The 288,358-nt window shown below is 39.2% G+C and overlaps 5 protein-coding genes and 2 long non-coding RNA genes across 15 annotated transcripts; 3 read left to right on the top strand and 4 right to left on the bottom strand.

Moving 5' to 3' along the window:
• Positions 1-10,599: 10,599 nt before the first annotated feature.
• GPR6 (G protein-coupled receptor 6) lies at positions 10,600-11,951 on the bottom strand. Its single transcript, XM_051792427.1, has one exon. It carries the CDS (start codon positions 11,949-11,951, stop codon positions 10,962-10,964), a length of 990 nt encoding a protein of 329 aa, XP_051648387.1. The 3' UTR covers positions 10,600-10,961.
• A 26,719-nt stretch (positions 11,952-38,670) lies between these two features.
• On the bottom strand, positions 38,671-99,350 carry FIG4 (FIG4 phosphoinositide 5-phosphatase). The gene is made up of 23 exons (XM_051792356.1): positions 99,132-99,350; positions 88,598-88,696; positions 88,278-88,401; positions 85,476-85,632; positions 84,155-84,205; positions 82,725-82,873; positions 80,759-80,887; positions 79,173-79,273; positions 78,560-78,722; positions 77,908-78,005; positions 75,784-75,917; positions 73,882-73,998; positions 72,666-72,711; positions 71,365-71,513; positions 67,580-67,746; positions 63,012-63,150; positions 60,199-60,257; positions 59,457-59,604; positions 58,569-58,652; positions 55,512-55,707; positions 52,941-53,023; positions 49,261-49,350; positions 38,671-40,448 (listed from the first exon to the last, which is right to left on the bottom strand). Exons 1-23 carry the CDS (start codon positions 99,195-99,197, stop codon positions 40,271-40,273), a joined length of 2,727 nt encoding a protein of 908 aa, XP_051648316.1. The 5' UTR covers positions 99,198-99,350; the 3' UTR covers positions 38,671-40,270.
• A 340-nt stretch (positions 99,351-99,690) lies between these two features.
• Positions 99,691-159,306, top strand: AK9 (adenylate kinase 9). 3 transcript variants are annotated; one of them, XM_051792345.1, is made up of 34 exons: positions 99,691-99,786; positions 100,921-101,050; positions 103,492-103,555; positions 106,752-106,804; positions 106,888-106,984; positions 110,755-110,867; positions 112,528-112,719; positions 113,408-113,533; positions 115,688-115,762; positions 117,153-117,254; positions 118,569-118,708; positions 118,791-118,971; positions 119,332-119,476; positions 121,862-121,995; positions 122,662-122,818; positions 133,803-134,009; positions 134,944-135,074; positions 136,298-136,510; positions 137,083-137,340; positions 140,335-140,453; positions 141,831-142,050; positions 143,252-143,314; positions 144,067-144,276; positions 145,067-145,285; positions 147,966-148,179; positions 148,924-149,125; positions 150,272-150,418; positions 151,653-151,873; positions 153,085-153,281; positions 153,800-153,969; positions 154,693-154,791; positions 154,873-154,979; positions 155,540-155,650; positions 158,559-159,306. In XM_051792345.1, exons 2-34 carry the CDS (start codon positions 100,934-100,936, stop codon positions 158,759-158,761), a joined length of 5,007 nt encoding a protein of 1,668 aa, XP_051648305.1. In that variant the 5' UTR covers positions 99,691-99,786; positions 100,921-100,933; the 3' UTR covers positions 158,762-159,306. The 3 variants fall into 3 exon arrangements, with proteins under 3 accessions (XP_051648305.1, XP_051648307.1, XP_051648306.1); XM_051792346.1 differs by having other exon boundaries at positions 99,785-99,852; XM_051792347.1 differs by lacking the exon at positions 133,803-134,009.
• Positions 158,620-169,912, top strand: ZBTB24 (zinc finger and BTB domain containing 24). Of its 5 annotated transcripts, none has more exons than XM_051792381.1 (7): positions 158,620-158,713; positions 162,255-163,256; positions 163,664-163,831; positions 163,995-164,078; positions 164,770-164,853; positions 166,942-167,023; positions 167,939-169,912. In XM_051792381.1, the coding sequence occupies exons 2-7, from the start codon at positions 162,281-162,283 to the stop codon at positions 168,747-168,749; spliced, it is 2,205 nt and encodes a 734-aa protein (XP_051648341.1). In that variant the 5' UTR covers positions 158,620-158,713; positions 162,255-162,280; the 3' UTR covers positions 168,750-169,912. The 5 variants fall into 5 exon arrangements, 2 of the variants coding, with proteins under 2 accessions (XP_051648341.1, XP_051648340.1); XM_051792380.1 differs by lacking the exon at positions 158,620-158,713 and adding an exon at positions 159,454-159,524; XR_007905287.1 differs by lacking the exons at positions 158,620-158,713; positions 167,939-169,912 and having other exon boundaries at positions 159,582-163,256; positions 164,000-164,078; positions 164,691-164,853; positions 166,942-167,005.
• Positions 169,913-189,398: 19,486 nt separating this feature from the next.
• On the top strand, positions 189,399-201,705 carry CD164 (CD164 molecule). Of its 3 annotated transcripts, none has more exons than XM_051792437.1 (6): positions 189,402-189,593; positions 192,169-192,252; positions 194,158-194,232; positions 196,323-196,457; positions 197,567-197,647; positions 198,607-201,705. In XM_051792437.1, the coding sequence occupies exons 1-6, from the start codon at positions 189,491-189,493 to the stop codon at positions 198,765-198,767; spliced, it is 639 nt and encodes a 212-aa protein (XP_051648397.1). In that variant the 5' UTR covers positions 189,402-189,490; the 3' UTR covers positions 198,768-201,705. The 3 variants fall into 3 exon arrangements, with proteins under 3 accessions (XP_051648398.1, XP_051648397.1, XP_051648396.1); XM_051792436.1 differs by having other exon boundaries at positions 189,403-189,593; positions 194,155-194,232; XM_051792438.1 differs by lacking the exon at positions 197,567-197,647 and having other exon boundaries at positions 189,399-189,593; positions 194,155-194,232.
• On the bottom strand, positions 201,474-210,988 carry LOC127473152 (uncharacterized). The gene is made up of 2 exons (XR_007905292.1): positions 208,491-210,988; positions 201,474-205,130 (listed from the first exon to the last, which is right to left on the bottom strand). It is a non-coding gene; the product is annotated as an uncharacterized LOC127473152 (long non-coding RNA).
• A 45,726-nt stretch (positions 210,989-256,714) lies between these two features.
• On the bottom strand, positions 256,715-284,967 carry LOC127473153 (uncharacterized). Its single transcript, XR_007905293.1, has 6 exons — positions 284,814-284,967; positions 282,688-282,803; positions 276,972-277,124; positions 260,972-261,097; positions 258,552-258,761; positions 256,715-257,750 (listed from the first exon to the last, which is right to left on the bottom strand). It is a non-coding gene; the product is annotated as an uncharacterized LOC127473153 (long non-coding RNA).
• Between the last annotated feature and the right edge of the window lie 3,391 nt (positions 284,968-288,358).

A 288,358-nucleotide genomic window follows, 5' to 3' on the forward strand; every position in this document is an offset into this window, starting at 1 on the left:
TTCCTGCTGAGTTGCTGTGCTTACCTCTAATAGACTACCTATTGGGTTTTTTTCAGACTCTCCTTCACACTTGATAAGACTGTGTTGAACACCAAGCCAGTCCTCCAAGGTAACTGCAGCCCCTCCCAGATGTCTGACAGCCGCCCACTGAGTAAGTACTGTCCCTGCTCCGTCACCCAAATAATTTATGAAAAAATTGAATCACAGTTTGTCTGAGACAGGCACCTGTGACTCAGTACATCCTCCACTCTGGCAGCACACTCCAGTGAGTGCTCTCATAGGGGGCTTTACAAAGAAATTTCACCCAAATGAAGCTCTCCTCCCTTGCTTTTGAGAGGTTACACAGAAGTAGTGGGGATTGAGTTAGGCTTTCTTCTTCACTGTAGCTATGAAGGACATTTTCATAAAGCAACTGTCATATTTGTGGAAAGAAAAATAAATACAAATAAGGCAGAAACAAGCAATAATAAGGCTCTCAGGCACTGTAGATTCCCTAGTCACGCTGCCTACATCAGCTCCAGGTAAGACCTCGACAATTAAATCCAGGGAAGGAGTAATATAAACCATAGAGGTTTTTGCTGTATCTGTCTACAAAGGAACATCTTCAAAAGTTAGAAACCTCCACTGTTGGGCCATGGCATAAAGAAGCTTGCAGAAAGACAACACCTCTCTGATGGATGGAGTGTGCAAACAGCTCATGGGAAATGCAGCTCGACGAGAAACCGCACCGAGCAATAGTTCTTCTTTCGCCTTTACTTGGGGTGAACCAGGGGTATGAACCTGGTTAACCACAGCACAGCAAGCACATCATAGCCAATCGATAGCCCGAAGTGCTGGAACAGCCGAGAAATTGTTGCTATGGATTTATATAGGGTTATACATTTTTAAGGGAGGCCATCTGAGAGTAATCTTGAGAAGCAGGAACAGCTTCTGTACGGAAACAAAGAGAGGTGATACCAGGACAGGCAAAGTTATAAACATCATATTAAGGCTTTTGGGAACAGGGTAAACACAAGAAGATGTAAAAGCTGCCTTAGGTTGTTTAAAAGACATTTTTATTACTTGTAGATGAAATGTGTAAGGACATAAATGTGTATTTCTCAGTCTCAGTTTCTGATTAGGAAAGCCAGTAAACTCCAGACAGTGACTGGAACCTCTCTGAGAGGCAGCAAGATAGAGTTGGGAGGAAGGTCTCCAAGTGGCACAGCATTACCACCTGCCCCAGACTTGGAGTTTGTGTAATCCAAGTGGGAGAGAAAAGATGCACACTTCCCCGGGGGAGCCTCAGTCAGGCTTGCAGCGGAGCTGGAAGCTGCAGCTCCCTGAGCTTGGTTGCCCTCCCCATCTTACCCAGTTTGCCCCCTCCCCTCTGCTTCAGCCAGGCTTGCCTGTCCATATTAAAAGGGAGCCATTACCAGAAGAGCTGCCGCAGGGTAAGAATGTTTACTTCCATCAAAGGGTCTGATTGACCTCTCTGATGTGTGTAAAAGCAGCTTGGTTTGTATTTTTAGAACAACCTGAATGCACCTGCATATTGGCTGTGCTCTGTCAGTGGGACTACACCACTGCACCCACTGTTCTGCTCCTCCCTTGGTGCCTGGAAAAAATGATCCACAGGTCATTGCTCTGCCTATTGCACTCCAAAGGCAAGTCTTGAAGATGTCCTTCAGGTAGTCCAATGGCATGACATGCCATTTAGGACTATCCTGACCATAAAACAGCACATATTAGAGAGGTGGGCTAAGCCTTCAGTGCTCACTCTGAAGCCCTTAGTAGTGTAATATACTGGGTAAGTTGAAAAATGCCACTCTTGTTGTGTCTTTTCACTTCTCATGAAGTTGTAGGTGACTTTCAAAAAGCAGAGAATAAACTCCACCAGTCACAGATGCTTCTCTGGAGCGCTGTGAGACAAGCAAGCTGCAGGTCTGATGGATCCAGTCATTTTTCCCTGGAGAATAACTGGAGAAATAGAAAGAGCCACATATCTTGGCAGGCACATGGGATAGGCAACTGGTTGGGCAGAAAATCAGTTCTGCTGCCTGCATGATAGAGAGGCTGGAAGTGTTCAAGGCCAGGTTGGGTAGGGCTTGGAGCAACCTGATCTAGTGAAAGGTGCCCCTGCCCATGGCAGGGGAATTGGAACTAGATGATCTTTAAAGTCCCTTCCAGCCCAAACCATTCTATGGTTTTGTGATTCTATGATTTTTGTTTGCATCACTGCCAGACTGGCCCATAGACCTCTATTATCTGTAGTATTTCTGGGTGCAGCAAGAGCAGAACTGGCACAGACATAACACTGTCCCCCTTGGAGCAATCCCCTCCAAGGCGACATCCATCCAACTCCTCACATGTGAAACCCCTACGAGGGAAGCCACAGCAGCACCATGTGAAAAGAAAGGAAAATGGAGATGTGTTTGAGGAAAGGCAGCTCATACCAAGAGCAGGAAACATACCACTGCCACAGGGTCTTCAAGGAAGAGAGAAGGAAAAGCCACCTCTGGGACAGAAAGGAAGGTGAAAAGGGTGTCAGGGTAAGAATACAGAGGAATGGGAATAACAGATGCATATGGATGTTGTCAAAATGGGAACTGGAGACTTGCATCCTATCTATGTTTTATATGCAAATACCTTGTTCCAGGACAAAAATTACTTTTCTGATGTTCTTTGGTAGCTCCCAACCAAATGCTACCTCATTTTCTCATGTCCTCATTTTCTGCGCTGCAGAAGAGGAGGATCACAAAGCACAGATTTTCATGCAGGTATTCAGCTCTCACCTGCTACTACATAGGTATGCTTTGCATAGCAACATGAGACACCTTCCATGCCTTGCACTGTCCAGGGTTGTGTTGTACTCATGAGAATTGGGAAGCACCCCCAGCACTGAGTGCCACCAACACACGCCTCAGTTTGTAGCAGGGATAAAGTGGGGAGGGGTGTCAGGGAACTCATGCCCTGCTTAGTACTGATTAAGGCACCAGGAATCACCAGAGAGGTGGAAGCAGTCACATAGCTTGCCATTCAAAGGGGATAAGCAACCAGCTGGGCAGAAAATAAGTTCTGCATTATAGAAAAGCTGGACTGACATCACCAGCTCAAGTATCAGAGACATTCAGCATGTTTCTGTCTTCTCAGATAAAGTGACAAGTGCTCATTTCAGACCAAGCGTGGCAGGATGGGAGAATATTATTAGGAAGCTGTTATGGATCTGACCAATACTATGGACACTGTGATTAGATACAAGGTCCCAGTTTTAATGACAGCAAAGGCAGAGACAGAGCCTTTTCTAACTCCTAAAAATGTCCAGTGAAAGAAGAAAATGTTCTGGTTGACACAATTAGAGCTGTGTGCTGCTAACGTAGCGGTGGGTTTCAGGAGGCCAGCTGGCAGCAGGGCATTTACCTTAACATAGCTGGGAGTGTTGTTGGGATTTACAGAGTCTTTATTTCCTGCAAACACGTCTGGTGTGGAACTAACGCTGTGACAGCAACTGCAGCAGAGTATTCTAATCTTTTCAATTTCATTCAAAATAAAAATAATGCAATTAGCTGTTCTCATTCATGAATAGGCAGTATCTGATTACTCTTAGAGCTCATTATTAGTGTTACAAGTAAGGCCTCATACAATGGACTTCTCTGCAAATGCCTGTCTCCCACGTGACGGCCTTTGTCTGTCACGGAGCAGCTCAGACCCCTGGGAGAAAGGAGTCCATCTTCAGCTGCATCAAGTAGGGGATCCACTCAAAGTCTTGGGTTTATGCTTGGTGCACAGATCACACTTCATGCCCAAACTCTCCCTGCGAAAGGTTTTCTGATGCATTTATTCTGACAGCATAATTCAATACAATTTATTATTATTTTCTTTGGGCCTTTTACAGAACCGCAAGCATACAGAAAGGGGGAGCCCTTAACTTATTTGTCTCCCATTTTCTTTATTTGCCACTGAATAATGACATTTAAAACAAAATACACCCCTGCTTGGAAAAATGATAAACTCTTTAGGAAAACCTAACTTCCTACTGACTAACAAAAATTAGCCACAGAATCAGAAGTCAGAGACTGATACTGGAATACATCATGGTCCCCGTATTTACTGACACATTGATTTTCCCACAGAAAAGATTTCTTTTGACAACATCTTAATACTACCTAGGTGTACTTCTTTTATAAAAAGTGACAAATTGTATCTATCTGCAGGTATACAGTTACCTTATCTCACTGCTATGCAAAGGATAACATGTCACAGAAGGTGCTGGTTAAAATAAATAATTAAGTCATTCAAAGAGTGTCGTAGATCTAATTACTTTTTATTGGAGACTAAATATTTGTTTAAACAATCTACATGTAGGAGAATGTTTCCAGAAACTCTCTTTCGGCCTTGGTTTTAGATGTAATTATTAATATGCATATGGAAATATGCATAACACCACCATCTTGGTGGTGATAAAATGAGCACTGATCCACACAAAACATGCCTTATCTCAAAAAAGACAGAAGGTTCAAGCTAATTTTTAAATCCTTTTTTCCAATCCATTCCTGAAAAATCTCAGTCTTTCAATTAAGCTACAAAATAAAGCAACTACACAACAAGCAGGCCACTTGGAGAAAACCTTCCCTGGAAAAACAACTTTTTTTAAATTAGCCCGGAGCTAGACAGTGAGCAGCATGGAAAACAAAACAAAACAAAACAAAACAAAACAAAACAACAAAACCCAAACAACAATAACAAAAACCCCACCAAACCCAAACAAAAACAAACAAAAAAACCCCACTCCTGCACTAAAATATTCCCCTAGCTCAGAATTTCTTTCCTTTCCCAAGAGACAATTCACCTCCTCCTGACCCCATCCATCCCCTGTACCTGAATCATTGCAGCCAGTTCATCCCTGCTAGAGAAATAAGTGTTTCCAACAGTGCTGATAAACATCCACTGCATAAAACCCCCCTCCCTGCCAGTATCCTGGACTCGGCCCCTTTCTCTGCTGGAGCAAATTTAAGCCTGTGGAACATAGGCCAGTGCAGAGACAAAAGGTCTGGATCATTTTTATTCAATGTGGTATCCCTGTGCTTTCCTAGCAAGCGAAGCCATGTGGAAAACACAGGTGTAAGGACACAAACTCCCTCAATCCCCACCAAGTGTAGGGGGACAAAGCAGTTTCTGGGCTGCTTGGGCAAAGCAGCCTGTGTGTGTGCTCCTGCCTGGTTATAAGGGCACAAAGGATAAAATTGTAAAGCAGCTGAGTGATTTGGTACTTGTAGGTCCAATCAGCAAGCAAGATAGCCGAGACATCCACCTTTAGGAATACTGGTGATTAAATCCTTCTGGTAATTTTGATCCTAAACATCTAATTCGCACTTTTAAGTGCTGACAATCTTAATAAAATATGCCATGGTATAGCTTTTACTCCAGTCTTGCCTGGGTAGAAAAAGCCTGTGCCACAGAGGAAGATGTGAGGGACAGTGCAAGGATGCTCTTCCCCAACACCTTGTGTCAGGGGCACAGAGACAGCAGCAAATGGAAAAGATAAATTGTCTTGTAGGTAACCATCAAGTCTGGCCTTGCAGCTAGAGGTTTAATTGTGTTCAAAAACAGGGCAAAAGGTGAATCTGGACTATGTTTTATCCCTTTACTGGCTGAACGATCGGTTAGGCAGCTCTGCCTGCACTTGCAGTTGTCTGCTTGAGGTGTCTAGGATCGATGATAACTCAGACAATGCCACAGTGAAGAAATATTTTTGATCTTTTGTCTTGTGTGCAGCACCAACCCATTGCTGGAAGGGTACACTGCAGCCAGCTGATGCATCCAAGGTACCTGCCAGAGGAGCTGTTCCCACAACGTGAGTCATAGTGTGAACCACGGTGCTCTTTCCCTTATGCAAATACTAGCACATTTATCTTTTCTCTTGCCCTTTCTCTCCCACCACTTCTGTTATGATGCCAAAAAAGTAGAATCATAAAAAAAGGGTGGAAATCTGCTGAAAAATACCCATCACTATTGGACTTTGCTGCAACATGTGGAGCCTGCACAGGGACCTCACCGTTGCTTCACCTCCTTCTGCCTTCTGTCACTTCTTTGCAGCCGACAGAGCTGACACGAGCAGACCTGCCTCTGCTGAACCGGCTGCCACCTCTACTGTCAGCACTGAGTCAGCGCTTACATTTCTCCAGCTGTCCCAGCAGCAGCTGGGTTATTTCCAGGGCACTGAGTTCCTGCCCTCAATAAACGAAATTGCCCCTGGGGGAATGTTTTTCCTGGGAGAAAGGGAAAGCAGAAAGAAACATCGAGAGAGCAGGGTAAGGCATAGTGGTTTTCTAGCTGGGGGAGTTTTGTGAGGGGCTCCTGAGGCCAGGAGCTCCTGAGGCCAGGAGCTCCTCTGTGGACTTTCAGCTGCAGCAGGTCCCAGGGAGGAGCTCACTTGATGAGGACCTGGTGATGAGGAGACACCTCACAACAGTGTCCCTCCAACAAGCAAACTCAGCAAGGGTTAAGGTGAGATTCAGATGTGCTCATCCTCCTTGCAGAGCTCAATCACATCCACTCATCACTCCTTGCCATCCAATCACACATCTCCATCATGAAGCAGCAAGAAGGAGAAAACCACCTTGTTTGTTTTCCCCCTTGTCTTTTTTTTCTTTTTAAATGACTGCCACAAAAGCTAGTTGAAATGCTGAGGAGCAGTTGCACTATTAGAAATTATTTTTACCTCATTATAAAAATTGATCCTTTTTGAAATGAGAGAGGCAGAATGGAAATTAGAGACACTAGTGCTTTGCTGAGTATTACTTGGTACCTGGGGATTATCACACCGATAAAAATATGTACAGACTCACTTTTCAGGTTTAAAAGTGTTCTGTCCTTTTGTTTGCTTAGCTAAATAAAGAGGTTTTGGTTGACCTGTGATTTTGAATCCAGCTGGCTTTTTAATATACAGTGACTCATACAAAGCAGCCTGCAGAGTCAGTCTCATTTCCACTGTTCTACCACTGATTTAGGTAGAAGCTCCACAGAAAATCCAGCAGTGTGGGGTGCTTTCGGCCCAGCTCCCAATCAGGCCTTCCTTATCAGAGCTATGCCCTTTTTTCTGTAATTGCTCCTTCTGAAACAAGGGAGCTAATCCCAGCGACAGGTACTTCATGCAAGCCAAATTGCTGGGATTTGGTCTTGCAAGGCACTGCAAGTCCTGTAACTTTCAAGGCGAAGACTTTCAAAGCTGGTAATAACTAATGGAAACATTAGTTTCCAATGAAAATTGGAGCTGAGGCCAAGGACTACCTGCCTTAAAAAAGTAGTTTTCTGTAATGAGATACTGCTGTTATTGTGACTGATGTGGAATAGAGCATCACTGGTTTCAGTGGGAACAAATTGGGAGCTATTTAGACCAGCTCTGATACTATTTTACCCCAGAATAAGGCAAAGAATTTTTAAGAGTGGTAAAGCAGGAAATCTCATTTCCAGTTCCAGTAAAAGCTACACAGAATATACCATTACCAAATATTAGACCTGATACTTGCACCTAACTCAGTGTGTGTTTTCTCCCCTCATAGCATTGATGTGAGAACATAAAAACAAACCTGCAGGGACAAGGAAAGATCTGTGCTCACCAACAGTAATGGTAATTGCCATTGCAGTTCTGGTCTCTATGCAGACAGAGTTGCCCCTTGACTCTTGGAACTAGAAGATCAGACACAGTCCCTCTTAATCAGACACATGGTTGTCCCCTGAGATGGCTTCCTGTCGTGGCTGTGTGAGGGTCACAGCCATGCCCTGTTCAGGGACTGGAAATGGGGACTCTGGGAATTTTTGTCACCCCACATCATTTCATGACCAAGGTAAAAGTGCCATCATCTGACAACCGGAGGAGTTTGTGGGTCCAGATACTGCAAATGTAACACCATTTTCTCAAATACATCTCTGCTGTTGCAACAAAAAACTCAGCAAGGAAAATACAGGCATCGTGCTATACACAGTTCCTGCATTTCCTCCATCAGGAAGTGCAGCTTTTCTTTTTCTAAAGTGAAATGTTGTTTGGGGAGAGAAGAGATTATGTAGTCTGCTCTTTGTTATTCTGCTCAGATATTCCTGGAGATCCAGACTCACTTTAAAAATTAAAAGCTATATTTTACTTCAAGTTGGTTGATGTCAATTCCATTGTCAGGGCTAAACAAAACCCATCAAAATACTCTCTCCTCTTTTGCCTTAGTTTTTCTGAGAAATTATGAGTCAGCAAATCTTTCTGAAGGTGGTATATAGAAAAAGCTCTCTCATTTGTATTGTCCTAGGAAAATGAATGGCCAAGATCACTGTAATACAAGTTTGTTTCTTAGAAGAGAGGAACGCTTGGGGAAATACTTTAAAAGTGTCACATGTTTAAAAGGAGGGATCCAGCTTTATTTTGTAGAGACAGTAAATCATTGGGGAAAGTGGTTAACTGAATATGTGATCATGTAACAGAAAATTGGAAGAGGAACTCACTCAAGTCCTTTCCATTCATCGAATAAGTGTTTTATTACTGAAGTAGGATTCTATTCAACTAAGTTTTCCTTATCTAATTTTTATACAGGTTGTCACTGCATAACGAATCCATGGTGAAAATCCCCAATGCTCAGTGCCTGAAAGAGTTAAAAGATGGAGGTTGCATTAGGGGTGGTCTGTAGCAGATTCTGCCTAACTTCAAGGACTAAAAGTAAGGGTAAGAAGTTTCTCTTAGGGGATTTTAGAGCCAATGTTGGTCTTCAGAGCCTGCACAGGGCTCCCAGAAGCCTGTTCAGGTCCCACTCAGCATCTCATAGCTGGGTGCAGGGTCAGCGACGACCTGCATCTGGCAACCCTCCCCTGTGGATTTACAAAGATTTATGATCCTAAGGCCTAGCAGATGGCAAGTTTTTCAGTTTTATCAGAAAGTTTTGCAAGGTTTCACCTGTCTGGGGCACTCAATGGTCTTTTCTCTCAGCAGTTACTATTGTGGGTGATGCAGCATCTTTGCCTGAGTCTACACAGGTGATCAGAGCAGGGCCAGGATGCCCCAGCCTGGCCTTGGTCCCTGGCTTTGCAAGGGGAAGGAAACTTAAGCATACTCTGTGCCACCCAGTTGCAGGGCTAGAGGGAAGGCCTTACCCTCTTTTATTTACTACCTTAGATGTAGCAATTGAGAAGGGGGCTTAAAAAGGTGGGGGAGGGAAGTCTTTTTTACAAGCAGTTAGAGAGTTCTTAATTTGAGCACCATTTCGACCTATAATAAAACCTGCTTTGAATTATACTTGTAACATCACTGCAACAGTTCCCTGATGAACTGCATGCCTTAAAGTATTAATCATTTACGATGTCACATTTGTGATTATCAGAATTGACAAAAATAGTGGAACTAGCAGAGTCTTGAATACCAATTTTTCTGTTAAATTAAATCTCTTTGTATTATCAGTGAAATGACACTAGTTTGCATAATACTCGCATTCACAGCATTACTGATTCACAGCCTCTCTGAGGCTTGTTGGATCCTTGTGGTCCCAGCTACTCCAGCAGGTAGATGCTGGATGCACTGCCAGTCATAAGCTGGGAAGCACATTAGTCCTTTTTATACAGTACCATGCATATATACATAATCTGTTTTAGTCCTTAAATACAAAATTGAAATGATAGCAATAAACCATAACATAACCTGGATGCAAGTGTAGCATAACTACAAATAAATAAGTAGCAACACTGCTTCTAAAATCTGCTGCAAATGTTATTGCTCTAAATAAATCAGTTGCTGGTGAATTTGAAGCTGAGTGAAGGAGTGTTCCAAACTCTGAATAACATTGACCTCTGATGGACTCTTTGAAGCCACTAAGCCATGGGATTATCAGAAAACTGTATACTGCTCCAAGACAGGCAGGAAGCAAAGATGCACTTAAATGATTTTTCTACGGCACACAGTCCAAAAAAAAAAAGGAGAGGGAGAAACAATTCAGATTCCCCTCAGAACTGCAGATGATAAAGAAAGTCAATTTATCGTGGCATTTTACAGGCTTTTAGGAAAGAAGACCGTGCCTTTTTTTTCTTTTTCCTCTTTTTTTTTTTTCTCTTCCAGTGTTAGATTAAAACAGGGGGAAAAAAGCCCGGTTTAGAGAATGATTTTTCCCCACAATTAGATAATTTTTAAATGGATCAGTGGATCGTAAAGGGCTAACTTATAATGTGAAAATAAAAGCTACTGGAAACCTGGTGAATAACTGTAATGAGCAGCTTATTTGATCAGGCTTTTTGTTTCTTGGGTTTCTGGAGAGAAAAAAAAAAAAGGAGTTTGTTCTCTTTGTTACTCTTTGCCAGACTAAAGAAGAGAACAAACAAATAAGCAAGCAGAAGGTGCCTTTGTTGGTGCAGTATTTCATCTCTATAGTGAATGATGATCTCTTTAGGCAGAATTACATGGGGAGCTTTCAAGGGTCTTTGTTCAACAGGCAAATTTGCCAACTCTCCTATGTCTAAAAAGCATCTAAACACACAAAGTTATATTACATTTTACATATTTTTATTTGTATACAAAATGTTATAATTTATCAATATTGTGCAGCAAGGTATTGACACACACATACATACATACACTCCCAGCCCCGTCTCCCCCCCAGACACACACACGTATAAATACAACACAAACACAACTTTCTTTCTATCTGCCCTTCAGAAAGGCAACACTGTTTTGGCAGGTGAGCAGCTAGAAATAAGGTGCTATAATTAAGCGGTACCAGACTGTCTTCACTTCACAAATGTGATGTGCAGATTTATATACAACCACATTGTTATTATTTTGATGGAACCCAAAACTCCACACCCTGAACCACTCTCAGAGATACAAATATGTATAAAGTGCTAATACTTAAGCATGTTTCCAATGATTTCACAATGTAGTTTGAAGTTTAGAACAGGCACTGTAATAGTCCACTCGGGAGATTGTCACTCTGTGCAGTGCGGCAGAGAAAAGTCACTCAGACATCGCTGGGGGACCGGGAACGAAAGGACACTTTAGTCTGAAAGCAGCCGCAGAGGAGCACCCACATGGACCTCTGGATTTCCTGGTTTCTGTAGGCATAAATGATGGGGTTGATCATGGAATTGTAGGTAGCGGGTAGAAGCGTGGCATACGTGTACACAGAAGGGTAGTCAGGATCCCCCACCACGCAGTAGATGGCAAAAGGCAGCCAGCTGGCTCCGAAAGTCCCGAGGATTATAGCCAGGGTAGCGACTCCTTTTTTGGTGGCGACATAGTGGGAAGCAGTCAGAAAGTGCTGCTGGAGAGCTATCTGGTGGGCATGCCTGCAGACGATCTTGCAGATCTCGATGTAGAGATGGAGCATGATGAGGAAAATGAGAAAGAAAGAGGCAGACAGCAGCGTCACGTTACTCTTGGTCAAGGGTCTGACGACGCTGCAGGCGGCACGGTCGTGGAGGCAGTTCCAGCCCAGGACGGGCAGCAGCCCCAGGCAGAGGGAGACCCCCCAGGCACCCGCCAGCATGGTGTGAATGCAGAGCACCGTCCTCTCCGAGTAGTAGGTGAGGGCATTGTAGAGGGAGAGGTAGCGATCGACCGTGATAGCCAGCAAGCTACTCACGGAGGCGGCGAAGGAGGCCACGAGGAAGCCCACCGTCAGCAGGCTGATCGTCTCCGAGCGGATCACGTACTGGAAAACGAAGTTGAGGATGAGGCCGAGACCGGCCAGGAGGTCAGCCGTGGCCAGACTGCCCACCAGCACGAACATGGGGGTGCGCAGGGCGGGCGAGTAGCAGATGATGGCAACCACCAGGGCGTTCTCGCAGGCGATGGCGGTGCCGGACACGCAGAGCATCACATCCCAGGGATTCAGGGCGGCGGGCGCGGGGGGTCGCGACGAGAGCTCCAGCGAGGCGTTGCCGCCGCCGGCCGGCAGCCGGGGGGCTGCCGCTCCGCTCTCGTTCAGCGCTGCTGCCGCCGCCTCCATCGGCGCCCGGGCGGCTGGGGCTGTGCGGGGGCCGAGGCGGAGCGCGGGGGCGACGGCGGCAGGGCTGGCGGGGCGGCGGCAGGGCTGGCGGGGCGCTCATGCCGGGCGGCGGCACCGCGCCCGCCCCGTCTGTGGTGCTGAACCCGCAGAAGTTTCCCGCCGGCCCGGTCGCCCCCCGCGCCCCGCCCCGCGCAGCCCCCGCCCCGCGCACACGTCAGAGGCGAGCGGGGAGCGGGGGGGGCTCTCAGGCGTAGGGTGGGCTGGGGACGCTCCGTGATGCCGAGGCTGGAGGGTCATCGCTGGCCGGCTCTCCCCGCCCGGCTCCGGGGCAGGGAGGGTCTCCCGGGGCCACGGGGGGAGGAGCCGCCCCTCCCATGGCTGCTTTCCCCCCCGCTCCGCAGCCGCTTCTCCCGCGATGGATGCCGTCCGTGCAGCGCTTGGCTGGAAGGGTTCTGAGCCCAGCGGGAGCTCTGTGCACCGCCGGAGGGAAACGTGTCGGGGTAGCGCTAGAAATAGCTGTGAAAAAGCCTGTTCCACAGTTACACTGTCTGAACAGTGTATACCCTGGGGTTAACAGCCTGTTCACCACCGAAAGGATGGATCTGCGCTGTTTTCTAAGGTCTCCCAAATGATAAGGTCAAACCACAGAAGATCTAATCCCAAGGGTGTAAAAGATACCATATCTCTTCTTGTCCCTCTCTTTTGTGTCTCAAAATTAACCAGCAGCCAGGGTGTTTCCTCTCTAAAGCACATGAATAATTGAAGCAGAATCATAGAATCCTTGGGATTGGAAAGGGCCTCTAGAGATCATCTAGTCCAACCCCCCTGCCAAGGCAGGGTCACCTAGAGCAGGTGACATAGGAACACGTCCAGGTGGGTTTTAAATGTCTCCAGAGAGGGAAATTCCGCGGCCTCCTTGGGCAGCCTGTTCCAGTGCTCTGCCATCATCAATGTAAGTAAGTTCTTCATGTTGAGGTGGAACTTCTTGTGTTTTAGTTTATGGCCACTGCTCCTTGTCCTGTTGCTGGGCACACCAAAAGAGCCTGGCACCATCTTCTTGACAACTACCTTTGAGCTATTTATATGTATTGATGAGATCAAGGGATAAGTGCCTCATGACCCTTGCTACCAGAACTGGTATCGAACAAATGTGTGCAGTGGGTACTTTCCCCCCTTGTAGCAATGTGACTTTCCTAGAAGATAAGGTGCCCCTGCCCCAATCTGGGAGGGTCTGTTCATTCTGTCACTGACAATCGAAAGAATGTGGAAACAAAATACCCTCTTGGTTATGGGAACAGCATGCAAACCATTTAGAAACAACTCTGAAAAATTCATTAGAAGAAAATGTGTTTACTGTCTTCAACAGTCCAAATGAAGAAGTGTGCCATGTGCCATGGTAAAAGGTGGGCACACTCAAAGGGAATTAGAGTGTCAGCATTCATTACATCCATTACCATCGTGTCCTCCTGCTAAACGCTATTATTAAGACAAGCTGCAGACACTGTATCTCCGTAAAAAAGTGAAGCCATTCCTTCACAGGATTTCTGAAGCACAAATCTCAGAATTGCTTAATTTGAAAGGGACCAGTGGAGGTCAGATCTGGGGCATCTCTCTGGTCCCACCACCTGCAACCATGCAAAGGTTTTCCTCAGGGTTTCGTTCAGTCAAGTCTGAATATTCCCACGGAAGGAGATTTTACATCCTCTCTGGGAAACCTGTGCCCATGCTTTGCCCTCAACTATAAAGATTTTTCTTTTTTATTTAGTAATTACCTTCGCTGCAACTTGTGCCTGCAGGCCCTGTGTGGTGTCCCAGTGTCTGTATGTTTTCCCATGCCTTTCCAGGCATTACAACAGCATTAGTAACTGCAATTAGGAAAAGCAGTTTCAAGCAGGTTTAAGAAGGGCTTGTAAGTCTACATAGCTCAAGCACTTGGTCAAGTACCCCCACTACAGTTCAGAACACAGCAGTTACCATATTTCTTTTGCCAAGCAGAGAGGGTGTATAGCCAACATAAACTTGGATTAAGACTGAGAACACAAGAATCCTAGTGTGGAAACACATGCTATAGACCAAGTCAAGTGGAGGCAAGGAAAAATCCAAGGTAAAATAAAATTTTGGACTTGCACAGAGGAAATCCTCCAGTCTAGCCCCAAACAGATGGTTTATTTCAATATTCATTAAAATGCCTGTGGCAGAGTAACTTATTTAAAACATTTTCCAAAATCGATTAAAAATGGTGCCATTCAAATTTAGCAAGTCAGGTTTGCAAACATGAATGAGCTGGGCTCCACAATGAAGCTGTAAGATCTGCAGTATTTTTATGGCATCTATAAAGCACAGAGAGAAACATGTAATCAATCTACTTTTCACTAATGAAATGCGATGTGGAAAGTCTTGGTTGTGAGTAATTTCTCACATCTGTGACCAACCTGTTACCTCTGGGAAACAAGTTTGTTGCAGGTCTTGGTTATGATAGCATGTATATCAGAAGTCAGTCTATGCTTTTTATATTATGGATATATGGCATTTTAAATCTCTCTGTTCTTGAATACTTTTTCCTTAACTGAAAACATTAAAAGCCCATGCTGCTGAGGCAGAAGTCATTTCATGTGTGGTGGAACCCTGTGAGAGTGTTAGGATCTGAAAGACATAGGAAGAGTTTTCAACCTATGAGCAGTCTAATCTCACACCCCTTACTTGTGGTATTCACTCAGTGAAACAATTGCTCAAGCACCGTAGTGTGTCTCTGAAAGGGAGATGTGTGTGTCCAGCTCGACTTTGCTCTTTGTTGTCAGGTGTTTTCTGAATTCTTCTGGCTCTTTAGTTCCTGCATTTCTCTTGACTTTTACCTTTTCAAGAGAAGGATACTCTTACAGTCCTTGTGGGGTTCTTACTGAGCTCAGCGAGCAGTGCTGTGCATCTTCCTCATCTCCCTCACATTGCCAAGTATTGATGGGCAGGGTTATTGACCAACTCCAAGCTTATTAAAATGGTTACACCTCCTTGGGAACTGTTTATATTTCCAGAGCTGCCATTAAAGGCCTTTTATCTTCCTAGTAGAGCTTCTTGCATCAGTCATTCCAACAAAAGGTGAGCCATATGGATTGCTCTTAATTTTAACTGGCTGTGGGGAAAAAGGAGGAATCAAAGAGTAGATAAAGCTGATGCCTAAGAGTGGCTACAATTACTGCAGCACCGTAAAGGAACAGCAGGGAGAGAAGTCTGGTCAGACCTCCTGCACTGTCATCAAGATGTTTTCATCTTGCCTTCCTAGCTGAGAGTGGATCTGCAGATCTCACAGATGAATATAAATATAAAAAGCTATATTTTCAGCAGTGCATACCTAAGCACAGAGTATGATATGTCAGTAATTATCTTAGTGAGTTTCTGAAAATTAAGCAGCAACAAAATTAAAAAGTTACTGAAACAAATTATTTAAAAACTCTCTGCTTGACTTCTCCATCTGTTCTGAGATTTGAGCAATATTGTGGTGTAATTTTAGTATGTGATTACTTAATTTCAGTTAACTATGGATTATTTTGATAGTTGGTATTCTTTAATGATTAATAAGTAGGCTGAGTAAATGTTAAGTATTATTAAATGTGCTTTATATAGCAAGAGTTGGAACCAACAAAAATTTCACTTCAAAATTTATCTTTCCAATAACACGCCAAGAATATTGAAGAGTCATTTTTCTTCTGGCAACATAAAGAAGCCTCAAAATAAAGGCTGAAAGAGGAGAAGAGACGGAGGGATAACACAGATGGTGAGCTAACCAGCGCTGGCATTTCAGAGATTTCTATGCAGCTGGTGTGAAAAGATGTTTTAAACGCTAAGCAATACATTTAGGAATCTCTTCAAGTTTATAATTTTCCTGACTTGGTGAACTCAGCCTAGTTACCTAGTGACACCAATTACTAGGTTTTTACTAACAATACCCTCTGGTTGATCCTTCAGATTTGGACAGGTGTCCACCTGAAAACATGCTGTATTGCAAAACTTACTGATGACATAAACCTCAGAGAGGGTCAGACACCATTTAGAATTTCAATCTCATCCTTCACAGTCTTGTTTCTCCATCACACATTGTGTTTCTCATGAGGACCTTGACTGTGCTTCTTGATGGAGCACCCAGGGTGCCATCACTCCCTTTTGCTTGGCTGCTCTGTCCCTCATGCAACTACAGTCCAGAAAACAGCCTATATGTCTGTAAAATCTATTTTACTTGCACAGTTAGGGTACATGGGACTGCATAAACTCATGAAAACAACTGTTATACTTTTTCTAGAACATGCTTGGGTTGAAAATCCTGGTTTACATTGTTGCATTCACAAAGCTGCATTTCTCCAATGGATTTTATGTGTGCTTTGGAAAGTGGTATTGTGTCTTATGTGATCTCTTAATCACTAGCAGAAAGTTCAGGGACAAATCTCATATAAGCAGGTGAAAATCTGCTTTCCATACTGTAAGAAACATTGGTCATTAGAAATGGATTCAGGCTGAATCTTAGGTTGAATCCCACAGAGTTTGAGCCCTCATTAATTTCTTTTTCAGTGAGAAGAAGATGTAAATGCAGGTATGTACAGAAAAACAGAAGCACAGCAAATACTATTTTGAGCTTGCACTTATGACGCTCAAAGGATTTTGGAACACTTTCAAGGGAGAGTCTCCCTTTTCCTTTGTGGGGTAGGATTTCTGCTTAGCACAATCCACACATCTGCTTAGCAATCTCCACATCTGTCAGCCCACTGCCACCAGCCAACCAGGCTAAGCCAGAGGACCTGGCTTAGTTTCTGAAGGAATAATGCTGGCCAGCAACTCTTGGATGCTTAAAGAGCTGCACATGGGTTTGTATAGAATTCATTAGGAAAGGCATGGTCATTGCTTACCTTTATTGAAAAAGATAGTCGCTGGTCCACTCTGTTTTTTCTAAGATTAGGGATGAATATACTGAAGCTAAATACACATATTTTGCAGCCTTTCCTTCCTTGCCCTGCTTGTTCTGTTGATGGAAAGCAAGCAGCAGCAAGAAAGGTCATTCATCATTAGATGTGTCATCAAGTGCAGTGGAACAAGATCTTTTATTGTTCTCATTCTTTCAAACTTTTCCCAAACCTTTTTGCTTAAGTTTTTAAATAGCTTCAAACTAGCCTTTAATTTGTTCCAGGGCTTTTCTGCACATCTGAGAGAGAGAATCCAGAGTTCACCTAACCAATGTCTTTTTGCAGCTTTGTAAAAAGAAACTGCAAATTTATTTCACTAAGATGTTTGTGTTTCATGTGATCCTATAAGTTGCTGAACAGTGACTACACAGGAGGGTGTAGATACATTTTTTTCATTGCAGTTAAAAGTGAGTTTGAGAACAATTTTTCCAGATACTAGAATGCAAGCTAAAAATAAATTTAATAGTGGAAAAAGCACCATGCTCATCTTCTTCTCTGAAACTGCTTTCTTAGAAATCACAAGAAGACAGCCCCATCATCACCCACGAGCAATTTCCATGTCTGCAGCACAGAACTGGCTCTGCAGGCCAGTCCATATAAGGGTTTGGGGAACTACAGTAAGGTACGTGCCTCCCCAAAAATGGGAAAAAATCTATTTCTAAGCTAGGAATCCCAATGCTGAGGATCCCTTGAGCAGGTAGAGCTCAGAATAGGATCCAAATGTGTAGTGGTGCATCCTGATCGCCTCCTGCCCCTCCTCCCCACCACAGACCACACTATGATTTGAGAAAATGGAATAAGCTCAGTCTTGATCTCTGTGGAGATGGCCAGAGAGATGTGCTGAGACAGCAGATCTGCACCTCTGACCAAGAAGCATCTGCCCTAGAACCCCTTCCCAAAAATTGGTTGCCATATCTTTGCTTTTAGAGACCTGAGCAGGGCTTATTCATCCTTTTTTTTTTTTTTAAATCTAGGAGAGAATATTTGGCCAGACACAGCCTTTTAGGGACTTGCCTCATGACTGAACGAGTCCCTAAGGAAATGGTGGAGGAGATCTGATTTTCTGCCACCCGCCTCTCACAGGAATGAATTAGCTATATACCCTACCAAAAATGTGGGCCAACAGCTCTATGGCATTAAGCAGTCACTGCATGTAAGACAGAAACATTCTCTTTGAGACAGGACCAAATCTCTATCTTCACTCACCATATGAGGCTGTAGTCAAGCTTTCTTTCCTGTGCTTGCTCTGGTACCTCTCCACACAGTCTCAGTACAAAATGAACTGTACTTAAGCTATCCCCTTTAGATGGTTTTCCAATTTTCCCTTAAAACAACACCTTTAAAATTGCCCTTAAACTTCAGTGCTGGAGTTTGTCTCATCTCCATAGGCAATTTCTTCTAGGGGTCAACTAAAGTCTTTAATTACAAGGAGGTAGTCAAGAAATGCTGGTTGGTCTTGAGTCACTAAACTAAAAGAAATCCCAGGCATCTGAGAAGATTGCATTCTAGTGTCATAGGTAGGATCTTTTCTGTTAATGACAGGAAAGTGAATAGAGAGCTACTGCTCTCTTCTTCAAAGAGGAAGGCTGTAGCTTCAGCAGAGGAGCACAGTACAGGGAGAAAGTAAGGTCCTTGCCCACCAGTGGGAATGTTGTCCTGGGGTGCTTGGCCCAGGAATTCAACATCACAGGCACAAATTCATACATCCCAGCCAAACATATTATATGTCAAATTAGATATTACTCAGAGACATTAGTAACTCAGGTATAAACCAATAGCATCAACATATGTATACCCTTATTATTATAAAGTTTAGTGTTCTACCTGTCTTACAGAAACAAATATAGTTTCATATTTCTTTACGTGTCAGCTTGGCAAACATCAGCAAAGACATTTCCTCTAAGACAACAAATTAAAGTAACTTCAAAACAAGCCAGTCACTGCTCAAAAGCCTGGCTCCCTGCCAGCAAGAAACAAATTGATGATTATTTAGCTGTGGCAGTAAAAAAGAATTGCAAATTCTCAGAAAACCTTTTTTCTTTTTTTTTTCTGGTGATGTCAGCTTTACAGGAGTAAATCAAAAGTAGAGCTGGCAAGGCTGAAGTTATTAGCATCTCAGGGTGCTTAGAGAGCAAAGCATAGGGTCTGGGATGATTACATCTCCCAGGGCAGCAGTAAAGGCTAGGAAAAATCCATGGACAAAGCAATACTCAGGTGTCAGTAGCAAGCAAAACCCATTGCCCTCCTGTAGGCATCCAGCCCACCCTCCTCCTCCTTATCCCACAGGTGAACACATACTCAGCTTGGCAGCACCAAATGTAGGAACAGGGCCCAGTGGTGTAATGTCCACAGGTCTGGACTCCTCCAAACAAATGCTCATGCTGATGTAGATCACAAATGAGTATTTCTCCAGGCAGGATGATTGCTTAACCTCTGTAATCCCTGCAGAACAGTTTGCTTCCTGAGATGACCACTAGAAGGACCTTCTAATATATGAGGTTTTCAGTTTTATTTCCAAAAAGCCTTATGAGATAGCAGAATGGGTTTGAAATACAGTGCTAGAACATAGAGAGTTTTAAACTCAAAATTATAGGTTGACTCACTAGCTAGAAGTTAATAAAAAAATGAGGGATTTTGAAGAGCTGAAGGTAGCAAAGTGCTCTGGGAAGGGAAAGAGCAAAATTCAAGTTGAGCATCAATCCCTCTCTGTTGGTATATGTGCTAATTGGTAGTATTCACTTTTTGTCTAATCAAGGAAGTGTGTATATGTGCCATAGAAAATAAAAATTGATTGCTCCCTGCTACAGCCATAAACACTGCAGCATGGTGTGCAGTGGCTGAGCTCAGCCTTCAGTTCCTCTTCTTGGGAATCCTGGAGTAGGGAGTCATTGTCCCTAAGAGACTGCTTCCCTCATGGACATCAGTATTTTGACCAGGAGAAAATGCAACAAACATCACTTGCCACCATCAATAATGGCTCTCAGTGTCTTAATATAGCAAGAAGACCTTTTTTAGTCCAGAAAGTGCTATATTCAGCTAGAGATAATTTGATGGTAAATTGTGTTCTGATGAAGAAGAGTTAATCACTGACCTCAAAATTAGCTGTTGCCTAGGTACTCCTAGTCAGGCTCTGTTGACATTTATATTGTGCAAACAGAATGCAATACCAACCACTCAGATGTATATTTAGGGCTTTAAAACAGCCAGTTTTCCAAAGTGTAATGCAGTGGCTGTGACTGTGAGTTTAATGGTGGAAATGTTGGTGCCACCTGGATATCATTCAGATCCTTCTATGGGTGCTCCTACAGATACAGTTCCAAAAATGCTGCAAAAAGCTCAAAAGACCCCAACCCAACTCCTCCCCTACCCCCAAAACAAAACCAAACCCACCCAACCAACCAACCAAAAAAACATTAAAAAAAACCCTCCTCAATATGTTTTGTTGATGAGAAATCATCCTGGTTAAAAGAAGATGCACAGGTAGCTTCAGCAGCTAAGTATGAAAAGTAGACTGAAAACCTAAGTAATGTGATTATCATGGCTTCTCAGAAGACAGATCACAGTAGATAACTTTTTTTCTTTCCCTCTGTGATGGGATTAAACCCCTCCATGGAGGGGACCAACAACTCTATGCAGAAAAATATACTTGGACTTCTCCAAAGCATGTGACTTGCTACTGTGTGACCTTGTGATGTCAGCCATTTTTGTGACATGGTGTTAACAAGGCATACGGGGTCAAAAACAGACTGGCTGTCAGATCTCAGCAAGTAGTGCAAAACGGGGGTAAGGGAGAATCAAAGCTTGTGCCTTCACTGATGTCTTCTAATTATTATTATTATTATTATTATTATTATTATTATTATTATTATTATTATTATTATTATGGTTCTCTAAATCATACGATGTCAACAAATCAGAAAAATTATAAAAAAACCACCAAATCCCAGCTACTACTGTTAAAGTCAGCATAAAGATTAGTGGTGTTGTAAGGAGCAAGAAGACAAGCTCCTGCTCTATGTAGAATGGGATTCTCTAGTTGAAGGATTGCAGCTGAGTAGATGCATTTCAGTTGTGATTAAAGGATAGGTGAGTCATTTGGGAACAACTCCCAGGAATTCTCCCTGGAGAGTACAGCCCTGTCTAGGAAAGCTGTGACTCCAAGGGAGAGTTGGCAGTTGACACGGATAATCACACTTGCATCTAAGTTTTGGATGAGAAATTGCTTTGTTAAACTGGAAATCAGTAATAATTTAAAGCTACCTGATAAGTCAGGCTCTGAAGAGTGTGGAGGGATGAGTGGGTTAAATTGGATGAGTGTGGGTATCTGCAGTGGAGCAGAGGGTCCTTCCAGCATTTGTGTTGCTTCACACCTTTCTGATCTTCATTAAGATTGTAAAGTGATTGATTGTAAAGAGAATAGCAAATCAAATGTGATGAAATGTGATTTTGAAAAGCAAGTGATAAAGAATGTTAAAACCCTTAAAACCTCCAAGCCTCCTCCTAACTCACTGATGTGCCATAGCATGGACAGGCAGAGCTGGGAAAACTCTTCCAAAGCTGTTCTTGCACAGACTCTGCAGCCAGCAGAGTGGCGATGGGTGTCCCTGGCTCCAGTTCAGACTGCCTGTCTGGGGCAGAGAGCTGCTTGCTGGAGGGGAGCTCAGATTTGGACTAGAAATCAAAAGATTTCTAGTGAGAAAGGTAGCAAGTATTCCTGAGATGACCTGCCCATCTCAGAAAGAGGGGTATTACCTGTGCATCACAAGGAGAAAGCTATACAGCCTTGCCAGTGAAGTTTTGGGTAAATACCATTCTCTCTGCTGCAAACAGAGCAGGAGGAAGCTGAGGTTGCTGCTGTGAGATCTCCCAGCCCCTCAGCATGGGGGGCAGTGGTGGTGGTCAGGGCAGGATACCTTTTGTACCATGATGCCCCCAAAATAGTGCCCATTGATATGGGACGGCTGTGTGCACATTTGCCATACAGCATAGGGATGCTGATTTGAGAGCACAGATAGTTTGGGAGCAAACCCTGCCTGGCATGGGGAAGTGTGACTTCAGGATCCTTAGATGCCCTACAAGCCTTTTCTCGTTGGATGGGTTTTGGGGCTTGGGTTTTTTCTCCTCCAGCCCCATGAATCACTGGAAAGTGTTGAAAGAGCCAATGCTCTGCGTTGCCCACTCCTGCCACCCTGTCAGTCCACTGCTCATCTCCTTGGGAACCAGCCCCAGGTGCAGGATGGCATACCAGGTGGGGCTTGCTAATATTAGGTGTGAAGACTGGTTCATTTGCAAGCTGGGAAAAGACTGACAATTCCTGATTTGCACATCCTGGCTTCAGGCGCTCCAGTCCAATTTTTTCCCAGTCTACTTTGAAAAAAACCACAACATTTTAGAAGATAAACTCAAAGATCTGCTCTGATATCAGCCATAGCACCTACCTCTGCTGCACACACTTGATGAAATAGTTTATGTTCCCATAGCAACAGAAGGAATTAATTTAATGGTATTATTAGGCCTTATTTACATGCATGCACACACATTCACACACCTGCCTGCTGTGTGCACACACACGCATATGCGCACAGAGAAAAGGAAAATGAGCAAATCGTCCTTTTCAAGAAGATCTCTATGAAAGTCAGTCTAGTACATGAAGTTCACAGTGACTGCAAGATCCTGTTTTTCAATTTAAAGGCACAAACCCAAAAGCTGACCAACCAGCCAAACCAAATTCAGCTGCACAGCCCTATGGCAGTGGGGTCCAACCTCGTGCCAGTGATAGAGCTGGGAGCAGGTATCCCATCAGTGGGGGCAGGAGGACCTCCCCTCTCACTGCCCACCCCTCAGTGCCACCTCTCACCATACAGGTGGGGCCAGGCAGGAGGCAAAGCCCCTCTCTGTGTGTGCTGCCTGCAGAGGAGTGGATTAGTGGCAGCATTTTTGTCCCATCCGAGTTTCCTCTGCACGGGGGGAGGATGCTGCACACCGAGCTTCACGGTGTTTTGTTTACTTCATCCCACAGCCCGTGGCTTTTGGACAGCCTCTGTATCATCAAACATGAGTCAGCGATTTCCATGAGCCTTGAAGCTCTTTTTGTTTATTGCCCTTCTGCTGTTTGCAGTTACATATTAGCCAAAAAAAAATCCAGATAGAGTGTCACCTCTCTTTGCATTTTAAAACACTGGCACTGTACCTGAGAATATATCACAAAAAGCTATTAATTGAGGGAAAGGACAACACCATTTATTCTCAGATACCATTTATTCTCTGAGCAAATTGTTTAGTAACTTTGGTATTTAGACCAAACCGTTCAGAAAACCATGTGAATCCCTTGTGGAAGTCAAAAGATGTAAAAAACCAGCTACTTTGTAAGAGCTTTCCAAAAATGATGCTTCCTTATCTTTGTGACATTTAAAACACTAATATGACTTTTGCTTGTGTTTATTATCTAAGCACATAGAAACATTTATTTTAACATATCTGAAAGGTCAGAGCTGAGCTCCAGTTAAAGACATTTTGCAGGTCATTAAGATCAGACTTTCTAAATTAGTTTGCATTTTCAATGTGAAAAAGTTGATCTTCATTAATTTATCTGAAAGTATCCCAGTACAATTTTAGAGATTAATCTCTCCTGCATTCCCATACATCCCCGTGGCAAGACCAACTACTGCCTTGCTCTGGGAGCAGGGGAAGATTTCTGATCTGGCTTGAAAAAGTCATGAAGATGATTTTCAGGGGAGCATCCCGTAGTGCATTTGTAATGGCCTCCTTTCTGCTGGTTTTGAGTTCATGTGCAGTGTCAAAATAAAGCACAAGCCTTTTTTTTTTTTGTGCATGTGGCACTGATGGACTTCTAATGGGGTTTTCATTATTGGTTATCTCTCAGCTTTCTCCAACAATATTCACAGTTAAACCACTTTTTTTTTATTCTACCCAATAAGTGATCAATAGATCTAATCTTTGAAAGTGGGGATGCCCAGCTCTAGCATGTATCTGAACATTATCAGAGTTGCTGGTCCAGTGATGCTCTTCTGGGTTGAATATCTAACCACCCAAATTAATTTTTATTCCTTTCTTGGCTAGCACCAGGGACCTGTAAAAAATCCTGGAATTGAACAGCTGAATGACTGTAGAAGAAAATGCAGTTGCTGGTCAAGGGAAGGAATGTGATGCAAAGGTGATTGGCACAGAAAAACATTCTGTTTCCTCGGGCACTTGAGGTTTTATCCCGTTGGACTTCTCCAAATGCAGGAGTTGCAGCTTGGCAGCCTGTTGCAGATGGGCAACCACTGCACCCATATGCAGGGACACTTCATCCTCTGCTCATAACCCATTGCTCTTGTACTTCCCAGAGGAGAGGAAAGAGCAACAGGGGCCGATATCTCTGGGGTGTTCTCACCCACCACTCTCACTGTGGCGGGGAGAGCCTGTGCTGTGCTGCCCTTGCATTTTCAAGGAATTGCTTGAAACTCCTGTATGGGGATAATGATCTCCATCTGAGTAGCAGCAAGCCAAGAGCCAACAAACCTCCATACATGCCCTCCCACTGCCCCCTCCTGGACCTCGGGCAGATCCTGAGTGTCACCAAGCTCCCTCAGATGACACCTTGTCTCTTTGCAAAGCTCTGCAGACAATCAAGATTTGAAAGCTTTCCTGCTTAACATATCCAGGTTATTTCAGATCATATTGTAGGGAAGGAAGGAAGCAGAGATGTGTGATGAGTTTGAACACCAAAGGGACTTCATAAAATAACTCTGCTGTACCAGTAGGACCCCACACAGGTGCCGTTGCCTTCATCACACTGGGAAGGTGTGGACTCCCAACCTCTAAAACACTTAGGGTTTTAAAAGGTCAAGCCCCAGATTGCAGACCAAGAAGTGTTAATAAACTGTTTGTTCCTGGTGAGTGGAAATAATGGCCATGTATATTTTTAAACACAGAAGCAGACACAGGATCATCAGTCTTGCAGGTCTGCACCATGGATGCCAGCTGTCCAAGCAGCTATACAAAGGCACATGGAACAGAGATTTTTGGGTCATAGCTATCCCAGGGCAGCTTTTCAGTGGGTTTTAATCTTCCTGTATGACATGGTTACTGAGAAGGGCAGCAATGGCTGCACCAGGAGGAGGAAGCTGCAAATGCTCACTCAATAGTACATGAGGAAAAACAGCCTGTCCCAGCTGTGGCTGCTATACCCTGACCTCCTGAGAGCAGGGACTCAAAATGCTAAGGCAGAAAAGGAGGAACCATCTTCATCAAAGCAGCTGATAGAAATTTTGCCTTTATTTTGGTCACTTCCCCAACCTGCTGTGATCTCTTTTGTCCTGTCTAAATTGAGATTTCATATTTGGAATTCATCCATGCTCCAAAAATATCTGAATACAGAGAGAAGGGCAGATCATCTGGATACAGATGAGTCATCAAAAATCCAAGCTCAAGAATTTAAGAATGCATTTTAATTACAGTTAGCATTAATTTAATGCTAACTATAATGCCTTTCATTACACAGTCATCTATTTTTAGCACCAAAATACACAAAATAAACTTTCTTTTTGGGTATTTGACTGTTAGCATATGCAAGATTCATATGGGAGACCCAACTGTGACCATCATGATGTAGTTCATGATATTATTGATTCCTAAATATGTTTGGGTCTCACAAGGTCACAAGTGGGACACCTGAAAAACCCAGACAATTAATTTGCTGGATGTCAAAAATTGAGGGTGTCAGTGCTCAGCAATGAACTCAGTTCAGGTGAATATGAGGCAATATACAATGAAAGGCAAAGCTGCTGCGTTTTAGAAAACTGTTTGCAGGTCACTTTTAAAAAACAGCTCTGGTCATGTCTATTTCCAAAAAATCTACTTTTGAACCTGATGGCTTAGCAAATAATCATCTCATATCAAATATCCCTTTCAAAGCCTTCATACTGGAACAGGCAGTGCTGATATGGCTGAATATAAGCACTTAAATAAAGGTTATTATTTCCAGATCTGTGGTAAAAAAAAAAAAAGGCAGCAATAAGGCAGCTGTGTTCAAAAGATGCTGAATAAACTCATTATATGCTGATTCCGGTCATCTTTTCCCTTCCCTTTTCCCTATTAGATTGCTGCAAGCCTGAGAACCCCTTCCTGCTGCAACAGTGCTGACAGTACCTCTGTCAACAGCCCTTTGGGGCAATTGTGCCTCATTTCCAGTGCCAGTGAACTCCCTTCTCTGCTCTCCCAGGCAGTGCTTCAAGCATCTCATTTCAAAATCCATTGACATAGTCAGCTCAGAGAAATCAGTCTTTTGTGGTTTAGTCTCTCGCTTCAATGCAGGTGAAATTTTGATCTGTTGCTTGATCCCCTGTTAGGAAATAAAAAATTAAAACCCCTCATGATATTGTCCTTTCATGTGTTTGCTGCAGTCAGGGGCAGCTGCAGACGTTTCCTTTGATGCTTCTGTTGTTTCAAGCTATCACTATACATTGTGCATTGCATTAAGTGCCTTTGAGGTCTGCACCTGGTAGTGCTCCTGTCTCTCTATCTGGAAAATCACCCCCAGAGATACATGCATGGTGTTCAGGGAACCCAACCCATACCAAATGCAGCTGCTGAGTGGCCTGAACATTCCTTCTAATGGCCAAATAGTTAAATTCCCTTCTTATATTTGAATAGCATTCAAAGAAGGCTATGAAGAAAAAGATATGCTCACTGGCCTGGCCATCAGGACCATAGTCTGGATCTTTGGAATTTAGATGGATTTTGGACTTCTTTGTAGTCATCTTCAAGTTACTTTCTGTCAGTTCATACCTCTTTACCTACCCTACTATGAATGATCTATGATCGTTTACACTGATTTTTGTCATGGCCACAGTCTGCTAAATATACATGAAAGAACAGCCTAGTCCACTGAAATCAGTATAATTACTAGGGCGTAAAGATGGTCAGAGGAGAATAAAGGTGACAGAAGTACCTCTTCAAAGTGTTCCCACTGCCTGTTGGCTGGTTTGGTTTCTCTCCCCTCCCTTTCATTTTTTAAAATAGTTCTGACTGAAGGACATAGCTGAGTTCTTTCCCTCCCAGTACCATGCTGTGCAGAGAGGAGAGGGTTCTCCCCAGGAGGCTGCCAAGTTGTCTGGCCTTCCATCAGCAAAGCACTTAAGGATATGCTTGTTTGTAGGTATTTAAGCAGTACCACTGACAGAAAAACCCATAGTACAGAGCCCTCAGGATCCAAATCAAGGCTAAATGACACATGTTGAGATCTCGAAATGCCTTTTTTCATCCTTCCCAGCAATGATGCAAGAATCACCCGAATGAACAAACAGAACTGTCCTATTGAAAGGCTGCTCATCTGGCTCCTCTCCTAGGAGTGCTAGGGCAAAAAATATGTCTTATCTAGTTTGGGTTACAATTATAAAAACACATTATAAAACATATTACAACACAGTGCAGTATAGCATATTGTAGTATAGTATAAATGTAGTATCTAACATGTATATTGTATTATATTATTTAATAAATGTATTATATGTATTATATTATATATATATATATATAAAAGGTGGACCCTGTCCTCCTCATATCAGACAGTAACATATGTTGAAGGGATAGCATGAAAATAACAGCAACTCTGAGTTTCTTGCTGTCCTGCCATAAAAAATTTCAGCCCAAACAGTGAAGTTCGGCAAAGGCGTAGCAACTGAACTCAGGATTCTGGAAACTGTCAGGGAAGCATAATGGATTCACTGTCACTTAGGCTGCTGCTGAGAAGACAGCTGGAAACAAAACCATAGTTGGAGATGCACATGCCTCTGAGTGTTTCATAAATGTGCACAATTCCTGGGATACATTTCCGAGGAAAATGCATAGGGGCTATGACAGGTTGCATGCTCTGCTAATTATAATACCTGTGTGCATCATGTACCCTGGATGATGGATAATGTGTCACAGATTCTGCAGGATAAACACTCTAAAATAAACACATTTTCAGCTCAAAATAAGTGAAAGGTAAGCCAAACCACTCAAAATTCAAACCAAATGCAGGTCAGTGCTTTTTTATTGTGTAATCTTAAAAATAAATGTAATTTCTGTCATTAACTCATGATGATTCATGTTTAATCCAGACTATTTCTTCCAGGGTTCTACTGACATTTTCCACTGTGGTGGGTTGACCCTGCCTGGATGCCAGATGCCCACCAGAGCCACTTTGTAATTCCTCTTCTCAGCTGGACAGGGAAGAGAGAATATGATAAAAGGCTCATGGGTTGAGATCAGGACAGGGAGAGATCACTCACCAGTTACCATTGAGGGCAAAACAGACTCTATTTATGGGAAATTAACAATTTATTACCGATCAAATCAGGGTAGGATATTGAGAAATAAAAAGTCAAATCTCAAACACCTTCCTCCTCCTCCCCCTGCTTCTTCTGGACTCAATTACTTTTCCATTTCTTTACCTTCTTCCCCACAGCAGCACAGGGGGATGGGAAAGGGGATTGCAGTCAGTTCATCTCAGGTTATTTCTGCCTTTGCTTCTTCCTCATGGGGAGATCTCCTTATGCTGTTCCCATGCTCCAGTGGGGGGTCCCTCCCACAGAAGACAATTCTCTATGAACTTCTCCAATGTGAGTCTTTCCCACAGTTCTTCATGAACTGCTCCAGCATGGATCCCTTCCATGGGGTGCAGTCCTTCAGGAAGGGTCTCCAATGTGGGTCCCCCCAGGGTCACAAGTCCTGCCAGCAAACCTGCTCTAGTGTGGGCTCCTCTCTCCATGGGTCCATAAGTCCTGTCAGGTACCCCCTCCAGCGTAAGCTTCCCACAGGGTCACAGCCTCCTTTGGGCATAAACCTGCTCCAGTATGGGGTCCTCCATGGGCTGCAGGTGGATCTCTGCTCCACTGTGGACCTCCAAGGGCTGCAGGGGCACAGCTGCCTCACCATGGCCTTCACCATAGGCAGCAGGTGAATCTCTGCTCCGGTACCTGGAGTATCTAATCTCTCCTTCCCTGATCTTGGTGCCTGCACAGCTGTTTCTCTCACATATTCTCACTCCTCTCTCTAGCTGCAATTGCTATTGCACAGGTTTCCCCCCACCTTCTCAAATCTGTTAACCCAGAGGCTCTACCACCATCTCTGATGGGCTCGCTCTTGGCCAGCAGTGGGTCTGTCTTGGAGCTGGCTGGTGTTGGCTCTGTTGAACATAGGGAAAACTTCTGGCAACTTCTCACAGAAGCCACCCCTGTAGTCCTCTGCTACCAAAACCTGGCCACGCAAACTCAGTGCATCCACAATGGCCTTTGTCTTCTTGTGTTTAAATCAACAGTGCCTGTATTCCCTGACATGGTTTGTTAAACTATTGACCAGACCCTACCTTCCGTGTGCTTTCAAAACCAGTAGAGGTCAATTTATCTCAGATCAGACTCAGTAGTAATGTAACTAACTCCAGATCAGAAAAATATATACCTTGTTTCTTGAAGTTAATGGTCTTCTTCTCAGATCAATGTATGGTTAATTGAACTCTCTGCTCTGAGAGTAAGTTATGTTCCTTATTGCTTGAGCAGAAAGTTATTTATTTCATGGTTGATAAGACTCTGCCTTGTCTCATTCAACTTGAAAAATACGGTTGTTCTGTAGACTTATGGTTAATGGTTGGATAGGAAGAAACAAGAAATTTCTCTTGCAAATCCATCCTGGAGTCTTCATCCAATCTAAATGTACTTCAGCATTGTTCACCTAAATCTAAACCACCTAACTGAGCCAGAGACCACACTATTGGTCTTCCCTCCCTGTGTCCTCTTACAAGTCCAGGTATATCACTGCACCCCAATGCCTGCCTTCCCCATGAGCACACCCCAGGTGGGTGACACAAGGGGCCAGCATCACTTGACAGTGATATAGAGAATAGCAGGGAGATGTTAGGACAACAGAGTGTAAATATGTGGGTGAAAGCAAGTGAGTTGTTAACACCAGGCAGATGAGAGGAAGACATGGTGTAAAAAAAGATGGGGAGAACAATTATACCACATTCCCACCAGAATCTGAAATAAACACAGGATTCTCCAGACCTGGCACCCCTGTGCCAGAGGATATGAGGGAAACATCTATTTCATGCTGTCCTTGTGGTTAGTTGGTGCAGAAAGTCCCAACTTGCAGCACTGTTGGTTAGTCTGCAGTATGAAGCAGTGAAGACCAGGGCCATGGATCCACTGACTCAGCGCTGGCCATGGACCACCTAAACAACGTGTCAAAATTACACTGTTTGAGAGCCAACAAAATTGTTGATTGTCAGTTGAGGGAGAACATGAGGCTTCCTTTCACTTGCTTCAAAAGGCAGTGCCTGCAGAAACAATGGGACTCTGGGCAATTGCTTTCACTTCCTTCTGGTTCCCACATGGTCTTTCTTCCCTGCCTACATATCCACATAGAAATGGCAGGTTTGGCATCTAGCCACAGGTGAGCACAGCAGAGGAAATAATTTTGAGATGGCATGGTAGGAAGAGAGGAAGGTGGGAAACAAAGTGCGCAGAAAACAATGACTAAAGAGCTGTGAGTCTGGCTCGGAAGAGGTCACTTTTTAAAAAAAAATACATCTCTGAGGGAAATTGCTTTTGTTGGCTCTATTTTCCAGTAAACTAAGTAAATGAAAGATAGGATTTGCAATGTATACTTTCAGTTATTCTTGCCTAACATAGGCTGAAAAGTCAACACTTTTAAAGACAACAAAAGATGTCTATAGTCCAGGAAATCTTCAGGGTGTCACTGGAATGATGTCCCTGGTTAAACTGTAACCTTACTGCTGCTAAATGTGTGTTGCTGGACAATGTGAGGAGAATACTGTGCATGTACAGTATGGCATAATTCTACCCAGGTACCACAGGGCTTAGAAAGTTTTTATGCTCGCTTTTAGGCCTGATGTTATTCCCACTGAACTAAAAGCAGTATTCCCACAAAGCTCCATGTGAGAAAGACTTGGCCCTAGACATCAATGTCCTTAAAAATACATTGTTATTGATGAAGCAGAGACAAAGCAATGTGTACACTTTCCTTCTGCCATCCTGTTTCCAGTGTCGAAACTCCACCGTAGCCTTTGTAGCTGAAGCAACAAGCACCTCTCTTAATGGTGATGTAATTTTAAATGAAGGATATTCTGCCCAGACTGAAATGAGAGCAACAGCTTTTAGGCATGTTAAAGCAAGTAGAAAATCTTCAAAACTCCCTTGAGGTTATTGGAAGACTATCTGAGAGGGAGCCCATGGAGCATGGCATGCCAGCATGATCAAACTACAAAGCAGATGAGGGAAAAGGGAGTGAGGGAGTGAGGAAAGGAGCATGAGCGTTAGGAAGCTTAAAAGCCATGCTGGCAAAAAGCAGACTGTCAGCAAAGAGGATGTTTACAATCTTGAAGTTCGGATTCAAAGAGCAAGTACCTGGCTGAGTCTGCACTATGGCTCCTTGCAGCAGGGTAAGGCTGAGAATACAAAAGCCCCCGGACCAGTGCTCAGATAAGAACTGGAGACTTCCTGCTTGTGCTCCTGGTCATGCAGTTGTTGAGTTACAAACAGGACAATGTGCAAAAGGACTCTAATGTACGCTGAATGCAAATGTATGCTCTAAAATCACAGCATTTAATAGAAAAGCATTGGCAAACCTTTTTTGTTTTGTTTTTTTTTTTTCTTTTGTCAGTAACAAGAAAGGAACTGAGAAATAGAGAAATATTCATTACATCCAAATATTAAAGTTTGTTAATATCTTTATAGGGGTGTTTGTGATTGCTCCATAGCTCAAAGCTGAAAAGCATCTCATACTCATGAAGAATGTAAGTATATCCTTCTCAAAATCATTGCACTTATATTGAGGATAAACATTTCTCAGGGGATTTACAGACTGAGCTAATAATCAGCTTGAGTTAAGCAGTGCCTTTCAAAAAATTCATACTGTACCGAACACTGTAGTACTGAAAATGTTTTAATAGTATTTATATTTTGTACTGGAAAACTTATCCTCTAACAGGAAATAAACCAGTTCAGCTTCAGGGAGTGCAGTGGGAAAAGCAATGCTCTTTCAAAATGCTACCCATCTCCTGCTGTGAGTGAGCGTAAGCCGGTCCAAGGCAGCATATCTCCATTGCCTCTGCCTGTGCACTGACATACAGCTGTGCAGATATGCTCAGCCTGAAATACATCCATAGCGTTGAGAATACAGGTGGGACCTGGGAACATTTTCCATCTTCTGTGTGAGAGGACTAGGGGGCTGCCTGCACGTGCATAGGAGTGAAGGGCTGTCAGAGATTTCAAGTGGCAGTAGGAGGGAGCTGAGACAGTTGCAAGAGACAAGTGTTTGATGAAGTTCAAGTGGGAAAAGAGACACTTTGTGTTTATGTCTCTTCAGGCTTTTTCTGAATAGCCTTTCCTCTTATAAGGAAGTGATGCAGTGGCCCTAGAAGGGCATTTTGGGACTGCACCCTCAGCACTTGGACCTTTCTGCAATTTCAGGCAGTGACAGACTGTTGAGAGCATGGAAAGGATGTTAAATGCCTTTGTGAACTGCAGCCTCTCGTTCTACAGGCATAGTTAATAGACAAATCACTGAAAAAGAAAAAAAAATTAAACAGAAGGAAAATATTGTGGGATATAATCAGAGACATCTATTTCCAAGTCAGCCCAAATCTGCAGTACAGAAACAATAATGCCTAGAGGAAGAATTAGCAAGAAACACTTGACTAAATTTTTCAGCTTCACATATGCAACTACACAGCTGGAAGGTGAAGGGTAGTTTTGTGATTGCTCAGAGCAGGAATTGTGGCCCTGTGCTCAGCCCCATGATATGCAAGATGTGCAGAAAGATGGATAAGATGGATAAAGTGGCAAAGATATGCAGAATGAAAGCAGGCAACGAAGATGTCTGTAAGTTAGAACTTGTAAGAGAAGAAATTTAAAGGGTCTATCTGGGCAACAACTAAAGCAATGCAGTATTTGTGCTACCACTGTATGCTCTGCATTTAATAAATGGGAGTATAATAATTCACCAACATTTAATAAACAGGAGCATGGAGGAGATGAGTGGTGATGATTAAAAAAGACCAGCAGATTCCATGATCTGTGGGGCACATACAGTATTGAGCAACCAAAAGCGGAATGCAGAAGGTAGGTGAGGGTCAGGTAGTATTTATATGGCAGACAAGTGAAGATTCCTAATTGTGACCAATTAATTCTGATCAAAAAAGCAGGTAACTCATCTTCAGGCTGTGGACACTTTCCTGTGCTTTGGGTAGAGTGAAGCTCTTCCATTTGGTTTTTACTCAGCAGGCTGCAGTGTGAACTAACACTCTCCAAAACCAACCTCTGAAAGAAAAGCATTTATTGAATGGGAAGTGGATAGGTCCGTGGATACTCTAATGGTATAAATGTTACTGGAAAAGCCATTCCTTAACATAATGTTCATTAGAGATCCAACACCAAGCAGCAGAGGGAGAACATGATGATAGCAGGCAGAGGAGAAGCAGAGCTAAGCTTTGTGAGTCCCAGGGGAGTCAGGGAGAGCTGGTCCCTGCATGAGGCTCCTGACATGGCTAAAGAGGTGACCATGACTCATTAGCAATGGAGACACAGACAAATGCTGTTTTGGTTAAAGTTATTGATGATTGACAAGCTCCTCTGAGCCTCAGCAGCCCATTCTCTGCCCTGGTTGGTGACAGATCGTAAGTCCCATCGACTCATGACAACATGGGGTAGCTTTGAAGTGGCATATGCCCCTATTTTAGAGAAGCATTGTGTCAGAGGTGTACCTAGCTGTGTCTGGAGTAGTTGAGACAGAGGTTAAAGCCCTAAAATCCTTTTGCAAGGGACCCATTGTTGACTGTAACGTTAGAACTCTGTTCATGTATCTCAGAGCTTTGCCAGGTTTTATAAAGACTGACAAGGGACTCATCTAATTTTAGTTTTTTAAATGCAGTATTTTGGCTAAGCCAGTTGTGTATGTTCCTCCAAGGTGGCACAATGGGAAGAAATAAGCATCTGCATAATTCTTCCTATCCTAAGAGAGGTGATCTGACTCGCCTGTGGAAGCCTTCCTCTCTGTTTACAGTCTACCTGGCTTTGATGCCACTGCTATCAGGTAAGATGGAATTCAATCGGGTGGTGCTACAAACTCCAGAAAGCTGCTCTACGGGTTTTGTGCCGCACTGAGCAAGACATGTCTGCTAGGTCAAAATTTGGTCACTTATTTAGTGTGTCCAGTACAGAACCCCCTCTCCCACAGCACCCCTTAAGCAGAGAGCAGAACAGACAAGCCTAAAGCCTCAGTGGAAGCCCCGTGCTGCTTGGTTACAACAGCATGTCCTGAGGCCATTGCACAGGACCAGCTGGAAACGCTTGTTAATGAGGATCCTGGTACATCAAGAATGACAAATGTGACCTTTGGAAATGCAAATTAGGCTTGGCACATGTGTCTTCCAAATGACTGCTGTGACTCCCGTCAGGGATCATGTGGATATGGGGTATGTCTCAACTGCAGGCTTGCTGCTTGTTTTACATGTGCTGTGACCCAGCCTCCTCCCTGCCGTAGCAGCACAAGCCCTGTGCTCCACGTGTCTCTGTGCATGCTGGACCCATGCTCACACACTCAGCTGGGGCTCTGCGACACGGTGTGCTCCAGCTTTGTTACTTCAACCTGCCCACCTGCCTGACAACGTGAGAGCAAAGGATGTGCATGTGCCCAGGCTCATGCACAGGTTTTCTGCACTTCCTAGCAACCAAATTACAGCCTCCCCACCTATCTCCTCTTCCCTCTACTTCAGGTTGCTTATTCAAATACACCTTACTGAGGTCCAACCCTCTATTTTCACCCAGAGAGCTCTAGCTCTTCCCTTATTTGCCCTTTTCCTTTCACCTTCCCTCACTGTTAACTCTTGCTCACCCCTGGTAATAAGTCCGCTGTAAAGAACTGTGATTTCTGTGGAGAGAAGGGAGACCAAAAGGAAAAATACCTAAAAATCTCCCTTAGGACATACTGCTTAAATGTTATGACAGTTTTTGATAAAAAGGATTCTCTACCAGAGGACAGGTCTAACTCTTCCTTAAAATCCTGCCTCTGTTAGGAAAGGTTTTACTGAGTTGTTCCTCTCTTGCTAAGGAGTTCACGAGCCTACAAAATACCCTTGTAAGCTGTGGAGGACAAAACCAAAAACTCTTGAAATAGAGTGCAGAGCCTTAAATCCAGCATCAGGTTTCATAGCTTGGACTTGTGAGCATCCGAGTCAATTATCCAATAGTTTGATCAGGGAAAAACATAGGAAGAGGGTGGCACAGAGCATTTAATTTTATTATGGGAGAAGTTATTATGGGATTTCTGGGCTGTGAAGAATGTCTGCGTGCAATGAGATGGGTTTAAATTTGATTGAGAGTTGAAAGCTTACCATTTTCCTTAGTTTCTCCTCTTGTTTTCTCTTTCATCCTTACACGATCCACATTGTATTTCCAGGGAAGTATGTGGAAAATCAAAAAAGTTAAACTGTCTCATTGATGCTTATGTCAAGGAATAGGCACAGGAGGGAACAGAGTCATCAAAATGGAATGGTTAAAAACCTGAAGGGACCTAAGCCAGGTTTATCACTGTAAAATCTCACACTGAACCACACCAGGGAGCCTTGATATGTGCCAGCACTGGCTTATTCAAACAGGCTGGATGCACTTTATTGGGAGCATGAGCAAAAGAACCACCTGCCTCCACCTTGGATAGCTCCACGCAGTAGGATGCAGAGTGCTGCTGCAGCAGGGCTAGAGACAGCCATGAGGGAAACACTTTAAATGCTCTCTTCAATAACTAGAGCAGCGCTTGATTTCTCTAGAGGAAAAGACTGGAAGTGATGCCTACAACTTGTTCAAGCACTAACATCCTGTACCCAAGCACAGCACTTCTCAAGAATACCAAGACACAGAACCCAAGAGAGAGACACGTCCGTTGCCACCACAGGAGGCAGGAAATCAGGCAGGGCAGATGATGGCACAGCCTGCATTTAAAAAGGAGAGATATGGATTGCTGAAGAAAACATTAGAGTTTTTCAACAGAAGTATAAAATTTACAGAGTTTTGCTTCAAGAAGTGGTAACTCCAGAAGGAGGAGATGGGTATCGTGGGAAAACTACAACTTGTGGCACAGTTCTGTGAGAGGAACAGGATTCTGAAAAACAGACAGTGAAAAAAATCAAACAAGCTACCAAAAATCAGATGAAAAAGAAAGGAAATAGACAAAAGATAACTCCTACCAAAAAAAAAAAAAAGAATACTTGAGCTGTAGAGAATACAAAACAACAGTGGTCTCTCAAGGCCCAGGTTTTTTGAGAGGATTTGGATGTTGCAAGCATTCACATGATCTTTTACATGCAGCCTGCTAAAAATGGGAATACAACCACAAACACATAGGTTGTGGCTACCACAATGGCTAAAAACCACACTGGGCTTCAGTGCTGGTAGCACAACTACATCTGAATGGGAAAATGCAAATGGAACATCAGAGATGGCTCATTAAATGCTACTGCCTGTCCTACCTTTATTACACTAGCTCTCTGTTCTTCAAAGATTAATATATTTACAAAATGGAATTTAAATGTTCTGGTCAACCCTTGGGTCAGATGCAGCAAAGATAATGTACTTCTGGAGGAGCAATACATAGTAACACTAAACATTGTTTTTCCTGCCTTTTCTCAGCACTGTCTTACTTCGTTCCAGTGGACAGATTAGCAGCTGCAATGGTTTTCTTTGTAGCACGTAGATTTAAGAACTCCAGAAGGGAACTGCTGATTATCGATATTTGCAAGGATTGTAATTTCAATGTATGATTTTTTTAATTAATATTTTGTAACTTATTGCACTAGTTCCACATTACTTTTAAATCATCACCAAGAGTGACAGTTTTAATTAGATTTTTAAATATATACAAAACAGAGGGAGGCATTTGGGAGCCAAGCACACGGTATTTTTTCCAATCAGGCTCCAGGCAATCACTTGGATTGAAACTACGCTAGCAAATGGAACACTGCTGTGTACCTACCTTAGTTTTGTCCTCAGTGAACTGGACTTGTTCATGTAATTATTCAGTGACCACTGATAGGGTGAAACCCCTGCGGAGAATGAAATTATCTCCTGAATGAAGCTGATATTTCCTCTGACTGTAAAATGTGACTGTTTGACAGTTTGACTCCAAGTGCTTTGGAGTTTATACAAGTGAAGGCTGGCTTGAGTCTGTGAATGCCAACAGAACCTTCCTGGGATCCTGTGCAAAAACCTCAAAAAGTCAGGAACAAAATAAAGAGCTGTCCCAGGTGTCACCCCAGAACTACACACAGCTCTTTTGCTTTCTTCCCCTGGTAGCTGGCAGCTGTGTGAATGTTAGAAGGGTCCTATTTCAGGGCCACAGCTGAGACCCTCTGGAAAATGAGAGGAAGAGAACAAAAGGTCAGCAGGCTTTGCAAGTGGAGACAAAACTCACAAGGAGGGAAAACTACCAATGAAAGTGTTGGAAAATAATCGCTACTGATGGCACAGGGTCACAGCACGAAGCTTAAGCTGTTGGACTGCCATTAAAAACCATTGGCAGAGAAATGACACAGTCAGTCCTAATCCGATATTTGTGCTTCCTGATTCCAAAAGACATTAATCCAAAGCCATTATTCTCCAGGTGTACATTTTGTAATTGTATGTCAATGCAACCTTCAAACACATTGAAACAAACTAACTATATTTTGAAGGAAAATCAACACATTTCTCAAATATTTTATTTGTCCACATAGTTTAAGGTTAAAGGTGATCAACAGAACTTAAGAGTGAAAAAGAGCACCATGTTACTCTTCAGACCCAACATAGCCCACTCTTTTTGTGTTTATACTTATTTTACACACTTTTTCCTCAGCTTCTGAAACTTCTGAACTTCTAACACTCTTGAGAACTGAACCTTATTATCACAAGAACAGGATAAAGTAGATAGATGCAGAGGCAGCATCTGTGGAGTCCTTCATCCAAATGAACTTGTTAGATGAGCGATTGAGTGTATTTTCTTTTTAAAATAATCATTTACATGCATTAAGCAGCAGATTGACTCAGACCGATGAGTTTAGCCAGGGTTAAGCTGTGAGTCTAAGTTTCTGCATTGCCTTTTTTTTTTTAATAAACCTACTAAAAGTTGACATTGGTACCCTGAAGTTTTCTTAACAGCTGCTACGAGTACAATGACAGTAGATCATACTGAATATTCAGTCATCACCTGAATATTAATAACCAAGCATCTTACCATAGAAAGTAAAGCACAAGGCTTAAATGCCTATAAGCAGCTATGAGAAACAAGTAGCAGTTGTACATACTAAAAAATTCCAAGCGATGCCACAACAGGACTGTCACAGCACACATTTAGTGAGACACTGAAAAGCTTGGCATTATATTACAGATAATGGACTGAGATGTCATTCATCTCTCAGAACTGTAAAACAAGCTCCTTTAATACTCTTCTCCTGAGGAGTGCTTGAATTGCTGAGGGCTGAACATATTTTCCCTTAGAGCTGCAAAATTATTCCAATTCCTATATTTGGCAACAACATCACCGGTTGTTGAAAAACAGACTATCATCTTTTGTGTTAGCTGTGGTTAAGTGGTGTGCTTTCAAGGATAACTTCTATGAACTACCAGTAGCTATGAACAACGACACTAAGGACTGTGAGAGTCTAGAAAACATTCTTTTCAGTAGTTTAAGAGCAGTAAGAAAAGTGTGCATTTGTCTCATTGAGACATGGACTCCAGCTCTACATTTTTTCAAAGCAAGCATTTATTCCTTCAAATTATTTTTATACTGGACAAAATAATTCAGTACAGAGTTTTTTTCAGAGAAAAAAAACCATTGACAGGTGCAATCAAGTATTATCTAAGGTGACAATTTGTTCTTATATCTCAAAAATACAACAATTTGTCTCAAAATAATATTAATCGATTAACAAAAGAGAATGTACACTAAAATGCTTTGGTAGCTCAAGGTATACCATGTTCTCTCACTGACTGCACACAAGTCATTCCCTGAAACACACAAACTTCTATCACAAGTAACCTTTTTTCCCTTTATCCACTGCATCTTTTCTTACATTGAATTACTAACAGAGTTGCAACTTACTGCATAAAATATTCAAACATATTCAGATCATATTTGCAGCACGCAGCCAAGAATCTACAACAACTGCCTGAAAAACAATTTACTATGAACACAAACATGTTCGCTACATCTGCTACATGCAGTTGGCTACATCCCTAAAACAGTTATTTCGCTACTCCAGAAAATTCTGAAATATGGTCTGTACAAGCTTCTGGAATAACATGGTTTGTCAAGGATGCTGCTGATACTGTCAGTATTCTTCAAGGCAAGGGGCTAGAAAGTGTTGGGAATTTTAGCTTGCAATTGCAAATAGTAGGCTCCAACCCCTCTCTTTTTTTTTAGTTTGAGAAATGTTTTACTTACAAGCCCAAATGAGTCTATTTCCTGGGAGGCTGTAGGCTTGAACCTGAAGGCATCTCACAGGAGCACAAATACAGGGATGGAAAGAGCATACTGCAAAAATGATCACTTTTGTCATACAGAAAAATGACAGGATGGTTTTGCATCCTCTGAGAGTCCAAACCCAGTAAAGTGGAGAGCATTCCTTCATTTGGAGATGCAGTCAGTATATGGTTCACCTCAGACTCCTACCAGAAGCCTATGATAATTAGTCACAAACCATCTTCACCCTGCATGTGGCACAGATTCTGTAGCTACTAGAACTACAGAGAGTTTATTTTTGACCCATATTAGGGTTACAAAGTTGATTAGTCTTGATGCAAATTTTGGTTTTGACATCAGCCAAATATTTTTCACTTTTGCTCAAGACGGCAGCAAATTACAAGCAGTCATTCCACCACTAACTACTAAAAATCTCAAGAAATATCAGAAAATACTCTGCTGTAAAGAAGATTGTTTATTGCCATGGAACAAAGAGGAAGGAAATTATTCTCTTCTGATTCTTGTGTACAAATCACTTCTGTTGTATTAGCAAACATAACAACGTAAGAAATTAAAATAAAAAACTAAAGATGTAATATTCTCTTTGCCATAAATCGCTACATACTCTTCAGTGACTGTAAGTGTTCTGATTATTCACTTAATCTCTTAAGAAGCACTTTCTCTTTCAACTAATGGCAGATATTAAATCACTTTTTTCCCTAAAGCACAATGCAATAAATGGATAACAGTAAAGAATAATAAATAGAAAAGTTAGGTAATAAATTCATTACTGCAAAAGAACAAAACTTGATTTCCTTTCTAAAACTATTTTTATGACCTATCAGTACAGTAGACTTGGTGGGAGAATCCAGCTTAGATTTACATGTATCTGTTTCGAATGTACTCTCTGTACATGAGGAAGTCATCTTTTCCCAGGGGTTGCATGTTTCCTCTTCCAGCCTGAATGTGTGCATGAAAAATCTCTATTGATTTCCTATCAGTTGTTGGAGGTTGGACTTCATAAATATTGTCTTGAGAAAAGGAGGAGATTGGTATTCTGGAAAAAGACAAACATGCAGAATATTTAGACCTTTAGGTAAAAATTTTCCACGGAGAGAGAAGAGTATTTCTTTGCCTTGAAATATACATAAAAGAGTCAATGAAAGGGCAACTTCCCACTAGATAATTCATTTACCTAGATTTTTATCACTATTGCAGACCTGATAACACCCAGCTTCCCAAGTAGGGTAATTAGGTAAGTTGTCATTAATCGCATTACGGAATACTTTCTCACTTCCCTCCACCCTGCCCTCATTTCTTCATCCTTCCTCAGATCTCCCATGGTCAGTAAGTACGCCAGCTGAAACAGATCTGTGCCATGCATTATGGCAGATAACAGAAAGATTTTATTGAGCTATCCACTTAGTAGCAATTACAACAAGTAAGTGATTATGCTCTGAACCAAAACGGAGAAAGGATTTATCAGGTAAGAAATTTCCATATAATTATTAGGGTAATAATATTGCTGACAATTTATTATCAGCAACAGCACTCAGATACTTTAAGAAAATATTTTTAAATCATCTTCACACAATAAATGCCATATTTGAATGCTAATATTTAAACCTCTCATGAGAAACACACAAAGTTTGAAAGTTTACAAGAACTTGAGTTTGTCAGATCTTTTCTAAACACTGTTGTCAGAGTCACTCATGAGGTAGAAGCTGGTTTTTCAACTGTTAGTTCTTGAAAACTGCATAGCCAGCAGGTCAAGGAGAGTAGTTGTTTCTCTATATTCAGGGCTCAAGAGACCATATCGAGAGTAACGGGCCCACTTCGAGGCTCTTCAACACAGACAACAAAATATTTGGATGAGTCCAGCAGAGGTCACCAAGATGACTGGAGAGCTGGAGCACATGGCATATGAAGAGATACTGGAAGTACTGGGGTTGTTCAGCCAGGAGAAAAGAAGCTAAAGGGGACTTATTGCCATCTGTAGCTACCCAGTGGGAAGGCGTCTGTGCGGTGCCAGACTCTTTTTGGAGTGTGTGATGAAAAGACCAATTCCAAAAAGGAAATGCAAACTGCATCATGGGTTGTTCTGATCAGATAAAAGGGAACTTTTTTCTACCATGAAGGTTGTCAATCACTGTTGCTGCTCAGAAAGGCTGTGGAATTTCTCTCCCTAAGGATATTCAACAGTCAAATGTATGTAGGCCCGAGCAACCTCATCTAATTTAGTCCCCCTCTGAGCAGGGGGGAAAGATGACCTCTAGAATGCTTTCCTGTTTCTAATATTCTACGGCTCTAAGCCAAACTCTTCAGCAGCAATGTGTTCTCCACAATGAACTCCACAACCAACTGAAAGGTAGCAATAGAACTATTTATACTCCATATATAATAAATGAATAAACACTGGAAGTACCTGTACAGTAAGTAACTTTATTTTAAAGCAGTTCAGGAATTGTGAAAGCTGCATTCATAGGTACAGTCTGTACATTTCCAGCAATATTTTAGTAATTTATTTATAAAATACTCCCAAAGTTGAACAGTACAGATGTTTTACCTGTGTGATAGCATATCAGTTTGGATTACATGACAAAACATTCAATGATATTCAACTGATACGTTTCAATATATCATTCAACTGAATGATTCAACATTCAACTGATATGTTGCTATCTGAAGGTAACCTATACATTAACTTTTCCTTCTGTCAATACTATTTGCTTTAAAGGAAATCAAAGTTTGAAACTAACTCCAAGAAAAAAAAACCTGACAGAACTATGATTATCTACAACAGCAGATGCAATGCATGTAGAAAACACTAAACAGGAGAAATTATTGACTTCTCAATTTACAAAGAAAAATTACATACAGGTTTTAAAGAGTTCTCTAAATCATCAGTTTCATACATTTTTAGTTCACATTTCAGCTGGAGAAGCTAGTTTCTGCATAGCTATATCTACTTTCTAGATAGCTATTAAAATACTTCTACTTTATAAATTATATAAACAAAGCTGCCCTGGTATTCAGTACAACACAAAGATTTCAATTCTGGAAATTGTGAACTCACTTTCAGACAACCACAGACACTGAACATTTTCCTACATTCGATCATTCCTCATAGGTGGACCCAAAATTCCATTGGGCCCAGTAGTTGTCTCATGGAGTAATTAGCAGAAAGGTTTGAGGACAGTCTGTTAAGACAGAACAGGTACTAACCAATCCCTTCTCTAGTATATCTTCCTGGATTTTAGCAATCAACAGAATCCCGTGGGAATAAGTTCCATGCCTTAATTGTGTCTGATGTGACACTCATTTCATTGTCATCACAGACTTGGGTTGCTTGTAATTCCTACCCTGGGAGAAACGGTGATCAGTCATTCTCTGCTTGCCTCCTCTACATCACTATCAGACAACCAAGTCTATTTATCTCTACTCATACACCAGTTATTTTCTGACCAACCTTGTAACCTTGCCATTAATGTAGAGCTCCAAGCTCTACCAAAACTGTGTTTAATACCTGAGATTTTTTAACTAGCTTTTCATTTGTCATCTATTATTTTGGCTACTGAAGAGAAATTTTCTAAGTACTCTACATAAGAGCATATTGGAGTAGTAGACAGTGCCAGTGGCTGAAAAAAAGTCAGAATGCTATTGTTAAATATTGTATTAGTGTATGCACATATTTTTGGGCTCAAAACTTCTCAGGTAAAGAGTGCAGTGGCAACTTACTGTCAAATCTCACTATTTCCAAAAGCAAACATTGACCAGCCCAATTGCAACAGAGATTCGGATATTAGCATCATTGTCATATTCCACAGAAGCCACAGTCATGACTCTCTATCTGGGTGCTCTTCAAGAGACATGAAGTTATTTTTGTGTGTAGAATCTTTTAAGGGGAAGAAACAAGGAAGACCTGTAACACTTCAGCAATGGCAAAGCCCTTCTAGAAATGAAATGCCATAATAATGCCAACTTCTAGTTGCATTATGAGCACAAACTAACATTTTACACTGTTTCTAAATCAGGATCTCCATTAAAACTGTCAAAAAAATCTTGTTCCCTTTTTTCCTCCAGCCTTTTATTTTATTAAAATACGTTGTATTTTGGATGTTTCATCAGGATAGTTCATTAGTCTAAAAAAATGACTCTAGTGTGCCATGTAGTACAGTATGCCTAGTATTCCACTACAACTGGAATATGGTATATCAAAATGGTTTCCAGATTAAAATAATAGTCTTCAATTTCATATTTCAGCTTTGCATAGCTATAAATTCATTTGATTATATTTTGACTGCAATGATAGAATTACTTACACAAGAATACTATTGAACTTGAGACAATAAAATCACTACTCACCCATAGAGTTTGGTTGCATACTTAAAACTCAAATTTTTTTTCTCAACAATGTGCTAGTTTCTTCTCATTATCATTTCTACTAGTTTACTTAAGGTAGGTGTTTTCAGAACTGGTAAAAAACAGTAGTCTATCTAACTTTATATATAGATGCTTTAAAAGTAGATTGCTTTTCAAAGCATCCATAGTTTCCCCAGGTACTTATTTAACTAGTGTAAAGCATCCAAGCTGAGACTGTAGCAATGGTATCTGACACTAGCACACTGTACTAACTTACCAGTGTCACTATCTAACACCAAAAGATGGCACTTACTCAAATGTAGCTGGTCTGTCTAGTCCACTAGAAGGTGGACAATTAAATAAAAGAACAAAACAGAGCCATAACACTAATTTGATGCCTTCTCTATTTATTGATTGGTTTCTAAAGACATGACATTTCTGAAGCACTAATGAATCAAAAGTCCTTTCCTTAGGCACAATGGAAGCATTTAGCAACTAAATCTCAATTTTCCACCTACTTGCTTCAACATGATAAAAATATATTGAAAGAACCGCATGTTCATGCATGACAATTTTGATTAATAACCCTGTATTAAGCTGTAGCTATTTGCAGAGTGCTTGTATTATCCAGTCATTTAATTAAAAGTAATTTCTCTAACACTATTCATGTAAAAATCTATTCTACTTAATAAGTTCAATATCTTACAATAGTCATGAAGGAGAGCACATTATTTATGACTTGGCTATCAGATTTCCCTAGAGACCTATAGCTTTATGGCCTCCCAGTGAAAATTACACAGATAGGAACATAAATGCTATGTCATGAAGGACATGCAACTTTCAATTATTTTCATCCCACTTGTAAGCATGCTTGCTTCACAGCGTTATGTTTTCACCAAGAGTACCCACTGACTCTAAAGTAGAAGATGACAGTTAAAATCTTCAATTACATTGATGATGATCCATACTCTGAAGAAAAAGTGTATGGTGATGTGTGTAGCTCTCAGAAAAATAGAGGTCGCCAGAAAGCCACCATTTGTTTCAACATTGATTAGTTCTCCTCAAGTCTCTAAAGTATATCTAAAGAAGGAAACAAAATGCACTCTTTTGCCTTGTTTGAATCTTAAGCAAATATCCATGAAGATGAACAGAGGGCTGGAGCACCTCTCCTACGAAGACAGGCTTAGAGAGTTGGGGTTCTTCAGCCTGGAGAAGGTTCTGAGGAGACCTTACAACAGCCTTCCAGTAACTAAAGGGTGCTGCAAGAAGCTGGAGAGGGACTTTTTACAAGGGCATATAGTGAGACGACAAGGGGTAATGGTTTTAAACTGAAAGAAGGTGGGTTTAGATTAGACATTAGGAAGAAATTCTTTACTGTGAGCGCAGTGAGGAACTGAAACAGGTTGCCCAGAGAAAATGCAGATGCCCTGTCTTGGGAAGTGTTCAAGGCCAGGTTGGATGGGGCTTTGAGCAACCTGGTCCAGTGGAAGATGACCCTGCCCATGGCAGGGGCTCTTGGAACTAGATGGCCTTCAAGGCCCCTTCCAACCCAAAGCATTCTAGGATGCTATGATATTTGACTTACAAAACTCTGGCAAATCCAGAGGGGCTGCTTTTTTGGTTTGTTTTTGGTTTTTTTTTAATTATTATTTTTTTACCATAAATGGTATCCCTTTAAATTGCTTGCTGTGCTCCTGAAAGAACCTTCAACAGAATTGTCCTTTCTTAGACACCAACACCTCCATACAACAGAGTTTCAGTCACATTCTTTGTGAATGGAGAGGGCTGAAAAACAGAAAACTTCTATGCCCAATAATACTACAACTTGTATCTTGCAGAACCAAGCAGGAGCAAAAACTGGACTACATCCAGGTCCCACAACAATTAACTGAAATTCTAAAGGTATGTACAATTTCAAGGGTTAGAGAAAAGACAGAGTCTCCTTATACAGGTAATGCAGTTAGATAAACATTTTACAATCCAAATTAGAAGCAGCTTCTCTACAGAGCAGACAGAAGGAATATGAGAAAAGGAAAGAACATCTGATACAGAAAGATGATATCCAAGGAAAGATAAATCTTTTAAGTAAGAATGATTTACACTGACCACAAGCTAATTCAAAATTTAAAGATCGAACACACAAGGGAACCTAAAGATAGGACAGGAAAAACAAGTATCAAAAGAACTCATAAGTAAAAGAAAAAAAAAAAGAAAGAGGAATATTGTGTTTCTTTAAGGAAAAGCTTAGACTTACTTTTTCAAATAGATTAATTGGGAAGACAGTTACCTTATACTGATGAATAGAAATTTATCACATCACAGAGAAGACAGAGCGACAGGCTAAAGAAGGGTCAGAGAATTTTCACTAGAATGTCTAAAAGCAGATGGGATAAGGTGGCACACCTTTCAGTACTTTCTGTTTTTTTGCTAGAGACTGTCAATACTACAAAATCCCAAATTCAACAAAACCATAATATCCTATGTAGGAACAACTAAATTTCCTCCATATTTCAAAGGAATTTGTTATGGTCATATTTTTAGAGGATATGATTCCAATGCTGCTGACATAAGGATCCAAATGAGACTTCAAAGGCAAAAGAAAGAACACCAGCCCACTAAGCTGGTGATTACAGAATCACAGAATCTGCTGAATTGGAAGGGACCCATCAGGATCACTGAGTCCAACTCCTGGCCCTGCGCAGGACTCCCCAAGAGTCACACAATGTGCCTGAGAACATTGTCCAAACACTTCTTGGACTCTGACGCTTTATTTTAACTTTTATATTTTATAGTGGTATTATAGACTAAAATGCCCCAGTAGAGCATTTAACTTGTACAGGCTACACTTAGTGCAGGCACTGAAGACAGCTTGGACTCTGACATATGCACCACCTACTCTTCTATTATAAGGACATTCAGACGTGTCCACACTCTTCTTTAGTGCTGCAGTGAATCCAAACACTCAATTCCCTCTTCAGCAGGTAATAAAATTTCTTGTACTCCCAGACAAATGCATGAAGTACATTTGAAAAGGTTCTGACAGTATGTTTTTACAACAGTATATTTATATCACACCACAATGAATACTAGGGAATTAGAAACAGGTGCATTGTGTCAGCCCACAGTAATTATACTATAGTACTCCAAGTATCTCTTCACATACAGTACAATAGATTGTGCTAATAGTCGTCCAGCTCTGCTTAGTTCTATTTAGCTCTAAGTAAAATTCTATCCTTTATCCCTTCATAGAATTTCTAAGAACAAAAAGAAGGATTTCAATATCCTTCCACATTCTCCACTCAACTTCAGTATTATTTCACTGCATCACTGCAGTCCCTGTTCAAGTATCCACTTTTTATTTCTAATCTCTACTTACAGTTTCTAAATTTAGACCAGAACTTTCTCTTCAGCCTTTCTACAATGTATATCTGAGCTCATAGATATCTCTGAAGTGACACTATAAAAATAAGACGTATTTCTTTTTGTATTGGCTTAATGTGTTTGATAAAAATGGCCAAGTGTTTTAAGGTTGTGAGGTGTGGGGTTATTCAAAAAGATTTTTCTTGTGAAGTGTGGAAATGTCAGGAACTAATCTAAGTCTAAATTATATCTCATGTCTGATGAGAAACCAAAGTTTTGGATTGAGTACTTCATTTTACTATGAAAAGAATGGGGGTTTAATTGCATTTGCATCTAGAAGGAACTACTGGAAAATTAAATTTGCCATATTTTTTTCTATTTAAAATGCACTTAGCATCAAATTAATACAAGTTACCATAATTTTTCAATTTCTTCAAGAGCTCCTTGCAAAACAAGTGCAGAATGTGTCTCAGCTGCTGTTACTGAAAACCCTCCCTCTCTCCCTAATCTTAGTTCATTCTATTTTATCTCTAAAAAGGTAGCATTCTCCAAGGAAATTTCTGATTCAGAGGAGTAATTCCACCTCTGTAAGAGAAAGCTTCCTTGTTTCAGAATTTAACAACATGCCTTTAAAGAATGCCTACATTTATGACTTTTATTGAAAGAATAATCTGTTACCATCCAAACAGTATTTAAACATCTTTAAAAAGTTACAGAACAAAACCCAAAGGAAATTTTCAAGTTGTGTAAAAATACACTTTTAGAAAAAAGAAATTACCAACTCTAAGATACCCTATTTCCTCCCAGATCTGCACAGAGGAGTATATTTGGTAGAACTGGCAGAGAAAGATGATCTACGTGACTACAAGAGGAGGAGTGACAGAAAGCACAGATTTGTGTGCTCTATGACTTTTACACTTTTACTATTCAGAAACACAGGGAAAATACACTTGGGAAAAGAAAAAACTTAACATCTGCCTACCAAAAGCCTCCAGAGTTCTGTGTATAGATTCTATTTAATGTGTTTATTTTGCAGCAGCAAAGCATGGAGGGAAAATTTACCCTACTTTTGAAGGGTTAAGAAGGGAATTGTTACCTCTTACACTGTCTAACATGCCAGGAGATTTTGCAATTACAAAAAAAGAAATTGCCATCATAAAAAAATATTCTTATAAAATATTTTCTTAATAAGCATTTCCCTTTAAAACATTCAGGCTTGCTCCCTCTTATGAAAAACAGTTTTACACTTTGCCCATCTAATTTACTACTTTAATACCCATGAGATATATTTTATTATAAAACTACAGGCTCACTTACCTACAAATGTGGTATCATCACTTTAAAGACAGATAACACTAAATCACTGATATTAGACAATATTGTCCCATACACAGCATTACATCTGTTTCATGTTATTCTACTCTCTCAGCCCAACTGAGACACTCACAGTCTCTATCCCCGCTTGGACAAATGCTGTGTCCAAGCTTCCCTCACTTCAATGGACTGGAGTTCTATGAAGTGGCCATGCTGTTGGATAAAAGATCAGGTACCCCAGAGACAAAAATAAATAAAAATCTGCCTTGCCTTGGTGAAACTTTAAGCTGCCTACAGTACAGGAAGATGTCAACTGGGAAGTTAGGACTTGATCATCTAAACTCTAAGACTTGCTTCAATAATAAAATAACATTTGGATAATATCATGACCCTTTTTTTCTACTAATACTAAGAAGATTCAAATGCAACTTTGAATTTTTTTAATGACGAATATGCAACCAGTCTTTCAAACTGTCTCTTTCAAAAGTAATCACAGTAAGAAGAAACTGCCTTTTAAACTCAGTAGCTTCAGCGCGTTGTGTTAACTCAGCATTGTTAAGACTTTTGAACACAAAATCCCTTATACTGCAAAAACTAAAAAACAAACAAAAAGCAACACCCCCCAAAAGAACACAAACAAAAAACGACCCCCCAAAACCCCAAACCAAACAAACCAAAAACCCAGTTCTTCATGCTACGCATTAAATCTCTTTATGCAGTAAAAAAATGGAAGTGTGACTCAAACAATTTAGCATCAAATTTGCCTGATGTTTTTTCAGGCCTAGTTACAAAAGCAAAATCAGGCTAAAGGGATAAAGAAGAATAACACTTACAAATTTATTACCCTATCCAACTGGTGTTTTGAGGAAAACGGCTGGTTGCCCTTGTCTTGTTTATGCTGACCCTGTCCCAGCTGAACAAACCTGTAAAAAGCAGTAGATAGAAAAATAAATCAAAGAAATAAAAGAACTATCACAAAAAAAATCATCAAATGAAAGAAACTGACACTAAAAAATGAGGTTCTGAGTTGTGCTATAAAAGTCACCGATCATGGCGTACCTCTCCGGTGAACAAGAGGGATTTTTAAAAGTTCACAGTGGATGCATGTGTGAACTCCCAACCTCCTTTGAAAACAGACTTGCTTATCAATTGGTATCATCTAGTATGTCATGAGATAGAAGCAGGCCTTCCTGAAGAAACAGATAGCCCTCTACAGTCAACTTCCTATGTCTTTTTCAAAACAATCATTTAGATGAAATCAGGAAAAGAGGTAAAGTCTCTCAAGTTTCAGATTTAAGTCAGTCCTCTGCCAAATTCAATCCAGTTTATTCATCTGAAATGTTGTTAGTCCAGATCACTTATTTACAAGCACAACCTTTTGGGACAATTCCCCCATCTTCAAATATTTGCTGGAAGACATTGCCAAAGGTAAATACTGTCATGGCTTTTTTTCTTGGCAATGAAGTGGAGCAAAGTTTTTTAAAAAGTTGTTTATCACTGATCTTAGTCATTCAGCCTAAAAGGAAAAGTCAGAGAGTTTCAAATATATGTATATGTAGTTATCTTGCACTCAATTTGTTCACCCTCCAACACATCTGTGTGACGGAAAAGAGAAGTAAATGTTAGTTGTGATCTAATACTTTAATTTTCTGAGGCAAAGGGTTTTTCTTAGTAGTTGGCTTCCATTTAGCTTAAAAAGTCTCACTGGTCTATTTCAGGAATATTTACTACATTTTAACAAGCAGCAACTACCAGTGTAAAACCAACTGCATGAAAGAACGTACAGAAGTCAAATGAGCAATACATTTCTAAACAACTTACTGCAGCTTTGCTTTCTGCTCCATTCAGATTCTATATTGTAGAAACAAGAGCCTCAGAAACACACAACATCACTTTGGATGTTGAAGGAATGAATATTTACATTTCTAAATAAGAGAATTATAAGTGGAAACCAAGATAATTAAGACCTAGTGCAGGAGTTTGCTATTGAAACCAGCTTAAAAAGCAAAAACCAAAGGCAAACTACTGGCATAAGTATTTTAATTAATTGCTTTAAATTATTCAATATTTTGAAACAAACAAGATCTAAATGTACACAAGCAAGTTACCAGATATCAGTAAGGTACCATGCACAGTTGATCTGCAGTATACATCTTCAAATTATTTTAGGGACCTCCTGTCCCTTCCAACCTCAACAAATCTGTGCTTCTGTGATTTCTGTTTTGAAGAGAATTAAGTTATCTCAGCCATCAGTGAAAACGGGCTGAATAGATTCAAATTACTTTCAATTTGCATTTACAAATAGGCTTATAATATAGATCAGTTGATGTAAAGTAACTTAACCTGAAGTACTTTAAATCTGCGAGACCCTAATATTAATAAAGAAAAAAAACATGTAACATGGCCAAGGATATCATGTAAAGTCAGGATCCTACATCTCCATTTCCCTTATTACAATAACAGAAAAAGACTCGATGTGATAACTGTAATCATACTGTGAGAGAAATTGCTGCTATTCTCAAGTGATGTACATTTTGGGAAGTATAGATTTTACTGACATCCTTTATTACATAAATCAGCACATCAGATCAGAAATAGCACAATGTCTTGTTAGCTAAAAGAGGTAAGGAATTTGTAATTGTTTTATTTTTAAAACCTGCACTGCTTGAAGGAAATTAAGTAAATGCAAGCTTCTTTTTTTTTTTTTGGTCTTAAAAGAATATGAATAGGGAGCTTCAAAGCCCCCATGGGGTTTATAGTGTTACGACTACAATAGACTGAATGCTAGTCCAGCCTGAAAAATTATAAAATGGGAAGTAGCTGCAATTCTGGATGTTATCACAGAGTCGTTCATCTACACAGAGAGACTCAAGAGTAGACACCAGTTTCCACTGTGCCATTTGCAGAACCACAATAATTATCAGCTATATCAAAGGAAAATTGGCAAATTGGCACCCATTTTCTAGTGGTTAAAATAAAAAACTAAAGTTAGAGGCATAGGTGAAGTTAAAAATTTTAGAGATAATGAGAAACATCTTCTTCAGCCCTACTCAAGTGTTCTATCTTCAAATGATTCAGGATTTAGGAAATAGGTTGAAATGGGAATTTCAAAGAACTAAAGACTGCAAGAGAAGTAGCTACACCTAAAGAAAAATTAACACAAAAAGACTTTTAAATAAAAAGAAAAAAAATATTTCAGTGGATTAACGAACTAAGTCAGGATGAAACATCACATATCACCAAATCAGAAGACAGCATAGTGAATTAAAATTCCCCTCAAAAACTGAAAATGTTTCAAATACAATAAGGTAGCCCCTGCTATTACACATTAGAAAATAAACAGAAGTGCACATAAGGCCATTTCAACATGTTTCACAAGTATTCACTTCAACATATGTACAGTGTTTTTCCGAGATGATGTGTAGGTTTCTTATATCTATCTCTTTTCTCAAACATCATTAATTCTACATTCTAAGCAGATGTTTGAAACATTAGTTTAATAAGCAAATGCCATTGATTTGCCCTCCTGATGTCTTGCATAAGCAACTGCTCTCTTGACAACAGTGTTACAAGACTTTAGGAACTAAGAGGGTGTTCAATTTGTATCTAAATTTCTCCAACTGATCTATCCAGGGAATAGAGTAAATGACTTTTTGGCTCAGCTCTAGTTCATCCGTAACTTATATTATTCTAGTTCAATTTTGGTTCAAGTTAAAAAAAAAACCAAAATGTTCAAATTAATTTTCTGGTTTAAGAAAAAACGAAAATTTGAACCAGTTTCTTTTTGGCCTTAGTATTATTCTGTGATATTGAGGAGAGTATTTGAGAACAACAGTGTAACTACACAGTTTTTAACAAGAGCGACATGTAGCCAGTGCTCTGTATGAGGTTATGGCAATTCAGAAAATCAATCTGCTGATTGCTCTTGGGGAGCAGATAGTTCATGGCTCCTGTAGGAATGTGACAACTGTTTTCTAGAGGAGAACAGTCTAAGTTACTTCAAACTCAGAAGACCAAGATGTTTCAAGAAAAAAAGCTGAATATTATTCAGAAAAGTAATTTTCCTTCAAAAGTCACAGATTATTTCCTTCCAAAAGTCACACAACTATTTAAATTTGAGTAAAAGGTAACAGTTAACACATCTCTATGAATAAGACATTATGTTAAAAAAAGGAAAACTTCTATTGTTTTGTATGCATTTTTACAGAATAAGCTATTTCACTTATGACTGATTTGAATTACTGTAATTCAACATTTGAAAAATGCAAAACCCACAGACTACAAAGCTTACAATCATGGGACCACTCCTATGGAATTTATTTAACTTCTACTGAAATCAGAGTTGACAAGGACATCCGAAAACAGTTTGATTTTAAAAAGAGAATAGTATATATATCCAAATATCTCTAAAATTTATAAGTTACATAAGTTTGATCAAAGGCAGCACTTTGAAAAACTGCATTTAACTGCCTCAAATTATTTTTTACTGATTACTACTGGAAATTTATCTCACCTGGTATATATTGCGAGATCATCTTCTGAAGGAATATCTGAAAGATTGATTCCATACACATCTTTTGTTGATTGCACTACATTCTGGAACATAAGAAGAAAGATTCAAACTGAGAATACCATAACAACATCCAAAGAAGTTTGGTTTTAAGCACAGAACTCTTTCTAAACTTAAAAATAATTTCAAAAGCACACAAAACCAAATAAGTTTCTTATATAAATATTAATCTTAGCTGCTGCATATTTTTATATTAAAACCATTATTCAACACAGAAAGAATTCTTTAAAGATAACATCAGATAAAACAACATATTAGGAGAATAAATTATATTCCTAGAACGTAATGATGTAGTTATTAAATTATGTTCTGTGTTGAAACTTAATATAGAATAAATCATATTTGTTCAGAACACGCTCCCACATTTGCTTTCACAGTTCCTGCTGTCAATTCTGAAATAATTACAAACCTCAGGTTGAACAAAACTATTTTTATTTAATACATTACGCAATCATGTCAGTCAACTATAACAAGGAACCAACGCACCTTCAATACTGCACTTTGTCTAAGGATTCAGTGCTAAACTGAGGGGGTTTACTGACAAGACACAAATGTCTGCAAGTCAACTATAAAGACAGTTTTCTTTTAGTTCAAAAAGATCCAAAGTCAAAGAACTCCAGAAAGATATGGGCTGACCAGAAGTATAAAAGTGTTTTTTTAATAACTTCTCAGAGACGAGGATAGGAACTAGCTATTTGGGTTCTCCAAATAACAAGGAATAGCATGAATTAACAATGCAAATTGTGACTAAAATTCAGTGCATGAAAAGGTGCTAATAAATTGGAATATATTTCTTCATATGCATTATTAAAAAAATCAAAATAACTCACTGAATTGAAAGCCATTGACATTCGATAATATTTTAAATCATATTTTGTGTTTACATACATTTTTCATTTAAGTATCTTAGAAATCTAAAAAAGTTACCTTAGGTATGAGTGTTGAAGTGTGTTCAAAACAGAGGGGAAAAATGACATGAGATAAATTGTGCAATACTAGGAATCAAGAGTAAAATTTAAGCTTGGATTTCTGTTTAAAAAAAATCTATAAATCTGATTTGCTGGACAACAGGTACTCTATTATTCAGAGATAATGGAAAACTTTCAGATAAAATATCTTGCATAAACAGAAAAATGCACTTGTATTGGCTTAATCCAAATTGTCCAAAATGAATACCACATAAATTCAGTTATTTTATTGAAAGTGCTTCGTTATGATTAGGAAGAAGGCACTGTTGAACAGAAGGCTGAAAATCTACTATCTGAGAACACAAATCCTAGGCTAAGGACTGAACAGAATGAAAATCTGTATGGTGGTAGAAAAAAAACCAAACCAAAACCAACAGATTTATTGTCTGTTGCCTATCAGGCACTACATTTTATATTGACTAAGATCATAAATACTCAATTTTCTTCAAAAGTGGTAACATGTACAAGCACAACACTCTAACCATTTAAATTAGTTGTGACTAAAAAAAAAAATCAACCCTCCTCTCAGACAATGTAAGTATTTTCCAAATTTCTGTAGTCTCCATTAGCATATCCTTTTGCTAAGACAGTTTCACTGGTATAAGAAAGAATTTGAAGAATGATTACATGAATTAATAAAATAGGTATTTCCATAATACTTCATACAACTCAATATTTTCATTAAATTAGTACCCAAGGGATTCCAAGAAAGTGGAGTTACATTAGTAAAAAAAGATTAATAGCCCACAACTGAGAATACACATTCTTTCCATTTCACTGTGCTTCTGCAACTTATTTCACTATTTTATTCACTGCTAATATCTTCAACTTGAGTAGGAGTAATATCATAGGACCAATGAGATAACATTATCATGTACATTTTTGGAGTTAGTTTAATTTTTTTTAAATGCCAGACCATATAATTATGAAACAGTAATTTAAAAGTGTTCACATAAATCTGGTTGAAATTTATACAGATTGATCATTAATTTACAGTTATGTTGACCTGAGCAAGTGGCATCATCCAAAAGGAATTGCTTTGTAATTCAAAGATGTGGTGCTCAGATCTCAGGTCCATACTACAAGTCTTTCAGGGTATTTGCTCCAAATTAGCTCCCATGGACTAAATGTTGATTGGGTAGTTAGATCAAGTACATTCCTGAAGAAAAGGAATCCTATTTGCGTGCTCCAAGACCATCTGGATGTGTGCCAGAGAATGGTAAGTAACAATAATCAGAAGTATACTATTGCTCTGAATTAACACAAATGTATTTTATGCTTTATGTAATGACCTGAATACCTTTCAAATACCGTAGATTTCTTTTCTTTTAGTGCTATTTTCTTTTGTGTTTCACTAACACACAACAAGAAGAACAGAGAAGGTTTATAAGCAGTTGTGTAATATCTACACACAAAAATTACCTTGGAGACCTTTTTCACTAAATGCCTCAGAGCTTTACTTTTGACTGTTCTATAATGTTTACTGTTTTTTCCCTAAGGAAATGTGAATTTTTAAGCCTTCTTGCCTATCACAGTAATTTCTTACCTCTGTGATTTTTGTATTGTCTCCTGTATCAGTCACCTTTACCGGAGTTGAACGTTGAGAAACAGCACCCTCATCTTCTTTATCTGTCCCAGAATCATCTTCAGAACTACTTGAGACTGCTTCCTCACTTGGGGGAGGAGGAGCACTAGCAGCTGTTTTGCGCTGCAGTACAGTTTCTTCTCTATTATTTTTGTTCCTATTAGGAAAGGCAGTGTGTATGTATGAAATCAGCAAGACATTAACAATGAATACTTTAAATTCCTAATCTTGGTTACAGTCTTTCTGGGGAAATAAATTCTATCCTCTGGAATAAGCTGTTGCTCATCTTTTGAAATCCCCAATTGATTTCTTTTCTTCAATTTCTTTTTATTCTGGGTCATTTAAAGAGAGTCCAAAGGATTATGTCAGCTTTTCTCCACCAATCCTCTGATTCATTACTAAAATCCCTCCCCCCAACTGAATAAATAAAAAGGAATAAAAATTAATTGAGACATAATATCTTCGGTTTTGATCCAGGAATATCCATAATATCCACTCCAGTAGCTTTCTTAATCTTGGTCCCAAATCCTAATGATAATGTCACTTTTTTCCTTTCTTTTCTATACCTCTCCCCTCAATTTATTTCTTTAATCAGTAACATTTCTTTATGCAGTATTTCTCACTCCAGAAATTCCAGTCAATATAAAAGGTGCCTTACTTGTACAAGGACTTCAAGAGGCAGCGTTTAAACAAAAGTAGGCTAACACTGTGTTTAACAGTATACGCTCTGAAAGGTATACATTACCCATCAGAAATTATACTACATCCTTTGCATCCTTTCCTACTGGCCATAGAAGGGTATGTGGTTGCACTTTCCTCTCAGACACTCTCACAATCTTTCAGGGAAGGCAGTTAATGAATAGATATTAACTAACAAATAGACAGTTTATAGACAAATCCCTGGAAACAGGAAAGAAACCTCTCCTTCTTGCTGCAATGGCTGTCCACATGTCATTGACACTGTGCTTGACAACTCCAAAGGAAGACAGGAGCATGCTAAGAGGCTATGAAAACGGCATACAGTGTGGTGCAAATGCTAGTTGCAGGTCTAGTGTTCTCATGAGCATCACTTGAGCTCTAAAGGAGCACATTATGACTGTTACAAAGATGTCAAACTCATACAGCAGTTTACCCCTGTACTGAATTAGCTAAACATTATATGCTCAAGGAACATGTATAAGCAAGCAGGAGAGTCCTCCTAAAGGAGGTCTGACAGCATACCCCACCCCCAAGAATTCTTACACAGGAACTTACCACAGCAAGTTTAATTTCTGACTAAGCAGAACCTGACATTTTGTTAGATTGAAGTTTACAGAAAGTTATGAAGACATAAGCATTCTTTTTAGAGAAAATTAAGGTTATCTTCCCTACTTTTCTAACTGATGTGAAGGTCACAAGAAAAGTAGTCCTTTCTGAAAGCTGAAGAACGGAGCAAGTAGCCAAACACTGGTAACAGTGTTCATAGAATCACAGAATATGCCGAGTTGGAAGGGACCCATCAGGATCATCAAGTCCAATTCCTGGCCCTGTGCAGGACACCCCAAGAGTCACACCATGTGCCTGAGAGCATTATTCAAACACTTCTTGAATTTAGGCAGGCTTGGTGCTGTGACACTACCCTGGGGAGCCTGTTCTAGTGCCACGCAGTGTTATCCCCACCCCACTCCCAGCACGTATTCAGAAGAGGCCAAGATCTAATTGTCCTAGGGACCAGAACACTTACGGACAAGAAGAGATAAACAAACCCTTCAGAAATGTCATAGATCAAAAGATGATGACAAATGTGCAAGGCAAAGGTACCACCTCTACCAAAGGTTAAATATGGGTAAGGCAGAAGAGTGAAGCCACCTTTTACCCTACTATACAGCCAATGCAGAGCAAGCTTTATGAGTAATACTAGGGAGTCCGGGAATGTGGCTTTAACTGAGATGATTCTCTGTGTTGTAACAATCCCTAAAAATCACAGCAGAGACATTAAGGCAAAGTGCCTGATAAAAAGGTAAAACAGTCAAGTATTTAATGTAATATCTGAAGACAAATTAGTCCAAAATCTGACATTATACCAAAGCGGAAGAATAAAGCTGCTCCTCAAAGTACTCATAAACTCACAATTCTTAGCAGAGATAAACTGTACAACAATTGAATAGTCTTCCTGTTTATTCCCAGGGAACATCGGTAGCATGAAATTAGGTTCTACTAATGATAAGCATAGTCTACTTTCAACATTTATTGGCAATGAGATCAGAGCACAACATGAGACAGTCAAATGTCCTAGTGTTCAACCGAACAGCGAGTTTCCAGAGGAACTTATAATGTTATGACTGCACAGGGATAGTTCATTACTGACAAAAGGTTTCCTTCATATCAGGTACCAAAGACAGAATGAATTCAGGAAGAGTCCACATAGCCCTTGTGTGATACAGCAGATCAAACACAGCAATGGAATAAACAGAGTAACAAAGCAAGTCCAGGATGCAAAAGCAGCTAAATGAAGCATTCATTTGTCCCCAAAACTGCTGCTGAACTGTTTTATATAATTTTACCTGTAAATATTTTAATAACCCTTTTAATAAAAAAACTATACTGAAATTGGCATTTATTGCTGTTTCAGGATATGTTCTATTTATGAAAAAATTATAATTCCTAAAGACAAGAAGAATATGCGCATTCCTGTCATCTCCAATAGAGAAAGAAGTTGCCGCCAATATGAAGTGATGATCAAATTTTAATAACTTCTGTATATTATAAATAAAAATTTTCTCATGAACTTCACTTACAGGAATATGAGAAAACAGAAAATATTAAACAAGTCTGAATTAAGAATTCCTAGTGTCAAATAAAAATCTCAAATTAGACGTGATTTTCAAAGTGTACAATTACACATTGGTGTATAACACCAATGAATTATTTCCCATGTAACACAGAATGTGTTACACAGAGACACACACAGAGTTTATATATTTTCTTTAAAATTTCATTACTATTAAATCAAAACAAAATTTCCCATTTCACACTTACCCTAACACGGATTTTCCAGTTTCATCAGGTTTACGAACAGTAAATGGACTGGGATCAATTCCCACATTCTTAGGCATAAAATCTCTGCCAAAATAGTAAGGCAAAACTGTTCATGAGCAAAGTTCAACACATAAAATTTTTAAGTTTTCTGGAAGAACAACCTCTAACATCTATCTTTGATTTAAAAAAAATCCTTATAAAAAGAGATATCAAGTTCTAACTTCATCTTTGCAAGTTACGTATATTAGGTATTTAAAAAGCTTTCAGTTGCATTATTTAGTCCCATAAAACAGCTGCAAATAGCACCACTTGCCAAAGATGCTAAAACAATGTGCTTCATTCCTGTGCTGAAGAAGCCCTGTAACTCAGGGCTTCATATATTGTTTTCAAAATGCTGCCAGCACTCAAATAGGGTCAAAAAGGTACATGAAACATAATCTCCCTAGAAGTCTTTAGCTAAAGCATGATTCAGATTATTCTCAGAATATCCAGCTGATTGCTGACAACAAAAAACCCCAAAAATATCTGGCCAGCTGTGAGAACCAGATGAACTGAAGAAAACGACTGTAAAATGAGAGCAGAACAACTAGAAAACAATTGTGTTGAAGGTAGGGTCTGTGATCAGAGTCCACAGAGAAAAGTTAATTTGTCAGCCTTCAAGTGCTCAAACATCAGACACTCCATAATGGAAAATAATTGGAAATTTAAGCACTATTTTAACAGACTTTTTTTAGAGTAACATTTCCATGTAGTACTGTGACTTAGTTTCGAGAACTTTGCTAAATTTGAAGTTACACATATTTAACCAAAAAAAATCAAATGCATGTTTAATTCACACCAAATCAACTTCTAGTCAAGGATTTAGAGCCACAAAACATCCTAATATACCGTGTAGAATTGGTCATTGCCAAGCAGAAGGTCTCATCAAAACTGCTCAACTCATATGGCCTAAAAAACTCATTGTGGATATCAACTTCCTCTTCATATTTGTGGAACTTCTTCACTGTCAATTTGCGTCTGTTTTCAGCACATGTCACTGGCAAGAAAAAAAATAATATTTTTACAAACCATTACTGACTCTTGCAAAAATCTAAAAAAGCCTGCTCACCTAGCCACCCTACCAGGCATTTTTTTCTACAGTCATATACCCCCTGAGACAAGAAAATATGACATGAAGAAGATGCATTGCACATCTTCAATAAATATACATTATCAAACATCATAATTTGATTTCCCTTCATGATGACAGTTCCTAATAAAAGATGCTTCACAGTACCCCAGAGAACTAAGACATACTAGCTCTACCATGTCATCTGCAACAGGAATGTAACCACCAGCATAGACTATAAATATATGTTAGTATGGAAGCAAAAAGAAAAAAAGAATCAAGTGTGCCCTGGCTCATAAACAGACGGAGGTCAAGTTTTAACCAATTAGGTAGTTCTTGCAACCTGCAGTTGGAAAATCATGTCTCATTAGGAGGAAAAGATAAAAAAGTATTTAGCAATCATTATTTGGAAAGTTCTGTTTTTTTTTCAGATTTGGGATCCAATACAGTTAAAAATCATTAGTAATTAAAAGTTCTTTTTCAAGATACTCTTGCAAGGCAAGGAGAAAATACAGTTCCTACCTTCATCAAAAGGAAGAGGTAAATGCTTTAGCACATCTGCGGTCCACCAGTAAGTATAGCTACAGGAAAAACAGAAAGATGGTTGATACAGAAGATTTAATCTTGTATCCAGTCTAAACATTTGCACATAACATTTACCCATCCATACAGTGTCACTTCAGCAAATGCAGTTTTAAAATTCAAGCATGAAAAAAAGTAAAGAATTATCCTTGGATGGAGGATTTCAACAGGCCCTTATTCGATTACTTTGCTCTCAGGTTAGGAAATTTAAACACATGAAGCTCTGCACAGGTATGGAGGGAACAGTAGTTTTGTTCCATTAAAGAAATACATATCAGGTGCCTACCCCTACAGTACTGAAAATTAAAGTCTTAGTACATATAGAAGGTATTTATGTATTTCTTTTGTTCTGGTCTTTGGGGAGGGGGAAAAGAGGCATTTCCTCCCACTTGTTATTCAGATCCTAAAATTTAGAAAAAGTGTATGAAGAAATGAAGGTCAATGATAATAAAATCAGATGATGGTCAAAACACCTGATTTCTACACATAGAAATACATTTTGATGTAACAGCTGTCCTACATCTGAGAACTGTATGTTGGTATATCTAACAGCAAAATTCAAGCCCTGCTGGAAGCTTATACAGGATTTCTGTAAAACAACAAAGGAAGTCAAGGAACATTCATGAAATAAAGCATGTTTTATCTTTCATTCACGTTTACACATTTTTATTATCTCTTCTCAAATATACTTTAATTTCTTCTCTAAATTATTCTGATAGATTCTTCTATTTCATTATATGGAATGAAAAGACAATTGTCTTCACTGATTTTTATTTCAAATATGCATGCATTCACAATACTGTGAAGGCTGTAGTCAGAGTATTAATGTGGTTATCTCCTACTCATGTCAATGTAGCCATCTGGATCAAACACAATGGATATATTCCCATACCCAGAGATAGACTTGTTAGTGAGATTAAGCAGACAGTAAGAACAGGCAGGGAAACACACTTCAGTTCCAAGAACTGTGTGTGTCCTAGACAGAAAGGAATGGTCCTGCCTCTCCTCCAAGTCCTGTATCAGGCCATGCTAAGCAAGTTATTTTCTCTGGTACCTTCAGAAGCTATGCAGACATACCCGGTTCTGCTGCCCGCATAAACGATAAGTAACACGGCAACACAAAGTCTCCTTTTCGATATTCAGTGTGCTCTCACGTGAGTCACAAATTATATAAAAGTAATATATGAAGCTCATTATTAAATCTCTTCTTTTTAATGGAGAGGTAAATACAATATAGAAAAAGCACAGATAGTCAAAAGAAGTTTCAATGACAGGAAACATCATCTTCCCTCTCTTTCTATATCCTTGATATCATTATGAGTTTTCATTATTTCTTTTGCTGCTGTGCCCAAGGAATCCAAAACAGAGACTGCGCATACAAGCAGGAAGAAGTTACATGAAGTACATGTCCAATAGTTTAGTAGAAACAAAATATTACTTAGAAGAGTTTTTTTCACCTATTTATTTCACCTAGTTATTACACGGAGGTATCATTTTGTTCATAGGAGGAAACATCTTTGTTTTATACTGTAACTGCTCAGAAGAAATTCTGCCAGAGTGAAAGGTAAAACTAATTAACAAGTAACCAAAGAGTATCAATAATTTTTTTTAATATTCCACCTCATTTGAGAACAGTATCTGTGACAAATAAGAGACAGCTGTTTAACAGAGAACAGATAAAACGGAGACCAGAACATTCTCACATTTGCGATGTATCAACAGAAATAATTTTTGACACACAATAATGTTCAGAACCAGTGGGCAAGAAAATTAATATTGCATGTTTCATGTATGCCTGAAATAGCACTTGGTTGTACGGCTCATATGAGCTATCATCATGAGAAGCCTCAGGAGCCAATACAAAAGGACTGAAATTTAGGAACAGCCACATCATATGCCAGCTGCCGTGACGGGTTAATGGAATAAGCAGCCAACAGGGATTGATTGCACTGTTTAAACACTTGCAATTTTCCCCAGACAAAAATCTAAATGCAGATATTCAGATCAGCTCTTTGTAATAAGGAGCTTTAAGACTCATGGCATGAACAAAGATAAAACTGTCAAAATTCTCAAGAGATTATTTAGTTGAAAGTCTAGTGCTGTCCTTTTTGTTAAAATGGATTTTTCTTAATGCACAGTACTTATAATCCTCAACAAAATAATTTCACATTGTGAAGCACTCAAACTACTTTAAAATTTTTATACTTTATTACTTCCGTATATTACCACGCAACTACAGTGGAATGCAAATAAAGAAAAGTAGTCTTCAAAACAGGCTAGACATGGCTGAAAGGAAGGTAGAAAATCATGGGGTTCTTGGTATGCACAGCTGCAAACTAAGTGCAGTACACAGAAAAATAAACAAATGCTATCCTTATCACCTAATCTCAAATTCAACAATTAATAAATCTGAAAATCAAGAACGCACCTGAATATTGCTTAATGAAAGTGTAGTAACTGTACTTCAGTAAATTAGTGAAGCATTTTGCACTACAGGATAGAAATTCATATGAAATTAAACTTCTTTTTCCAGTGCAATAGCAAAAGAACACATTAAAGAAGATCCTTCAAAACACTAACATTCAACATTTTTTTGTAATCTCTTGAAGGTTTTTTTCTAAGCTATTGTAAAAACTTAAAAAACAGTAAGCAAGTTTTTGACAGGTTGACTAAATTACTTGATTAACAACAGATGTCTTTTAAAATTTATTAGAGCAATATCAAACAAAACAAAAAACAGAACAGCAAAATACCTTTGCCTGGTCTGTGATGGACTGAGGGTGTTCTTGTGATGCAGATAAAAATCAGTGGGAAGTTCCCAGAGATGTGGTTTTCCTTCTGAAGGCTTGAATACTCCCAGAAAGAGATTGATAGAATCTTGCCTGTCTGCATCTGTTAGACAAGAGGTACGATTAACACCAGGAACATTGCAGAGCTCAAGCCCATTCAGACATTGGTCCTCAGAGTGTGTATACACTCTGTGTATACAGAGAAGCCCCTGTGACCTCTGGGCTTCAAGCAACATAAATGGAATCTCATTTAGACCAGACTTTCTGCCACACTGCAGTGTGCATGTGGGGCTGGTGGCAGCACTGCCTCCTTCCTTGGCTTCTCTCCCAGGAGCCAAGGTTTTGCAGAAGTAAGACCTCATGCTGCAGCTCCATCTCCCACCTCTGTATATTAGTGTATGCATGAACCATGTGCATGTATTTATGCATGTTTCAGGAAATCTGACACATTGTGCTGAACTTACTGCAACCTAAATAACTGAAGAATGATTTAATGAAATTAAATGGTATCCATACAATACAAGTTTACGACAAAACACAAAAATTATGAATTCTTTGGGGTTTTCTAGCCAAAACATAGTCAGTAAAATGATTAAAATTCACAAACACCTTTTAGTAATTTGGACTTTTTTCCTGTTGTTTTAAATTATTAATTTCTCTTGTCATCTTTTGAGCACCACCAAATAAAATAAGGCAGGTGCTAAAATCCAGTAGCACGTACCACTGTAGATGAAGCATGGTAAGGAATATCATTCATTTATTTCTTTGAAATCCCTCTTCCTGCCTACCCGCAGACAGGATGAGTTACAATAGATATGAAGAAACACTAGAGTCAAATGAGGGCTCAGGGATGGTGAACTGTATAAAGACAACTTTGCAAGCAGAGTCATAAGGGCAGAAGAAGGCTTGTACTCAAAGGATCTTCAGGTATGGGGGAACGTGTGGAGAATTGTGCTCTGTTTGTGCATGTGGAAAGCTCTTCACTCTTATTTGCATGTCAGTGATCATCAGACAAGGAATAGTTCAGACTAGTTCAATAGATAGGGTTACTCCTTCAGTTTTCTCCACATTTCAAAAAGAGTACTATGAGAGTTGAGTGTTCCTTTACCAATACACTCCATCAAAAACATAAAGTCTCAGTACACCAGAAAGCAGGTAAAAAAATAGGCAGAGTCCACAAAACAGTGGTGTGACAGAAGAAAGTTGATTCCTGGCTACCACCCAGGTTTCAGTCAATACCTCTTTTTCCTCAGAATTCAAACATCTCTTCCCTCTGTGCAACAAAAAGCATTTTTTACAAACACAAAAGCAGCTGACAAATTAAGTGCTGTGTAGAAATGTGATGACAATAGGATTATAAACAGTCACATGATGTAAGAGGGTAAGACATCAGGAAAAGGGAAAGAAAGGGGAACCTCCTGATGTTGCTTAGCTTTCTTCACTATTTAGAGGACCCTTCATCTGGATTTGGGCCTTTTATTCCTTTTCTATCCACTCATATTCCCTCCAGATACATTTATTGTCTCCAGAGCACTGTTCCAAGAAGACACTTATTTTTCTTTCTTTATTGCTCCTCACCTTCCCATTTTTCTTAAGAGGATAAACTCTTCTACACAGTAATACTCAAAAGCATATGTAGGTCCTTATAGTTTGCAGGCTGTATTGTTTCTGCAAAACAGTGTCACAATTTAACCAAGACATAAGGAGAGAATGAGGAAGGCCAAGAATACAGTAAGAAAGTTGTGCAGAAAGAAAACTCAGTAAAAAGGTCTGAACCCCCCCAACCAAAACAACCTTGTTGAGAATATTAAGAATTAAAAAGAAAGTAAATGTCACAAGCAGTAAAGTGTATTTTTTCTTCCTGATAAGATATTTAGTGTGTGGCTTAAAGAAAGTGCTGAACAAACCCTTAAGAAAGCTCTCTAAGTGTAGAAACTGGAGGAGCCTTAAAGACAAAATTAATTAACAGGAGCAAACAGGTCAACACTTGTGGTAATTTCTGAAAGCCAAAAGGATAGATGAGCTTCCTTCGTTCATTTTACTGTTTCATCTGCCAGGAGCAGAAGGTATACTGAAATTGTAAAATAATTAGACTGAAACAAGGTAATACAGTTCACAAACCATCTCACTAGTTATATGACAGATGCTAAAATGAAATAAATCTAAATGAAATTTGTTGTGTGAAAACCAGGTTGAATTTAAACTCATATCGATTGAATTAATTAATTCATTGTCTGAAATGGTGTATAGCAGCAGTTCATTAAAGCAATCTTACCTTTCTTTCATAGCAAAAAATGACTGCTGGTAAATGTTACATTGCTGAAGGACTCAAACTTTCCTCTGCATTTAATGTTTCAATTATGGAGTTGTGTTTTAAACTTAACAGAATTACAGGACAATGTCTTTCTACCATCTTACTTCTCAACTTATAATTTAAAAGTAGGTAAAACCCCATAATATTAAAGATTCTTTGTGCATAAGTCTTCAAGCTGGCACAAATGTATGTGTGATAGTGAACTTGAAAGGTCATAATCCTCCCACTGCATTACATTAATGGTTGAACAATTTAATCACTTAATTTTGAACAGGAACAGTGAAAGCTTTTGTCTTGCTTTGAAATACTAGCCCAAGAAAAGAGAATACTCAGCTTTTCAGATCAATTTTCTTATCTAGACAATAAAAAAAGAGAACATGTCAGTGCACTAGGGAATGTAAAAGGACAAACAGGTTTTCTCCCTTCATTGCTAGCACTGAATGCTATAATTATATGCAAGCAAGTAGAAAGACTGCACTGATTTTTCAAAAGATACTGTAATGTACGTGTATACTAGCACATATTTAAGACCATTTGAGAAATTAGGAATTGAAAGGGCCAGTTAATTGAATTAGCTTAAAATAATTTACTGCTCTCAATTTGAGTTTGCAACTGCACCACATGACAAATTACTAAATCATGAGAGATTCAGCACATATGGGACTGTAATGTCCCATGACTAAAAGGTTATGGTAATTAAGTTTACTTTCTTCCAGCACTACAAGGTAGTTTTCTGTGTTGAGTCCTGTTTGTGGATAAATAGATTGTTCCAGATTTCAGAAGTTTATGCATGTTGCAACTCTTAACACTGAAGTTTATGACATCACATTACTTTCTAAAAGGCATAAAAGCTAGAAGAATATTATTTGGAACACTATTTCCTAATTTCTCTGACAATTACAAATTAAAGAAAAATGTTAGAATTCAGCTTACATCTAACTACTTCAGTGACTGGCATAAAGGTGAACAGCTTCAGAGATTTGTTCCATCTTCTATGTATCGTGACAGGTGACACTGCAAGTGTGCTACCTTTTGCTCATAACAATTGATGAATTCATATCTTATTGCCAATGCAAACAGTAAGAGGCCATATCACTGAAATAAACAAGCTCTGCATTTCTCAGGCAAATATGATACACAAATTACATGACTTATATTCAGAAAAGTACTCCGAATGGTGAGCTCTCACATTATGTTACATATACAGAAGCAATAATTTCAGCCAAAAAAATCAGAGATTACTAAAGTACTTCTAGCCTTTGTTCAACTTATTGTTTTAAAGTTCACATAGTCTAATAATTGCAGCCTACTAGGAAGAGGAAAAAAAAGTACTTCCATCCCTGGCTATGCAGCTTTTGTGAAAAAGAGTAATAGAGGACTGACAGTATTTATAACACAGTAGCACTCAATATTTTCCCTTTTGACATGTCTTACACTGTCCTTTGATCAATCTTTTAGACCTTTTTCATGGCTTCTAAAAACACTAACTTTTCTTGTTTTGTTTTGTTATTTTGCAAAAGGTATGGCTCAGCATTTTTAAAAGAGGTTTCTCCTTAGCAGTATTTCTCAAAAGAAGGTAGAATACTATCAGTGTTCCAATGACGAGTGATACAAGCTAGTAATGGAGTAAGTTAATGTTTTACAACTTATTTAACTGAAAAAACCAGCTTATTTACTCGGTGGACCTTGATTTTTGAATTTAATTTTGTCTTTTCTACCACAGATTTAAAGTTTGTAGCTCCTATTCATACAAAATAATACATGCATTACAGCTTATTTTTGGTTTTAAGCCTCCAGAAACATCACAAGAAATACTACACATGGAGCCTTCTACTTATGTTTAGATTTACCAATTTTCCTTCTATTTGCTGAAAACATTCTGTCCAACATTTTAACAGCTCTGTAAAAGCTACCTGCTTCTCTACTGATCTACAAATGCCACTGACACATTCAGCGCTATATTTGTACATTTTCTAAATAATCCTTATATCAAGTCACTAACTTTTAACAAATAAGGCTGCATGTTATAACACAGGATAAATAAATATTTCATCAAATCAGAATACCTATTTGATATCCATCAGATGTTACTGAATTATTTGGAAATTTTAATATAGAGGCTCTGTGTCATAAGATCATAGTATAGATTATTGAAACATCACAAGTAAGATACTTTGAAAATAATGCCTTAAAAGAATGCACTTAAAATTAAATTTACCTGAGAAAGCATTACTGTAATATCTTGAGAGTGTTTGCATAATATCTTTGGAATGCTGAGTCCATGGAGCTATCTTTCTGTATGTTTTTACTCTGTGGACAAGCTGAGACCCTCCATATTGCAGAGAAAGTGTGTCTCCATGATCTTCATATAATTCTTCAAATAATCTGAAGGAAAAATGTGTCATCTATCAAACTTCTAAATAGAATTTTATAAAGAGAAAATATAATAAAGTTTTGCAATAATAAAGTCTTTCTGCAAATGCAATAAATTTTCTTCTCCTTTATTCAGATAAATATGTGGAAATTTTATTCAGACAATAATTACTAAGAAGGTTTAGACGTTGAGATTTTCATTAATTTTTAACATAACAGAACACATTCACACTACAGAGTATGCAGTGCTGTAGATTCAGGGAAAAGATTAACACGTCCCACTAGTCCCTGGGGAGAAAACAAACAATATACCTCCCCAAAGCAGGGTATTTTAAAAACACTAAATGGGACAGAACATGTCAATATCTCAAGGGTACATTTTCTGTCAAGTCCACTGGGACTGAAGTTCGTGTAACCTTCCAAAAATCTCCCTAGAGACAACAATGATGGCTCAGAGTACAAACCAAATAAACTTGACTTGTTGGAAAAGCATACAGAAGCCAGATAACATTTGCTGTAGCTGGAAGATCACGACGTAAGAAGAAGGCAGAAAGAGCTGGCTAAGAACTAACTTGACTGAGGAGAGCTGGCTAAAAAGCAACACAGTCCTCTCGCATCAGGAAGTTGGCAGTATCCAAACTGGAAGCAGTCCAAATAGCAAAAATTAAAGAAGCTTCCCATCAATGACAAAAATAAGACAACAGCCTCAGAAAACAAGACTCTCCTAAACAGATGACACCCAGTCTAAAACCAACAGATCGAGAAGTGCTTCTCAGAAATGCAGAGTATGGCCTTGCTTGGGCAAGACAATGACAAGGATGACATTTTGCTAAAAGAAGCTGGAATTTTAGTTAGGAGACAAAAAAACAAAAAGGAAAACCAAAAACAAAACCCAGAAAATGTAACCATCAAACCTGGGGAAAAGTATTTCCCATCAGTATAGGAAGACACGGTAACTCAGGCATCTGCACGTAATACCTGTAGAAGAAAGAAGTCCTTAAGAAGTGAAAAGGAAGATAGAAACAAACAAAAATAAAATAAAATACCCACCAAAACAAAAAAGAAAAGCATTTCCTTAAGAAAGTTTCCAACAAAGGGACAGTATTGCATAAGTAACCTAGCAACCATCTGACCGAAGTTCTCTTCAAAAGGTTCTGGATGAAGAACACTTATCTGAGCAGTAAATCAATTTCTGTAAAAACCAAATAGCTGTCCAGCAAATCTTCTGCCCAAGGTCAAGTAAAATAATATCAATTAGGAGGAAACATCTGCTAAGTAATTTTTAAAAAAAGAAAAAAAACACAAAACAACAGACAAAAAAACCCCAAAGAAATAATTCCAAACCCACTTGCCTCCACTTGTTCAGAGTTCACAACACCACGTATGAGAATCTCATTTGTTTCTTTGGGTTTGGTGGGTTGGTTTGTTCTTGTTTGACCAGCAATGCTGGTCAACTGAAAGTTAAAAAACTGGTTGAAGATAAGAACTGGCAGGTAAAAGGATAACTCTCAAAAATTTTCCAGTCAGGAACAGGGGATTGATGAACAGAGTTCCAATGACCTTGCAACAGAGGTTCATAAAAAGTAGACAACTTTAAATTCATTAAGGACGCTGATCCAGTTGATTTGGAAAGGACTCACAGAATTAAATTACCCTTCCACAGCCTCAACACATTAAGCCTACAGTCACACAAAGACCAGTCTTCCACAGAGAGAAAAGTTAACTATATATGATAAAATAAGTTGCTAAGGTAGACTCTGTTGTCTTATCTAGGAAATTTCCTAGACAATTACACTGAAGGAATCACTAAGAAACAGAGTTTTCAGAAATGATCCCGTGCAACAATGTCATTAAGAAAATTAGTCTTGCTAGACACACAGTTTCTTTATCTATCAGGCTGGCAAACCAAAATAAATTGCTGACTTCAAATACTAGTTCAATGGAAACTCCGGACTGTAGCCAGTCAGTGAGACCACATGAGAAAAATAAGAGTTATAAGAAGGACAGTTGAAGAATGTGATGAAAAAAATTTAGTTTTTAAGACGTTATCTAAATTAAGGAAGACAGGTGGTTTAAGATTATCCTCTTTGGCCAGTTAGAAGATTGCAAATGAAGAGGTAACATACACAGGAAGCAGATACCTGATGTGAGGCAATGCAAGAAACAAGAATGCAGGAGGTCAAAAAGTGAAAGACTGCACTGCATTGCACTGAACAGACAGTAGAATACATGCTTGTCTTTGGAATCTGCTGCACTATGAAGCAGGATTTCTTAGTTATTCTGAATACAGTAATTCAGAAACAAGTATTCAGAGATGACAGAATCTGTTTCAGACAAGCTCACATCTAGTGCAACGGAGGAGAAAAAATAAATCAAATGTGGCCAGATAAAGGTAGCTTTTTTTGTCAGACTAATAACTACATTTCAGAGAGATAATCAGAAATAAGGTATCAGGAAAATCAGAGACAAAGCAACTACTAGAATCATAAGAGATAGTGGTAAGAAATTGAAATCTGGGTGGTTGAGACATAAAGAAGAAAGAGGAAGGAGAGAAAACAGACAGGAAACATGAGACTGTTGCAGCAGAAAGCAACAGAAGAAATCTGGGCTCCCAAAATAAGGGTAGGAAGGGGGCAGGTAGTGACACTTAAGGAAAGACTGTAAAATGCAGCCTGAGGTGCCAAAGTAAGTTATAGCTGTAGAGGATACCACAGAGTGGATGTAAGAGATCTGTCCACCTCCTAATCCCTACTAGTTAGAACCCAAGAGTCCTGATTGCTGAGGCCCCAGGAGGCTGCACAGCAACTGGTATTAGCAGGAAAAATACTTGTCTTTTCTGACTATGAATTACATCTCCGTGTTCTAAAACTATCAAAGCACTAGTCAAAATCAGCAATGAAGCCATAAGTTTCACAGGTGTGACAAAAGCTTTAAGGAATAAAAACAGAGCTCCTAAAGGACTCTTTACTTGTAAATATGCTTCAAACATTAATGTAAGTAGCTCAGTTCACTCTGACTCCCAAAGCATTTCAATATAAATACTGAGTTTTCTTAAATGGTTTGAGGATGCTTGAAAAAGTACCACTGATACTTGATCTGAAAGAACAATTTTGCTGAAAAATCTTTCTTCAATAAATCAAAACCAACAAAATTTTTGCAAAGAAAACATAGGAGATAGCAGGATAAGGTATTCTATATGAACACCAGTTTGGCATTCTCCATAAAAGTGTGTTTTTATTTTCACTTTTAGTCAGCATTTTGCCCCAGGTAATTCAAGCAAGTGTAAAAGACTGGAGTGGAGGTTTTGTTACATTTTTTTCAAAGGAAAACTCTTACCTTTAAGATTAGGCATGTAAAAAGAATAAAGTCAAGTGGTTGTCTTGTAAGAAGACTTGTTAGAAGACTAACTAACATACCTTTCCACAAGCGTGAACTTTCAGCATGACTGGATTTTCTCAAGCTTTCAAGTACAGAAGATTTTTTAAACTTCAATGAATAAATATTATTAATTCATTTCAGTAGAAAAAACTATACTTTTCCTCTACATAGATATAATCCTCCTATATCTCTTGACTCCAAATTAAAAGTTAAAGCCATGACACACATGGCTTTATTATTAACATATCTTACCTTACAGCATCCGTATCAAATTGTAAATTTGGTTTATCAATCAATCCCAATGAATAGAGTTGGTATGCCAAAGCACATTTCCCCACCATAAATTGGGCTGTGTTAGTGCGATCTAAACAGTCCACACAATTGGTTCGGAGAACTCCAGTCTGGTAAAGCAATCCAAACAAAAGTTTTATCTTAATTAAAAAATTACTACATTCACAATTATTACTTTTTTCCTACTATCCAAGTCTTAGCAAATCTCAAACTATGTTTTCACAAAAATTTGAGAAAAGACATTTCTAAAAAATGTTAAAAAGCAGTTCATCTCTAGCAAGCTACATCAGATTGCTGCAATGCCTACTTCCAAAATATTCTTACTTTTATCAACACACAAACTGCATGTCTCCATGCCCTGAAGAAGTAGTTTTTGGGTGTGAGTCACAAAATGTCTTTTCAGAGATGAACTGTGATCCAAATGCTTACATGTATGCCACTGGTGACTATTTCAAATCACTAAAGAAAAAATAATCATTCTCCTAATACAGGTAAATCTGCAAGACTAACATTAAAAAAATCTAACTAGGGTTGATTTCTCTTTTTAAACAGATCAAACTCTGTCTGCTTTGCTGTTTATCTGCCTTCAACAAACATTTACCAGTGACTGGTTAGTAAAGGAATGGTCATGTGCTCTCAAACTTACATGAACTACAAAACTATGAATGGCAAGTCAAAAGCAACTAATGCTTCTTAAGAATACACCCTGTGTTCAGAGTATATCCAGGTACAAATTTGGGACTGTATGGTTTACAGTTTAGTCAGTACTTTTCTGACCTTAAAGAAAGACATGTTTACAGTTCTATTTTCTTTTAGTCATAGAAACTGTAACAATGTACAGAATATTCATCACTGGTGAAAATGCTTCTAGTAACCCATGTTCATGTGTATGAATATGTTACCAGGGTTAGGCATTCTTATTCATTACTTCTGAATGATGCAGTTTGCTGAAATGCTGCTGTTTTAACTATCATTGCACTGCACACATTACAGACTAAATAATAATAGAAAGTAGTTAAAATACAAGCATTTTTCAAACAACCTTCAGCAAAAATAGAAGTCCAACACCATACAAGAACTTTACACCCTAATCCCCAACTGGACTTCTAGGACGGACAGTAGTAATACTGTGTACTAAAATATTAACTTAAGAGCAGTCTGTGAGTCATTAATCAGGTCTTTGAGTGAAACAGTTCACTGGATCTTTGAGAGTGATGATCTATATCATTATCACTATGAACTAAAAAAATGTGGTTTAGTACCTGCAAGCGACCAGTGGGAACAACACAACCTCCCAGTTCATTCCACCTGAATGACAAACAGAACAGAATGACTTTAAAAAATTTAAAAAAATAACATCATATCATGTATTGATCTACTCAGTGAAAAATGGTGACAATTAAAAACCTGACATAAAGCAAAATTGATATCCCTGAATAACAGAAAGCCATGAGAGCTTTATGCAGCAGTAAGATGTCGTATTTAAACCACACTGAAAAATAAAATAAAGGATCTAGTCTTAAAGTAGAAATATTCCAAAATCATACAAAATATTTCCTTTCTCCCCATAAAAAAGAGTAAGAGCAATGCAAGTGCACAAAAACTTAAGTAGGTACAACATCAATGACTGGAAAGTAGAGGTATAACATACACTGTAGGACAAGCTGGTTGATTTAAATCTTCTCCCTCATACTGATCCCAGGCATATGCGCTGGATACATCAATACATACAGGCATATTGTCCAGGTCTTGCAATTCTGTATAGGCCTTAACTGTACCCCAGAGCTAGAGAACATGATCCAGAAATCAAAGGTATTTTGAGGTAGAAGAGAAGTTATGCTTGGTGCAAGTAACCCCTGAACTACTGAATATTTTCAAGTTAGTTAGTCTGACTAGAGAACTGCTATGGTAAGCCTATACACTACATTTGAGACTCACCAGACTACCTCTACAGAACAGGGCACTGATGTTAGATCTTGCTCCTGGTAGTTCATCACATCTGCTATACTGCATGGCAGAGAAAAGCTCTAAGAGAGTTTGAGCTCAAACTGTTTCTAAACGAAAATAGGCTAAAATAGCAAGGATGCTCTTCATGTGAAATATGAACATCCATTTGGGTAGTGATGAATTAGATCCACAATACGAAAATGTGAATCAAAGTCTTACTGAACTTCCAATGTACAAGTTATTTTATTTCTGGATTTTCAGAGACTTGAGAGACTTCATCTGCAGCAGTCTAAGCAAATATTTTTTTTTAAAAAGTTTTAAATTTTTTATTTACTAATACCATAAAATCCATAGGTAAACACCGGCAACATTCAGATGACAATTATCTTATTACTATGCCTCAAAAGAAGTCACTTATTAATTTCCAAATTAGTAAGTCTTAAAATGAGAAATAATCTAATAGACAGAAATTCCAAACAGCTTTCCAAGGAACAGATGTTACTCAGTAAGCATCAAATAAATTATAGGTACTTCTCATCTGGACGCAAGATACTGCAGTAGGAATCAGGTCGATTTACAAAAAAACCAGTCTTCTTTACTACACTTTCTGCAATCACATTCAGTCTGTCAAGGACATTGCAAAGTTTGCTGAGGAGAGAAAAAAAAAAGACAGTAGAGATACATTAACACGAAAAAAAGTTTCACTATGTGAAGTTTTTCCATAACATTTTTATTCATCTAACAGTAATTATGTCTGTAATTTTATTAGATTTTACAGACTTAGGATACAGAAACTGACCATATCTGAGCAATTTTGTTTCTTTTTGATAAAACATATTATATAAACTAGAAGTGGAAGATTTAAAAAGTCTAACACTACTTGACTTTTACATCACGTTGATTTTTCTCTACAAAACTTCCTTTGATTCACAAAATATGAATGAGGCAGAAAAGGATACACGATTATGCTAAATCACATTCCCTTGTTTTGTTTGCAAGGTACTGTTTTGTTCAGTAACATTGGCTTCCATGGGTGGCCTTCATGGTGTCCTGCACCTTCTGCTCAGATCAGGGTGTCCATTTGTTCATTATGGGGGACTTTAACTTCTGTTTACTCATAATTTCATTTTCCAGGGTTTTATTGCAGTGTTTAAATTTCAAGTAGCAAAACCAATTATTTATTTTTTAAAGACTGCTAATACTGAGATAGAAGAAATATTTTGGAACATTTCCAACAGTATTACTTTCCAACACTTACTTCAAAATTACATCTTAAAACAAATACATCCTCAGTATTCCTGAAACTGTCAATTTTGTACATAATTTTGTTCCAAGCTCTCAGGTATTTTATATATCTGTACTAGAGTGGATATACTTACATCTAGCATATCTTCTGAAAGGATATCAAGCCTTATTTTGAGTGTTGTTATTTAATCATAACACAAACAATTGCATATACACTTAACTGTGCACAATGCCATTTTATAATACAAAAAGTAGTGTGAAACCATGTCAACTTTCAATGTAACATTTTCATGACCTACATGACCAGCCCTATCAACCAACTACTAATCGCAAACAGCAGATTGTTTTCCACAGCTTTTTTTCCCCAAAAATTTTAACTGACAAACATTAATTATATTCATGCCTTTTGACCCAAAAGAGTTTTTCCATTGTTTTGCTCAGATTCATATAGTAACAGACACCTGAAATATGATCTAACAATTCTTGTCTTTCTTCATGAATTTCTGGCAATATAAGATACAGTAGACATATGCATATCAGAGAGCTTTAAAACTGAATTGTATGCAACTTAAGAACAGTAAACTATACTTGTAGGTTTAAAATTTTTACGCCTTGTAAATATTTATACTTTTTGGGAAACGTTAATCCTTTTCACATGATCTTACTACAGCATTGTATAGTCAAAAATTATTGAATAAAAAGTTACTGAATTTATTTGTCTTTCTAAGATACATGCTTCTAATAAACTAAAGGTTTTGTAACATTGAACTTAATGCCCTCATTTCCCTTTGGAAGAGGAAATAGAAAAGGCTAATTGATATGAATTCCTCTGTTTTACTAAATTGTGCAACTCAATAAATTCAATGACTGAAATGGAACACTAACAGAACGCAGTGTTTTGACTAATTCAAAATGAAAAGTGAATGTTGATTTTTTTTTTATTATGACTTTTCTCTAAAATTTTCCTGTGCAGAGAATTTCAAAGTTTTCAGGTTTTGTTCCACTCTGCTAAGAAACCACAGAAAACCTTAAAATTCCTTCAAAAGGTGAGGTTTTATTCTGTTCATGATCTTAATAAAGTTCTCCCAACATTCTAAGTTACACTGAACTGAAAAGTGACACACTCAGCAGCACACAGTCATTTGTATTGTGGCTACAAGCACTAGTACAGAAAAGGATCTTTTCTACCTTTTTGTGTATTTGGCCATATCCCAGGGTATATATATAATTGCATGCTCTGGGGGTAAAAACTGGTTGAGATATGTTACAGCAGCAACAAGTTCTTCACTAAGAATCCTTTCGTGCTTTCTTTTTTCACGTTCCTTTAGCAAAAAGAAAAAAGTTAACATCATAATTTTTATTAACAAATGTATGTAACCCATATACACACACAAATACATGTATGTATATATATAGGAAATTAAAAGTGGAAGCTGTAATAAGGGCAGATGATTCTTCATAACTAGTACAATTAAATTAACAATAGAAGAGATAGAAAAATCTGAGCATTCTAGGTCTTTAACAATCTATCTGTATTAGTAGTAAAAGTCACCTGTTTCAATGACTGTGCATAGTCATTGGCTGAAAAATGGAATGCTGTAAGAGCAAAGAAGAGCACACAGAAACAAAAGTGGTAATACAGGTGAAATGGACAAAGATGAAAGAAAAGGAAAAAAAGGTAGAAAGGGGAGCATCCCATTCAATTCTGGGGTAAAAGAGTACCAAGATAAATTCTTTTCTACTACTGACAGGAAATGGTGAACAACAGCTCCCATCTCCCAGTCTTGCAATAATTTTTAAAAATAAGAATTTTGTTGCCATTGTCTGAATATACAACATGCTTTCACAGAACCAGAGAATGGTTTGGGTTGGAAGGGACCTTAAAGGTCATCGAGCTCCAACTCCCTGCCATAGGCAGGGATGCAACTCACTAGAACAGTTGCTCGGGGCATTATCCAACTTGGTGTTGAACCAGTCACTCTGTACATTAATATGGTTTGTCTCTCACTCCATCCAAACTAAAACCTATGCTGAATGTGTACTATAGAAACTGCCTTGTCCGTGTTAACAGCAGTCTTAAACAAATAAACCCAAAGAAGTCTAATATATTCATTACTAATTAACAAGCTTCTAGAACAGACAGATATAAGAGGGTATGGATTTAAATAAAGAGATGCATTGCCAGCCACTGCATCAGAAGCCCAATGTGAATAAAAGCATATAATGATTCATGAGTCAAGGTCACGTCAGCCCAGACTCACACAACCACAATGGGTTTTAAAAGCTATGGCTCCAAGAGACAAAAGTTTTCATGTCCACAAATACTATCCTAAGTTGATCCCACAGACTTCTGGACAGTCTTAAAAGCACTCCTACACAGGAATGCTTCTAGAAATAGAAATAGAATAGAAATAGAAAATAGGTTATTTAGTTGCCATTTATTACAACTTAGAGCTTTAAAAGCCTTCCTTTTGTATTTTACCTATATTTTTATACTAAGAACAGATACTACAAACACAGAAAATATGTTTTTTTTCAACTGAATACAGTTGTATAATATGATAAATTAAATTACCTTTTTTAAAGACGACAAGAAATAAGATATTATTCAAGCAAAACAAATCAATATATTAAATTCAAATGTTGGAACATGCACCACCACAGAAATTGGCTGGATCAAAACAGAAGAAACCACCCCAAAACAAAAACAACTTCAACACAAATACAAGATGTAATGAGCAAAATTACAGTGCCACTCAGAATCCAGGCTTTGTACCACAGCCTCTCACACAGCAGTGAACTCTGCAGCAAATGTGAAGCTCCCCCCAATAATCCAGCCCTGCTGTTGGCATTTCCTGTTAGTAAGCAGCAGATGCTTCAGTTTTCTCTCCCACTCATACTTCCATGACTCTATCAGAGCAGAGTCTTGGAAGCAAAAAACAGAAGATAAGTCTTTACCATAATATTTCAAATAACCACCTCTGTCAAGAAGTCTACAAACCTTGCTTTGCATGGAATCATTATATTTTGGTATTTTTTAGTGGTAAATTAAATTTAGTGATAAATTTATTCGGACTTACATGTAAAGGGTAATAGCAAAAATCTGAAAACAACAGTGAAAGGTTACAGTAAGAAGTCTGTAAATGTGGGACTTTTTTTTTTTTGCAGGCTGTAGTGGAAGCAACTATGCACTAAATCATGTAGGATGGGATTTATGAACAAAATATTCCATTTATAAGCTAATATTAGTTTCAAACATAACCAGAATTACAGAGAGACTCTACAGAAATAAGCATACTCAAAATATTGTACCTTCACAAGATTCAATATAATAATAGGAGAGCCAAATCTCTGAAGCATTTGATCGAAGTGAAGAGCAGCAACATGTGCAAAAGGATCTGCTTGGTCCACTGCAACAAATACATATATTCAGGATGATAGTAAGCAATCATTTTGCCTTACAAGTACTCTTCACAAAAGACATACTAATTATCTGGTAGTAATGATACAATTACATACTTTCCCCTCTTTCCATGCAAAACCTCTCAAAAAAAAATTCCCTTTTCCAAATTGGAGGTGACTTTTTAAACTTTCACAAGATACTTACAAAGAACAATTATTCTGGCCCCATTAATCTTAGCCCAGACATTTTCCACCATTTTCAACAGGTTTAATATTTTATCCCCAATACTAAGACAAATGTAGCTAACTTTGTACACAAAATAAGCACAAAGAAATCTCTCATCTTCAAGTAGAAACTTTTTGTATTCCATTTCTGAATGTGAAGTCTAAGATGGAGATTTTTTTCCTAATTTTTTTTTTATCCTAAGTTATGGCTTCCCAAAGCACAAGTGCATAGACAATTACTTCATTTTTGCAACTTCAGTTTTCCCTTATTCTCTCAGATCTTTCTTTAGGTCACAGCACTACCCATCATCTATCACAAAGAATAACTTGTACATACATGTTATGGGTGGCTTAGGCATCATAGTCGAAATATCTTGAGACCAGTACAGAGGGACAGATCCTCGAACCTGAACATAAGAAGAATAACTCCCCACAGAAAATGACATAACTGAAGCATCATAAAGTATTTGTTCAGTCTCCACTTCATTAGCAACATCTCCCTAAACCAAAGAGAAATACACATATGATGTAGACACAACGCACTTCAGAGCTGCCTGCATTACACAGAACTGATCATTACAAACAGAGCACAATTAAACTGTAAGATACCTAATCACAGTCGTGAGAACAACACTGAAGGTTAAATTCCTATTTGTCCCTAAATGTGTATTATCAAGGGGTTTTTTCCTCTGTTTGGGAAATAACATTATCTCTAAGTGTAAAAAAACCAAAACAACGGCCAATTCAGAATTATTAAATTTATTACTATTACAACTTCATTATCTCAATTAATAACGTAATGATACCTGTGATAACGTTATCTAAGAGCATAATTTATAGTCAAAACCCTAATAACCCTCTAAACCATTTCCATTCTTCAGTCAGTCAAACTCAAGCTTTCATACTGTGGAGGCAGGGGGAAACAACCCCCAAAATCATATTTGATTTACCTCAGAGTTTGCTCCTCGTTTCAGAAAGCGTGTTCCAGCAAATTTGCTTGATCTTCTGGCTATCAGAGTGACATATATAGGGCGACCATATATTAACAGTTCTTGAAAGAGAAGTTAAGGTTTAAGTGCCACATGCAATTTTTTGTTCACTTACTTTATGCAAGAAAAATAAATTCTAACAGAGGTGTATGGAACTGTAATAGCTAATTTACTAAAATCACCTTAACGGTGATGAGTATCACGATTTATTTTGCAGTTGGGAGAGAACATTGTCCTTTTCAACAATCAGTTTTAAGAACTTTGACAAGGGAATCTACATTACAATACATCAACCACATACACAACATACAGATGAGAAGACGCATTTCTATTTTATGAAGTGCCAACGGAGGTGAAATAGGTACAAGATACACGTAACACTGCAGATGCTGCTTTAGTGAATACTGGAATTAAAGCTTGGGAGCTTCTATTTTCAGATCAAGTATATTAGTCACCCTCTAATTACTTGTGTGGAAAAATAGATAAATTCACAACTACTTAAATAACAACAACTGGAAGCCAGAGGCAAACAGGCTACAGATGCAGTGGTGGATTTTTATGGGCTTTTTATATTTTACTAAAAACAAACAGATAGATGCCTAGGGTGACTATCGCTTCCTTAGCATAAGGGAGATGCAAGGAAGAGGAAAGAAGGCATTTGCTCACACATTAAGCAGCTGCAGGCATAACGCTGCTGTGGTCAGATCCACAGCTACTACTTTGTTTAAGTAAGACCACAAATAAATAGCAGCATATAAAAACAGATCTAACTTTCTGCCTGGGGACTAAGCCAATGACCAATAGCCTTACAATTTTAAAAAGGCAAAACTAAATTTTGCAGACATCACTAACCTTAACTTCATAATTGTATTTCCTTCCCCCTAGAAATTTTATTGACAGGCTTTTAAACTAACATGATACTGTTGATGAATAAATTAGAATGTCATTGTAATACACTGAATTCTTATCATGTAAGATGTTGAGATGACATTTCTTTGGACTGTGACATACATTTGGGCTTTTTCTCCTCCTGCTGCAATATACATAGACCCATGTAACCATTTAAAATAATATATAGTCAAGAAAAAAGGCTTTCAGATATCTTAGTGATCTTCACACAGCAGAGCTGAAGTTCTATCATCATCTTCACAGAAACAGAGTAAATAAAAGCATTTCTGCAAATCTCAGATACTAAAAAATGTTTTAGAGAAGATTAGTAAGCGAACATTTCTATGTCAGCAATCCAGTTTTTCCTCAAACATCTGAAAAAATACAGCTGAGCCTTAAAATCCTCTCAAGCTCTTAACTGCTAAACACCATGCTTATAAACAGAGCCTCACCGAAAATGCAGTCTACCTGTCAGGCCTTGTTATAAGAGTATAATCACATTTCTTGTTTAGCATAATACCTAGAAAAGTACTGAAAATAAAAGCCAGACAATAATTCTAAAATTGAACGGTATTTATATGACAAAGAAATAATTCAATGTTCAAACTTTTTTTTAAAAAAATGATAAACCAACATTTACTGCAACGGTAAAAGGATACTTGATTGCCCACAGAATCCATGGATAATATACAGCAGCCAGTCACGATGAACAGTATCTCTTACTGCTTCCAGAAGCTTGCCATTCCAGACATACTTTTCGTAAGGTTTACTGCAAATCCCAAAGACACCTAGGAGGTTGTTCCAATGAAAATGCTTAGCAATCAAGAAACAAGTTTACCTGCACTGGACTGTTTTAAAATGCAGATCATTGGATCCCTGTTTTGATTTTCTCTTGACTGTAGCTCAGTGTATCATTTACTCACAGCCCTGAAGTTTGGCAAAAACAGATAAAGCACATGCGGAAGTCCAGCATTTAGGAGGATTTGCAGTTTTGCTATAGTCACTGTCGTGGTTAAGTGCTTTCATACTTACTCATTACTGATACTTTAGTACTGAAAAGAAATCTTTGCACAGTAGCACAAAGGGATCTGATAACAAGGGAAATAAAGTTGTGAATTCCAGTTAATGCTCTTACAGGAGGACTTAACAAGATTTTCAATTCTGGGTCACCTCTGAAGTTACCCACTAGGTTCTGTAAGATCATGCATAACCCTGTTCCCCTTTACAAAAAGCACATCAATCCATTTTCACATAATTTAGCGTGGTTTTCCTAATTTACACTAACAGCAAAAAAACACAGCTATTGCAGACCTGCAAATTAAAATTCCATTTCTGATAGATCTGGAACCTGAGTCTTTTTCAAAAATCAGGACCGAGATTATAACTGTTACTGAACGGTGGTAGAGGGAATTGAATGAAATCTGAAACTTAAAAGAGAAGAAAGAGGACAAGAACTCTTTTCCTATATTTTTTGCATACTTTTTTCAAATGAAATTTCTGGCAGGAGGAATTATATTGCTGTAATATGTATGTCAATTATAGCAGACAATTACAGCAGTCAAATGTTCTGTGCAGGAAAAAGAGGAATTCTCCTACTAGAATGCAGGTGAAAATGCAACTTTTGAACAAACTGTTGATGAAGGAGTTAACGCATTCAGAAGAACCTGGTCACAAGCACTTAGCCAGCAGTTTGTCCTCTTTCTTATTGCTAGCAGCATTACTTTGGGAAGAATTTGTTCTTAAAGGACAGGCCACTGTCTTACACATATTCTGTGAACAGATATGTGACTAGCACACACTGCTTATGGCATTGTCTTAATTTCCTAATGTTTTCACAAAGACAAAGAAGAGATGATGTGCTTGTAGGGATTCCTGCATAATCTTGCAGATGAAGAGTCTTTGCAGAGGAGGAATTATTGCTCCTTTCACTCCTTAATGGTCCTTTCTGACATTGCAGTATTTGATAACCAATTCCTGATATCTTGATATATATGTGGGGGTTTCATTCAACAGAATAAAATCCAATATTAAGAATTTCAGAGGAAACTTTGTGTGCATGTGTACGAAGGAAAAGGAAGAGAAAGTAGTTTTTCTGTCTGGTTGCTCATCTTTGCACTCTTAGGAATATGTTACATCCAAACTGAAGTCTGTAGTTTTCAACTGAAATCAGTAATTTTTCTCGGACTTCCTGACAGGGATTACTACATCAAGATGATACTAACTTCACACAGTTTCTCTGTTACCAGTATTCTCCAACATGAAACAAAAAAGATTTATTAGTACTTAATCAGTTATTGCTTCCCCTTCTCTTTGTAACTCATTCCTACTGGGAGACTTACAAGTCAGCTGAGTAATCAATTGTTAAAAAACGTCAGCATACTCAATCATCTCCCTGAGTTGCAATGTAACTTAAAACAATTATTACACAACTCTAGAAATTGCATTACTCAAATTAAAATGTCTGTAATTGGCACTTTACAAAATATTTTATTGACTCACCACTGTTAGGAAACTACTGACCAATAACAGAAGGCCTGAATGTTCCTCAGAAGTAAACTTAAGTGGAACATATTTTAAATGTAGTCATGAGCAACAACATCAGCTTAATTAGGTGTATTTTCTTACCACTTCCCCCCTGTGTTGAAAGTCCTTCATCTTCAAATATATCAAAACTCTCTTGCCGGGTCTGGGTTGTTACAGTTTTTAATGTCTCAAGTGGCATTCTCAGGACAGTAAGATTATACTGAAGCGAGTGAGATAGATCATAGCTGTAACTGATAGACAGTTAACATTTATTAGTAATTGTAGACGCAGAGGAATTTTCTGAAAGCCCTTACTCTCCACCTGTATTTACATTTAACACCGTACTATTTTCTCCATTAGAAAAGACTTCTAAACAAGATACACAGGTTCTGATTCTATAATGGCAAATCATACAAATGATTTCCAAAAGAAGCTTTACAAATATAGCAACTGTTTCCAGTTTACAAAGGCTGAAAATGTGTTTATATATTCTTCTTATAACTGAAAACTAAACATGACTTTTGAACTTAAATCCAAACCCAACCTGAACCATTTTATGATTCATTTTATGGTAAATGTGTTAGAGTCATATAAGAAGCTTCTCCTTCCCTCTCTACAAACAACCACAGAAACAGCACAAATTCATCATCTCCAAGCAAGGGAGTGGGCTGGGGGAAGTTATATAATGTTAGGGCTGGGAGACAAAGCATGGAAAAAAAATTCAGGTTTTATACTGTGAAAGAGTTTCCCCATACAAAAGCATGAAATACATATAAAGCTTTGGAAGGTTTTGTCTTCATAGATCCAGTTGTGACAAAAAGCCTTAATTTTCCAAGAGGAAGCATTTCTAGACTAATACACTTTTTGATATTTGCAAGAGGGATTTATTTTGTTTATTTTTTTAAAGTCTTTGGGTCTTCTAACTACTATTGGCAGGTTTATCACCACACTTCTCCCATTTTTTTGTTGTCCCAAAAATCTCATGTAATAGTAGCTGGGACATAGAAATTTGTCTTAGGTACAGTATTTATGAAACAATAAGCAAGAGAATTGGTAATGCCTAAAAGACTCTATGAAAGATATATCCCATGCAGGGTATATCTTAAATAAGGACCTATTTCCTCTATCTTCATTTCTGAATCAGGGCAAAGCTTTATTTTCGGAAAATGAGATCAAGAAATAAAAATGACAGGACAAGTAAACCCCTGAAATATAATAATTTTCCAAGACAGAACTTCTGCATACCCTGGCAAGACTAAACAGTCAGTGAAAACAGCAGTATCAGTGCCAACTTTTTACCAAGCCACTAATAGTTCTCTATTTTTTAACCTAATAGAAACTAAAATCCTAACTAATTGGTTGAAGGAGAAAGCAGGTTCAAAACACACAGACAAAAATGGACAAGCAGCATGATCATGCGTCTTATTTCCTCAGAATATCAACCTAAGGATCTTGGGTGTCAAAATCAAAACCTTAACTTACAGCAAGTATAAGCACACATTTTTTTTAAAGGAACAGTAACTAATACCTACCTAAAATAGAAGTTGCTAGAAAGGTCCACATTTTGAAAAATTCTCAGATACCTAGCGAAATAATGCAAGTTATAGGAAAAATTATTACTCAAACAAGATAGACCACAAGAAGTCATTCAGAGGATCTTAGAAATTAAACTACATATAAATATTGACTCTTGCTCTATGTTCCCTTCCTATCTTACTGTAATTGTTTTGACAGGTAATTTCACTAGAATGTCAGCATTTGGATTAAATAAATCAAATAGCTCTTTGGGGTTTTTTTTAAATCTACTGTCTTCTCATGGACATACTCTGTTTCTTTAGGTAGTTGTAGATAAAGTTGTAGTTCTATTTTCCACAATTTTTCAGAACTTAAACAAACAAACTCTTAGCAATACTATACAAGAAATAAAATTTTTCAGTTATTCTCAAATAAATAAGAAAAAAATATCTACCTCAACTTGACATAGCATTGCAAATTCCCATAAGAAACTATAACACTGTCTATGAATGATAAAATGGCTGACATAAATATGTAGGTTATGATCCACTGCACACTAAGAGGGGAGACTGAGGTCTATGATCAATCTGACCTTAAAGTGGAAGCTCTTTTAATATTTACCATCAGTTTATCATAAGCCATCACTTTTCGACTATTCATACTTGGTACAGACTGAAAAGCAGTTTATTCATACCAGTTGCCTGGTATTTCATAGCAGTAAAGTTACCTTAGCCTGATAAAAACACCACTATGACACAGTTGTACATTTCAGACAAGATTCCCTGATGATCAAAGGCTCAAATTTCTGTCTTCAGAAAAAAAGCACCCAAAAAGAAAGAAGCAGCTAAACTTACCAGTGAGTCAATCCATCACCCTTTACAACAGCAACATTCACAAGATTCTGACAGCACAGAATCATTTAATGATCTATTCAGCACTTTTTGAAGGGCACAAAAGATCTCTTCAGGTGAGATTAACATCATGCTAGAGCTACTAAAAAAAGAACAGTGTCCCAAACAATACAAACCAGCATAAGTATTACTTTGCCCTTGTAGGAACATTGCTTATATTTGATGCTTCCTGCAGATTTGCTAAGCTGTAGCTCTGACATGTAGGTGACATGGAGATGCGGACGAAAAACGCTAGAAGACTGTAACAGTTGTATTTACTCTCCAGGTCAGAGGCCACAGCACTTGTAGCCTATTTTCCATCCAAGTAAGACAAAAAGGCTTGAATAACATACTAATACAAAGGAATCCATTACTGAAATTTCTAGTTGCAGTTATACATGACTAGAAAATATTCAAAAAGTACACACTGATTACCAGCATTATTTACCTGGCCTCATCAGGATGACTGACTCTTACAGAGTCATTTGGAATGTAGATCATATTTGTATCTTCTATTTTATATATTGCATGACCTCCAATATCTGCCATTTTTCTTCTTTTTGTTATTAATACAATGTAGTAGCCTTCTAAAAACCTGACAAAACCTGTCAAAACAGCATTAAAATACTTTTAGTTGCATGTTTGGGTTGACTTGATAAAACATATTTAGAAAAACAGTATCAGAATTGTTTCAAGACTTCATATAATTTTTGTTTGTTCTTAGTGTTACAAGTATAATGTGCATATATATATACACACATACCATGATATATATATATATACAAAGACATACAGTCTTAAAATTCACCCCCAGTAAGTGTTAATCAATGAAGTACATAGTTTTTGCTTATTTTCCCTTCCACTGTGCATATTTTTAATATTAGGTAGCAGAGTTAAGACACTGAAAATCTGGAGTAAGTTTCTGTCTACTTAGAGTACTTGTATTTGCTTTTTATAGAACTCTCATTTTTCAGAGTAAGGCATACTCTAATTACTTCACATACCAAAAGGTTAATTTTCCAGGACAAGGAAGAATCCAAATTTCCAATTTTCTTTTCAGGTTTATGTATTCTCTGCTGGGGAGGGACAGAGAACAGCAAAGGGAATTGTGGGTATTACAACACCTCTGTGCTCTCTCTTCTTAACAGGGAATTTAGTTCCCTGATTAAAGCAGCATCTCCCCAGAATCAGCCACTCAGAGCATCAGGGGTAATCCTTTTTTCCTATTTCCTCTCTCAGATACCACACCTGACCTTAGTGAAGTCCATGATGGGGAATGACAACACGACACACACGGACACTCACAATTCACATTTTTACTCGCATTTATATTCAGTTCTTTTAGCTCTTTTAGCTTTGCATTACAAAGTAGAGAAGAAGGATGAGCAGAGCACATATTTTCCTCCCTGTCACTGCTGGAGACTGCAATGTGATTGAGTGAACTGCAATCTTTTCTTCTACCTTATTAGCCCCCCTTGGAAAAACGCTCTCACCTGCACAAGGACAGGAGGCCCTGCTGACAGTAAGAAACAAATCTTCCATTTGAAGCAGTCAGATTATTGAATTTCATTTGTTACATAGTAGTCACAGTTCTGCCTGTATCCTCCAGGTACAAAAATCACTGATGTGAATAGCCTCTATCCTTTGAATTTCACCAAACATAAGGAACCTGATAAGGAACCCAGCCTTTCTCCTTGGCCTGGTTCCCTCCCTTTAAAAGCAATTTCTACTGTTAAACACTATACAGTAAACAGAACTCAGCTTATTAGCACCCCCATTCTGAGTGCACTGCATGTACTGCATCTGATTAACAAAATAACTACAGAACAGGACAGAACAGAACAAAGCTGTCCTTTACAATTTTACAAAAAATAGCCCTGTTCTCCTCACCTGAGTCGAGAGGCAGAAATAAACAACCAGTTGCATTCTCTCAAATTACATGTTTATACAGATATGATTAGGTAGAATCTAGACTGGAAGATGTCTAAACCATATACTTTGGAAGTATATAATCTGTTACAGAGTGCTTTACTTCTAAAAAGGCATCTAGAAATACATATCCCATATCTGTTGGCCAATATATTTGTCCAGCTACAGAATAGAAACTCTTCTGTTATGAAGAGTACATATAAACAATCATACAATTGGGATGCAAAATTTTAATTGATCACAACCAGTTTCCAACTGAATATATTATCATGTACTTAGACAGTGAGCAGTGATGGCTTGTTCAAAAAAACCCCAATGCTGCAAAACTGTTAGCAGCTTCTTTAGGTTTACCCACATTATGAATACTCTTAAATTAATAAGGAACATAAGCCCCATCTGAGGAATTTCTGAAAAGTGGATGCATTGATAAATTCCAAAATGCTTCATGGGCAAAAAGAATACAGAAGAAAGTCTATTTTGCCACTTTAGATTGGAATAAAATTTTATTATGTTTTGATTGCTAAGCAAAATGCAGGGGCATCTTTTAGAGTAATTGCATTCTCCAGCTTCTCTGCAGCTTCAGATTTAGATGTTCAGGTATATATTGACTCTAATAAACCACAAAGTACTCTTGAGGCCTGCCACAGCACACGTTAACATTTACTTTAGAGATATCACCCATCAATATATTGACCTCGGTATCAGATAACAGGCAGGAAAGTAGTGACTTTCAGATGAAGTTAGAAGCTATTAAATCATCGAAGCAATGCTTCAGGATTATGGACAGCTGAGCAGCATTATAAAATTCAGTTGACATGCCAGTCAGCTATACAAACACGAAAAAGAAATCTTTAAATATGTCACTGCAAAAAGTTAACCAAAAAGAAAATTAAGTCTTCTTTCTGAATAGTGTCTGATAAAGAAATATAGCCTAACAAAGAATGGCAATTTCCATTTTCTTTTTTAAAAGCATTCTGTGAGCTCTGGATTTCAGGAACCAGGTTCCACCTTGCTTGCATAATTTGTATCCTAAGATCAGCTGAGTTTGGTGGGATCTTCAACCAAGTTTCTAGAGTTTGGCTATTTCCTAGATCTCTCCCCTAGTGACAAAGAGACTGGTTACAGCACAACTATCACCCCTGTACTGGCCACTGTTTTCATAAAGTACACAGAAACTTACCTCTGAGCATGAAAAATTTCTAAATCCTCTTCAGTTCTAAAAATAAATAACATCAAGGGGAGACAGAATATACAGCATGACACAGTAAGCTTCACTTCCCAAGAAAACAAAAGATTTTATAAAATCAATCAAAACACTTACCTACTATACCAAAAGCAGAGACAGCTCGAGATAACCCAGAAGAGCCCTTCTGCCCAATCTTTGTTCTGTTTCCCAGGTCTAAACGTCCAAGAAGTTCCCTCACCTCTTGTTGTGTATACACATGCTTTAAAATAAAAAGTCACTTAAGTTACTGCTTTGGTAGTTAAATGTTATTTCATGTCAGAGACCAGCAGAATTTACTTAATATACAATAAACTAAAGGCCTCCCCTACATCGTCTGTTTCCTGTTTCAGTGCTATCAACAAGTAGCCAGTATTATTTGGAATAATGAACCAACACAACAAAATAAATACACTCACCTTATCATCAATTATAACCAAATCCTTTGGTTCAGTGCGATCTATTTTCAAAACACGGTACTTGGTTTCTGCAGGATTACTTCCAACTAGAAAATACCGCTACATAAAAAAAGAAAAAATGTCAGAATATTGTACAAGATAAAGCAACCAGAGCCCAGCGTAACACAAGGCATCAACAATGCCATTTACACAGTTTCTAGACTAGATCCATGTCACCTAACAAGTATGTAATAGTCTGTATGGACTCTTAATGAACTGGTTTAGTCACCATACTTTAGGTAAGGACATTTATATACAATCAGCCTTTACAACTTAAAAGACCTCCTCCCCTCTTCTGTACAAGGAGGGAAAAAAAATTAGAAATTGAACAAAGGTGAAAACCTGTTTAGAGAGGCAAAAATATAACTTGCACTAGGTACTGTCCAACGGCACCCTGCCCCAGCCATTACTGTCTTCCCACTTGCTTTGTAAAATTTAGCAGAAGCTTATATATGTTTGTAACTTTTCATGATCTAAAACTAATGTTGTTACACTGTAGTCAACTATTTCTGACAACTAGTCTTTCGTGATCCATACTAAACCCAGAAAAATTTTCAGCACTTCAGTACTACAAGTTTTTTTTAATTTTTATTCATATTTGATATAATAAGACTTCTCATTAATGTTCCTCCACCATACTCAAATTTGCTGATTAACAATACTACTGTTTAAAAAAATACTAGCTTTACTTCACATTTAAAATATGAAAGAAAGACCAGAGATAAACATATAATATGTCCATTTCTCATGTAAGGGAATCAAACTATAAATTAATTTTTACATTTAGAGGAATAAACAAGCACAGGTTGTAGGACTGACTTGCTAAAAGCAGCTCTCATTTTACTAACTCATTTAATCAGTGTGGTGCTACCACACAGCAAGGTGTAACTCATTAATAATGCTTAGCCTAGTAGGAAAGCATGGCAAATTTATGTGGATCTATGCAGTCAGCTCTTAACTTTAGAAGTCACATGGACTTCAGATGTGAGAGAGGAAATCAATAATAACATTTATATGAACCTCACAGTTTCATAATTTATACAATTAGATGTTAAGAAACATCTTTACAGCCAAAATACTTAAGGTGAAAGAAGAATTCAAAGCCCTCTTCGGCTTCCCTTAATTCACAAAAGCATCTACATAGCCACTAAGTTCTAAAAAAGAAAATAAAATATTTAACTTTGAAAGCCATAAAAGCATAAAGGAAACAGCATCAACTTCTGGCTCCACCTAGTACACTGACATTACAGTGCTTACTGAGTGTCAAGTTTTGCTCTTTACTCGTAAATGATAGTAAGAAGGCCCTTCAAAGTCATATTCCATCAGAGTACTCCCTCACTGAAGCCTCTGAAACAGCACTTTGGCACAGGAAAATGTTTCCTACAGGTTTTTTAGCAGCGATGTGCTGCTGTGCACAGCCAGGCTCCCCAGCCTGCCCCCTCAGAGAGCAGCCTCAGCAGGAGATCCCTTAGTGCCAAGATCTGTGCTTCCCAGGAGGGAAATCATAATGACAGTGCATGGCACTAAATGACACAAAGGTGGAGGATGGAGCTCTTCCGCTGTTATCATCCACCAGCAAGAAACACCAAGACAGACACTTCCTTTGACCATGCCATCGTACTACCTTTTTCTTCAGGCAGCAGTAGGTGAATGGGCAGAGAGAAATATTTTCATCTGTAATACACATGATAAGTTAGCTTATGTTTTAAGAGTGCTGCTTCTTTATTTGTAGAAAACTAAAATTAAAACTAAAATTAAAGCTAAACAATTTTAAGTAGCCCACAATACTGCAACACAGCTCAGGGATGCCTCACCACGTCCATCCAGACTGCTAAATGAGTGCAATTTCTTCCCAAAGTGACACCTATGGTTACCAACAAATAATCCTGAATAAAAACAGAACTGCACAACTTTAAGATGCTTGTCCAAACAGCTGTTTGTACCAAAGACCACATTTAAAACTGGAACATGGCACATGACACACAGGAAGGGAGAAAGAGAGAGAGAGATGCATAGGAGGTTGCAAATGCTATTACTAAGGAAGTTCAGCTGGATACTTCTCCATTTCTATTTTAATTAACTGATAAAACATAAAGAAGTACTATGAGGAATGCATCACTTGCATCACCTTAGCAGCTGCTACAGTGGGTTATGCCCAGCTGCAGGGCCAGCTTTAGGCGCTGCTGCAGCTGCTGCTTAGAACCGCAGCAGAGTTAGATTAGAGGAGGAGTAATTGTATCTGCAGACCATGGAAGCAACTATCATAATTAATGGTACTTAACAGGCTCTCTTTGAAGTCCTTTAAGGACTAATTTATGGGTTTTAAGTTAGCTAGGCTGTATAATATATTAAGTAAGGTCAGTTGAGAACAGCCTCAAAACTGAGCGTCAAGGGACTTAAAGTAAGCCAGGCACTGGGAAATCTCTATCTGGCTAATGGGAATCTTAGCCACTGCATATTAGAGGATATTCCTGTGGAAGTAATAAAGAAGTAGTAAAGTAATCTGCAAAAACTTTTGAATTTAGACTAGTGTTCAAAACTAAGAACCCAAAATTAGACTTCTATCTGGGAAATTTTCAGGACTGGCTAAAACCAACCCCATAATTACTTGGAAAACAGTATGATATGCCAACTCATATTCGATTTACAAAATCTAAAAGGGAAACAAATATTGTATGAAAACTAACAATGCAAAGCAATATACAAAAAAGACACTTCAACATTAGCTGTTTATGCTACCTAATTTATGCATCTAATGAATAAATAAGTCTGTCTTACTGGACGACATGGAGTACAAATAAAACCATATCAGTGACATGTTCCACAATTAAATTTACCATCACATGAATACTAGGAAAGTATAAAGACTACCAAATCAACACTGAGAATGTAACATAAAATAAATTAATTTCTGAGGTTGCAATATAATTGTAAAATTAATAAAAGCTAAAATGTGCTTATTGATTACAACTCTTATGATTAAGAGAAATTATTGCAGTAAAAAAAAAAAAAGAGAATCCACAGGTAAGCTACGGAAACAGAAACCTTTCTGTGAGTTTCTATCCCTATTATCTCATTCCGTTTATTACTAAGTTGAACGGAATAAATTTAAGCTTTTTCCAACTGTCTCAAACAACTCCACAGCAAAGCCAGTGCATTCAGATAAATGGACAACCTTGACCAAAGTACTTTTACCGGAGAACAGTACACAAGTAGAAACTGTGTAGGCTCCCTCATTCTGCTCTGGCCAGAGCCCTTCAACCATCACCTGAGGTGACACATGCTGCTTCCAGGTTTAGACTGCCCTTGGCCTTCGCTGAAACTTGTTAACAAGAGCACTTTACCAGCCAAGGCAGTGCACCATGCAGCTACAAGATCTGGACTGAAGCTTATTGTATTGCACAATTATCACTAAACAACTAAAAGATAGGAATAATCATCAGTCACTTCCACCTGGGACTTAGCTTTAACCAAAACAATCTAATTGAAAGGCTTTACACCCTCTTTTATCAATCTTTTGATTCAGCCAAGCCAAACAAAACATCTTCTAAAAGGAGTCTAAACAAAATAAAAAACTTCTTACTGCAAATTGTTGCTTTTAATGGCAAGGTAATAGTTCTGAAATCAAACAATCTGCTCACAATTTTTTTATTATATTTTTTTCTTTAAGATTACTTCTTATAACTCCTGGTCTAAAAATATGCTTGCTTTCTTTCTTTGTATAAACTAATTAGCATTAAGAAATGTTAGCACTGCAAAAAACTTCTTTCACTTCTCAGTTAAAAAGCTACAGACAGCTTAATTGGCAAGAAAAAAAGTGAAAATGTGTCACGGGTGACAGTGGGTCTGTCAGCACCTTGGCACATACTGACGAAGCAATAGATGTTGACCAGATCAAAGTATACCCCTGAGATGGACTGAAAGAGAGGACTGAAAATGGAGGCCCTGATCCTGACAACATACTGATGCATCCTGAAGAAGCTGTCCCGTGGGAACAGAGAACACTGTCTCATGAGAACAGGAGCACTGTCTCATGAGAACAAGGACCTGTTTTGAATGAGAGTGGTTGGGAAGAACATCAACATGAGAGAAAAATAAGAGCAGGTGCTCGGGACTGTTGTGGGAAAGAACTGGGCTGTTTTGAGAAAGAGCAAAGTTGTGGTGAGAAAGTAGAGTTTAGAAAATGCACCTATTAGCTGTAAGAATTCTGGTGTAAAAGTTTGAACTGTCCTATCCGTGTGCATTACGTGTGTTCAAAAACTGCACTTAAGGGGCTGTGCAGCAGCCCCGGGTGGCTGTCCCTGCTTTTTTCTTGGAATAAATTTTGCTGGAACCTTTTTTCGTGTCGCTTTGGCCGTTCCGACATTATCAGCGACAAAAATACACTAAAAGTTACTTGAAAAGCGCACTACCACAGCCAATTTTAAATCTGCAAGGAGCATAAAGAAAACCCTTAAAATCTTAAACAAAATGCTTGCAAAAGATACATGTTAGGACCATGGATATATCTAAAAACACAAAGCCCTGAAGAAGCATGGTGCATTGACTTGTCCAGCTGCCAGACCTCCACCCAGCCGCTCTCTTGCTCTCCCTCCTCAAGAGGACAGGCACAGAAAATAAGATGGAAAAGCTGATGGGTCAAGGTGAGGACAGAAAGATTGCCTAAGATTTACCATTATGGGCAAAACAGACTTGACCTGGGGAAAATGTATGTAATTTATTGACAATTAAAATGGAATCACAGCATAATTACACCTCGATGTAAGATACAGCAAAAACTCCACTATGTTCTTCCTTTCTACAGAACCTAAAGCAATTCAGGAAGTGTCGGTCTGTCATCTCTCACAGAAACTGGCAGAATGACATGAAGAAAGGAAGATAAGAAGCTGAGAGATACCTGAAAAGAGCAAAAATTGGATTGGCATGCCATCTGCTTCCCGTAATCTTTTGAAACTCTTCAAAAGAAGCACTTTCAACATGACAAATTTATATTACCAATAAACCAATAAACTTTTATTGGTATGTAATCTATCATAAGGTACATAAAGTTTCATAGTATGCCATCCTATTTCAAATTATTATCTATTCCCGAGGGTCAACATAATTTCTTGCTTTCTTGTGCTCTGATTATCCACTTTATTTCCAGTATTTCAAAAGTCTAATAAGAGCTGGCCCACATTTTGGGCTAATAACATTACTGAAAATGCTGAAGTACATCATCAATTGAAGAAAATCATCCCTATCAGATGATTCCTCATTCATTCCACACTAATTTATCTATTAACTTCCCTCCTTCCATAACAAAGCCAGAGATTTTCCTTGTGGCACTGCACCTCCACAGAAGATTTGATTTAAATACATAAGGCCATCTAATTTTTAGATGAAGATGTGCAATACAACCAGGTTAATCTGATAGCACCTTTGTAAGTCTAGACTCTGTTTTATGTCATTTGCCTCAACTTTCAATTACTTTCCTATGGATAATTATGTGTGGGACTTCATAATGGATTAAATATTCCATTTGTCATGTTCCAGTCACAGCACCACCCTTGACTTGAGCAACTTGAAAATATTTACATTCATTCCACTGTTTAGTATATTTAATTTCATTTCTATCTCAACACTGATTGATTTCCTTTTCGTAATCCCATTCTTGTTACTCATTTTGTTTTCACCCCTTGTTCAGTACATTCATACTCAAAGTAAATTCTTACTTTAAACAAGGAAAAACGTCCATTTAGTTTTAGGGCTATAACAAACTTATTTTTGATAATAAAAAATAGCAGTAGAAGATGCTAATTTTTATTCATCCTTTGTTACATTTAAATAAATACCTTTTTTTTTCATAGAATCCTCACATTTAAGTACATCAATTTACAACCATTTATCCACAAGCCCCTCATCACCATCCCATCCAGAAAGGTGGATTCACAATAAAATCAAATCTCCAAGTTTATCTCCCTCCAGTTAATCTAGTGATTAAATGATGACACCTAGGACAATACAGGACAAAAGAAATCAAAAATATGTTACCAGAACAACTTTAGGCAGACATTTGAAGGCACATCTTTCACATACAGTGTGGTGCTATCACTTTCGAACTTTATTTTTGTTCTTCCTGAATGGCACACATTCTTCAAAACCTGTGGTGTTCTCATTACTGCTATTCCACCAAGTACCTGCCCTACTCATAAATGGTCTCAGATCCCACATTCACCAGTTGATTAAGTTTCTCTATTTTATTGCCATATATCTGTCAGTATATCAAGACATTTAAGACAGAAACAGAGCTTTCCTGATTTTCACAAAACTCCTTTTCTTGTGCAAACTCCATCCTCTGCTCCACTACATAATTACCATTCCTAGAAAGCCATGACACAGAGAATAGGACAGTCAGCTGACAGGGGCCATCTTCTGCTAATGAAACTGCTACAGAGAGAACAAATTTCACAGCCACTTCTAGCTAGAAGTTATGATATCTAATGGTTGTCCAGCTATTCACTACTTCCAATATTTTTTAAATATACCAGATAACCATCTATATAAATCAGTCCCCTTCCTAATTCAGTAAAAATTCTGCAGCTGTTTCTGTAAAGTCATATTCTACATTACAGCTTCTCCAGTTTGATCACAGACTAACTTCAGCATTAAATAAGCAAACCTTGGGTTTGTTACCATAAAAATGTTTACATTTATTATTAGAATAAATTAAATTTAAAATAAAACAAATGCACAGAGTTTTCCCTGGGGAAAAAAAGGGCAGAAAAACCTACAGGTATCTATGCAGGTCACATTCCTTAATAAGCTTGTGCAAGTCATTTGAATACTGTGGAGATGGAGACTGTAGAAAAACCTGATTAGAATAAAATATTATTAATTAAGCCTCATAATATCCTGAAAGATAGGTAAGTGATATGCCTTTATAGAGATGACACAAATTGACTTGTTCAATGTCACACTGCCTCAGGGAAATGATAATTTCCAACGAACTAACCTACAGCTTTCAGGTGGGCTTCATTTGGGGGAATACACAAAAGTTCCATCTTCTTCTGAAAAAGGGAGGAAAATATCTTTCATCTCTTATTAGTCATAGTGCTGAAATATCTTTAGTGCCCTCTGGTGTGCCTTTCAGCAACAATATATGCATAAAATGAAAATTAATTGACATTGATCTGAATACAACCTTCGGTTCATCTTTCTGACTAGTTCTAAACAAGCCTTCAATTTCCCAGGACAAACAGGAGATACAGTTAACATCTCCATGGCATTTATTGACCCAAAGCATCAGTTTAAAAGGTAGGTTTTAGCAAGTATCCTAAATATAAACATTAACAGAAAATATAGAATTTCACTCTCTGTTGATTCAATTGACACTGTGAATTCAGTTCTCCACACCTCTAGCAGTCTCACATTTGACTCCAATAACACCACTAGAGCCTTTCCTGTTTGACTTAATACTACTATATTTTTAACTAAAAAAAACCCAAAAAAACCAAACCAAAACAAAAAAAATAAAAAACCCCTCCCTAAACCATTTTTACTTTTTCCACTTTCTCATCCATTTCATCTCTTCCTGCTTTAATACAGAGGAGTTTTACAGAAATAAGTCGTACGACCAGTGTAAACCTCACTGTTTCTCCCACTGCTGACAACTTAAGTCATTGCTTCTTTGCCCACTAAAGGTCTCCACCAGGAATCCTAGGATACAGTTTCATGTTACCCTGTATCTGATACAACTCCGGATCCCATATGCTCAATCTAGCAAGCCTTTGGCCTTAGGAAAATCAGAAGAGTACCCCAAACCAGGAGAAAGCTATTGATTTTTATGTCTGGGTGACACTTATGCCATACCAGTGACTGTCAGAGCTGGCAACTGCATGATTGTGAGATTTCATGCAAAGGACATCACACAAGGGATACCTCGGGGAGAAGAAGTGGGAACTTCTGTCAGCAGCCCAATGTGACACTGAATCAGCTGCAACAGCAACTGTGACCTATTCAAATCCCCAGTCCAGTTTTGGGCTCCCCAGCACAAGATGGACATCAGCATAGTGAATGAGCCCAGCAGAGAGCTACCCAGATGATTCGGAGGACAGAGCACATGATGCACTGGGAGAGACTGAGAGAACTGGGTTTGTTCAGCCTTCAGAAAGCTCTGGCAGCATCTAAATTGATGTAATGGGAAGGTGTAGATAACAGAGACAAATTCTTTCAAGTGGATGGAACAAGATTCAATGGGTACAACTTGAAACAGGCAAAATTTCAATTTAATATAAGGAATTTCTCACTTTTTTTTTAAACAATAAGGGTGGTCAAGCTCAGAACATGTTGTCTGCAAAGGCAGTACAATCTATGTATTTGGAAGTATTCAAAATTCAGCTGCATGCAGCCCTGAGCAACATGCTCTTGTTTAAGCTGCTCTGTGCATTGGGCTGGACTAGATGATCTCCAGAAGTCCCTTCTAATATACCTCAGTCTATGAGTTTATTAAGTGCATCGACTCTTTTCGTATAATCACATCAAAATGATTCCTATTGTATTTTTCCTTCTAAAAAAAGGACTAGAATTTGAATATCAAAACACAATGTGCTTTAATTCGCACTTTTTATTTTTTTAAATAAGAACATAACCACACTCAGGGAAAACATTCCATTTTCATCACTCACAAGAAGTGACTAAAGGAACAGCTTTGAGACACCCTTGCTCAGCTGAGACATTTCAAATGGCACATGTTCATCCACAAACCACTGCCTTTACTAGCTGATGGAAACCATCCTGCCTCCTGGAGTGATCAGGACTGCTGGATCTGACCCTTACTGAATTCTGAACAGAACAGAGCATGGGCAAAACCACCCATTCAGGTAGGTACTGCCAGCTACCACTGGCCAGATGTAAAAGACTGTGGTTCCCGAACTAAGAGGATCAACCTGAGACACCTAAAGAATTGTAGCAAGCTGACAGAACTCTAAAGCACAATATTGACCCTGCACACCCCACACACCCCCCGTTGTCTCTCAGGAACTGAGTTTTACAGCTCAGAGAGGAGCAGGCCAGATATCCATGCATGCCATGGATGCCAAAACTCAGCTGAGAGGCAGCATGAGTTACGAGCCAAGAACAACCAAATTCAGTAATTTAGGACCTGATTCAGAAATCACATTTTCCCATTGCCCTCCTCACATACAGAGATAATTTAGCTGAAAATAAAACAACAATCAGCCGTTTCCAGCAACAGTGAGAAAGATGAATAAGGCAGCCATCAAAATTCCTTCAGGCATAGGAAAAAAGTAACATTCTGGAAAGACTTTCTGGAGTGTAAACTTCATTTTTTTTATTTACGTATACTGTTAACTCTGCATGCTTTAATCCTTCTCTGTTTCACAGGCTGTTTAATGAGGAATTAGCACAAAAGTACAAACCTACTTCTGACAGAACAAAAGCTGGAAGTCAGATTCTTCTTCATATTGAGACTATTCAGGCAGACCAAACTGCATCCCCTTCATCCAATCCATGCCATTTTGGCAAGTTTCCAGGAGGCAACACTGACTTCAGTGTACAAAACACCTTTCTGTTATCACTACAGATAACATCTGAACTTAAAATAGAGCTAATTGTTGCATTTAAAGCCGTGGTACCTGATCCCATCCAAAACTACCTCAAGTTAAAAAAACCAACATACTATGAAACAAGGGAAACTACACAAAGAAATTTGATTTGGAGTTAAAGTAATAAACACAGTGGTATTATCTTAGGCTATTTACATCAAGAAATTGGATTCTGACTCACATGCTGCTCATCACATGGCTAAAGCAGAAATTACCACTCAAGCCTCCAATCCATTTTGCCCATGGCAAAGAAGTACTGTGAACAACACATCCTTACAGTTTCCACGACAGGACATTAGGAATGCTAAAAATCTTTGACTGAAAACTCTGGAAACTCTTTCACCAGCCGTTCATGTGAGGAGGACTGAAATCTGCCAGAAGTAGCAAACAGATCAGTGGGAGTAACCACTTCAGCCATCCTGCTTAAAGTCTTAATTCAAATCTGAAATCTGTAGTTCTGGACACCCTCAGCTGCCCAGTTTTAACTCCACCTGGCACGAGTGAGCACTGTGAGCCTGGCTGTGTGACACACGACACAACAAGCAAGGCCCAGCCTTCCCTGCCACCCTGGTAGCGCCTAGCACCGCAGGGCCCTCCGCTGACCTGCGTGTCAGGGGCCCTTCCTTCGCTAAAGTCACGAGCCTCAGACACGGTGAAGGCAAGAACTTTAAACACTTCTTTTCTTTTCTTCTTTTTTTTAAAGTTATTAGGATGTTTTGAATGTGACCAAAACGAACCAAACCTCAGCAAAAGAGAAGGAAGGCAAGGAGCAGTTTTTGACAAGCTACAGCCCAGCCGAGGCAGCAGCCCCGGGCAGAGCCGAGCCAGCACGCCAGGGGAGCCAGGACACTCCCAGCCTCGGGAGCGGCGGCGGGGCGGACGCTACTTACAGCCCTGGTCTCATACAGCACCAGCTTCTGCACGGAGCTGATCAGGGGGACGGCCGCGGCCGGCATGGCGGCCCCGAGGCAGGGCCGGGGCGGGAGCGGCGGGGGCTGCCCAGGGACAGCGCAGGAACAGGCGATGAGGCCCCGTCAGAGCGGGGGGGACACACCGGAAATGAGCTGGGACACACCCCCGGCAACGGGGGAACCCGGAAGTACCCGCGCGCCACCGCGCCGGCGCACCCACGGGAGGGAGAGGGAGCGCGCCTGCGCCGCCGCCGCCACTGCCGGAGGGGCCGGCGGAGCAGCGTCACGCGCCGCTCCTCGGCAGCGGCGGCTCCCGGCAGCGGCACCGGGGCGGGCGAGGCGGCCGCAGCCGTAGCCGCAGCCGCTGCTCCCACCGGGACGCGCTCCCTGCGAGGGGAGCATGGTCAGCACCAGGAACAGCTCCGCAGCCCCGTGGGGGCCTCCGCCTCACCCGCCTCTGAGGGGCGGGGCCAATGTCAGAGGGCGGGGCCTCTGCCTCACCTCCCTGACAGGGCGGGGCTCCATCTCCCTGGGGGCGGGGCTAGGTGCAGGGGGCGGGGCCCGGCAGTTGCCCGGGTACCGGGGCGCGCGCGGAGGTGGCGGTGCCCTCGCTCAGGCCTTGAGCGCGTGCGACGTAAGTGCCCCTCCGATCCGACCCCAGGGAGGCGCCCACCGGGACGTGGTCCTGGGAGCGGGGAGGGTGTGCGTCTGTCTGGTTTAGTTCTTTGCTTTGGTTGTGGTGTTTTTGTGAATTTGGAAATTGACCCTCAATTGTGAAGGTTTGGAAAGGGGCGAAACTGCGGGGAACGGCGCGTAAAGCTCAGCCGGTGCGTTTCCCGTGAGAGAAATCGGGTGTTGGTTCGCACGTGGAGGCCTTTTTTTTTTTTATATTAAAATACTTATTGCGAAGGTGTCTGAATGTTTCAGTTTGACGTTTCAAGACTCTTTTCAGATTTTTTTTTTTTTCAGATTTTTCAGGTTCTCAGTAGAATTTAAAAATTCAGTTATTTAATTTAAAAATGGCTGGGGGTTTTGTGGGGTTGTACTGGGTTGTATGGAGGTTGTACTGGGGCCGTATGGGTGAGACTGAAGTGGCCCTCTAAAGAAAGCTGGAGGGTTTTTTTGCCTTCTTCAAACAAGCTTAAACAAGCTCCTCACATTTTTGGCCTCCATTTGTGTGAAAGGCCCACCCAAATTTTCTTCCAACTTACCTTAATTAGAAGTTTGTTTGGGTTTTAATTCGTTGTATAGTACTGGATGTGCGGCTTCTGGCAGTCCTGGAAAACCTGGGATTTGTGAGTGGACAGATTAGGAACCATGATTTGATTCTGCAAAGCCTTATTCATGTACCTACGTGTGGTTCCACTGACCATGACGGGGGCCTTCTGTGTCTGAAGCTCAAAAGCGAAGGTCTTAGCATGCCCACCGTACATTTCAGGGACCAGAGAGACTGTGTGGTAATTGGAACAGGAAGGACAAGGCAATGAAACAACTAAAAAAGAGCAACAGGCAGTTTGAGAGTCAGGAAAAAGTTGTTATCAACTGCCATAAAGTTCCAGCTGGGGGTCAGGGGCAGTTCTGAGAGTCTCTTATTTTTCACAAGTGGCTTTTCTCTTAGTAATGGGTATGTTCTCAATTGTGTACATTCTCTAAATGCTTTTTCTTCTTATAACAGTTTGGTGTTTTTTTTACAAAGCCATTTACCTTGTAATTCAGTTCCACTTGAAAGTCATTTTACACATATGTAACTACTGTATTTTTCTCCCAGTCTTAGATAATACATGGCTTCGCAGGAGGAAAAACAAGCTCAGCCCTTTACAGACATCTTTGATGAAGATGAGGCTGAAAAATCCTTTCTGTTGTCCAAGCCCACTTGCTTAATTATCTTTGGAAAGCCAGTAAGATGTCAGATAGAAATTTTTTCTTCAGATATTTTGCTAACAATTTTACTTTTCCTTTCAAAGCATTAGTTTAGCTATGCTACTGAAAGGATCAAACACCTACTTTTTCACCTTTTCCACTCTTCAAATCCTTCAGAGTGTGGTAAAGATTCTGATCTCATTTAATGAGGCCAATTTTTGGCCTGAGTGATCGGTCAGGTACAATTAAAAGTGTTAAAAGTTACATGTTGCTCAAAAAATTTCTTTTCACATTGACAACTGGATGGTTTTTATTTTTGTGGTGGTTTAACCCCAGCCAGCAACCAAATCCCACGCAGCCACTCACTAGCCCCAGTGGGATGGGACAGAGAATCAGAAGGGTAAAAGTGAGAAAACTCATGGGTTGAGATAAAGACGGTTTAACAGATAAAGCAAAAGCCACACATGTGAGCAAAGCCAAAGAAGGAATTAATTCACTGCTTCCCATGGGCAGGCACCCCCAGGAGAGCCCCATCGTGTGAAATGGTTACTTAAGAAGACAAACACCATCACTCTGAATGTCCCCCCTTCCTTCTTCTTCCCAGCTTTATAAGCTGAGCATGATGCTGTATAGTATCCCTGTATAGTATCCCTTTGGTCAGTTGGGGTCAGCTGTCCCAGCTGTGTCTGCTCCCAACTCCTTGTGCACCTCCAGTCTCTTCACCAGCGTGGCATATGAGAAGCAGAAAATGCCTTGTCTCCATGTGAGCACTGCTCAGCAGCAGCAAAAACATCTCTATATTAACAACACTTTTTTTCAGCACAAATCCAAAACATGGATACTTGCTACTATGAAAAAAAAATTAACTCCACCCCAGCCAAAACCAGAACAATGTTATCAAGTATTCTAACTTTTAAAAAACTTGATGGATTAAAGACATAAATAACCATAAAAGAACCTTAAGGTTAATGTACTGACTTACAGACGTGCAGTGAGATATTACATATCTTAACCTTAATATTAAAATTCTGACATAGTTATATATCATGTATTTGGGAACATCTGAAATCCATCAAGGTGTCCCAATAAGGTTTTTACCTCATTTCAACTATAATTCAAGATCTCTCTTTTTCTCAAATAATTTGTGGCCTCCCATACTTAGGAAAATGCAATGTTTTATAATCCTAAACTTCTCAGATTTTTCTCTTTTACCAAATGTAGGAGACTTTGTGTGTGGGTGCATTACTCCCTTAGTTTGCTGAAGGGAGTTCTTTTTTTGGTACAAGTTTACTGTATAACATGTCGTATGGCTATATGCAGTTAAAATGCACTCAGCTCAGTAGAAAACTACACTGGACTAGCTTGTCTAATTTTATACAAACATTAAATTTCTAACCTCACGTGAAAAAGGTAACTTTACATTTTTTAGACTAAACCAGCATAAAATGCTCATTGAAAAACAATAAAAAAATATTCTCATATTCTCAATCATTGCTTTCAGTAGATGCTTTACATTAATACAAATTTAAGAAAGGGTTAAAACTGTACAGTCCTTACCAGGAAAACAGAGAATTAAATAGTCTATTTTTATGATAATATTTTTTATTTATATGACTGATGTGTAGAGCACCTATCTTATTTAAGATAGATCTTTTTAAGTTAAAAACATAGTGCCATTAAACCAAAAACAAATACATATACTTACATCACATCTGTAAGATTTAAGGTGTGAGAAGCTGGAGTATTTGCTGATACACGGTTAACTGGGAATTGTGATTTATTTGTGGATTTTTACTATGTTTTAATCACAAAATTTATCTGGGGCAAGCAAACTGTCAAAAGAGGTCTTCGTATATGCCCTTGGAAAAAAGGGGCACAATCCTAAGGGTGGAAGATGGTGAGTTACAAAAAATCCCACTCAGGTAGCTGTACTCCTAGATGACTCATTTTTCTTGATTGTGTCGGTTCCTCAAGACTCATATAAATGATAAAATAAACATTTTGTCAGTATAAAACCAAATTTGTGGACTAACAAGGGCAGTTTTTAAGCATTTGTTGTTTTAGTCAAAGAATATTATCCCTATGTATCCTACTCAGAAAGGCTTGAGCAGGTTTGCATCATAATAGGCTTTGAGGCTGAAGATAATAAATTTCAGTCCTAAAGGGTTTCTCATAGGAATATGTAGGCAAACCATAGCTGAATTTTAGATAGAGTTACTCAGAAACAGTCTTTGATGATAATTAACTGCAAAGGGCATTAGCAGTATATTAGCAATGCTAGGCAGTATACAATAGAGGATGGTAATAAAAGAGTGTTCTGTGTTTGCCCAGTGCATAACTCAGAGGCCCTAATCCCAATGGTAGCTTGTAGGTGTTTTTATCATATGAAAATATATTCTTTATTGTGTGATATGTTTGCAGGGTTTTTTTGTTTTTGTTCAGCCTGTTTTTCTTTTAAAAGTGTATTTTTTGTTTTAAGGGTTCTGGAAAGAAAACATTAGCTAGAAAACTAGCACAGAGATGGAATTCCATTTTCATAGAAGGTAAACATACACTGTATTTGGAACATTGCAATTGTTTCACAGTATCTTTTGGTTTAGAATGTCCTCGCTGTTCCCTGTAACTCAATAAGGCGTGTTTCTGATTCCAGCAAAGGCTTCTGATAAGGACCAAGTAACCATTTTGCCAGAAATACAATTGCTGATAATGGCTTTTTAGTTATTGAAAGTCTTAGAAAATCACTGTGGTTTTTTTTTTCATCATAATCAAATTCTATTCCCAATCCTGTAAGGTGATTCATGTGACCCTTCTTGTTCACATGGAGGCAACTCATTCAACTCCAGGGAGCAGAGACATTTTCCAATACAGACCATGAAAAAATAGAAGGATCTTTCTTTTCTTTTTTGGGGCATTCAGTGCAAGGTGGTTGTCCTCCAGGAAACAGAAGCATAGCTTTTGTATCACTACAAGTAGTAAAGGAAGTAATGGGAACTGGCATTTTCAAATTTCTAAACCAAAAATACCCCATGGCTTATTTCAGAAGGTGTAGTTTATTTCTCCCACCATGCATTTACCAGAATAAAAGGTGTCATTTAATTTTTTAAGCTATTGAGCTACATTTCTGACAGTCCCTCTCATCAAAGATTTTTGAAGATTTATAGAGTAAAACCTGTTATGTATTACATTATCTTATTCCCTATAAACACATTGCTTGAGATTTCCTTTTCATTTTGAGTCATCTCAGAAAGAAAGTTCCTACAGAAAAAAATTAAGTCTCTGGAAGTTGTTCGGGGTTTTTTTGGTCCTAATTTTGTCAGCAGTAAGTAAAGAAACGCTAAAAAAGATGTAATTTTTTTAAAGCCCTGGTAATATTTTTATATCTATGACATTATAATTCACAAATCTTGATTCTTTCACTGTAGTTTTATGAAAGAAAGAAAACTTTTACACCACATATGTCCTACCAGTTTGAAGAGTAATACAATATTTTTAAGTAAAAGAAGCACAATATAACCTTAACTATGAAGCAATTTCTTGAGTACCTCTTTGAGAACACCAAATTATAAATCAGATGTTATGGTATATATGTGTAAATTGTTCTGATTATGAACTTATTCTTTACATATCATTTATGCTTAAGTTTTGTCATTTAAATTTGCCCCCTGGTATTTTTTTATTGTTCTAATGAAAACCCTCTAGTGGACAGGGTAACACTTCATATTCCTGTGAGTATGTAGTTATTTATCAAATGAAGCATCTTTATCTTCTTTTGAAGGTTTGGAACTCTAACATGGTACAATTCAGTTTTAATAAAGTGCTTTTTGGACTTATGTAACTATAGAATTTTAAATTCATATTATTGTATAACAAAAAATTAATACCTGTTCCAAAACATAGATCAGACCAAAATCAGAAGGCACCTCAGAAATGTACTTAAGCCAATCCACTCTGTTTGAAAGTATTTAAACCATTACTGACAAATGTCCATCAGATATGTTTTTAGAATCTCTAGGCAGTCTATCTCTGTAACACAGCCTTTGCCATTAGAAAGTTTTTCTTATGACTGATTAAATCTCACTTCCTGCATTTTTAAGCCTTATTTCTACTAGATTCAGAGAATTATTCTTTTCTAATTTTGCTCATGATATTTCTTTTAATCTTTTGGTTAGTGTACCCACACAATATGTGTACACACATATTCCTTCAACTTTTGCTAATAATTTTTTTTTCACTTTCTATATCAAAAAAGAAAGAAATGAAGAAATTCAACATATATGAACACGAATAATTGAGTTCAGAAAGGACCTCCAGAAATGACTGAGTCTCAAACTTCCTCTCAAAGCAGAGTCAACTAGAGAGGGTTGCTCAGTTGAGTCTGGAATATTTCCAAGGATGGAGACTCTATGTCCTCTCAGAGGAACACTTTACAATATTTGACTACCTTCACAATGAAGAATTGCTTCCTAATTACCCCATTCAGATTTCTCACGTTCCTACTTATGTCTGTTGCCTCCTGTCCTAATTGCACTTCTGTGAAGACAGTGGTTCTGAGTTTGTGATCTCCCAGTAAGTTTTAGACAACAGTAAGATTTGTCTGTTTTTCTTCAGGCTGAACAAGGCCAGTTCTTTTGGGCTTCCTAGTACATTCAACACTTCTAATCATATTGGTGCCCACTTCTGGACTTGCTCCAGTGTAAAAATATCTGTCCTGTGTTGTGTTAAAAATAAACCAAGATAGAGAATTATTAAATAGGAAAGGTGTTTGCAGTCTTTTTAATTATAATACTTTCTATCTATTTATCCAATGAATAGGTCAGTACTCATAAATAAAACAGGGCCAGGATGCACACAGATTGCTGATTTTCAGTTGTCTGTATCGTTTATTAGCACATTCCCTGTCTCAGCTTTGACCCGCGGCAAATGCTGTTCTCCCAAGCACCCATTCATTGTATGAAGGATGGTATGTGCAACAGTCAGCATTAATAGTAGGAACAGTTGGAAAACAGCCACTGTGTTTGAGAAGAAAGACTACGGCCGTATAGGCATGAGCCACCTGGTTTCAGACATTTCCCTGACCTGGTTTATTAGTAATATAAATGTAGCCTTAAGGGTCATTCTTGAAAACTTTTGTAAAGTGTCTGCTTATTTAATTTGTACAGAAGTGTGAAAGACTTCCAGGATCGTTCTGCTATGATGCCACTGTCCACAGTGGCAGAGGGCAGGTCTTTGAATTTAATGAATGTCAAATTTAGTATTCATTTAATTTTAGATAATTAAACTATGTAAGAAATAGGTTTTTAATGACTTTTTTTAAGTAGATGGTTTTGTATGTCTAAGCAGTTCTGCTACATCTTGCTTTTAAAATTTAGGAAGGGATTGAGCTGAAATACTTATCTATGGATTACAAAGGAATAATGCTGATTTAATATAAATCAGTAGTAAAAATAATCCTGCAAAACTGCTGTTGTGCATTTTTCTGTAGTATATACAGGGTTAAATTGTAGGGAGAAACAGCTACCCAAACCTTGCCAGAAGGCTCCAAATTCTGGGTGGGCAAAGTACAATAATGGCCCTAATTATAATGGCTGTTCATTCAAAAGTAGTCTGATTGCTTGGAACACACATACATACTCTGATATGTGTATGTGTATGTATTTATGTATCTGCATCTACCTGTCTGTATAGAAAATACTTTTTATTAACTATTTTAATTTTCTTCTCTCTGATGTACTCTGTCAGCTTCAGAAGTAATTCAAACAAATATTCATGAAGAAACAGAATATGGACTTAAGGTAAAAGTCTAACCTTCTAGTGAGTTTTTCACATTCTTGACAAATCCATATTGTATAATGCTATGTTTTGCATTTTGCCTTAGTGTCAAGAATTGCTTTTTAAAGGTGAAAGTATTTCTGAGGAACTGGTTACTGAAATGGTTCTGCAAAAGCTTGAGTCACCAGAAGTTGCTCATTTTGGTAAGTATGTTCGTAGCCTAAACTTCTTAGAATGTGCTAGCTGTAATTTTCATAGAATCGTAGAATATGCTGAGTTGCAAGGGACCCATCAGGATCATCGAGTCCAGTTCCTGGCCCTGCACGGAACCATCCCCAAGAATCATACCATCTGTGTCAGAATATTGTCCGGATGCTTCTTGAACTCTCTCAGGCTTGGTGCTGTGACCCCTTGCCTGGGGAGCCTCTTCCAGTACCCAATCACCCTCTGGGTGAAGAACCTTTTTCTAATATCCAACCTAAACCTCCCCTGGCACAATGTCAGGCCATTCCCTCAGGTCCTGTCACTGGTCACCACAGAGAAGAGATCAGTGCCTGCCCTTCCTCTTCCCTTGAGGAAGTTGTAGACTGCGAAGAGGTCTCCCCTCAATCTCCTCCAGACTGACCAAACCAAGGGACCTCAGCCACTGCTCAGCAGGCTTACCCTCTTTCCACACTTCACATCCATTGGTGCTCAAATATGATTTATTTTGTATTCGATGGTAACACCTTTTTTTGTGCTCTTCAGGTTGTGAAATATCAATAAAATGAATGTGTTTAGGGATTAGCTTACCAATATGGAAGATCAGAAGGTGTCATACTAGTCCTATGTTGTGTTAATTTTGAGAAAATTATTTTGCCCCAAATTTTAAGTGTTGCTATGACTCTCACTTGAGGCTGTCAAGACTAGTGCTGCAGATCTTGCTAGTCTGAACCTGCTTTCCTGAAGAAAAAACAAATACACTGCTAATGGAAAGAAAGTAAAAAGGAAATGTAGTTTTTTTCCTCATTCTGACTTTTATTTGAAATTTCCATTATAGGAGAGAGACAGGTGTAGTGGCAAGAAAATTTTAAGTTCCTTCGGCTCTGAAAACTAGCATGCTTTTTAAGCTTTCAGTTGCAATGGGTTTTTTTTTCTTCTCTAGTCCAAGACCCAACAGTTTTTCAAAATATGCAGCCTTAACTGATGAAGCCAGGCTTTTAAAACAGTATAAAAAAAGACAGAGAAATAGGGAATAAATGAAAAAAAAAAAGGTATGATGTGGACAGAAAATTTGCTGGAAGAGTTATCAGCAGAAATGCCAGTCTCTTAATCCATATGTTAGGACTTTAATAAAGGCATAAGGAGGTATCTCTGTTATTGGAGTTCCCCTTTTTGAGTCTGCCTGAAGATGTGTGTATCACAGAGGACACAGAGATTCCTAGAGACTGTAAAGTTGATAAAAGTTTGGTTCTTGTAGCCAAGACATTTTCTGTATTACAGATACCCCAAAGTAGCAAGGAATAGAACAGCCAACATTTTCACTATTTTTCCTACCAACTAGAACTGATCTCCAAAACCAGTTTTGTTAAATATTTTGTAGTTCTAATAACTTTTTGTTTAATCAACTACTATCGTAGTATAATCCTTGGGAAGCTTAAGCTTTCAGCAGGAACTAATCAGTCAATTCTCTGTTAATTATTCATTAAAGATTTAAGAAACTGTTTTATGAGAGGCTGAGTTTTTACTTTTAATGTTTGAAAAATACAAGTTTCTAAACACTACACACAATAAGGTATTCTTTCAAGTTATAATCTTCTGTCTTAAATAATAAACATATCATATTGGAGACTGATGTGCCAGAGGTATCCACAGGTGCTAATGCAAATGATAATATTTAAAAATTGTAAGACGCTAAAACCAGATTTTTTTCTTTACTTCCGAAGTAGGTCAGATATGGATCTTGAAAGCTACTTCTTGAAACAAACAGTGTCTCTTATTAAAATAACATAGACACTGTACAATAACAAGCAAACTTGTATTTTAGGGCATTGTAGGTAAGAAAATACAGAATTATAACCTCTGTGTAATTGATACACTTGCTCTTTTCTTTCTTTTTTTTTTTCAAGAGAAAGAAAACCAGAAGTTCATATCAGGTTAACCTAAATAATATTTGCAAAGGAAAAATCTATGTCATTATCACAGGAGGGAATTACTCTATTAGCATGCTCTAAATCAAACCAGAAGCTAAGTTGTTTATTGATTTCTTAACTGACAATCAGCAAACTGGTGATCAGTGAAAAGATTCAATATCAGCCACAAAACAGACAAGCCACAGCACTAGGCCCTTGCCAAATATAATGAACACCTACAAATTTTTGAACATCCTCATAAAACTAATTCCAGGGAGTATACTCAAACTGGCATGGTTATGCACACAAACCCTCTCTCAAAGCTGTGTGGAAGTTAGAAGCACACATTCCCTTTTCTGAGAGTACATGTTCACCTATTTAAGCAGGCTTTCTGTTGGAAATGCAGGCACATATTTGTGTGCCATTTCCTGCAGTCTGCTAAGCCGCACACCAGTGAGAAAGCTCCCTGTGAGCTCACATACACACACTGGGGGAGTGGGTCACTGTGTGTTTAACCTTGTTCTGTCAGTCCAGTAGTTGAAATGCAGATTACTCAGAGCATCCAAGAAGGAGGCTGTTCTGCCAGGCTTAGCCAGAAGGCTGTGGTGCTGGCACACCAAACCTGGTTAGGCTCCTGTTCTTTTGCCTTGCTCTAAGATCTCTTGCCGTGGCACAAATTTTAATGCTTCTCTTCAAGGTGGCTCCTTATCCCCTCAAAAGTTTCTTGGTAATCCCCTGGTTGCTATTTGATCTGGTTGATGGTTGCCATAGCTGTACCTCATCATTGTTAGTCTCCCCACATTATTGGTTTGGGAGCAAACACTCTGTCAGAGAACAAACAGTTTCCCATGTTACACTGCCATTCTCATCATCTGAGCTATTGTTGTCTGGGATGTGCTGGTAAGCAGAGACTGTGCAGACTCTTCACACCTACCAGTTAGAATTCTCTAAAGGTATTGACAACTTAGAATCCAGGATTTTAATTTCCTAGAGGAATGACTATATATTATGCTCTCTCTTGCTTATCCTTTTCTATAAATTTTGCATCTATGGATAGTAATTCCCTAAAGAAGGAGGAGTCTTCACTCCTAATACCTCTTGCAAAGACTGCTATGTTTTTGTGCTGCCCAGACTTGCATTTAAATGTTAGCACATAAAATTCTAAGCATGCACCATTTCTCTAAGGGAATATTATCATTATTTGGCTAAAAAAAAATCCACCCAATTCTTTTTAGTCTCTCCTTCTGGCCTTATAAATATTGATTTTCTTGCTGTAATAGTAGTTCTTGCTGCACCAGATGCAACCGTTAGTAGTTACAGTACTATCCTAGGAACTTGAAGCCACAATTTCATCTGTGGGGCTGAGCACTGTAATAATACTAGGAAAAAAAGTACTATTACCACTATGCTTGTCATATATAGCCAATGTCTGCTTGCCAAACAGGACTCGGCATTGTGAATCCCGAGTGAACAGATGCTTACCAAGTTGGGTGTCTCTGTGTGCATACCGTGTGCATAGTGCCTCCTTTTGAGAGGCACGAGTGTGGTTCAGACTCCCTTCCTTGTCCATAGAAGCAAAGACCTTCCAAGGTTGTAGAAAGCAGGTGGTCTGAGTATGATCTTTAACGTCCTCGTAATTCTTGAGTTAACAAATTTTGGGAGTACTCTGTAAAGTTGAAAACAACACACTTTTCTGTATTTCATCGGAAGTAGACATGGGTGCACAATTTTTTTTAGTAGTGTTATATCATGTACATGGTTTAAAATTGTGCCACTAAATGTATTGTTTAAAGACAAGTAAAACTAGCCTTATATTTGACATAAGCTTCTAAAAAATATGTTTCATAAAATGTATTTGTCAGGTTATGTTCTCAGTGGATTTCCTTCTCTCTCGGAGGAATACATGACTGTTTCACAGCAAATAGAGAAAATAAAGAATCTAAAATTAAAACCGGATTTCCTGATTAACATTAAGGTAATGTCATCTTCATTAACTTGCTCATAATTTTCTTAATTATTAGTAGACTCATATGCCACGTATGCCAAAAGATCATATTTTCCTCTGTGCACTTGAGTATAGTATTTATTGAGGAGCGATAAATTGTTCTCTTTTATATTGGAATGGAATTTCACTATTTTATTCCATTATAAGCATTGCTCAGGTAAAATAATGAACATTTCCTAAAACTTCAGCAGCAGTTACAGTCTTTGCACCTCTACTGAATAGAAGATAGAGGTTTTCAAGAAAAGGAAATTCTGAGTAACATGATTATTATGGGATTTTGGATAAATGTACATCCACCATCCACATATTGCAGGAAAAAATTTCCCACATATGGAAATTAGAAAGCAAATTGTTTTATTTTTCACTCACTAATTGTGAAACTACTTCTTATTCATTATTCATTCATCTTGTTTACAAATCTCAATTTGTAGTGGGACGTACCAGATATTTTACAGAAGTGACTCTGATATAACCAAAGAACCATAAATTGTTGGAAGTGTAGGATTAAGAGAACTTTCTCATTTTAACTTAAAAGAATGGACTTGCTTTCTACTTCCATATTAGTAAAAAAACAAGGCAACAGGGACTCTTCAGACATCAGGCTGACTGCTTTGGCCAAACATCACTAACCTGTCTTATTAGTCAGAATGGGATGGCCATGCCCAAACTGTCCACTGGGAAAGGCCCTAGGCCTGTGCCATTCTCCAGATTGTGCCCAGCTATTCACTGGGGAGGATACTAGCTGGCCCATACCAAACTGCCAGATTCCATGCAGATAAAATAACAGTATATATAGTCATGAACAAAGTTTCAGACCCTTCTTCTTGTAATGTTTTGTTTATTATCAACTAGATTATTTCTCTCTTTTACTTTGAATGTGCAGAATGAGCTACTGAGGTAGCTCTGAATAGTCAGCCTCTGGTCTTGTGCTCCATTCTCATTGGGATTTTGATTCTGGTTGTCATATCTATGTGTTTTTTCAGATGCTAAGCTTCAGGGTATGGATCTATTCTATGGCTTTGCAGATTTAACTGCATGTTTGTTTTAATCCTGTACTTTTAAGACTTAATTTGCTTGAATATGCATAGTAAAAAATTGTGAATGCGTACTTCAAACCTTTTTTCTATGGTCATGGAAAGATCTTAAAATACTAGAGAAACATATTTTTGTGCTACTTTTCAGAAAGTCAGTCTTTGTTTTAATACCAAGTAGTGAGAAATTCCAGTTCTTGAGAATATGTCCTGTATAGTTTCATATGCAGCAGTACAAATGGATATACTAACTGCACTGGAAAGAAAAATGTAATTCTTGACTTCTTGTAGTAACATCATCATCTTCTCCTCTGAGAAAAAGCCTGAGACGAAATGTGCATTAAAAATCCTTGTCCCAAAGTTGAATGAATAATTTTACCTTTTATTTCAGTTTATTCAAGCTGCTTTCACAGATATGTCAGAAATGTAACTATTTTCATTAGATTAAAAGGAACAGAAGAATGGAGATTCTACATAACTCTGGGAATAATAAAATACTGTTATTAGTAGACCAATTTAGAGAAATTTTGTCTCTCCGAGAAAAAGATGTTATAGCAGGACAATAAACACATGATTTCTTTTTACCTATTCCTTGCTAGTATCCAGACTGTGACTTATGCCAAAGAATATCAGGACAAAGGCAACACCCGGATTCAGGGCAGGTATATCAGAGGAGCCAGTGGGATCCTAAAGTTACTGCGAAGCATAAGAAAGAGAAAAATCAGCATGAAGAAGAGGATGAAGAAGAGGAGCAGGAAGAGGAAGAAGAAGAAAAAGGAGGGGAAGAAGAGGTAAATATTGCTAATTTCTAAACAATGCAAAGTATTATAATTTAGACAAAGCGGAACAAATTCTGATACTCTAAAATATCACTACACTACATTATGAATTAATTTTGCTCAACTTTAATCTTAATTCTGTTTCTGTTCTGCTTTAAGAGATGTGAGATAATACTTAAATGGTAGGTTTCAATGACAGCAAGTGCTGATGATTGTATAGCTTAACCTGGATTCATTCTTTAACGCAGAAGTCACTGAACTGTTCCTTGCCATAAGTTAAGAGAGTGCATCAGGAGGAAAAAGGCGACTCTCCATTGCCTGTTTTTGATCTAGGCAAATAAAAGAGTTCTTAAATTTTGTTTATTGTAACAAGTTTTACTGGTATTTGCAGGACACTAGCTCATTTTCTGGTTTTGGTATTACATTACTACAAATGAATTTTCTTTTTTTTTTTCACGATGGTATTAATTTTGAATTCAGGTTGAATTTTTATAAGAGTGGCCAGAGACTTATCAATGCAAGTTCTAGGCACATTACTTTCCATTTGTGATAACTATACATCATCAGGAAAGGATCATGGTCAGCAATCACTGGACTGATACTCATTGCCGTACTCTGCAAAGCTACTTTATTTACCTTTGAGTGAAGACAAAAATTATTTCAATATACTATTTCTGTATCTTTAAATTTTGTTCTGCAGACTGCAGAAGATCTACGTAAGAAAGCAGAATCTTTTCATCAATTAGTGCAGAGGCCTGAAGATATTCTTGAAAATGCAGAGAAAAGAGTTGGGACATATAAGGATATAATGCTTCATCCTCTAGAAGTAAGAAAAAACAAAGTACTATGATCGTGTATAACAGAAGATTTCTAAAACTATCTTGCAGTGTTTTAATTGGGTTTTTTAGTTTGAGATTTGTTGTATGGAGGTGGTCATGCTACAGCATATCCCCAAATTCTGGAATGCATTCTGAAATCAATGATACAAAGTTGTCATCTGTCAGTGAGGTTTGCACTCTGGGATCAAGATCAAGTTTGAGTTTTAAAAGTTGAGTTTTAAAAGGGAAACCATACCTACCACCACAGACGCTTTCTGAGTCTAGTAAGTGAAGAATTTGAAGACTCCAGTGTTTCATCACAATTACCAGAGTCCATTCCAGAATGCAATCCCATAAGTAATCTGCCCTTTACATCCATTGCCTTCCACTCCAATAGATTCCCTTCCTCACCTGCTTCATTGTCTGCAGATCCATATACACAATAATTATCCCATCAGTTTGCTTTGTTGCCTCTTTTGTTTCTGCAGCTATGACATTGTTTTTTCCTTTCCCTGTTGTGTTCAGGAAGGTGGATGTACAATGTGTCTTTTTTTTTTTTTCAATTAAAAAAAAAAACAGAATGGGTCCAAAGCAATAATTTGTTCTTTTATTTTTTTTCCCTATCTCCTGCTATAAGCAACTGCAAAATCCTCATGTTTGATGCCCACTTGACAATTACTGATTATGCCCTTCGATTTCCCTATGGATTATTTAATCCTATAGATAAAATTGTGTAAAACTGGTATAACCCTCATCGCTAGAGTAACAAACTTGTTACTGCTGTGAAGGGGAAAACAAAAGATGTGATATCTTTAATCATTACACAGTCTCACATGGATTTCTCTTGATCAAACTAATGGAAAGTTGTTTAGAATAAATTACCATAGGATGTATATGAAACTTCAACAGGTTCAACACATTCCACTAGTTGGTAGGTCTTACTTAGGCTTCGCTAGTGGTGAATGTATTAGTGAAGATGTTTAGTGGTCCACTAATACGTTAAAAGAACATAGGGTTTTGTTATGTTGAGGTTGAGATGATAAACTGGAAATAAAAGCTTTTAGGATGCACAGTTGACGCTGAGCTGGGATAGGTTGAATGAACTTTGGAGAACACACTTTGATTGCTTGATGAATTGTTAGGATGCAATTGACTGGAAATAAATGTGAAATACTACAGTGAGGAAGGAAACCTAATGAACAATTAACGTGAAATAATTGGCTAGACCTCTGTACTGCAGACAATCTGCAATCTGGGGGGGTTTAGTTAGTCAAAACTGAGTTAATGTATTAGATGTTATTGTATTAATGCAAATATTATGGATGTACGAATAAGACCATAAGAGCATTGTATATTAGAGACATGCAAACTATTATCTTCTTTGTAGAAGAGTATTAGAAAGAAGTAATTAGTTATGATCTATTTTTACTAAAGATAGGATAGATAATTTAATTTATTGTATAGAAGACAGACTAGATGCCAGGAAATGAACTGTGACCATAAATGTAGTGAAGAACTGGAACAGATTATCTACGGAGTTGTCAAGTCAGCTTCACTAAGCTTTTTCAGGGCTGAGGTTAGACCAACATATGTCAGGAATGGACTGAGTATTCTCAGTCCTCAGAGAGAGGCATTAACGATGGACGTGGGAGGTTTGTTTTAGTCTAATGCCTTACTTACTAATGGGAAAATTGAAAATAAGAAAAATCAAATATATTGTTCAAATTCTAAAGAAATTGGGAGTCAGGACCAAAATGAAAACATTGGTCTCATGGCTGGTATTTCCAGGAAATCTGTTATTCACATTGTCATCATTTTCCAGCAAAGAATTAAGGTAGTTAGACAATTAGAAGTTGAACTCATACACAAAATGTTACTGTATCTTGATATTTTTTAGCTCTTTTGCATTTGAGCTAAGACATCTGAGCTTTTTTCTGAACCCATTTTAACTCCAGTTTTGGAACTCTTTCTATATTTATCTGTCACCAAATAAAAGTTTCTCTCCAGAAGATTTTATAAGCCATCAGTACAATAAATCTTGATTTTGCTGAAGTCCACAGGAGTCCATCCGTAGATATGTATAGGCACAGAATTAACTTCATTAACTGTCATTATGTGGTTAACAATACTCAATTGATGAGTATGTCTTTGTTCTTAAACAGGAATTGATGGCTGAACAGAATTGTCAATATCTTATTGAAGTGGATGGAAATCAGCAACCAGATGATCTCTTTGAGGTAAGTAAACTATGCACCAAGTTAACCTCCACTAGAAAATAATTTCTCAATTCTGTGGATTGTTTTCCTGTCAGCAGAATTTTAAGTTGTTTAAAACTTATTAATTTACTATTAGAAAACATGACCTTTGAAATACTTGCTTTCATTGCTCTATTATAAGATTCACTGCACTGCCTTCAGATTTATGTATATGTTACATGAGAATATTTTCAGGAAGGCTACAGACTCTTTTGTATTGTATCCATCTGGTTTAGCTCTTTTTCTGACATGTATTAGTGTAAAATATAATGAGAAATTAAAACATTTTCAGTACTATATATCTACAGAACTGGCCTATTTTGTGTTTGTGTCTAAAATAATAACAGAATTTTTATGAATTTTGATATTGTTTTGCAATGTAATAGAAGACACTTCATTCTTGTAACAGTTCTGCTGAGTGCTTGTGTCTATATTTTTAGCTTATAACATAGCAGCTCATTCTCCCTATTCAAAAACCTACAGTGGTAAGTCTTGAAAATAAATAATCTTATCCTCTGCCTCAGAACTAAGAGTTGCTTCAAATCAGAACCTTAAGTATGGGGTTGAAAATTAAGTAGGAGGTCGTCTTTGACAATGTAGAAAGTGAGCTGCTCCTGCATTTTCTCCTCTGTTGTTTGAAACAGATTGTATCAATTATAATTCTGTAAGTACTATTTCAATTTATGCTAAACTTCACTACCAAGACTGGTCCTATGGACAAAAACCCCCAGTAATCTTGCAGGGTCGGAACATAAAATTTCCTCATTTATGATCTCTTCGTGAACATTACAACACAAAATTTATAGCAAACGCAATCAAGTTATGTAATTATTCCAGCCATTTTACCTACAAGTAAGGTAGAAACAGAAAGAAACAAACAAAGACCTATTATGCAACTATTCCAAACATGACAGAATTGGCTTTTTCATTCCAAGAACACTTGTATTTAGGAAATACTTCTTTTAAACTTAATATCATCTGATTCTCATTGGTAGACATCTGGTTTAAATATCTTTTAAAATAAACTACCCAAAGTTGTATTACTTCTGAATGTGCATAATCTGATTTCCTAAAGAGACTTGCCTCTTTTTCAGATTGGAGCTCATCTGAGTAGTTCCACTGATTTGATCCTTCGCAGCCTATTCCTTTAGGAGGCTTGGGCTTCACAGCATAATGAGGAGATATAAAGACTGTGATTTGGCATTTTCAACTGCCTGTATCTACAAAATAGCTTGTTAAAACTATAAACTGGGCCTCAGTATATATTTAACCATTATATAAATAATAAGTTACAATTTTAAATATGGTTTGGGGGCCCTTTCAGCGGACAAAAGCAGTTTTGATTGGTACTGAGTTGGTATTTTCTCTTCAGTCAGTGGTAATTCAACTTCAGTCTATGGATGTTCGAAATGCAGCTCCTATAATTCGACTGCAAAGTGAACAAGAAGAAGAAACGCTGGGGGGAAAGAAAAACGTAGGTGGGCTTTTCTGAACTGTGATTGACTGTAATAACTAGATTTTTTTCGGTATAAGCTTATATTGTAACATCTTTGCTTCACAGGAGCTAGTTTGTTTTACCGTGCAATAAGGGCATTTTTTAAACCTTGATTTTTCAGAAATGAGAATTTAAGATAAATCTGGGACTGAAATCCACTTTAAAAGTATGAAAATAAAAAGTCTGTCATTACAAAAAAAAAGTTGAGATGATTATAATAAAATTTTGAACAAAATTATTGTTTTAGCAATTAATTCCTTCTAAGAAAATAAAGAAACTTTAGCCAAAGGAAGACAATCTCAGCAACTGACACTTAGCTCAGTCTTTACTCTTTTCCTGAATGCAAAACAATGTGCTAATAGAAGTCCGGCAACATTCTGCCTAACTGAAATCACATTCATTCTATTTCCTGTAATTAATTAGAAAAATGGCAAGTTAGTGCTGAATTTTGCTGAATCATGACAATTATACTTTGTGTCCCTTCCAAATAAAACTGAAAACCAGAAGTCTCTGTATGAATGTCTTCACCTGTATTTAGTTGCACTCATCTTTCCTGCTTCTTAACTAAACTTTGAATATATGAACCATACTCTAACTGGGAGACTCCACCACACATTTTCAGAGAAACATTCCTCCCTTCCTTTTCTGTTTTCTCCATTGCTGACAAATGTATTCCAGGATCTATTCCTGAGTAGTCACAGTCAATGAAAATTCATAAATCCTAATTTTCTGTGTAAAACTGCTATTTTACTGCCTGACTTTGTAGATTCTGAAGGTTTTTCTGCAGTTCTTCACAGCCAGCGCTTGTCTGTACTATTCTGAATAATTTAGAGTCACTATAACTTTAAGATTCACTCACTATTCACCTTCTATAAAAGGTCTATTAAGCTTACTTTATCACATGATATTTCTGCATATCTAAAACACGTATTTTGACCTTGCTATTCCCCGCCACAGACTTTGGTCCTTTTTTTCATCCCCTTTGGAAGAATTCTTGGCCATTTTCTGCCATCTTCAGTATGTGCCTCATTATAATTTTAAACTTCTGAAAATAATAAGTAAAGGCTACAGAAACTATTTTAAGTACTATTTTTGTTAAATAAAGCTGAAAAAATGAAGAATTATATATTCTGAAATATATAATTTTAAAAAAAAAATTCTAAAAAGCATGATGTGGTTTTCTTTTTAGGTTTGCATATTTTCCATCAATATGTTTCAAAAAAATGTAAGAAAAAGGCATATGTAGCTTCAGACAAAAATTACATATGCTGTTATTGCTGTTTTAATAAACAGGATGAACTTTTCCGTGTTCTGTCATCTTACAATCTAATAGCACCCAGATACCGATGGCGTAGAAGCAGATGGGGACAAGCATGTCCTGTGGCTCTAAAGGAAGGTGACATTGTAATGGGAAACCCAGATTTTGCTGTCAGGTTAGCAGAATTTGATACTCAGTTTTCATTTCTATTTAATGAGATAACTGTCCATATCTGTTAGCTTCTCTTCTATTTGAAGTTTTCTAGGTAAAATGTACGTACTGTCATCCCCAGAGGCATTGAAAACATTTATGTTGAATCCACGGCCTTATCTCTTACCACCAATGCCACTTCCTCCTTGCAAAGTATTAGTATTTGGTCCTCCATTCTCTGGAAGAACAACTATTTGTAACCTACTTGCACACAAATATAAAGGAAAGGTAGGTTTATAAATGTCTTATGTAGCAAGGGTATCAGCTGAGGCTTGGGAATCAGTTAAGCACATTCCTATTCGTGTTGTGTTATTAACATACACATTACAAATATATGGGTTACAGAGGAAATATCATATTTCAGAGAAATTCATTTATATGAAAGTAGCTGCATTTCAAAAATACTTTTAGTATTAGAATAATTATTAATTAGCATTAGAATATTATTAATAACTTTTGTATCTAGGATAATTAAATATAAATGCAAATTAAAAATAACCCTGCACTGGAATTATATGTAGATTTTTATGGATCAGATGTTATATTTCTTTTCTGTGATATTTGTATTTTTTCAAATAATTTCACTAGGTCCTTGATATGGCCGAACTCATTCAACCCCATATAGAAGAATCAAGAGAAAAAAACGCTGAGCAAGTGCAAAGGGATGCAGTAGAAAAGGCTATAACAGCAGTGAAAAATAGGTTGGAATTAGAAGAACAGTCAGGAGAAACAGGTGAACAAAGTGTTCTATGGTCTTTGAAGCTATCTTATTTGATTTAGGTTATTTAACTGAAGCAGTTGCTCTCACTTTACTTAAAAAGTTACAGTTGTTATGGTTCGTGTGCATTAAATATGAACTAAAAGAACACTCAGTGAGGGGGATAGCTTAGTAGAATTCAGTATATATATACATATAAATTCTCTGAATTTGAGGACCATTAGTATTAAGAAAGAGTTTTCTGAGCTCTGAGCTAAAAGAAGAAATTGGTTCTGACTGATACTTTTTGAAAACTTTCCATTTGAATGACTTCCAGTTAAGTTAAATCTCTACAAAACTGAAATTCTCTTCAAGAAAGAAGCTTGTCAGCTAGGCTGATGTGAATCCACAATCTACAGATTTTACACTCTGGAGCAGCTTCCAAGTATGCTGTCTCAGATGGCACATTCACAAGTCACTCCAGCTCCAGTCACATTTAGACTCCTTAAGCTGCCCTGGTTTTTGCAGCTTGAATTCAGAAAATATTTTGAAAAGGTGAAATTGTTAAATTGTTAAATATCTTTAAAACAAAATGTGTGGTTTTTTCCCAGGAAATTTAATGGGGACTTTTCAAAATATTTTTTTTTTAAATGAAAATTCTCCACTGAATTAGAATTGCCTTTTCCAGTTAGCTCTCGTTATGGTTCAAAGGGACAACCAGGCCACTTTGCCTTATTCAAATAAGCAAGGAATCACTATGTTTGACTTTCTTATGGCTTGATACATATCTAACAAGGATTCAGTATATTCCTCTGGTGCTGCAAAACAGAGGCTGACAGTGATGAAAAACCTTTGGCCTTGCAATAAGAATAATGGTGAGCTATCACACCAAAATTAAAATCATTAACAGTGTCATGTTCCAGATTCTTGGCTATGTAAAGACTTTTCAGGACAGGTATGTGAAATGATATCAGGATTAAAGAGAATCCTAATTAATAACCTGGGAGAGCTCAGGCAATTTTATTGCAAAACAGAACTACAAACAGATGATGTGTTTTCACTTAAATATCTTTTTATAGCATAAGATTGTTTCAGAATTTTTTAATAGATAAGAATAGGTGCTAATTCACACACAAAAACTAAAGGAAGAGAGGATCTGGATTCAGAAGTAGGAGTATTTGCCACCTGAATATGAGAAACTTAAAAGTATGCTAAGTTTTAACTTGTTGAAATGCTTAAACAGATGAAATATGTTTGTAAACCTATTATGGTTTACAAATAATAGTAGTTTTTGCATAGAGAGCAGACTTTTATTTCATCTCAAACAAGATAGGTTGTTAGGTAAATCCAATTAATGAACATTAATGAAATATATAGAGAGGGAGCTAAAATCAAAGTTAAATAAATGTGGATTGTGAGGTAATTTTTGCAAGTTTCTTTGACTTTTTAAAGAAAAACATTTGTTCTTTCAATGATATTCTTCCTTTAATTTATGACATCCTGTATCAGAAAAATATACCAAAGGGAGCACTAAAGAAAGATGCAGAACTGCAGAAGTAGAATATAATATCTTTAGCTATGATAACTGTAAAGTCTGCTCCGTTTGGGGTTTGGGCTGCATTGAGGTTTTTTGCAGAATGGAAATTAGTAAGTTATTGTCCCTTACCCAGGGACTTTGTAACTTGGCAAAAATAACCTGATAAATTAGTGTTAATTTGTGCATGTAAAAAGTAACCACATAATCATGGAAACATCTTGACATAATCACAGAAAGTAAATATGAGCTTTTTTCCAAATTATACTGTTAGTAGATAATGCAGTTGGCTAAAACAGTTCTTCATCAAATTTTATCAAATTAGTATGTTAACTGTAAAAAGAGTGTTCCTTAAATTTTTTTTTAATAATTACAGTTGTTGTGCCAGCCATTAATAACAAAATATGGGTCCAATAGGAACGTTTTGTACATCTTAGGTAATGCAGGCTTCTTGATTGTTGAAAATACACTGCCTTGATCTGTGATTTGTATTGATTTTAAAATTAATCTGGTCAACCTTTTGATTCAGAAATCAAAGAGAAATCAAATCCAGGGAAATTCTCAGGTGCTGCAAGTGCCCGACTGTGATTGTTCTAGTACATAAATGTCATTCTATTCATATTGAAAAAACATCTCACTTAGTGGTAAAAAACACTGAACAGCTAAAGTGGTTGAGTTTTTTATCATGAGAGAGCAAACCAAGATCCTAGAACTTATCTTTATGAAACATTTCCTAGAACTGCATTCGGAAGAACTGGTTTTTGATTCTTTCTCATCATAATTGTGTAATATTGCTTAAAAATGACTACTGGGCTGTAGTTATGATTTAACCTTTTATTTGATTCCCATTAATTTGGGAAGTGCTTTAAAAAAATCTGTATTGTTAGAAATATCAGAGATAACTGCTGACCACCCAGAAGTTCAAGCGATGGTAGAAGAAGCTATGAAAAGTGCATCAGTCTCTGAAGCTACACTGTCACCTCAAATATATGCTGAAGTATTGGAGGGAGCTATTGCAGAGGTAAGACTACAAGTACTATATAGCAAAGCATTTTTTTCCTAAGAGCAACTTTTAACAGTTTATACATTATTGATATATGTTCCTAATTTTTCTGTTTGAAAGATCAGTTTAGTTTATAACACAATGCCTGGAAGCCTTCATACGACTGAGGAGAAACTGAGCAGGATCATGAAAGACAAATCTATTGAGGACTAGTTTATATATGTGTATATACACACACAAACTATTTCTGTCTTGCAAATTACTTGGGCTACAAATTGTTAAAGCATGGGAGAATTATCTGAGGGATCACTGTATGGTTGCCCTAGTCTTACATTCTTAGTCACTATTAAACAGCTCAACACCAGATACAAGGGTTTAAAAATAATTGTTTATGAAGGTTTATCCAAGAATCTTGAATTGTTTTAAATTTGTTCAATTGTTTGTAACTACTGAAATTGGAATCTAAGTTCTTTATAGCAAGCTTAAAAATCACTATCACAGTTATCTCTTTTTGTTTAAAATGCTTTTAATTTTCATTCAGAAAATGTCTTATTTTTTATTGACCTGAAATGACAAAAAGGAAAAATCATAACATTTAGAAAATCATTTTGTGTTGTACAGTCTTTTTTGTACAACTGACAGACTTAGTCTTTTTATATCACTGAACCTGATGTTCTGTTACAGCTAATGAAGAAGAACAAAGACAGGTTTCCTGGCGCTCCGGAAAAAGGAGGATGGGTAGTGGATAACTACCCTCTGTCAGTAGATCACTGGTCAGCTTTATCAGAAAAGCAACTCCTACCTGACACTGTTATCTGTCTGAAGCATACAGAAAAAGATGGTTAGTAAATGCATACTAGTGCAATTTAATATTTTCTTTTTTTTTTCCATGTTGATATCTGTTTATAAAGCACACAAGAAAAACTACCAGTTATGTTCCATTTATAAAGCGTCAGGGATCTAGAGAAGAAATAATTCAGTGAATCAACGAGAGTACCCCAAATTCTTACAATTTGGATTAAGGGAATTACACAGAATTGAAAACCAGAACGCTTTGCAAAAGCAGTAAAGAAAATTTCTCCTACTTACAATCAATTTTCAATTTTCTCCTATTTGCAGTCATTAGTAAATACCAGGGGACTCTGGTACTTTCAGATTTTTGCATTCTGTGTCTGGCTGGCCACTAGCTTGCGATGTGGCTCTCTGTCAAATTCCCCTGTGCATTAGTTTCCCTACTTGAAAAATCATGTATGAAATTTCTTTGCTTGAGAGAAAAGGGGGAGAGAAACACCTGTATGTAGATGTATCCTGTTCTCCATCCTGAGATCAAAAAAAAAAGAATAACTTCTTACCCAGATTGATACAATAGCTTAGTATCCATGAATTCAGAGGAAGGGATTTTTACTTCATTGTTTCAAGCAGGAAGGAAGGCTGGTATCAGGCATGAATAACTGAACAGATTCATATACTGTTAGAAATTTTGCCTGCCAAATCAGGTCTTAATGGATTATGGCTGCCTAATTCATACTACAACACAAGTTTAATTGACCTTTGGGAATGTTTGGTCATTGCCTGTCCAACCCAGTCCATTATCAAAAGGTCTTTCAGTGGCAGAAACTTCCATTCAAGAAAGGCGTGATGGATCTATTCATATGTAGTTCAAGAAAGCTCGGTAGCTGCCCAACACTGGAATCAGTGCAGAGAGCTTTTCAAAACCTTGTTCCTGGATATAAAAATCAACCTGAGCACATGAAGGTTATACTGTTTACTCAGAACAGATTTCTTGTTAAAAAAAAGATTTTCGGAAGCATGTCATCTGATCAGCTAATCATTCTCACAACTCAGGTACCATACCTAAAACTACTTAGTCATGTAGCTTTGTGAGATTTCGTAACACCTTAAACATCTTAACTGGAAGTCTTTCAGTGTGGTTGGAGCTCATATACAGACTAAATACAGAGTGAATATTTCTAAGAGAAAGTTCTAGATCCAGTGTTTGTCAGAAAATTGTATTTGCTATATCTATCATTCAAGACCTCATCTCAGATACTTTCAGAGTGAACTTAAGGGCAAATTACATTTCAGTGCCTCATCTCTGCTTCCCAGACATTCCAAGCTGCAGAAGAATACCAAGACTAAATTATCTAAAGGTGGCTTTATGAACTATATTCTTTTAAATTCCTTTCAGTTATCCTCTGTTTTTCAAAAATACATTTAATTGAAAGTATTGGTTTGAAATATAAACCCTTCGCACAGAAATGTCATCGCTTCAAATCAACACCAATGTTTCTAACAGTTAAGTGACATCTTTCTCACAGATAAAATTTAGATAAAAACACATTTTATGTTAGTTGATTATGTAAGATATGGGAGGAATAAGTATGAGTAAAGTGAGATGAAAGAGATGATGTCTGCTGTAGCCTTTGGCTAAAAGTGTAGCTTTTTGCTTATGGATACACTTACTTGAATTTAGCTATTTTGTTTCATTTTGTTCAGTTTATTCTTTATTTTTATTTGGGCAATTGTGTTAGCTCTTTGTTTGATTCCCACTAATTTCTGTCATTTAAATAACCATGTAGTTGTGGATTTTACATTTTCACAGTATTTGAGTCATTACTTTGTAAGGTATTCCCTGAACTACTCTAAACTGTCTTAAGTGCACTGATGAAAATGAATTTTAGCCACACAGCCATATATCATAAATCTATTTGCCAAGGTAACTAAGTCAATAGAGTTCCTAGTAGGAACAGCATATTCTTCATTTCTGTCAACCAGCTGTAGTAGTAGAGGTATGTACATTATTTATATTTTATTTGAATATTTTTCATTTATTTCTTCATAGTTTTCTTCATACACATGCAAACAAAATAAATGTTGGAGTAATGTGTGATATATATAACGTGTGATAAATAAAGCCTTTCAGTTCTGTCTCCCCTTACAGCCTTCATCATAACCTTCCAGTATCCCAGACTCAGTTTACTAGGTGCTTGAAATTGAAAACAAAGCTCTAAAACCATAGAAATCAACAGTATAACAACATTTCAGCAGTATATGTGCTTTTTGTTGACTTTAAAAAGAAGTAAGATAGTTGTCTATAATTTATTAAATAATATTCCTAACTCAATAACTTTTGTTTTATTCAGATGCCTAAAACTCATTACTGTTATGTAATTGTACTGCAGAAGTCTGTATACTGTGTAGACCATACTTAGCAAATAGGAAAGAAAATAATTTTGTTATTATTTAACTTTTATTTTACCTATCTATAACAAGGCCTAAGTCATAAAGGTACTATAAGATAGACTGAATATGATAACATGCTTTTAATTTTTAATGATGTAACATTTCACCTACTCTCTGAAAGAAATACTCTAGCCTTGTAGGGTTCTTTAAATTACATAGAAGCTTTTTAAAAAGTCCACATTGTAATTTTCTACAGTTTCTAATAAAACACACAGCTCTTCTCCAAAATGAATGAGTTCTATAGTATTGCCTATAAAGGCTCTATCATCAGTGTCCGAAACAACAAAGTGCATCTTAGTTTTGAATATCTAACTAATTTTGATCTGAGTACATCAGAATAACATTTATTAATGATAGAAGTAATAACGTGATGTACACACTTGTGCTCTTAACATGTGCTAAGTCCTTGCTCAGAGTAAATCATGTTTTCCTATGCCTACATTTTATTTCAATAATCAAACTGACTCACCGAAACACTTCAGTCATGCTGCTCTTCACCTGACATCTATTTCTCTTGGAGTGCCATCAGCACATTGCTGCAGCTTTTCTCCCATGTGACATGTCTTTACACCAATATAAATGAATGATATGTTCACAGTTTTGGTTGTTTGGTTTGGAGTTTTTTTATATGTGACAGTTATGATATAAAAATGATTAATCAGAAAAATAGTCCAGAGTCCAAATCATACACTTTTGGTCTCTCATGTATGAAATCATCTGGGAATGGGTCAAAGCTGCACCAGGAGAGGTTTAGACTGGACTTTAGGAAGCCTTTCTTTAACAAGAAGGTGGTCAAACACCCGTGTCAAACACTGTGACAGGCTTCTTACAGAGATGGTTGATGCCCCAAACCTGTCAGCATTTCAGGAGCATTTAGACAATTCCATTAATAACATGATTTAACTTTTGGTCAGCCCTGAATTGCTCAGGCAGTTGATGAGAAGTAGATGATCATTGTAGGTCCCTTCCACCTGAAATAGTTCTATTCTATATAAATAGATTCACATTTTAATAATCATGATACTTGTAACCTTAGTGGGACCTGGGATTGCCTGAGGACTGAACATATTCAAATTTATAATATTGTTTGTGTTTAAAAGGAAAAAGTGGTTCCAGTAATGTCTTAATGAGAGTGAAAGTATATGGCGAAGGAGACTTCATGTAAATGTAACAAATGTATTTAAATGAGTTAAGAAGCTAAGTTCAATGCTGAAGTGTCTATTGAGGGTACACAAATCAATTTATGAGGTAACTCTTGCTTGTAATGTCTAGCTGAAAATTAAAGCCTCACATCTTTTTTTCATGTTCCTTGACACAATTTTTCTGAGCCTAAATTATTTTCAGGAATTTGTTACTGTAGTTAAGCATTTTTTCAGAAGCTTCACATGGATATGTATTTATTTATACTAGGAGACAGATATATCACTTCATGAGAATCTATATCAGGCATTGTAAAAGAGTTACCAGCTTCAAGTAGATCTGTGGGTTCATTCCAATCTTCCTGAAGTAAAATTTGCCATATTCCTTTCCTGCCACATTTCTGCCAAAGATTACTCCCTTTCTGTAAGAAACTCCACTGGAGCACACATGCCTACGCCTCAGTGGCTCAGGGTGGTGTGTTAGTACAACCCCATCTTCACTGATGTCTCTTCTGCTGCTCTTGTTATTTGGGCAGAAGTTCTTGCCAAAAATAAATGGGTAGCTGGGGCTGATAATTCCAGCCGTCATCTCTTACACTTGTCTTTCACAGCTGTTAACATCAATTAGTTATAAGCTCTTTAATAATGGTTCCAATCCCCCCTTTCCTATATTACAGATGGTGGAGGGTTGAATTAATATGCATCTCTTTGGCTTTTATTTTATGTTCTTGCTTTTTTATTCATATTATCATGTTAAAATCAGTAAGATATTTGAAACAACAAGAGAAAAAATAATTAAACCTGTCATTTTAGGACATTTCCTCTTTAGTCTTTGAAGAGAAATGCTTTTTGGAATCAATTGTAATTATAAAATTTATGCTTTTCAGAATCAATTGTAATTATAACATTTACCAGGCAGATGATGTGTACTTAGTCCTACAGCCTCTAAATATATTTCCTTTGTTTTCCTTGGATGGCTTTCAACCTCATTTGTGTTGGTTTTTTTTCCCTCAAACTGAAGGCTTTTCAATGAGAGAGTTTGGGCAAGGACAGTTAATTAAACTGCAGACAAGACATAGCAAATTGCTTGTTCTCTAAACTTCAAAGCAAGCTCTAGCGATATTAACTTCACAGTTTGTTCAGTCTTTGAGGAAAACTGCATGATCTTCAAAGCCAATTTCTGCCCTCCTTCATAAGCCAGATGTGATAATTACATTTTAATACCTGTAATCACAGCATTCTAGGCAGAAAAAAATCAAAATTTGAAACAGAAAAGTTAAGAACAACTTTCTCAATTAAATCCCAAATACCTTCAGTTCTTAAACTCTTTTAGTCTCTCATTCAGAGGGATAAAGGCTCAGGGATATTGATGTAGTACACCTATGCAATTCTTTGCAGAAAAAAAAGAACAAAAGCCTATAATTAGAGCTATCAGTCTCTCTGAAAGCTCTTGTCACTTTCTAAACATAATAAGAAAAAGGACATTGTAATTTACTTTGCTTAATGTCTGTCTGTCTGTCTGTCCTCCTTGACTCTATCCAACACCAGTCTTGTAAATGCAATAGAACCAAAAGCTAACGAAAAGATATCCGAAATCCTATAGCAGCTTTCTCTCAAAAAACCCTTTGAAGGCAACTCATCTTTAAGTCTGCTTCAGTTTTTAAAAATATACATTTTAGCTTTTATCTACTAGGATTTTTAGAATATTTTAAAGTGCAAAACAGAAATAAATCCAGTACAAACCATTTTATTTTAATAGCAAGTTGTTAAATATACACATTTATATGCATTAGAAAGAACCAACTTAATCTCTAAACCAAACTTTTCTTTCCAAATACCATAAATTGGTACGCAGAATGTATGTTTGTCTATTAAGTACATTGCACTGTAATATGCTTAAAATTATTTGGCAGTATATGTTTATAAATAAGTAATGAAAAATCTGTATAAACAAACTATGTGGTCTGTTTCAAAAAGACAACTGAAAATATGTTCATAATGAAATATATATCAGTTCCAAGAAATGGAAGTGTAACTGTTATCCTACATTTTGCCTTTCTCTTTATTTTGATAGTTAAGCTCTAATGAAGAAGACATGCTAGCTTCGGTATCTCTGTCTCAGCTTCGGTGGGGTTTGAGAGGGGAGGAGAGAAGGATTTTTTTTTCATCTTTTTTTGTTGCTGAATATGGACTGAGGGCAGAAAATGTCATATCTAATATAGTCAGAACACTGGGGAAAAAAGACATTAAAGCCTCTCCTTCTCCAGCAATTCACTTAGAGAATGTGGGGGCAGAAAGCCTTTGAGGATTGTTTATCTCTATGGTAACTATGCTCAGTAAGAGCAAAGACACAGAGAAAAAGAGTATGAGAGATTGCCATATAGGCATTACCTATGAAAGCCCAAGATTTAAGGCTGGGAAGGATTGTTTCCTATCACCTCTATGATAAGAAAATGAAGTTAAGAACAGCACTGTTAGATGGACCACCAACTTCTCGGAAAGAAACTTGTTTATATTTTTATATCGTTTATTTTAAAACCATTACTGTCTTTTCAAGGGTTTTTCTTGACTATGTTTTTAATTTCTTTAAAAATATCTTCTCACCATAAATAATCTCTCCAAGCAGAATTATTATAATTTACAGCTAATGACAAAGGTATAGTTGCCTTACAGAAAAATATTTTCTTTTTTTTCAGTACCTGAGACCCAGTTGGAAACAAACTAAATGCCAGGGAGGCAACATTTTTGTAATAATAAGGTTCAAATACCTGAATCAAACCTAAATAAAGTTTGGATTGTCTGATTTTTGGGTTATCCCTTTTCCCTAGGAATGTAAACCTTTTCTCTTTTGTTACTTCTCCTCTCTTTTGAGGGGAAAGTTTCTCCAATTCACTTAGGCCTGGGTAATTTAATTAAAAACTCTGTAAGTATGCAATAATTGCTGCTGGATATGTTTCCTCAAGCAAAAACCCTCCCAGATAGAGGTAATCTGATGGAATTATGTGCCTACAGTAGCAAAACAAAGCTGGATCTCATGCCGATCCATCATTTGCTAAATATTGTATCAGGAGAGGTATGCTTCTGAGATAAAGTTTCTAACGGGAAACATTCTATTGAGTGGATTTGTTACCATGCTCAACATTGTGTCTCAGATGATGCCAAATATTCATTTAAATCCATTATTCTGTCTCTATATTTCCAAAGTTTCATAAGCTACTCAGAATTGAGAGGTTTTTAGAAGGGCTGAACTATAGGAGATGATCTGTTGAAAGCTAGATCCAGACAGCCCTCATCCCTGTCTTCCATGTGTTATTGCTGTGAATAGGGCTGTGGTTCACAAGGCAGCACATGTGATTTCTACAGTGTGACTGTGCCAGGGATAACACGTGGAACAGGCAGTTAGCATAACCTAGTTATTAATGTATCCTTTGCTTATTTTCTTAAAATCTGTGTTCCTAGTGGAGTCATCATTACATATTGCATTAGAGCTGCCCAAATTTAAGCAGGTTTTACCTGGCTACATCTCTGTCTCACTTGGAATACATCACTGCAGAATGCAACATAATTAATGGTACCATTTACACAACAATTTTTTTTAAAGCACATAAAAAGGTATTTTCACTTTCCTCTTTAAAATCACAGCAAGAAAAAAATGTCACTGAAGAGTATAGTAATGATATATATAGAATGAAAGTATAGTTTAGTAAGATGCAAATGTTCATAAACATTTTCAAGAAAAAATACTTTCTAATTCAAGGTCAGACTATTTGAAATTTGCAAGGTGTTTCTGCTTAATTACATGCCCTTTTGCACTTTTAGTTTATGTTTAGACTAATAATCATTCAAACAGGAGGAAGGTTAGCCACTGAGGCATCAGTCTGATAGCTGTGTTTTTCAAGCTTTAAAAAAAGGGGGAAAGGCATTAAGTATTCTTTGTTATTAAAGATTGCAAAAATACATAACAAAATGCTTATTTGTTAATAAAGTTTTGCAGTTCACCTTGGGGGCAACATGTCAGACACTGAGAGGGCAAACTGCTCCCAAAGGAACAGAGCTGGTGGTGCAGTATATTAGCATGGCCATCTGGACACTGCACTAGTCAGGAGCAGGGGAGCTCTGGCCCTTGGCTCTAGCAGCTCCCTGGGGATAGCAACAAGCTGAGGCCAGGCTGGGATGTCAGCCTGTGGGTTGGCCCAGCTTTTCAGAGCCCGTGGCTGGGCAGGGCTGTCAGGAGCTGCAGATTGGCCCAGCAGCAGCATTGCTGGGGTAGCAGCTGATGGCCCCGAGGGCTGACATGGAGTCCTGGGCAGGTTAGGGGAGCCCCAGGGGCCACATGGAGACAGCCAGGCCCAGGAGTGCCCTCAGGCCCGTGAGCCAGCATATGAATTGCTATAGAGCACCTGACTTATTTCAAATCTCAGTTTATCATATATATAGTACAGGTAATTTGAGAGAATAAAAGTTTCAGCCTCAAAAGTAGAAGAATAAAATTATTAAAAGCACTGAAGTATTTAGAAATTTAGTATTGAAGGACTAGACATTGAGATCGAGACCCATAAGAAGATGTAGACATTGCAGTACCCAAAACTGCCATACTAACTTCTAAGTGCCTGACTTCAAATATGGAATAAAGAGCTGTAGAAATAGGCACAACAAGTAGCAAACTAGCAAGGGGGGCCAACCTTAGTGAGCCATTAAGGGATGTCAAAAGGAGGCATGTATTTGAAATCCTACATCTTTTTAAATTTGGCCAATTACAAAAGAATGGAAATCCTTAACTTTACCTCTTTGTCAGTTAAAGCCCTGAAGGCAGGGCACTGGCTTGGTTTCTTCTAGAGGCAATAGTGGCACTGCTCTTTGATACAATACCTTCATGAATAGCTTAGCCGTCCAAGTCAGAAAAATGTTACATATCTTCCTTGTCCTGCAGGCGCTCACACATCCCAGCTATTCCAGGTGATGCTTTAGTTGGTAGCATTTCAGACAAAAATTAGGCATCATATCTACTTTGACCATTATATTTAGTCGTTTCCTGCCAAATCTTGTTGGTACCTAATCACTGAAATCCAGCTACATTGTACTTAGCATTTTTTTATCTGCCTCTGTTATGGAAAACTAAATGTGTCATTTGTGCATTTCTGCAGCAATCCCTAAGGAGGAAATACTAGTTTGCTTAATGAAGAAAATTGTAACAGGGCAGTCTAACTCTTCATAAGAAAAATTGTTTGGATTTTTCAGGTTAGGATAAACTCAAAATGAATATTACAGTGCTGCAATTTGACATAGTGAGTGTTGGCCTGCTTAATGCCAGGGAGTAACCATAAAACATTGAGTTTTTAATACTTTGGAGGTTTGTATTGATGAGAAAGTAGTCAAAGCTTTTAACATACAAGGCATTGTGTAAGGCTTTCATTTGTAATAATACCTCTCCTTTGTATGTGTAGGAAGTTATATAAGGAAAACTTGTAGTAATGATCCTTTGATTTTTAAAAAATCATAAAAGCTCATTGGAATAGACTGCATATGTTGTTATTTGTGTCAAAATCTGTTCCTGCTCTTTCAAACTTAAGACAAAATACCAAGAGAATGGGAACATTATAGCAAAGTAGAAAATCACTCCATCTGCTCCTCAAGGTTTTTCTTGCATCTTCATTTTTGGAAAGGGACAAACACAACACACACTATGTCCCAGCAAACTTATAGTAATATCAGACTATTGAAGTCATTGTTCTCAACTGCTTTTCTGTCTGTTAGCTGAAGGCATTAATGTCAGACTTATTAAACAGAACACAAAAGAAAAAATGGTAAGAAAAAGAAGAAATTCAGAGTTGAAAATTATATGAGCGCAGGAAGTGGGAATAGCAGCAACATCACCACACTGTTGCCTACCACTGTAATCCAGAGGAAGACCACTCCACTAGTCTTCCTTGTGGAGGTGGTCAGGATACAGGGGGTAGGCCTTTGACCCTGCCAACATCTCTGGTGTAGATGGACCTTCATCCACATTATCTGTTGACTGGCCTTCCACATCTAAGTCTCTGGCTGTGGCACATACCAGAGCCTGTCACTTGTAGCACTCTTTCTCAGAGTCTCTGATGCAACCTTTCCACCTCCTCTCATAGCTCTGCCATCAGGCTGAGCACATAATCCACCTGTTTGCACCTCACACAGCTGTTCTCATGTTACCAGTGCCAGGGCTCTGTCTGGGTTGCCACATCCGTGCTGGTGAGTGCAGAGGACATAGCTTTTTACCCGGTAGACATTGTAGCTAAGCTCTGAGAGGACGATGACCACCAGCTGAACTCACCTCTTGAGCTGGTGGGGGGACTGTGCCCCCCCTGCGTGCCCTGCCACACAAACTGCTGCACAAACAGCTGTGCCATGCCCCAGCTGATGCACCATGCTCTGTTTGCAGCGCTCCTGGTTGCTCGGTTCCCTAGGCTGCTTTTTGTGGGTGTGTCTTGCCTCATCTGTTAGTTATGGATAGAGGCATCATAGAATATCTTCAGTTGGAAAGGACCTACAAGGATCACTGAGTCCAACTCCTGTCCCTGCACAGAACAGTCCCACAGTTGTAATTGGTTTAAGAAATCTTGCACTGCATGGTTTAGTGTTTTAGCTCACTGCTTTGCCTTTATCAATTTAGGATTTCAGTCTTCAATACCTTCCTTCATATCCTTGATATTTACACTGGCCTTCTCTTTTAGTCCTTTCTTTTTTCCTTTTTCCTCTAAATCTTCTGTTTCCTCTGCAATATTTTGCTATGTTGATCTTTATATATCTGTGTGCTGTCGTTTGCATAAATGAAGGTTTAATTCATTAATATCTGTATATTGAGATGCCATAGAGAAATAACACCTAGCAGTATTATATTTCTAGTCCTGTAAAGAGAACATGCTCCCCTTGAAAAAGAACAAATACCTAACACACAACCTGAACACTCCACAACAGCTTCAGTAATGGAACCTGAACCAGGTCAGAACATGAGGTTGCTTCTTTGCAGTGTATGCTAGTTTTCCTACTCTTTATTTTTTCTATGCTTGCATGAGGCAAGTCTATATGGATAGCTTGTCAAAAGCTGTTATCATGAAATCATAATTTTTAAATTAATGTATTCTATATTATATTTCTTTGGAGAAAGAGTAATTATATTTATCTGAGAGACGATTTAAATAACCATATGGAAATATAGTTAAAAATTTGACCTCATTTATTTTCCTGGAGATGGCTCAGTATATACAACATCAACATAGTTAAATTGGGAGTTTACAAAGTGTCTTTGTAAAATACTAATATAATAATTCATAATTACGTGAGAGAAGAAGCTTTAAAAAATATGCCACCATATTTGAGCAAAATAAAAATAATCCTAAAGCATAATGATAATTTTTAAATGTAAAACATTTTAGAGGAGCATTGCCTATTATATGATTTGATTTTCAGAAATCACGCTACCCAAGTTTGCAGAGGATGCTTTTCCAGATACACAAGAGATGGATACAATTAAAAAGAAGATTGAACTTTTCATGCATGATTGGCAAACAGTGGAATCAGAAATCAAGAAGTCATCTCTAGTTCAGGTTGTTGTTCTAGAGATCGCTGAGCAAACTCCAGAAAGTCTGCTCAATCAAACAGTGCTGGTTATGGAACGTAAGTAATACTGTTTTTGTGACTGGCACTTAAACTGTCAAGGGGGATTTTGGAGAGCTTATGTGATGGGGGTTAGGTTATACTCAGTTTGATATTACTAACGTGAAATGGCTCATGGTGTGTTCTGAGGGTCAGCTGAAAAGCACAATAGCACCCTTTAAGACATAGGAAGAGTGAGGAATATGTATATTTGAAATATATAGAGAGGTAGGCTATGCAAATATGTACATAATAGCTCCCTAAACATTCTGACAGCACATTTCCCCAGTTACTTGCTCTATTCTGTTCATGTCTGGATACTGGTTTGAGAAATGGAGAGATATTGAAGGTTCACTAATGTACAGTATTTACTGGGTTAATGTATACTAATCTAACCTACCCACCTGCACAGACTGTATTTCAAGACTGAATTTTACACTGAATTTTTTTTTTTTTTGCAAAGTACATTCCTTTACTCATGTGCTCAAATCTCTTAGAATTTTGAGCACTGGATAAATAATATTAATATTACATTTTTCCTATCATTACTACAATGGAAGTGTTTTATTAACCATAACATCTATTGTGCTGGCTTTATAATCAATTAAAATTTAAGTGATGATTTTTCCCACCAAATAACCACCAAAAAAACAAAACAAAAAACTTGTTGAAAACAGTAATGTCCCTTTCTGCATGTGCTTGTATACTTTTGTAATACAAGTTCCCACTGAAAATACAAATTTACTTCAACCAAAAACAACCAGTAGAATTTCCATTTTTGGACGAGGCAATTCCTACATCTGGGGAGAACATTTTGTTCTATGAGTAGAAGAAATGCAATATACAGTTGGCTTTATTTTCTTTCACATATGCACTTACTTTTATGGACAGAGAATCTGTTCTGGCACAAACAAATGAAAAATATTGAAACAGGAAAAAACCCTAACCTTTTCAGAACCTTTTAAGTATCATGGTTGGGAATTATCTGCTGAAGACTTAGCAGAGGAAGCAGAAGATCTGGCTGCTGAACAGGAAAATGAGGTAGATGAAGACGAAGTTGAAGAAGAGGAAGAGGAAAATGAAGAAGTAAGCATGCCAGCTTTCTTTGTTTATGCTTTTATTGTAACTCGTTTATTTTCAGTTTGAACATAACCCCGGAGAAGTTATATTTTGCACCTGATTTTGTATCATAGAATCAGCTGGGTTGGAAGGGACCTCCGAGATCATCAAGTCCAACCCTTGATCCACTTACCACTGCGGTTGCTAGACCATGGCACTAAGCGCCACATCCAGTCTCTTTTTAAAAATCTCCGGGGACAGAGAATCCACTGCTTCCCTGGGCAGCCCATTCCAGTGTCTGATCACCCTCTCTGTAAAGAAATTCTTTCTAATATCTAACCTAAACCTCCCCTGGCACAACTTGAGACCATGCCCTCTGTATGATCCAGTTTAAGCCTTCTTACAGAATAAATACTAGCATATGCTTCAAGAACACTTTCATTATATTTCTATGTTTTGGCTGATAGTAGTTTTACTGCAGCAAGAAGCTTAAATATCCCCCATGCTAATAGAGAGAATGAATGTACCTAGTTTTGCCAGATGGCAAAGAGGAGCTTTATTAAAGAAAGAAATATGAACTTTGATTTCTGTCAACTAACAATGATCTGTGAGCCATCATGTAAACATCAGAAGATGCAGAGTCCTAATATGCAATCCCCTGTTTCATCTCAGCTATTGATAATTTTCAAACACCCACTTTAATGACATTAGAGAGGTCTAGCTTTGCCTTTCTTTTATTTTCATCCTATATTGGAAGATTCCCATCCTCAAATTTAACAGTACAGGATATCCATATACTGTAGTAACGCAGTATTGAATAGATTTTTTAGAAATTAATTTTATTGGATAAATAATCTGACTTCATAACACCAGCTCTCATTGTCTTTTCTGAAGAAGTCTACATTTAGAAGCAAGAGAAAATCAGTTTCAAGAACACGGTAGGAAAAGGTTTTATTATAGATACTTCTACCCTAGTTTTGGTCTTCCACAGCTAACTACGATATTATAATTTCAAATTTAAAATGGTTACTCTGTTCTGAATAATTCTCTTGGACAGTTTGTTTTCTGACTCAGAATCTAAAAAGTGTATTTTCATAGATTTATTTTTGGCTTACAAACTACTTTGAGAATACAGTACTCATTCAGTCCTCAGTTAATGTGTTTGGCATTACTTTATCTGATCTACTCGGTATACTTAATCTCTGTAAATACTGAATTCTAAGAGTTTTTGAAAATTTTCATATTTTCAGGATGAAGAAACAATTAAGCAAAAGAAAAGGCACATGGGAGATACAAAACACTTTTGTCCAGTCAGTCTGAAAGAGCACTTTGTCCTCCACCCTGGACTCCAGGAACATGCAGCTAAATACAAAGAAAATATTTATTACTTTTCAACTTCTGAGTACAGAGATAAATTTTTGAAGAACCCTGAAGAATATGTGGCTCACAATAAACCGATACAAGTGAGAATCTTAATAATTATTTAAAGTAGATAATAGCAGATTAAAATCACTATTTTTCATTCCCATTTAGAATTGTTTATTATCGCTGATTTTTTTTTCTAGGTAACAATATATTAAGCAAGTCCTTGAAGAAAATAAAACATATGTTTTCCCTAGTGACTTTTTAGTGTACATTTAAATTAACACATTGAATTAATTATGCAAATATAGCAGAAAAGAGGAAGATTATAAAGACTTACAATAATCTTAAAATTGATTAACAGATCACACATACTGGGGGGCTTTTTATTATATTTTCTTTTTTTTTGTAAGTAGAAGAATGGTAAAAGAAGGGAAGATTTACCAGAATTCTCTAATGAAGTTTCTGACATCTACTGTTGTAGTATATTTGTTCAGTGTTTCCAGAAAGCAGGTAGTCTGGTTGGAACAGCAATAGAAAGTCTGGAAAAATTAAAATGTATAATTACGGACTGGTTTTGGAATTTTTATTATGATACTTTAGAAGTTAAAAACAGTAGGAGATGCACTGTACACTCCAAAATGTTACAGAATATTCAATTTTTTTCCTACAGGCTCCTCCTTTACGGGTGTGTTTACTTGGGACTCATGGAGCAGGTAAAACTACTTGTGCACGACAGATAGCAGACAAATTGGGCATTTTTCATATTCAGTTTGAAGAATATCTACAGGAATTGATCTTACCCAAAACTAGAAGGAAAGTTGGGCCCCAGTTTGATGAAGAAGATGACAATAAAATACCAGTTCTATCAGAGGAACTAGAAGACTTCTCTCAGATGATTACTAAAACTGAGACAGAAAAAAGCAAACAGGTAACAATAATATTTTTTATGTCCATACACAAAATAACCATTTTCAGGCCAAAATAGGAATTTCCTATAAAATTATAAACCCCATCTCTTAGATGGTGTAATTTTCCTGAAGAACAAACATTTACATAAATGTTTATCAGAGGAGAATGATAGCTTTTACTAGGCAGTGATATATCCTGGGGAAAAAACCCTTAAGCTTTTCATGCAAATAAATTCTTCTTTAGACAGCAATGGATATATGTGATCAAGTTCCAACACACGTACACAGCATATAAATCTTTCCAGAAATGGGTAGCATAAAGAAACTGAAAACTACTTCCTAGACAACAGAAATAAGTATTTATCCAACTCTCAAAGCTTCAGGAAGAAACAAGTTTCTGCATCACATTTTAAGAGCCTTTCTTTTTGGTACGTGCTCCTGATACCTGCCATGTTCCGTCACATTACTAGCTAGTCATCAAAGATCTTCAAACATTTCCTGCTATAGGATTTAAGGAAGCATGCAGGAGAGGAAGCAGGCTACAGAAACAACATTCAGACACAGTATTAGGAAGATGAGCACTCCATGGAAGTGTAAACTGAAGGGTAGCAAGAAAAATTTCTGCAGAACAACAGTAGTAAAAGGAAGATCTAGAAAATATAAGTCTGCCACCTGGGCAGGTGACCTTTCAATACTGAAAAGGCTGAGATGCCCAATGCCTTTTTTACTGTGGCCTTCTAGGTCTCTGTGTCTAATAGGAAAGCATGGGTAAAAAGTGGTACTACTCACAACGGAATAGGATAAAATTTGGGATTATTTATGTAAACTGCACATATACAAGTCCATGGAGTGCATTCACAGGTGCTGAGGAAGCTGCCAAAGGTGCATCCAAGGCCACTCTGTATTGTCTTGAAAAGCAGAGCAGGTCTCTGTTAACTGGGAGGTAGTTCTGATGAAATAATGCAAGAGCAGGTAATATTAGAAGGAAATGCTTCAACACGGAGTACAGATCAAAATCACAGATGTCAGAACAAAAAATCAGGTTTTCATCAGTTGAAATTTGGCAAATCACGTTACAACTTGGTCATCATAGCCAAAATATGGCAGGTGTTCCTGGCACTAATGGTTATGGCTGATTCTCACTCAGCTTTATTTTTTTGGCGTCAATACGTCTGACACCAAGGCACTATTGTTAGTATTTTTTGCTTTATATCTGCAGGTAAACAATTTGCTACCTTTTTTTTCTCATATTTCTTGTAAAGTACTTTATCTGATGGCATGACCTAAGCACGGGATACAGTTTCAGTTTGGTTTAGAAATACATTCATTGGTCCATGCACAAAACTCCAGAGGATAATTTCCAAGATTGTGGACTCCTCAAGCATTTCTCTGAGTATGAGTACCACTGGACCATCTGACTATCCTGTTTTTTCACCAAACCACCACCTCTCCAAAATTTCATTTAATTCCATTTATATCATTCTCTTTCACTTTGGCACAAGACACTAGAAGTGTATCTATCAAAGCTTAAGGTAAAGGTCAGCTATAACCTATTCAAAGCAAGACCACTAAAGGCAAAGAAAACATGCCATGCAGTCTGGGAAGTTTATCAAAAAGATACTATCCTGGTTGTTTTAATATATATCAGCCAAAGCCTTCACAACATTGACAGGTCTGGGGGCCAACCTTGTCCTTCAAATCCCCGCTAAGTGGGGTGTTCTCTTCTGTACCTGGAATATATGTCTTGTGTTTCTTTTCTTTTATCAGATGCAAATGCCATTCCAACAGCTCATTGGCAGTGGTGATGTCAGTGATACATTTTTATATGTGTTTTACTGTTTTCTCCCACTTCACACATTTCTTTCAAGATGTCTCCGTATTACAGATCTGGCTACCACTTTTGTCTTAGGTATCTTCTGTCATACAAACATCTTTTAATATATATGCTGTCTCAGGCACTAGAGAAACTATTATTCACACACACACTACATTAAACCTGTGACTTCCAACATATTCTCAAGTTCTTTTGGCTACATTATCAAAATAGATGTCAGCATCTTATTCAGACATGGCCTATCAGCAAGCAGCTCCCTACCATCATTTTGGAGGTTCCTGAATCACTTTGGATCAGTATTTTCTTCTGTGAATATTACCATGAAAAAAGTAACACAGCAGGTCAGAAAGAGTGATATTTTCTGACTTTAATATTGCATTTTATTCAGTCTTCTTGTAAAAATGTGTGTTTTAATATCATGACTTATGTAAACTCATCCAGAGGCACCCATCTGTACCCTCTTTTCATTCTTTTTTACAACAGTCTGTGTCAGGAAGCCATTCTATGAGAATTGCATACTCAGCCAAATCAATCTTACAGTGTTACATATTCTGGAAAAAAAAACACAACAGTTTTTCACCAGAATTCAATAGCTAGATTTGGTATTTGAATGCTCTGCACTTGATTAGTCATTAATATTACTACTATTCTGTAGAACAATACTATCTGTCTGGTGTCTGTTCCTGTGCCTGTACCCAATAACCTTATATATCCTTCTTTAACATGTTTTTTTGGATTGCATTAAAAGAGTTGTTTTTAAAAGGTGAAAAAACATTCTGATGTAGTGCAGATAGTCTTCCAGCATGAAAACACGTATAACTAAGTGGAAAACTTCTTGTAGGCAACTAGGAGAGACTATGCTCATTTCAGTTTCTGTTCCTCTGAATTGAGCATAAGTAGAATTAAATACTTAACTGTTGTGCTTGCTTTTAGGTTTTATGAAAACTAATGCAGCAGCAATTGCCCTAATTCTACAGCCTTACCTAAAATGTATAATGTAGTATGGTGAAATGTGGCAAATTGAGTTTGTTTCTCCCGGTTTAAGTCAAATGAAGACAGTACCTTACTTAGCCAAAAACCAATAAATGAGTCAAGGAGATATTTCTTTCTTTCTGGTTTTTGTTTGTTTGTTCTCTTGGGGTATGTTTTTCATTTTCCAGTTGATTTTCTTTACATAAAGGAAGAGGTGTTAACTGATGAGGAAGAGGCAATCAAAGCAAATCTAATGGATAGTAAGGAACTGCCTCCAGAAGTCCTTGATAACATTGTTTTTGACTGGTGGAAGAAAGAGCCATTCCGGTAACTGTAATTAGATTCTCTCTTTCTTTAATTAATCTTGGGAAGTGTATCATCCATTTGGTCCACAATTGTAAATAACTATGCCAGAGATTATTTCAGTGCTCTTGTACTTTTTATGAGTTATGGCCTACCTCTCAGTCTTGGTTTTGTTGTACTATTTTGAATGATATTTTGACAGTAATATCACGTCTCATATGTTGTACACAGTTATGGACAAAAGTACTTAGCACACTTGAATTGGATTAAATCTCCTAAATAGCTGGGTAGTTTTCATGGGCTTACAGGATAGATACGTAAACAAATCTTTTATATTTTTATGTAATTTTTATCCTGTCAGACTACAGATAGGGGACATTCTCCAAATGGTATAAAAACAAGGACACTAGTTTTAGGAAAAAAAGAATGCCCCAAGACTAAAAATTACCCAGCATTACACATGATGTTGTGATGTTATATTGTATTATATCACATTACAATACATAACATTAGACTATACTGTACTATACTACACTATGTTACACACTCCTTTCACACAGCATCTAGGGCTATCTATTCTTCCCTCCACTCCTTGTAGCTTCTTTGTTTTTTTGCAATTTTACAATGTATCCTATTAAGGTCTAAAGTAATAAAAATAAATATTCACTTCTTATCAACACACATTCAGCCTTACATAACTACTGATCTAATCTGAAATTGTGAGAGGTCCAACAAGCCATAGAGCCTTCCAGGCATCCGTCTTGTTTTTAATATCTGCAGGAAGACAGATCTAAGTCACACTGAGTAGCAAATTTCTCATCCTATACTAGAGGACAAACTGTCAGGCATTTCTGAAACATAAATTTTCAGGCACAAGCTTTCTTTGGCATATTTATATATATATTTGGCAAATAATATTTGGGTAACAATAATTTTTTTTTGAGAGCAGTACCTAAGAAATATTGGTTTTAAGGTTACACAAGCAAGTCTAAAGACACAATTTATTTTGTTTTTTTTACGTTCTTTTAAAATAATTAAGCTTTGCACATTAAAACCTTGGAAGAAATTAATTTTTAAGTACGTAATTAAAATACATACTGAAATATCAGTTTTACATTGTAAAAAGACAGTAGCTGAAAGTATTTTTTTAATTTTACTCTTAACATATGCATTTAATATGGGAGGCTTTGGGGGTTTTTTCCAAATAATTACATGTTCATTGTCATCATCATCATCATCATGGCTGGGCTTCGCGAACGAAGATTTGGGAAGGGCTCTACCCACATTTGCTACGAGCGCACTGGTGGCTAAAGAGGCCAGGGCGAGATAGTTCATTGATAGTTCATTGTGTTACACTTTAAACTACACTGTGTAATGATAAATATCTCATTTTCCAATTAGGTCCACAGGCTTTATACTGGATGGTTTCCCTCGTACTGCAGATGAAGCCCAATATTTGTCAGAACGAGGACTCTGTCCTGATGTTGCAGTTTATATTCAAGTAGAAGACAGTGACATTCTTGAACGTCTTTTTCCTCCACGTCTGAAAAAATGGAAAGACAAACGGCTTAAAAAAAAGGAATATAAAAAGAAGCTGAAGGACCTGAAAACAAAAATGAGAGTAAGTTTTCAGTCCTACATTTTTTTTTGTCGTTTCAACAGCATAAATACAGATTCTAAAACTCCCAAAGCTGTGAAGAGCACACAGAGTAATAGATATGGGAGCCAGGAGACACAGTCCAATACATTCATAGCATTCCCAGACTTACCATAGGAATGAAAAATAATTTAGAGCTCCTTTCCTCTTCTGTGCAACTGATTTATGAAGCAGTTTAGCCACCTTGCACCCAAGAGAAGTAGCTGTGCTGCCAAACAAATGGCAGTCTGACAGAATGCCAGACATCTGGAAAGTGCTGGACAAAAGGCAACTAGATGGAGGGAGTGAATGTGGCCATAAAAAATAAAATAAACAGCTCATGCACTGTAATATTGTTGCATCCCAGATTCCCTGAGCATGTGCTGTTGAGTTGATCAGCATCTCCCATAGGCTGACTTCACAGGTACTGTATGGTGTGTGCGTGTGTGTCTGTGTTTCCATCTATGATACTCTGCACAGAAATGTAATAGCTCTAAGCCACATTCTAGTGCTGTTGTGGCTGCACAGTCTCCTGTTCAAACAACGCCATGTCTACTGTCGATAAAGTTACAAATTATTCGAAGTAACCTGAAGCCTCTATGCAGACATTTACAATTGGTACATGTAATATATTCAAGATTATTAACTTTCTATAAAAGTGAGATAAAGTACTTCATATGTACTATCAGAAAAAGTCTGAATATAAGTTACTAAAGAGCAGCTGAAACATAGGAAGTTAGGACAATGGAATTTGGGACAAGACTCATACAATACCATTAACATCACTAAACTGTCAAAGGGAACAGCACACATTTAATACTGTCTTCAGTCACTCCTTTGCCAAATGACAGAAAACACCTATAAGTTCAGGAACTCTGTAGTTAACCAATAAAAATATCACTATATTTTCAGTGTGATAAGAACACAGTATTTTTTCCACCTCTAATGTCAATCTCAAAAGTTGCCAAATTAGTTTTACTAAAATTAAATTACATGTTTGCTTAGTAGAGAGGTATATCTGGTCTGCAAAATTTCAAACTGTAGGTAGTATTTTTTAACATTAGAATCAACTGGAAATAGAATTTCAAGGTGGAAAGAACAATGTTAAATACAGGCCACGTTACCAATTCTCAGAGATCTTCTATTAGCAAATATCAGTCTTCTTACATCTTTTTTTCACTAACAGAATGAGAAGATTGCTAAAAGAAGGGAAGAACTTTTAGCAGAACGAAAACAAAAGAAACAGGAGGTAAGAAAACAAGCTAATAAGAAAGATTTTAGATAGAAGTGTTTGCATTCATACCTTAGAAATTTTTAGTCAAAGACTTCAGGACAATGTAGAATAGTAAAAATGGGATAGACTGTGAAGAAGCTTCTACTTTCAAAAATAATTTGATGTGATGTTTGAATTTGTTGTAAAAATTATTGATTTGTGAAGACTAAAAACAATTTTAAAAGAATTCTCAATATGTGCTCCAAGTCAGCAAAATACTTATGAATGTGTTTAATGAATCTAATTGGTGACCATAAGAGTAGCCCCATTAATTGGATTAGGCATGTACCTTAAGTACCCTGTCAAATCCAGGGTCAATCCAGAATAGGATTGTACCGGAATTTCTGCCCGAAGTCAATTACATAGTATATTTATAAATGTATTAATGTACTACTTGACTGCTCAAGAAATTCTGTCAGCTACACTTTCAGTAAACATGCCTGTTTAAAACTAAGTCCTGTCAAACTACAATGCCACGTATGAAAAAAATACACCTCTTACCAAAACTGCGGTTTTGACAATGCTTCACTGTATGCACAATGCAATACCCCTGTATTTTCTTCTGAAATAAGATTCTAGGATCTACTAGATTTTTGCTTACAATAAAGAATACCCCAAAATTAGGGGTTTTTTAATTAATGATTTTTCTAATTAAAAAGGAGACAAGAATGCCGTATGTTCCTTCATCTGTATGAGACATGAAACAACAAAATATTTTGCCTTTATAGGCTGTAGCAAATGAGGAGAATTTTGAAGCCACTGAGGAGGAGGATGAGAATGAAATTGAAGAAATTGAAGCTATACTTAAAGAAGAGTTTTTAGAAGAAGAAGAAGAAGAGGAAGAAGAAGAAGAAGCAGAAGAAGATGCTGTTGAACGCATACAAAATGAAATTGCAGAAAAGTTTGATTCAGAAGTAGAGAGATTACAAAGTGTACAGGTACTGATACCACTGCTTATTTTTTTCAATTATATGATCACATAATGCAAGAATTTTCAAGTTTATTTTTCACATTTAAAAGTTATAGTGCTTAAACAACTGTGCGGCTGTACTCATGATCTAAATATGTGAGCAAGATGAAGGCTGTACTGAGAAGGCATAGACTTTATAGAGTATGTAATTTATATGACTAATATCGTAGGGGGAGAAAAGGAAACGTTTGGTTAGGCCTACCCAGTCTTGGTGTCCTTATTTCCTTTTCGATAGGTCAGTTGATACAGGCAACCAAATTAGAGAGTTATAAATATATGAACAGTATTTCAAAATAATTTTTGAGACAGAAGTCTTACTGGACAGCTCTATTTTTTAATACAGTTCCTAGTAACATAATTTTCTTGGAATCAGTTACTTGTGTTAGATGTCTGCAATGATAATGCCACATCTAAAGCAGTGAGCAGATGGGTGACATTTGTTTACTATGTACAAAGTGTCTTACTTCAGGAAGAAACTAAATCATGATTCAGATTCTATCCACTGATCAGAGAGAAAGTTTACAAAAGCAGATAATATTATAATATTGTAATTGTATGATACTTAATATATACTGGGTACTGGGTAGTTTAAACTTCAGTGGGCAGGAAGACCAATTCTCCTCTCCAATCAAATTTTGCTGATTATGGTGACATGCTCAAGAAATCTTTGATAGTTGACAGAAAATCTTGCTGTCAGTCTTTATTATAAATCTGATTGTGTTTACGATTCTAATATTTCATTATGTTTTCATAACCAGGAAGAACTTGAAAAATTACTAATACCACCAATTGAGATCAATGGAGGACGGAAGCCTCATGTTGTGCGCTACCAAGTGTATAGCAAGCTGAAATCTCTAACAGAAAACCGGGAAAGCATTTTTGAGAAATGTTACCCCATCAGTTTACCACTTGCAGAGAAGATGCTATTTCTCTCATATAAATTTCCAAGTTCTTTTGGTCAGTGGGATCCAATCAAGGTAATGTTCTTAAATGGCTGAAGAATATTTTCAAGAGGTAACACTTTTTAAAAATGTATTCTACATTAAAAAGATGTTATGAGACTAGCAATTAATACCAGAACAACTGAATGAAAACTACATTACTGAATCAAAATGACACCACTGAATAAAGAAAAAATACAGCAAGCATTTATAATAAAAGGTGTTAGTCTTTTCAGTGTTGCATCTAATTTAAGGCTGAGAAGCATTTAGTGAAATTTTTTACACTATCATTGGTGACATAATTAAAGGTGGCATTGAATCAGAAAGAAATGCCTATCTCTTAATGATACACAAAACATAGGACAACAGAGAAGATCCTAAAGCCTTCCAAAGTGGTGAAAACAAACTGAAAGGCTTTGGAGTATAAATTCATAAGAAGCCACACACACAAGTGGTCACCAACCCTGGCAGTGGTGAAAAAGTAAACAAAAAAATGTTAGATGTATGTAATTCATCAGCAATAATTCTTTCTTGTGAAAATTTACAAATTTTGAAAAGCAACAAATGTATTCCCATAGTATTTTACTAGACATGTGGAAAGTTGAGGTCAGAAAGTACTCATATCTATCCCTAAAAGTGGGCTGATACAGTTTTATAGGCAGGAAGTGAAATGTCAGCAGGTAATTTTTGTAGTTTAATGGAAGAAATAAAAGCAGGTTGGACTGTGAATAAATCAAAAATAGAAAGGAAGATTCATTAAAGAAAAAGTCCAGTGAACACCATATAGAAAGCAGAAAAGCCCTGAGAGAAACACACTTTGGCCTTCATTTTACTATGCCAATTAATCAAGCAACTTTTATTCCCTTTTGTATAGTCATCATGTTGGGTCTTCACCTCTTCCAGATTGTGTTTGTCTTTCTTTAACAGTAGGATCAAAATCTTCATTCTTTTTCATGGCTGCATCAAATTGGCATCCAATAATCTAGGGACATATTAATAGAAGCAGGCATTTCTACTCTTCTGTCATTTCCAACTACTGAACCAGTTCATGTGTTTAATTCTAATTAGTCCCTACACTCTAGTCCTTGCACTTTGTTCTATCAGATTTCACTACATTTTTGTCATTCTGTTTCTCCAGTTCATTCATTTCTTCTATGCAGTGTTTTTATTTGCCAATAAAAAGTGCAATTCAGTAAGAAAAAAGTCATAGGAAGCTATTAGATAAAATCAGAGGTGTGTGCTGACAGTGAAAATGTATGAGCCGGTAATAATGACAGGGAAATAGGATCATTTTGCAGGTACTTTAGGATATAATAGAAATTATGAAACTGATTACAAACTGGAAGTTTTGGAGTAGAAAGGCAGATAAGAATATATGCCAATTACTTTTAGATTAAATCTGGGGGGGAGGAAAGTAGTAATGCGACTGATTAGATAAGCAGATAATAAAAATGATGAGCTGAGGGAGGAATGGAAGCAGACATGTAGTAGAACAGACTCATGATATCTCATAAATTGAGGGCAAGAATCCTGAAATGACTTCATGCAGGAATAGGAACCTAAGAATATGAGAAGAGTCTGGCAAGGCAATGCCATACAGTAGAACAGTCCCATCTCTTTCTGTAATAACCAGATCAACTTCATGGATTCCTTCAAAGAATAGCAATTAATTTGTGAGGTATGATTTCCCTCTACAAGAAGCTGAGTCGGCTTTTCCCCATTATTTTATATGTATGCATGTAACTACTTTCCTTAATATATTTCAATTTGCTCAATACAGAGTCAGATTTACTGGACTATGTTTGCCAGGATCCACCGTGAAGGCCCTTTAAAAAAAGGGTAACTTTCTCCACCTTTATTTTTGTTGAAGGAAGGCCAGTGTTACACATTTCTCAGTAAAAATTTCTCTTCTGAGTCCCTTTAGAAATATAAGGTGAATGCCATCTGGTCTGGGCAATTTTTTCTACAGATGTCAACATTTAGTTTTAAAACATCTTTTATTGACACTTTAAGGCAGTTCCTCCAAGAAGGGCTGCAACAGGGACATGACTTAAGTTCTTCTACAGAAAACAGTGGTGCAACGAATTCAATTTAGTATTACTGCAGTGACCATTTCTGACAATGATCCATCAACACTACAGACTTTCTAGTGGGCTGTCTAATGTGTTTGAAAACATTTAATCAGTGGTGCATGTATTTTACCAAAAACTTTTTTGGCTTACTTGCTGTGGTTTTACACTTGACCATAATGTAACTACTGATATCCTTTCACGTTTTCTTCATTTGTACATGACTTCTGCTAATACAATATTCTCAGTGTATCTTCTACTGTCAGGCAGGTAAGCAAGTTTAATTCACTGAGGAATAAAATTATTTTCTTTATTCTCTGAAAATTAGAAAAGGTATTATGTTAATCCTCTCTGACCAGTATTTTGATGGACATAAAGTGTTACAGTACCACCTACTGGAAATAGTGAATATTCTTTCTGTCTTCATTGTTTATTTCATCTTTTTGTACAATAATTGCGTATGTATGGAATTTTCTCAGACTTGGACAAAATATTATGTCCATATGTATGAATTTCAGAATGCTTTGATGATTTGTTTCATATGATTGGTACTTCTCTACCTGCCTACAAAGCCACTTCTCTTGGATGGAGGGAGAAGAGGTTTTGTCAAACCTAATGAACTAATTCCCATTTTGTGTACACTACAGCTAAGCGAAGGAGATGTAATCAGGCCTCACCAAAGCCTTGGAAAAGAAGTCTTTCCTGTAATCCATCGACAATATATTTATTTCTTTTCAAGTAAAGAAAATAAAGAAACATTTATGACAAATCCCATCAAATATATTCGTCAGCCAAAACCTAAACCGGCTGCACCAGTTAAGATTGCAATTGTGGGACCTCCAAAATCTGGAAAGACTACAGGTATGGGCCAGTTACCTGTACAGCAAAATCTTATTTAATGAACTGAAGCTGTATCTGTCATTACTATTGAAAAATCATAAACCATTAATATTGTTGGTCTTCCTGCTATTCTTACTGGGCATAAATTCCTTTAGTTACATTCTCTAGTGTCTCCTTTGATAGTCAGATACTCCCCATTCCCCAGTCTGTTTCCAAATTTCTAAATTAAAAAAACCCAAGATTTCCATCTTTCTCTCCTCTCCTCCATGACTCTGTCAATCCACTTCTCTGCCTTTTACTGGAGGAGGAGAAAATTCATCTTGTACCATATGATTATATTTTAATGATTGTAATAGGATGTTAGAAAAAGAAGAGACAGGTTCAAATTATATTTAGGAGGAAATTTTAACCCTATTTCCCATTTTCTGAATAAGTGATCTTACTGCTGGGCTGTTCTGTAAAAGGGGCAGCAGTGGAAGCATATTTTTTAAGACATTTTATAATAATATGGACTATTGCTCCTGAGGTTTGTGCTGACTTGAAGAGCGTAAGCGCACTGGGTGTGCTATGTGCACATGCACGGTCTGGGCCCTACAGGGGCCTTAGCAGGGTAAGGTACACACTTACCAAGATTATGCAGTGGAAATGACCAGGGAAATGAGCTGAGCAGTTAGCTTCTGAGACCAAGGACATACTTCAATAGGCTGCCAGGCTGTGATGTTGCTTACGTTAAAAGTGGTGAGTTGAAATCCAAATGTTTTGCAGTTGCCGAGAAGCTTGCCAGTGTGTATGGATTGCTGCGCCTGTGCATGGGAGATGCCATACGGCTGGTGATAGACAGCCAGCCAGAGAGTGACCTGGCACTTAAAATAAAGGAGAACCTTCACAAAGGACTGACTGTACCTGATGAACTGGCCATCCAGGCTCTAGATGTGGCTCTGCTAAACCCCATGTGTAGCATGGCCGGGTAAGAGTCTTGTCTGCATTTGGGGGGTTTCTTCAAGACATGCCAGTCCCTTCATAGGCATGGATTCCCATGTTATCACTGTAAAACAATTTCAATAAAACACATCGCTGGTTTCTGCATTAAGAAAATCATCTGAAAAAGGGGGTCCTTCACACTACTCTGGGAAATGAAACTGAAGCATAATTTTCTCAATTTTCAAGTAAGTATATTCCAGTCAATCCAGGTAATATGCTTTATGAAAGTTACCTTTTTTCAGTCAATAAGCCAATACTTTCTACTGTCCTTTGAGAACTACCATTTTGTCTCTCTTATACCAACTCCAGAACCAACTTGAACACATTGGATTCCCTTTGATCATGCAGACTGGTTCAGTATTCAAGTTTTTTTTCTGGTTTTGTTAACAACCAGTTATGAAGGAGGAATTGAAACCAGTGAGTTTTTCCACCTCATTCATATGTGATCCTGATTTCCTAGGCTCTTTCTCTGTAACTGAAACACCTTCAAAACTAGGCAGACTTAAAAAGCTTGACAATCATGATTTCATGACATTCACCTCTTCTCCCCAAAAAGAATTGCTACAGGGAAAGGCAATTCTGGAATAATCTCTGAAAACTATTTGAGCTTGAGATAGAATTCTTTCAACTTTTCTTTCATGTTAAATACTGGAATATTGTTTCAGTATATTTTGTTCCAGTATCGCCTAATATATGAAAAGCATTTCTTCTTCAATATGATTTTAAAAATTCTTCAAGTACAGTAGTAAATCATTTTACTTACCACTTTGAAAACTGCTCCTTCCAATCCATATGGAGATTTCTCTTAATTAAAATGATGTTTCTGAATTATTGATGTGTCAAAATTTTAAAATCCACCATTTTTTTAAGTCACAGCCCTCCACTTACCTGTTGCCCCTTGTGCATTTCCTTTTCCCTTTACTATTTTATATTCTATCTACTTGATTTTTTTAATCTGATTTTAAATTCTTAGGAGTGAAGATTGTGTCTATCAAGTCAGAGCAGTGATAACTTCATGTCATGGGTGTAGACTTTGCCTTTATGGAGAATGTAGTAGGAATATACATAGTCTTACTGACTGACTAGAAACTCACTTTTTAGGAAAACTTTTTCCGTTCCTGTTTGTATGCAGAGTTGTAATTGATGGATATCCTCTAACAAGAAAACAAGTAAACCTCTTGGAATCAGTGAAGATAATTCCAGTGAAAATCTTTGAATTAGAAATGGATACAAAGGAAGTGTTCAGAAGAGCACTGTTGGATAAGGAAAGCACAAAAAGGTAGTGATGCTCTCTGATAGAAATACTTTTTTCTACAGGATATGGTAATTTCTCTAATTATGTGCCTCAGTGCTGTACCCAGAGAGGCTGTATCTAAGTTGGAGCATTACTCAGCTGTCTCTGAACTCCACATATGAAAAGACAGGGGAACTAGTCCCTCTGTGTGCTAATGCTTTGACTTCCACAGACCAGAAACGGAGACGTCAGGTATCTGTGGCATTCTCTGGCCACATCCCTCGATTTGTGAGGGAGATCACAAATGTGCAATGCTGTTCACCCACTGCTGAGTTAAACTGCTTTAATGAGACTTATGCCAGAAATGTTACCAGTTCTCTCTGCTGCTGAAGTTTATGTTGCAATTTAATTCAATTATTGTAAGAGAAATTGATACTTCATCTAATAAGCTGTCTTTTAAGTCTTAATTATAGTTCTTTTTAAAATACAGAAATAATGCATAGTTTAGTAACATACAGAATTCATGAGTTACTCATCTAAACCTTTCAATTCAGCTCACTCCCCTTTGTTTTTCTGAGGAAGAGCTGTTTTTCTGTTTAAAGAGCTGCTGGTTGTTTTTGAGGAAGAACAGTAAGCAGAGAATGAAAAAGAACAGAACATTCACCTTAAAATTAAATTGTATAAGAACCTGGTTCTCATTAGATGAAGTGTTTCTAAGAAGTTCCAGATAGCTTGGAGCATTATTGCATATCTCTTTCATTTTGTCTCTTTCTTTTTATCAAGTAATCAGTACAATGCTAAATTGTTTACCAAGAGACTAAAGAGAATTTGCATTGCAAAAAAATTAAATTAATGATGACTTTTTGAAAGTATTTACTTTAAACTTCATTTTAACTTTAAACTAATTACATTTCATAGGCTTAAATACAAATCAAATGTGCAATATCAGGGTGCCATTTAATAGTATATCTGTGGTGTGTGTCAGTTAATATGTGCTGATACATTCCAAATCCTTTACAAAATAATTTTTGAGTTGTATTTGGGACATAAGTAGAAAAGGTTTTGTTCTTTGTTTCTGAACATGGCTATCTAATCATAAGTATGCTCCTTTTCACATGTACTTGGTAATATTCTTAATATGAAATTTGTACTTGTACAGTGTCAAGCAAGCAGAATTCTGTAAAAAGAACTTAAAGTGAACTCTAGAATTTACATTTGAAATTCAATGAAATTATCTAATCTTCAGATGTAAATGAGTGTTATTTTTCATTGTCTTCAGCTCTCCCTATCCTGAACATGACAGCTCACAGATTCTAGCCATTAAAAATTCCTGCTATAAACAGCACATTGATGCAATTAGGACTTACTATATGGAGGAGCGTCAGAACTGGTGTGTGATTGATGCTGTTCAGAGCAAGTGGAAGATCTGGAACAAAGTCACGCAGGAAATTCAAGTGGTTGTTAAACAAATACAGATATACCTGGAAAGAATAAGAGAAGGTAAAAGAAAAACAAACTTTCCCAGAGTAATATGGGCATTCCCATTACATTCCCATTGTAATATTGTAAAATGGGCATTTCGACTTTCTTTGGATGAAGCTAATTCTTGGGCACGTACATATCCTCAAATTCTTCAATCTCATCTGCAGAGATCTTGAAGAGATCTCTTGAAGAAAGTGAAGACAAAACCAACTACTGAAGTAGTCTGGGGCCATCCTCCAAACAACAGAGTAACAGAAATATGCTGGAAGAAGTCAGAGTCCATGGTAGATTCTGCAACACTGGGGGATAAACCACAAAGGCTGTCCCAGAGTATCCAAGGGGAACTATGACTTGCAACTTCACTTTAGTGTTAGTAGACTAAGAGGATAAGAGAGGGAAGATGTTAATTAAAAGTTCAGAATTAAGCTTAAATATGCCATCTGAGTTAATTTCTGTGCTTTGGGAAGAAAACCACTTTAGTCTAAAATGACACAGTTCCCACTTGACTTTTTTGTATGTCAGCATTGGTCAGGATTAAATATGCCTTTTAAAACATGTCTGTACTATTGAACTAGAATTCCTCTGAAGGGCAAACAGGCTTCCTTATCTTATATCCACCTTTTGGTTTCAACTTTTACAGCTCTGTGGCTGCACCCTTCTTAAAAACCAGAGCCATAATCAAACATATTAAAATACTTTTAACTTTTTTCACGTCAAGCTTGAAAAGTACAATTTTTAAATAGTTTGGGTTTGAGATGACATTCAGGATTTTGAATATATTTCATGCAGATAGACTGTAGCATTTGCAAGACATGGATGAATAAAGGGGAGGCTTTCATCACACCTTGTACTCTTTTTCACTAATGCAATGAAATAAAATAATAGCTGAAATGTTCCTTAGTAACACAGAGGAGTAAAACAATAAATCATAAATAAAACCATCCCAGGGAAAGTAGACTAATAAGTTGAGCATGCACAATAGCCTACATCATTAATAATCATTATATTTCTTACCTGCTACAAAAATGTCATTAAAATTAATTGGTAAAATGAGTTGCAATTTCATTTTATTATCAATCTATTAAAAATTGCTATTTTAGTTCTCATTATTTCATATCACTTTCAAATTATGAATTACCTTCTAAACTGTAACATTTCTGATTAGAATTGTTTGATGTTTATATGTCTTTCATAAATAAAACATTATCATTAATTGCTTTTATTAACAGGCAAAGCTGCCAGCATTGCTGATTTATGTATCACTTACAAAGAGCTGCAGGAGCGGCTGGGGGAGTTTGGGCAATACTGTCCCGTCAGCCTTGCAGAGAAGGGTGAATTGGTCGACTGCTCTGTAACCTCCTCCTTGCAGTTTGCTGCGGAATTTGAAGGGCGCTATTACAAAATGGCTTCACGGGAAGAACTGGATGTAAGTGTCAAAAAGCACGTCAGGAGGGGATTATGGGAAGGGGGAATGTGGTTGTTTAGATTCTTTAATTCCATACAGAAATAAGTAATATGCAACCTGAATTAGACCGCTCTTCTTAGTATTCAAGCTTTTGTTCTGTATACTTCTGCTATCAAACATCTAGGCAGATAAAATGCAGCACAGAGTCCATTAAACCAAAGCTCCTCTTAAAACTTGTCACAGATCAAACGTTAATTTTGAACCATTAATTTCCTCCTTTCTCCACCTGTTTTAGGGAGACTGGGTGTAGAGAGTGGCTAACGATAGCAATGGATATTGATGGATGGTGGGTGGATAGTGATGACTTCAACTGAGAGTGGGTTGGAAAAGAAATTACTTATCCAAGAGCAGCAGCAGTGCCAACACACTGTTGTGTTGTAGAAGAACTAAGTATCTAAACTGTGTGAGCCAGCCCTCTGTAGTTTGACTAACAGTCTTACAGTGCTTCTTTCATTATAAAAATGTTTCCTTTTCTGCAGAAATTCTTGATCACACCAGAGATTTATGTATCATCACTGGCACCTCACCCTCTCCCACCCCCCCATATGCTACCAAAGAAACTGACTGTGGAAGAAATTAAGGCCTCATTCCCTCTAAGGCCTGAAATGCAGGGATACTGTCCAGTCACTTACCTAGATGGAAAACAGAGGTAGGTCACTGGAGTTTTCATAATCTGAATTACAGACTATGTGTTCCATATTAACACATTAATGAGAAAACACTTTCAAAATACTTTTCAATAGTATTCAGGGTTTGGACAGGAAGCGATTGCAATTCTCTATATTGTGCCTGTGGCTTTGGAAATCAATATAAAATCATTTTTTAAAACTTATATGGCTACAGGTTCTACAAGGATCTGTATTGGCTTGCTCTCTTTCATGATGAAGATGGACAGAATTCTCTCTATCATAAGCCTTAAATGGTTCAAAGAAATCTCATAACATCCTAGTAGACGCAAAACAAGCTATTATGATTTTTGTAAGAGATCCATAAAGCTCCAGTATAAAGTCCCACTGATTTCCTCAGTGTGCAAGAATTTCTCATCAGAACAGAACCGTACTAGCCAATTCTATGCTATCCCTTCTTAATCTCCTGAACAACCATGATTGGCATTTTAAATGAAGTAGCTCTAAAGAAGCACTGTAAAAGTTCCTTAATAAGCAAATTTTGAGGCAGAGGCTTTCTCAGATTTTGAGCCTTGTAACTGTCAGTCGTCATGTAGTGGAAAGTTGGATGATCCAATTGCTACTTTTTTGGTGTTTCTATACTTGTTAATAATCAGAAGGCTTCCAATAGCTTGTGAATTTACACCGCACAAATTATGTTTTACATTTCCTGGGAATGAATAGATGTTCTTGCTCTGTCTCTTCAGATATGAAGCCTTGGTGCCTGGCAATATTGAGTATGCAGCAAAATATCAAGATAAAGTATATATTTTTGAAAGTGAAGAAAAACTTCAGAAGTTTATGAGGTGAATATACCAATTGCATTTTAAGCTTCAATCATGTCACAGTTTATACATGTTAGAAGTGCTTACTTTTTATCTGGTTAGGTTACCAGAGAAGTACTGGAATCTGAAGCTTCCCCATAAACTCCCTCCAAAAAAGGAGCCAATGCTACTAACTGCACTTCCTTTGGCTGGATACCTTGAACAGGCCAGTTTTTGCTTTTCTATTTTAAAACATGATTTTGTGATGTATAGTATGTCCTACTCAGTTTACTTAATTTTTAAGGCAATATGAGTCTTATGTTTATCAATGGGATTATATTAAATTGAAAATTGAATATACTTACAATTGAGAGGAATTTTTAAAAGCTTTAAAATAATAGATATTTGTAGCTTTAAGGGAAAAAATACAAGTAAATCCATCAGAGGGGGATAATTAACTGCAGTATTAAATGATGGATCTTCTTACTTAGTTTTTTATGATATCATGTAAGATTACATTTTTGTTTGATTTTTAACACTAGAATAGACATAAGCTTATCTGGAATCATCTAAGGATAGTTTGTTACATTTTGACACAGGAATAAATAAAAAAATGATTCATGGTCACTGCCCTACCTATTTTATACTATTAGTTATCTTCTACTCTTTACCATCTTAGGGTGTCATCCTATATTGTTAGGTCTGCATGACAACAGGATAAGGCTTTGAATATATTTTTGTTCAAGATTTCTGTAATGGTCTTCTAAAACTGTTTTCTTCCTTTAGGGAGTAGCAACTTCTCTAATAAAAGCTCTGCATGAAGTAGGCAGCCTTAAGCCAAAATTTCCATTCCTAAGTGTAAAAGAAACTGCTCTGCTGTTTGTCTCCTTCCATTTAAAAGGTAGTGTATAAAATAATGTGCTATAAAAATAATTAAATATAAAAATTATATAAATAATCTGATACAACATTTATAGCTAATCAGTGTTGTTTTCTTATGTCCAACATGGAAAAACACTATTATATACTGATCTAAGTTTCTTGGAAATGTGCAAGGACCAGGGAGGAAAGTAAGGTTAACAGAATAGGTAGATAGGTAAGTGATCTCTCACAAATCACGAGACTTTAATAATGCTTTATCACCAACAACCTGATGGCCTTGAAAACATTTCTAACAGGAATTGTTGGAGTTTTTAAACAAGAAGTAAAATGATACATTTCAGGTGGTACTACATTTTAAACTAGTCATAGACAACCTGAATTGTCTTAAAAATTGGCTTATATTACTGTATCAAAAGGCTGCTGAAATACTATCTGAGGCATAGTGGCATCATGTGGCCAAATAAAACTTAGTAAGAAACCCTGCCTTGCAGATACCCTGAAGACAATGTTGTGATTTTTAAGTTTTTAGCAGAGAAATGAAATAGTATTTATCAGTCTGTTTATTTGTGAAATTATCTGGGAAGATCTCAATATTAATGTAATTCAGAGTAATGTGTTGATTATTTTTGACTTCTTAATTTAATCGATAGTCCAAATGACCTTACTTTTCCATAACAAAGATAAACAGTCCAAAATTAAAAATTAGGTGTTTCTACTCAGCCCACAAGATAAGGATAAAGTTAAACTTCTCACGGAGCTACCAGAGGTTAGGACTACTCCTGCACTGAGGAAAGTTGCTCTAGTTTTATCTTCCGTGTTCATAGTTGCTGGTTTTTAGAATTTTGGGGGTTTTTTTAATCCAAGATATGAGTTACAGATAGTAATCTTTAATAGTTTACAATCAGCTTAAATGGTGCCAGCTTTCTCGATTTCAACATCCTTGTTTGCAGCTCTGCTGTAGCTTTGGTCTGGTTTCCAGTACTGCTGGAGATTTCTGGAGCAAGACTGACATTTCTTTCAACCCACCAGTTTTGTCTTACAGAAGTCAACCTGTTCAGTGGGTGTACTTTACCTTGTCTTTTGTATTTTACATTTTTGCTTATTCTTTTAGATAATACCAATCTTTATTATTTGTTAAAAGTTCTTCACATCCTGTGTTTCCTCATGCAGTTTCCAGACTCCTCCAGAATTTTCTTGAACTATCACAGATTTTTTTACTAGCATAGCTTTGTTAAGGAAAACCAGCCAAGAGGGTAGGCACATGGTAAATGTGCATAAATATACAGTTAAGATGCCAAACTGCATTTATCCTAGTAGTTTGTTCCATCCACAAAGGCTGTTTTCATCCTATTGTTAGAACAGCTTTGCTAACGCAACAATGCTGACTCTAGGAAATGCTTTGCTCAAATATTGCAACATTAAATCATTATTAGCACTGCATGATGAACCAGAAAGGTTATGCAAGCGCACAAATCTCTTCTCCTTGTGCAGTGCTGAACAGTTTGACCACAGGAATCCAGGAAAACAAGTTATCTTCTTCTAACACCAGGTAGAACTGCTTCCAGCTTTAAAATACAGCATTCCTGTACACTGACAAGTCGCCTGAACACGAAGAAGAACATCTTTACTGTGCAGGTGACTGTGCACTGAACAGGTTGCTCAGGGAGACTGTGGAGTCTCCCTCACTGGAGATACTCAAGAACCTCCTGGATACAATCCTGTGCCATGTGCTCTAGGATGACCCTGCTTGAGCAGGGAGGTTGGACCAGAGGACTCATTGTGGTACCTCCTAGCCTGACCCATTCTGTGATTGTTCCAAATATTGCATTGTTTATTATTGTGCATCTCTTCAGAGTAGTCGTGCCATCCTTGATCAAAATTTGATCAAAGTGCTTCACGTTGTGGTCCCCTGGAAATTTATTTCATCCTATTTCTGTCTAAAGTAAGACTTTCTTATCTTTAACTTATGTCACTCTCTAATCTCACATTTAAATAGGGGACAAGAAACAGTGGTTTAGTTGCTCCTTCAGCTTTTCTCACAACAACACTGGATTGCTTTCAGTATCTGAGAAGGTACAGGTGATCAACCATAAATGCAGAGAGATTTACTTCTGAGAAAAGTGTTAAACCATACATCACTAGAGTGATGGAGTGCCCTTCAAGCTTGACTCCTGGAAGAGCTCTACATGCAGCTATGCTTGAAAAATCTCTCAGAAGCTGTTAAATGCAGCTGTCTGCATTTTAAAGCTAGTGGGCTGAAGTGTCTCATAGCATAGTTCTTCATGCTGTCCAGTTTTTATAATGAGATATGAAGTAGTGTCCACAGGAAAAAATTGGTTATGATTTGGCTGTCACTTCTTCCCCTTTGCTGCAGGGTAACAATTAAAATAATAGTGTACTCTGAAGATTGGCACTCAATACTAATGTAAAATAGGGCTTAAGGCAGAGAGAAACCCTCCCTCCTCTACACTGTTGATCAGCTCTTCACTTTTTATGGGCAAAGCATTTAGGTCACAGAACAGCTGTGCCAAGGACACAGTAGCCTGGTGCCAGCCACACCAGGCCTGGGCTATCCCCAGGCTGGTCCACTTCAGGGTATCTGCTGCGCTACCCAAATTTGTCATTGCCTGGAGTTTCACCAGCACCTCATGCCCTGAGGAATGGGAAGTTGACAGCAGCTGAGCATGTTTGTTGTGTCTTTGTTTACAAAAGCCTGATCTTTCCAAGTGTCCTTACCCTTTGGAGTCAGGAACTTTCTGAAACACCAGTCTTGATCTTTTGGTTTGGCACCAATGGGCACAGCCCACAGAAGGTTTATCTGTACCACAGGTAACATCATCGGGGTAGACTTGGTCCCTTTGAAAATTCTGTAATGTAATTGCACAAAGTTGACAGGGGACACTAACATGCTGTTTAACTTCTTGCAGCATACAACCCCCGGAGCTCAGAGCCAGTGCGACAAATGTACAAGAGGAAGCTGGAGCAGTTCTTGAAGCACTGCCAGCTCATACCCTACCTGGGGACTGCCATGGCAGGCCCATACCAGGAGCCAAGAGATCGGCCCCTTGGCCTTGATGACAAGGTGCAGACTTTCTTTTCCCTGAAAGACACGCGTCCCAGTTTTGTGTAGTGTGGGCTGTTCTCCCCCTCCAATTTCCATGGATTAACGTCTGGAGCGTTGCCATGAGCCACCAGCATGGCTGCAACATGACCCATGAACGTCACACCTTCTCAGACCAGTTTCTTAATCACAAAATCTTAGAAATAAAATCTTTTGTCTGAAGTTGAAAGATATTCAGCTATTAGAGAGCGTCCAAAGGAGGGCTGAAAAGATGGTGAAGGGCCTTGAGGGGAAGCCATATGGAGAGTGGCTGAGGTTGCTTAGCTTTCTCAGCCTGGAGGAGACTGAGGGGAGACATCGCCGTCTACAGCTTCCTCACGAGGGAAAGTGGAGAGGTAGACAATGATCTCTCTGGTGACCAGTGACACAACCAGTGACAGGGAATGGCTTGACACTGTGTCAGGAGAGGTTTAGATTAGATATTAGGAAAAAGTTCTTCACCCATAGGGTGGTTGGGCACTGGAACAGGCCCCCCGGGGAAGTGACCGCAGCACCAAGGCTGACAGAGTTCAAGAAGCCTTTGGACAACGCTCTCAGGCACATGGTGTGATCCCTGCAGCTGTCCTGCTCAGGGCCGGGAGCTGGAAGCGAACGACCCCCGCGTATCCAGCTCAGGCCGTTCTGTGACTCTGCGACTCCAAGTCCCGCCTCGTGTATCGCTCCTCGCGGCAGCGCACGCGCGGCGCCAGCCCCGGCCCGGCCCCGCCCGTGCCGGAAGTGCGGCGGAGCGGCGGGGCTGGCGGCGGAGCCGGGAGTGCGGGGCGGGCACCGGGTGAGTGCCGGGCGGGGCCGGCGGCGGCGGCGCTGGGGGAGCGCGGGCCCGCGGCTCTCGGGGGGCAGCGCCCCTCCTTGCTCCGGCCCCGCAGAGGGACGAGCGGCCTTCCCCGGGGGGCGGCCCGAACCTGCGGAGCGAGTCACGGAGCGAGTCTCGGGGCTCACACGGGCGCGGGAGGCGGCGCTTGCGGTGCCGCCAGTGCCCTCCCGGCCCCGCTCCCGCCGAGGCTGTTCGGGCTGTTCCCGCGCGGTGTCCTTAGCCGTGCCGGTGTTGGGACCCATCCCTGGGCTGTGCGCTGCGCCCCGGGGTCACTCCCGGGAGCTCCTGAGCCCTTCCACGGCTGGAGCGGGGCCTCCCGCTTGTGCGCAGCCTCACTCTAAAATTGTTAGGGCTTTTTAGGAAAGGCATACGGGTGTGTTGGATTTTGCGGTTAAAATACTAATGGTGTCACCTCCTGATTAAAGGCCAAAGTCTTTGATGTGATCGAAAGCCACAAAACACCCACTGTCCCGTCTAAGACGTGTGGGTGTCAGGGCATGCCTGCAGGCAGGGTTGGCAGCAGCTCTTCGGGAGTTCTTGGAATGCACGGGAAGGCAGAGTTGGATCACACCTGCAGCTGTGCCTTCAGGTGTCCCAGCAACAAACATCAGGCTCACATCCTCCAGAAATTAAAGCTCCCAGATAAAACAATTTGACTCCACCATGAACTGGTTGGTAGATGATTTGGGCTAAAGAATCACTTTTTCACCACCGCAGCAGCATTTAGGTATCATCTGTAGGTAGTGTTATGTTGATACATGCAGTATTTGTTCAGGTGCTTGAAACTACTGCATTCACTAATTACAAATATGCAAATTTTTTTGTGTTTGATATGACAGTTGTGTAAATTAAGATGGCAGGTACCTAATCTGTTTTATCTTTGGCTCAGCTGAGCCTTGTAAATTGGGCATTTTGGGCACATCTCTTCCATAATAATATTTTGTGGACTTTTCAGAAATTTTTAGATTTTTTTTTGTTTGTTATTAATTTTTCAAATTTACAATTCTTAGCAAGTCAAATTGATGGTTAATAATTACCATAATCAACCCTATTTTAGACAGAGTGCTTTAAAGTGGTGTTGTTTTTCTGCTTTTATTGCCTGCCTCCATAGGCTGAAGCTTAGTAGGTAGAGTGTTATGAAAAAGAAACTTTTAGAATTATATAAGTGGGTAAAAGAAGTCATGAAGTTCTGCCATACTGATACCAGTGAAGTTTTATCATCAATTACAGGATTTTATAGCCTTATCCCTGAATAATCTGCAATGACAAAACTGCAGTTGAACTTTTTTGTTCCCAGTGCGGGGGGTTGACACTGGGTGGATGCCAGGTGCCCACCAAAGCCCACTCCATCACTCCCATCCTGAGCTGGACCAGGGACAGAGAATATAATAAAAAGCTCATGGGTCAAGACAAGGACAGGGAGAGATGAGTCAGCAATTACCGTCACAGGCAAAACACACTTGACTTGGGGAAATCAGTTTATTGAATCAATGAAATCAGAGCAGCATAATGAAAAATAAAACCAAATCTTAAAACAGGTGGTCACCCCACTCCTCCCTTCTTTCCAGGCTTAGCTTTACTCATACTTTTCTCTGCCTTATCCCCCTTCAGTGCTGCAAGGGGATGGGAAATGGGGGCTATGGTCAGTTCGTCATGCATTGTCTCTGCCACTGCTTCCTCTGCAGTGAGAGGACTCCTCACATGCTTCTGCTCCAGCATGTGGTCCTTCCCACAGGCTACAGTTCTTCACAAACTGCTCCAGTGTGGGTCCCTTCCAGGGATGCAGTCCTTCAGGAACAGGCTGCTCCAGTGTGGGTCCCCCACGAGGTCACAAGTCCTGCCAGAAAATTTGTTCCAGTGTGGGCTTCTCTGAAGGACTACAAGTCCTGCCAGGAGCCTGCTCCAGCAGGGCTTCCCAAATGGCCCTAGCCTGCTTTGGGCATCCACCTGCTCTGGCATGGGGTTTTCCATGGACTGCAGTGGGACAGTCTGCTTCACCATGGTCTGCTCCATGAGCTGCAGGGGAACCTCTGCTCCAGCACCTGGAACACCTCCTCTCTCCCTCCTTCACTGACCTTGGTGTCTGCAGGGCTGTTTCTCACTCCTCTCTCTAGCTCAGTTGTGGAGGTATTTTTCACCCTTCTTAAATCTGTTATCCCAGAGGCGTTACCACTGTTTCTGATGAGCTCAGCCTTGGCCAGCGGCTGGTCCGTCCTGGATCCAGATGGTGGTGTCTCTGTAGGACATGGAGGAAGCTTCTAACAGCTCCTAACAGAAGCCACCCTTGTAGCTGCCCCACTAACAAAATTTTGCCATGCAAACCCAGTACTCTACTAAGGAGCCATGAACAAACAATTCTTTTTGTCCGATTATTTTAGTTAGGAAAGGAGATTTCAGAACAGGTTGCAATTTTTTTAGATAATACAGAGTTCTCAGTACATCAGAGATAAACAAATGATAGGCGGTGATTCAGATCAAAGAAACTATCTGTAGCCATTCCATGGGATTTAAAAGCACTTTTTGAAGAAAATCTGTGTCAGCAATAGTGTTTCTTTTTCAAAAGTTCAGAGGATTCAGAATTGCTTCAGAAACTCTTGAACTCTGTTACTGGTAAAGCAGATAATATTTGGTGTCTTATAATGCAGATTGCTAAAATAATTATTTATTAAAATTATTCTGTTTTTGTAGGCACCTCCTTTATATTCGTAATTAAAATGGCAAAAGCAACTCCTGATGGTTCTGAGAAACTGGTCATCATCCACTCCAAAGCTCACAAAGATACTATTCTAGCTAATTTTGAAGAACAGAGGAAAAAGGATTTTCTTTGCGACATTACTTTGATAGTGGAGAATGTGCAATTCAGAGCCCATAAAGCCTTGCTGGCTGCCAGCAGTGAATACTTCTCAATGATGTTTGTAAATGAGGGTGAAATAGGACAGTCAGTTTACATGTTGGAGGGAATGGTTGCAGACATCTTTGGAGTTCTGCTAGAATTTATCTACACTGGTTGCCTCTGTGCCAGTGAGAAAAGCACAGAACAAATCCTGGCTACTGCACAGCTGCTGAAGGTGACTGACTTGGTATGGGTCTGTACAGACTACCTGGCCAGCTGTAGCCCAGGTAATGCGTTGCCAGCTCCAGCAAACAGTGGAGCCTCTGTAGCTGTTGTTGCAAGTGACAACAAAAATGAAGATCCACCAAAGCGAAAACGAGGGCGACCGAGGAAAATCAAGGTTGTCCAAGAAGAAGAAGAATCAGGAGCAAATTCTGCCGAAGATGTGCAGCTGAGAGAGAACAACTCCATGCAAAATAAGCAGAATTTTGTGAAAAAGGACACTGCAGCAGAAGAAGCAGTCACCAGTGAACAGGCTCCAGTGAGGAAAGATGGAGAAGAAACTGAACCTGCTCGTGGCTCAGAGGCTGCTGTTGATCTGTCAGCTGAGAAAGATGAAAACTATGATCCCAAATCTGAAGGAATACAGAGTACTCAGAGCCGTTACAGCAAACGTAGAATAAGGAGATCAATCAAACTAAAGGATTATAAACTTCTTGGGGATGAGGATGAAAAAGGACTGGCAAAGAGAACCGATGGAAAAAGAAGACGTGTGGGTTCTGAAGCTCGCTGTAAAGACTGTGGCAAAGTATTTAAGTATAATCATTTCTTAGCTATTCACCAACGAAGTCATACAGGTAGGCATTAAAAGACTGCTGGTTTTGGATTAGGGTTTAGTGATGGTGCTAAATGCGAGCAAGTAGTTGAAATGTTGGCTGTTTTCTAGAGCAAGAGCTATCCAAAATAGCTGATCCAAATTCTGGTGTGTCTCCTGTGTTCGCTGTTTTATTCTTGCCAGCAGATCTCAGGGTCTTTATGTCTCATCTTGACTGCAGTTTAGTTAATAATTTTGCTGTTTAAAGACTGAATTATATGGCAATAGTTAAAGAATTATTGTTATGTGAAGCTTGTCTCAATTCTTCTCACCACTACTCAGGAGTAATTTTTTTGTAGCTACTACATTGCAATGCATCTCACTGTCAGCTTAGAATATCGAGTGAGAAATAATGCATCTATACCTAAAAATGTCATCTTTTGCTTTCAGGAGAGCGCCCTTTTAAGTGCAGTGAGTGTGGCAAAGGCTTTTCCCAGAAGCATTCTCTTCAGGTCCACGAGCGGATGCACACTGGGGAACGGCCATACACGTGCACTGTCTGCAGTAAGGCTCTGACAACAAAGCATTCTCTTCTGGAGCATATGAGCCTACATACAGGTAAATAGTTCAAGGCAAATGCAGCCTCTCTGCTCTAAGAATTTGCCTTTCTGAAAAAAAGGTATTTCTGCTCTGTCTCGTGTGTGCTGACTTATGTATTTATTTATTTTCTTACTCTTGCTTTGGACGTGGCTTACTTTTTAATAAGTGGGTTTTTTTGCAGGGCAGAAGGCTTTCACGTGCGATCAGTGTGGGAAATACTTCAGCCAAAAGAGACAGCTCAAGAGCCACTATCGAGTACACACAGGTATAACAAATTTGGGTTGAGGAGCTGGCTTACAGTCCATGCTGATTTGTCTTCCCAAAGATTGACTAAGGCTGAAAGTTTTTCCTCAGTGATGTATTAAGTGCCTGATGTGTCACATCTTGATATAACAGTGGATAGAGTGAAAAAAGATAAAACGGTGTGTAGTAAATGGAATGTGTAAAAAAAGTATTTCATTGAGAAGGGCTCTTACAATGATTAAAAATTAGTAATGCTGTATTTGACATACAGCTGTATTATTTTAGCCCTGCTGTCCATGTTACATCAAAGCTAGGAATTGTATAAATAATTGTGTCCGCTGCCTGGTGTGCAAATTGCCTTGGACTAGTAATGGCAAACAAGCTTTAGGAAGTGTCGTACTCACTTCTGGAGCAGGTTGGAGATTAAGTTACACACACAGGAAGTGGTGGAGAAAATCAGAATTTACAAAGCTTCAAGAGAAGATGTGTTTGGGCAGGAGCAGGTGTCAGTCCTCTCTTTTCCTATGGTAATATTTAATAGAGAAACAGGAGTGTGACAGTTAAGATAGGGAGGAGGCAGTGAAAAAACCCTTTTGTTTTTTCTCTATATTATATCAAAGTGGTTATTTTACAGGAAAGTGCTTTAACAAAGATCACTGAAGAGATAGAGGGGATGACTTATGCACTGACACTTTTTTTATTATTGCGACAAGGCCGTTCACTGCCGGAATGTAACCAGTGTCGTCGCAAATTCATGGACGCAGCTCAGTTAAAGAAACATCTAAGAACACATACAGGTAACGTTGTTCCTTGTCTTTTGTGGGTTTTGTGGTTTGTTTTTTCTTGAAGTTACATAGACAAAACAGTATTAGGCAAATGACAGTTGTCTCTGTGGAACTTCTGCTGTACTTGTACATAATGAAGCCTGTATTGCTAATGAAGAGATTTGATGTCAAGAATGCAGGAGCACAAAAAAGCTTGGTTTACAGCAGCAGAAGCAGTGCCTATTACAGGAAGAGGAGTTATCCCCCATTTTTACACAGCCTGCTGCGGAAAATGCCAGTTAGCTCTCCTATGATAAAATCCTAGACCAGGAATTCAGTTTGTCAGGAGAGCTGCATCCAGCGTCTATGGGGCTTTCATTGAGCTAATTAGTAACAGAAAGTGTATGTCCTAAATGAGTTGGGCACCTCTGTCTGTGAGGGATGGGTGCTTATGGAAAGGGCTGTGTCCAGAAAAATAATTATTTCCATTTACCTTTTTATTGCACTGTAATTAACCAGATATTGAGAGGAGGTGGGCTGGGAGGGAGTATGTCAGAGGGTGTTTTAAAAGTTTTAGAGGGCAAGGTGGTAGTGAATGACTGGAGAACAGATGAAAATGTTGATCTACCCTCTTGTAATAACAAGGCGTAAACTTCTTAAAATAGTTTTCTTTGAAGAGTAAGTCCATAAGGTGATGTGTGAATAATTTTGTCTTTTAAAATAACTGTAAACAGTGGCAATTGTTTCCTCACGAAATAAAATTATTCTTTCACATGTTGTCTGCAGTTGTAATACATAACTCAGTCTCGAGCATACTATTGACACACACACCAGGTTTGAAGCTGAAGGTGTTAAAGCTCTCTAAATGTAGTGGGAAGTGAATTTGGTGTGGGAAATGAGAAGAGGAAGCATACTCGAAAAGGAAATTGCAAAAATAGATGAAGCTGAATTCTAGCAGAAACTGGCTTGCAATATATTTTGCTTCCAGAAAAGATACCAGTATTAATTATGCAGAAATAATAATTGATCTGTCCCATCTCAGAAGCAAAAAGTAAAATTCCAAAGCATTTTGGAGACAGGTATTAAAATCGATATGACTGTTCTGCTTTGGCAGCAGTTTGGTAACACTGTCATAATAATACAGTCTCCCTGGGAAGTTACTCCTGTTTTCAGTAATAGGCTGGGACTAGATGATTAGAGGTCCCTTCTGACAAATGTTTTTTGTTATCTCATCCTTTATCCCTGCCCTCCAAAGCAATATGAAGGCAGGTAAGCATTGCAGTTCTATGCTACATATGAAGCTTCCTTGGAAACTGGCTGCTGTCAAATCCCTGGGTTTAGTGTGCTTTGATGGTGTGAATTAACGCAGTGGTGATCTGGATTCTCATGTCTGGTGTCTTGAAGAACCTCAACACAATCCCGGGGATTTGTTATGGTGTGAATTAGGATTTGCTTTGGTTGGGTAGTATCTGTTTCTTATGAACCTTCTTATAAGTTAATTTGGTCTTTCTGCTTCTACTCAATTAGACACAAAAATTTCAAATGTAGTAAAAAAAGCCCAAAACAAATAAACAAACAAAAAACCCCCAAACAAACTCACAGTTTATTCAACCCATGATAATTTAATTTTTTTTCCAACTGGTGTTCCCAGAATATCATAGGCCCAGTGTGATGGATCCTTAGAGAAAGCCAGCCAACTTTTTAAGATAATGGATTCACTTTCCAGCTGTGGAAATTCAGGTTTACTTATCTGTGTGGTGCTGCACGTGATCCTAGCATTAATGCCTACTGGTTCAGGGCCATCCTTTTTCAAAACATTTTTGTTCTATGTGGAACACCTGCTTCTGTGTCATAGGTACAGCTTTTGGTTGCACTGAGGGCTTGGATCACCTAATTCTTTATCTTCAAAGGGGAGAAGTGCCAGAGGTGTACGTTTAAAATACTATACCCTCATTTTGAGTAAATGAATTAATTCAGCTTTGGATATCTATCCTGACCCATGTCAGAATGTGAGGAACTGACAGTGCTCACTTGATGCTGTGTATGGTAAAATATAAAATGTTTTTAATATATTGATGAGAAGTGCTATATTAAAAGTGATGTCACATTTCTTTTCGATAGGTGAGAAGCCCTTCACTTGTGAGATTTGTGGCAAATCATTTACAGCTAAAAGTTCACTTCAGACTCACATTAGAATTCACAGGTAGAGTATGTCTAATTTTCATTACATTCTTTAAAAATGTAACTTCTAATCTGATAACCTGTGTGTAGTGCTTGTTCAGGTATAGAATGGTCAGGACTTTATTGCATTTTGGGTGGATGGGTAAAGACTAAAATTTTTTCTTAATCTATATAAGGAAATAAGTGGTAATGAAAAGTATTGAACTGCTAAATACTCGTGTGGCAAGACATTGTAAGAGTCTCCTTTGGTGTTTTGTGTCTGTTCAATGACAAGGTACTTACTGCTACATAATTTATGTGAAAATTTTACTGTGAATTTTTGTGTGACAGCAGAACAGTAGGCATGGTGTAACAAGGTTATTGGAGCATTGTCCTGTTACTCTGTAATCTGTCATGTCTCATTAATACCATTAGTTGTCTTTTACCCTTGTCAGTGTGATGCATTGCATAAAGGCATGTTAGATTTCAAATCTCTGGGGAACTGTTGTATAAAAAAACATTTCCAGTAAAATTTCTTGCTGCCTGAGTCCCTTTGACTCAGGCAGCGAGTTAGGATTTGGACACGACACTTTGTTTTAAAGCCCACCCTGTTAGTAAATGTTCTTAAAATAGTCAGTGCTTAGAGTTGTGCAGAGTAAGCTGTTGCATTCTTGGCAAGGTCTAGCAGCACGAAGCTTGTACCTCTGGGGTTATGACGTGAGGGCAGGTACCTCTGAGCTCTTGAGTATATACTAATCGAAGAGTTGTACAGTTTGTGAAGTCAAGTAGAAATAATCAGGAAGCCAAATGGAGAACATTTTTAATGTCACTATTCTTAAGAGCTTATGATTTTAGCAAAACTTAAAAGGTAATCTTTTAAGTATTTAATTATAGAACAAGTTGCAGAAAGCAGCACTAAGTGAATATTTTAATGAGATCAGACTGTCTTCTTTTGCAGAGGAGAAAAGCCATATTCTTGTGGTATATGCGGAAAATCCTTCTCTGATTCCAGTGCTAAGAGAAGACACTGTATCTTACACACAGGCAAGAAGCCTTTCTCCTGTCCAGAATGTAGTTTGCAGTTTGCTCGTCTGGACAACCTGAAGTCTCATTTGAAAATTCATAGCAAGGAAAAGCAGTTTCAGGAAGCCAGTGCTGCCCGGAGCACCAACACTCACCCAGAAGTGAGAAACATACTCCAGCTGCAGCAGTACCAACTTGCCACCTCTGGAGGGCAGGAAATTCAACTGCTGGTTACAGATGCAGTGCACAACATCAACTTCATGCCTAGCCATAATCAAGGCATTAGTATCGTGACTGCAGAAGATGCCCCAAACATGACAACAGAGCAGGCTGCAAACCTCACGCTGCTTGCGCAGCCACCACAGCAGCTGCAAAACTTGTTGCTTTCAGCTCAGCAGGAGCAAGCAGAACAAATCCAAAGTATCAATATGATTGCAAATCAAATAGAGGCTGCCCAACCTGAACAAATGCACGTAATCACTCTTTCCAAGGAAGCACTGGAACATCTCCATGCTCATCAAGGACAAAATGAACAAATCCACTTAGCAGGATCTTCACATCCAGCTCAACGTGTGCAGCTGGCTCAGGAATCAAGTCAACAGCCTCACTCTAGCCATGATACAGTTTCTTCCCATCAAATCAGTGAAGAACAGAATCAAAGTGTGCATGTTTCTGAATCCCATCAGCAGTCTCTGTCAGTAAATGAGTCATCTTGTGAGCATCCTATCCAAGGACAGGCTTTCTGAAACGCTTGTTTGCCATCAGACAGCTAAGCCATAGCATACTTCTCATCCAGGCAGGGATTACATGTATCATTCTTATTTTTCTGCAGTGTAATCTCTCTGAGGATGCATTTCTTGGTGATTTTAGATGGGTGACTCAGTTTTCTTAGCCTTATTTATTTTAGATTTTTTCATTTTTCCACATTGGTATTTCTTTACCACTTAGTCCATACCTCACAAATGTGAGGTTTTGTGCCTGATACCCATCCATGCCTACTGAGGAGATATTTGGCTCCTTATTTCCATTTCTCTGTGACTCTCTAGAGAAGTGCACCTTGCTGGTAGAAGAAGAGTGTTTAAGACGTCTGTGGGTCAGAAAGTACCACTGACAAAGTCGACATTACCTGAGCTGCTGTTAAGCTTAAGATAACCGGTACTTTTTGCAAAGCTAACACCATATGTCTTATGTTTAATGAGCTTTCTCTTTGCAGGTTAGTGTATAATTTTCTGTGTGATCATTCCCTGAAGTGCATTATGATTTACTGGCTACCAAATTAATTTGGTTTGGGTTGAAACTGTTGCAGCCTTTAACTGGCCCTGGCTTTTCCCTTCTGTTCACTGTATGCTGTACAAGTTTTGCTCCTCAGAAATGCTTAAGCCATTGCATTTGAACAGTGGCAGTGTGTTGTGGTGGTTACACTGGAGAATTGAAAAGCCCTAATTCTGCTCTATTAGTTCTACCACCCACTCTCTGTGTGACTGTGGGCAAAGTAGTTGACCTCTGTGCCTTATTTCATCGTCTAGTAAGTGGGGATAGTGTTCACACACTCTGCCAAGCACTTTGAAGAGCTCTTGATGTTGAAGGCACTGTCTATAGAAGTGCAAAATTCTCTTCCTGACAGGATTTTGTCTAAGCTTAGGAGCCAGTGTGTATTTTAAAGTGTTATTTTTTGTACTTTTGAGAGAAGAATGTAATCGTACTTTATATGTTAAGACTGGTAATTGTTTATGTGAGGACTTAAACAATGAAGAGCATCACTTCAGAACTTAATGAGCTACATAAATGGGGCACATCACTTAAATTTGTACAGCTATTTTGTTGACTAAATTAAATGTGTACAGATGGTTTTCAATGACTGGCTGCTAACAAAAAAGATTTGACATCTTAATAAAATGCCTTGCCAAAATACATGCTTTGTGTTTCCAAGTTTGGCTACTGGTAACATCTCACATAGTGGACTGGTGTGTTAAAATCCAGATAAAATGCCGCTATTACTTAAAACAACATGCTCAATTTTCACTTCAGTATTAAAATACTTGTGATTTACATTGATGTTTTATGTTGTTAACAAATGAAAAATCTAAAAATTAAGGTGAATATAAAAGCAAAATTATCCAAATTGTGGATAATATTCCTCGTTCCAAGTCCAAACTACTTGGCCTGCTCCTGACTGCATGCTGCAGAACTTTGGGTGTCTTCATTTTTTCAAAGTACTAGATCACTTTTATGATAAAGGGTAGTCAGTGAGAACAAATAAATAAATAAATAAATAAATAAAACCATCCCGAAACAGAGCTCTGTTTCCTCTCAGAATGGAGAAATAAAATTTGTATACTTCCTGCTACCAAAGCAAACCAGCATATTCTGCAGTCCTACTTGAGAAGCTTGAAGTCTTGATGCTGTAAGAACACATTACTAAATACATTAAAGCCTTTATAACATCTATGAAAATCTCACTGATTAATTGTATAAGTTTACAGTAAATATTTTGTCAGTTTCATCCTAATAACTTCTGGTTTTATCTAAAGCACTGTACAGTGCAGCCAGAACACTGTCAGGTCATAAGTTTACAGGAGCTTGCACTGAATTCATTCTCTGCCGTATATTTATGAATCCTGAAATGCTTAAAAACCGGTTACAAGCTAAATTCTAAGACTACCAGTAAAGTAACTGTTCAGTTGTTTCCTTTTTTTTGAACTTTATTTTGTTCATTATGCAGTTATCCTTGCAGGATTCAGGTCAGTGCTACAGTTACGCATCAGACACTGAAGTTTTGTGTTTGGAATTTTTTATGCATTTCTGTAAATTGCCAGTGAAGAAACGAGCATCTGTGAATAGAAGATCAGTGAATAATCTTGCACCCTGCATTGCTTAAGCTGTCAGCACATATTGTAACTTGCACTCGAGAAGCTGGCAGGGCTTCTCATATCACAAATGTTGCTTTTTGGACACCATTTGCTTCCTTTCTAGTGAATGCATTTCTGTTAAAGCTGAAAAAGAATCCTTTTTCTGTGTGTGTGTGTTTTTAAGGCTACGGTTGAAGCCTACGATTGCTTTGCATTTGAAAGGAAACCCCTTCAGCTTTGTTTTTCAGTCCAGCTGCTACTGAGAACTATTTAGGAGAAAAAAGGCATCCCTTAAAAACTAAGTTTCAAAGCAGCTCTCTAAATATCTTTACTCCTTAGCCAGTAAACACCTTAACTTCTCCTTTTCTCATATAGACTAATCTTAAGAAATCCATCTTGCTGCTTAGTATGTTAAAATGAGATTAGGGTTTTAGACATAAATGCAGAACGGTAAGAGGACTACAGAGAGATCCATTTTTTGAGCAATTAACACCATTGTGTGTCTTCTGCTGCATGTGTAAGTTGCCCAGTGTAGTTGAACTCTAATATGATTTTACTTTTTTGGGGTTTTTTTGTTTTTCAAATGCAAATTTACCAGATTTTGGCTTTTTCTGAAAATTTTGGTTGGTTCTCATGGTGCAAGTTGAAACAAATCCTCAAGAGGTAGAGCAAACACACTGTGAACTGTGTATCTGACTACTGTATGTGTATTTCCCCTGCTTGGCCTTCCAGCCCAACATCTCATTTTTGATAGATGAATATCAGAGTATTTCTTTCATATGAGCTGTGAAAGCAAATTATCCTACCAATAGGAAAAGCTTCATCCTGGCAGGTGTAACTTTTCAAGGGTCATTTAAATACTTTAAATTTAATACATTTAAATACTTGGTTTATGCTCTCCCTTCTGCTCAGGGGAACTAAAAAAAAAGCACTACTAGGGGTTGTGCAGCAATTACCTCTTAGTATCTAAGAGGAAGGAGATGACTTCCTACCCCACCACAAACTTTCCAACTGAACACCTATTCACAGGTTAAAGTTATGGACATTGAGCCTCATATAGATCTTGCCTGTTGTTCAGGAAAAGAGTTTTGCTTGCATCTCTTTATTGTGAAAGACTTGTTTTACTATTGTAGCTGCTTAGTCATTGTGACGAAGGTCAGGGTTTGCTAAGATCTATCCTAGTATGCTGGGATGTGGGTTTTTTCAGTCTTTTCCCACTTCACCTTAACTGAAAGTTAGTATGGAATTCATTCCAAATCACTGAGCTAGTGCCTGTGTGAGCACAACAACCCGCTTGCTATCTTTCCTGTCTTCCATCTCTGCAGCACACTGCCTCCCTGACTTGTAAGTATCCTCATTCAGGAGGAGCTGAGTCTGACTTGGGAGTGGCTGGGAGGAGGCTGGTTTGCAGAGCAGGCGTTAAGTACCCTGGAGGCTGGGAGTGGTTAAGGGTGCTTCCTGTGTATGCTTATCTCCACATTGTCAGAAGTCTGGCCATGCAGGCTTTTTCCCAGCCCTACTGCACTGCAGGTTCTCTCTAAGGGCAGAAGAAGAAGAGATAAAGCCATACTCTCCATAGCTACGATTTTAAGACCTCTTTTATCTATTCATTAGAGACATTAAAGAGTGTGTTTCTTGCAGAGCTGCAATCCTGCGAGCTATGGCAGTTCTCTGTGTTCTATCCCTTTTCAGATCCTCTGTAAAACAGGGCGAACAATAAATGGCTTTCCACAACAGAGGGATGACTGTTCATATTTGTCCAAAGAAATTCTTCCAAATGGAAAAAACCATCCAGGCATCTTCTAGGTGACCCAGCATCTCACTGTACTACACTTACTGCTCATTTCTGAGTAATATTTTAATCCTACCCAATTGAAAGTATCTTTGGAATAGCAAGAAGCAGAGTTTTGTTTTAGTTAGCAAACTCCCTACCCTGTCCTTCAAGTTTTTCTGACACCTGCAACTACATCCCACTGTCTGTGCCTTCCCTGAGGGGACCGACTCTTACATGTTCATGGGTCTTCCCGTCAAACCACTGGATCCTCCTTGCCCTTGAGAGTAACATGCCTCGTGGCTATTACAGCAGTCACCTGGAGAGCTTCAGGGTGTTGTGGACATCCCATTTAGTATACTGTCATTGTCAATGGCCTTGCTTTGAATTTCTTGATAAAGTGGTGTCACTTTCTTCCTTTCACCTGGAAGATGAAGCTCATAGAGGTCTTCCTTCTTTCTGGAGCTGAATCTGTCCCTTGTTTCCTGGCAGTAGGAAGCCCTCTGTAGAAGTCTCCTTTGATGTTTAATTTGACTGCTGGGTGATCTAACAGCTGTGATTTCTGTGCATAGTATGCCTCAGAAAGGACTGGTGGCAACCAAAGGGCCTGGAACAGTGCTGGTGGCCATCCCACTAGTCATCACATCACATTGTTGCAGTTCAGCAGCTTCTTCAGACAGGCCGTACAGTGTTTCCTCTCCAGGTATTTGCTGGGAAGTTGTTTGGCATTTGTGTCTTTAACAAGCACAGAGTTATTCTTTATGCAGCTTTTACCAAGGCAATGCTGCAGTCGTTTGTATATAAGTATCCAAAGGGAGGGTATCAACAGAGCCAGGCTCTGCTTGGTTGTGCCAAGCAATAGGACAAGAGGTAACAGGCAGAAACTGATGCACAGGAAGTTCCACCTGAACATGACAAAGAATTTCTTTACTGTGCAGGTGATCACACACTGAACAGATTGCCCAGAGAAGCTGTGGAGTCTCCCTCACTGGAGAAACTTACCTGAAAACCATCTGGATGCAATCCTGTGTCATGTGCTCTATGATCACCCTGCTTGAGCTGGAAGGTTGGATCGGATGCCCGCAGCCATCCTGTGATTCTGTGATTTTACTTGCCCTTCATCAAGATGTCTCCAGGTTCCCCCTAGCAGCTCCCCTTTAGTATCTTCATGTGGGGGATCTCCATCAAAATTTTTTTTAATCAACTTACTCTGCTTTTCTGTTCTGTTTCTCAGTCCCTTTCAGATGCTATTTTGGACTGAAAGGAACTGAAATAGCTGCAGCCACAGCAGGTGGAGAGGTTTAGAGTGAGGAAACCCTCCCAGAATCACACAGAAGCAAAACTTTTGGGTCTTGTGTCAGGCCATGTGTGCGCTTTTCAAAGGACTTCAAATGATGATACAAAACTGGGAGGAGCTGTTGACTCCCTTGAAGGCAAGGGAGGCCCTGCCGAGAGACCTCGAAAAATTAGAGGACTGGGCAATCACCCACCATATGAAGTTCAACAAGGAAAAGTGCCAGATTCTGCAGCTGGTATGGGGCAACCCTGGATGTTTGTACAGACTGGGGAATGAGAGCCTAGAAAGCAGTGCCATGGAAAGGGACCGGTGGGTTCTGGCTGATGACAGGTTGAATATGAGTCAGCAGTGCCCTGGCAGCCAGGAGGGCCAACCGTGCCCTGGGGGGCATCAGGCAAAGCATCGCCAGCTGGTCGAGGGAGGTGATTGTCCTGCTCTGCTCTGCACTGGTGATTCTGTAATTCTGTTTCCAAGAACATTAGCTGTGTGACCTGCATGACCTTTGAGAGGTTTTCAGTATCGTTGTTTAAATGTACTGTACAGTCTCTCGTGTTTTCCATATTTTCTTTCATGGCAATTGTTTTTCTCTCCAAACTGAATGCACCATGGCATGTCTGCCACAGCTGGTAAGCAGAGCAGCACCAGCAAACTCACCTCATTTATGCTCATCTACATAGTATGAACAGGCTTGCAGAACAGTATCATGTTGTCATAAACAGTAATAGAAAGAGTCCGAAATAATTATTAGTCATCCAGTTCGAGATTTTAATAAATATCATTTTCATAATTGGCAACCTGTTGAATGGTATTTAATGTACCTGAATTACAAAGTGATGAGAAAAGGAGAGAAATAAAAACCAGAACAGATAGAGACAGCAAGTAATTGGTGGCTTTGGCTTGCTCTTTCTTTTTCTTAAAAAAGCCCATCCTAAATTTTCAGAAAACAGTCCTGTTGAGCAAAAAAGTTATGCTTGTTAGGCTGATTGTTGCTTTTCTTTTTGACTTTGACTGTCAGTTTACTATTAGCAGTATGCTTATAGTTAATCCCCTTTCTTGTCCACAATGAAAGTAAGAATTTCCATGCCTAGAAATCATCAGTGAAAGCAAAAAAGCTTTTCTTTTTTTTTTCAAAGAAGAAAGATTAACAGGAACCAGTCATATGTATGTGCAGAATGAAATTTCAGGAACAGAATTTGTGTGTAAATTCAAGCACATTTACAAAACGCGGACATCAGTCTCAAGGTTTTTTTAAAATAACATTCAGTGGATTGCTCTGGTTCTAATACTTACATTTTGTAGTGCGAAAGGAGAAAAGAGATGTTACAAAAGGCCCAATAAACTTCAGTTGTATTAATCTGTATCAGAGATGAAAAGTGACCTGGCCCAGCCATGCTGACAGAAACCCAAGTTGAGCCTACAACTGTCCCACAAAGCAGCTTTTGCATGTGCTGCATGAGTCTAAAGAGAGCAAACCTGCCGTGGTGGCACAAAGCTTTGCTGTGGGAGCTGTGACCCCTCTGGAACTGCTCCATCCACACACTGTCGCGCTCTGCCTGGGCTGCTGGCAGGAATGATGTCTCAGCATTGCCCAGCAAATACAGCTGTGGGTAGGAGTTTCTGCGTCAAAAGGAGACACACACTTTACACAGGGTGTAATTAAGCTGTAAATCTCCTTGCCACAGAAATGTGTGGATGCCAGATTTTTACATTTGTCTGAAAAGCAAAGAAATTCACATGAAAAAGAGACACCAAGGCCAATTAAACACAAAGATACCGGGAAATCCTTGAGCAGAGGCTCACTGGTGGCTGGGAGAGTAAAGGGGAAGCAGCGTTCTTGTTTGCTTTTTCTTACCACTTCTTGCTGCTCTTAGATACCATTAGCAAAAGGCTCTTCATCCTTTCTTTTGAACGATCCTGTACTGAGAGATCTCTCATGAGCTCTGGAAAGAGCTGGCTTCAGTCCTCTGCTCTGCCACATGCTTTCTGTGTAACCTTGTTTTCCTTCCTTCAGGAGAAAACAGAAATTGGAGCATTTCCCAATCTCTGATAGGGTTTAAACCTGCAGCATTTCCCAATCTCTGATAGGGTTTAAACCTGCTTATGTTAGGCTTGGGGAGTGATTAGAAATGCGGGGTGGGGTGTGTGTGTTGGTGTCTGGTGTTGCTGTGGGGCCAGACTGTTGACAGACTCAAACTCTTGGTGGCCAGAGCGCCATGGGCCCACAGCCGGTGCCTGTGGCAGTGATAGTGATGGGGCTCCTTCGGGACTCAGTTTTCTATGTGGCCAAGTGCATGGCAGAAGTTTACCCTGGGCTTCAGCCCTAGAATCAGGTTGGGAGCAGCAGGAGCTGTGTGGACTGGAAGTAAATAAGCAGAGCAACGCCTATGCCTGGCAGCAGCTCTGGGGAAGAAAATATTCTGAATTTTGTGTTTCTGTTTTCCTCTGGCACTGCCAGGTGCAGGCACCAGAACTGAGGCTTTATGGACTCCTGGCTTGCTGCTGCCTGGGGCAGGGGTCTGCACTGCAGCATCCTTACCTCCTTATTCCTACATCTCCCAAGAAATGTTACAGCTGTGCAATGCTGTACAAGATGACACGCGCATCGCAGCTCAGCCCTGAACGTAGCTTTTCAGGCTTGAGCACACCACAAGCATTCCTGCCAGCAGCTACAACTCTGCAGAGGGAAGGGGAATTCTGAATCTCACAAAAAACTGTGAAAGTCAAGAAATGACAGTTAATGAACATAAGCTAAGTTTAACAAAAAATGTTCCCTCATACTGGTATAAAGTAATAAAATGTAAATAAACAAGAACATTCTAGCTTTCAATATTTAAGAAAATCAACCCATAAAATTGACATAGGCATTTGGGATCTTAAATGCTACCCATCAAGAGGTTTTATGACAGTTAAAGCACTTTTGAAACTGATTTATGTTCCCTTATATAAAAGCTTTCCTACTGCCGATGGTGCAAACCATTTGAGCAGGCTGGGCAGCAGCCAACACTGAGATCAGAAATGCCAAGTATAGCTGAAAACTTCCTTTCCCAAGATGCTGAAGAGCTTGCCTGTGATGAGAAGCTGCTCTCACCTCAAGGTCCTAGTTGGACAGAGCCAAACATAGTGGCAGTGGCAGGCAGGAAGGCTGATGGAGGTGGAAGCCCAGTGTGCAAGATTTAAGGCAGCAAATGCTATGGGCTGCCTAGAGTGGACAGAAAAGGCCAAAAGTCACTTTTTTTGTGCTGGAGTTCCTGGAAGAGCAGCAAGCCTAGCCCCTTGGGACACACACATCTCTGAAAGAACACAAGCTGGTACTGGAAAATAATAGGACCGGATGTTAAATTGTTCGCAAAGTGGATGTCACCAAGGATTTAAAATTATGTGAATCCTCCTTTCCAGCAATGTTATCCAATGGATTTGTTAGTGCCCATCTCGCACCCTTTGCACTTTCTGTTTGGGTAGAAATTACCACTTTTTATGGCCCATAGATATACCTGATCTACATGTTAGATAGAAATGAGTTTGGGCATGCACAAGCACCTCTGTACAAAGGAGAGCTGTGGCCCTACACAATTCCTGGGCTGCAGCACAAAGCCCCAGCCCATCTGCAGCATTTTGCTCTGGCTACATCCTTCTCCAAGCAGAGCTTGTGTTTTCCCTATGCTACCCAGGAAAGAAGCAGCCATGTCATGTGGGAAGGGGACAACGCACCAAAAACTGCTTTGGTAATTTTAAGGTGCATTTAATTTGGAATTTGTCAACCCTGAAAGTGTCCCTGGAAGAGCTTTGTTATCTATACTGCACATACTCCATGTGTTGATGTATTAAAGGAGAGGGTTGCTAGTTCTTGCCCTCTCCCTCTTTAATTAAAAGTTGCTTTTCACCGTTGAGAAAGGTGTTCCCTTGGGTATGCCTTTCTATTTTAAGGCTTAGATTGCTATCCTAATACTCCCTGCAAAACTACTTTATGTCGCTGTTAAAGTCGGAACGGCCAAAGTGACACAGATATCAGACGTAGTCCAGGTATAAGGTGATCAGGAAGCTGTTTATTGTTCTCAAGTGTTTCTCTTATACTCTTTGCATACTATCATGCTACAACATAATTGGTTAAAAGTTTCTAGCATAAGACACTATACATACTTTCATTGGAGACACAGAAGACACTGTGCTTGCTGTCATTGGTGACCTGAGGACACTGTGCACACTGTCATTGGTGATATTATGCACATTTTGATTGGTGACCTTTGGTCTGGGCTGCATTATGTTTGTTCCATCCGGCATTACAGTAAATATTTCCTTAGAGTTGTTTACATTCCTCGTCACTAAATGCCAGGCTGCTGACAGGTTCTCTGTCAACCCCGACAACTTTACACTGAGGGCAGGGGACAAATATCTTTGATACCTGAAAAGGGTGAGAGATGCCCGTGTCAGCCAGTAATGTTCTGGGAGACTCCGTGCTTGGCATGTGTCTGGGCACTGCAACCAGCACCTGCTGAAATTAATGGGATACAACCTCATTTTACTGTAATGAGATGAAAGGACTAAGGCAAGTACACAGAATCACTTGGACTGGAGCATTATGTCATAGGACAAAGCACCCCCCTCCAAAATCGGTCTGCTGAAGTAATTTTGCAAACCACAAGGCAGCAGACAGGGAGAAACTGTTCAGTTAAAATTTAATTACCATTTTTATGACTCAGTTTCTGAGAAGGGCATTCAAACAGGGTAACAAGAATTAGAAAAAATAATCAGAGAACAATAAAATCTAAAATTTTTACAGTTTCCTTAAGGCTTGTTGAGAGCTCAATGGAGCTCTCAGTGTGATCTGATCAGATAGTGATGGAGGATGACGGGATCAGTGAACTCCCTGCTCCCCACCTCATAGCCAGGCTCCCCTCCACAGAGAAGGAATCAAGTTCTTGCCATCATCCTCCAAACTCAAGCATGCCTAAAGCCTCTTCTTCACCAGTCATTCCTCTTGAGAGCCATTTCTTCTCTCCCTCACCAGTTCTTCCTCAGCCAGCATGCAGTATCCTCTTCACCTTCTCACAGCTCTTGTTTCCATTGTCTGCCTTGTCTCCTTGTCCTGGAAAGAAGTTTCCACTCTGGGAGCACCCTGACCTCCTTAACTAAATATCTGCTCTCCATTTATTCAGCTCTGTCATATTGCTTGGATAAAGAAGTCTTCTGCTCACCTTCCTGTGTGAGTCACCAAGCGCTGGGAGCAGCCAGGGATCCCGCCCCAGCCAGCCAAGTCCTGTCCTCACAGCCCTGACTGTGCTCATGGGGGATCTTGTCCCCTTCACTTCAGACAGAGGCATGAGGGTAGGCAGAGCAGAGGCTGTGCTTGGAGTATCTGCTCTGCCTCCCACCTTCCTCATCCATACAGTGGGAATAATCACAAGCAGCCATGGGGAATTGCCATGCTAAGTACCCAGAGCTCCTCTGGCAAGAGGCATTACAGACTAACAACAGGGAGCCAAAAATACCTAGAGTGCTTCTCTATGGATATTTTTTCATTAGCTTCTTTACTGGCTGAAGCACTAAACAGGAGCAGGAAGCTCTTTGTAGAAATAACATTGATTCAAAGCAAACTTTGCTGGCATGAGACTTGATGAGACCTTTCAGGAAAAAGAAGGGAGAGTGGGAAGGAGGAAAGGGGAGCTTCTGGGAGCTGGCAAAAGGGACTTGTATGGTGAATAGCAGCAAAGGGAAGAACACAACTGTGGCCCTTCATCCCCCAACTCTTTCCCTAGATGAAAGCATCTCCATCCATCACAAAGGAGGGGAGGCCAACAAGGGTTGCCACAGCAACAGCTCACAATTCTACATCTGCTTCCAGCCAACTCCCCATCTGGATAAAAAAATATGTGGCTTTTGGGCAGGTACACACAAGCTTGACATCATTGTACTGTGCAGGATGTCACCCTGGCCCTGCAGGACATTGCTGCCCAGGAGAAAGCATCCATGAAATCCCTTTGGCAGCTACAACACAAATGCCTCCAGCCTGAGAGAGGAACTGAAGTACTAATGACCACCATTCCTTCCTTCTCTGCCCTGGTCTGGCTTGCTCAAGCTTGAAAACCCTTTTGCAAAATTAAGGAAGCTGCCAGGGCATCTCCAGGACCAAGGGTACAAACTTGTGGCTGCATAGCTTGGTGTCAGCTGAAGACGGGCCCTGACAGACAGGGAGGCATTTCACAAAACCTCCAGGCTCTACTCAGCCCTCAAGAGCTGAAAGAAACTATTTTAGTGAACACATACCAGGAGTTTGTTCCCAGTAGGTTAATGTATAGGACTGGCCCTGTTAAAATTTTTAGTTTTCAGGAATATAATAAGCAAGATTATTGCTCTGAGCAGTTTGTTTGATGGAAGAGAACAAAATATGTAAGTATTACCATAAAGAGAGAAATTCACAGTGCAGTTTCCATTTTACTATCATGCAGAAAGACAACATTTTCAAAGGTAGCTAAAAGCATTGCTGCCAAACATACAGAGAACAAACCAAAAGCCAGATATATTTATAACCAGTGACATTCACCTCAAGTTTCCACCTTGTCTGGCTCTGTGCAATCTGAAAAGCGTGGGATCCATGATCTTTCAGTAAGGCTCTCCTAAATCTGAGTGGGAGTTTAATTGTGAGGAAGCAAATAGTAGCCACAGCATGACAAGGACAGATGTGCACTTTCCAGCTCTGCTCTGCTCAGTCTTTCTGATGTCCCCACTTGGACAAGGAACTCCTGCAGTGTCCTCTGTGCTTGGTACCACTCTTCTGGATGGGATGGGGCGGGGTGGGATGGGATACAGTACAAAGCTTTATGGAGCACTGCTGGCATCCACTGCCATGCTGGCACCTGCAGGAGGTTCAGCTCATCCTCCCACAGCGTAGGAGCAGGATAGGCTGAAAATCATAAAGATTGCAAAACGTTGGACTGTTTTCAGGATTCAGATCGGCACAGTGAAGGAAGAAAACAAAAAGATATTTCTCAGGGAGTCAATTCTAACACTGTCACTTCTGACAGTGTGTTTCCTGACTTCTTTTTTCTCAAAAGTAAAGGCCATTTGTAGCTGGGACACATGTTCTTTAAATAAATGTAGCTCCATGATATTTTCATCTCTCCTAAAATACCAGTTAGAGGCTACTTAGTCAAGAACTGATGGCATTTGCAATTCCATTGAGAAGAACAACTTTTTGAAGAGCTGAGTGAGTGTAGCCTGTCAGTTGGAAACAGGTGCCTGGGTTTGTTATGGCCCTGCACAAGGCAGAGGCAGCAGAGCTTGGCTTTGGATGGAGACAGATCCCATGTGCACTTTCTCCCTCCTGTAGGCAACTGATCGAGGGCACGGAGATCCTCTGAAGACTGGAAGTTGTACCTACATATAAAAAAAGGCCTACTGTAGCCTGCAAGATTGTTAACTCTGGGACCTTTGAGCCATGATTGCCAGCTGGTTTCCCTGCCTGCTGTAAGGTAGAGAATTACTTCCTACTCGGCTTTTTACAGACCTTCATGGCTTTCCCTTACGGCAAAAATAAAACTGCTTCTTGCAGTTGGAAACATTCTTTTAGCTTAAAAAGAAATGTCCATAAGGTGTTAAAAATTGATTTTACAGGAGTATAGAAAGAGACCTGTGAATATATTTCAGTGCATTTACAATTTATGGGAAATAGCATTAATAGGATTATATAGAGACAAGGGGATATGGTGAAATGCACATATGGCTAAAGCACAGGTGGACAGATGGATACACACCCATAGGGATAAAGCTAACTGTTTCTGACTAAATTCTGCCTCTATCACAACCTCTATCAACACTGTCCTGCCAGGTTTGCCCTATATAGAATCATAGAATAGTTTGGGCTGGATGTTTAAAGTTCACCTAGTCCAAACCCCCTGCAGTAAGCAACGACTTCTTCAACCACAACAGATTGCTCAGAGGCCCATATAGCTCAGACACCAGATGGAGTCTGCATATGGTAATTCAGACATCTCAGAGAAAAAGAGAAAAAATATGTTTGCAGGACTGTGGTCTCTGTGAAGGCCAAACATTTGATCCTGTGCTGACTACTATAATCTAGAAGTAATGCCCTCTGGCTGGGTTGGGCTGCATCAGGCTAAAACCAGGAAATGGTAGTGCACGCATAAGCTTTAAGAAATTATTTTTAGCAGATGGTCTCAAATGCAAAAAAGTGACTGAAACAGAGAAAAATATTGTTTATAAAGTTACTGCAAAACAGGAAATGTTAAGGTTATGTGTGGATATAAATACACAAGGATTGCTAGTGTAAGTGATTTCTTACATGCAAGATCTCTGACCTGCAGTGCAGAGCTGAGGCACAGACGGCTTCAGCAGAGGATAGCAGGTGAGCATTAGAAGAAGAGATAATGTGTGGAAGATCAAAATGCAGGCTGGAAAGAGAGGCCATAACCAAGTGCACTGGAAGTTCAAAGGAAACAACACTCATTCGTTGAGCTTGGATGCAGACACAAAGCTAAACCAGCCCTGCTGTGCCAGGGCAACCCAGACACTGTCAGAGTGCAGCTCTCCCACCTCTATTTCCAGTGCTGCCAAGAGCACTGTGCTGAGTGACCTTTGCTCCTGGGCTCACTGTATGAGCCACTAAACCTCACAAAACAGTGCCAGTGTAAGATAGGTAAGGCTGAATTAGGTAAATATTAGGATAAAGAAAAGAAAATTAAGAGAGACCTAATTTTGTCTGAGCTTAAAATCCATGGATTTCATGAAAAGTAACGATCTTAAGTTTACTTGTTAAATGGGAATGAATCTAACAAATCAGCAAATGTTTAACTGAATGCCTGAAGAGGGCATAGACCCAGAGTGATCTCCACAGGCTCTGAGTATGGAGATCATCTTAATTTTAGCAAGGGGATTTAGGGTTTTTTTTCTTATGCTACAAAACCCAAAAAGATTATTTAAGCTAAAATGCCTTTGTATGTCTGTAGCCAGTGAAGGAGCCGAGCCTTTAATGCATTTCATCCTTCCATTTTCTACAGCATTCTGCAATCTATACATAGATGACTATGTAGGAACTAAGTCTCCTGTAGGAACATTTCAAATCAATCTGCCTAGAGAGTAATTATTTTCACTTCAAAGTGAAAATAGTTCTGGTCAAAGATGAAAATAGAGTGTTGTATTTTCTTCATAAAACCCCCACATTTCCTGACAAATTACTTTTTATAAATAACAGAGATTTGCTATGAAAGGATATGATTTTCAAACTCAGTATTGAGACACAAGTTAGTGGCTCTTATTTTTGGCAAGAATTTTAAATTATATTGAGATGTTTAAAGTCAGGAAAGCAATTTTAGTTCTGCAGGTTATAAAGGACAATGCTAAAAGACCAATTAATTGATTCTTTATTTGCTGTTAGCTTGGTCACCTATGGCAGGTCTGCTATGTGGCATGGCTGCCACCTCAGTAACTCCAGTGTCACATGAGGGACCAAGCCAGAACACAGTGTGTTCTTTGAGTCCAAATGACCCAATCTGAGCAGCTGTCAGGGCCCAGAAACTCAAGCTCTGGCAATGGGCAGTGTTCAGGGACGCTCAGGGCAGGCAAACGCCTGATCACATCAAGTATCAGAAAACTGATCCCATGCCAAGTCATAGACCTGGTATGATGACTGGACATACAGCTGGGCATCATATACTCAGGATTTAGGAGAGCCATGCAAGGGGACAACTGGCTGCAGTTATACCACATCAAAAAAAGTTATAACGAGAAGAGGAAAGTACAACCAGGAAATATTTTTAATTTCAGGCATAACAATTCTCCAGGCAAGCCATAATTACTGTATTTGCATTGGTCACAACAGGACACTATGCCAGAAAAAACGGGCTAAAATCTTTCATCTAGTATTAAGAGGTCACCTAAAAGAAAGAGTGTCTTTTAAGCCTGGTTCCCCAGTGCCTGCAAAATGGATACACTTCAGGAGCTCAAGGCAATGAACAATGAAACAGGAAAGAAATATTCATTTTAACCTCAATCCAAAATGATGTTTTGTGCCATATTTTCTACTGTAACTTACATCTCTGATCAAGTCACCAGGAATGCATTGCTGCCTCTGAGAGAGCCAGACCAGAGAAGTAGCATGTGCAAGCATCCAGAGGACATGCAAGTCCAGAGGCAAGCCATGGGGTCTCCACAAAGCCAGGAAATTCAGGGGCAGTCTGCAGACGGGGAGATGAAGACTTCCATTGCCAGCTGCTGGTTTTGGAGAAGTTCCCTTCCCAGCAACCATATAAAAAACCTCCCTTTTATAAAGAACAGCTGGCAGCAACATGCCTTCTGAGAAAACTATTATCTTACCGGATTACACAGTGTTTTATTTATGTAATGTGTCACTGCTGTAAAAAAAATCATTATCTTTCAAGTTTTGCATTATTAGACTCTCATGCTGAGCTTCTTACTCCTGCAAAACACTCTCTTAGATACTGCTTTAAATGAGAAGTGATGAAATAAGCCCTCAGACTATACACAAATTTCCTTTGCACAGGCACAAGGACACTGTCAGTAGGCTCCAATCACTACCCCTTACTTATTCAAGCACTGATCAGACTAAATTTGGAGGCTGAAGTCATTAACTACCAGGTAGTTTACCTAATCTAAGGTCAGAGGGTTTCTAAATCTGATCCAGGAGGGCTGCTAAAGTCAGTAGAAATTGTTAGTGTGGCTCCTCAGCTATGTAGGTACTCCACACTGATCTGGGGAAGCCCTGAGATCTTTAAGATATATGTTCATTTTCACGGTATCCGACAGGCCTTAGACAACATATTTCACCTTCCTAGAGACCAGCCTCACTTTTCTTTTTAGACTGTCATGGCTACAGCTCTCTGCTATTGCCCTTCACATACTTTATTGCTTGGGATACACTGCACTAATTCACTGCTGTCCTCCAGCTGTAAGGCAGAGACAAAAAAGAGCTTGCCACCAATTCCAGGGAGAAAAAAAAAAAGTATTACGAGGGCCTGACTTTGAAAAAAACTTTACTGAAAATAACAACTACGCAGCATATCAAAAGGCTCAGAATGATGTGATACAGCTATTGCATGAAGCCAATGGGTAAGCAGAATGATTTTACAAAATTAATAGGAAAAATCTTGATACTGTAATTCTGATAAGATTTAGGATCTTAAAAGGCAGTAATGGGTGGCCAGATCAACAGAGCTCAGTTGTGCCTGTACCTCAGATGCTGTGAGGAAAGAAGCACTGGTCCAGGCCAGCAAGAGTGGACACAAGGACCGTGGGACCCAAGAAGAGGCACAGTCAAGCCACAGGTGTTACAGCTCAGGCAGGGGTCACATGCAAGAGTCTCAATCTAAAAACATCTACCAAGAAAAAGTTGGGGAGCTCCTGCTGAGGTTCCTTCTCTTGAAAACTCCCAGGCTGACCAAGGCATCTTTTATCAGCCAGCCAGCCTTGAGCACACAGCTAAACTCCTAGGAGCAGGGGGTATGCTCCTGCCTGACACAGACCAGAGCCCACCGCTGTATTACACCATTGCCAACCAAAAAATGCATGTTACAAACACAGTAAATGGATGTACTGTTGCCAGGACTCCATCTCAACATGTTTTCCTTTGGTTACCTAAACCAGCCTAACCGTGTTCTGTGGTTAGTTCCAGCTGCACAGGTGAAATGTTTAGTCCTTCCACCCCATTTTACCTCTACCTGTTGCCTTCCCTTCTTCTTCTCAATACATGTCCCTTTGGCTTGCCTTAGGCTAAAAACATCAGCCTGTACCACTGTCTCTAAAAGAGCTCAGAAAAACCTTTTAACATTATTATATCATCACTATGACTCTCTATATTGTTTTATTTGTCCCTTATGTTAAAAGCAGCCTTTACACTCCACCTGGTGGAGCTGAGCACGTGCCTGTAACACAGCATGCAGGTGTACCAGACACAGTTCCACCTTGCTTGCCCCAGGCAAGCGGCTTTTACAGTACAGGTACCAATGTCCTCACCCAGAATTCCTGCTGAGGTCAGACATACGGGCACCTTAAATGCACACTTTGATGTCATACAACACAGCGTGCACAACCCTTGGGTATGTGCCTTGGGACTGTATGCAGCCCTGATCAGACACACCTCTATAGTAGGATTTCCTACCGTACCTGTCTCATGATGCAAGGACTAACTAAGGTTACAAAGCTCTGAGCACAGGCATTGATGTATTATTTCTGAACAATTACAAAGTTGGTGAATGGCACCAGAAGCCAATAACGCATCATTATGTAGTGGTATCAAATACCCCAAAAACTCCTTGGATGCTGTATTTTCCCTGTTAAAACGTTCACCATGTATTTACACCTCACACATGCTTCTCTTTCCATGTAGTTGAAATGCCAATATGGAAATGAGAACAAATGTCTACAAATTGAAAGAAATACATGTTCCCTTCAGTTTATCTACTAAGTTTTGGTTTTTATTTATTTTTATTATCCCAAGTGCTTCTATGGAACCTCTTCAACCCCTTACCACATTTTGCCAAGCACCAATTGATACAACACATCTGCTTCAAGTCCTGGGCATTTACTACATTTAAAATGTGAGACATCTGCAGACCCTTAGGTTTTACTCATTTTTGTCAAGACTTTTACATAATTTTCCAGTAATGGTGTGCTTGGAACTCCTTATAGATTCAAAACAGAGGTAAATGCCTTACTAACCATTAAGTATATAAAAGCACAATGAAAACTGAATACAGTGATGAATGTGATATTTTAAATCCAATAACAACCCAGACTGCCATGATCCTGCCAACTGTATGCTATAACAAAGTCCCAAGATGCTGACTTTAAGAAAAAACAGACAACCCACATTTATCATTCCCTTGGATTCTCACCAGTCCCCAGGATTACATGATAAACAATTTCACTCGCTTGTGGAGATGTGCTGTAATTCTTGCCTTGCTTGTAATCTTAGTTCTGTTTTATTATGTACTTCATTTCCTTCCACTTTTTCCATATATATAAACACTGATTAGAGTCTTGTCTTTTATCAACCCCATTTAACTTATATCCTATTTGTTTTCCTTCTCAAAAGAAGAGATTTTTAGTATGCAGTCCTCATGAAATGCAGATTGCAGCAACCATGACACTTCATGTATCCCACATATCAACAGAACTGCCACTGCATCCCTCATAAAACACTATGATAACTGCTGAAGATATATTTAATATCATAACCCACAAAACCTGCAAAAAATAAAACCTGAGTTCAAATAATACCATGTCCAGTGAAATCACAAGAGATCCTGTGAATTAAGCCCTGATCCCAGCAGAAGACCCTTGTTCCAGAAGGCCCTAAAATTTCTGCAGGTATGGCAAGCATATTCCAAGCAGTTTTGGTTACATTGCAGTATCTATTTATACTGCTTCTCAATTTATTCTGCTTATTCAAGGGTAGATCAGAAACACAGTATTTTAATAAGGAATGTGAAAATTATTTCTTCTTAAAAAGCCAGCATCTTTCATCATACTGCAGAAATAACTCAACTTACACAAACACTCCAGTAAAAAGTACATGCAGAATTAGAGATAACTAAAGACAGTGTGTGACTTCAGTCTCATCACTTTTCAGAACTAAATTCAGATGTTACTAACATTCACATCCATCAGAATATGTTTGGTCATTTCACTGCAGCTGCTACCTTTTTTTTAATGTTTTCATTCTAAGATTCCTTTTCAGGAAGACAGAGCATTAGTCATCCTGCCTGCTAGGAGCACCACAATATATGGCAGTACAGAAGCTTGTCAAAAACCTTGCTACCCAAGTTATGTGTTACCAACAGCCCTAAAGACCTTTCCAGAGCTCACTCAGTAAACATGACAGGAAGCTTGCCTTAAAGTTTCTGCATTTTTATTGGTCTCTTGACAGTAAAACACCTTCAGGAAAGAAAGTAAAATGGAAGATTAATCTAGGGATTTATTTGGTAGTTTCCTCTTTACTGCCCAAGTCCAGCTCACACTTAGGAAAAACAAGGGTGAATTTTCCTGATTATAACTCTTCCCTTCCATTTGTCCTTTCACCAGGACCACGCTAAAATATGCTTTATAGCTCTAGCTTAGCTCTCCTTGAATTCAAGCAGCCGTGAATGTTTGCCTTGGTTTCCCAACATTCACCTGTGTTGGCATTGCACAAAAATGCTGAGGCAGATTTACACAAACAAACATTTATTTGCAGAGTCCGCTACTGATGACATACATCGACTCAAGCTGCCTTAGGGAAAAACAAAGGACAGAGAGGCAGGAAATGTGATAGGCAGAGGGGGAACTCTTCCCAGGGGTCAGGAGGGAATTACAGATTCTTAGAATCGAGTCCAACTGCAAACCTAACACTGCCAAGACCAGCAAAAGAAGTGGCGGGATGACCTGAGCCTTCTCCAGGTGCTCTCTCCAGTGCAGCGGGAGGAGAAGATAAGGGTTACAGACTGTACCATGCTTGCCTTCTAGTAACGCAGCCATTTTATCCTGGACCTAGCCCAACTCCCAGTCTGCAGCTTCCTGCAGTGCTAGCACACTAGTGCTGCCAGGAGCACAGTTGACCATCACTTTTAAAGTATTGCACACTGACTGCTAAGGTTCATGTGATTTATTACTACGTAAAATGAAATTAACTATTATGTATGTAGTCACCAAGTTCTTTCACGGCAGGGAAAGGGGTAAGAGGTGAACCCCACACCACTGACAACCACTGTCGGAGAGAGATCCACCGCAAAAAAATAGGCGTGGTGAGAGGTACAAGTCCCAGTGCCTGAGGGCAACGAGGCGGAAGCAGCTCGGCCTCGGCAACTTCAGGGAAGTCGCAGACAGCCGAGGCGACAGGCTGCATCCCCGAGATCCGGGGTACGGCTACGGAGCGGCGAGCAGTTGTCCCCAGGCATGGGCAACGCAGACAAGCACAAACCCCTCAGCCACGAGGGAGCGACCTCGGCCCCGACCTGCACCGCCCACCCGCTCCCTCCCCATGCTGGAGCGGCCGCAGGGGGCGGACCGCCATAGCCAGCTGCCGGCCCGCGGGGGGAGGGAGAGGCGCCACGCCACGCCACGGCCGTGCCTCCCCAGGCGGCTGGTGCTGGTAGGGTGGGACAGTCTCGCCTGGGGATGGCGCGCAGCGAGCCCATGCGCCCACCGCAGCTCCCGGGAAATAACATCGACCACGTGTCACTCGCCCGCCCGCGGGAAACGCGAGCCCGCGCGCCCCAGCCCCGCCCCCGCTTCGCCCCAGCCAATGAGCGGACGTAGCGGAAAAGTGGGCGGGACCTCCGTGGTGACGTCCAGCATTCGGGGAGCGCGTGACACACGGGAAACGGTCCTTCCTGGGGAGTGCTGTGGTCACGTGGGATAGTGGCTCGGCGTCGCCGCGGTGCGGACCGTTCCATTACCCGCCGGATGGGGGGGGGAGGCTGGGCTGGAACCACCGCGGGCGGGGGGCGGGGTCGGCCGGAGGCGCTCCCGTGACGCTGCGTGGGGCGGGACGGCGGCGCGCGGAGGGTGCGCGCAGGCAGCGGGAGCGGGACCCGGAGCCACTCGTTTCTCCGCACCACCGCCATGGGCCGGACACTCGCGTTCTCCCTCGCCGCCCTTTCCCTGGCGTGCTGCCTCTGCGAGCTGGCCGCGGGCGTCGCGCAGAGCGGCGGCAACGCGCCCGTCGGTGAGTGATTCGCGTATCCCCCCTTTTCCCCGGGAGCTGCTGACGGGGCAGCCCCGCCCGCTGCCGGGCGCTGGGGGGAGCAGGGCGGGCTCCGCGCACCGAGCCCTGCCGGCCCTCCCTCCGTGCCCGCTGTCGGAGCCCCGCGGCCGGCGGGGCGGGAGCGCCGCTGCGCCGCCCGGAGCCCGCCCTGCGCTCCCTCAGCGCTCGGCAGCCGCCGCCGCTTCCGCAGGGCGGCAGCGCTGCCGCCCGCCCCGGGCGCCTCGGCCGCAGCCCGCTGGGCGTTTGGCCCGCTGTCCCGATTGGCGCGGGTTTGGGTCCGTTATCCCGGTTGGACGCCGCCTGCGGTGCCCCCTTAGCATGCAGTACCCTGTACGCGGGTGGTTCTTGTGTACTCGGTGCGGGTCTGATAGCGAGGGTTCCCTGACTCAGCGGTGGTGGTCTGTCCCTCCCGCCGCTCATTCCTTATCCGGGTGCGAGCCCCATTAGCCGTCTTGTGGGTTTGCCCACTATTGCCCACAGCTCTGGCCCCATGAGCTCTGTGCTGAAGTGTTTGCCTGGCCGAGAACCACGACATGTGCCGTGCTCCAGGAAGCGAAGGGGAGCAGTTGCGTGGAAGTACTTCGGTGTTCCGTGGCCGCGTTGCACGGTGGCGCTGGAGGCAGCTGGGTTTGAGGCTGCCCGGTCCCCGCTGCCGCAGCCCTTCTAGGTTTCCTCTCCAGCCCTACTCTGACGGCGGGATGCAGGGCGGTGTGGGACACCTGGTGGGAACCGAGAGCTGCTCCGTGACTGCTCAGCCGGGGGTTAATAGCCGCTCCGCTGCAGCGGGAGAGGGCACTGTTGGTCCAGCAGGACGAACTCTTGTTTCCAAGTTTCCTCCTCGAGTGTAAGGGCAATATCCGAATTTACCCCGTGTGAGAGCCAGTACAACAGGTTTATCTTGGGAGCAAACGTCAGCTCGCTTAGTCTGAAGAGCTGAGTTTGTGATACCAGAGTAATTTTTTTTCAGTAAAGAGTAGGCATCTTCTGATGGGGAGAGCTGGGAAACTTGCAGTTATCCCATATAAAAGACCCTGAGAGACAATGTCTGAGACCCTGCCACAGATTCTGAAGTTAACAGCTCATTGATAAAAGCTCTTCTGATCCTTTACTCTTGCACATCAGATCCTTCTCCACGATAGTCTGGGAAAGCTGTTTTTGAAACTAAACTAAAAGCGCTTGTGCATCTGGTATTAGTTAACTGCACTGACTGTCTTCCTGTCTCCACAGATGTACTGTGCTACATTTTCTGTGTACCAGTGAGGAATTTGCAAAAGTCAGGGTTGTTCATTTGTCAGAAGTCGGTGGTGTGTGTGCTGTGATCATTCCTCAGATGTATATCCAGAATAACAATTGACTGACTTCTTTTTTCCCCAGAATTTTTTTGACCCCTGAGATCTATTATCCAAAAACTGTCATATAGCTCTTGAAGTGGTTTGAGTGCTGCCTTCCCAAAGGGCACAGTGCAGCTGTTGCATACCTCACTGATGCAAACCGACAAAGATCTTTTCATATCTTATGTGAAAGGGAAGAAATAGTGCCAGCATTTCTGACCTGATCCTAACATAACCAAGAGAAAGGCCAGGTAGATTCAGGCTTAATTCGGATTGTCAGATTACTGAAGTTACTTAATGTATTTGTAGTTGTTATCTGAGAGGTAAATTACCATGCTGATTGCCAGAGATCTGTGGATAAAAGTGTTCCCTTCACGGAGAAGAGGGAAAGGTCACCCAAGGGTGGATAGGTGGGTATAGTGTGAAATGTGGTGGAGAGCATGCAACATGTGGGTTGCAGGTGGGTTTTCCAAGTATGATGGCTGTATGAGTAAGTATTAATTAAAACTAATGCAGTCAAACTGCAGATTTGGAGATCTTATTTGAGCCAGATAGTGGATGTGTTGTCATTGTGGTTTTAAGGCAACAATATTTGACTGAGATTGACATAAAAAAGCATCTGGACTAGTTAGATTGCTGGCTTTTGCTGTGATCAGAATATGAATAGATTGACTTCCTTTCTGCTCTCCTTTTTTATGCATGTGAATATGAATTCCTTTAGGTTCTAGCAATCTTTATTTGATTGCTTTCTACTGTAGGGTTATAGATAGCTGGCTGTATTACATAAAGGAAAAAATAAAATCAAAAGGAAACAGGCTTTTACCACCTGAGGTTTCAACAAACTTCTGCAAAATTAATTTAGTGAACTTTGGTAACTTCACTAGACTAGTATATCCACTATTATCTGAGTTTACTGTAGTTAGATGTTGCAGGAGGCAGAATCATGGTGTACATGTGGGGGTCTGGTTTAGCGATATCACTGTTATCTAGAGGAAAATGTGTTTACTTCATGTTAAAAGCATTCAAAAGTTGTAGTTTTCACTTGTAGTTAGTTCAGTGTAAAGGATTGTGCCTTAACCTGGGAGATGTACATATGGGAGAGTGCAGATCTAAGACTTGTTTCTGTGGGTGAAGTTGCTCTTTTGACAGTGGTCATTTTGTCCTAATCAGTGCTTGCCTTTTTTTTTTTTTTTTTTTTTTTTAAGACGTCTGTGGAAACTTCTCTGGCTGCGATTCGTGTATTGCTAATGGCACAAATACAGGAGTCTGCGTGTGGATCACATGTAAAGGTAAGGAGTACTACATAGCGCAGATCCGTACTTTGCCATTGTTAAGGAAACTTCCCTGTGTGACAATTCAGGAGACTTGGGCAGTCACACTCCCACCACTGGAAATTTTCACTGCCAGGACTGAAGCCCCTTTGCAGGGGTCACCTCACGACGGGTGCCCCGCTTGACTCCCTGCACACCCCACACTCACACAGTCAAACCAGGTTTCCTTACCAGTTCAACCCAGGTTTCCCTTCGCAGTCTCAGGTGTCTTGTTCCATAAAGCAGTTTATTCACAATGCAGTAACACAGAAACAGCCCAAGCTGGTGCCTCCAAGGAGGGACCTCCAGTAAAGGAATCCCTGGGTTTTATACCGTCACAGTCTTAAATGGGTGATAGTCTGGGGTCATTGGCTCCATGGTGTCTCTGAGTCCCTTGGCTGGGACACAGGTCCCCGTGCCCTTTTGTGCACCTAGTTCCCAGCTCAAGCTGCAGCTCATACTGCAGCTGCACACTGAGCTACCTGCACTGAATGTGTTCCTCAACACTGTGGAGAGCCTTAAACCCAGCTAGACCTACTTCATCTATATTGATGTTCATCACACAAATACTCTGTTCTGTTTGATAACCTAATAAAGCATTAACTCATAATTTGTATCTGTCATTCAGCTGTCTTCACCTGAGAACTTTAAATGTTTGATGTGTTCAAAATATTCCCAGATTTTTTTGGCTTCTGATTTAAATCTGTGCTGTTGATAAAGTAATATTTTCCAGGTGGTTCAGAATGTTTTTAGGACAAACTAGTCACTTGAATTTGCTGTTAAGGGATCACAAGTAGATTCTGACATGCAAGCACAACTCTGTCCTTCAGTCCCTTTTGAGGTCTTGTCATGGACCTGGTGGTCGCAACCACTGCTCCTGAACTGAAGTGCAATACAGGTAGAGGAGTCCATTAAATAGTTAACAGCAATGTTCATAAAACTACAAATTGCAGGCCACTGAAGGGAAGGTGACAGAGTTGAAGAAGCATTAGTTGTTTTCTAATTTAGAGCCGTATTTTTCCAATTATAGGTGAGTTGGATGTAACTACATTTAGTTGACATCTGGTACTCAGTCCTGGAGGAGATGAAATTGCTGTTGACAAAGTCATACAAAGACTAAGTAAGCAGGCCTCAGGTGGACTATTTGTACTTATGTGAGGTGAAAACAGAGTAAGAGGAGAGAATGACTTGACTGTCATAATGATTTTTGTAACACTTGATTGTAGATAACCAAGAAGGGTTATATATGAAGGTTAAGGTGCTTTGGAACTAATGAAATCAATTTTGGATACAACTTATCGTTCAGAAAGCTCTTTTTCTGAATTCTGCTTGTGGTGTTGGACCAACAGGCATATACTGCAAACACCCAAGAGATCTATGTAGCTTCTTTCAGAGAGAGGTTGAAATCTCCATCAAGGGAGAATAAGTCAAGGCAGAGAATAAGAAACTGTATTCAACCATTTCAAGGTCAAGGACCATTTTGAAAAGCTGGAACTAAGTTTTGCTTTTTAAGACAGTAAGATACTTTTTTTATGATGCTACCATAGAGGTGGAAATGTTTAACTTAGAAAATGCCACAAATAGAAACACTGTTTTAATTTTATCAGCTCTGAAGAAAAAACATCAGGCTATACTGTTACAACAAAATATGTAAGTTTTGCCTAAGTGTTGATTTGAGTGGTGGAGTAACTAGTGAAAAAAAATACTAAGAAGTCTGAAATTATTAATATAATACCGAAGTCTTGTATACTAAAGTGGCTGTCTTGGCTAGCAGATGGTGTTTGGTTTGTCCTATGAACAGTTTATTAGTATCTAGGAGCAATGTCTCAAACACTTTATACTTCGGCTACTGTAAATATCTTTTTTCTTCTTTTCTAACAGAAGGTAAAGAGATGTGTGTAAATGAAACAGAAGCATCTGTGAAGGCTGAAGAATGTTCACCTGTACAACGGTGTTCCTGTGAGTATTTAGATACTCAGCTTTCACATTGTTTAATGTGAGGCAGTTGTGTTTACAACTCTTTTGTCTGTTGGCCTTTTGTTGATATGCCTTCTACAATTTATATAATCATTTACAAATATGTAAATAAGCCCTTTGGTTTCTACTTAAACAGAAAATATATGATACTAGAATACACAGTTTTGTTGTGCATCCATTTAACTGCTTACTGTTGCTGTTTTAAGAAGCCTGACATATTTTAGTAGACACGTCTTTCGATACTACCTTGCTTTCTTGGATTAAAACGGATGTTTCCTGTTAGATACAGCATATCCCAAGGAACTTGTCAGTGTCCTCAAGGCAGTAAGCTGCATATTGAACAAAAAAGTTTCACCTGCTAAGTCATCTGAGATGCGGTAAATAGGAAGAACTTATGAACCTTCCAGTTTTAATAGTTAACTAGCACAGCTCTTCATGCAGTTCTGAAGTACAGGGTCTGGGATATAGAGCTGCGTAAGATAAATCCTTCATGCTAGGAACGTGCTCGGTCGCTTATCTGCTTCAGACTTAATTTGTGCTTGCTGTGCAAAACTGATTTGCAGGATATGAATAATTTAGATTAGATCTTGAATTTCAGTTTTGTGGAAGCCCTCGAATTTTAGTTTTTCTGAAAACTGACAAGAAATGGATTTTAAAATAGGATTTCCTGGTTTTAAGATCTAGAACAGCAAGTGAAAATTCTGAATAATCTTGTCCAGCTGAATTCAACAGTGTGGCTGAAGTGGCTGGCTCACAACAACAGAGGTGAAACTTCCATGCTGCGATGGACTATATTGTGATGGCAGCCAGTCAGAAATAATTCCTTTTGACTTGGACTTTTGTGTTGTTTCTAAAATTGTCACAGTCACCTCTTAATCAGGAGTGCTAAAAGTACTATTTTTTTATTGCTTTCCAAAGAGAGCATGATGTTACGATGCCTTTCTTCTGTATCTAAGAGAAGTGTTTTTACAATCTACTCTTGGTAAACTTTTAGTGACTCTGTTAGGTTGTTGTGTTTTTGCTTGTGCATATTCAAGGAAATTAATTGTCACCCTTAGTAGGGGGTCTTTGTAGGTGTAAGAGCATTGTCCAAACACTCCTTGAACTCTCTCAGGGTTGGTACTGTGACCACTTCCATGGAGAGCCTGTTCACCCTCACCTTTATAGACTCTCACTTCTCGTGGCTCAACACTGCATTCAGGACCGACATGGGAAAATGTGGGCCAGTTTTTAGGTGGCCCTAAATGGACTGGGTGCCAATGGGACTCAAGAGAAGGTCGATTCTGATATATCCGGCCTATCTCTGTAGAAACAGTTGGCTCTGGTTTCCCAGCATGCTGAATTATGTTCAAGGTGTGAATAACCACATCTGAATGAGCCCTGAGTATTAAAGGCTTCTGGACATCATGGTATTTCAGCAGGAGGCTTGCTGATGTATCAGTGTATGATTAACCAACAGTTTAGACAAGCTGTCTATGTGTAATTAACTTGGATGATACAGTAAGTTGCAGAAGACTTCACAGTTCTGCATTTTGGGTGAGGTGTATTTTTGTGGTTTTTTTGTACAGCACATACTAAAGCTGAGACTACCTACATCCAGCAGCAGCTCTCGGAACAGGAAGCTTTAGCTAAGCTTTCAAATTCTTGATGAGGTCTTGGTTTTCCCTTTATTCTGATTCAGTTGTCTAATCACTCTGATTTATAGTTGAACTTGGTAGGTCAGGTTCAGTCTAAGTTGCAGTGAGGTTAGGAAGCAGTACTGTATGCCTAGTTCCCTATCGTGTAAAGCTTGTACAGTAGGGCTCTTCTCACTCCTGTTTGCTTTGAGGAATCATGAGTTGCCAGTTGAACACTGGCTTGACTGGGCTGCCTGTGACAAGATTTTTCATGTATTCATTCATGTAACTTCTGATGTTAGTATGGTGGAGTCAACTGCTTTGTAATTTCATACTAAAACTACAGTAGAACTCAGTGCTATATGAAATAGCTAAAACTATGCCTGCTTATGCTGGGTTGTTTTTTAGCTAAATACCATCATTAATCTCTTTAATGTAACTCTTATTTTTTCATAGCTTCCAGTACTACTGTACCACCTTCCATTGCTACCACAGGGTCTTCCAATGCTACCACAGGATCTTCCAATGTTACCACAGCAATCTCCAATGTGACCACAACCAGTTCTGCTACCACAGCTCATACTACTATAGGTAATACAGTAGCACTGAACATAGAATGGCAGTAAACTAGGAACTGGTGAATAAAATGAAGGATAAGGACTTCTTCCACAGTTCAGTGTAGTAGCTTGAGTACTAAACATCTGATGTACAGAATACATAAATGGTTCCAAGGTTTGGAAGAGGTGGATTTTAAAAAACTCTTAATTATATTGGCAAGAAGCATTTTCTCTGTTAAACATTGGGCCAGTGGTAATTGTTTGAATTAATCATTTCCACTAATCTTTCCATTAATCATGAATTCTTAAGAGGGTTTTTTTTGTTGTTATTCAGAAATTTCTCTGCCATCTTAACAGTGAAGTTCTTAAAAAAATGAATCTAATCTTTAAAAGCATCTGCTTGTCAAGTGAGCTGGGAGGTAAAAGGTTGCTACTTGATTAGTCTTAGTACAGCCTAATGTACAGTAGGGTGATGTTTAGCTTTGAGTAAACCTACAAATGTTGACACTCGTTCGAGGCACATAGTGAAATAGTGATTCATTTTTAGTAATCCTAATTGGTAGGGGAGGAATGGTCAGAGACCCAGTGTTCTGACCTGATAATGAAAGAGTTTTTAGGAGGCAGTTTAGCTATAGGTGGGTGGTTTTATTCCAATGATGGCATTCACAGTTAGGGTTTTGGGGCAGGAGGAGTATGTATGTCCTGTCTAGAGATACTATATTAAGTACTTTTTTAGTACAATTAATAGTAACTGATTGTAAGGGCTGTTTAATGAAGGTCCTTTGCCTTGATGCAGGTACTCAGTTGTCTTGAAGCAGCTGTCTTGGTTCTTGTTCAAATACCAGTATTTATACTAGCACTTGAAAGAGAAGTGGTTTTGCCGGAATGAAGAATCACTGTCTGATCTGTGGAGAACCTTGAAATATTTGGATAACAATGTTATGCAAGTTTGAAAATAATCCTTATTGCAGAAACTTGGCGTAGCACCACACAGCTGAACACCTAAGTTGTGTGGGATAGTCTGAGGGCAAAGCTTATCCTTGTTAAAACAAAACAAGAAAAATAATTTGCATAAGAACTTCAGTGCTTGCAAATTTTGCTGTTGAGGTTTATGGTATGCACGTACTGTCTTCTCTCAAACAGCTAATGTCACCAATGCAACTACACATGCTCCTCTGCCTACAACTCCCGTTACTTCACCTACCACAACACCTACTACTCCAGGTAACTGCTACTACTACCGTAATTAAAGCATAAAATACTTAAAAATTAGTGTTGCTTTAAAAGTTATTTGGAAAGACTTACCAACTGGCAGCATCAAAGCAGTATTGCTGTATCTGTTGTTGTCACTTCTAACTTCATGACAAGTCTAATTTTGTTAAGGTGATGTATGTATGTAGCAAGGTAATAGCCCAAGAATCAGAGCTAGTTGGTGAGAGATTAAAAATGGGAAAGATTTTGGTCAAAAAAAATCAGCTGGACGATTTTAATAGTGTGGCTGGAATTCACTTGTTAACTCACCTGTCCTTGGGAGGTAATATTTTGGCTTTCAGTTGCAGCATAATAATGGGATGCCTTTTTTTTTTTTTAATGAAATTGAGCTATGGTAATGGGAATAAGCTGAAGTATTTTATTTCTGTGTCAGTCCTAAATATGCTATTTCATGAAAAGCTTTCACAAAGTAAAGCTCTTTAAAACTAGCCTTCAGCAGATGGCTGTTATTTCCAGACTCATTCGTTGGGATTTCAGCTGATTTCTTTAAGCACAACTCTTGCGGTAAAATACAGTAGATGGAAGATAATAATTTATTTTGAATTAAGCAAAAAAAACCTGAGCAAGGAGCAGAGACTGTAAATGTGTCTTGAATGTGAACATATCAATAATATGCTTCTATGTAAAGGAGGAAGGCTTTGGCTCTTTGAAGTACAAATAAAGTTCAACTGGGTATTGCTCAGTATTGAGGTCCAGAGCAATTTGTCTATAAATAACTCTAGTCTTGTACAATCAGTATTTAATCAGAATTTCAGTATCACTAATCTAAATGCAGATGCTGATGTGTCTTTACTTTTGGGTTTTTTTCCTATGATGTTCTGAGTAATCTTAATACAGGGAAGCCAGCACTAAAATCTGTAAAACTGTTGTGAGCATTGTGCACTTACAGTTTCTAATGTGGTGTTTAACAGGTACGAGTGCTACTGTGACTCCTGCACCTGCTGCACGCAAATCTACATTTGATGCTGCAAGTTTCATAGGTGGAATTGTCCTTGTTCTGGGTCTGCAGGCTGTTATTTTCTTTCTGTACAAATTCTGCAAGTCAAAAGACCGAAACTATCACACACTTTAGGATCTGCCACTTTGTATTGGACTAGTAGCCCAACACCTGTAGTTCACTGAACCAAAATATTTTCTGTTGCTCATGGAAGACAGCAGTTCATAATATCCTTTAAATCTCTAAAAGAAGACTTTAAATGAATATTTTTGCAACATTATACTTGGCAAGAGGTGATATGAATCTCTTCAACAGGATTACTTGCAATATGCTGCATGGGTTCTAATGGCTGTTTTATTTTCCTTTAGTGGCTGCTGCTGTGGGACTTTTCTTGATATGCCAAATGTAGATGTTCAGAGATTCTTATTCAGTGGTAACACTGTTGAGTAGACAATCTCATGATGACTTATTGTGAAGGCTGATTTAATCCACATTTGATACAATATCCCTTCAGTTCTATCAAGATGTGAATTATTGGTGACTAAATTCAGGGAGTGAAATACCGTTTATACTAGCTTATGGCTCTTACAGCATGTTGCTAGAAAGATGAACAAAAATGTAGAATTAGATAATGTGTTAATAGAATGACATAACCCTTTTTATTTTTTTTACACAAGAATAAGGTTGCTTCATAAAATAGTTCATTCCAAACAGAATTTCTATGCCCTTCTCAATTAATGTTAAGGGTGGATGTAAGGATAATTCTTCTAATAGGAAAAAAAATATTAGTGCCTTAAAGACTAAATTTCAGTAGGCTGCAAATGTGTCCCACCTATCTCAAAGATAAATAAAACTTTTAATTACTAGCTTTACATAGAAAAATAGAATACATGTGACTTGAGCATTCCAGTTTAAAAAATTTTTCACTAGAATAACTGTCCCTTATTGACCTTGTTTTATAGTGAGGAGCATGGTACAGTGATGTTCAGCTACAAACAGAAGCTTTGACTTGTTTACCTTTTGTTCTGACCCACAAAGACCAACCATAAAACTAGTGATAAAATGCAGTTCACTCCCGGTATATAAAGGCAAGAACTCACATTTATACTTGAAATACTGATGTTTAGGAAGTTCTGAGGTTTTTGTTGTTCAAATGGTTCTTAAACTCATTGCAGTTAATTTCAGGGGTTTGGGTTGTTGTTTTTTTCTTTTTTACTCTCCTGTATGTCTGCTTGCTGACGGAGTAGTTAAGGGTAGTTCAGAGGATCTGCTGATTTGATCCTAGTCTGGGTTGCTGTAGTCCTGTGACTGCAGGCTACATCTTTTTTTCTTTCCTCTTCCCACTTCCTGGCATCAGGTTTGTGTCTCCCTGCAGTGAACTGGTTAAGGAGATCGATTCAGCCAAGTAGTTGGTTTTTTTTACTTGGCTGAATCAGCCATGTGATCTGAGTATCAAAGGTACGTCATCTCCAATGCAGACTGACTTGAGCACCTGTGAAAATAAACCCACAGGAAAAATGGAAGTAAAGATAAAATCAAATGGTGTATGTAGCACATAATGCATAGCTTCTGATGATATCCCTTGATCATCAATTTTGGGATAATCTGTAGTACTGTCTTATTAGCTCTGACTTGACTGGAACTTGGCACCCAAAACAAAATAGCATCAATAGCAGATAATACTCATGGCAATGGAACTTGAAATATGAAGCAAATTAAGTGCACTTCAGTTGGAAATTTAAAGTGTACCGTGTCGCTTTCTTGTGTTCTTTTAGTTTGAATGGCATTGTTTCTGTTATGCTGCATAGAAAACTCAAATTGCTACAAAATGCAGAGGTTACTCACCAGTACTGTATCTTTGAGTTCATTAGCTTTTGGTTTTCTAAACAAAACTAAGACAATCAACTCAGGTTTATGAAAACAGCAGTGAGCAGCCAGTTTCCAGCAACAATATGTGTGTGAGTTAGATGATATATCCTTGGCCTTATTGTGAAATCACTTAAATCTGTCCTTTCCCTATCTAAGAACTGTTTTATTCCATTTGTTTCAAACAATATCCATGAGCTTGTGTTCTGTACTTTGAAGTGAACGAAGTACTCTTCTAAAATATGACAGTTCGCTTTTAGCTCAGCAAAGCAAACTATGCCTAATGTATAATATTTGGCCTCAAAGGGCTCTCTTTTGGGACACTTGCAGAAAAGTCCTGCAGAACACTTCACAGCATGGGAGTCATTGGCACAAAAAGAGTTGCTTTATAAAATGTTGCTGAAATGCTTATTCATGAGCTATGCTGATCCTGATTTAGGTTGCTGATAAAGTATGCTGGTAAAGCGAACTAAAAATAGTGTTTAAAGTGCCTTAAAATTGCTTAATCGTTTGCCTCAAATTTTGTTTAAAAGGGGAGAAAGGATACCTTGCCTTAGTTACTAAATTTTCTGTGGTGCCAGCAATTGCTATTTTCCAAGAATTTAAGAAACCCAGGATCTCTGACATGTTCAGATGCCTATCTGAAAAACTCAAGTTTGTGCTATATCAATTTAGTCATGTTCCAAAGGGCCTGCACTACACACCTCTTGCTCATTAGCCTTGCCAGCAAGGTATAAGTCCACAGGTTAGAGTTGTGGCTGGAATTGTTTCCCTTTTAGTTGTTTGTGGGGAGGGGAGGCTGGGTTATACATCTTCTCCATGTGCTTGGCTGCCTCACTGTTGAAAGTAATTACTCCTTTGTGAAATGGCAGTATCAGCTGATCTGTGCTGTGTAGTAGCAAAAAACCTGAAGTAACAACTTATAGTTTTTCTTGGCCTTGTGTTTTGAAGTGGAAGGTAACTCATAGATCTGTATTTGTACTTGCCCCTTAATCACTGAATTGTGATTTTTAGGCACTGAATTGTAGTGACTCTTCAAGTTACCTGGCTTTTTCTTGAGGCCAACTTGTGCAGATATCAAGCTGTTACCTTATGAATGTTCTCTGCAAGTGTTGCTGTAAAAGTTTGTATTTTGTCTTCAGTGGAAGAAAACTGAAGCAGTTGTAATTGCAAAACCAAATTGATAAATAAAATCTGTTGAATGGAATTTTACCTGTAAACTTTCTTTAATGTGGATCGTAGAATGGCTGTGGTTGGAAGGGACTTTAAAGATCTAGTTCCAGCTCCTCTGCCCTGGGGAGGGACACCTTCCACTAGCCCAGGTTGCTCCAAGGCCAGGTTGGGTGTTTCAACACTTTCAGGGATGGGGTGTCCATAGCTGCTCTGGGCAACCTGTGCCAGTGCCTCACAGTAAAGAATTTCTTCCTAATACCTAATCTAAGCCCACACTCTTTCAGTTTAAAGCCATTCAGTTTAAAGCCTCGTCCTATCACTACATGCCCATGTAAAAAGTGTCTCTCATCTCTCTTGTAGCCCCCTTTAGGTACTGGAAGGCGCTATAAGGTCTCTCCAAAGCCGCCTTTTCAGGTTGAACAGTGCCATCTCTCTCAGCCTGTCTTCATGGGAGAGGTGCTCCAGCCCTCAGACCGTTTTTGTAACTGTCTGGACTCACTTCTACGTGTCCAAATCCTTATGTTGGGGAACCCGGATGCAGTATTACAGGTGGGGTTTCACAAGAGCAGAATGGAGAGTGAGAATCACCTTCCTTGACTTGCTGATCAGCTTCTCTTGATGCAGCCCAGGACACAGTTGGCTTTTTGAGCTATGAGCACACATTTCCAGCTCATGTTGAGCTTCTCATTCCCCAAAACCCCCAACTCTTTCTCAGGGCTGTTCTCAATCCATTCTCTATCCAGCCTATATTTTTGCTTAGGATTACCTTCACCCAGGTGCAGGACCTGACACTTGGCCTTGTTGAACTTTATGAGATTCACACAGTCCCACCTCTCAAACCTGTCAAGGTCCCTCTGGATGGCATCCTTTCCCTCCAGTGTTTTGACTGCACCACACACCTTGGTGTTGTCAGCAAACTTGCTAAGAGTGCACTCAATCCCACTGGCCAGGTCACTGACAAAGATGTTAAAACAGCACTTGTCCCAATATTGACCCCTGAGGAATATGACTCATCACTGGTCTCCACTTGGACATTGAGCCATTGACCATCCAGCCAAATTCTTATCCACTGAGTGATCCATCTGTCAAATCTGTGTCTCTCCAGTTTAGAGACAAGGATGTCATGCAGGACAGCATCAAATGCTTTGCACAGGTCCAGGTAGGTGGTGTCTGTCACTCTTCCCTTGTGCACCAGTGCTGTAACCCCACTGTGGAAAGCTACCAAATTGGTCAGGTGTGATTTGCCCTTAGTGAGTCTGTGTTGGCTGTCACAAATTGCCTCCTTATTTTCTGTGTGCGTTAGCCTTAGTTCCTGGAGGATCTGCTCTGTCTTGCCAGGCACTGAGGTGGGACTGACCTGCCTGTAGTTCCTTGGGTCTTCCTTTTTTGTTTGTTTGTTTGTTTTTGTTTGTTTTGGAGTGTTTGTTTGTTTGGTTTTGTTGATGTTTTGGGGTTGATTTTTTTGTTTGTTTGTCTGGGGGTTTTTTTGTTTTTAAAGGTGGGGTTACATTTCCCCTTTTTCAGTCAGTGGCAACTAAACTAGACTGCCATGACTTCTCAAATATGATGGACAGTGGCTTAGTAACTTCATCTGCCAGTTCCCTCAGTACCCACGTGGGTAGGGAATTTGCTAGGGAATAACTGTCAGTATGTTTGAACAGGAGAACAGAGAGCGTGCAGTTCTGTGGTTGCTGACGGACTGAAATGATAACCAGCTCTGAGGGAAGGAACCTCAGTTTCACACCATGACCTTGATGCTTATGTGGGTAGTGAATGAAGTGTGAATGTGTATTGACATAACTAAGTCTCATATGATGAGAAATTGCAAAAAATTTAGTCCCGTTTCTGGACATGTATGGAAATGAAGAGCTTTCTTATGTGCTTAAAATTGCTATGCCTTCCAGAAAATCATCCAGCTACTGCACACAGTTAAGGACTGAATTAAGTTTTTGTTACAATGCAGCACTGAAAGTCTCTGCACAGTTGTTTATCCCTGTAGTACTAGTTTTGTGTTTCTGCTTTTCTTTGAAATTAATCCGTAGCTATAACATTTGTTCAAAAATAGTCTTTGAATTTTGCTTTGTTGAGTAATACTAAAATTATTTTAACAAAAGGTTGTAATTAGATGGAGACAGCTGTTTCCTTTCTGCTACTGCAATGGCACATGAGTGCTTCATACTGATGCTATCACTCTACTTCCAAATTGGCATCTGGTTCCTGGAATGTGCTAAAATCACATTTGATGGCTTCCCTGGTGACAACTATCCTTTGATTGTTATCACTCACCTTGTCCTTCATTTATGCCATACAGTATTATTCAATAGCCAAATAACAGCATTCTGAGTATACTGCGACTGGTTTGGATATAGCAGCAAGCTTGAATGAAATAAAGCTTGTTTCAGTAATGGTGAAGGATGTCAGCCTTATTCTAGGAATCCTGCATATCTACGTAATTGGTGTTTAGTCAATGCAGTGCTGTTAAGGTTTGCCTGAATGTAATTCTAGGTTTTAGTTAGTTGTAGAAATAGTGCTGAAGTGTTTGATTGTTCGTGTTCACAAGCATCCAGGGACATGGATGATGCCAAAAGGCACATGGGTTAGTATTTTAACTGCTCCACAGCTGCAGTACGATTTGCACACCCCTGAAAGACACTTTTGAGTCCTTTGCTGGCTAGGCTATAGAAACAAGCTTTTTTGCTGTGCAAGATAAATGCAGATAAACTTCTGTGTTTTCTCTATTTTCTTCTAAATAGTGTAGCACTGGGGAAGGAGTTGCACTTCCTCTCTGCTGTAGGGGGAGGGCAGAGAGGGTGCTAGGGAGGGTCAAGACAACACTTTTGATGAGTCATCTTTGAACAGTCAGAAAAGGTTTAATGTACAGGCAGCAGCCTCGGAGGGTGAGAACACTGCATTGGGCAGGATGTGGAGGGCAAGGGTTCCAACAAGGAAAGCAGTTTAAAAAAAAAACAGATAAAATACCAGACACCAATGTTTTTGCTCTAAGCACTTAGCTGTGTTTTGCACCATCATGTTCCAATGTTACCATAATCAAAGAAAGCTTTTTAGTTTTGACTGATGTCCTTGCCTTTCTCTGCTGTGCTGCATTGTCTGTGAAAGGAGGACATGCAGTGCTGCTCTTGCTCAGGAGGAGGAGGAGGATCTAAATCACCCAGTACCAAAAAAGGATTAGCAGATTAAATTATGTTGAAGTATATATGCAGGACACCGACTATTACTGCCTCTCTTTGATTTGTGTATAAATTATTCTTCTCTTATTTCAATCACAGGTTGCCTGTTCAATGGCATTTTCTAAAGTGACTTGGACTGATTAAAAATACATTTTAGTTTACTTCTGGATCAGCCTTTGTTGCTGTAGCCATGTGAAGACAGTAGGAAGAGACTTTTCATTTAGGTGTGGTGATAGCCATTCTCTCCTTTCATCTGCTAGGCACCTGAAAGCTTAAGTAACATATAAAAAGTGTCAGCAACTAAGGCACGGTACTCAAAAAAAATTACTTCCTAGACCACTGTTAACTAAATACCTCCCTCCTGCTCCCTTTCCTTAGTCAATTTTTGGAACTATTTTCCACCCCATTCACTAGCAATACATCCTGTCACCTTCTGTCTCACATTGGCCTCTTTAGCCAACAGCGCACTTGTATCAAATGTGGGTAGAGTCCTTCCTAAATCTTCGTTTGGGAAGCCTAGCCATGATGATGATGATCCTGTCACCTTGCTCTGAAAGATCAGTCTTCAAAGGGATTTGACTTAATGTCCACATGAAACCTGCCTGGGTGTGTATACACACACAAACTAGCAAAAAATTTGCTCATTCTCCAACCATATCAAGCAATTACCAGTGGCATCATTACTTACTATCTTTGGTCTTAGAATGTCTCCTCCTGTGACACTGCTGCTTCTTGTGTCAAAATTGAAAGGATGTTTGCTGGTAATGCTGAGAGCTTGTTGAAATACCTGAGTTGCAGAGCCTGAAGAGTTATTAACAACACGGAGTTAAAGCAGAACTCAGGTAAATGCAAAAGCTGTTGTTTCTGATCTCTAGGAGAAGTTTCAGGGTGAAAGGAAAAAAAAAGAATGAACCCCAAGTTGTGAAGACTCAGCATAGTAGTAATTGAATAGTATTTTGTTTAGTCTGCAAAAAGCAGTTCAGGGACAATCTTGACAGAAAGCAGAACAAAACTATTTGCAAATAGTTCCAACTACTTACAAAAATTGCCATTTTCTCCAATTTTTGCAGCTCACTCCATGCCCTTTCAATTCACAGTAATGAGTGTATTGGCATTCATTCCTGCAGCAGGAGATACCTCAGTGAAGCAAAAGATTCCTGCTCCCCTAAGTCTACCTTATGATATGTGACTATCTTCCCCACAACTATGTATTGCCAAGATTGAAAGCTGTTGGCTGTTGAAAGCCAAGATTAAAAGGTGTGGATGGGTGTTAATGATCTGTTCCCTAAATCCCCTAGTGAATTCCAGTCTTCAGTTTGATAGATTTCTAAAAAGCAGAGTTGCAGCCACTCAATGCCAACCTTTCAAACCCTAAAAAAAAAAAAATCCCCACTGACTCAAAGAATTGGCTTGCCATCAGCCTTGGTGTGATTTAGCCCTGATTAGTATCTGTACAGTGTGGTGTGACTGTACCACTTCTTAACCCTATGCTAATCTTTCTCACTAACTTTAGCTAAAAAGGTGAGGGTATTTTTGCTGTGTAGCTGTAACCGTGCACTTAATTCGTTAATTGAGACGAGGTTCCTCCTCCTTCTCAGATATGGTCCAAGGTGTTAGCTGTGGTTAGCTGGTTCCGGCATTATTTCAGGGTGCATGTCCAAGGGACTCTGGCCTTCTGCTGAAGCAGCAGGAGAGCAGCTGGCAGCTGCCCAGAGTGTGCAGCTACCCAGTTTGGGCAAATGCATCAGATGTCCATGCGTCCTGAGGCAGGGGCTTGAGAGGACTGCCTGCGCCAACATCACATGACCCCAGAAAGAAGCGCAGAAACAGTTCTACATTAGTGAGACAGGCCATGACCAAGTGCATTGGAGACAGAAGAAAATGTGAAAATGGAGAAGAAGGAATGGAGAAAACACCTAGAGTACGTGGCTTAGGCTACTAATCTACAGATTATTCTTACAAACTGGCTGAAGGTTTAGTCTACCTGGGCAATTCCTGAAGTTCACACAACCTGTTTCAAAAATGCCTTCCCTTTTACAGTCAAAACACAGCTATTGCAAGTCAGAGTTGCCACCCCTATACAGATAGGTCTGACCAAATGCTATAAGTCTGAAGTCAGGCCAGTGGCATAGTGCAACTCAGTTTAACAGAAAAGGCAAATCTTTACATGATGCAAGTCTGGATTGCCTTATCAGAAATACTAGGATTAATGCTTTTAAAAAAATAATATATCTATTTGATATTGACTTGTTATCTAGAAAACAACTTCTTATACTACTTGTACTGTAACAACTCTGCAGTCTTCTGCCTTTTTGAAAGGAAAACCAGAAGCAGACGTAAATAGTACAGATGTAGGAATTAAAATAACACAAGTGAAAAGGTAGTTACAATACATTGCAGAGTTTTAACGCGTTTCAGACTAGGTGTCTGTAGTTTGATGGAGCTCCTGTGTTGAGCATAGAGAAATCCAAGCTCCTCAGCCAGATTTTCCAGCTCTGCATCATCTTTAACACTAGTAACTCACTGCAGGAAAAAAAAAATCATTTCCTTTCTGTCACAGCTGCTCTCCTTGTGCTCAGTAGCATCAATGTGACTTACAAGTTTTGCACCAATTTTTCCCCTGAACTTGATTGGCTTAAAGCCAGAGAAACCAAGTATATTTTTGCATTAATTAAAGATATCTCCCACTTCTTTATTTTTCCACATTGACTTTGTGTCTTGTCTTCAGCAGTGTGCTAATGAGCATTTCTCCATTTCCTGTTGCAGGAACAACTAAAATTTTCCTGCAGAAGAAAACTATAATTAAATTTGCAGTACTTCATACTCTTCATAGCATGGAAATGAACCTTGAAAGATCATTGGAGTTTTTTCCTGTTAAGTTACTAGGCATTTATGTATTGCCTATCAATTTTTCTACATGTGTTTGTCAGACTGAAAGTAGGATTTTAATAATAAAGAGAAAAGCAGTAACTTCAGACAGTTAGGAGTAGAAATCCCTAATCAAGCTTTTTAAAACTACATGAATTACATAAGCATTACATTTAAAAGTTACCTAACAAACAGCTGAGAAGAAAGATTTTTGTTAAAGGTTTAAGTTGTTCCAGGTTAATTCAATTAAGGACTAGAGAGCTCTCACTGCTGTCTTGATAGCCTCTAAAAGCACCTGCAATCGTAGGCATATATCTAATTGAATTAGAAGGGTAAAGTCTTGTTTGACAGCCCCACGATTTCCAATTTAGCTATTCCAAGGACAGAACCACTCCTGAAGCCTGTTTTCCTACTACTTGGGATCCTTTGTTTCCCAGTTGCCTCTTCACCTAAATGCAGCTTCCCTTTTATTTCCCATGATATCCCCACAAAGCAAAAGACAGCACAAGTTACGGTTTAAAGTTGTTAACTGGAGAGTCACTGTGTTGTGCTGCTTCAGTAGCTGTGGTGTAAGAAGGCATATATATATGGCTTTTGAGTTTTCTGACTTTTCCTGAAGGTTGTTTTAGGTCTTTCTCTTCTACCTAAATGCTTCCATTACAGATGAGGTCTTCTCTTTTATATTTGGCTTAAGTTGCCTATTGCTTCAAAGATTAAGGAGGGATTCAGAGACATAGACACATAGCTCACAACCTGTCTTTACCTGCAGTCACATTCCTCTGGGTTACTGCAGCTTCCAGGTCATAAACTTGACATTGCAGTTCATCAACCTGCCTCCCATTTTAAACTGCACTCTTGGGTTAACTGGCTTCCTATCTAAAAGATGATAAAAGGATTTGTGGCAGCAACAAAAATTCATCTTCCAACAGTTCTGCCTCAAGGCAGGGACCTAGATTTAAAGGAAAAGGTATTGTTGCCCTGTGCACTTGTGAATGAGAGGCCATCTGTTCTTTCTAGTTGAAATAATCCATAATTACAGCTTTGCTAAACATACCCATAATCCCTCTGAATGCAAAATACAGCGTGAGTAGTGCAAATTGACATTCTCATTATTGTTTAATAGGAATCTGCATTTCAGGCATTGCTGGAGGAAGACAATAGAGAGGCCTTTTCTCAATGTTCTCTGTGTATAGCCCTAATTATACAAGGTTCTGCTTCCATTTTCAGGGCAGAGGTATATTAAAAAAACAGCAGCTCTTCCTTCACCTCTCACACACAGAATCTGTAATTTGCTAACTAAATTTATATTTAAAGTTTCTTAGTGTTAATGATCATGTAGGTGCTAGCTGCAGCTGGGGCTTTTGTGTAGCAGTAACTGTTTTCCTTTCTGCTCTCCTGAAAGGCTGATACAGGTGTTGACACTCCTGAACTCTGGAAGGGTTATTTTGTAAACACAGCAAAACAGTTCAGAGCCACCAATGAAATCAGTGGCCTCGTGTGTCTGCACCAACTGCTATGGCTGTGTAAAGTCTCTCATGATTTTGTTTAGAAAACATGCCAACAGCCTGAGAAATTATTCCCAGCAGAATGGCATTTGTCATCCTGACTCAGGCAAAACAAACAGCTCATGCTTTTTCACCTTGATGCTTGAGAATATTGAAGACAGAATATACTTTGCTTGGTTTAGAGGAGAGGCAATTCAGTTACGTTTACCAACCTCTTTTTTCTATAGACCAAGAAAGCAAGGGTAAGAGGAAGCAAAGTTGTCAGTAGATGGATTAATCTAGTTAAAGTCTAATCAACTGGTTTCTAAACAGTATGTTTTTTCTGCAGGCTATACTGCACATTTCACAGCCAAGGGCCCACTCCACCAGCTGTGCTAAACAGAGATTGTATTTACTTGGCCAAATCAGTTTTAAAATTGAAGTAGTTAAAGCTCTACAGCTCCTTTTATATCCTTTAAGAGTGGGTCCGATTTCAGTTAGACTAAATCAATGATTAGCAATGCAATAAAAGATTTAAACTCAATACATCAGTTCAGTACAACGGCATCAGTTTAGTGGAAGCTAACGCCGTTTCTGTGTCCAGACTAGATTGAAGTAGTTCCCTTCCCAACACAGTCCAGAACTTGGGGAACAGTGTTGTAATGTTGTATTGTATCTGAAACAATGTGGAACAGAGATAAGGGCAGAGGGTTTATGTCCAGTGCAGAATATATAAAGCAAAAGGACAGCAGTTTGTCAGCTCTGCAACACTGGTGCCAAAGCCCTGCCTGGAAAATGTCACAGAGAGAGTCAGGAAAATGACAGGCACTACAGACCCAGGAACATGGCCACAGCAGGGAGGCAGAGCCCGAGCGAGGCTCCAAAGCTCCTTGTTTAGTCTGGTCACAAGAGTGGTGGTTATGGCAGAGGCCTGGGGCACACAGCTGGGAGACATCCAGATCCTCCAGAGCCACTGAACCCAGCCAGTTGCTGCTCTAGCTGCTGCACCTCAAGAGTTGCCAGCATGTTCCATCCGACATTGTACACCCATTCCCTCTGCACCAGCACCTTACACAACTTCTTAGGCAGATTACCTGTAAAATATGGAGAATAGTCCTTACTTTCTAGAGCAAAGGCACTGAAATGGGCTCAGGAAGGCCCTGAGAAGTATCAGAAACATAAGATGCCATCAACAGGTGGACCATGACCCTAAAGACCCCACCAGGCAGGGCCCAGCACAGTGCTAAAGTTCCTACTGCAAGACATTCATCCATAGCACTCAGATGGCTACAGTGAAGCTCTGAAGTTCAGATACTTGAAGGGATACTCTCAGATATGTGGTCAGGCAGTGTTAAACCTTGAGACCTCTCTCCAGAAATGCTAATGCTTCTATATTTCAATTATTTGTTAAGAGTTTACCTGCTACAGTTTTTTCATGACCCCTCTTTTGTTGAAGATAGTATGTTTTAGAAGGTTCTTCAGCCTCCTGGTTGGGCATTTTACTCTCTGCTCTTTTTCTTCCATTTGGGAGCATCTTCTCCATGTTTTTAGCTTTCATTGCATGGACTACTTGTGTCTTGAAAGTTCTTGGCTTCTTGTATGTTCCTCTGTACTACTTCCAACAGCATTATTTTCTACAACATACAGTTATAAAATCTTCAGAGTTAGGTTGCATTCCCCCAATTCCTGAACACACCGTTTTAGATTTCCTTTTAAACCCTGATGACCAGTCCTCAGCTGTCATGCTCAGCTACACTGAATGAGGAAAGACCCAGTCGCACATGGCTTGGTACTGAAGATAATGAAGCGTTGGTAAACAAATCTGAATTGTCCTAATATCTAATGAAAGGACGCTAGTCAGACCTAAACCCAAAATAAAATCGGGGTTGTGGGAACAGAGAGCACAAGGGAAGGGTAGGATGAGTAGGAACAGAATGCTGTATTCATACTATTGCTTGTTAGAGAGAGAAGCCTCAAAACAACATTCATGTGTACAGCTCATTCAGTTGCAAATAAACAAGAAGGCAATTGCTTTCAGTTTCCTCAGTCTGCTGTAATCTGCTTTCTGCAGCCACTTTCTGTTCTGCACGTGAAAGTTGTTTTTAAAACAACATACAAACAAGGAAAGAGAGGGGAGAAATGGGCACAACTTTTTCAAACGTTGTTTATATGTGGTTTCTAGAGACAGACAGACAGTATGGCTACATGTTGGAATCTGTACCACATCAAATGCAATGGTATTATTAGCCACTCAGATCAGATTAAACCCTCCTGTACAGCCAAGGGTTGTGTAATGGAACTTGCTATTGATAAACACCATCATCACAATGGTGAGAAAGAAATTAGGAAGAAAAGAAAGAACCAGAAGCTGATGTCAGTAACCAAAAGAAAAGAAAAACAACAACAAAAACTGCTGCTAGAAAGATGGCAGATCCAGGGAAGAAAACCCATCTATTACCCAAGGGCAACTCCACTCTGCTGAAAAATCTGAACACAAAGAGATAAAAGTAGTCACGGTCCAAACATTTTTCACTGGTGAGCTCTCTAAGCCTTACTAAGGTTGGAGTTTCATAGACTGAAAAGCTCAAAATGGAACAATCGAGCCATTGGACGTGATTTTTTAATATCGTGTTTACCTTTACTACCCTTGTACTGGAATGAGCAAGTTGGTTTGGCTAAACCATGTTTCCCAGAAAGTCATCAGGTCTTAATGATACTCAGTCATATTCTCAATTTCTCTGGCCTCAGCTTTGAGGCATCACCTCTTGTTATAGCTTCCCCTAAGAACCTTTTAATGTTGGATTTTCTCTCCCAATAGAATTGATTACCTGTAGACTGTAATCATGTCGCTCTTCTTTCAGGTGGGCTAAACAGACTGAGCCCTCTGTTAGAAAGCATTTCCTACAGTCCTCAAATAATTTTTGGAACTCTTCTCTGCATTCTCTCATTTTTTCCTTCGTCTGTTTCAGGTGGTACACTCTGGAACCAGCAACAGTATTTCTGTGTTGTACACAGAGCTATCAACTAATTTTAAATACATGTGTACTGTTCACCTTTTTATAAACTAAGAGATTGCAGCATCCATCCTTTCCAGCACCACACTACATGGCCAGTCATCTGTTACTATCCCTGTCCTGTCCAGGGATGCAGTTACCCTGTGCTGTGCAAGCCTTGCTTCCATCTTGTTCTTCATCTAACCAGGCACTGAAATATTTCTCAGAGGGATAACCAAGTCTTCTGTGTGATTCTGTACTCCTGCTCTGCCCATATAGTTATCCACAAAATGTGCCTTATCAAATTCACTAATTTGCTCCCCAAATATGTCATTGGTTGTTTTTATAATCTATAATTTTATATTTATTTCCAGTCTACTTACAAAAATGTTGGATACTGATAGTTCTGCTATCAACCCCTTTAGGAACCCATTAGAAACCAACTTAATGAAAATCATGCATTTTCAGTTGTCAAAAAAATCTAGCTCTCAATCCATTTAGCATTTTTATTGGTATTGTGTAATACTAAAATTTAAAAATACAGAAGTTATATGCTGCTAACCCACAGGGCCCTTCCAAATATATATTACATATCTAGCATTATGTTTATGTATCTAACTTGTAATCTTATCAGCAGAATGAAATGAGATTGGTTTGACAAGACATTTTCCATATAATCATGTTGCCTGGTGTTAAATATATTGTAAGTGAAGGGTGTGCTTTTCAGTCTGACTTTGAGGAATGGGCCATTTCAGCATGGACAGCCATATGTAGAAGTGAAAGGCAGTTTGCTGTGACAGTGATATATCCATGAAGGTGTTTGGGAAAAAAAAACAGAAACATGTAATGAATTTTTTCTGGATTTAATGACAACACCTCTGAATGTTTCCTTGAAATTTAATGATTGGCTAGAAGACTAATAACCTCAGGATCTGTAACTTTTTTTTTTTTTTTTAAATCTGTGGAATAAAATATTAATAGTGTCTTTTGCTCTACTAAAACATATATCTGACACTGTTGATGACATACATAAATGTAATGCCTGTAAATTGTTGTTTTGGTATGTGACTCAGACTTTTTCCAAGATGCTACAGTTTCTTCCCTAGTTCTCTCTGCCTGTGATGGTGAAAACACTCATATGAACATGTGGTTTCAATGCCATAAAATACACATCCAGCTTTAGTAACTATATTATGCAGTTAGGTTTTAATCCATTTCTCTCCTAGAATAACAGTAGTCAAATTCTTCATTAAAACAAGTAAGATGGAGAGGAGAATCCAGGAACTGTTGATTTCTGATGCCAGTTTATGTGGCCTTTTCTTTAGCTTGGCAATGTCTGTTTCAGATTTTGCAAGAGCTCTCCTTACAAACTTGAGCTACCCCTAAAACAAAGTCACCTTCAAAGTTCTGGCATCATCACAGAATTCATACACTCTTTCTTTTTTGTTTTGAAGAGCTTACTAAAAGCAGAAAGCTCATAGCAAAAACAATGATGAGAGCAGTCGTTTTCTCTCTTTTATAGAGAAGTGAGTTTCTTGAAAGGTAAATCTCAGAGATTTTGACTAAAGTGGGATTGAATGGTTCCTATCTTCTAACAAAAACTGGATCTTTTCTAAAGCGAAGTGGGGAAGAGGGTGGACAAGAAGGGTCATTTAAAGTAGAAAACGTGGGAAAATCTTTCGTATGGGTACAACTGCACATCTGTAATTATATTCATATTTCAGCAATTCAGGTTCTTGTGTGCAAACAAGCTCAGAGCAGTGCAAAACTTGCTCTTTCTTATGCATTAGAAAGACCTGTCCATCTACTAATCTGTTTATTCCTTCATTGTCTCTGAAGTAAAAATGTGTGTGATGAAGCTTGTTTTCCTTCTGGGCGGAGTCTCTTTCTTTTAGACACAAACATAAATGTGTAAGAAGGGACTGGAGCACAGGCTCTGTGAGGAGCGGCTGAGGGAGCTGGGGCTGTTTAGTCAGGAGAAGAGGAGGCTCAGGGGAGAGACTTTATTGCTATCTACAACTACCTGAAAGGAGGTTGTAGCCAGGTGGGGGTTGGTCTCTTCCCCCAGGCAATCAGCAGTAGGACAAGAGGACACAGTCTTAAGCTGTGCCAGGGAAGCTTTAGGTTAGACATTAAAAAGAAATTCTTTACAAAGAGTGATCAGACATTGGAATGGGCTGCCCAAGGAGGTGGTGGAGTCTCTGGAGGTATTTAAGAAGAGACTGGATGTGGCACTTAGTGCCATGGTCTACTTGACAGGGTGGTGTGGGGTCATGGGTTGGACTCAATGATCTCAGAGGTCTTTTCCAACCTGGTTGATTCTGTGATTGTGTGATTGTGTATATACATCTTACTATGTCATGTACAGATTCAGCAGCCCTTTCTCCTTTTCCAGCTGTTTGAATTGAAAAAAGCAAGGTCCAGGATCCTCTGCACTTGTAGTGGCGGACAGTGAAATACAAGTTCTTAGATCTTTGGGATCATTCTAAAGTCAAACACAGAAAACTCTGTCAGAATGAGATGAGCTACTTTCTAATTTTTAAAAAGCCAAATTTTCCCATTTATTTTTCTCAGTTTCAGGCTTTTCTTTTAGATCTCATGAAGATAGCTCTTATTTAAATCCACAAATTTGCAATAATTCAATCCATTTTTGACTGAGCTGTTTAATAAAATATTCTGATGATTTAGCATCTCCTTGATACAGCACATCCAGTTTTAGTAAAGTTTAAAATTAACAATCATGCAAACTCCATTTTGTTTTCACCTTTTTTTAAGTTACCAAATAAGCTCCATTCTGCCTTGCCTTTTCTTGACATGTGCAGCTAATTAACCTCTATAACAATCAATAATCTGTTTTTTCCATCCTAATCAGACTCATTTAAAGCAATGAGGCACTTTTTTTTTTTCCATCCATCTTCACTTCAATTTAGTAATTTTGGCTTTCATCTTATATTTCTGTAATTATATTTATAAACCTCATGCTGTGTTCTACTTTGTTTAATCAGATACCAGTTTAAAAAAAGAAGACAAACTCAGCCACTCCCAAGATGACAATCTAGTTCATTGTCACTTCATGTCTGCCTGTCTTTTTTATCATGCTTTTTGGTTAGTTATGAAGTAGCAGATTTTGATACAATGTCATAAATCATCTTCTGAGTTAACAACAGAATTAGAATATTATAGGTGACTCACACTTACTAAACTCTTGCTTCAAGCAAGCATCAGGAATTTTTTTCACTTTCTTTCCACTTGAAGACTACCACTATATCCATAATATAGTGGGGAAAAAATTTAAATTTTTTACCTAAAATGTGCAGTTACCAAGAGCTCCTGTAGGCTCACCATTATTTCACAAGCCCCTCCAATGTGACCACCAGTTTTGCTGAAAATTAGACACTAATAACAGATGAAATTATAAGGAAATATCATCTTCTCAGCATCTCTAAGCTTAGCAGAGAGCTGTGCCTACTGAGTGGTTTGTTTCCAACAGTTCACAGCCTTTAGCTTATCTACCAGCTTGCTAAGCCTGGTATTTTCATCCTGCAAGAGCTGCAGCTGTTCCTGCTAAGGAAGACATTGGTAAGAGTAGACACACCAGGGTTAATTTCCCCAAGAAGAAATGTGGTTTGGAAGGAAATACAATTGTAAAAGCATGCAACTATTTGCATTTTGTTTTAACTTCCAAATGCTCAAACTTTGCAGTTTGAAACAGTGCAGCCATTGGCAATAACTTTTTGTTACAATGTCTCTGCAGAAACAGGAAATATGAACAGGAAAAAAATTGAAGAAATTTAATACAAAAAAGCAAGCAGTGAACCCCTCCAAAATGGAGCACTATAAACGGTGGTGAACACTGTTATGCCAAATGGGGATTCTGGTTCATACCTTAATTACAATGTCCTTTAATAAAAACAAAATTAGTGGATTCATGGTCATCAGGTTTTCTTCTTCTTTGTTCAAAATAGCAGACTTGCCTAGGGAGATTGTGGATGTCCCAACCCTGGTAGTGTTCAAAGCCAGGTTGGATAAGGCCTTGAGCAACCTGGTCTAGTGGGAAGTATCCCTGTCTGTGGCAGAGGGGGTTGGGAGTATATGATCTTTAAGGTCCATTCCAACCCCTTAATGTTCTGTGATTCTATGTGTTCCTCCTCAGAACTGTTAAAGAGGTTACAGAGGACCGCTGGAAGTCCTGCCCCTCCTGCCAGAAGGGTCTCTGCAGAGAAGCTCTACCATTCAGTGTCAACTTACCTTCTTAGCCTTTGTGCCCCATATTAATTTTATCTGCAGCTGGATTTTTGCCTTCCTAATTTCATTACTATCGGTCTGAACTCTGATACTCTAACTCTGTGCTCTGTCGACGTTTCTACTGCTTGCAATCTTACACAGAATCCCACAGAATCCCAGAATATTCTGAGTTGGAAGGGACCCACAAGGATCACCAAGTCCAACTCAGGTGAGTGGCCCATACAGGGATTGAACCCATGACCTTGGTGTTATTAGCGCCAAGTTTTAACCAACTGAGCTAATCTCAAATTCAAGAAGCTCCTTGCTAAGGCAAGCAAGGCCAAATTTCTGCTAAACTCCCTGGTCTTCTTACATAACAGGGTAGTTGATTATGAAATCTCTTCAGTTTATTTAAAAATCAACCATCTTCCATCTGCACTTTTCCTCTCTTGGCAGTTTCTCAGGGATTTTGCCTATTCTCACTGCCACCTCAGATGACATTCACTACCTTGTTTTCCCTGTTTGTGAGCAGCTGAAGTAGGGATTTACCACGGTTGGCTCTTCTAGCATTCGCTTTTAAGATATTATCACTAATGCTGTCTAGGAACCTCCTAGGCTTTCACAATGCTGTTTTCCCTTTCCAGTAGATTTCCAGATGACCACCAAGACCTCAAATCAAAAACACTTTTCCTATCCCTCTATAGACAAACCCATCCAATTTCTCTCTTGACCAGGCAGTCTGTCACAGATTCCCCACCACAGTCATTATTCTTCACTAACGTTCCTCCTTCTTCTGACCTTGACTCATAGGCTTGCAGCAGTACGTCTCCACATTCACACACCAGCTCCGGGCAGGGAAAGAACCCCTTACACAGAAGGCAATCCTCACTCCTCTTCTTCCCCACCGATTCTTCTTAAACACTTTGTAACCACCCATGACTGTGATGTGCACCAGCCCACCAAGTTCCCATGGCTCTGCTCAAACTACAGCTCTTTAGCTGTAAATGAGCTCTCCACTCTTCATGTTCACTCTTCATGTGCCCTGTCCCTTTCAAGTGGGGACATGGAAGTCTCCCTTCAGTCTTCTCACACATACACCTCCTCTCTTTCTACTGATTACTCATTTACTTCTGGGTGTCCCTATCTCCCAGTTCTTTGGGGGTGTTGAAAGCCCTTGTCACTCTGTTGGCATTGCAGTTATATCCTGCTTCACAAAATTCTCTGCTTTAGAGATCTGCAGACATATTTGCTTTAGACAGAAGGATTTAGCCATAATTCATTTGATCTCATTTGTATTCACTGACTGACTAACATAATTTCAGTACCAACTGAACTTTGCTGAGGAGGAAGGGATTGATTTGGAAGTACAGCTTGGAAATTACTTTCCAGGCTTTATTTTATAATTCCCGGAAGATCAGTTTTGGGGTTGCTTTTTCAAAACATAAAGCTGAATATATTTTTTTTTCTGAATAATCTCAAGTGGAAAAAAGGATTCTGCCCCCATTATTTTATGTGACCAGGTTGCACAAGAAGAAGATAAAACTCCCATCAACACTTTTGTCAAGGTCACTGAAGCATCACAGTCTTTTTCCCCTGCCCAGAAAAGGGACAATGGCAATAGATGAAAATGCTGATATATGATTGAATGTTCATGTGTATACTTCCTCAAATCCAAGTTCAACCTCTCTGATGTTCACCTGTGTAGAAAGCATGGTGTTGGTTTCATTCAGAACTGTCTGAAACTAGAGTTGCTAAGTTTAGAACCAAATTCAGTTCAAATGCATGTAGTTATTCAGGGTCTATGGGCTGAGGTTGGCCCAACATTTCTGCACTTGGAGCATTAACACTGTGACAGCCTGACAAATGAGTAATCATTAACAGAGTCTAGTAATGGATCACCTCCATGCTCTTCACCCAACCAATGTCCCAGACAGTGAAATAACGTAAGCTATCTTCAGCAAGCTCAACCAGGATATTATCCTTGTCTTTGTTTACTGACACACTTATGTATTTCTTTACTTTAGACAAATGTTCTTTCAAGTCACCATTATTTTTACTGGAGCCAACATTTTCTTCTGATAAATCATGTTATCAACTCCTTCCCTTCTCACTTGACTGATGATTTCAAACACTGGTTGCTCAGTGCTAAGATGATAGACATCCAACTTTCCCTGCAATTACAAACAGAACCTATAAAAGATGAAGTGTGCACATATGGGAAAGCAACATTCAGAAGATTTCAAAAGTCTCTCAACTACAACCAAATGGTCCTTCATAATTGTTTTCCTAGCATCAATGTATCAGGAAGACAGAACAATATTCCTCTTGCATCCAGGCACTACAAGAAATGGAAATTCAATTCTATCATTTACAGGCAACCTATTGGAAATCCTGGGATGTATGTATTTAATGGAAGTAGCAGCACCATGGTGAAAAAGTAGGCTCTCTGGTGAAAACTGGACTCACTCTCAGGACTGAAAAAGAAATCACAACATTCCACAAGTCACTGTTGACATTAATGGGCTCTTGGACCATCAGATCAAAACCCTGAGGATCTGATGCAGGTAGTTGCTCTAAGGTCACAATCAGGTGAGTTTTTACAGACTAGATTGGGATGTCTTATTTTTGTAAAGTAATGACACAGTAGCCTCAAAGAAATCAGTGGACTACTTGAAAAAAAAGGCATTGTTAGAGTGAGCAATACAATTTTGCAGTGGACATAAAGTTTACAAGAAAAATAATGCAGAATATTACAAGCTGAGGTATTATATCCAAAATGTTCCCTCCACTGTAACTAAAAAGAGCTTTCATCACTCTCTCTAATGTGGTACCTGTTCCATCGAGAATACGCCTCCTCTCTCAGAGAAGGCACACTATTTTTCCACCAGACGTTTTTACAAGATGCTTCTAGCAGCAGGAGACAAATGATTCACCCATTCGTCCACCTGGCACACTGCAGCAATTTATTCCTTTGAGTGCTACACTTGTGGTGAATTATACAGCAGCACAAAAAGACTGATCAAGTATCCCCTCATATTCTGTACCTACTTTTAGATGGACATAAGTCACAAATGGGTTCTGCACTGGTGATTCGTAGTTATCCTGTCCTTCTTTTCTAATTTTCTCTTTGAGACCAAGGTTTTCTTTCTCTAAATCGGTGAGCTGGGCTCTAAGAGCTGTTATTTCCATAATTATCCTATGGCACAGCCCCACAATCTAACAGAGCAGAAAAAGTGAGTGAGCAAAGCTAGGGATGAGCAAACCATAGCCTAGGAGTAAATGATCCAGAGTTCTGAATATGTTGTATGATACCTAATTAATCGTAGCATAAATATTTTCCTAACTGAATTTTTTTTTTAAAATAATCCGCTGATGATATGGAATAATCCATTTTGTACATCGCTGTTGGTTTCAGAAACATTTATTCCCTGGAAACAGTAGGAAGTTCACAACCAATATTTGAAGGTGGCAAATGCTTGAGGAGGGGGGTTGGACCAGATGATCCACTGTGGTTCCTTCCAACCTTACACATTCTGTGATTTGATGTTCCTGTAATTCTGTGGAATGTGTTAAGTTTCATAAATACTCTTAAAAATGTCTGTTTCTGGTCATCAGAAAAGAAAGATTTCCTCATTAGTAGGTATGAGAATTGACAGAAGAAAATGTGTGCAGAGGACAGAGGAGCAGAAAGATTGGGAAGCAGGATTAGGAAATCCAGTTTTAGGAGAAGGTCCTGTGCCTGGCTCTGCTACGTCAGTGAGCCTGGCCTCCCACAGCATAATGTCCCCTGCCTCCAGAAAGTCAGAACAACTGCGACCAGGCTTCCTTCAGTAAGCTGTGAGGTAATGCATTTATCAGAACAAATATGCTGTCTGCTGATAACCGTGTACATACAGACCATTTAATATATGATAAAAACAATTGCATGTTCCATTTGTTGATATTTGACAATCTACGTACCCTCAGAAAGGGCACACAGGTTAGCACAAATAGGAAGGTACATAATAGAACTTAAACAGATTTAAATGACAGAATTTAAATTTCACATAGTTAGGTAGGTATTGCTAGGTGTAAATGTTTGGTTATTTTCATACTGCTGAACAGCACTTGCAACCAGATTAGCACAATGGAGGAAAGCTAAAAGTCATTCTTAGCATATTACATTATTCAGATAAGAAATAGGCACAAATGCAGACTGTAGGCTCAGCCAACAGAACAGTCTGCTTTCAAGGTTGCCTGGCACCTCTGCATGCCAGATCTAAGCAGTAAATGCTAATGACTTCATTGGGTTCTTGGTAAAATTTCTTGTGTTAAATTTTTTGTCTTACATAAACATTACTGAGAGATTTCTGAAAAATGAATGTTGGGGGAAAATACAAGTATTTTAGCCCTGCTTAAAAGTTCTGGTCATCTTTATTCAGAGCAGCACTAGCTTTCTTCTGATCTATGTTTCTCTTTTGTAAAGAAAAGTTGGTCAAATCCTATGACTCTATTGGAGAAAAAAGAACAATGCACAGGGTTAGACACTTTTTAGTTTTTAACTGTCTGCCATCCCATTTTAGCTGATCATGCCTGAATCTTTCTTGTGGCTTCTGACACCTCCACTGAGCATCTGAGCTTGCTCTTCAGACCTGCAGTGGCCTCTGTTAATTGCTTTAGGCTAACGAGAAGTGGAATTGGGAGTGGGACATCTCTTATGAGGTTGAAGCAGAGCCCAGTGACATTAAGTAGCTCCTGACCCTGAGCCACTTCTGCGAGTACAAACACAGATGATACAGAATTTGGTGGTGATGGACTAGCAAAGTGGAGGGAGAGGGTGCAGACTCCACTGCCCACAGGCTTCAGGAAAGTCCGATTGACTCCTTCTGTATCTTTCCGCCCAGCTGAAACCTCACATGCATTTTTCATTTTCTCTCTCATTCCAACCTTCTCAAACATATGGACAGGACAGTGAAATCAGGCAAGAAGGGATGTTGCTGACCAGATACTATGCAGAAAAGGATGTAGGGGAGAAAAAGAATAAAATGGAAAAAGCATGAGAAAATGGGGCAAAAAAGTTATAAGAAGCCCAGAGAAGAACTGAAATCACAGATAGATGAAAATAGGACCCAAGAATGAAATCCGAAGTGCAGGTGTTCTAACACTGCTGTGCCAACATCCTTGAAACCCAAACAGTCTTCTCCCTAGTGTAGGTTTCTGTAGAAGCTGACATGCCTCAAGCAGTGGAGTTTGTTTTGATGGAGCCCTGCCTCCAAGTCAGCTAAGAGATTACATGGATATCACGATTCCACAAGATTGCATTTCTGATTTATTGGCTGGGCTTACTTCTTTTCAAAATTCCACCCCCACACACCAGCTATCCTAAAAAACATAGCTGAAGCTGCAAAGTCAAGTGCTCAGAGCTTAAGAAGAGCTGGTTACACAGCCACGATGCAGCAAACCTGGTATTAACATTGTGGCACAACCTGCATGCCCGACCCACTTCTGTTTTCTATCTCAGTCAATGCATAAGACTGAATTGCTCTGGGGAAATGCCTTGCATAGGAAGAGACCCATCAGTAGAAGTTTAAGATAGAAGGTTACCAGTGTATCATCCATTGTGAACATGAACCACAGAACAGCAGGCCACTATCTTTGCCTTCAGGTTATCTTTGTTTTACCAGTCCTTCTAGCATAACTTTTGGCACTGAGCACAGAAACAGGAGCCCTAGAGCCTCCCTACCTTCCTTCTCAAAGGCTGTCATGATGTGTCTATACAGTGAGTCTCTGTCCCAAATGAAACCACTAAGTACTGCCACTCAACAGACCACCACCATCACCAGTCTGTGTCAGAGCCCTATCACTTTGGGGCTGCCAGCTCCTAAAGCAAAGCACAAAGGTGCATGGTGACTGTGCCTGTGTAGCCCAGCTCCACTTCAGCAAATTCCCAGCCAAACAGCTTGGCTTTATTTTTTACTTAGCAACTACCTCCCACACAGAGAAACCCTTCCCCTGTTTCAGAGAGTAGAATCAATGCTCTGGGCATGGTAATACTTGTTCTTTTTTGGTAAAGTAAATGATGCTACTGCTGGAGCATATTTTCATGAAACATGGAGTAGGGCTTCAAGTTGCTGCACACTCTGGCCATGATATCACAGCCCAGTACAGTGAGACGCTCCTCTAAATGACTTTTTTACAAAAGTGACCTAGGAAAACAAAATAAGAAACCTTGTGGGTGGCCTGAGTCACAAGGGTTGCTATATACAGCATACGTCAAAAAGAAACATGGTCACTTTATTGTAAATAAAATGCTTCTGCAATACCAAAATGAAGCAAAAATCAAATCATTCAGTGTGAAAGTTTTTGGTCAATCTACAGTTTCAATGAACTAATGGAAAACAGATTTGTCTTTTTTTTTTTTTGGCTGGTTCTAGCTACAGCTGTATAATGATTGGGTTTTTTCCATCTGAAGCTAAAAGAGAATTTTCAGTAGAGAAATTAAATCACCAGCTCAGAAACTGCCTGAATTGTAGTTGGGACCCAACATCCCTTCTCTCACAGAAAAGCATGGTTTGTGTTTTTTAAGTGGGAGTGGTCATATTTCATAAATATTTTCTTTAATTTTCACTGAAAAAAACAAAACCAGCTTCCTAACATTGTGATTGACCCCTGATTTAGCAATGACTCAGGAAGAAGAGTTCCCACAACAGATTCTGTGAATAAAGTCCTGCAATCCTGCACTGTGGTTTCATATAAACCTCCAGCCCTAACTCATCTTCACATTATTACAGTCCTCAGAGCTGAAATAAACCTGTCAGAAGGCAGCAGGGCACTACACAAGTTTGCTGCCAATGCTGCTATTACAAACCAACATAATCTGCATCTAAGCTCATAAGCTTAAGAAATGTGTTTCTTTTTTAGGTCACTGATTTACAAGAGCTTTAAGAAATAAAGATGTAAACATGATTTAGCTATTGCTTAGACAGAAATGCAGAGTCTGTACCTCTGTATCTGATTCTTGGTAGTTTTCCATCAGCTGTTGAACAAATGTTTCAACTATCTGTGGTTGTACAACTGAGAGATTTTCTTGCATTATGCTGTTTCCAGAGCTCTGCGGGTACAGAGGAAGAAAACAAAAAACTAGAATAAACCCCCACATCAGTGGATATCACTGTCACAAAATATTGATCCTTCAGTAATCCTTGGGATTTGACAATGGGTATGCTTTATAGCTTAGGGTATCTTAGCTTTCCTAAAATGTTTACAACAAAAAGTAAATGTCATTGCAAACAGATTGCAAAGCCAGTGTTGAGCAGTGATATCAAATTTGTTCTCATATCCAAGCCAAAATGCAATTTCATTACAGACCAGTTCTGTCAATAATGACCTGGCCCACAATTGTGTATTGGAGTTTTCTGTAAATATTGAGTAAAGAATATGGCTTTTTCATGAAATTGAACATTTATGTACACTAATTATTGCTACCTGCAACCAGAACCAGTGGCAGTAGGGCACATTTTTCTTATCTTTTGTTTCCACTTTTTCTTTTTTTACTATTTCTGTCTGTAAATATCCAAATTGCCCATATCCACGCAGTAATTGTACCAGCACAACATACCCAAAATACTAAAAAGTCTGACATTTAAATTGCCTAAGATGTTAACACTCCAGCACAGAGGAGTAGAGAAGTAAGCCCAGTCTCAGGCATCACCACGAGAAAGCTCTGGCTGTGGAGGGACTGGGAGACGCTGAGGACCTGGGGGTCTCCTGCCCAGCCCCATGGTGAAAGCACAAGCTGTTGCTCACTCCACATGGAGAATTTGCACCCCTGACTCCCAGCCCTTCTGCAACCCAGTCCTGCTCTGTCCCAGAGCTGCTCTCTCAGCAGAGTTCAATGAATTAGTTAGAGGTAAGGACCATGGGTCCCCACTAATGGACTGGGCTCCTTCCGCTCTGGTGGTAATGATGGGAAATAGCACTGGGATACAGATACATGGAGTCCATTTACAGATACATGGAGACCAGAATGGAGCAAACCTGATACCAGCTCTTTACATACACATAGGTTTTCTGTGATGGATTCAGACTTGTCAGTCTAAAACACCTTGGCCTTGTAGGGACAGGCCCACTGAACATTGCTTCCTCCATTGCATGACAACAGTGCTTTCCAGTGCCTTCATGCACGGATTTCACCCTCACTGTGTCATCTTGCTCTTTCACTTCCTTTCTCGTGGTTTTCAGGGACAAGGTTTTTTAAAAAGCAGTGTTCCATTTTCCACTTTCAGAAGGACCTCTCTGATGGCAACCTTCGAGTTTTCTATTCTTAACTGCTCAAAGTTGAGCCAAATAGGAAGGTTAAGAATAATTCTGCTACAATTCATCTAGCAGGCTTCTCAAATTTCCATTTATTCAAGTACTGTATTTAACATTGTTTATGGAACCTGAAATACAGGGGCGGGTCACACAACTGAGAATAATGCACTTGGAAAACATCACCCACAAACAGTCTGAATAGACATTGAAAGAGGGTAAAAAACAACTGTACTGAAACAAAGAAACAGAAGGTAACGAGCCTTTAGAGGAAAGTGAAAGTATGAGGCTAATTATAAGCAAAAATAAAGAAAGGTAGACTTTGCAAGAGAAAAGAAAGGTAAATGAAAGATGAAGACAGGAGGAAAATAGATGGAGAAGGCAGTGACATTACTTATTTTTCCTCTTTTCAGCCACTCTGGAATATTCTTGCATCTAAGGTAACTTATCCTTATTGCTCACAGAATTCATTGTAGAGAGGAACTGTATTGATTCCCTCAATTCTCAGCTTCGGCACACCCTCTTCTGCCTTTAATATTTCTAGTTGCTTTCACAGTATCAGAGAAGATCTCAGCAAGTTAAGTGATACAACCAGATCATGATGCCTCAGCAAAATTTGCAGCCCTTTTGCTATTATGCAGCCAGTTAGCACTTGAGTGTCAACTGTTTCTACCTAATTCTGCTGGAAGTCCCAGGGAAATGTTTTGTTTCAGAAAGCTGTGTCAAGCTTTTCACATGACTTTCTGTGCTTAGTATCATATCATGAGATACACAGTGAGACAAGACATGCAACAAGCTATTGTGCAATTGGAACTTGCAACAGAGCCTCAGCATTCAGAGCACAATACAGGAAAAAAGGGGCCTATTTTTTGACTGCAATGGGTACTCGCATACATCAGAGATGGGGATAAAATTTCACAGAAGTTAAATCCTTTGTTTTATTGCTGCTTTCCTCAAGAGGATCACTTCAACAGCATCAGTCTCTCCTTGGTCGCTAGTAAGAGTGCTGTTAAAGAAATCAGACTCTTAGGTCAGATCATGAAGGAAGCAGACCCTAAAATAAGTAAATTTGTCCTTTCCACTCATTTTACATTACAAATCAATCAGTGCATTTGTTTCCCATCACAAACAGTTTGAATCATTCCCCATTCCTTGAAACAAATCTTTATGTAGTTTCTGGCAGGCTTTAGGTGCCCCCAGCAGCCATTCCTCACAAACACATCCACTCAGGGAAGTACAGCCTGGAAGTACCTTTCCTCTCCTCGATTAGATTCAGCTTTAGAGAGTGGCCAGGCTGTTGCTTTTCCCTTTGTACTGAAAAGAAAGAGCTGGTCCTTCGGTGGGGTGTGGGAGGAAGTCAGGACAGTCGCTGGTTTCTCCAGAAGTCTGAAGGTACCAACAGGTCCTCAAGGGGCATCTATCACTAGGGCTTCTCTCAAGAGCACTCAGGATTGATGAGACAACACTGTTCCCTTTGCTTCTTACGAGCTGTCCAGGAGTAGGTGAGGTTATTATGGCACGCCTCAGGTCTAGGTCACTTACGTTCACAGAGATATGGTTGCAAAAACTAAGAGGAGTCCTGCATAGAAGCTGTATAGTCCCAAACAAACTGAACTGTTAGAAGCACCTTCTGGTTCTGAGATAATGAAACTTGACAGTCAGTGCCTCCTTCACAGCACAGCCATGGCTGTTCTGTAGTACATCCTCCATTGGAAACTGCATCATCACCAGCTCTGCACGAGCAACCCTTTGGCCTGGATCACTCAGGCTGCACAGGCACAGCTGGAGAGGAAGGGAAGGTCTCATAAGTTCTGGTGTCAGAGCTTCACCAGTAATAGCAAACCTCAGATAACTGCCAGCACAAATTTTTTTTGTGTTAGAAACATAAATGGGTATCAAGTTTTTAGCCCCATGGTCCTAAAACATATGTGCCCGTGCATGAAAGTTATGCAATTCTCTGGTTCTAGCACACTAGAAAAAGGCTAGGTATAGGCTCATTATCAATAAAAATACTCACTTCTACTTGAAGAAAGGTCAGATGTGAAGCAAATGGTAAGATGGGCTTTTGGACAGAAAAAGGGGAGATTTTTTTTAACTTCTGTTTTTTAAAAACAGAAAAGAAATGAGATAGTATTAGCTTGCTTTATTCCTGCATCATAGAATCATCTTATCTTTATGTCTTTGGGCGTAAGCACAAGGCTGCTGTCTCACTGTACCTGCATGTTGTAATTTATATTAATTGCATTGTTGATAGTGACTGGAAACAATCCTCCATCCATTAGGAATGTCCTTCAAGGAAAATGTATGAGTGAGATGACTGTTCATAAATAAGAACAACATTTCTGTTGTTCTGAGAATCCCATCTAATATGATGAGGAAAAGGCAACTCAGAGGTCAAGCTGATATTTGATATGTGTTACACTCTGCTCTGACTTTGAAAGTAGGCCATGTATTAGAAAAGAGAGAAGCATCTGTTATCACTCCTTGGGAAAGAAACAATAAGATTAATTCCTTTAAGAATTAATTAAGAATACATTTCCTACCAAGATGCTGTGCTACTTCTGCCTCCACGGAATAGCTCCTATGTCCTTACCTACCTACTCTCAATCATTTATTGCTGGTCCTACCTCAGAGGCATCAGACATCTTATTCATCAGACACCCAGATTTTGCATGCCAGTACAAATCTTGCTTCTCAGTTATGCTAAGTAGGTCCTATGTGTCACCTAAATCAAGGCAGAAAATTATATTCCTATATGTCATTATTTGGGAAAGGCATTATTAAAGGTGAATAATGGTAGTATGTAATATTGGATAATTAGCAGGATGGCATTAAAATGAAGAATCATGAGGTCAGAATGATTATTTAAAACTGCCTATTACCTTGGAACATGCTAATATTGTCAGCAAGACTCATCTTTACTTTCCCTGACGTGACACCAGCTTTTTTTGCTGGTGTCATTCAAGGTGCCTCTTGAGCACATAGGTATGTAATTTGGCATTATGTAACTCCATGTGGTGCTGTATCTAAGAATACTACTCCACCTAAATATCTTGCACACAACCATGACAGACACGTTGGGCTAACAAAACTGTGCTGCCAGGTGATAAGAGAGCTCAGAAGGGTAATTACTCAAAACTGAAAGTTGGGAGAATCACCGACATCTATCATGCAGAATAATTCCATTTTGGTGACATCAGTGTGTTTACATTCCATATCAAGTTTTTATTATTCACTTCTGTAGACAGTGCTTTTTAGAACTCCTACTGGAGAATCAAGTTAATAAGCTGTGATCATGGGAATTTTTTAATTAGCTGTTAGTGGTTAGATTCTTTGCACCATAGTAGGGAAGGAGTAAGAACACCAAAAAGAAGTGGACACTGTTCTCCAAGAAACTCAAGGCAAATGGAGGAAGGAAGAGTGCATCTGAGAGTACACTTTACTCACCCTGCAGATTTGAGGATCCAGAAGGTGTGGGAGTCACAGCTGTGAAGCAAATGCACTCTGAATCACGGAGTTACCCAATGGAGGCAGCGCATGTGTATTCTGTCTGTAATACTCTGGTAGGCTGAAATATTCCCCAAGGACAAAAATGTCTCTCTGTTTGTATTAAAAAAGAAGTAAGATGACTTCAAAATTCTCCAAATGGTCTATAACAAAATTACTTGCACCTCATCATAACCAGCATGGTAGCAACTCAGAGGGGTAGTGGCAGACTTGATTAAAACAAATAGGTGCAAATAGTAATGATATAGATACACGTGTGAAAGTGCCTCTGACTGAGGACATTTACAGCAAAACATATGTCTGAGATATTGGAGAGGAATACTCATGTAGACTGGATAATAATCCAGAAGCTCTACTGCATCCTATTTCAGATATTAAGAAAATTTTCCATACAAAGTGGGAGAGCCACTAAAACCTTTCAAAGTTTTCAAAAGTGCTTGTGAAGCTTTGGAACCTAAATTAAAGAATGCTTGGAGTCCAGAACCAGGTTTAGTAGCAACACTCCCCACTGATTTTATGAGACCTGGGCTCACACAGCAGCGCAGGGGCTCCAGCACCCAATTAAATTGTCAAATGCTCTTCCTACACAGCTGTACAACACTTTTGGAACCCAGCTGGCTCCTCATGCTTGGATTGCATTGTGCTGTGCAATCCCACACATAAGGCTACCTTTTACTGCACTCTATGTGTCATGTAAATGTATTACTCAACCAAGATTTGACATGACTTTGTCATTTCATTACACCCTCTTTGTCACCCTTGTTTCTCCTGTAGTTCATTCTCATGATCTAAAAAAAAAAAAAAAGAAGAAAGAAAAAAGAGCCCCTGTTCAACCAGTTCTTGAAATATAAGAAGCAATCTAGACTGCAATTCTTTCTGTAGCTGCACATCCTCCTTTGAATGGCAACTCTAAGGCAAGGATCTTGTTCTTTTGTTTTTGTCAAACACACACAAGTGTTTTTAAAAATTACGTGGAGTTTGTATCAGTTGCAGGACTAACTGAAGAATTATAGGGACAAATAACAGCTTCTGAGATTGAACTTGGCACAGAAGTTCAAAAGAGGTTAAATGTGATTTAGTGTCACACTGTGAGCCCTGATGTGAAGAATATGGAAACTAATTGCACTGGCAGTAAGGAACAAGAAAGGTGAAACAGCTGATATTCTGAATTTCTTCTTACTTCCTGTTAACACACAATTCCTTATTTGAGGAAAACATTTCCCCTCATCAATTGCCTTTACAGTATTTTAATCAGGAAAAAATAGAAGTTAAAGCACTAGGTAATTTTATATCCTTGCAAATCTCCAGAAGAATCTTCCGTTTACAAATACATTCTGAACAGCACAAGCGTGGTCATACTGCGTCAGAGCAAAGGTCCATCAGCTCAGAGTCCTGCCTCCCACAGTGATCAAAAGCAGATTCATGAGAAGATTACAAAAATCTCCAGAACAAGCTTATGATGATATTTCCCACCGATGTTCTCACGACCCCCCTGAATTTGTAGCTCGGGCATTTCCCCAGCCAGAGGTGATTGCTAAATGTTTAATAATCCTTGGCAGATTTGTCTTCCACGAGCCTGTGCAGGCTCTCTCTGTGTTCTACAGCCTGATTACAAGTCATGTGCAAGAAACCCCTTTTTGGTTTTGTTGTTCAGAGCTGCCTACCTGCTGTTCACCTGTGCATGTTACACTGGAAAAGACCTTGAGCAAACACTCCTTGTTCATTCACTGCCTTTGACTGACAGTTTTATGGGGCTCTCCATACCTCTTGTTTCAACCAGCAACTGTATGGCTCTTTACCAAGTTCTCTGTCCTTCCTCAGGTGGGGACCAGAACTGTGTAGGCTCATCAACACAGACTTATTCAGTGGTGTAGTGGTGTTCTTATTTTTCCTCACATAAAGGGAATCAATTTGATTTTTTTTTTTATCACTACTGAGTTGAAGTTTTGACAGAATTTTCTGTTGTAACTTCGAGGTTTCATTACTACATGGTCAATATACTGATCAAGTCAGAGGTTATAATTTTATACATTGGGATTGCTTTTTTTCCCCCAGATGCGTCATTTTACCAACATGCTGAACTTCATCTGCTGTTTTGTTTTGCAGCCACTCTATTTTGTAAGATCCTTCTGCAGCCAGCTCTTGCCCTTGATATCCTTGGTATCAAAGTACCATGCACACACAGCACCACTGGAGCTTCAGTGTCTTTATCTATGAGCACCTGAATAGCACAGGAGAAAGCTCAAACTCCTGTGGGAAGCCACTGGGAGCCTTCCTTATCCACTACTAAAGTTGTCCGTTTACAGCCTTCTCCTTCCTAAATCTCAACAACCATCTCCTCACATATCCAGTGGCTGCTCAGACTCCTTAAGAGCCTCTGTTGAGGCTATTAAAATTTTCAAGGAATCCAGACAAACTGTATCAACCCTTCAGCTGTGCTTGTTAACACCATCAGAGAACCCCAATATGTTTGTAAGGCATGACTGCACTTTCTAAAAGTGGTGCCGACTCTTCCCAAATACATGATATTTGCCCATGCATCCATTCTTTCATTAACCTTTCATATTAAAAAGTTAATTATTATAAAATGCTAGCAAGGATAGTGGTATATCAAGATTAGGTTTGCCAGACACAAGCAGAATCAGGTCCTGAGACAGCATTTTACTTACTCCAGAGACCTAAGCTAGTTACTGTCTGATAAGAAATGAGAGGCACAACTTTTCCAATGTTTTTTTAATAAAATATTATTGTAACTCAATCCTGCAAGGTAACAAGCCTCCTGCAGAGGCTCTAAAGTTTTTTTATTCCCTTTAAACTTAGCAAAAAAAATTCTCAAAGCAATTGGTCTCTACAAGTCATTACCCTTACAAGAGTACCTACTCTTACTTGGTGTTTGTAGGAAATGTGTGCACAGGGCTGGACTACCTCCCGAGACAGTAATTGCAGAAGTGATTTAACTTGGAAGTACCTGTTATAGAAACCCAGTGTTCTCTCTGTCAGACTGAAGGGCCTGCCGTCATTGAGGGAAGTTAAATGGAGGAGAGCGAAATTATTCCTCAGCAGCGTCAACCCAAAAGATCTCTTCGTCATGAGCAACGCAGTAAAACTGTCTGTACAAAATGTGTTATAGAGACAGCAGAGCACTGAGGGCTCTATCGTTGTCCATATTTTCTGTTTTAAAAGTGTGGTAGCTAAGAACACATTAGATATGTCTGAAATTGAAATACATTGCACATGATATTCCTCCTACATCTGGTTATGTTGTTTCTCACTGATCACTGAGCTCAGCCTTTTCGATTGTTTCAAAGCTCATTAAGCATGCTAATTTACGTGAGCTTTCTCAGTCATATACAAATGAAGTTACTGATATGCACTTGGCACAATGAGCTCAAACCATCTAACAGGCAGTGGTTTTTGTCAAAGAAAATAAACCCACTTCAAAATCAAACATTCACAAGGACAGTAGTAAAATAAAAGCTGTTACAAGCATTTATGATTCACTGACTCCTTCCTTCCTTCCAAAATGAAAATTTAAGATGATAAATTCAGAAGTGATAATAAAAATCTTACTCACAAAAGAGAAAAATACATAAGGGAAAAAATCTGGAGATATTAAAAGACAAAGCTGGTCCTCCACAATCTGGGGTCAGAGGCTCTGGGTTTAAGACACAAAAGCAGTTTGGGGAATTTCCTAACTGAGTAAAAGCCAGGAGATATGAAACCATGTGGTGAAATGCATCAACCATTTCTAAGCTAAGGTGGGGAGCTCTGAGAGCAGCCTGCAGACAAGATAAAGGCACAAATAAAATCTTTCAGGTAATCATTCCTAAGCAAATCCATCAAAGTAGCAAATATTTTTGTTTCTCGGGACACAACTGCTCCCAGACACCAAACAAGACCTCCATAAGATGACACTGGGGACCCCAGAGCAAGGTCAGCCACTGGATTTTGTTCAGGCTCAGGATATCACTCCCAGCTAGTGTCACAGACTCTGGTTAAAAAACTGCTTCCCCAGTGCCTCTTACAACTACTTTTTTCAGTATTTATATCTATCCAAACAGATAGACACGGTCAGGCAGCCTTCCCTCTGCAGTCCTTTCTCCCAGCTCCTGCACTTCCAGGACCAGCCCAGGTACCTCCTACCTTCTGTTCCCTCTCCTCCTTATTTCCACAGAAATAAGTTAAAAGGTCTGACGCTTCTGTATACGCAGGGACGGGGACAATACTACACAAACTGGTGGGATGGGGAATAATTTCATAAATAGGAAATATTTGTGTGGCTGGGTGGCTGGGTTTTGGTTTAATAACTTCTGATTTTAAACTAAAGGATCCTTCCTTTTCTTTTACTTTCATTGCTACCTCTAAACCAAGAGGACCAAGACTTTGTGGTTTCTGGCAGGTACTCCACATCAACACCATTTATCAGTGGCACATGCTGGCTTCATCCAGATTATAACTGCTGATGGTTATTTCCTCATCTCCAGTGACAAGCTCAATTGTAATGCATGTGAAAAGATGTGCATGGCTTAGTGCCTAGAACAGAATCTCTTTTAGCATTAGCAAACGCTGACCTTCTCTGGAAGTGTTTTGAGCATGATCAGCCCTTTGGTAGGGTGAGGGATGATCCACAAGTTAAGGGAAGTGCATCCATCTTGAGACAGCAGAGACTGTGGTTGAGAATGAAAGGATCTGAGTTACTGTAAGAACGGAGAAATGTTCAGTATTTTGGGGCTTCTTTCTGCTTGTCATTTACCAGAAAGACTTTAAAAAAAAAATAAAAATGTTGCTTGAACATAAGATTTGCCTCTAAGATTTGGATCAAGAGTGTTTTAGACATAACATGATTTAGCTTTGATGTGTAGAGTACAAGGTAAAGGTTTGACCTTTAAAATTCACTGAATTTGAGAGACATTTGGAAGAAACTTTCTTAAAGCATCTAATTTATAAAGCAAGGATGTGAGCTGCTGTGCCAAGGGCATTCAGGGTCTCTTCCCCTAGGAACATGCTTTTGCTGGCTAGAGCAGGAAACAGGTAGGGCAATGCAACTGACACATTAAAAATCTGTATCATTATTTTAAAATAGGATGTGCAATTACTAGTAGGCAGCCCACTTTTTTTTTTTTGCCAGAAGACATGAAAATACAACATTTAATACATGAATAATGTACTTTTCTGTTTTTATATACAATGTACCATTTCTTGTCTTCATATACATGAAGATGAAGTACAATATGAAGTTAGTACATTCTGAAATAAGAGATATAAATTCACCTTGGAGATTAGGTTCATGTCTTTCTGAAGTGAATTTTACAGGAGTTTTAATCTTTTTTTTTCCTTTTCCTTGGGGAAAAAGAAAAGCATAATGCTGAATGCAAAAAATAGACCTTTGGTTTAGGTGGGAAGGAGTAATGAAAGGTTAAATACTCTGTTGTAAGCATGGAAATCATAATTGGGGAGTGTTTGTTTAACCAGCTGTGACCTACTAACTTTTGCACAAGAATGATAAGCACAAATTGTACCTAAGGAAACCAGATCCTTTCTAGGGTGAGATCAGTATTCACACTCTCCATTTCCTCTGCTTTACGTCACAACACATAAACGATACCAGCACGGCAAGAGAAAACAGGGTGACCACAGTTTCCTCCAAAGGCAGAAACACACCCGCCATCCAGATGTGCTTTATCTTTACTGATTTCGGCAGTCAAGGACTGTGAACTGCCTGTCACAGGTGCTGTACTTCCCCACCTCATCACAGGATATTAAGGGTGACTTCTCTGTAACACGATGTCACCCTGGTGTGAGGAAGCACCTAACTCCTTCAGAGTGAAAAGGACAGCCTGCTGCATCTAGATAAGCCCAGGTACCGCCTACCTCAGAAACAGCTGAACAATTTGCACTGTCGTTTCCCAAGAAACAGCTAAAACAGAGTTTAATCACTAATAGAACAGATTTTCTACACTGTGTAAAAAAAACCCTAAAACACCCCAAAAATGCTTCATCATGCTCACAGAGTGACTAGTACTTTTAAGACTTGTATGGCTAAGAGCCTTGACCTAGTTTCATATGCCAAATCTGGGAACAAAAAAAAAGGGCTAGGAGAAGGGAAGAACAGGATGGCACCACTGCACAAAAACTGCTGTCCTTCATTGTCCTCTTTCTTCATGCTTCCAACACTTACTTTTAAGACAGCAGTTGCTGCAGGAGTCTTTTACTATCTTCTGTAAGATAACATTCCTGGTATACCCAGCCAGTGCTTGTGCCTTTTTCTAAGGGATACTGGCTTAGGTAAGCCAGCAGGGGTGGACACAGACTACTATCCACAGCCTTCCCTTCATCCTGCTGATCTTTTTTCTTCCCTGCATTTCCTCTGCTGTAACCAGCCACCTTCCTCTCATCCACCACATCCACTACTTCTTCCACCCAGTTGCAGGTCTTTCTCAGAGGGAGAGAAGGAGGAAGGGAGGGAGGGACAGGGAAGGCAGGGCCTGCTCACCACCAGAAGCACCAGGCAGCCACAAATGCGGGCAGCAGGAACAGTTCACAAGATAGGAAAGTAATTGAATTAACTCCTGGTGTACAAGATGGAAGCTACATTTCTGCTTTCATCATAACTAATTGACAGTTGCTATCTACAAGGTGCTTCTTGGCATTGGTTAAACAAAACCAGAAAGTGAAACATTAACTCGTAATAACTGATTAAGTGGGGACAAAAGAAGACCAGAGGAGCTGAAAGGACCGGAGCCATTTTTAATTAAAACCTTTTCTCAAGCTGCCTGCAGATCCCTTTCTGGCATGAATGCCAGTTTCTGTAGCAGCCTGTGCAGGGCAGGTTGATGCAGATGAGAAGAGCCCCACGCTTCAGTGGTCCCTGGTCCCCGTGCTGCAGCCATCCCCATGCTGCAGCCATCCCCATGCTGCAGCCATCCCCAGGTCCCAAGCTGTCCCCACACTCACTGCTCTCTGGACACCTTCACATCTGTCTACCTCCAGTACATAAGGTTTTGCTCTTGGCTTCCTTTGTATATGAAGCACAGAAAAGCAGCATAAAAGTGATATGGAAGTGATATGGAAGTGAATGTGGGTCACAAGCTGAGGGAGAGACACAGGCAAGTGTCGAAGGAGGAGAAAAGACAACTTCAGAAACTTCAGTGCTATTAGGGAAATAAAAAAGAATACATATGTATACATGCTTATTTTCTAGGATATTTCATTGTCTTGAATGTTTCATTTTAACATGTAGAAGTGAATATGTTTATACTAACTGTTTTGAAGAAGTGTAACAGTGTAACTCTACAAAGTATTTTAGGGTACTGAAATATTTTCCTGCTGTTGAAAAGTTACAGGTCCAAAAGGCACAAGCCAATACCTAATCTGGGTGCACAATGCAATGACTTGCAGCTCTGTGTGTTGATTATCCCAGCAGAGTCAATGCCCTGGAGGGCCTTCTCTGTCACAAGTTGGATGCTCCTGAGATGCACCATTGCTTTATTCTTTGCATGACATCCCCGTGACTCCAGGAGTAGCAGGCAGTGCATGAACTGCAGATCTTTAAGTTCTGCAGCTGAACTCAGTGTACAACTCCTTATGATAATATGCAAAATACAGTTTAAAAGCTTCTCAGGGCATCTGAAACAGGAGTACAAAATACAGTGTTTTAATCACCCACTAAAAATAGGTAGATATAGGAAAACAATCAGCCTGTAGCATGAGCCTGTGATGGGGTTACTTCCCAGCAACTACTAGCCAGATAAGAACTAGCCCAAAACTGTCGTGCAGCTGGCATACAGCTAAACCACAGGGGAGGGGTGACAATCACCTTCTCAACCTTCATGATTTGTTGGGCTCATAACTACAACTTCCAGCTTTTGTCATCGACACAAGCTTCTGCCTGAACCTTAACACGTTTTTTTCTGTGTTTCCTGATGAGCCTCTCTGTTGCTGGGGAACAAGATGACCAAAAGCAAAACCAGTGTCCTGGGGGACTAGTAGTTCTAAAACCATCTGTCTGCTGGTGCTAACATGGGGAACCCGGAGATATACAAGGAGTCAGCAGAAGGACACAAGTTTTGAGGAAGGAGGTCCTTGTGACATGGCCAAAAAATTGTGCTTTCTGAAAGGAGCAGATGATACAGGGTCATCTTGTTAGCTGTTGCGTGCTCTTTCTCTCCTTTCCTAACTTCTGACAAGTCACATGTCTGCAACTTATTAACAGGTTCCATTTAAATCTCAAATAAATAAAATTTTAAGGGCAGAACAACCCTCACTGCCTAGGTTTAATCATTAAAGCAGAGGATTTACATCCTAAAAATGAGATTATCTATTTGTTTTCCCCTTATATGTAGTGCTTATTATTAGAAACAAGCACATTTTCAAAGTTTTCCTTCTCTGTATGCCAGCTTTCGCAGGAGACTCTGGCCGTACACATTCTTCATCCATGAAAAATTGCCTGAACACTGGCAGAACACACTGCTCAAGGCACTTTCAGACTATCATTCCCTTTACAAACATGTATTCACCTTTACATAGTAATATTCACTGACTGAGGACTCTGGCCCTCAGGAAGACTCTTGCAAACATAATACAAACCTGGTATCAGCTGCAAGGTTTTTCTTTAAGTCTTGCTCCTCTTTTTTTTTCTTGAGATAGTCCAGTTATGAAGTACTTGTCTCTGATGACAGGGAAATCATCTAAGAGGATTCTTAGGGTGTTATAATACCCAGTGAGCTGATCTCTCAGGGAATGTTGGGACACACATTGATTCAACCTAAAAAAAATTTAATTTAAATATGTAGTGTTGTGCAGGGTGTCATCAGCCCAGATAAGCTCTACCTTTGTTGAACCTCTTTCTGTATAGACATTTTTGGCATCTTCTACAGCCAAATTTAGCTCAGTTTGTTACAGCATGTTGCTAATAATGCCAAGATCATGAGTTCGATCTCTGTATGGATCTTTCATTTAAGAGTTGGACTCAATGATCTTTGTGGGTCCAACTTCCAACTGAGAATGTTCTGTGAAACAAACAAAAGCAATCTGTGAAGCTGACAGGCTATGATTCCTCTGCACTGTGATGAGCAGTGCAATAAAATTTGTGAAAGTGGCATTTAAGAACCAGGGTAAATTTCAGATTTAATGCTTTTCATCACACTGGTGTCTTTATAATGCTTTAGAAATACCCACAAATTAATACAGGAGCCACTTTGTGGTAGCTGGTGATACTTACATTACAACAAGGAAGCAGAAGCAGGAAGGAGCTAAGTGAGATGATGAGTTAAATGCAGAACTGGAATTCGACAGTGTGACCCTGAGTCAGATTTCATCATCACTGAGCTACACTTGATCAGCTGTACCTGGGTTAAAAGTAGTCTGAATCTTCAGCACAACACAAACCCACATTGTTTACAAAACATGGCTTACTGGAACAGCTGTTCTACTCACAGCTCTCTCCTTGCTCTTCTCTTTCCCAGGGCTGCTCAGATGCACCTTTGCATGCCTGGGCATATGAGATGACAGACCTAGATGCTGGCCACAGGCCATGTTCTTACCAAGTCTTTTGACAGAGTGGAACATACAGCTCTAGGTGGCTTCACAACAGGCTACACACTCAGTAGAAAGGAAACACATAAACTAACCTAAGGCGCTTATCAAGTATGGTCTGTTTCTTAGTGGAAAAAGCTCATTTCCTTTATTTTTTCTTCTTTATTGGCATTTGCGCCTAATCTCATGACATTGTGTCAAAGAGAAAAGTCCCAAAAATGTAAACTTATCTGGGAAGATAAACAATAAAATACTGCACACTTACATATGATCGAAGAGTTCGAAAAATAAAATCAAGTCCGACAGTCTTTGAACCTCTGTTTCCTCCCAAATTGTTTCACAAACTAGATCGAATTCACAGGATAGCACATCCCACTCATTCATTCTCTGATCTACTGCATGTTATTTCCACTACAATTCATCACTCATAAATTATGTTTATCTGGTATTTCTGCTGAAATACCAAAAAGGTGTTGGTGTTGTGTGCCTCTGCTTAACATCCCATCATCAATCCTTTCTCCTCATAAAGAGACCTATTAATCTAGCACCATGGCTTGTACTGCCTGTAATGTTATCCCCCTAGACCACTGAAAATGTTCTTTTCCTCAGCTTGCAAAATGGCTTACAGGTATATTAATAATATTCACAATACGGAGTCTGTAAGTTCATATCATCCACAGGAAAAAGATGCCCTCAGAACAAAAGGTATGTTTAAAATATGAAATGTTTGTATGGAAATGTCTATACCAGATCTGTATTAAACACATATTAGACAGATAGTAAACACCTATATCAGATATACTTACTTATGGCAATATACAACAATTAGATCTCTCTTCCTATAGAAGAAGTTTTAGAACTTGCTCCTATAATGAGACAATATTTTCTTCTTACTGTCATGTAGGACTTGCTTGTACTGTGAATCTAATAAAGCCAGAACACTCATAACATCTTCTATTAACATAATTTTAAACCCCCCTCCAGATTATGTGCAGTATTACAAATATCTGAACTATGAAATTCCAAAACTTTAAGGAGGTTAAACATCAAGGAAAATTTCAACCAGTACACCAGGTCCAGCAGACAGTTGTCAGTCTTGTAAATAAATTCAGAATTATTTTATTAAAGTTTGGTTTATATAATTTTTTCACAAATTCTGTAGTATTTCCCAAAAGAGTCTGGCAGTTATTTCCTCGTGCACTCACATAGCCTACTAAGCTGGCAAGAAGCTTAAAAGTACATTAAACTATATAATTTATGCTGGCTATTTCAAAAACAAAATAGCCATTAAGGGTTTGTGTAGAAGGAGTTTGATTTTACTACTTGGTAAATTCATAAAGCCTGTACCTAACCTGTAATATATTCAGCAAAAGATTCAGAATCACAGGCAGTTTAATACTCGATCTATGTTTTCATCTTTAGACACTGGATAAAGTATAATTTGCAAAAGACAAACTCTGTACTCATGTATCCTTACATTTATTATTTTTTTATAATTCTCACATCTTCTTCTAAAATAAAAAAAAATTAAAATTGCAAGAAATATTTATTAAAGGAGCCTTCCTCACAAAGGAAGGCTCTAGTTAGGACCACTGTTGGACTCCTCATGTGTAAAAGCCCAGAACAGTCTTGCACCTATAAGCATAAATATAGACAGAATTTACCTCCTTACCTAGGCTGGAAATACTTTAGGAGCAATATCAGTTAGCATCCATAACCTCAGTCAGCCAACAGTCTGCAAAATGCTACTGTTTTCCATGCACCTCCCTGGCACAGGCCTTGCAGTCATGCCCATGGGAGACCACAGGAGGGTACAGTGGAAGAAGAAGCCAGGCCACTGTCTGCACCTGACTTGCACACCCTGGCCACATCCCAGCCTCCTCCCTTCTGCTGGGTTTTCCACACCTGCCACTGGCTTACCTTTCTCCCTAAAGTAACAACTGAGTAAGAATAAGTACAATGCTAACTCAAAGCTTTACCTACGTGCCAAAACCTAACAGTGCCTCTCAAAAGCACCTAGGAGCCTCCTGATGAGTGAAAATGTTCCGCATCCTATCTTAGGGTCCCTGTATTTCCAGCTAAATGGAAAAAAAAGCATGGCAGCTGAGAAGAGTCACCTCTTGAAAGGTGAACTGCTAACCTATTTCTGAACCACTTAAATAACTTTAAATTAAATGCAACTTCAACAACATTCTTTTTATTCATTCCTTATATACAACAGGTACACATACACTGGATCTTGTGGATCAGCTGTTGGAGATGAGATGAGATGAGCTCTGGGGAAAGTCACCCACTCTACATATTTTTAATTTCAGTGCAAGTGAAATACATGGTGAAAGAAATAGTGACAAATAATAATATATACCTCCTCATACTGGCATTAAGGTAGTAATAGGAACCATGAGTCTGCCTGGGCCAAGCTAGGCACATTGAATGCCCTTTTATTTGTACCTTCAAATCACAGGTTGTTCAATTAGCACAGTTTTCAGTGCTCAGCTTCCAGCTAATCAGCACTGAGTAGTATAAAAAATAGCTCTGTACCTTGTTAGTGCACAGTTCCCCACATAAAATCCAGGAGTTAGTAAGTGGGCATACAAGCCCTGAGACTAAGCTCTGTTCTATAGGAGGAGCAAAGTCATGTTTAATGGCTTTATCCTGGCCCACTTAGTATTTGTCATAATTTTGCAATGTTTTCAACTGTAAACTTGTTGATGCTTAGAAACTCCTGAGAGGTATCTGGATTTTCTCCTTTAGCTAATTAAAGGTTATCTCCATAGGGTTTGATGTGAAACCAGAGTCATATAGAAGGGTTTGGGTTGGAAAGGACCTTAAGGATCATCTAGTTACAACCCATAGCCATGGGCAGGGACAGCTTTCACTGGACCAGCTTGCTCAAAGCCCCATCCAACCTGGTCTTGAATGCCACCAACAGGGTATGGTGAGACAGCCAGAACTCTCAGACCACCAATTCACACATGAAACAGGGTGTTTGGGAACATGCCCTTACGACTGAGAGCCCATCAATATGTTTTTCATGGTGAAGACCCAGTGCAATGTAAAGCAGGTGGTGCTTGGGGATTTGCACATGCACCTGACTGACTCCTACCCAGCAGAGTGGGCTTGGTCGGTGTGTAACAATTACCTTTACAAGGCATGGAATAAATTTGGAGAATGCTGAGGAGAAAATGAAGTAGCTGATGTGGTTGCTTGCAGCAGACAATCTTCTGTTTCACTCCCAGACGCTGAATTTCCTCCACTTGCTTGCTGAACTGCTCTGACTTGTTAGACTTACATTTCCTCCCTAAAATATCATGAATATCAATTCTGTGCTTGGTCTCATAAAGACTGGCAGCTCTTCCTACTAAATGAATGCAGATTTGCAATTCTGTATGCTTTCATTTACTCTAGTTTTATGCTATAATAATTCACTGGGATCACTGAAAGTCACAGAAAAAGAACATTTCTCATTGAGCACAGGCATAATGAAACTGTAGCAGCAGCAGACTTAGAGACAGTACCCGATCTATAAATCAGACAACATTCACAACATTTACAACATTTGATCATCTGCAAATAAAATATGAATATTCACAGATAGTCACATTTTCAAATATGTACAAATAATTGCATATCTACATCACTTGTCTGGAAAATCAGTTTGCCTCCCCAAAACCATAAAAAACTACATACATTCCCCCACACCTCCTGTGTAAGTTCCAGTGGCTCCTGCTATGAAGGAACCTCAGAAATGTCTGTGCATTTATATAAAAAAAATCCTAATTTTCAAGTAGGAACAAGTGGTACTTTTCCAAGTTGTTGAAGTCATATTTCAAAAGCGGCACAGGCACTTTGAAGTCCAGGGGTACTAAAAAAGCACACTAATTCAACTGCAGATCAAGGAGAACTGTTCTCTTGTGTATAGTGGGAATAGGAAAGACCAAAGTGGTGAAAAAAAGCCATGTTTTGAGGGCTGAGTTCTTTCTCTTAATTAAGTATTAACTTGGCTTGGGTTAGTGATAGCTTGTAGACAGGTCTACCAAAGAGCACCTTGGCTCTGTTGTAGTAGAAAATGGATTTATTGCCCAGAGAAAAATTCTTCTGAGCACAGAGAACATCCTACATATATTAAAAAAACAGTGGTCAGCAACTGCCTTAGAAGTAAATGGGTAGACATGAGCAATGTCCTTGTTGCTGAGAAATACTTCAGCCTATAAACAAAGTATAGAAAAGTTGGGCACTGATGTTTCAAATACATGGAGTTCATAATTCTGAAAGTCTTAGACTGCTATCAGACAGACTGGTCTGCCTGAGGACTTACTGCACAATGAGTCTGGCATGGTTAAGCCTCTGCCCTTCACAACACTGTCCATGGGTGTTGGCAATCAACCAACCAGCTTGTGGCAGGTGCTGCAAAGCACACAGCTCCCTTGGCATCACACAACCTTCACACAGGCTGAAGGGAGACACCATGAAATTTGCCCTGTTCTGTGTGGGCAGTCATACTACCCACAGCACTGGTGGGTCCCTCAGTGCAGATACAGCCTCTGACATCCGGCAACCATCTCCTTTTGCGATGTGAGGAGGTTTTACAAGATTATTTCCCAGTTTTATGTGTTATTCTGGCATAACAGATGCATGACCACCTTATCACTGCCTCTGTTGGTTGTATTGATCGCCCTCTGTGTGTGAGTTTGATAAATAAGCTAATATCCACTGACTGTAAATCAGCAAAAACTGATTCAGAATGGATGCAGCAGCCACTGAATGATTTACAGAGGAGAGGAGACATCTGAAAACAAAAAATACAGTTACTGCCATTCTGTGGGAAAGAAACCATTCAGCATTTAGACAGTAAGAGAGCTCCAAATGTTTGGAAGATCAATCCTTTTCAACTGGTTGCTCAGTTCCACTGAAGACTTCAGTGCTGCAGGATCTGATTAGAAATGAAGACAGGCAATCTCAAACTTGTCTGTGTTGGGACAGGGTACAAACCATGTAGTGGTAAAACAAGTTTGTTCTGGTGTAGTTAACAGTCTCTGGGGTGAGTGTTGACCCTAGAACCTCCTTTAAATTCATCCCCAATGTAAGCAAAGAAAGTGTATAGGACACTGCTCTAGGAACAGCAATTCATCCTCACAAGCTTGCAAGTCACAGCTGCAGCTGCATGTGATGTCTTTCCCTCCTCTCCCCACGCTACATCTCCCAAAAGGAGACAACAGAGAGTCATGATAACATCTATTTTTTGGTTTTGAACTTAGAAAGAAACTGGTGTTGTGTCACACAGGAAATGTTTTGGCCTCATTCCCTCAGCTAGTTCATGTCTAACAACTTTTGAATCCTCCGACTAATTTTAAATACATTTGACATAAGAACAGAGGTCTCAAGGGTAAAAACATCCTTCCAGTTTTGCAAAATCAGCATTCGGCTAGTGAATTTTCTGCTCAGGGAAAAAGCAAGGAGGGGTTGATCCCTAGCTATTTTGTTTGCTATTTTGCTCAGCTCTCAGGAGGCAGCAGCCAGCTGGGTTCCCAGCATCACAGCCAGACAGTCAGCACGTGCACAGCCACAAACCTGCAAAACACAGTGTTTCTTGCTTAGCTAGACAGCAAACCACAGGCACTTCCCATTCACAGGAATGGGCTGAGGATACCGCCTGGTGGTGAGGGATTGAGCACAGCGTGTATCAGGGATGCAAGAGGGGACTGAGGAGAGACAGAAGAGGTGTACTAAGGAACTTGGAAAGAGATGGCAATATAAGCACAGAGAAGGCACAACAAGCCTTAAAGAATCTCTTTTTGCTTATGAATTCAGTATTGCATACGAGTTCACTTAGCTCACCACTGTAATGCATCTGTCTCTGGTGGAGTCACAAAACAGCTGCGAAAGAAAATGCAGGACAGAGCCCTACAAAAATTTAGCATGTATGAAGCAAGAGCAGCTCCTGAACATCATATATTAAACACAGACTGGGACAAAAAAAAAAATCCAAATATAAAATGAGATGAGACACATGCTGGTGACCTTGGCAGGTAGCTCTTGAACCAACTTTATGGCATCAGGCTGGCATTAATGTTTCCCATAGCAAATAGTCTTGAGCCTACTTCTCTTTTCAGAAGACAGAACAAATGAGACTAGTGGGAACTCATGGTTTCACTATCCCAGAAGAATGCACGTTTCAAGGTCAGGTTGTGATTGCTAGCCTTAATGAATGCCACAGGCTTTTAAGATTTCACCTATGCCTTTTGAATTCCATTCATCTCCAACCTCTTTCAGTCCTCTCTTGGGTATTTTTAGCTGTGCTTCATCACTTACCCAATTAACAGACTTTGAATAAATCAGTGATGTGACACCATTTATTTTTATGTCATATGCTAATACACAACCACTGCAGTTCCTGTAGCCATCAGTGATGCTGTTCCAAGTGTTGTGCAGGACTGCCGTCCAATTGATTCTAAGCAGAACTAACAGATAGCCTCTTAGGTCTAGGTCTGAGGAACCTTATTATTACTAGTGCAATGTGAGGAAGAGGATCCTGCTAACCTTTATGTCCAGGGTATAGGGAGACTGGATCAAGTAACAAAAGAGGCTTACTGAATGTCTGCCAAAATAGCATTTTTCTGAATGATCTGACAGGCCAGGATAAGTTGCATCCTCCTTATTCCAGATGGACACAGGAGTGAAGAAAGGGAAAACAATGTGTTAGGCATTTCCTCTGCTACTCACTTCACAGACATCACTCCCTGTTTTGTAGTACTTCAGCAGCTTCATTTAAAGAAAGGAGGAGTAAGGGATAGCAAGTAAGGGAGAGCATTCTATTGTATTTGTATACAATGTTATCATTGAAACATGACTAAATGTGGAGATCAAGGAAACATTTCATTCATTTGTGCTTAGCGAGTTGAATTCTCAGCTCTACTCTGTAGAGCAGGACGCTGCCAGACAGCGCAGCCAAGTGCAAACAGGTTGGAAAAGGAATAGATACCAAATAAAACATTTGTTTTTCTTTGGTAAATTTTTAATTACATGCCAATGTGCTCCAGAGCAAAGGCCATGACTGTGTAGGTGGCAAGAAGGATACTTTGTGGAGAGCTTTAATGTCCATGGCCAGGCAGCCTGTGATACTGCTTTTATACATTTGTACAAAGAGGAAAGGACTAAGTATGCAAAAAAACATTGAAGACTAAGGTAGTTTTCTTTCATTACAGAACGATTAACACCAAATATTGTTGTTATATCTGCATACAGCCACACACAGGTATCCTGCTTTATTTAAAAAAGTTTCTCAGACTAAATTTTGCTGAGTTAAACACTTTCATCCCAATAAGGATACCTGGATTAGGCCACATTAACAAACAAATTTTCAGTGCAATTTTATAACTTAAGTATAACCAGTAGATTATATCATATAATATCATATCATCCCTCAGAGAAAGAAAAACAATAGAGAATTTTATAGTGTCTACTAAACCCATGACTGAGACCTTGACATACGTTAGCAAACAAATAGTAATGTAATACACTTTTTTTCGCTTGTTCTGCAAATTAAATTGTTCACTTGCATTACACCGTCTCTTGTACAGACACTAAACTCTCCAGTATGACTGTCCATTTCTTGAATGCTTAATGATAAGCTAGATGGAATATATCTGTAAGAAAAGCAAAATTATTTATCAACATGGAGTATGACACAGAAATAAGCCAAACTGATGATAGATGGAAAATAATGATAAATTCAGAAATACTTTTTTTTTCCTCCTTTAAATTTGCAACAGTAATGGAATTGGTCACTCTAGCCCTTACTTTAGTGATTTTAGGACGTTGCTCTAGTGTTTAAAGGAATCTTGTAAGAAAATTAATATAATCTCGTGACTTTTTATTGTTGACTTTACAATGCCTCATAAGCTCTTCCAAGATAAGCTTGATCTGTGCCAGTGAAAAATTCGCTTGTTCAGTTTCTTTAAGTATTGGTTACTGATGTGGGGGTTTGTGCTTGTCGTGGTTTGAGCTCCCCAAAAATCCAATTTCCAAGCTTCCCCACAATTTGCTTCAGTATGAGAGGGTTTTCAGACATAACACAACTGCTAGCATGGGGAAATTATATCACAATTTATTACTAACACAATAAATACTATAGAAACTAAAAAGCAAATAAATACACAGTATTAATACAATCTCTACCACCCCTGAGGCTCTCCCACATCAAATCAGAAGAAGAAAAACCATCAGGGCGATAGCTAAAGTCTCTCTCTCATTGGGGTATTGGGGAAGGGGTCTTTTGCACCCCCACCAGCTCCTCAGCCTCTGCCAAGGTCTCCTGCTGGACTGCAAGGGAAGACGTGCTGCACCAGGTCTTCATCATGAGCTACAGGGAGTCAGCTTTTGAGTCCTTTCCCCCTGGTTCATGAAGATTCCTCCCAGGAAGTAAGACTCAGGGAATTCTCCACTTCGAGTCCACTCTTCTCCCCAGGTTGCAGGATTCTCTGTGGTTTTGCTCAGTCTTTATACCACAAATAGTTTTCACCAAAAGTCTTTACCCAGAAAAAACCTGCTTGGTTTGGTTTCTCTCTGTTTCAGCTGCAGCTTCAGCTCGACTTCTACATGTCACGGGAGGCATTCCTCCCCCCGCATTCCTCTTTCGGTTTTCAGCTGCTCCCACCCAAACCTTGCATAGGGCCTCCTCCAAGCCCCTCAGACCTTCTCTCTGTTGCTCAGTCTCTACTCAGGGTCGCCTCCTCCACCGCTGTTGTGTGTGGGGGAAAGTGGCAGCGAGATTGCTTGAAGTCTTTCTCTCCTCCTCTGCCTGGAATTCTTCCAACTCTGCACGATCTCTGCTGCTTCTGCAGCTCCAGGCCACCCCTCGGCCCATCTCTGGCTCGGCTCCAATGCCGTGCCTGCCTGCCAGGGACACTGGTTCCAACCCTCGGCTGACCTCTCAAGCCCCGCACCACCGTCTCTTCAGGGCAGTGGGGGGAAGTGGCAAAGAAACCACTCTGGCCCTGGCCAAACCAAGGCTGTGGAGGCCCAGGGGCTCCCCGGATTTGGGGGTCCCTTGCCACCCCTTGTGGCTCTGATTCTCTCTGCCAACCACTTCCTTCTGGCTTTTGTAATATCCTAATTTCACAGGGGCGAAACGCAGCTCTGATTGGCCCTGATTGGAAACTCACCTGGGACCAACCACTTCCAGCCCCGCCGGGGTGGGGGGGCAGCTCAAACCACGACAGTGCTGCTGTACTGTCTTCTGGGCTCTGATATCCATTGCTGCCCCAATTAGCAGCTGAAGTTTCATTCCAGATTGCTTGCCAGTGGTAAACTTGTTTGGAACAGCCCAGTTTACACAGCAGACTAGACTGTATGCAAGCGAAGAGGATGCAAACAACAGCACAGGACTGCAGATGGTATATGTACAGGTAGAAAGGGAGTTCTGCTGCCCATGCTTAGCCACAGGGAATGACTGAGAGGATGCCCTCCCCAAACATAGAGATAGAATTCACAAGTTGTTTCTTTTCTTCCTCCTAAACCCTGGTCTAAAATACACACAAAACACACACATAGGCAAACTGGTGTATTTACGTATGCTTTTACACATGTTTATCAACTCTCTAAAGAGTAAATCACAGTAAAATCTACTTATACCAGTCACTTTCCCCAGGGGAAAAGGGAAGATAATAAATAGCCTTTTCCTTGTTCAGAGATTGGGTCCAGTAGTCACTGAGCTGAAAAACAAAGATCAAAGAGGTCACTTCATGAAGTGCAGTATAACTCTAGGAAAATAAGCTTTCTTTGTGCTCAGAATTAGGAATTTATCACAACAGTTTCTGAGGTCCTGTTTCAGTACCTATGGGGTTTGGGGCAGTCGCTTCCAGGTCAGCCTCATTAGGAATAGCTCACTTTGAATGAAAATGCACTTTAGTTGCAAAATTGTCAGCATTCTACACAAATTCAGTGTTTTCCTCATTTTCACTACTCAACAGCTTCAAAGGAGCATTATTCAATCCCAGGCTCTATAAAAACAGGAAACAATTGATGCAACATTTTAAATTTTATGCATGAATCATTTTATGTATTTTACACACTGAAGTTTTTGTGGCTTATGTGTGAGCCTAAGCAGACTGAAGGCTTGATCCCATCTAATCTAAAGAGATTTTGCCTTGTGGAACACAAAAAAGTTCAGTCTACCTATCAACACTGCTGTCATCTCCCAGGAGAGATGTAATGAGTGTTGGTGGGATGTGGTCTCCTTTCTCCATGTGAGATGCTGATTCAAAGAGCATGGGCCTCAGGTACATATACAATTCCCCAAAACCTGCTTTCACTGCAAAAGCCTTATATAACTTAGAGACAAATCCACAGGGATGCATTTGAAAAATTTTCTTTCCTTCTGCTGTAAGCAGTACACATCTAGAACCTACATCCACCAAGTTAGTTTCAATTAGACGCCTGCATTCAACTTAAAACATTTCTTGGCATCTGAAAGGGTATGATGGATACAAAGTAAGTGAGTGTTGTACCCAGATGGCTGATGGTTGCTTAGTATTGCCCATTCAACTGAAACAGACAGCACTTACAAAGGACAGTCAGCTGGGAGCCTGTAATATCATAAGGGAAAATAAAAGGAAATAGGCTAACTGTTCCTATTTAGAAAGGACTGCATTTGGCAGAGAGATGAATAATATTATTTTAGGCTAGAAATTGGTCAGAGAAGTGACTGCCAGAAGGGAAGCTTCAATAGACAAGCAGAGCTCATACACATTATTACTATTTAAACAGTGACTTCATGACTTAAGAAATGTTTATTCTAGATGCCCCCAGTAAGACACAGCCCTAATACAACCTCCCTCATTTAATGAGTTACTAGAACAGTCCATCAAGAGACAGTAAACACATGGTATAGATGCAGCCACTAGCTCAGGAAACCTCTGAAGAACCAAGTGTCAGAAGTCAGGCACTGTTCTACTTTTAGCATTCCCTCCCTACAGATCCATCACTGCACTCCTTCAGATGTAAGACCACAGAAATATTGATCTGGCCTGTGATGGTTCTTCTCATATAGTGTAAGAAGATGTTAAAAAAGAAGGCTTTGACTTTTTGGTACAGAGTACAAAGTAGTAAGATATTCCCTTGCTTCCTCCCAGCATCAAACAAGGTGTTTTATCAGTCAAGCAATCAGGTCACAGAGAATGTATGTTGTGAGAATGTGACAAAGACACAAACAGGACCTAGAATACATAGCTCCTAATCTTTTAAAATCAGGTGTCATTCTCTGCCTGCAAAGTAAGGGTAAAAAAGGGGGAGGAGGCAAAATAATGTATGATAGACACCATATGCATCAATCAATAATAATATGGACCAAAGTCAAAATCAACTCCAGAGTCTTAAAACAAAGAGCTCTATATAATTATTATAAATGTTGCTCTCAGTTGACCAGTGTAGACATACAAAGGGCCTGTACAGAACAGTCATGGACGCACAAATCGGTTTATTGTTGCCATGTAAAGGGGAAAAACAGAGAAAATTAAAAGATATTGAAAAGGTGACTGTGTCAAACAAAACCAGAAAGAAGTAAAATTCATATTAAAGCTACACTGTCTAGCTCTAGTTTCCTATAAAAGATGTCACTTTTCATCAAACAGTAGAAGACAAACACTGAGAATCTGAGAACTGGGGAAACACTGGGGAACAAAGAGAAGCTGTAAGGAACAGTACATACAGCATAGAGGATGTAAGGAACAGTATATACAGCATAAATGTGTGCTTTTAAATGTAAATGACCTTCCACTCCAAGAATGGAGAGACAGTCAAGTAATGGGAGTAATTCTGGCAGAGTCCCCCTGCAAAAGTCTGACAGGAGCTGTGGTGTGAGGTGGAGGAATCCACAAATGTGGGTACACTCACTACATTGAACAATGCATAACAGGAAAAGAGATCACTAACCTTTCTGATGTTTCAGTCTGAATCTGAGTCTCTATCAGTTCATACGATAATGAACTGTGAACATCACATCAAAAAACGATGTAAAAATATCACCTCCAAGTAACCCATTAAAGAAACAATATATATGGTATTTAGATTGACTGAACCATCGTCTATTAAATGAAGCTAACATTATGCTTTATGGCTTTCATATTCGTCATGAGGTCTTACTTTCTGTCATAACTTTCCACTGAATTCTTATCCTGGAAAATGACAGTTTTCTGCTATTTTTAAGGGTTTTCTAAGTATGTAATCTCAAATAAGTATGCCCTCCTAGTCCTGCTCCCCCAAAAAAATGCAGCCATGCGATGATCTGGACTGTCCATCTGTCTTCTCTAGATAACTTTTAAATCAGTTGGTGAATATTAATGAAATCTGACAGAGACAGGACTTTCAAGATACCAAGTTCCTACAGACTTCGTGAAAAAAAAGGTAATTGGATATTGATTTTTTAAGCTAAGTGAAAAGTTGTAGTGTAACCTTACCCCTTATTAATTACCAGAAAATATCCGTGAGTGTATGTATGCATGTGTATAAGTAAAGGCATACAAAGATAACCAACAGAAGTTTAATTAGAATTTCTATTTCATTAGAAAGCTGAGTATCCAAACAAGAAACACAAATTGCCAGGAAAGGAGACCTCCTTGCATCATGGAATTGCTCAGGTTGAAATAGGTTAACCTGTTGGTTAGTTTGATCAAGAAAGTTCCACATATCAAATTATAGATCAAGGAGTTCTTGTTTCAATGGAAAAGAATTGTGACAGAAAATTAGGTTTTCCACTAAACTAAGTTAAATCATCATGGCTCACATATCTTAAAGATGTCTAGGTTTTCAGTTGCTGAAAATAAAAGCTGCTGACTTTTTGATACAGATGCTGAATTTTCAAGAAGAAAGCTAGAGAAAGGGTTAAGACCAAGTAAAACCATGACTGAAATGTCATCCATCCTACACACCCAACTTTGCTATTGCAAGCAATCATGTCTCACAAATCTTTTCCATAAATGAATCAAGCCCCACTTTAAAACTGTTAATTTTCTACCCTTTGCTCTTTCTCTTCCAGAACTTTACTGTCTGATTCTTAGAAATCCCCTATTAATTTCAAGCTTAAATTAGATCCATTTGTTCTGCTGCCAAAATTGGCCTTTAGCTTAAACAGCCTCTCTCCATTCCCAGTGCTTATCTTCCTGGTGTATTTATAGAGAACAATCTTATCTTCTCTCAGCCTTCATTTTTGCTAGGATAAACAAGCCAAGCTATTTCATTTGATTTTGTAAAATACATTCTTCATTTGCCCTCAGCGTGCTAGTATATCTATATTTGCCCTTGTTCCAGTCTGAATTTATCTTATCTGAATACAAATCTCCAAATTATACTTATTAATCCAGGTAAAGTCTTACCAGAACGACATACATGGCATCAATTTTCCCTCTATTTACTCATTACAAAACTCATTGCCTGACAAAGTAAGAAATAATGTCTTTCCCCTCATCAGAGTTGCAATATGTTGGCAGTTTACAGTCATCCCATGGCCAGCTAAACACCCAGTTCTTTCTCCTCCTCTGTTACTTCCAAGCAATAAACTCAAAGCCCACAGGAGAATTTCCTAATATTTTGCATAACCTTAAGCTTTGTGTTATTGATGTTAATCTCCTTTCTATTAGTCCAATCCTTAGAACTGGGAATTCTTCCTGTAAGATATTTCCAATTATTTTCTTTATCAGTTTTATCTGCCAACACTACAATGTCTTGGATTTAATAAGAGACCCTTTTACGTTTTCTACTGAGATCATTAATAAAAATGTCAAGTAATATGGAGCTGAACAATGGGAATTTCACCAATAACCTACTTCAAAGAAAGTAGTTCAACATTAGGCTTTGTAGCCTTCCCATTATCTCAGTCCTTATCTTTGTCTTCTGGTACGAATTGTCATCTCCTCCAGCTGATAACTCCATAAATGCATGACACTGACTTTCCTTGTACAGATTATTTCATTATCATTGTAAAGATCAGCAGAGCCAGAGCAATTTTGATACTTTCCTACCTCTGGGGATGAAAAAACCTTGTACCTCGTGTGCCTTTTCTTATATTGCACTACTTCTCATAAGAAGTCTCTTAAAATAATTACCTGTGTAAAACTCTGCAGGAGGCATCTTTGTGTTCATTCGATCAGTGAATTCCTCCTGCTCCTTTTGACAAAATTTTGGTATTTTTACTGGGAAAGGGTCTCTTCTGGCAAGCTTTGAGGAGCAGCATGTCCTTAACTTTTGGAATGATGAGCATCTGCAAACCCCATTTCCCCATCTGTAAAGACTCCATCTCTGCATCCAGGCAAACACATCTCTTACAACACAAATGCAGGCACTCTCCCTCTGTATTTTTTTTCCAGCTATAGTAGGTGGCTTATTTAAAATAAGTTACTTTTCCCCCTACAAACCACACTTCTCTGAAGCTCTAGTCTCTAGTCTAGAGCTAGAACAGCACTAATCTAGCTAACTGCGCACTCCCTACTGCCACCTCCATTAGCCAATAGCAGAGCATGAAAAGCTCCAGGAGGGTGGAGAAGGAATTCAGGATAAAGAGCTGGTTTTCTCTGCCTGTCTTTTTCCCTTCATTTGGTCCCGTCTCTAATAGTGACAAAGCAATCTATTGTACCAACACAGGGTCTTCTATCAGTACCCCAGCAAATAATTGCAAAGAAAGATAGGAAAAGAGAAGGAAACAGAGAAATCACTTACATACAGGTAACAAAGGCCTTTAAATACTTCGAGGGACCATCCAAAAAGCAGTTGTAAATCATGACTGGATTTGTTTCTGGCTTGCAACCCATGCAAATCCAGAAATGTGCCCACCCTCACCTATCCTGACCCTAAAAATACAATAGCATTTTGTCTTTTGCTTTGAAGGTAAAGACACTGAATCTATAAACCTGTCTTTACTCAAAGGACATAGCAATGTTTATTTTATTTCTTTTTATATCTAACACAAAATATTTACCTTTTTTATTATAATCAAAATTCAGAAGGCTTTCAAGATGTATATTCCCCTTTAAAGCAGGAGCTTTGTAACTTGGTTCACTGAGGCCATTCCTCCTCTAAAGACTGTGGAGATCCCACCACATGTGCCACTGTATGTACAATGGGGGCAGCAAACACCTATACTCATCTAACTCAGCAGAGTTGGACCCCTTTTCTACTGGAATGATGAAAGCCTTGAAGAGAACAAAAACCCCAGGAAAGAAAAGTGATCAAAAGCTGCAGATGGGTAATGTGGAGAGTTGGAAAGAAGACAACAGGACATCAGCTCTTGTGCTGTGGAAGTGGTAGCAGGAACAGCTACCTGGCTCTTTGTGCATGGAAAAATGTTCCTTTTCTCCATCTGCCCCAGCCTGTATAACTGTGCCACCTTGCTCTTGTCAGATGGGACACTGCTATAGCTGAGTGGCTCCACACTTTGCTGCTTGTGACCAATGAATCAGAGATCATGAGAAAATCTGAACACAGCCACACAGTTATTGGTAATAAAGGTCTAGATTTCAACACCAGCCATTCCCCACACCTTCACAGCTACACTGAAAAAAAAAAAAGTTTGAAAAGACGACACCCAATGTCCAGTGTCAGAAGTTGTACAACTTTATTTTATCCCTCATTTCCAGTACTTCACAATGTGCTTTTGTGATTCTATTACTCTGGATGGGTGGGACATGACAACCCATCTTTATATGCTTCTTCACCGAGCTGCTACCAGGAGAACAACATCTTCCCTATTTCCAATGAGGACAGGAGATGAGGTAGCAAGCTTAGACTGTTTCAGTGCACATCTGTGCTAGACTTTAGGGGAACTTCATAATGGTGAAGCTGGTGAAGCACTGTGACAGACTGCTTGGAAAAGTCTATCACATGGTGTGTTTAAGAACAGGAGAGGTACCTTACCTCATAGGAATACATAAGTGTAGCTGCCCCTTGCTTGGGGTGAGAGGGAAAGATCTCACAGCTTCCCAAGGATCATTTAGTCTGGTAATCACAGAATTCTTCTTTTATATGACCTCTCTGGTGTCTCCACATAGAAAAATCACCTGTTCCCAGGCAGGCAGCATCAGTACCTCACCTCTGGACAATTTGTTTGTTATGGAGTTTATCTACGAAGATGTTTAGAAAGTCAGTTGGGGAATAAAAATTGGATCTTGAAAAACCATTCTTAGAGAATGGCTGGAAAAACGTGAAAGAATGAGTTCCAGGGTCACAAAAGGAGCAGTCCAGAAAAGACATAAACGTTGATTTTAGCACAACAAGTTATAAAGAAAAACAATATGTGATCATGTGAAGACTGCATCATCATATCCACGCAGAAGTAAACCAAATTAGATCTGCTCTGGCAAAACTAAATTTCCTAAAATCTAAATGCTGGACTTCTACAACTTCAGTGTCTTAGAAACATTACCTGGTTGCATCTGTTTGTCTCATCTCCAGCTTCTGTTGGAGGAAAAAGGAGACAGAGGTAAACACAACAAAATCCCTCCCTTCCCCCTTGGCAACCATAGTATAACTTTCTGATCCATGCATAGATCTCTGATGCTGACCTCTAGGATTTAAAATTTAAAAAGAAAATAATTGTTTGTGATCTGCTGTGGATGAGAGAGTAGTAGGACACTGCCAGGGGATTTTATTGGCAATGGAGAGATGCTGGATAAGTAATTCATGTATTTAGTTCTAGGGCAGGGAGGGGAGCATTCTGTGAGGCTGTGCCCTTCTGCCTTTGGTTTGCCTCTATACTTTCTTGCCTGTCACTGTCTTCACAGTCTCTTCATCTAACCAGTTCTGCCTCCACGCCTCAACGTTTTCATTTTTATCCTCACTTCCTTGATTAGCAAGTCCTGCTATGACTGGTTTGGGACAGCTTGAGACAATCTCTATACCAAATCACTCTCAATCCTCTGCCACCTCCTGAGGCGTGTCCTTGCCTCACCCTAATTTGCTGTGCACCTTTTTCCCCCGTATTTTTTCTTTCCAAAAGCAAGAAATCAACTGGATTTTAGTTCTAGTCCATGTCTCCCAGCTTTATAGCTACCTCAACCGTCTTTCCCATTCACTGTCTGCCACCACACTTAACAAGCCAGCTGTATCTTCACTGCACTCCTGCCCAGCTCCTGCTCCAGTAATAGAGCTGCCACTTCTCTGCAATCTGCTCAGCCAGCTTCCACTGCTGCCTCCAGTGAAGGCAACGCAAGTGACAGTGCAGGAAAACAGCTCCAGGTACTCATTTTCAATGGTCAGACCCAAATCAAATGTGGATCATTTGGACCAGCGCTATTACTGCAGTGGAAAGTCCTGATTTGCCTTAGATTATAGATACATCAGGGCACACAGACTTCAGATAATGTCTGCAATAATGTTGCAAGAACGTAGTTTAGTTTAGTTTATGTTGGCCAAACTTGGCAGGAATGAAAGCATAGTGTATCACTACCTAATGAGCCTTCATAAACTTGAAAAGTATGCTCCAAAGCATACCTGTATTACAATCTTGTAGAGAAATCAGATCAAATTATTTATTTTTCATTTCCTGCAACAACTAAGTTGACTAATTAAAAAAAACCCCAACCTGCTAGAGACATCCAATATCAGTAATTTCATTCACAATAATTAGCATTTATCAAAATTATAACCAACCAAATTTGGAGTCCTCTACCAGGAAATGGTGGACATTATAGAAATAACTGGATTCAACTGTAACAATATTTGCTCTAATGTCCAGTCTTTTTTTTCTTTGCAGACTGCACACAGGCACAAATGTAAAGTCTAGAGACTTATTGTGATCTCACTTCAGTTTTAATTATGCATATTTTCTTTCTCATTAAGCTGGTTGTTCCTACTTTCTATCATAATGAGGTCAAGAGTTCTACCTTTCTGTGTTAATTCACAGAAAAAAAAATCTTGTTTTAAAGGTGGATAGAATGGATCTTCATTGATCTTAAGCAAAAAATTAAATAAATTAAGAATCACATAACTAGAACTTTAACCATCAACTGTAATTGAACTAGCAAGACCACACTCTTGGGCATTCTACTTGAAAGAGCTACTACTAACATAAGCAAAAGTGGAACTTACATCCTTTTGAATCTGAGAGTTGTAGAAAGTTTCCGGTTTTTTTACATAGTTAGCCACTTGTCAGCTATTAGCTGAAGTACTTATTTTTCTGGATTACTTGCTTTGCTGCCTGTTTTTAGTCTGCAGATGCTGTGGAATTCCGGGTAGACACACTCAAGAGCCTGCCCATTAAAAGTGCCTGCACTTGGAAATAAGCCCTCAGATAACGAACACAAAATCACAATGTCTGTGTGGGGAGGAATAAGGGCAAGGGGCTTAAGACATGGGAAAGAAGCAAGAAGGGACCTAAGGCAAGGAGCTCTTGTCTTCTGGGTGCGTAGCAGCTGCTGTGTGACCCCTTTGTATAACACAGAGTGTTGCAGGATGAAAAACGTGGGGCAGGTCTGTACCGCCCCTGTACTGCAGGTAATGTGTGAATTCCACATGTGACTTCACAGTGCACACACATCCATCCATCCATCCATCCATATATACAGCTGGGCAGCTGTACTCAAAAGGGTAATAGACCACGGCCAAAGGGTGGGGAAAGTATTAACACCAGGTCAGGATACTGCAACAATCCTGAGGCAAGGCTAACCTCAGTAATTACTTTCACCATTACTGTTTAATATTCAGTACCCATAGGAATACTAATGTCCAGTGCACTGCCATATACAATTATCAAATGCATTGTCATGAAAGGGCAGTGTAAAGGTGGTGGGAGAGCAATCACTTTTTTTCCTTTTTTTTTTTCTGGATATCTAAATAGTATGAGAATTTTATCTATTTCTTGGTTCACCTTAAGACTGTCATTTTTTCAAATAGTCTTACTTTCAGGTGTTGGATCCTGAATTTTTTACAATCAATGTGGTGACTGGATGGCAGGTGCTGACCAAGCAGCTCTATCATTCCTCTCCTCAGTAGGACAGGAAAGAGTGAATCTAACAAAAGTCTCATGAGTTGAGAGAGGGGCCAGGAGAGATCACTCACCAGTCACTGTCACAGGTAAAACAGACTTGACTTGGAGAAAATTAATTTATTGCCAATCAAAATCAGAGTACAATAATGAGATATAAACCCAAATCTTAAAACAGCTTCCTCCCACCCCTCCCTTCTTCCTGGTCTCAATTTCAGTCCTGATTTTCTCTATCTCCCCTGGCCAGTGGGGCAGAAGGATGGAGAATGGGAGTTACAATCAGTTCATCACATGTTGTCTTTGCCGCTCCTTCCTTTTCAGTGGGAGGACAGCTCATGCTCTTCCCCTCTTCCCTCCTACAGGAAACAGTCCTCCACAAACTTCTCCAACCTGAGTCCTTCCCACAGGTTGCAGTTCTTTTCAAACTGCTCCAGCACGGGTCCCTTCCATGGGGTGCAGTCCATCATGAACAGGCTGCTCTAGCGTAGGTCCCCCGCAGCATCAGAAGTCCTGCCAGCATACCTGCTCCAGTGTGGGCTCCTGTCCTACTAGGAGCCTGCTCCAGCACAGGCTTTTTATGGGATCACAGCCTCCTTTTGGCATTCACCTTCTCCAGTGTGGGGTGCTCCAGGTTCTGCAGGTGGATCTCTGTTCCCCCATGGACCTCCATGGGCTGCAGTGGGACAACCTGTCTCACCGTGATCTGCATGATGGGCTGCAGGGGAACCTCTGCTCTGGTGCCTGAAGCACTTCCTCCCCCTTCTTCTACACTGACCCTGGTGTCTGCAGGGCTGCTTCTTCTCACTCATCTCTCTGAACGCAGTTACTGTTGCACAGGTTTTTTCCCTCCTTCTTAAATCTTTAATCCCAGACGTGCTGCCACCGTCACTGCTGGGCTGAGCACTGGCCAGCAGTGGGTCCATCTTGGGCCCAGCTGGCATTGACTCTGTTGGACGTGGGGGAAGCTTCTAACAGAAGCAAACAAGTCTTGTGGCGTATTCCCTCTGGGCATCTGCCTAAAACTTATAAATAAACACAAGTGACATTAGCCAGTAAAATCCACATATAGCTAGAGTACAAGTCAAAAATCAACTATTCTTTATTTAAACATAAGCTGGAAAAAATTCTCTCTCTATATATACATATATATATTTACAGGTTTTCAAATCAATTATCTCTATACCCACTCTCGATGAATCATTCATGCAAAAATTATTTTTAGTCTTTCATATTCATTCAAAACAAAACTTGAGCTCCAATGATGCTGACAATGTTCCATTTTTATTGCTAGCAATATGGTAGCACTAGTGGCAACATCAGCACAACAGTAGCCTCTTGCACCAAACCCCAAACTTCCATTTGTGGACTAAAAGACAAGTTACAAAAGCTAGCTAATTAAACTTCCCAACTTGCAGCCTCTGAAATCAAAGCTCAGAGAAAGAAAATATCCTGTGGCAGGATATAGAGGAAAGCTGAGGCAGATTTTTAGACCAGAGGAAAAACATGAGGATTTGAAATGCTGTGCTTTAATTATAAGTGCAGTAATTCACAGCTATCATTTTATTTACCTTCCATGCCTCTCAACTATTATTTCCAGTTGTCACAAACAACACCAGATGTGGCATGACATATGAAGCTCTGCAATTTTCCAACATTTTATTTCTTATGCTGTGGAAATTATAGCTTTCTCTTGAGCATCAGGCCTTCTATTTACAAAACATCCATAGGCTTCATTTTTATATTAGTAGTGACCCATCTTAACGCTGTAAAACTGTGCAGGCTTTAATCAAAGTTTCCCATTATGGATTTCACCTCCTACTCACTCAACGTGGCTGTACCGTAAATTCAACCTACTTATTGGTTTACTGTGTCCCTCAGCAGCTTGAGGTGAAGTTGCAAACACATACATTCATCTGTGTAGGTGTTGATATACACTGAAGCTTGAGATCAAACTGCGGATGTTTATACGTGATCTCGATCTTCACCTATGCCAAAGTGAATCTTTCCTCTGGGTTTCAAAGCATGCTGGTGAGCTTCAAAGTAAACATATAGAAGCACATTTAGTAATGTTTATTTACCTAAATATTCATTCTTTGCTGGGGAGAGATTTCTGAACATGGGGGTTGCTGCCTGTATCAAACCAACAGTGAGCTGGTGCAGCATCATGTTTCTATTCTATCTATCTATCAGGATATTACTGAATGCTTCATCAGAAGGCTCAAGAACAGAACATAGAATAAACCGCTCACAGGAGAAGTTTCTTCCAAATCTTGTGAAGTTAACTTTTGGTTTTTTCTACTGGAACATAAAGATTTTAATTCTACCATTTTTTCCTTTTACAAAGTACCAGGCAATGCACTTACTGCCATAAAAACACCTGTTTCTTTCCACAACTAATCCATTCTCATATGTTTGAAAAACTCCATTTCCCTCAACTTGAAACCTGCAGACTCATGCAAGACTTTCCATTACCACATTTGGCAGTCACTGTCACTGTTACTCTATATTTTTGGGAAAAACTCCAAATTAATTGAAGATGTCATTAAAGATGTACAACTACTCAAGCCCTCCTTAGGCTCCTTTATCAAGAACAGCTCTAAAGGGTTTTTTAAATAAAAGTTTTAATTACAAATACCCACAGCATAGATCAAAAAAAGAAATGTTCCAAGCACAATGGCACATGGGAACTCTCTAGATGACATTGTAGTACTTTTTGGTCAAATGGTATTTAGAGGATTGCCAATATGAATGTCTAGTGCTCTTCCTTATGAACATATTGATAATGTGCATTATGCAATATGCAATGATCTAGATCTTACTCTTTTGCATTGACACTTAAGCAGAAAAGCATTCACATTATTTTCCTTACTGAAACCAGAAGATTGTGGAAGAGGAAGAAACAGAAAAGCTTAGGAAGTAACTCAGTAGCTGAGATTGCAGATTTCAACAGTTGAGTTGTCTGATTTAGAACCTGCCTGACCTGAACTGTTCTGAGGAAGCTAAGGCAGTGCTTGAGCAATAGGCCATTAGCAAATTTTATATTGGTTAAGCTAAGCTGTCTCAGCTGCTGGACAAAGTGCTATTGTTTCCTCATTCTTCTGCATGAACTCTGCCCCACATGTTAACAAAGCCAGCAAGACCCATTTCCATTCCATTTCAGCTAAAAGCAAAAGACTTCCAGCAACAGCACATTTAACCCTGCCTAGAGAGCTGGGTTGTGAGAGCAATTCCAGAATATACTCTGATGCTTTTGGAAGAGAATTACCGTATTGTTGCTGTAGAGGTTTCATTCTTCTCTAGCAGGAGTTTTTTCTTTAAAAAATAAAGTAAGTTTCCTTAAACAGAAGACCCATGATAAAAATGAAAGGCAAATTCACAGGGGTAACAGGATCATACAGCAGTGGAAAGTAAAGTCTGTTGCGATGAGGGCAGAAGCTTGGTGAACTGGGCAATTAGACAGTATTTTATATAGCTCTGTAACACAAAACTCCCCTATGAAAATGGGAGAGTGGCCTTAGGAGATTTCCTAAACTACATCCTTTTAGTTTAAAAGGTTTTCTATTTAAAGCCTCTTCAAGGGTACACAGGAGATTCCTTAACACCCTCTACCATTCCTATTTTGAGAGCTGCCCTGTTACTCCAGGACTGAGGACAAAACATTTCAAGTGTGTGAAGGCAACCTCAATTAGTGCCATTTCTCCCTATTTCTGAAGTGGATTATCAGCTCCTTTCCACTTCCTGACCCTCATAGAATTGTCCTTGAGACTGCTGAATCCCATAGAGAAAAATATATTTCCAGACTCCTCTGGGTCCATTCCTCTGAACTTGTCCAATCTTCATCTTTCAAGGTTCAAATCTTTGGGCAGAAACCCTGTATGCTGCCATGTCCCATGGCAAAATACAGTCACGTCTGGAATCAGAAGGAGGAAGGGGAAAGCCCTCAGAATATGCAGCAGCCATTGTGAATAAAACTGTTGTGCTTTGCTTAATACACATTTAAGTGTTACTTTGTTTGTTGTTGTTTTTTTTAACTACATAATAAAGCATGGCATTTTTTTTGCTCAAATAGATTAAATAACATTGAGAAAGTAAATTTATATAATAACATTTATATAATATACACGGTTGCTGGCTCTAGCATCTCTGTATAAGCAACAGGAAACATTGTTGAAAGGGAACCTTACACAACCTGAAGTGAACTGATTGCAAATTACTGTTTTCAAACCAAAAAAAGCTTCTGTACCTGGCATTTTTTTCCCAAGAGAGCAGTTTCACAGGTCCAGAGGTCAAGGAGCACAGGGCATTGATCCAGAGACACGTGCCCAGCCAAGGACGTTGCTGCCACTGAATCGCTCACAAGTTACATTGCCTGAGATGCACAAAAAAAGGAGAAAACAGGAAGATGTCAGTATCAGAGAGACTTCCACATGCCTACAGTCCCAGGGCTTGTGGTAATTCTCTTTATTTATAGCACAGGATTGTGGTTTTTGCTTGCAGGGAACCCCAGGACAGAAAAAGATTTCAACTTTGGCACATCCCAGAGTCTCCTGCAAGGAGCCATTTGGTTTAAATGTATCTCTTCCATCATCTTTTAACAAATATTCTTTGAGAGGTTCAAGTTCAAAAGAACCACATCAAGAGATAAAGCCAAAGAAAACATATAAAAAATAGAGGAGGAAAGTGAATAGAAGCTTAATTTTTCCCAGCACCAAATCATGTTGGGATCATCTTCATCCCTTCACCTTCACCCTCAAATCAAAGATAAGCAATATATACTACTCAAAGATAAATTTTACTAAGAGATATAGCAGGCCAGACAGCAGATTGAGGTGATGGTTTTCTTTTCAGAAGGCTTACTACCAGAAAAGTTACTTTTCAAAATTTAAAAATTACTGTGAAAGGAGGAAAAAACATGCAGAGTTAAAAATCAGCCTCGGTGTAAATAGAAGAGGCTTCCGCAGCTACTCTTCAGCTCCAGACTTGGTCTTGTTTTTCAAAGTTGAACAAGAGAGTAATTTGAAGTCCATGATCACTGGAAAAGTCAGCATGGAAATAATGTTTGAGTCTATGGCACACAGAAAGAAACCATAACAAAAAGGAACATAGGACAAGTTGTATATGATCAGTCCTCAGGACTACTGTGTGAGGGTGATAATTAAGTCACCTATAAACACAAGATCTGCTATTCCAGACTCATTCAGTAGCCTGCCTCCTGTGATGACGGAATCACAGAATGGCTGAGGTTGGAAGGGATCTCTGGAGGTCACTGAGCCAACCGCCTGCTCCCAAGCAGGGTCACATCAGGGTCAATTGCCCAGGACTGTGTCCAGTCAGATTCTGAATATCTCCACCAGCCTCTCAGCAAACCTTTATCAGTGTTTGATCACATTCACAGTTAAAAAATGTTTTCTTGTGTTCAGATAGAATTTCATATTTCAGTCTGTGCCCAGTGCCTTTGGTCCCGATGGCAGGGATGGCTGAGAAGAGTCTGGTCCCCTTATCTTCATTCCCTCTCATCAGGTGTTTATACGCACTGATTAGTTCTCTCCTTACCCTTCTCCAGGCAGAACAGTCCTAGCTCTCTCAGTCTCTCCTCACGTGAAAGATGCTCCAGAAAAAGGGTTCACAATGAGGACCTTCTGGTGACTTCAAAAGAGGTCCTACCATCTATTTAGACATTCACAGGTTTGTAAAGATTTTTGATCATCCTGATGCTCAGGTCTGCCCTGCATTCTATCAGAATATTCAATCTTAGAGAAGCATACTAAAACATCAAAAGCATTATGCTACCAATACAGAAAGTAATCTCAATAATTTGATTTAAGAGATATTTTATGGAATTCTCTGCACACTGTACATGTTTGTGCCATTTATTCACTGTTTTCTAATGACCCTCCCCTCATACCTTCTACAATTCCAAGCTTTTTCCTCCTCACCCATCTAGAAGTACAACTGCTCTTTTTTAGAAATCTGTTATACAGACTCCCTTAACTCATATCTTACTACTTAAAAAGGAAAAAAGATAACCCAGAAAAAAAGGAAGTCTGGAATGTCAAGTAATTTGCGGATTCTTATTTACAGCTGAGAAAAGTTTAAAAGTGGTGGGAAGTAAATTTAGTTCTGTTAAAAAGCAATCCAATACATTAATTAAAAGACATTCAGAAACAATTAACATTTTTCTTTTCTGACTCTCTGTGCCTTGAAGATGTGCTAGCTCATTATATTACTTAGCTGCATCAATAAATGTCCTTCTGTGTTCTTATTCCCTACAGGGTGACTTTGATGTCTGTGACCCTGAATAAGTGCAAAATTGTGACATTAACATCATGTGACAAGCAATTCCACATGCTCAGTTAGGTCTTTGTAGCACATTTATCACTTAGCTAACTAGGAGAATAAAGAAAAGTCCCACAAATCCAGTCAGTGCTTGATCTTGCAGAAATACAGCAACAATTCAAGGAGTCATGGGATTGACCTACCTTGAAAACAGCAAACTATCACAGGTCTTTTAGACCTGTGGATATCTTATGTTTATCTTTCTCAGTGTACTGGCTGGTCACAAGCACCAGCTGGTTCCCAAGCTCCTTTGGGTCCTCTAAATTCATATCATGTATTATGTAAACCCCTCACTGGTCTTGTGTATGAATACATCCATCTTCTCTAGTGTGAGAGTTGTCATGGTTTTCCACCTCTGCAAACTTCGTAAACAGAGTGCTGTGGACCTGTGCTATGAAAAAGAGACACATAGCAGCTGTCAGCTCTGAAAGGATTGCAATTCTGTATAATTAACCTAAGAGTGGACCTTGCCTCAGAACATGTCGCTAGCAGAGAACAACTAAATAAAATATTGCCAAAATATTTTTTACAGGGAACGCCCACACTGTGTCTTCATTTATACTACCACAGAGTCAGCCAAACTGTACGAAATTGTTACTGTGTCTAGTTTTTCCTTCAGTCATATACATTCACAAAAAACCATCAAGAAGGCATGAAAATGCAAAAGATTAGCTCTTGAACTAAGGTAGAACTTTTTTCCTTCTTCTAATCTAGCTCAAATTTGGCAAAATGTCTTAAATTCTGACATTCAAAGTCAACATATTTTTAAAGCCCTCTTGGCTAAGTTCCACTTTCAAGATTTGTAGATAAGTTCTCACACACAAGGACTTTAGCCTAATTATAAAGAATGCCCATTGACTGGTGTCCCAAATTGCTGTGAAATCAGCACTTGTTGAGTAGAATAGTTTAACAATGACCTTAATTTTCAAAAAAACCCCATCAGCATCTTTAAAAGAGAATTGTCTACCTTGGCAGTGAGTCATTAGCAACTAACTTAACACCCAGGCAAGAATTGAGTACTGCAGTCAGCAGAAGTGGTGTTAGTTTTCAAAAGATTCTGTTTCTTAACTGTAAGTGCCACGCAGAGAATTACATACATCTGTCTCTGGATGTATAATTACTAAAGTTAATCTTCCAGTGTAAATAAACACTTGGGGTATAGGGGTAATAGCCATGGAATTTTCTTAATGGTTCTTATTATAAGAAGTTAGCAAGCAAATACAAGGTTCTCCTTTTCCACTGTTTGTTTTTGTTATTTCCTGGTATGTAATGCACTTTTGTTCTCAGTTCAGTGCCAAATAATGACACACGATTTATTGGGACTTTCTGTTTTCACTGGCTGTCCTAACATCTGCCTTGACAAGATCTCCAGTGCTACCAAAAGTTTCCCTGTTAGCACCTGGGTGTCTAAACTTTTATTCAAAGAAAGGATGGAGAAAAGGAAAAGGTATTTCCTTCAGTCATGGAAATCTGAGTAAAATTTAAATGTATTCAGAAGAACAGCTTGCCAGCTTCAGAGATATGTACTGGATCAGAATTAATTCTTTACCATAAAGTTAATTAGGCAGCCCTGCAAAATGTACACCTAATTTGAACATAATGTTGGATAAGCCTGGTCAGATTCCTTTCCTTTTTTCCCTATGGTGTTCTGCACTCTCTGTTCTTTCCTTATTCTTCTGAACAGACTATTTGTTTCGCTGATCTTAATTATGTGGTGCAGAATTTGATAAAGGTTAAATCAAAGCCCTTTATAGAACAATTAAATTCAACTTGATTTAGGTAAATAACTGAGCAAATACTAGAGTGACTTCACCATAGCAGATAGGAGAGGGTTTTGGTTGTGTTTTTAAATATCCTTATGAAAACCTTTCATTGAAATATTTCCACTTTCAAGCTATTAATTTTTTTTTCTGGTGATTCCTGCTCTGACTCATTCCTAAAAGTCTCAGTCAAGACTACTGCACTCAGCAAAAGGGGCATGTGACTACAAAACTGGAGAGCTCTTACAAAACAAAACTAAAAGGAAATGAAGACTTTCTTCCTATCATATTGGGAGACTCCATATGCGATTCATATTCTTAAGACACTGTCCATATTTTTAAGACACCTTCTAAATACAACTTATGCCTATAAAAAAATGTTATAACTCAGTTATATATCTATAGCAACAAATCGAGTAATTGGATATTTGTGTGGTCTTTTGCCTGCAGGTTTTGATTTTTCTCCTCTAGTTCTGCTCAGGTTTACTGGGACTTAACAAATCCCTTTTGGGTTATAAAGCAATATTTACACACCTACATATACTTTATCTACTTTCTTCCAAGCTGAATCTCAAAAAGTTTTAAGGTAGTATAATGCAACACATTGGTTTGCAGGGCCTTGTGTCATTATAACACACACGTCTGATCACCTCCATCCCAAACAGTCTGCCACACTGAATCAGAATCTCAGTTTTGGATACTTTCTGTGCTGAGCCATCTCACCAGTTCACAGCTCACAACATGGAGGGATTCCTAACACAGGTACTCCTCCAACTTTGGGCATAGATTAAATGATAACATTTTTAAGAAACAATGCCATTCATTTTGTGTTTATATCACATGCTAGCAAGTATGCTAGATGGGTGTCAAGTAGTTTGCCTTTAAAATGGCTTTACTGTAGTTTCAGTTCTTGAAAGACAGTCTGTGCAATAAATTAAAAATAAACCCAAAACACATTAGAAACTGTTGTTCAGGAAATACTGTTGCCTCTGCTTATAAATTCACTGCCAAATAAACTGTAATAGGATTAGTAAATATTTATCTAGGCTTTAGCTGAAGTTCAGGAGTATATATCCATATCCCTGTATTAGTCCAGAAGAAAGAGAGCCCAGTGTGCAACAATGTCTCTCTCATTGCTAGGGCTCTCTGAAGTACTTCACAGCTAATCTCTCCCGATCAGAGTGTGTACACAAAAGGTCAGAACTGATCTTTGCATCATTTCTTCTGCTACTGAAAAAAGAGGAATGAAGATAAAGGTATGTTACTTGGAATTTAGAAGGAGACTTTGTCCTAACACCTGCTTCCCAGAAAGCTAACTCCCATTGGAAAGTAAAAGTTTTTAAATTACTTTTTCTGACTTGAAAATTTGAAGATGCTGGAACACTCTGTTCAACATTTTTTTAGCAGAAAAACACAGTTTTCTAGTTCCAAGTAGCTTTCATTTAAGAATTTTAACTGGTTATATTTTTAAAGAATAAATCACAGAATCACAGAATATGCTGAGTTGGAAGGGACGCAGAAGGATCATCGAGTCCAGCTCCTAGCCCTGCACAGGACCATCCCTAACAGTCACACCATGTGCCTGAGAGTATCATCCAAATGCTTCTTGAACTCTATCAGGCTTGGTGCTATGACCACTTCCCTGGGGAGCCTGTTCCAGTGCTCAACCACCCTCTACTGGTTTTCTTCACCTTCTGGGTGAAGAAAATCTTTTTAGTATCCAACTTAAAGCTCCCCTGACACAACGTCAGGCCATTCCTTTGGGTTCTGTCACTGGTCACCACAGAGAAGAGATCAGTGCCTGCCCCTCCTCTTCCCCTCATGAGGAAGTTGTAGACTGCAATGAGGTCTCCCCTCAGTCTCCTCTTCTCCAGACTGAACAGACCAAGTGACCTCAGCCACTCCTTATACAGCTTCCCCTCAAGGTCCTTCATCATCTTCATTGTCCTCCTTTGGACGCTCTCTAAGAGCTTAATATCTTTCTTATATCATGGTGACTAAAACTGCACACAATATTCAAGGTGAGGCCTCACCAGTGCAGAGCAGAGTGGAACAACCCCCTCCCTCAACCAGCTGGTGATGCTTTGCCTGGTGCCCCCCAGGACACAGCTGTCCCTCCTGGCTGCCAGGGCACTGCTGACTCATACAACTTGCCATCAACAAGGATCCTCAGGTCCCTTTTGACAGCACTGCTCTTAAACATCTCATTCCCCAGTCTGGACGTACATCCAGGGGTGCTCCATCCCAGATGCACAGTCCGGCACTTTCCCTTCTCGAACTTCATAATTCGAGACGGGGCTGGTAATTGCCCAGTCCTCTAATTTGTCAAGGTCTCTCTGCAGGGCCTCCCTGCCTTTGAAGGAGTCAACAGCTCCTCTCAGTTTTGGATCATCTGCAAACTTGCTTAGTATCCCTTCCAGGCCCATGTCCAAGTCATTTATGGAGATGTTGAAGAGCACAGGGCGTAAGATGGAGCCCTCTGGAACCCCACTAATGACAAGTCATCAGTCTGATGTTACCCCATTCACTATTACCCTCTGTGCTTGACCTGTGAACCAATTGCTTACCTACCACATGATGCTATCCAGCTGTGTGCTGGGCATTTTGTCCAGAAGGATTCCATAAGAGACAGTATTGAAAGCTTTGGTGAAATCCAAAAAGATGACATCAACTGGCTTCTCTTGATCAACTAGGGGGGTTACCTTGTCATAGAAGGAAATCAGATTTGATGAGCAGGACTTTCCTTTCATGAAGCCGTGCTGTCTGTGATCAATGACTGTTGTCTTTCATGCAGTTTTCAATACTTCCCAGAGTAATCTTCTCCATAACTTTACCAAGCACTGTAGTGAGACTGAGAGGCCTGTAGTTTCTGGGATCCTCTTTCTTGACCTTGAAAACTGGGGCAACGTTCACCAGCTTCCAGTCAACTGGGACTTCTTCAGATTCCCAAGACTGCTCAAAAATCATTGAGAGAGGTTTTCCAATGACATCAGCCAGCTCTTTGAGGACTCTTGGATGAATCCCATCAGGCCCCATAGATTTGTAGAGATCCAACTTGAGCAGCAGATCCCACACAATTTCAGGGTCAACTGGGAGTTGATCATTCTTACAGCCATGGACCTCCAGCTCAGGGCACTGAGACCCCCTTGGTCGATCACCCGTGTTGAAGACAGAGGCAAAGAAAGTGTTAATCACTTCTATCTTGTCTCTGTCCCTGTTTGTGAGGTGACAATCCTCATCTTGTAATGGGCTGATGATATTTCTATATTGCCTACTACCATTAATATATTTGAAAAAAACTCTTTACTCTTTTTATGTTCCCCTGCATTTCTGGCCAGCTTCAACTCTAGCTGAGCTGTGACTGCATGAATTTTCTCCCTGCAGTAGCAAGCAGCACCTCTGAATTCTTCCCATGTCACTTAACCGTGCTTCCACTGGGCACACACCTTCCTTTTTTGCCTTCTTTCCAAGAGAAGAATTTGCTCAGCCAAATTGGCTTTCTGCCTCACCTGCTTGACTTCCGACATCTGGGGATCGCCTGCTCCTGTGCCATTAGGAGGTGATGTTTGAAAAGCAACCAGCACTGATGGACCCCAGCACCTGCAAAAACATTTTCCCAGGGGATCTTACTTATTAATTCCCTGAGCAGTCTGAAGTCTGCCCTCCTCACATCCAGAGTTGAGGTTTTGCTGGCACTTTTCTCCTGTCAACAGAGATTTTAAATTCAATCACCTTGTGGTCACTGTGGCCAAGATAGCCACCAATTTCCACTTTGCTCACGGGATCCATTCTGTTGACAAGAAGCAGAACAAGAGAGGCATCTTTCTGAGTCAGGTCCCTGAGGACCTGTTCCATAAAGTTGTCATCCAGGTGTTTTAGGAATCTTCTGGCCTGGGTTGTACCAGCTGTGTGATTCTCCCAGTACTGGCAAGTTGAAGTCCCTTATAAAGACAAGGACAGTTGACTTGGAAGTGTCTCTTAGTTCCTCAGAGAATAATTGAAATAAAACTAAAGATACCTTAAAAATATAATCAACACTTTGTCTGTCTCACACGTTTTATTTATTTTCAAAGAAGTTTAGATTTTTTCATGTTTAGGGACATGAAGTTTGTTTTGTTTTGTTTTCCTGGGGGGCGGGTGGGATGTCTGAAGTCTTAACATAAGCAAAAAATGGTGGTAGGAAGCCTACTTCCTTTTTGGTTCTAGCCACAATTCTTCCATGTGGAAGAGTTGTGTTCTATAAACACACCTTGTGCGTTTAGTTCTGTGTATTTCTACAGGAAACAAACGAGTTTCTGGTAAATGAGAAATAAACATGAGTTCAAAATGTTGAAAAAAATCCTTGAAAAAGATACTCTCATGCTTCTTCAGACTTTCTAAATGAGAACTTTGAGATGAATGTAAGGTAGCAGAGCTGCAGAGAAATTCCACAGCTCAGAAGACAAAATACTATATATCTCACATACAACCAGTAATGTCAGCATAAGATATTGGTTCTGTTCAGTATATTTCACAAAAAAAGTTGGGGAACCAAAGTTTGATAAGTCTTAGAAATTGAATTTTTAATTATTTTTTCCAATCTGTGAAGCAAGTGTAGTAATTATATCACTTCAGGCACATACCCTCATCCCAGATTAAAAAAAGAAAGTCCTAAACTCTACCTAAATCTAATAATACATTTTAGAAGTCATTAGGAGTTTTCCATAAATTGTAGAATGCCTTAGATTTCTCAGGAACTTCTATGCTGTGTGATAGTCCCACACTTACAAATGTCTTAGTTTAAGCACAACCAGCAGCACCTATCTAAGTAAATATTTATCTGGCAGGCATTATTGACATTGTGCTTTCGTGTGACTGAAATTTCTTAGGTTTGTTACAGACCACTGGTAGTATTTAGCCAGTTAAGACATGTTTCTGAGGAACAGGTTACCCTGACTCCCTCAGACAATTCAGCAATTGATCACAACACAGTTGGCATGGAAAGATCCAGAGAACCGGATTAGGCACTCCTGGTGAAGAACGTGCTTTGGAAGACTTACATGGTACCTCCCCTTGTGTAGTGACCATATGGCTGAGAACTCAGGCCACCAGAAACCCCGGTGCCTCTTTCAGCAGCACAGATCCAGGAGGTGTCTTCTGTGCTGAGAATTAGGTGACCAGGCTTGAAGGAGTGGCCAGTGGCACTGGTGGTCAGGCTTCTTTCCATGAACTTGAAATAGTTATGGATCTCCAGGCACACTCTCTGGACCAAGCAGACAGTTGCATTTTCAGTTGGATGACAGCTCCTCTCTTAAAAAAATTGACTCTGCAGATTTTATGTTGCGGGTTTTTTACCTTTAGCTCAGGGACTCTCAGGTGATGCAAGAAAAGAAGGGACAAGTAGGCTCCTCTCCCCACTATGTGCTCCCTGTGGGCAGTCGCTGTGCCCTCTTCTAACCCTAGCACCACATAAGATGCCTTTATAACTATACCTTTTTCCAGACAGGAAAATGTAATTACATTTTTGCTACTCAAGGAGATTTCTGAACGTCTCCAAAGCAGACAGTTTGGCTACATCTGTTGTCTGAAAGAAGATTGGTGTTGCCTACAGAAGTGACAGTCACAGAAACCTGCAGAATGGAATAATGGAAAAGGATGGCACTACTGCTTCTGTCAGAGAAACAGTATGATGGTATCATTGTTCTTCCTTCTTTCAGGGTTTGTTAAATATATACATACATATATGCACGTTAAACAATTTTATGCATAGACTTTACCACAAGAAAAGGAAAGGAAGTTCCATACTGGATGAAATTCATAATCCCGCCAGCAGTGAAATTATCAGAGCATATAACTCCACAATATTTGATTGCTTTCCAATCCTTAGTGGTTTATTCTTATAAAGTCCCTGGACTGTATGAAAGAGCTAACCCCATTTCAAAGACAAGACTGCAGCAAGACTCAGATCAAGGAAATTTTCCAAAGAAATTCAGAACATCTGTTTCATCAAAACCTCAACCCAGATATGGCTAGTGACACATCTGACCTCCTAGTTTTTCATTTTTCTTCCAGAAACAAAAGAAAAACTGATTTCTGGGCTCCAGCAGGTCATAGGATGAGCATAGGGCAAAATCATAGTGTGGAATGAAGAAGTAACCTCAGATTAGGCTGTAGGAAAGTTTAACTGTGATGTGTACATAACACCCCCAACACAAGCATATATTAAAATCTCTAGCTAACGTTCTATAAAACGAAATTAAATAGTTGGGTTTTTTTTTCTCACTCCTTTCCAGCATCCTCTGTGCTGTAGTACAAAGAGTAGCAGAAGAGCAGCAAACAGGAAAACAGCTACACCTGCCTTGGTTTCAGTTCCATCAAGGCCTTCTGACAAGCATCAGGAATTACTCTACCAGTATCAGTGACATTAAACTGGCATTAGTATCAGTGTAAATGAGAAGATCAATGTGAGTCACACAGTATTTATTTATTGTGGATCATTATGGACAGTGATTTACTTGGCATTATCCAATTTACTTCCTCAGACAATCAAGTAGATAAGAAAAACTCTTCTATCTTCTCTATCCCAATTTATTTGTATGGCATAAATTGGAATTCTTTCCAGTTTCTAAAGGTTTCATAGCATTGATCTTGGCATTGTTTTTTCTGATTAAAGAAAATCTTATTAACGTATCTTTACAGATTTGTGCTTGTCAAATTTATCCCTCTCAACACAAGACATCCTAACAAAGCTACTCACAGAAGTGACATGGATATACTTAGGACTACGTTGGCAGATCTATAAATTTGCAAGTTGACATGAGTGTATTGTCTCCAAAAATTCCTTCAAGCCTAACATCTTGATGACAAACTGTCAGGCAATGAATTCTTTACATAATCCTTGCAATGATAGATTATCTGTGAACAAATTTCTCTATCCTTACTAAGTATGATCATCCTCACTCATCCTGTCCTCATTGACTTCAAAGGTCTAATTTCTTAAATTTTAGAAACACTAGGTCCTTCCATCTCTATTACTTAAGATAACATGAGGTCAAACAGTATCAAAATATAATTTCCTGAATCAATGGCATTAGTTGTACGTCTCTGTTAAATACAAAAATAAGTATATGGACTGTGGATGAAGCTTCTTCACTTAAAATTTCCAGTCTAAAAAGATAGACAATGCTGTCTGAAAACTCTTGAGTGACATGACGAAAAAAGTGACAGCACATTTGTGAATAGCAGCTAAACTTTTATTTTAAATACATTGAGACCAGGATAGCATCTTTTTTTTCTTTGTGGAGGAACTAATTCTAGTTTTGCAATAACCTTGATGACTAGACTGTTTCAAAATTGAGATCAGTTGTGTTCCTTGCATGGCCCCCAAGCACGTACTCTTTCCCAACACATTTGTGGACTTAGTGCACTTGAGAGAAGATGAAGAGTGCAATCCTGTTTTCTTTCTTTTCTTTTTTTTTTTTTTTAATTAATCATCATGTCAACCCAATGTTTGGGTGTTTTTTTCTGAAGTTTTCATTAAGTAATCAAATATTTTTTAGTCTGGGTCAGCCTGAGGTAGGAAACATTTCAGTATGTGAGAGCTTTTCCTTACAGAGAAATGTGGATATATTTTTTAACACAGAGTTGGCACCAGGCTTGGGGTAGATTAATCAGCAGGAAAGAGGGAATGGGTGGGAGACTAAATGGTCTCTCTCTCTCCCTCTATTCCCTTTCCCCTGCTCCTGTATTCCTGCCCTGTTTGGTCCTGGCCAAGCGCGGAGGTCCAAGACCTTCTCATTAATAGTAGGGCTGCATCCAGCCCTAGTAGCTGAGACCTTTCCTCTTTAAAAAACAAGAGCAAAACAATGAGATTTTTCAGTTCTTTCTTACCTTGCCACAAGGGCCCTCTGGTGCAGGCATGTGTAGAGTGAGACAAACTGAACATTGGGCTGCAGATACAGAAACTTCTGGGATGTAACAGTTCTGTGCTTTTATACTTACCAAAGCAGTGGCTCTGAAGGACTTCTGAGTCAGAAGGACAATAAAGAAATAGGGAATCAAAGTCCATCTGCTTCAAAGGGATACCTTCACATTCAGAGGATTAGTCACAGAGCTCGCCACACAGTTACTACAACTTCCCCAGATACCAGAGAAGTAGGTCCTACTTCTCATTCACTACTCTGCCAGTGAGGCCATTTGGGTTTTTTCCCCCTCCTCCAAAACATGAAGTTCTCTCACAGCTTCTGAGCCTCTGTGAGGTGATGCCCACAGATGCCACTTCCTTCTTGAGAGGAGGAACTTGCTATCACACCTGTCTCTGCACGAAGCAGGCATCTGCCCTCAGGTCCACAGGTGCCTAGCTGCTGAGTGGCTTCCAGCAACCAAAGCACGCCACCTTCCTTCCTCCCCTCTCCTCAATACACACATGCTAACCCATTCCCTAATACCATTACCCTCCAGTAAATACTAGGGCACACTTCTTGTGGCCAAATCCACACCCCAGTCCTGCTACAGGCACATACACATGTTATTTTTACATAGGTGCAACCTCACACTGCTTGTGCAGTACTGGACCCGTGGCTGCAGAGGAGCTGGTGAGCACCAAGGAGGAGAGGACATTATGCACACAGCTTTGACACACCACCACACACTGCAGCTGGGCAGCTCCTGCTTACCAGCACTAGCAGGAGACTGAATTCTGAAAAAGAGGAAGGCTGGTATCCAAACAGAAATCTATTAGAGAAGCCCTCTATCAGAGCTGACAAACGCTTGCTAGATGTGTTCATTGGCAATTATTTATAATTTCTACTCTTCTAAGTACCTGGTGGGGCTCAGTGCAGGCACAGATCTCCTCCCAGACATGATCATAGCTCTGCTGTCCAGAAGCATGAAAAGAAGCAGTAGAACTTGACCTCACAGGATGTGTTTCAAACACCTTGTGTTCCTGGAGATCCTCTATCACTCTCTCTCTCTGTCCAACACCTTGCTTCAAATCATATCAAATACAGACAAAAGATTCACAAGGCCAATGAGGCAGCATGCCAGACCCCATCCTGCAGTGAGTCAAGGTCAATTCAGAGCATCTAGTCTCTGCAGCACTGCTCCTTACTGCTTCTCCTGGATTTGGGACAGTTGTCTGCTGCCCCCTCTCCAAGGTGAAAATTTAGAAATGGACTTGCCTGTTATAACATAAGGAGGAAATACACCAGATAAGAAAGAATATGAAAATAGGGTTTTTTCCTGAGATTTACATAGAGGAGGGACTACCTCTCTCCTTTCCTGTTGCCCCTCACCCTTAATGAGTGGTGATCAAAATCAAACATATTGTATTTGGTGAGAAGTCACTATGGAAAAAAACCAAGGAGAATGATCTTTTTTTTTTCATTTTATCAGTGAACTGCAAAGCCATTTTACTTCTGCTAGTGGTGCTGATGGTTTGCACCCAAGCATTCCAGAAAAATTACCTGTTGTGGCAAGCTTTGAAAGAATGGTTTCTTTGTGAAGTATCTGGCATGGGGAAAAGGTCTGAAAACAGGGATCATAAAAGAAAACTTATCTCACTGCTAAATAAATTTAAAAATAAAAGACTATAATTGCCTAATCTTTCTAAGAGTATCATCAAAATAAAATCTGTTAAATTATTCAAAATATTGTAAAGCCAGCCTCAGCTGTAAAATCTACATATCCACTTTCTGACTTTTGGAATGCAAGATGAGTTCTCTCTCAAATGCTTTGTGAGACCCACAAAAGTAATAATGAATGTTAGACAGGAACCAGGGAGACTAAATATATACAGAGTACTGACAAATCCCAGGTTAAATAAAATTATTATTATTAGTAGTACAAAAGTAATTTTTAAAAAACACATGTAATCTCACAGGAGTTTTTTAAATTGCCACTTCTATCACTATAATATATACTGATATATATATTATTATATTATATATATAATATAATATAATTATATTATATATAATATATATAATATATACTTATATATACTTCTATCAAGTATAATTTGAAAAACATAGTCATGTTTTAGCAATTATTAGCATTAGTAAAATTTTGTTGACAGGAATTCCAGCAAAGCCTTGATAGAATTCTAAGGGTACTAAGAACAGGAGTTTTATAGGACTCCTCATCACCTGTTTCGATGATAACCTCCTCGCTTCACACAGGAGGAAAAAAATTAAAAAGGAGGGTGCAGGGGAGCAAGTAGCCTTTAATAAAAATTAAATATCAAACTCTATGGGAATTATTTTTCCATTGATTTCCCAAGTATTTCCTTAATTCACTTTCTTACTGGTTGGGAGTCAACGATTTCTGATCCATTACTGCTTCTCTACTAAACAGATACCAGCCAGCAGGGATCCCACATCAAGGCTTGCCCATAACTTGAACACATACACAGCAGCATCTGGGACCCTGTGACAAGCCCACTACCCCCTTTCTAGACAGTAGGGATCTTCAAGCCAGACAGAGGTATTTGGAATGACTGGAGCAGTGGTTCCTTGGGGAGAGAAAACAAAGGAGCTCAGTGACATTTCAGGGCTGAAACAGCCTCACATGAGTTTGAGACACAGCTTAAGGCTGCTCTGGTGTACTCAACACCACCAGAGCACTAAAGGAAGACAGAGACAGCACATCAAGGACTTTCTAATTGTCAGGTATGTGACTATTGATAGAAGAGGGCACACAGGGGCATGACTTCTGACAGCTTCAGAGGAGCTATTTATTTTCTGGTTCCTGTGTAAAATTGGAAGCTGAACTACAAGGTGTTCTTATTTTTTGTAGTCCTTCAGGCTCACCCAGGGGATGAGAGGCAGTAGCATTATCCTTTGACTGCAAGATCAGTGTTACTGAATGATATTTATATAGATCCAGCCCTACAGTAGAAGTTCACCATCTTAATTGCATTAGTTCATGTCATCTTTCAGAGGAAGAGCACTGCTGTTATACCAGTTTTATGGATGAGGGTACCAGACCTGCTCAAATTTCACTGGGAAAAAGTGGCAAGACTCCAGTACACCTGACAGTCTGTCACACCCACAGCTCTTTCATGCATCTGCAGTAGGAGTGAATGAGCAGACCTTACTGGGCAGGTGCAGGTCAGCCCTGTAGGGTACATCCAGTGAATAAGATGCAATTAGGACAAAGGAATGTGAGGTGTAAGAGGTGCCTCAAGCTCGCTGTGGATGCAAAGCAGACCTGATCTGTGAATATACATTGCCATTTTTCCAAGGAGGCTGGGTAGCACGCAACCTAGACAGAGCTGTCCTGCAGCACATCCTCAAAATGTCCAAAACCGGCATTATATTACCATAATCAAGAGAACCTGTGAAGCTAGAACCAAAATAGAGACACTCAGTAACTGCTCCCTGGGGTGCACTGTGCCCTACCAACTTGTACCTTGCTATTGGAGTCTCTATCTTTGGAGCACAGGTCTGAACCTTGATCATATTTAAAAAAAGGCAGTTCTGAACAATCCCTTTGAAACAACTGCCAGGGCTGATTTTGACCTGACTTAGGTGAACTTCAGAGCTTTTGAATATATATGGAAGCGTTCAAGCTGCCTTTTGAAACTGTTGAACTGAGAAAGACAGGGGAAAATATCTCTGTAGCACCTTAGTAATGGGTCTTTAATGAATTCAGGCATAAATACATGATACATAAACCTGAGGCAACTTTTCTCTAGAGATTTCAATTTCCCTGGAAGAGCCCAATAAATAAATTAAAATAACTTTAAATTAAATCACTTTAAGTCACATTAACTCTAGAGATTTTGAATGAAGGTCCATCAACTTAGTTCCTTTCTTCCATTGTTTCAATTTCATCAAAATTTCATCCAGGGATCTACTTTAGGCTTAACTTGGTTGTCATAAAAGTAACAAAAAAACTTATGAATACTGCTACATGTTTTTGATATAGGAGGCAATATTTAGTAAAGAAAATGCAACACATGCATTTTGTATTTTCAACAGATATGAATAGAGGCTCTTGACTATACAGAAATATTGTAGTTTGATAAGGCCTGGATTATTAAAAAAATATTCACTCCATTTGTCAAAAGGAACATTTTAGACTTTAATCACTGAAATGTATCTTGGTACATCCTGAAGACTGGTTAGGACTAACAATAACTTAAAGAGGGAAGTTCCTCATAATTACCTTTAAATAAGGGATCCAGTTGTCTCTCTTTTTCAAAGCCCTGGCTGGATCTAGCGTGCCCCAGTTCTCTGACTGAAAAACCTCTGCATCATAAAGTGGAAAAGTTCTCATTGTCAGCTTTTTGCAGAAGATGCTTCTAAATTTTTGGAGAACCTAAAACACAAAAGGAGATGGTACTGTTGTAAATTTCCTACGATTGATATGAAATCCTAGAGCAAAGTAATACTGCATATTATGAGGGAAAAAAAAAAGGAGTGGTAAAGGACTGAAGAAGACATTCTGGTCCTGTGTTTTCCATCTTTTCCAGCAGACACAATGAAAGTCCCTGCTGTTAATTCTGGTGACTCCAAAAAGAAGACCAGTGTTTTCTAAACCACTGTCCTTCAACCAAAGTCAATAGCAGATCTCTTATCACTGGCTTTGTTAGGAATAGCATTAGCCTAGAAGATTTACTTTGAAAATCCTGTTCAAAAATTAAGAAGCCACTGCCAGCCCACAGTAAAGGTAAGGTACATCATTGCCTAGTTGTGTAAACAAGTCTGCCTGCGCTTATCTCTGATAGCTCAGTAAGTTCAGCTGAACTACTCAAATGCTAATTTGAGGAAAGGTTTACAGGCCAGCTTATGCAACCAAACCTTCGTCCTTTTCAGCTGACCACCTGCACTCATACAAGGTGCAGTTTGTAAGGCAAGCCATGCATTTAAAAGCAGTGTGCTGTTTCTGTTTAACAGTTACGCATCTCTTTTTGACCCTGGACACACGGTGGAGATTTTCAGTTGGTTTCACGTTTTAGATGACAGAAAAAATGAGTTTTCCTGCTGGTGTCTCCTGATCTGTGGAGGCTGGCAAAGTCCCGGGCAAGCGTGTGTTGCAGTCGACCTCTAGTGGAAGTACCACAGCTCAGGGAGACACCAAACAAGGGCAGAGAAACTGGAGAAAACACACAAAACCAACAAAAACAGGAGTGAGAGCTAAGAGAACAAAGGTACGGCCTCAGAGCCATGATACTGAAAATGTGGATGCCAGCCGTTACTAGAGGTTAGTGGGAGCGAGCTGAACCTTTTTTCTGCTTCCGGTCAAGAGCAAAAATGCCACAATCTCATTTTCGTGAAGCAAAACACTAACTCGTAATAAATGGAACTTTCTTCCATACTTTAAAATTTTTTTTTTTTTTTTTTTTTTTTTTGCATTGAGAGATGCATTTCACTTACTCCATCTCATCAGCTGAGTTATTGAGATCCTTAAGGTTATAGTCCCAGGTTTTAGTTCTGTGCCAGGGCAAAGTGAAAACTGTGTCCTTGTGGCAGGATTCTGCAAAAAGCCATAATCAGACCAGCTGGAGAACATCAACACTTCAAGCAACATGAGTGTAAGCAACATGTCTGTAAGCAGTGCCATCAGTGTCCTTTGCTTTGTATCCACACAATGATGTAATTCCCTTTTATTTAATCCTGAAGCTGAAGTATGTCAGAGAATGGAATGTGATGGGGGGGAAACCCACATTGTGTGGATTTTTATTATTTTCATATCTGTTTTAAGAAAAGGCCTTCTACCAGACCCCAAAAGACAAACAGCTGTTGGAGGTTGAGGCACCTCCACGGTCCTTGGAGGAGTGCCTATCTTCAAGCATGGAAAGGATGCCAGCTAACAAATCCTTCTGTCTGAACAGAGTGCTGGCTCAGGAGCATACAACACTCTTCTCACACACACCTCCCAAATCTTCACATGCCATAAGAACTTTAAGTATGTTACTATTTCAGAGTTATCACTCTCTGGTATCTGATTCTGGCATGATGCTGCTATCACCAACTTCTGAAACAAGGGTGTGCTTGGGATGGTGAATTTGGCCTGGTATCAGTGTTGGAGAGTCTGTTGGCAACATAGCACACATTTTTCAAAGAACTGAAATGCTTTCTCCTTCTTTACATCATCTCAGGCTTGCTCATGGCTTTGAAGGATACCAGTATTCCTTCATCATTGAAGAGCCAAAACTACTGTGTTCCTGTAAGTTTTGTCGTATTTTCTTCCCTTTTTCCAGCTCTTTGATGGGTATATTTAACACTGCGGGTTTGTTTGGTTGGTTGGTTGATTGGCTGGTTTTTGTCTTAGGCCAAACCATAACAAACAGCAGCATTTTTTCTGCTACTACTTTTCCAAAGATTTTTGAAAGCCCAAATAAGTATCGACTGATTGTCCTTTACCCAGTACCGGTGAGTACTGCTGATACATGCAAAGATCCTAGCAGGTAAGTTAGAGTTTGCTAAAGTTCAGCAAAAATCTTGGGGTTTAGTGGAACTACATGTAATCAAATTTTTTTCTCATTGTTTCATCAATAAAGGGCCATCTGTGTTTCTACTCTGTGCTTTATTTCTGCTTTGTTTTTTAATGTCTTGTCTAATCATTCTGCTGTTTCATCTATGATGCTCAGATCTACATAGCAGATTAATGAAGCTTATGATGGTAATATGATACTGTTCCTCAAATATTAGATAACTAGATACTGAAAATCAAAATGAGCTAGAGCATGTTTGATTTGCTTTTAATACCAATAAGGCTCTACTCCACAGAATGGCTCAGGTGAACTTTGTGATGTATTGTAGGTCTTGCGCCCTTCTCTGTACATTATTAGCCCACCATATCCAAGATCAAGGATCATCCCTCCTTCTCCTATCCTGTTCATGTAAGAGAAATGTGGCAGGTTCAAAGGCCTTCATTTGGAAAGAAGAGCTTAACCACCCTCTTCCTGCACTGATGGCACTGTACTCCTGGGGCAGTGCTGCCATATCTTCCCCTCATGGGACCCCTTTGGGCCTAAGGAATCAAAGAGAGCTGTACCAGCATAGCCAGTTAGACCAGTTAGAGCTTAATTAGACCACTAACAAAGGGCACTGCTCTCAATGCTCACTGGTTGGGCAGTGCTACTCCAGCTGAGGGCTGTGCCTTCCTCCTCTGTGCAGACCCACAGGTACATCCCTTGTGGTAGAGGTTTGCAGTGAAGAAAGGAGACAGGTAGAACAAGTCACAGCCCCTTTTCATTCCTCCACCCTGGCCAGCCCATTCCTCACTTGCAAGGAGGATGTGTGCCCCCCCAGGAGAGAGGGGTTGTGCTTTTCCAGAGGCAATAATCCTGTGAGCTCCTAAAGTTCCATACCATTTCCACTCTGTATGTAACAGCATGGGTTAAATCATAGGACTTAAATGCTGCCTTGCTTGCTAAGTACCACTCACACAGGTAACTACATAACATCACTCCCTTCCTTCAAAACGAAAGAGAACTTGAAAATAACCACAAGCAAATTCTCCTAGAGTTATTTCAGTATAAGTCTTTAAATAATAGTTTTCTTCTCTTAGTTTCTCCAGAAACAGGCCACCCACAGAAATATTTTACATAATATTCTTGCAGGAAATTGGCAGGGTGAGTTTCAGGATTTGGCATAATTGGAAAAACATCTTGGATTCTCCACCAAGTTGATCCCACAAGCATCCTTCTGAACAGCCTGCTTTTGCAGCCCAGGGCACAGTAAGGCCAGGGGAGCAACTGCTGCATATTCAGGGCTCCAGACTCTGAAATCTGAACACCAGATTTCCAGGATTCTTGCTGACTTTAAAAGCCACACTCCAAATTCCTTAAGCATGCAAACCAAGGATGGCAACATTTTCACTGTTAACCTTTCTCAGAAAATACATATCAACAAAAGATATGTAGGACTGTGGTTTTAAAAGAAAGCTGATAATTTCTCGCCATTTCTTCCTAAAACTCTTAATCAGGGAAACACATCAGTATTAAAAATATCTGAATTCTTATCAAAAGCACTTCTTAATTTTTCCCAGTTGTCTCGGACCACATCAGGATATTTCTCATCAGTCACATTCATTCTATGAGAAATAGGCAGTGGTTGGAGAACCTTGGGTTAAGAACATATCAGTTGTTTTTCTTAGTCCTTTAGAAAGCATAAAAACTGTTCAGTGGCAAACTTAGTAACAAAATAAAACACAAAAGAGAAAAAACAAACAGTAGTTCTCCATTGTATCTAATTCCAGAAGTTTATTCACTGTCAATGACTTGTAGAACTGATAAAATAAAATCATTGAATAAATTAGATAAAATAAGGAAGTATTCAAATTTATTTACAAAAGGTGATGCTTAAATAAACAAATACTCCCCAAGTCTGCAGACTTGAGATGTTTCAGTCCCTGACACTGTCCTGCTCTATCTCTTCAAGCTTTCTCCTCATCCTGGATCTCCTCAGATCCAAGCAGCTTAATGCTACACTGCACACAAGGAGTTCACTACTCCACTTACCTAAATTAATTTTTATCATTGCAGTATTTCCTTTCTAGTAAAATCAATCTGCTAGAAGAATTGAAAGTCACATGTATGCAGTCTAGTTCATTAGCTACAAACCTCTAGATTTCTAGATTTCTTACATTGATCTTCCTTTGTCTATTTTCTTATCCAAGACTTGGATGCTTCATAATTATACTTCACTGTTCAAAAAATGCTCATCTTACCTGGAGAAAGCTACCTTCAGAGACTGTAGGTGACACACTATAACCACCAGGTGTAAATCATCAGATCTTCCTGTGACACTGGATTTTTCTTTCCTGTCAGACAACTTTACCTTGCCACTGAAAGCCTTGCAGCCCTCTGAACATTGTATATGTGACTAATTTTCTTTTGTTTTTATATATAAAAGAGAGACTGTTACTTTTGCACTTTCTTCCTGAATTAGCTAGAAGGCCACTGCATTCCCACTGCATGAGGAATCATAGCTTGTGAGTAATCTCAAAGGTTTATTTCCTCTCTAAATGATTACAAATGGTACTTCTGACCCAATGAGGAAAAGGGAATTTCAGTCCCAATAGTGAATCTTTCTGAGCAGCTAATTCTGACTATAAGTCAGAGGGAAAGTCTAGACGAAAATTACCCTTAGCATTAATAGCTTTTAATTTGGGTGGAACAAAAAGCAGTTGCTGACACATTGTTTTTCATGAACAGCTGCTGTGCTAGATGTATACATGTCAGATCCTAGGTTTGATTCTCTCCTGATAAAGGGGATAAAACTGTCCAATAACACTGTCATGCACACAAAAGCTCTTCTATCTTAGCATGTGCAAATATTTACTCTGGGCTAGCAGAGTAATAATGTCTGCAAAAAAAGGTGAATGAAATCAGAAATAACCAGCAAATCACACATTTGTAAACAATAGCAGCTTGACATTATAGGAAACTTGGACAGCATATAGATCATCCTTAGCATTGGAGAGTAACACCAAAACAACAGCTAGTCAGCCACCAAAGTGTACTTCCCCTAAGCTGACCCAGTGGAAGTATTATTGGGTGTTAAAAAAACCCTAGTTAATACAAGGAAAACGGCAGAATTCAGTCCACTGAACCTAGAAATTTGAATTCCTCTTAAAAATGAAAATAAAAATAACAATAGCCTGCAACACAGATGTCCTAGAACAGCACAAAACCATCAGAGAATTGGGAGAACCTTGTCCCAGCCCACCTGATCTGGCATAGATTCCCGTCCTTTAAAGAAAGAGAAGAAGAGAAAATTTTCATATCATACAAGGGAACTGCAACCACTGATATTTTCATTCCTGTTTTCAGAAGGGAGTTTCATGCTGTTTTTATATTTTCAAATGTGCACAATGCAACCTGCTGGGCCAGAGAAAGCTCCTGGGTCCTTGCAGGAAGTGGGATCCCTACCTGGGTCAGCAGCAGGGGCAAGCTTGCTACTGTGTGCTCCCTTCAGGTTATTCCCAGCTCTCTACCTCCCTCTGCATGACAGCAGCCTGAATAACACAGGGATTTGCTTCTGGCACCTGCAAAAGGAGAACACGTTGAATTTATCTGTTTTTCAGGCTATAAAAAAATTCTAAAGAAGTGGCAGATAGAGAAAAATCATTAGGCTTTGAATTTATTTGAGAGTTGTCACATAAATAAACGCTGCAGAGCCAGGTCCAGATTAGTATTCAAATAGGGTCATGCTGTGTTACTACTGTGCAAACAACATTACGACCCTTCCCATTCTGTCTTTACAGGCCCAGATTCAAAAAAACATATAATTCTCTCTGTTTTAATTTTCAGTTATTTCTTGGTAAAGAGCAAAGAGATCTTTTTTTTAAACCAGTGTTTATTTTAGCCACCTATCCATAAACCTTTCTTCAGTATTACCTCTCTTTCTTTTCTGAAACAAGATGCATCCTTTGGAATTCCAACAGAGTCACAGGGAAAAAAAAGTTCAGTAGGATGCTACATACAAGGTGGTATAAATCAAACCTTTTTCAGGCCCAGTATATAGCTCAGATGGTGAATTTAAGAGTAAGCAAGTTTAATGATATGAAAAGACTATATTAAACCAGCAGAATTTATTTAATTACCAGATTTTTTTGGCAAACTCTTTCTTCCACCTCAAAGCCCTGAAAAAGTCCATCAGGATGTTTGTCAATCCTATGAACACATACTACAATGCACAGCTATGCAATGGAGCTCCTTGACAAGCATCCTTCACAATTTAGTCACCTTCCTAGTACACCCGTGTCACAGAAAGGGGAGCTGAGGAAACTTTTGGAGAAGAACTGGTTTTTAATTCCCATATATCAACACTGGACATCAGGAAAAGGATCTTCACCCAGACACTGGTTGGTCACTTGAGCAGGCCCCTAGGGAAATGGCCACAGCACCAAGCCTGGCAGAGTTCAAGGAGTGTCTGGATGATGCTTTTTGTCATATGGTTTAGTTTGAGGTAGTCCTGTGAGGAGCAGGGAGTTGGACTCATTAATTCTTATGGCTCACTTCCAACTTGATATATTCTAAGATTCTATGATAAATATACTTACAGGAACCATACATTACACATTTTTAATGTACTTGAGTGAAACAAATTCATGAAAATTAAAAACAGGTGAAAAACTGGACCATTAAAAAAAGGGGCTCCTAAGTCTCACCCAAAAGCAATATATGGCAAACTCTAAGGGAACACTTCAGAACCTCAAAGAGGTAGGATCAGGAGGGGGCTTATGATCATCTACCACTTCCACTGCTCTAAGGCAGGAAAAAGTAAATCTGTTCCCTAAAGGTATTTATCTATCCTGTTCTTAAAGATGGATGGTCACTACAGATGGTCAGCAACCTCCTAGTCTAGAGACAAGTGTTTATTTACACTGTCTTTGGAAAGCTTGAATTTTAGCCCATTATTTTATGTCCTATTCATAAGTGCAAACAGAAGTTTATCTCTTCACCTTTACAGCAATCTGCCATGTGTCTCAAGATTTATAATCTAGAGAAACCAGAGTGGAGACATAAATCCAGCTCCTTTCCTTTTTGTCTTAACTGTCCTAATCAAATGTTCTTCACCTCTGTTTTCCTCCACATATTCTCCAGGTAGTCTACAGCTTCCCTGAAGCACAGTGCCAAACTTGGGCACATTGCCATAGTTTGCATCTCATAACCACTGAGGAAAGTGAGAGCAGCTGCCTTATATGTGACCACTCTGTTTATACATTGTGGCGTTATGTTTGGAGAAGCTTCCTCTTCCCTGTAAGAAGGACATACTTGAAATGCTAGGGAGGTCTAAAGTTTTGCTTACAATATGCACCATGAAATCAATTTAGTTTATGTTTTGACATTCCTTTCCATTTCAGCCACAGTTCTGTGGTAAACACACAATGGAAAAGCTGGTACTCCTGACTCCCATGTATGTATTCAGGTCTCAAAATTGAACAGTTAGACACACACAACTTTTGTATCACAATTGAAAAAAAAACCCAAGAAGATACAACACGTTGCTATAACTCCACTCTCCCCTTCGTTCCCTAGCAAATTCTTGGTACCTGTATGCCCCACTAGGCATTCTTGGAGTACCCTGTTGTCTTCTATTTCCACCTTCAGCTCTGTCAGCTGTGCTGCTAGTTCTTGTTCCAGCTGCTGGACATTCTCAGTAGAAGAGAGCTGCTATACTTCCAGCCATTTTACCTATTTCATTTTGGCAGACTAAAAGACAAAGCAGTCAAGAAGCAGCTCCGTTCTCAAGAGCAAATCACTTGTGAACTCTGGACCTGGAGAACTGTGCATGCAAAAAGTACAAATTTCCACTGCTATATAGACAATATCCACTTCATTAAATAATTGTTTATTCAGCATCTCCTTTAACAAGAAGACTTTTAATATCAGGAACAGAACTGGGTGAATGTGATTTTTCCCAGTTTGATTGCCAGCCTGAGGAAAACAGGAGAAAAACTGGGTCTCCTGCATCCCACTAACAAATGCAATCTCTTTCCTCCTTCACCTCCATTCTTAATGACACCTCAGAGAGTTTAGGTAATTAAACATAAATTTGATGTGTTGAATAAAACATTTTACACAAGAAGAATCAAAACTTTTTGCTTTCTTTTTTTTTTCCACAACCAAATATGCTGACATTCAAAATCTATTTTCTCCCCATTTTTCTCACCTGAAATTATTATTTAAAGTTGACCAGAATAAAAGGAATGAAAGGATTTGCAAGAAATGCCACTTTTTAACAAATGTGCTGTTTGTAAATAACCACTAATACGAAATTCACTCAGTTCTGACAGGAAACATTTGGTTTGTGATAATTTCTAAAGTAGCCTTGCTCTCTTCTAAACATCTGGAACTGGAATTATTTTATTCATTTTTTTGGGGGGGGGGGCATAATCAAACAGAAAGAAAAAAATTGCTTCTAAGGGAAGAAGCAAGTAATTGCAGAAAGATTTGATGTTTCTTGGAAGCAAAGGGTAGGTAAGAGGGTTGTAATCAATTTACAGAGATGCCTATCAAGCTTGAACTAACAACACAAGACACGAAATCTGACACTAAAAGCATAATATAAACAAGGTAGAACAGCAACTACACCTTGGCAGCAGGAAATGACATGCTTTGGAAAGACTGAATTTATGTTAAAGATAATGAGATAGTCTGCTATTTTAACAAATTGACATTTATGACTGAATAGCATCATTCAAAGTTCAAAGGGAATCTAAGTGCAGTATATTTACTTACTTTGGGGAACGAAGATAAAGATTTCTACTAGATTAGTACTAAAAAGAAAAAATGTGCCATGCTCTACAAATGCCTTCAGCTGGTCACTGAACCTAGGTGAAACTCCAGACAGTTTGGGCAAGTGAGGAGAACATTTAGAGAAACCATCATAATCTGGGTCATAACGGAAGAACAAAACTAGACCTGAATGTTAAGTGCTAACACCCAAAAAGATCTAATTTAGATAAATTAATAAAAGCAATTAGAAAACTCAAAAGCAACCAATACCTCAAGGATTTTGATATTAGAGAAGCTGGAGAATCTTTAAATCAATGATTAAAAGTTAAATGGAACTTGCCCTCAACAATAAAAGCAGAGGAAAGAGGTTGGAAGCAATCATGGTGGAGCTAACCCAAAAGTCAGGGCTGGGAAGCCCAAAACTAAAGCGAGAAATATCAGCTAAATTAAAAATTGCTAAGGAAAATAAAGAGAAGAATGTTCTTCAGCTGCACAAATAAGAAGGAACCAAGAGAAAAGAAATGATGCCACTATGCCAAGTGGAGTTCAGATAAAAATAATTCAGATATACTAATGGCAACTATTTACCTCAGCTATTTGATAACATGGAAGTAAACTTAGGGTAGCAGAGTGATGCAGTGGGAATACAAATTACCATTTCTGGGTACAAAGAAAAAACTTCTGGCAAAATAGTTAAGCTGCCCATAAACAAATTCAGGTTGCAAAAAGAAATCATCTTAAGTAGCAACAAAATAAAATCCTCTAGTATACTGTGTCTTTCCAAAGAACACAGCACTGAGACCCTGATATCCTAGTTTTGGATTAGTGAAACTACTCATCATGGGGAAGTTACACTAAGTGCATTCTCAGGACAGGCACCCACATTTAGACCAATGCACAAGAGGATGACATGAAAATAGGAGGAAAAATGGTTGTATGCAGAGCAATGCACAGAATTCCCAGGCTGTCAGTAGCCCAGGACTTGCCCAGTGCTTCTGGATTTCGAAGAGCACACCCAGGAACCCCAGAAATTAGAGAAAAAAGCTTCACATTTCATAAAAAATTACCTGGTCAAACTCTTTGTACCATATAAATACCTTAATTTAGGTTCACCTATCACCCCAGACTCCCTGTGTATTCAGTAGAGAGAATGAGGCATTTGGGATAAGATTCATCTGACCTGTTTTAGCTGTAACACTTCCATCAGAAATGCTTGCTTCTCTTTGCTAATCTAAGACAGACTATGGCACCCACATGGGGAGCCCATGAAGACCTTCAGGTAAGCACCTGAGCCATAACACAGGCAACTTGCACAAGCTTCAACAGGTCCCAGCAGGGGACACAACAGAGGCAGCCTTGACCACTTCAGTACAGGCAAGCAGAGGAAATCAGAAAATGCTTCATCAGAAATAAGAACACTTGTTTTATTATCCCCACTTCCTTGGCTTTTTTCCTGCTATAAAATCATCATGTGTTTGTACAGTATTCTTATTCTGGGAATGTCTTTTGGTCCACATAAACATCTGCACTTAGTTACATTAGCCAGTATCCAAATCTCAGCGAGATCCTGCCCTGATTATTTTGTTCTGAATGTTTTTGCCAGCTTCTATTCCCAGAACACCCTGGATTTATAGCTATGTCCAACCTCCAGCTTTGCTGGTTAGAATATTTTAACACACATGTTCAAACTGAATGCCTTTTGTACTAGGACAAAGCCTTTCCAGTAGGCTTAAGTAATAAACCATTAAATTGTGCTAGCATATTTCATTAGCAGCAGGAAAGTGAACTATTGTTGGATACATTTTGCTGGTCTGTATTTTTAACCATACTGTTTGACCTACGTCTTTTGTCCAATTTCCTTAATGTCCAGCCATAAAATATGACCCTAGATTCAAATACCAAGAGAACCTGTTGTGGCAATTTTGCCTAACTCAGTGTAAAACAATCCAGATTTGGAGTAAATAAACCAACTAGCCTTTTTTGGGATCACTGTGTGTTTTTGTCTGCTGCCCTGTATAGCTAGATCCAAAACATTAATAAAAAATAAATAGGCAGTTTCATCTGAGAAGACAAACAAAACCACACAGGATATAAATCAAAACAAGGATTTGTAAAAGAGTAGAGTAAGCACTTGTTGAGCCAAAAATATACTGTTCTTGTGAAGAACTCTGCTCTGACCACTGTGCTTTCTCCAATGTATGTTTCTGGAGTTCCAGGCCAGAACATTTTTGGAGCATAAAGACATGAAACATTCAGATCCCAGCAAAATTCACTGTCATCTGCCTAATTCTTGTGGAGCTGAACTTCGCCACAGTTGTGCACCAGCTTAACTTCACCCCTGTAGCTTCTAGGGAATTAT

This window comes from Manacus candei, unplaced genomic scaffold (genome assembly GCF_025592945.1).
Source record: "Manacus candei isolate 608988 ecotype Guabito, Panama unplaced genomic scaffold, ASM2559294v1 h1tg000034l, whole genome shotgun sequence".
Lineage (NCBI taxonomy): Eukaryota > Metazoa > Chordata > Aves > Passeriformes > Pipridae > Manacus > Manacus candei.

Bases quoted from the DNA above. Each gene is read 5' to 3' on its own strand.
- GPR6 (XM_051792427.1), bottom strand. From the start codon at position 11,951: ATGGAGGCGGCGGCAGCAGCGCTGAACGAGAGCGGAGCGGCAGCCCCC.
- FIG4 (XM_051792356.1), bottom strand. From the start codon at position 99,197: ATGCCGGCCGCGGCCGTCCCCCTGATCAGCTCCGTGCAGAAGCTGGTG. The intron at 73,999-75,783 runs GTAGAAAAGATC...TTCTCTCCTCAG, and splicing joins ATGGCCAAATACACAAAAAG to CAAACTTTGCAATGTCCTTG. The intron at 53,024-55,511 runs GTAAGAAATTAC...CTTATGTTCCAG, and splicing joins ACAATACAAAAATCACAGAG to AATGTAGTGCAATCAACAAA.
- AK9 (XM_051792345.1), top strand. From the start codon at position 100,934: ATGGCTTCGCAGGAGGAAAAACAAGCTCAGCCCTTTACAGACATCTTT. The intron at 110,868-112,527 runs GTAATGTCATCT...ATTCCTTGCTAG, and splicing joins ATTTCCTGATTAACATTAAG to TATCCAGACTGTGACTTATG. The intron at 150,419-151,652 runs GTAGTGATGCTC...CATTGTCTTCAG, and splicing joins GATAAGGAAAGCACAAAAAG to CTCTCCCTATCCTGAACATG.
- ZBTB24 (XM_051792381.1), top strand. From the start codon at position 162,281: ATGGCAAAAGCAACTCCTGATGGTTCTGAGAAACTGGTCATCATCCAC. The intron at 163,832-163,994 runs GTAAATAGTTCA...GTTTTTTTGCAG, and splicing joins GCATATGAGCCTACATACAG to GGCAGAAGGCTTTCACGTGC. The intron at 167,024-167,938 runs GTAGAGTATGTC...CTTCTTTTGCAG, and splicing joins ACTCACATTAGAATTCACAG to AGGAGAAAAGCCATATTCTT.
- CD164 (XM_051792436.1), top strand. From the start codon at position 189,491: ATGGGCCGGACACTCGCGTTCTCCCTCGCCGCCCTTTCCCTGGCGTGC. The intron at 189,594-192,168 runs GTGAGTGATTCG...TTTTTTTTTAAG, and splicing joins CGGCGGCAACGCGCCCGTCG to ACGTCTGTGGAAACTTCTCT. The intron at 194,233-196,322 runs GTGAGTATTTAG...ATTTTTTCATAG, and splicing joins ACCTGTACAACGGTGTTCCT to CTTCCAGTACTACTGTACCA.